Source organism: Rana temporaria, chromosome 6 (genome assembly GCF_905171775.1).
Source record: "Rana temporaria chromosome 6, aRanTem1.1, whole genome shotgun sequence".
NCBI lineage: Eukaryota > Metazoa > Chordata > Amphibia > Anura > Ranidae > Rana > Rana temporaria.
The window spans coordinates 25,655,495-25,860,871 of NC_053494.1; the positions used below are offsets into that span (position 1 = coordinate 25,655,495).

Sequence of the window (205,377 nt, forward strand, 5' to 3'; positions counted from 1 at the left end):
AACGCCAATGCCGCCTGAAAAAAAGGGTCCGGGACTTTTTTTCAGGCGTTCGGCGTGAGATGTGAACCATCTCCATAGACACCAATGTGAAATCTCCCCTCCAGCGGCTCGGGCGTCTGGCGTGAAAACGCCTAGATGTGAATGGAGCCTTAAGGAAACTGAACACATGGACTCTCTTGCTGTCTATTGGTTTGGGGGATGTGAATTGTGCATATTAAGGGAAAAAGAGAATCGATTAAAATAATTCTGCATTTCTGTGACAGAATGCATAGGAGTACCTTCTGGACTGGAGAGCTGTTTGTAGGTGTATGATGGGCTGGAATTGTAAGCAGGATTATTTGTAAAGTGCTCACTTTTGGTTTTCTATGGCGATGCCAAACGTCTTTAGGGACACCCTATGAGGATTTCTACAACACTCCCCTTTCTGTACACAGCAATGAGAATTAAAGTAATTCTGACAAGAAAACCGTGGATTATTTTTCTGACGGATGTTGGCTCAAACTTGTGTTGCATACACACGGTCACACAAATGTGGTCGGAAATTCCGACCGTCAAGAATGTGGTGACATACAACACTACGACGAGCCGAAAAAATTAAGGTCAATGATTTCGAGCATGCGTAGGATTTTTGCACGTCGGAATTGCATGCAGACAATTGGAATTTCCGACAAGAACTTTTCCCGTCTGAAAATTTGAGAACCAGCTTTCGGAAATTCTGACAAAAAATGTCCGATGGAGCCTACACACGGTCAGAATTTCCGACCAAAAGCTCACATCGAATTTTTATTGTCGGAACTTCCGATCGTGTGTATGCGCCATTAGTCTTTGGTAAAAGGAAAACGGTTCCCTTGAAGTGGGGCTGCACTGCACTCAAAGGGTTAATTGCTTGTTTGGGTCTAGTGGGCTAAAAAAAAAAAAAAAAAAAAAATGATCCTGAACTCCTGTAAGCTCCCTCCAATCTATAAGACTGGTCCAATGCAGCCTCTTCTACCCTATGGTCTGTCTAGCTGTCGCAGGTCCTCCTGATATCAAGTTCAATGTGGAGTCCATAGCCTTCTACTGAACGTGAGGATGCCAAGGGACAGCCAACTTCTGGAGCGTTGGGGAGTAAAGGAGAGCAAAGGATCAGGTAAGGAAAACTGCTTTTTATTTGTAGTGCTGCTGCCAGAACACAGTGCCACTTACTGTATGTGGCTAATGTTACTACAGTCAATTACAGCACACACAGGGGTTGTATTGTTCTGTTTATTTGGGCCAGCTTGGCTCAACTATTTAAAGTGACGTTATACATGGAAATCTTTTTTAAAGCGGTAGTAAAGTGCAGAAAAAAAAAAAAGTGGGCTCCGAGCTGTTGAAGTCATTATGTGCTAGTATGCATCGCATTCCAGCACACTATGACAGACTTACCTGAAAATTAAGCCCTCAACCACTGTTGGCGCTTACGTCTTCATCCGGTCTTCCTTCCGGGTTCGCAGGCTTTGGGGGTATGAATGGCAGGGCCACAATGACGTCACTCCTGTGCGCAGGGCACTGTGGGAACGGCACGGGTATACCGTTTCTTCAGAGCACATGCACCAGTGACGACACTGGCTGCTACTAAAGTAAATATCTCCAAACAGTGCAAGTTTAGGAGATACTGTATACCTATAGGTAAGCCTTATTGTAGGCTTACCTATAGGTAAAAATCAACAAAGGGAATTTACTTCCACTTTAAATGAAGCAAATAACAATGGCCAGAAAAGAAACACAAACTGTGTCCCCTTTCAGTAATTGTCAGTGCAAAAGTGTCCCCCCCCCCTTTACATTGGCGGTCAATGGAAGAGTGTGCACCCCTCATATTGGTGGTCAGTCATTGTGATCAGAATACAAAGGAGACATCTATAAGGGAGACCATTGTCTGTTGCCAACACCCCTATTAGTGAATAGGAAAATCCCCCAAGGTGGGGCTTTAACGGTAACAATAGATTCAACTAGCGTAAATAATTACAATAATAATATATTATTTAATACAAAAATTATAAAGACAAATTGTTGAGAACAAAGTACATGGGTGCGTATTGGACTCATCCACAAGGATAAATTCAGGCCTGAATTTATCCTTGTGGATGAGTCCAATACGCACCCATGTACTTTGTTCTTAACAATTTGTCTTTATAATTTTTGTATTAAATAATACATTTTTATTGTAATTATTTACGCTAGTTGAATCTATTGTTACCGTTAAAGCCCCACCTTGGGGGATTTTCCTTTTCCTAGTCATTGTGATCAGTGTAGAACTGACCTCTTACATTGGATATCAGTGGAAAATTGCCCCTTATGTTGGTGATTATTGGTAGGTGGGAGATCAATTTGCCACTTCTCACAGGTCAAGGTATTGGCAACCTCTGGAGGAACCCTGATTCAGGAAATCTGGCCCTCTTTTGTCCTCAGTTGTCGCACTTTTGTCCTCAGTTGTCGCACTTTTTGGTTTGAGGTCTAGACCTTTATAAAAAAAAAAAAAGTTTTTATTTAAAATTCAAGAGAGTGTTCTACTACGCTAAACCTTTTAATTGACCTTTACATTTATTTCCCTTTTCTATATATAATACATTTTCTATTTTGAAAAGCCAATTTAAAGAAAATGTACTGGTGAATAAAAAAAAAAAAAACTTGCAGGTTTGTAAATTATTTACAATCCATGTAACTGGGGGGCATGGCAGGGGTGTCCTATGCCTACATACATTATATTAAAGGTATCACTCTCATCCCGGAAGGTTGGAAGGTATGTATAAAACTTTAAACTGTATTACAAGCAATGGCTGGTAGTCCAGCCCCTGAGGAATGTATCTGATTTATATCTTGTTTTTATTTGTGTAATGCTTTTGTCTGATGTCATTACAACAGTACTAGTTTATCAATGCAGAGAGACAATAGAAGCAGACAGTTGCAGTTGATGCATTCAATGAAAAAGCCTCTAAATACAGAAAGATAATGATTTGTTGTGTTTCCCTAGCTGGTGTAACCAAAGACTTCACCATGATGTTGGTATCTGACTACCTTCTAAGAACTTGATGTATAGATAATGTGAATATTCTTCATCCAGCCACCTCTCTATCTACCTGGTGCTTGAAGTAACTAGATCTAAGTCTTAGGGGCACAGGAGATCTGATGTGAACACAATTAGAATAAATGAAAGAAAATAAAAGACATAATATCAATAAACACATTGTATCAAATATATTAAATAAGCAGCTCATATAATTTGGTTTGCATTATGCATACATGCTTTAGGCTCCTCCTGTCTTGTAAAATGTGCTGGTCATTCATACACATTGGGGGGCAATTTACCTGTGGCCTACCAATTCACTAGAAAGCAGAGAAATCTGTCACACTGGGTGTGGTCATATTCTGGAGATTTTATATTACGTAAATACTTGATGTCTTCTGCAAGGGACGGTTCTGGAGATGGGATGAGCACTGTAGTCCAGAGCTGCTGTTTTATTCTGATGGAGTTGGGCTTTTAGATTCCAGCTGACAATATAGAATGTTAAAGTCTAATTCTGGCCAAAACAAAAAGTCTTTTACGAGTTTTAATTGACATTTTCAAAATTAAGTCTAAATGTAGTATGAACATATCTGAAGTTTTTTTTTTCCAATGAGCATACATCTAATCAGGGAACCATTTTAATAAGAAACTTTCTTTATCAATTCTGTCTTTTAGCTGATTGTAGACTAATGGTCTCCAAACTACAGCCTGACGGCTGAATGTGGCCCTTTGCTTTCCCTTTATCTGGCCCTTGGGGCAGTATTCCACCAATTGACACCAATGATGGGACACCATTCCCCCTACTGACACATCAATGGGGCACAATTCTTCCCATTGATACAAACAACGGGGTACAATTTCTCCCTTTAAAAGCAATAATAGGACACTGATGCCAGTGTCTTTTTTTTTTTTTTACTCCCACTGGCCACAGTCAGAGCCTGAAGGACAATAAACTGGCCCTTTTCTTAGAAAGTTTGGAGACTCCCGTTCTAGGCTAACCATTTTCCATGCTCTGAAGCCTGAATACATACACTCCTGAAACATTTCTAAATACACTGCTTTCTTTTGTAACTTCTGTTGGTGCGGTTCTGAGTACCATATCTATGGTCAAACCGGGTTTTTCATTTCTGTTGTCCTGGGATATGACTCTTGGAATTAAAACGCCTCTGCTAGAGGAGAGAAAGACGCGACCAAAAAAAATAAAAGCCAAAAGACAATGGGCCAGATTCCGATATGAGATACGACGGCATACACTACCCTCCTAAACTTGCGGCGGCGGATCTTAAATCAGATAGGTTACGCTCCGCATAACCTATCTGAATCTGGCCCAATATTTTTTGGTAACCGGTGCCTATATAGACCAGTAAACAGATGTAAAAACCCTTCATAGCCATACCTACAGCTTTAATTTTCTCTCTATTTCAGTGTTACATTTCTACCAAGCAGAACCTTTTCTTCAAGTGTGTCGCTACATCTAATGTACTCTCTATAAAACATACAAACACAATCTCGCTCTAAAACAAAGCGAACTTTGTTTAAATAAAGGAAAACGATGCATCTGTTGGAACACAGTAAGATTCCACCTCATGGGTTTCCAGGGCAAGATGGATTTTAAAGTGTGGCATCACACAAAACATTTTAGTTTGGGGTAGGTGTAGTCAGGGCAGGTTTTGGCAGCTCTGTGACCTCCGGGGTCTACTCACCACCTCACTTACAATACTGGCTGATCACTGAGTTGAGTTTCCTTTGGCTTCAGTAGAATAGGATTCTCATCTAATGTTAGAGAAAATCCACTAAAATGTAAGGTCTACCTCAGTTTTTTCAACGTTTCCCATCTGGACAGAGCAGAATTCAGTGTTTGATGGGAAGCTTACCTTCAATGCTAGCAGTGGGTGAACATCTTCACACTAAAGTCTTGGAGAACTGCAAATACCCAGTATGGAATCAAACGATGTCAACCTGTCCAAAACAGTTCTTCTTTGACTTTAGTTGCATTAGCCAATATGTTTCCCTCAATTTCTAATGACCACCCGTTTTATTTCACTTTCGTCAACTCTGTACTACAGTTTCGAAAAATAGACAACCCGCATGGTGAGGTTAAAGTGGTTTTGTCAAAGACACACAATAGAGATGATCATTTTTAAGTTGAACTAAAGCAGCCAATCGGGGAGCTGGAATTTAGTGACATCACCACCTCACAGTGAAGTGATAGCCTGCATTTTCAAAAGGTTTCGATAACAAATATGGAGATGATGGATTGACCATAATGGTACCATCAATAAGAACATCAAGCAAACATTACCTAGACAGGAGGAGCCAGTCTCGCCATGGCAATACTAGTCTGTGCCTTTAAGCCAATATGCAGATTCCCCTATTCAGGTATAATACATTATAAATATATACAAGAGCACACAGTACATCATTTAAATAACTCTGGGGATAATAGTGCTCTGTACCTCTATCTACAGGACTGCTTCCTTGGTTACGACGCTATGAAAATATAGCGAATACTACAAAAATATACAAATTTCCAGCCTGAGACCAGGTCTTGCAGGTTGGCAACAAAGAAATGTTAGCTGAGCTTTGTAATAAGTAAAACCATCTCCCACTAGCTGACGATTAACAAAGGATTAAAGGCTAAATGTAACTTTTCAAGAATATTGCCTATGCAGCAAAAGAACCCTACTGCAGTTTTGAAAAATGTTGATTTAAAAAAACATTGAAAGTTAGCATTTTTCCAATCTTGCCTTGTTGCTGGGACACCCCTAGGATCACAGGAGCGGGTGCTCTCCCTCATTCTAAGCCCTGCACATGCATGGTGTGCTCTCTTCCCCTTGACAGCAGAGGTAATCCCCCATCCTGCCTTGTTGCTGGGATCCTACAGCCGTTGGTTGTCGCCCCAGCATCAAAGAAGTGAGTGCCTCCCCATCACAGCAGCAGCTGCAATTGAGGCGGAAGAATGTGCATTGCAAATGCACAGGCTTTTAAACAACCGAGAGTGCTTGTTCCCGAGATGCTGGAGGTGACTGCCTAAGGACTGGACTGTATTAGCTACAAGGTAGGATGTGAAGATTGCGAACTATGAGTTTTTTTGTTTCAGGTTCCAGGTGGTGCAAATAGCCTACAGGTATGGCAATTCAATTATTCAACATTTTTCAAAGCTAACCCTACGGGGCCATTCCTAGACATTGGAAATTGATGTCTGTCTCCTCTATTAGGGAATGGGCTGATGAATTGAATTGAATTTTTTTACTTGGATTAACTTATCTGTGTCTGCCAAACTTCAGACGTTTTTATGACAACACACGTCCTGCTGGGTAACTAGTGGGCCCGGGTGGTGGGCCTCCCCCTTATTTTGTTTTTATACCTTTTCGTTCTCTTTTTTTTTTTCCATCTCATTCTCCCTTACAAATCAACCTGCTCTGTTTCTCTCCCGAATCCGTGAAGACCTTGGATAGTCCCCCTTATAGTGGGTACCCTCTCTTTATGGTGCCTTCCAGATGTTTATTGCCTCCTTCCCTACATTAGGCTCACCATACTATCCCTGTTATGGTGTCTGACGATAGAGGCAACTTATCATTGAAGTTTTCATGTTTAGGGCAAACTGACTATGTGTTCTGTACACAACAAATGAGTACTTAAGTGTTTTTGTTATTTTCACCTTCTGTAAATGCAAAAGAGGTCCTACGTTGTTATTGCCTAGTATGTACTGCATTACGGATTTATGTTCCTGTTGTTATTTTAAACATGCAATAAACTTACTTGACTGCATAGGCAATTTTTTATTTTTGAAAAGGTGAACTTGGCCTTTAAGTTAATCAATTAGTACAGGTTCTGCCTAACAGTAAACACAATTTGCATGCTCCAAACTATCCACATCCCACTCTTATGGAGTATTAAAAAAATAATGGTCTTACTGAAAACTGTTCTTTTTCAAACTGTTCACGGCCATAGATCAGTCACCTTGTTCATTCTGATGAAATATCCACTTAATAAGCTGAAACTTTAAAAACAATGGTTGGCCCACTGCACAGCACAACACCTACTGCCTGAGAGTGAGAGATGGTTTTGAAAAATGGAGGTATTTTCTACTAAAGTACCTCCAGAGAATACTAAACTGCTCTATTTGCATACCTCTGGCCTAGTTATACATGAAAAAGCATTTGTTAAAGTGCGAGGCGCTCCATGCAAACGGCTGAAACAAAAAAGGAACATGTATATGTGGTAAAAATAATACATTCAGAAACAGGCAGGCATAATAATCGTACCCTTAGAACAGTGTTTCTCAATTCCAGTCCTCAGGCCCCCCCAACAGGTCAGGTTTTCAGGATTTCCCTCAGATGAAAAGGCTGTGGTGATTACTAAGGCAGTGAAACTGATCAAATCACCTGTGCAAAATAATGGAAATCCTGAAAACCTGACCTGTTGGGGGGGCCTGAGGACTGGAATTGAGAAACACTGCCTTAGAAGAATGTTGAAATGGTACTGCAATAACATAAGCTCCCAAGTAACCTTTACATTGAGTGTTATAATTTGCTAGGTGTTACTTTCCCCCTTCAAGGCCATGTGGTCATTTTAGGCCTAAAAGAAGTTCTCTGGCCTTTGTATTATTAAAGGCATCAGTAGACACTGGGGGGTTCGTTACTAAAACGAAAGAATGCAAAATGTGGTACAACTCTGCAAAGAAACCAATCAGCTTCCAGGTTTTATTGTCAAAGCCTAATTGGACAAGCTGAATTTAGAAGCTGATTGGCTACCATGCACAGCTGCACATTCTGAGTGCACCAGTTTTAGTAAAATCAACCCCATAGTGTTAACCACCATTTTGTTTATGTATATGATTGTGCAACCCATCCATTCACTAGGTAGCCTAATATGGCCAGTTCCTAGCAAAGTTGACTAGCTGAATTCCTATACATTTTACTGCAATGCCTAAAGTGGTCTCTGTGTGGTCAAGTATTTTACTACCTTTTATGGACTAAAGCATCCCCTGAGGTTACCACGCACCCTCATATTTTTTCCCATTCTTCTACCAGAAAACACAAAGTATTCAGTTCATTTAAGCTAATACTTGAAAAGGAGCTTTGTCTGTTATTTCCTTTAGAGAGGTGTTCCCTGCTTTGAAAGAAAAAGATATAAAAATATTTTTGACAAAAGTGCAACTTTTACACATCGCCCTCTAGTGCAGATTGGGAGGACAAGAGGGCCTTTCATACTTTGTACTCGGAGGTTGACGATGCGTCTTGTAAACTCAGATGTAGTGTTAAGGCAAGCAAAACAAAGTGCCATGTCCTATCTGCCAATCGGAACATTTAAATCTTATCCACACATTACAAGTTCCTGTATGTAACCGCTTCAGTCTCTTCTCATAAAGAGTTCTTGCCCTCTAAGTGCACAGTGAGAGTCTACCTCACCTCACATTCCAAGAGCATATCTGTATATCCCAGCCAATTATAATTCAGGTTCCCTTTTTTTCCTGGCCACATGCTCAGGTTTTAGTATCACTACAGTGCAAAAGGGAAATGAAAGCTCTTGCAGCACCCTGAATAATATAGGGACCCTCAAGGACTGTTGTACTATCCCAGGAATGACCAGCATATCCTTCGAAATACTCTGGTCCCTTTTGAAAGCACCATCAATACGTTGCAAAGAGCCTCTCCTAAAATTGGCTGGACATCAGCGTACTTCTTTGGTCCTTCTCATGTCTTCATCATTATAGACTGCTTCGTGTGGATCAGTGTTTCCCAGCTTTGTAGTCTAATGAATGTCAACAAAACAGGGTCCGGGACAGCCAGCTGCCACTTAAAAAGAACAAGCCACCAGGGCTCAAGGCACACTTCCATGCTTAGTGTCACCAGGACACATTTAACATGGTTAATTGATAAGCCACCAGGGCTTATACTGAAATACAAGTAAATCTTGTAAGCCACCAGGGCTTAAGAAGGAGAGATTCAGGGCTTTAAGGGCCTCCAGGGCACAAAGCTCCTGAAATAAGAAAGACAAACCATTTTTGTTGATGTGGAGCTTGGAAACACTGATAAATATTGGATCAAAGACCTTCAATGTCCATGGATTCATAATAAGAGAGCCATTCAAGTGTCTAAATTGAATCTTGCTATTCTCCAGATGATTTACAGAATCAATATCTGAAACTATTTCCAGGTGTGATCTCAACACTCCTGGACATTTGGTGCAGCAGTAATCAACTGCTGAGATCAACAGAACAAGAACCCATGGGTTGGTGGTGTCCTCTAACTGACACTAGGGTGAACTCTGTTGTGGGCCCGCGCTGACTTTCTCCGTTTGGTTTGAGAAGTGTACGATACTTGCATAGGAATGAGAGCTGGTTCTTCTGTCACCACCTTGTCCACTGTGATGACTTTGCTTGCTGAACTGTTCTCTAGGGCTTGAGAAACTGTGGATGGCCGTGGAGCCAAAGAGTTCTTGCTGACTCTTGGGTAGGGTTCTGACTTAGAGCTTCTGCTCTTTGTTGTGGTGAAGCTCCGGTTGAGACCTGTGGTCACTTCTGTGGTGCATAATATTTTTTGAGTTGAAGCTTTAACATGTTTTCTTCTCTTGGCTGCTCTTCCCCGTACTTCTTCTAGGCTTCGCTCAATTTGATACACCTCCTCTGTGGCATTGTTGACTAAATCAAACTGGGACAACAAGGTTTCTAGCACGGGTAGCAATCTCTGCATATTGGCATCCACCTCTGCTCTCTCCCTGGTACTTATGGCACTCAAAGTGTCCAACTGGCTGGAGATGGTGGAAAAGGATGAAGAGGAGGAGGTGTCAGAAGCAGCGCTAGGAGTGGAACCTCTAAGTGACTTTGTTTCGCTGGAGGAACGTGAAGGAAGAGGCTCCATACCTTCGAACCTCACTTTGTGACGAAACTAGAACAAAAAACAGAAAAATATAAAAGAAATGTGACATGATCGGCTTAGTTATCATCTACATTTTTTAAGAACCACTAAATTATTCTCTATTCTAGAAAACCGATATACGGCAAGCAGTACACATGACGTCAACCTTGCTTTATCTACCTCTTTCACTTTGCTGACACCCATCCATATCCGTAATCTCCTAAGAAAAAGCTCCACCATCTCATAATCCTGCAGTTCGAATGCTGGTCTGAACATGTCGAGTCGAACATGACGGTAGTTGTTGACCAAGATGGCTGCAAAGAACCTCACTAGGATCCACAGCTCCAAGACCTGGTAGCTCACAAAGTAAAGGCGGTGTAAGCAGGATGAATACGGAAAAGGAACTTTCAGACTAAAAGCACCGCGTGCCACAGAGAAAAGTGAGAGAGCGCTGGAGCTGAAACTGTGAAAACGTTCCCAGGAGGAGGAGAAAAGCTGTGAGGAGAAAAAGAGATGCATTATTATACAAATAACGTATTTTTCGAAATATACCTGAAAATCTTTGACGTACCATATATTTTTAAAGTTCAAGTATGTGCCAAATAAAAAAATTACAGAAGATACAGTCTCTTAATGGCATCATCGGTTTTATTTTTTTTGAGCCCCGTGTATCATAGTTTTATAGATCCTGCCAGTAGGTCCATTATTGTATAACTTCCCTATGATGGGCCAAGCTGTCCAACAAAAGTTTCCGTTACAGGTGTTGGAACAAATCACACAACATTAACAGGGATGCTTTCAAAAGGCCAGATTGTACTCCTTCTGTTTAAATGTTTTTGGGAAAAAAAGTGTTGCCATAAATGCTTAAAGAGTTAGTTCACCCCAACCAAAAAACTGCCTATGCAGATAAGAGGTGTCTGTAGATAAAAAAAAAAACTGCAGGTCTGACATAAGTTGAATATTACCCTTGCGATAGGTATAGGCCAGTTACAGTGGGTATAGAAAAGAATCACCCCTTTAAAATAACCACATTTTGTTGCTTTGCAGCCTGATGTCGTAAAGCGATGCGCAAACTGTTGGCGCTATATAAATCCTGTATAATAATAATAATACTACATGACATTTTATTGCATGTTTCTAGTAGCCAGATACGTACCAAAAATCCTAGCTGAGCGTACACCAGTAGCAGTCCTAATACCGCCCCAGCTGCAGCACACAGCTCCCTTACAGACAGGCCCAGTGTCTTCCCAAACATGGACCACTCTCGGATGAATCTCAGCTGCTGAGCGGCCTGGAAAAAGCAGAATGTGTTGAAAGGAGGTTTTAGCTTTGACTGGATGTACGTTTTTAGATTTTGGAAAGGTGACATTGGTCTAAGAATAGTTTTTATTTACTGACTAGGTTTTTCTTTTAGTATCACACGCTGATAGGCATTTCAAAGGGTTATTATTAACCAGTTCCTGCTCTGCCAATAGCAGACTGACAGCCGGGCAGTGGCTTTATTATAGTGAGTGGACGTCATATGACGTCTTGTCAGGAAACGCTGATTGCGCATTTGCGAGGCCACACAACGGCACAATCTGTCGCCGGCTGACAAATCACAGCAGGTCACATGACAGTTGTATACAATGGATGTCTTCCCTTCATGCCATCCATTGAATAAAATTCTGTTGCTAGCTGTGATTGGTTAATTTGATCACATGTTACAGACCGGGCCAATCACAATCCATCTGTACTATGTGATTTTATATATATATATATATATATATATATATATATATATATATATATATATATATATATATATATATATATATATATATATAAAAACTAAGTTACTATGGTAACGTTATATATTGCTTTGGTCAAAATGTGTTAAAAAATAATAATTTAAAAAAGTAATAAAAAAAAAAATCATAAAGTTATAATTTTTTTATTTCTTAATTTTCCCAAAGATTATTACAACTTCAAAATACCTTCATGACTCTAAGAGGGGTTATTTTTGGGGTATTTATACTGTCCTGGCATTTTAGGGCCTCAACAAATGAGATAGGCCTTCAGTATACATCAGAATTGATCAATTTTCAGATATATACCATAGTTTGTAGACTCTAAGGGGCAGATCCACAAAAGGATTACGCTGGCGTATCTATTGATACGCCGGCGTAATTTAAAATTTCCCGCGTCGTATATTTGTTTTGTATCCACAAAACAAGATACGACGGCATCTGGGATCGATCCGACAGGCGTACGTCTTAGTACGCCGCCGATTCTTAAATGCCCATTTTTTCGGCGGCCGCTAGGTGTCGTTTCCGTCGAAATCCGCGTTGAGTATGCAAATTAGCTATTTACGGCGATCCACGAACGTACGTCCGGCGCCTTTTTTTTTTACGTCGTTTTCGTTCGGCTTTTTCCGGCGTATAGTTAAAGGTGCTGTTATGAGGCGTACTCAATGTTAAGTATGGCCGTCGTTCCTGCGTACGTACAATTTTGAAATTTTTACGTCGTTTGCGTAAGTCGTTCGCGAATAGGGATTTGCGTAGAACGATGTCACCGTCGGAAGCATTGTCTTTTTCCGGGTTAATTTCGAGCATGCGCACTGGGATACCCCCACGGACGGCGCATGCGCAGTTAAAAAAAAAAAACGTTGTTTACGCCGGGTCACGACGTATTAACATAAAACACGCCCCCATTACATCCATTTGAATTCCACGCCCTTACGCCACCAAAACTTACGGCGCAAATTCTTTGTGGATTAGAAAAAAAAAATAAGTTGCGGCGGCGTAGTGTATCTTAGATACACTGCGCCCAGTGTATTAATGCGCCCAGGTACGTGAATCTCCCCCTAGAACTTTCCAACAGACTAAATAATATTCACTGATATGGGCTATTGTCACCAAAGAAAAGCAGCAGAATACATTTTGGGCTACATTTTTTAAGAAATATTTTTTTGCAAAATGTTATAACAAAAATGTTTATTTATTTTTTTCAATTTATCTGCACTGGTGACCACTGTAAAGTCTAAACTGAAAATTTACCTATCAATTTACAAAAAAAATAAGCAACACTGCTGTGATCTGTGCCCTTATGCATCTAGTGATGTCACTAGTTTTAATACCTTTATCAGCTGCATTGCATGCAATATTAGTCCCCTTCACATTATAGCTGACTGCGGTGTATGTGCAACCATTTTGACAGGATGAATTCAATAAATGCAATGCAGAAATGAACACTGACAGAGCTCACCTTAACAGTTAGAATGAAAAGGACACAGGCAGACAAGCTGTGAAAGGTGGAGCTCAGGAATGCGACCTGATGGAGACCAAGGAATGCAGCTCTGTCCTTCAGGTACCGGTCCCACTGTTCATCAGCCAGGCTGCCCCGACTAAGGTACATGACCACAGTACACACTGATAATACTGTCATCAGCCACTGGATGTAGTTCCAGAAGTGGGTGAAGTACTGGCATCCCTCCTTCCTTATGACCAGACACTCAGAGAGGACAAAGTACACCACAAACATCATTAAAAAGACCTGTGAAAAAAAAACAAAATAACTCAATTAAAGGACAAAAGCAACCAGTTGGAATTCACCATTCACTGATTTGAAGTTGGTAAACAAGTTTTACTGGTTTGTATGACCGTACTGCAATAAACAAGTCATCTATTTTATCATAACAATACATGACGTACCATCATGACCAGAAGGAGGTGGGGCCCGCTGCTTAGGCGCAGTAATGGGAAGGCACGGATCTCAACAGATGGAAGAGTTCTACCCGCCAAAGGGAACTCCAGAAGAAGCATCACTGAGGAGTACAGGTCAACCCCAGGACTGTACAGCGAGAATTCAACAAACAGCGCCCTCGTCCTGCAGGAATACAACATAAGCACACAGGGAAAGGGGTCTTAGATGATTCACCAGCATATTTACACAGGCAATTCCTGATACTGCAGAGAAATCAAAACCCCCCCTGGCTCCCTTTAAAAACAGCACCAACTGCAGGTATTCTAGTTAAAAACAAGGTAAGTATAAGTCTTTTCATATACAAATTCTTTATTAATCTCCAGGAGTAAAATATATTTCCAGCATATGACAGTATTGTATATGGTAATTTTATAGTTGCCCATTTCCAGCCAGCAATTGGAGCTCTAGGCACATTCTGATATGTTTACCTGACTAATTCTAACTGCTCTGCTGATAAAAGGCTGCTGTGTTGCAGTTTTCGATAGATTAAGATCTAATTGCATACAGGGCTGACTGAGCCTGTACTCTTTCTGTATAAAAATCGCTTAATATTCTCTGACACTAGGGTCCTAGAATAAATTTGCATTCATTCATAAAAAAAAATGCCTGGTTACCAGTAAAAGGTATGGTTCCCATCCAAACTCTGCTACTCCCTCAAAGGTCCTAAAAAGGTCCTCAAAGGGAACCTTTCCATGTTCAATCACAATTCCGTGTGGATTTATTCTCCCAACACAAATACACCTTTGCACACTGGTACTCTCCCTCATATAGGAAATGTGACCCTAGTGCTGATGGAGAGGGCAGGGGAGGGGCAAACAAGTATGCTGTGAAGGCGCCCAACGTCCTCCTGATCAACCAATGACATCATTGGTTGTTAGGAGGCCGGCAGTTAGAAGGTTGTCACGGTGCACAATAAAAACCTGTGGCTTTAGGTAACTAAAAGGCAGGCTTGATCCACTGACTGGCTTTAACTACTTAACCCCCGGACCATATTGCTGCCCAAAGACCAGAGTACTTTTTGCGATTCGGGACTGCGTCGCTTTAACAGACAATTGCGCGGTCGTGCGACGTGGCTCCCAAACAAAATTGGCGTCCTTTTTTTCCCACAAATAGAGCTTTCTTTTGGTGGTATTTGATCACCTCTGCGGTTTTTATTTTTTGCGCTATAAACAAAAATAGAGGGAAAAGTTGGAAAAAAATGAATATTTTTTACTTTTTGCCATAATAAATATCCCCCAAAAATATATAAAAAATTTTTTTTTTTCCTCAGTTTAGGCCGATACGTATTCTTCTACCTATTTTTCGTAAAAAAAAATTGCAATAAGCGTTTATTGATTGGTTTGCGCAAAAGTTATAGCGTTTACAAAATAGGGGGTATTTTTATGTCATTTTTATTAATATCTTTTTTTTACTAGTAATGGCGGCGGTACTGCGACGTTATGGCGGACACTTTTGACACATTTTTGGGACCATTGGCATTTTTCATAGCGATCAGTGCTATAAAAATGCATTGGATTTCTATAAAAATGCCACTGGCAGTGAAGGGGTTAACACTAGGGGGCGGGGAAGGGGTTAAGTATGTCCCTTGTGTGTTCTTACTGTGGGGGGGGGGGGGGTGGCCTCACTAGGGGAAACACTGATCCTCTGTTCATACATTGTATGAACAGAAGATCAGCGTTTCCCCCGCTGACAGGACCGGGAGCTGTGTGTTTACACACACAGCTCCCGGTCCCCGCTCTGTAACGAGCGATCGCGTGTGCCCGGCGGCGATCGCGCCAGCCGGGCACACGCACGGGAGTCGGGGGCGAGCGCCCCTAGTGGCGGCTCAAAGAGCCGACGTAGAATGACGTGGTCTCGCCCAGGAGAGCCGACCTGCCGCCGTAGAATGACGGCGGCTGGTCGGCTAGTGGTTAAAGGCACCCTGGTTGAAAAAGGCTGAAAAATAAGAGAGCACATACAAGAGAAAAAGCACAAGGCATGCTACTTACAGATTATCAATCCAGTGGTCTTCCTGGAGTTTCCCAATGATAGCCTTGTTTTCTTCTAAACCAACACCCAACTGCTGAATGTACCCGGAGCTGTCATAGAAGGACAAGTAACCCCAGTACCAGGCTCTGAAGACATGAAACAGAGACACAGGGAAATAATATTCACTATTTTATACAAAACGTAAAAGAACTACTGGCTGAAAAGTACCATTAGATGCAACGTACCCGGTATTATCAGGTGGAGAGTGCAACCAAGACTGGGAAGAGGTGAGCCAGCCGCCATCATAACCTGCATCATCAAAGACCTCAATCTCCTCTGGACATGCGCCATGTCTGCATGCTGCTGGGAAGAGCATTAGAGACATATTTTCAACATCTCAAGAACAATCATGTCCCAAATTGTATGTTCTGGATGGCAATCATAATTAAATTAAAAAGATAGACATATTCTTGGCTCCATACATTGCATTAGATCTCATGTTGAATATGCAATTGAGTTTTTAGGTACCAGTTCACAAAAAAAAAGATGTTGTGCAACACAAAGTGTGTAGGGAAGGACAACTAAATAAAAGGGGGTATGTATGGACGACCTCAGCTAAAAAGGAAAATTAAAACTGAATTTATTCACAATTAAAAGGGATGTGCTTGTGACTGGAAGAGTTTAAAGGATCACTAAAGGAATTTTTTTTTTTTACTGAAATGACTGTTTACAGGGTATAGAGACATACAAGTTAACTGATTCCTTTTAAAAATTAATAAAAATAGATTAAATTCAATCATATAATGTACCTGTAGTTTCACTTTCGTTTTTTAACTGGTTTCATGTTTATGTGAAGTAAAGAGACACACAGAACAAAAACAAACAAATCTAGGGCAGTGTTTTGTTTTTAAAATGAATCTCATTGGTTCTGTTAAGTTTTAGACACACAGTAATGACAGCTTAGACCATCGTGAAAAGCTCCCAGTATGATAGTTATAAGGAGCCAGACAACCAGGAAGTGTGGAGATCAGAGCAGTTTTACAGCTACTTCAAAGCAAAAACGAACAATAAGGACATGAAACCAGTACTGCAGTAAGGTAAAGGAAGCTATTTAGCTAAAAAAAAAAAAATTCCTTTAGTGACCCTTTAACTTCCACATAGGTTCTTTACTATAAAGACTGTTAAATTATGGAATATTTTATAGGAGCTAGTGCCGAGTCAGCAGATTGTTTCAAAAATACATGGACAGGTCTCTAAAAGCACATAAAAACAGCTACCAATAGTTATATAGTTAAAAAAAGCACAGTAAAATGCTGATCCAGATCCAATTGCCTTTGGAGAACTGGAAGAGTATACCAGACCATATGTTAAAAATGTTCTTTGCCTTTGTCTGGATAAGCTGCAGATTTGGGGCTCTATGGAGGAAAGTTTTTTTTTTTTCTTATTAGGTTGAACACAATGGACAATGGTCAATGGTCAATGGGCAACCTACATTATGCAACTGACCTAAAATGCAGAATGTAATAGAAAAGGAAAGGACGTGTACGGGGGTAACAAAGTTCTCAAACTTTTCAACTGGAATCTGACTAGAGTAAAGGATGATGTAAAGAAACTGTATAGAACAAGAGACAACGTGCCACTGCACCTTTTTTCAGCCGAATCTGGCGTAAACGAGCAGATCCCAGCAAGTTGCTGTAGCTTCCCCTCTGGATGTTGCCCAGGTATGGCAGCAAGACATCTGATGCCCAGGCCCAAAACTCCTCGGATCTGTAAATAATAAGCATTTGTGGTTTGTACTCCAGACATTACATGGGAATCGTCCTGAACTTCCCAGCTTACAGGAAACCAGTGATGTCGGGCAGTGTCACCTCATTACTTTAGATTCCACTCAACAATCGTGAATAGGCTGCCTTAGCAAGAACACATTTTTAAAGCAAACCTGTATTTTGCACACATACAGGGCCATTCAACAGGTTTACTTTATTGCCCTCCACCCTAGCAGCATAAACTCACCTTTCTGTTCAGTGTCAAGAGGGAAAACACAACTGGTACGTCCAGGTATGGAGGAGCATGAGACTTAACTCTATTTGACAGTGCCGATCCTTAGTGATAAGCCCAGCACAGTAACATAGGCGAAAGAACACTATCCTCTGACCTGTGTAAGCTCCAATTAGAGTGACTAGTGGTGGGGAAAAAGGAAAGGTTAAAGGGACATTAAAGGTTCCCGTTTAAAAAAATAAAAATAACAAACATGTTATACTTATCTCCACTGTGCAGCTCGTTTTGCATAGAGTGGCCCCGATCCTCGTCTTCTGGGGTCCCTCGGCGGCTCTCTCGGCTCCTCCCCGCATCAGCTAACCCCCTTCATGGGAAGCACTCTCCCAAGGGGGTTAGCTTGCGGGCGCGTTCCCGTGATACAGCGGGCGGCCATAGCCGCTGACTGTATCACACGGCCCTGCCCTCGGCGCGCCACATCATTGCATGTAATTGACAGCAGCGCAAGCCAATGGCTGCGCTGCTATCAATCTAGCCAATCAGCGGCCAGACTCTGAGGAGAAGAGGTCGCCGAGGGATGCGCACTGAGAAGATTCGGGGCTCAGGTAAGTAAAACGGGGGGCGTCATTGCCAGGTTTTTTTTTTCACCTTAATGCATAATATGCATTAAGGTGAAAAAAAAAAAAAAAAACTTTTACAACCGCTTTAAGTTTGTTCTGCTGGGAAGAAGAGGCATTAAGGTGCACCTGTTGCTTTACCCCGCATGGACAAAACACAGGTTTGCTTTTAGGTTATGAGTGTGGTTTAAAATGCAATAGCATGACCACAATATCTAGGCAGCTTGCTCAATCAATGGTAACTGACAAAAATATAACACAAACATAACTATATATTAACACATGAGTATAATAAATTATTAAAAGGCAAATATGAATGTGCCTGCAGAGAACACTGTGGCAACAAAATAAAAAAAGGTATTAATGGACCTTTAAAAAGGAAACTAATGTCTAAAAAATAAAATGCATTTTTACTGCAGAAAAATTGTCCCAAAGAACATTCAGAAATTTACAGTCACTGATATCATTGGAATCATTCAGTTGATTAATTATGTCTTACCTTTTAATCTGCAAGAATCTTGGACTCGCCAGCTCTTGTCTAATTGAACGTCGCAGCAGGTAAGCACTGGAGTTCACAGAAGAATCACCATAGTTTGTGAGAAGTACTACCAAGAAGAACAGCATGTACACCACCAGGTTCTGTGGGGAGGAAAAATATGTAGTAGTAACCAGACATGAAGTATGTGAAATATCTAGACTTTAGGTTATTTTGCAGTTTATAAATTCCTTAAAGTTCTGAGTGTAAGCAGGACATATAGCCGGTTACCTTTAGCATCTTGTGCAGCAGTTTCACCTTGCGAGCCTCCTCTCTGGCCTGGAAAAGAGCAAAGCCCTGCGGGGGCCGGACCTTGGTGATCCTTTCGGAGACGTGCTCCACCAGGGGGCACTCTATAAGAGTGTCCTCCTCCTCAGGGTGCAAACGCTTCACCACCAAAGCAAAGTACAGGGCTTCTGCCATCACCTGCCGTGAATTCAAAATGTTATGTTATGACTTGGGAACACTGAAAACGCTCTTGTTCACAGTAACTATAAAGACCAACTGAGGAGCACAATTATATTTGACTAACTCTGGATTTTGCACAACTTCACTATATAACTTAGAAAATACACAACCATGATGGTAAAGTAGTGCCCCACTTTGGTAGGAGTATACAACCCCAATAAACCCGAGTACTAACAGAGTGCAAAAGTGCCTACTAGCCACAGCTTTTTGCTATACCCTTTTTTTAACAATGTTTACATAAGCAGACTGATGCCACGTGGACCTCATGCCGCCATCCAATAAATTCAGCGTCAACATGTCAACAATGTGTACACAGAAGTGGCAATGCCTTGGCCTTCAGTTATTCAGAATGACTGGAGGCAGAGGTCATTCTGCATCTGTGCTGCTGCCAGTGATTACATACTATTTATGTTTACATGTGGCGGCGGTACAGAGACACAAAAAAACGTCTAACTTTGGTATTTAAAAAAAAAAAAAAACCTTTAGATCTCACCTTTAAAGGTTCCAGGACAAAGAATGAGAAGAGGAAGCTGAATATTCCAGATATTAACCACATGAGGCCTACGCTGGAGGTGAAGCCGACCCCAATCCACACAGATACCCCGAAGCAGCAGAAGAGGAGAAAGCAGCTAAGGACGTGAGCTACACGGGTGCACCAAGAGGGTAACATACTTCCACGTCTCTGGAAGGCATCCGTGATAACTGTAAAAGAGAAAGAAGACAATGGAAGATTCTAACCAGTGCTGTAAACATCCAAAGGTAAAACTACAGATTACATTCTACTAAAAAGATTTAGGGTCTATGTCCATGGGATTTGGGCTTGTGTCGTTTGAGATGCTTCTGAGATCATTTGAATTCAATTACAGTTGTGGATGACCTACTTCTGATTTGTACTTTACCTGCTTTAAAGTGAAAGTCCATGCTAAAACTAAAATCTGTGCAAATGTAGCCACCTACATTTTTTTCGTTTTTTCAGAACCCGAAAAATGATGTGAAGCCCACACACGATCATTTTAAATGACATTTTTTTTAAACAATGTTTTTTTCATGCCGACAAAATGATCGTTTGTACGCGGCATTAGCCTTTGACAACTGTCGCCATAAGATGCCCACACATGGAGGGCAATGTTTTTAATAAGCCATTAGACTTACACTGTGATAAGAAGCAGTCAGGCGCTACAATTATGTGAGCCTGCATTTGTGATAAACAACTAAACAGACTTTAAATCCATGTAAAAGTCCCTTTTAGCTTGAAATGGTTGAGAATACCAGGAATTTATATTTGTACTTCAAATTCATAAGTACCTGTCCTGGTTGACTTGATAGATTTGACTTCTCTGGGAGGTCCAGTTATGGTTTGGCCTTTTTCGTTTAATTTATCCAGCATTATGGTTTCTGTTTTATCCGCAAAAGGGTTTGACCTGTCAAAGTAATCAGCAGTGTTAGTTAGAGTGATTGTAAATGATCACTTTGTAAACCAACCCATAAATAGAAATGAAAGGAAAAACATTATTGTAATATATATATATATATATATATATATATATATATATAAAAAAACATTACAAATAACTTTTTTCCTTTTTTTTTAGAAGTGATCACATTTCCTCTGTGAGCAGGGAGGAGGAGGAGGAGGGGAAGAAGCAGTACACTGAGCTTCCCAGTGAATGGGGGGTCAGGACAAGTCTCATCATTGGAGGAGAGCACACCGAGTTTCCCAGCATAGGTAGAGAACAGACCACAGTGTACTCACCTGCTTAGTGTGGTGTCAGATTTTAATAGGAAAGCAGAGGGCCTGGCAGGAACACCAGAGATTTCACATAAAGGAAGCAATACAAAGAGAACAGGATACTGTCTCATACAAGTACATGGTACAGTGGGGACATATCAGGAATATAACGTTTTGGGCTAACAGACGCTTTAACAGTGTTAACCGACCCACACACATATAACGTGGCAGTGCGGCCCTTCAGAGCAAAATCACGTACCTGTACGTCTTTCTTTACTTCAGTTCATACGAGAGCATGCGTGCCGCCGGCAACCTGCTCCTGCTGTGGTTGGATACAACAGGAGCCATATAGCAGGTCCGGCGGACCAGATGTTCGGCGGATTATGGTGCTGGGTTATCTTTCAGGGGTTGGGCTTTGCCCCTTAGTTCCAGTGAAAGTAACTCTTAAGGCGTCAGCATACCAAGACATTTTGGACAATTTCATGCTCACAACATTGTGGGAACAGTTTGGGGATCTCCACTTCCCGTTCCAACATGACTGCGCACCAGTACATGCACAAGACATGGATGAGTGAGTTTGGGGTGGAGGAACTTGACTGGCCTTGAAACAGTCCTGACCTCAACCCGATAAAACACCTTTGGGATGAATTCGATCGTAGACTGTGAGCCAGGCCTTCTCGTCTACATCAGTGCCTGACCTCACAAATGCACTTCTGGAAGAATGGTCAAACATTCCCATAGACACACTCCTAAACCTTGTGGACGGCCTTCCCAGAAGAGTTGAAGCTGTTATAGCTGCAAAGGGTGGGCCAACTCAATATTGAACCCTACGGACTAAGACTGGGATGCCATTAAAGTCCTTGTACGTTTAAAGACAGGTGTCCCAATACTTTTAGTAATGTAGTGTAGGTGAATTTTTTTTATGGGAACACCTGTTCAATGACTTCTGTCAAGAAGATGATTTCTTCCTTTTTTTTCCTCACTTCTTCTTGTGTTTCGAGATACAAAGTGAAGGATAATCTTCCCAATGCAACATAGACAAAAACAATTTGAGAGTGGTTTTGACTATTGCCTACTCTATCGCATTACAGATACGTTGTTTACGTTAGGCTTTTTCCGGCGTAAAGTTACCCCTGCTATATGAGGCGTAGATGAGGCGTACCAATGATAAGTATGGACGTCGGGCCAGCGTAAAATTTTCCGTTGATTACGTCGTTTGCGTAAGTCGTTCGCGAATAGGGCTGGGCGTCATTTACGTTCACGTCGAAAGCATTGGCTTCTTGCGGGTTAATTTGGAGCATGCGTACTGGGATACTTTCACGGGCGGCGCATGCGCCGTTCGTAAAAAGCGTCATTTACGTGGGGTCACAATAAATATACATAACACACGCCCACATCTTCCACATTTGAAGTAGGCGGGCTTACGCCGGTCTATTTACGCTACGCCGCCGCAACTTTGGTTTGTGAATACTGCACTTGCCTGTTAAAGTTGCGGAGGCGTAACGTAAATAGGATACGTTACGCCCGCACAAAGATGTGCTCTTCTACGTGAATCCGGGCCATTGCATTTAAATGAATAAAGGAATGGCAGCCTAAACCATTGAGGGCATTATCCATCAGAAAATAAAACACAGTATATTAAAATGTAATAAGCTGTATGACCCCACAAATGTACTCACAGGTCTGACAAAAGATCCGTCTCTGTACGGGAAATCCTCTGCAGCTCTGGGGGGAGAGACATGCTGCTGGCTCCATCTTTACAAAATACAAGAAATAACTGGTTAAGATTTAGCAGTTTCTAATATACCAAGCATCTGTTCTTTCCAAGTTTTCTATTAAGGGTTAAAATACCACGTTAAGGAAGCAACATGGAAAGTCGGACCGCTGGTCTCACACACAAGCAGTGGTTCGGGTCTCCAGCAGTCCAACATGGACTCCTAACATGGCTCCAATTAATGGCATTGTTTAAAGGGCTAGAGTGCTGTGTATTGGAGCAGTGTGCAGGGGTACGTCACACCATATTTCCAAAATATTTCAATCCTTGGTTCAGCTTTTAGGAACTTAAAATAAAAAAATTGTGTATACAGTTAGGTCCATATATATTTGGACACAGGCAAAATTTTTGTTTTTTTCTGGTATTTACTATAACATATTCAAGCTATAGTAATATAATGGATGTGGGCTAAAAGTGCACAATCTCAGGTTTAATTTGAGGGTATGTACATCCAAATCGGAGTAAGGGTTTAGGAATTGCAGCTCTTAAGAATATCCATCCCCCCTATTTCAAGGGACCAAAAATAATTGGACAAAATTAATCAAAAGCCGTTTCATGGCCAGGTGTGAGCTACTCCTTCGTTATATCTTCATCAATGAGCCCTGGTTCACATTGGTGCGTTTTGACATGCTATTTGACAAGCATGTTAAATCGGTGCCATTTGCCGGCAATGGCACCGTCCTAATCAATGCGACGCCGCATCTGCGGCGCTTCACCGATTTCAAAAAGTAGTTTCTGTACTACTTTGGTTTCTATGCAGAAGTGAGTCTAATTTTGCACTTTCCAGCTTTAGTAAATAAACCACATTGTGTACTTAAAAGTGGGGTATGCCTGGTAGCTAGTATTTCCAGGCATGGGGAGCATGTGACTGTCCCCATCCCCCGCGATGCAGTGCTGTGTTCCTGAACTGCCAGTTACTAGGCCCGAACATTGTCCTGAAGGAGCAGGTAGGGACCCTTGAACCCTGTGTTAGCTTCCATCTTTAAGACCCCTTTCACACTTAGGGCGTTTTGCAGGAGCTATAGCGTTAAAAATAGCGCCTGCAATCCGCCCTTAAACAGCTGCTCTATTCACTCCAGTGTGAAAGCCCTTAGGGCTTTCACACTGGAGCGGTGCACTGGCAGGGCATCCTGAAAAAGTCCTGCCAGCAGCTCCTTTGGAGCGCATTAGGAGCGGTGAACTCACGCTCCTCCCCATTGAAATCAATAAGCAGCGCCGCCGTACCGCCGGAAATATGCCACTGTAGCGGCGCATTGCCGGTGGTATTAACCCTTTCTCGGCCACTAGCGCGGGGTTAAAAGTGTGAAATGCGCCGCAAATCCGACGGTAAAATAGCAGCGTTTTACCGCTATTTTACCACCGATGCTATGGGTGGCACCAGTGTGAAAAGGGTCTAAGCATGCACAAGTTCCTTTTACGTTCCAAGCTTTATATTGACCTTTTACATTTCATGAGTCCTTGTCATTGCCATGCAATGATTTCTGAATGTGCTAGAAAATCTCTGAACGACCAGATACCAATATTGCTGACAATCCAAAACTGACCAAAATTCAGACCAAATACTACATTTTCTTCTGAGTTTGTTGTCTCCTCCAACTCGCTCATTTCATGTTATCACTTCCATCCTTGTATGCTCACCTGATGCTAAGAAATGGCGTGGCATGGATGGCGGAAGGCCTAGTACCACATTGTCCTCCTCGCTGGGATGGCAGCTGCCATCTAACCCAAGGTGTTGACTACTGCGGTGTTTCTCCAGTTTCTGGATGCTGTTCCCCATGATGGTCGGGTCACTTAGTAGGTCTGGCCAGCTGAGCATACCATCATTAGCACTCCACTGAATGAAACTGCAAGGATACAGACATACATGTTAACCATACCTTCCAACTTTCTGAGATATGAAAGAACTCCTGTTGGTACAAACAATGTACATAAAAGGACACCCCACTCCAACATCTCCATTTGCACAGGTTAGGAAGAATTAATACACAAGTTTTATTTATTTTCTTCCAATTGGAATTTTTAAAATAAAAAAATGTGAAGTTTAATAAAAGGTTTAACCTCTTGACCACTGGGCACTTAAACCCCCTTCCTGACCAGACCAATTTTCAGCTTTCGGTGCTCTCACAATTTGAATGACAATTACTCCGTCATACAACATTGTACCCATTTGAAATTTTTGTAAAAAAAAAAAAAAATAACTTGTTTCTGTCATATTCGCAGGTTATTTCTCACACACAGCATATGTATACCACAAATTACACCCCAAAACACATTCTGCTATTCCTCCCGAGTATGGCGATACCCCATGTGTGCAACTTTTACACAGCGTGGCCACATACAGAGGCCCAACATGCAGGGAGCGCCATCAGGCGTTCTGGAGCACCCAGGCAAATTCTGACATTTCTCTCCTACATGGAAAAATCACAATTTATTTGCTAGAAAATTACATAGAACCCCAAAACATTATATATGCGGAGTATTGGGGTATTGCGGAGTATTTGGGTATTGCAGAATATTGGGGTATTGGGGGTATTGCGGAGTATTTGGGTATTGGGGGTATTGCAGAGTATTGGGGTATTGCAGAGTATCGCGCAGGGTATTGGGGTATTGCAGAGTATTGCGCAGGGTATTGGGGTATTGCAGAGTATCGGGGTATTGCAGAGTATCGGGGTATTGCAGAGTATCGGGGTATTGCAGAGTAACGGGGTATTGCAGAGTAACGGGGTATTGCAGAGTAACGGGGTATTGCAGAGTAACGGGGTATTGCAGAGTAACGGGGTATGGCAGAGTAACGGGGTATGGCAGAGTATGGGGTATGGCAGAGTATGGGGTATGGCAGAGTATGGGGTATGGCAGAGTATGGGGTATGGCAGAGTATGGGGTATGGCAGAGTATTGCGCAGGGAGGGATGGCAGAGTATGGGGTATGGCAGAGTATTGCGCAGGGAGGGATGGCAGAGTATGGGGTATGGCAGAGTATTGCGCAGGGAGGGATGGCAGAGTATGGGGTATGGCAGAGTATTGCGCAGGGAGGGATGGCAGAGTATGGGGTATGGCAGAGTATTGCGCAGGGAGGGATGGCAGAGTATGGGGTATGGCAGAGTATTGCGCAGGGAGGGATGGCAGAGTATGGGGTATGGCAGAGTATTGCGCAGGGAGGGATGGCAGAGTATTGATGGTACTGCAGAGTATTGCGCAGGGAGGGATGGCAGAGTATGGGGTATTGCAGAGTATTGATGGTACTGCAGAGTATTGTGCAGGGAGGGATGGCAGAGTATGGGGTATTGCAGAGTATTGATGGTACTGCAGAGTATTGCGCAGGGAGGGATGGCTGGATCTGTGACTGCAGTTGTCACAGATCCAGCCCACAGCAGCTGCTGACACCCCGCGCTCCCCCCCCCCTCCTCTCCTCTCCTCTCGCACTGTACCGAACGGTACAGAGAGGAGAGGGAGGAACCGGCGTCATCAAATGACGCCGGTTTGTTTACAAGTGATCGCTCCGTCATTTGACGGAGCGATCACGTGGTAAACAGCCGCGATTCGCGGCAATTTACCGTGATCCGTGATGCGCCGGGTCTTCTAGACCCGGCGAGCACGGACACTTCCGCGAGCGCGCCCCAGGGGACGCGCAAACGCGGAAGTGCACGAGGATGTCCCAGGGACGTCCTGTCACAGTAACTCGACCGCGCTGTAGCAGTATTTTTGCTATAGCGCGGTCGGCAAGAGGTTAAGGTAGTTTAGAGACATTGGCCCGGATTCACAAAGCACTTACGCCGACGTATCTCGAGATACGCCGCGTAAGTGTAAATATGCGCCATCGTATCTATGTGCCGGACTCTGTAACCAACATACGCCTGAAAATAGGCTTCATCCGACCGACGTAACTTTCCTACGCCGGCGTATCGTGGGCGCATATTTACGCTGGCCGCAAGTGGCGCTCCCATTGATTTCCTATTCAAAAGAGGGAGATGAGTCGATTCACGAACGTAATTGCGCCCGGCGCATGATATACGCGGTTTGCGTAAGTCGTACGTCCGGCATAAAGTTATTCCCCATGTATGAGGCGCAACTTATGCTAAGGTATGAACCAGGGAACACAGCCGTCGTATTTTACGTAGTACGTGAATAGGGCTGGGCGTAGGTTAGGTTCACGTCGTAGGCAGTGATCCGTCGTATCTTAGGGAGTAGTTCCGACGTGATTCTGAGCATGCACACTGGGATACGTCCACGGGACGGCGCATGCGCCGCTCGTTTTAAGTACTTGTATGGCAGTCGGCCCATCATTTGCATGGGGTCACGCCTCATTAGCATGGCTCACGCCCACTTGTGAATTCGGTGCTTGCCTCTCTGCGCTGCTTCGGCATAGCGTATATTAGATACGCTACGCTGGTATAAATATGCGCCAATGTATGTGAATCCGGGTCAATACAGCAAAACAAAAAGAGGGAGAACTGAGTAAAGAGGGACAGAGGAATTTGGTTCCATAAGGAGGACAGTCCATCCAAATGAGGGACAGTTGGGAGCAATTATCATAATTGGGGAAAAACTACAAATCTATTAATATATGCAACAAAAGGATTATTAAATCCAGTAGACCTTTTGACATAGTTGACCTCTTTGCTCTGAGCGCATGCAAATATGCGACCTCTCAGCGGCCGGGCCTTGACGCAGCGTGCCCGGAATATATGTGAATATATGTGTGCAATAGTGCCGATAGAGCTGTGTTAACTTAAAGCTCCCTGCGACCTGGAAAGTGTGTGGACCACTTGGGCTCGATAGGAAGGGGGTATGTCGACAGTGCATCCGTAGCCGCTGCTAGAGTGCCGACAGGGGATTGAGGCCGTCCTGGCTCCTGTAAAAGGTTCAAGGAAAGAAAAGTAACCCCTGGAAGTCACACATCTATGATGCCCTGCTGAAATTAATATAGTGACAACCACAGCCTGGACTCTGACCAGGCCATGTCCCCAACGTGTTTCACTCCACCCCCCGAAGTCTGGTCATAGGGATAGGGAATATTACTCCCCATACGCAAGAGTTCCCTATCCCCTTGGCTAAGCTCCGGTGGTGAAGTGAAACTCATTGGGGGCGTGGCTCGGTTGGCGTCTAGGCTGAGGTTGGCACTCATTGCAGCAGGACTTCACAGATGTGCGACTTCCAGGGGTTACCTTTCTTTCCTTTAACTTAAAGCTCCTGTTTGCTGCTTGCGATCAGTAGCTTTCCAATCATGCGATTATTGTGACATTGTGACAGCCAATCATGGCGGTCACATGACCATACGCCCCGCCTCCCAGCATTCTAAAGCCCTTAAAGAGCCATCAGGAACACACTACCCGCAGGTCCCCGCAGAGTGGACTCCCAGAAGTGGGTGTAAATACCTGTCTTAGAGAGGTATCTGCACCCCCTCCCCCCCAAAAGGTGCCAAAAGTGACAGCGGAGGGGGGGAGGGTTTCCAATGAGTGGAAGTTCAACTTTAGGGTGGAGCTCTAACCTCTGGGTGCTTTTCTTTTTTTTGCATGGGTGCATCGCATACTGGCACATTATGTGAAACTTACCTGAAAATGAAGCCTTCCAGCAATGTCATCGCTGGAGGCCGCTTCAATCTTCACCCATCTTGCTTCTGGGTTCACAAGCTTTGGCTCTGTTACTGGCCGGAGCCGTGATGACGTCATGGCACAGGGATCTGAAAAAACGGCATGCTAGGCCGTTCACTCAGAGCGCATGCACCAGTGATGTCACAGGCTGCATGTACAGTAAATATCTCCTAAACGGTACAGGTTTAGGAGATATTTACACACAGGTACAGGTTTAGGAGATATTATAGGCTCACCTATAGGTAAAATTCAGAGATGGAAGTTTACTTCCTCTTTAAATAAATGACAACAAAGAAGCAGTGAACTCTGAAGACCAACTGAGATACAAGAACCAAAGATAAATACAAGTCCAGGAACTCACCCCTTTGTGTCATCCACAATTATTTCTGTTTTGGTCTGGTCAGAAAATCCCTATGAAGACGAGGAAAGAGATTTCATCACCACATCAGAAAAACTTTACAATTTTGGAAATGTTTACACCGATGTCTGCAACAACATCACATGATATTAATGGGGACATAGATTCAGTGAATCTGACCATCCAGTACCTGTAGGCTCACAATAAACGGTAAGTATAGTGTACACATGTTTTGAGAACTATCTATGAATGACGTGACATCCTCACCTCTCCATGTATCCCTGTATATGTCATAAAAGAACTCTCCATCAACATATTGTCCAGGTAGTTATCTATTTCCAAGGAGTTCTGATCGAAGTATGTGAGGGACGGCCTGACACAGGTCTATAGGAAGAAAGTACACAATATAGACCATGCTGCAATATATGAAAGGGACACCATTAAATGTTCGCTAGTAGATAAGAGTCAACTCACCTTGCTGCGAGCTCGCCTGAATAGGAAGAGGATGAACAGGTAAATGGGATAGACTAAGACACTTGTCACCAATCCTACAGCCACCGAGTCCACACTGAGGGGAACCACCTGAGACACGGCACCATCCCTGTAAGAGGGAAAAAATAGTTCTTTACTTAGTACTACAAGAAAAGGAAAGGGATTGTGGAATTACCTAGTATTATGCCGCGTACACACGATCATTTTTCGGCATGAAAAAAAAACGTTGTTTTTCAGCATGTCCAAAAAACAACGTTTTTCCAACTTCATCATTAACCACTTCCCGACCTCCTCATGTACATATACGTCAGCAGAATGGCACGGACAGGCACATGTACGTACCTGTACGTCCTCTGCTAGACGTGGGTGGGGGGTCCGATCGGGACCCCCCCCCCCCCCGGTACATGCGGAGGTCGGGTCCGCTCGGGGAGCGATCCGGGACGACGGCGCGGCTATTTGTTTTTAGCCGCTCCGTCGCGATCGCCCCCCGGAGCTGAAGAACGGGGAGAGCCGTATGTAAACACGGCTTCCCCGTGCTTCACTGTGGTGGCGCATCGATCGAGTGATCCCTTTTATAGAGGAGACTCGATCGATGTTGTCAATCCTACAGCCACACCCCCCTACACTAGTAAACACTAACACAGTGATCCCTAAATGTTACAGCGCCCCCTGTGTTTAACTCCCAAACTGCAACTGTCATTTTCACAATAAACAATGCAATTTAAATGCATTTTTTGCTGTGAAAATGACAATGGTCCCAAAAATGTGTCAAAATTGTCCGAAGTGTCCGCCATAATGTCGCAGTCACGAAAAAAAACGCTGATTGCCGCCATTAGTAGTAAAAAAAATAAAAATAAAATAAAAATGCAAAAAAACTATGCCCTATTTTGTAAACGCTATAAATTTTGCGCAAACCAACCGATAAACGATTATTGCGTTTTTTTTTACCAAAAATAGGTAGAAGAATACGTATCGGCCTAAACTGAGGAAAAAAAAAATTATATATGTTTTTGGGGGATATTTATTATAGCAAAAAGTAAAAAATATTGCATTTTTTTCAAAATTGTCGCTCTATTTTTGTTTATAGCGCAAAAAATTAAAACCGCAGAGGTGATCAAATACCACCATAAGAAAGCTCTATTTGTGGGGAAAAAAGGACGCCAATTTTGTTTGGGAGCCCCGTCGCACGACCGCGCAATTGTCTGTTAAAGCGACGCAGTCCCGAACTGTAAAAACCCCTTGGGTCTTTAGGCAGCAATATGGTCCGGGGCTTAAGTGGTTAAAAACGACGTTGCCCACACACCATCGTTTTAAAAAAATTATGAACAAAGCGCAGTGACTTACAACACGTACGACGGCACTCTAAAGGGGAAGTTCTATTCGCCTTTGTGCTGCTTTTAGCTGATTCTGTGTTCGTTTTACCAGAACAAGCGCTCCCATCTCATAACTTGCTTCTGAGCATGCGCGGGTTTAAAACGTCGTTTTTGCCCACACACGATCATTTTAAATGACGTTTTACAAAACGTTGTTTTTTTTCATGCCGAAAAATGATCGTGTTTACGCGGCATAAGAACCAACAAAGAGTTACCCATTTCAATAAGATAATATAATAAAACTTATACTAGTATGCAATGACAATTTTCAGATTCTTTTGTAAGCCCAACGGTGAATGGTTCCCTTTAGGGCAAACCTGTGATCTTCCCTTACATGGCAAAGCAACAGATTGGCAATTAAAAAAATAAAAAATAAATAACAAACATGTTATCCTTACCTGCTCTGTGCAGTGGTTCCTTCAGAGGTCTGTGCATGCACGAGAGTGACGCCATTGCAGCCATTCAAGCCCACAAACCCGGGAGGAAGCCCGGGAGAAGATGGAAGCCTCTGCAGCAGTGACAGCACACTGTTGGAGGGTTTTGTTTCAAAGTAAAGCCCCATACACACTATTAGATTTTCTGCAGATTTTTGTCTTCAGATTTAACAAAACCATAGAATATGAGGTCAAACCTTAAGAGTTTCATCTTGTATGCAATCAGGCAGGCCTTTGCACTACATGGTTTTGGTAAATCGGAAGACAAAAATCTGCAGAAAATCAGCATAGAAGGTCAGAAGTGACTCGGGGGCAGATGGCAGAGAGAAGACAGAGCAGGCAGAACTGACCTTGCTTTGGATCGAGGCAAGTACATACTGAGGGATGTGCTTTGTTCATTTTTAATTTCAGAGGATTAGAACCACCGGTAGCCAGGGAAAAACATAAAGTCCACTACTGCTGACCTCTACTTCAAGAAATACTCGTTGTCTGGCTGCCATGATGACCATTTTACTCCATGCTTGGTGCCCTGATCCAGAACAAGTAGGCAGATGATGTAAAACTTTTAAAGGTTGGTGACTCTAAAGGTATTAAAACCATGGTATCAACATATCAGCCAGGCAAGCAGCATTTTCAGCAAGTTGGCCCTGACAGCCCCCATATTTCATATGACAGGTTCACTATAAATGACTAAGAAAGCACCCAACAATAAAAAAAAATCCTAAAAACGAATACATTAAAAGAAATTTATGTAGTCTAAGGAAAAGAAAGGTACACCCACCCATGATTCCGATCTCCCACAACGCCATACCACACCGTGTTGGCACACAGGAAGAGGAAGATAAGAACAGCACAGCAGGTGGCTCTCTGAACGCGGGTGAAGCGGCTACGTGGCGGGCGGTCCCACATAGACAGCCAGACGTGTTTCTCCGAAATTCCTCTCTGCAGTTCTGCCACAAAAATTCGAGAGAACCTCTTCAGCTCCGTCTCACCTGAAATACAAAACATCCCGTCAGTGTGTATCCAGAAAAAGTAACACAAGCCACCTAACGGTCATATAAAGATAACTCACTGGCAGCAAAGATTTCCTTCTCCACCCGCCGGCCACTGTCCTCCTGACCTACAGACAGCCAATCATTGACTAAGAAGAAGTAGCTTTTGCCGCTTTGCAGGTCTCGGATGATGACGTGTTGCACATACCAAGATGGACTGAGCCCTGAGACCAACACAGAAATATCAGCATCACAACTCCATCACATCATGAACACTGCATAAAATTATTATAAACATAATTAAGGTAAATGTAAACTCTAAGTCAATGGGGTCCCCCAGGGTTTTGTGCTGGGACCAATCCTGTTTAATTTGTACATAAACGACCTGGAGGGTGGGGTAAGCAGTGCAATCTCTGTATTTGTGGACGATACTGAGCTAAACAGGGCAATAACTTCTCCGCAGGATGTGGAAACCTTTCAAAAAGATCTGAACATATTAATGGGGAGGCCAACTACATGGCAAATGAGGTTCGATGTAGAAACATTAATGCAATCTATACACTGGGGGGAGAACCTCTGAGGGAATCTAAGATGGAAAAGTACCTGGGGGTCTTAGTAGATGATAGGCTCAGCAATGGCATGCAAAGCCAATCTGCTTCTAACAAAGCAAACAGAATACTGGCATGCATTAAAATCGAGATAAAACGATAATTCTCCAGCTCTACAAGACTCTGGTCTGGCCGCACCTGGAGTATGCTGTCCAGTTCTGGGCACCAGTCCTCAGGAAGGATGTACTGGAAATGGAGCGAGTACAAAGAAGGGCAACAAAGCTAATAAAGTGTCTGGAGGATAATAGTTATGAGGAAAGGTTGCGAGCACTGAACTTATTCTCTCTGGAGAAGAGATGCTTGAGAGGGGATATGATCTCAATGTGGAAGAACCATACTAGTAAACCCCACAATAGGGATAAAACTTTTTTGCGGAAGGGAGTTTAAAAAGACACGCGGCCGTTACCTAAAATTAGAAGAGAATAGGTTTAACCTGAGCCAGCACAGATAGTAATTAGACACGCCCAGATAAGGGGAGGGTTATGATGTGCGAGGAAGGAGCTGACCTAGGCAACAAACACTTTCCTGGGTGGGAAATCCCTAGAATATCCAGACTCACATGGGGGAGGTGGAGGAAGGTAGCTTAACACACATATATTGTATATGTGATTGCATTTTTACCTTTGTTATCGTGCCATAGGCGAATTTTCCACACATTTCCCAAGCTCTTCTCAGTGGCAATCTGGAAGATATCCACGCTGTTCCGGTGGAAGGTATTTTCACCATCCAGATGTCTGTGTCCACTTTTATTATCCACTCCATATAAGCTTATACCTACGTGGGCCGTGGTGCCTGAAATGCAGGATAGAAAGAGAATAGAGACAGTCAAAGTATAAAAGTGTCCACATAGAAGATCAAATCTGGGTATTGCCAGACACATTGACCGAGAGAACAGATTGTCCATTTAGACAAGAAATCTACTGTTTATTGTGTAGACACTTAATAGTTTTTCTTTTCGTTCAACCAAAACTGGCAGCTCTGGTTGGAGTCGCTGTACTAACAATCTGACGTTAGTACATCGATTTCTCCCACTGAGCTGTTGTGTTCTGTTGAGCTGTTGTGTCCACCCGAGGGAACACTTCAGTGAGCGCTCTCAACTATTGGCTGAGAGCGCTGATCGGGAGTCGGTCGGCTGCTGCTTTGCCTGCATGCACATCTGACAGAAGCCTGTGTCGGACCGGATGACATACACACGGGCCAAATGTCAGTCGGTTTTTATTGAACTGGCCGATGTCTCCCAACATTCGGCTGGTAGAGTCTGCATACATATGAATACTTGCATGACCCAAGTGTTCATATTTTTTCTTAAAGTGGATGTAAACCCAAATATATATATATATTTTTTTTTTTGCTGTCACAATGTAGAGTATAAGATTTCCCATCATCTGTCCCCAGTCTTGCCACAGAGAGTTATTCCAGCTCTGAACAATCCTCTCTTCTTTTTTCAGTGAGTTAGTGATCATAGCAGAATTTAGTGTAAGAAATACACGGGAGAAAATGCATGTTGACAAGGGGAGTGTAGAGGTGGGCGGGGAGCCTACTGACATCACGACTCCACCCACCGAGCTCCAGACAACAGACCCACCCACACAATCTGCAGTTTTTCATTTCTTATAACAGACAGAGGGGAGACATTTGACAGGTGAGGATACATGCAGGAGGCATCTACATCCTTATAGATCAGCACTATGGCAGTAGTTTAGAAAGGATGAGAGTGGCTTTACATCCACTTTAACTTGAGTAACCGCCTACAATACCCTTACATTACCAAGCAATTTTTGAGTTTTCAATGCTTTGTTAGTTTAACCACTTAAAGCGGTGGTTCCCCTAAAAATAAACTTTTAACATTGCTTTTCCCAAATTAATTACGATTAGAATCGGCTGGTTTTATTAAAAAAAAAACGTCCGTACATACCGTTTGATATATTCGTTCCCACCGCCACTTCCGGGTACGATGCTGGCGGTGGGCGTTCCTAATTGATGGACAGGCATCCGACCGACGCATACATCGCGTCACGAGATGCCGAAAGAAGCCGAACGTCGGTGCGCATGCGCCGTATAGAGCCGCACCGACGTTCGGCTTCTTTCGGCATCTCGTGACGCGATGTATGCGTCGGTCGGATGCCTGTCCATCAATTAGGAACGCCCACCGCCAGCATCGTACCTGGAAGTGGCGGTGGGAACGAATATATCAAACGGTATGTACGGACGTTTTTTTTTTAATAAAACCAGCCGATTCTAATCGTAATTAATTTGGGAAAAGCAATGTTAAAAGTTTATTTTTAGGGGAACCAATATGCTGCCTAAAGACCCAAGGGGTTTTTACAGTTCGGGACTGCGTCGCTTTAACAGACAATTGCGCGGTCGTGCGACGGGGCTCCCAAACAAAATTGGCGTCCTTTTTTCCCCACAAATAGAGCTTTCTTTTGGTGGTATTTGATGACCTCTGCGGTTTTTATTTTTTGCGCTATAAACAAAAATAGAGCGACAATTTTTAAAAAAAAAATATATTTTTTACTTTTTGCTATAATAAATATCCCCCAAAAACATATATGAAAAAAAAACTTTCCCTCAGTTTAGGCCGATACGTATTCTTCTACCTATATTTGGTAAAAAAAAAAAAATCGCAATAATCGTTTACAAAATAGGGGATAGTTTTATTGCATTTTTATTTTTTTTATTTTTTTTACTACTAATGGCGGCGATCAGCGATTTTTTTCGTGACTGCGACATTATGGCGGACACTTCGGACAATTTTGACACATTTTTGGGACCATTGTCATTTTCACAGCAAAAAATGCATTTAAATTGCATTCTTTATTGTGAAAATGACAGTTGCCGTTTGGGAGTTAAACACAGGGGGCGCTGTAACATTTAGTGTTCACTTAGTGTGTGTTTACTACTGTAGGGGGGTGTGGCTGTAGGACTGACATCATCGATCGAGTCTCCCCTATAAAAGGGATCACTCGATCGATGCGCCGCCATAGTGAAGCACGGGGAAGCCGTGTTTACATACGGCTCTCCCCGTTCTTCAGCTTCGGGGAGCGATCGCGACGGGGCGGCTATAAACGAATAGCCGCGCCGTCGTCCCGGATCGGACCCCCCACCCACGTCAAGCAGAGGACGTACAGGTACGTTGATGTGCCTGTCCGTGCCATTCTGCTGACGTATATCTACATGAGGAGGTCGGCAAGTGGTTAACCAGCAATTACTTCATCATGAAACACTGTACCCAAAAGAGATTTCTTCTGGTGTTGTTTGATAGCTGCTGGGTTTTTATTTTTTACTATAAAGAAAGAAAAAGGACCAAACATTAAAAAAAAAAAAATCAGTTACTCGAATTTTCTGCAAAAATAAATAAATATATATGGCAGGATAGTATCAAACCCCTTAAAACAGACATGTCCAAGGGCCGGCCCAAGGGCCAATGGCGGCCCAGTATAAATACGGCCCCCTGGTGATTTGGATATATGAATCTTTTGTGGCCGACTCATAGGGGGCGGGACTTTGTATTAAAGAGGTCGCAGAGTAAACAGGAGATTCTCCTGTATGTAATCTGTTGGCGCTCTTCCCGCCCCCTCCCTGTCCCCTCCAAGGCTGCAGATGGGTATTGATCAGAAGCACTGATGGCAATGGTAAGGCTGCATTCATGGCAATGGTAAGGCTGCATCAATTGCAATGGTAAGGCTGCATTCATGGCAATGGTGAGGCCGCATTCATGGCAATGGTGAGGCCGCATTCATGGCAATGGTGAGGCCGCATTCATGGCAATGGTGAGGCTGCAGATGGGCATGATCCTTATTTTGCTTCACAGTTCTTTATTTAAAATGTAGTTTTTTGTGTTATAGGCCTGTGCGTGTTATACGCTGATAAAGTTTAGTTGCTCGGACGAACACACTTAGACTGAATTTTATTGGTTCAAAGAATGTCAGGCAAAATGGTCTGCCCTCACGCATGTTCACTTCATCAAATCTGGCCCTCTTTGAAAAAAGTTTGGACACCCCTGCCATACAGCATACCTAAAAATATTTTCTTTAAAAATTTCTTACCGCCCTGGTATGCTATGTGAATGGGAACATGTAACAAATCTAAAGTAATGTAATTTGGCTGCAAAAGTGAAAAACACTTTGAAGCTGGACCCTAAAGGACATGATTAGGTTCGCTTAGTCAAAAAAATAAGTTGTATAGTCTCACTCACCTGATCCCCGCCCCCAGCCCGTTTTCACCAGGACCTCAAATTTATAGACGCCAGCCTTCCCGCAGAACGGTATGACCCCGGCCTTGCTGACATCCAGGAGGTCTAGTTTGTGGACGATAATGGTGGCTATGGAGTAGGTGGCAAAGCAGACGGCACATGTCAGAAGCACAATGTAATTGATTCCGGGAGGCGGAGGCTGAGGAAACAGACATAAATGAGTTTGTATAAGCGCTCACATGAAACTGTGTGCTCCTGTGTATGTTTTTTGAAGATATATATACACATAATAGAATCCGTTACTTTATTCCAATAAATTTAACGTGTCCTCTATTTTCAGTAGATCAAATAAAATTATACGTTTTATTAATGATTCCTGGCATGGGCAGATTAAATCATGGGTCTGCTGAAGAAGACAGACCGTGCACTCCCGTGGAAGGTGGCTTGATATAACCCGCAACCAAAGAGCTGATTTGTCAATAAAACTCTCTACTGACCAATGTGGCCCTAGTGTGAGTGTGAATGTGTCAGGGTTATTATTAGTAGGCAACTCAGAAGAGAGGACCGAAGGCAATATTTCTAATATACTCTGGAAGGAGCTCCATAATGTGCAATCAGTACATGCATATAATGTCGCATACACACGGACGTTTTTCGGCATGAAAAAAACAAAGTTTTTAAAAACGTTATTTAAAATGAACGTGTGTGGGCTTCACATCGTTTTTCGGCTTCTGAAAAACGGGCCAAAAAAAATTCGAACATGCTGCATTTTTTAACGTCGTTTTTCGGGTTGTAAAAAATGATCGTGTGTGGGCTAAAACGACGCAAGTTATGAGACGGGAGCGTTTGTTCTGGTAAAACTACCATTCGTAATGGAGTAAGCACATTCATCACGCTGTAACAGACAAAAAAGCGCAAATCGACTTTTACTAACAAGGAATCAGCTAAAAGCAGCCCAAAGGCGAATAGAACTTCCCCTTCAGAGTGCCGTCGTATGTGTTGTACGTCACCGCGCTTTGTTCAAAATTTTTTTTAAAAGATGGTGTGTGGGCAACATCGTTTTTAATGATGAAGTTGGAAAAACTTTGGGCTAGATTCAGCAATGATTTACGCCAGCGTATCTATAGATACGCCGCGTAAATTCAAAGCTGCGCCGGCGTATCTTCTTTCTGTATTCAGAAAGCAAGATACGCCGAAATTAGGCTAAGATCCGACTGGCGTAAGTCTCTTACGCCGTCGTATCTTAGGGTGCATATTTACGCTGGCCGCTAGGTGGCGCTTCCGTCGTAGAATATGCAAATTACCTAGATACGCCGATTCACAAACGTACGTGCGCCCGGCGAAATTTTTTACGTCGTTTGCGTAAGGCTTTTCCGGCGTAACGTTGCTCCTGCTTCTATGAGGCGTACGCAATGTTAAGTATGGACGTTGTTTCTGCGTCGAATTTAGAATTTTTTACGTCGTCTGCGTAAGTCGTTCGCGAATAGGGCTGGACGTAATTTACGTTCACGTCGAAAGGAATGACGATTTGCGGCGGAATTTCGAGTATGCGCACTGGGATTCTTTCATGAACGGCGCATGTGCCGTTCGTAAAAAACGTAAAATACGCGGGGTCAACAATAATTTTAATAAAACACGCCCACATCATCCCCATTTGAATTAGGCGGGCTTACACCGGCCCACATACGTTACGCCGCCGTAACTTAGGGCGCAAGTTCTTTATGAATACAGAACTTGCGCCCTAATTTACGGCGGCGTAACGTATCGGAGATACCTTATGCCCGCACTAAATTACGCAGGGCTACCTGAATCTAGCCCGTTGTTTTTTTTCATGCCGAAAAACGACCGTGTGTACGCGGCATGAGAAGTAGATCAAGAAATACCAGATAAGTTTCAGCCTCAACTTACAGGGTAGATAAAGTTGACGGAGTGGGGAGGGACGAAGAGGCTGGCACCAAAGGCAGTGAGGTGCTGGGTCAGACAGACAGCCTGGTTAGAACGGGTGTCCTCCAGGGGTTGGACTCCCTCTGTCTTCCATCTCATTTCAGTACCATCGAAGTACTGACACAGGGAGGTGTACAGTCCCACCGTCACATCCACAGAGGACCACATGTAATGGTTGGTGATGTTTAGGTAATAGTGTCTGGTCAGGTTTCCTTTTCTAGGAGAACAAACACAAATATAATTCAGAGGGGAAAAAAAAAGAAAAAAAAAGTGTGTCGCTTAAAATAAAATGATATACAATGCATATTCTCATTCTTTTAAAAATAGCAGTTTCATCCATAACTCTTTTCTACAAGGACTTGAATTCCAGACATTTTTAATTCTTTCCACTGGAACATTTTAATTCGAGCTATACCCAATGCCGCGTACACACGATCATTTTTCGGCATGAAAAAAAACGACGTTTTTAAAAACGTCATTTAAAATGATCGTGTGTGGGCTTTACATCGTTTTTCGGCTTCTGAAAAAAAAAAAAAAAAAAAAATTCGAACATGCTGCATTTTTTCACGTCGTTTTTTAAAATGCCGTTTTTCGTGTTGTTAAAAATGATCGTGTGTGGGCAAAAATGACGTTTTAAACCCGCGCATGCCCAGAAGCAAGTTATGAGACGGGAGCGCTCGTTCAGGTAAAACTACCGTTCATAATAGAGTAAGCACATTCATCACGCTGTAACAGACAAAAAAGCGCGAATCGTCTTTTACTAAAAAGGAATCAGCTAAAGCAGCCCAAAGGCAAATAGAACTTCCCTTTTAGAGTGCCGTCGTACGTGTTGTACGTCACCGCGCTTTGTTCATAATTTTTCAAAAACGATGGTGTCGGCAACATCGTTTTTAATGATGAAGTTGGAAAAACGTTGTTTTTTGGACATGCTGAAAAACGACGGTTTTTTTTCATGCCGAAAGTGAAAGTGTTTTATCATATCTGTTTGAGAAGTGCAAAAAATTTGTTCTCGGTACTCATGCAAATGCTCTGATGCTTAATCCGATACCTGTTGCATCGGGCCAGGAATCCTCGGTGCAGCGGGGAGCGGGTTAGCCTCACATGTGATCAGTGCGGCGGCGGGGGGGGCAGTTATAAGCATCGATCCTCCTATATAGCTTTTCTGACAGCTGCTTCTCTCCCCTCTCCCTCCCAGGCTGTCAGCTGCTTTATTGAAAGGCTTTACAGGGAAATCGGTGCTTGTAACTCCCCCCACCGCCGCACCGATCACCCCTGACTGTCCCCTGTGTGTTCCTCCTGCTTCCCGGGTCCTCCTCTGGCTTCTGGTGTCCTGCTCCATTTCTCCGTCTCCTCCTCCGGTTCCCGTCCTCCTCAGGGACCCCCTCTGTGCTCCCCAGTCCCCCCCCCCCTAATCAGATCTGTCAGGATGGAGAGCGGAGGAAGGAGCCGGTATATATGTAATTTACCAGCTCCTTCCTTTTCCGAATGCACAGTGTGAGTGAGTGATCATGGACACTGTCCATTCATAACTGAGCAACGCAAACTGTGCTTATGATGCTTCAGTTTATTAATGGAGAGGAGCCGTTGTCTCCTCTCCATTCATCTCCAGTGCAGCTGAAGCTGCAGAAAAAGGGACTGGGTAATCTGTGTCCTTAGTCCCGTTCTCTGTCTCAAAGGGGAGATGTCGGAGGTCTGTTAAGACCCCCAATATCTCACCAAAGCCCCCCCAGCAGGGCTGATTAATAATTATTCTCTCTTTTTTATTTTATTTAAATAAAATCCAGCCCAGTTCTGCAAATAAAATTACACTGACCTTTTTTTTTTTTTTCGCCGTAGATAGCGTTTATTGTTAGAATTCACCGCGGCTTCCGGGTAGGGAATCCCGCGGGAGTGGGTGTTCCTATTGACATGCCAATTGATTGACATGCTAAATGACGGCGCATACAGCGCATCACGACTTCCTAAAAGAAGCTCGGGTCGGCTCGGCTCTATTTCGGCGCCGATGCGCAGGCGCCGAATAGAGCCGAGCCGACCCGAGCTTCTTTCGGATTCCATCAGTGTATTTAGCAGTGTGCCTGGAGTTCAGCTTTAAACTAAATCTTTTGAAATCTGCTTTTTCGTGTTTGCAATTTTATGAGCAATTTTGATAAGCAGTAAAAAGTAATGAGATCCATAAACCAGAGCAAACAGATTGAACCTTTTATGTGTTAAGAAAATGCTTGTCTGTTACTAGTGACTGCACTGATCTGCATGTAAAACCAGGGACAAGGGGAATGTAATATCACCCAACATAACATGGAAACAAAAAAATAAATACCTAAAAATAAGAAATACAATCTCCAATACAGACGTTCCTAATATATTATGGTAAAACATAATCTTCCTTTTACAAAAAAGTATAGAGAAAGAAATAATTTAAACCACATTATATACATGCTGGTATTTAAAATCAAACCACATTCCCATCGATCACTGCCATAAAGCATTTCCTCTGTCTTATTTATGGGCCCATCAGCACCACCTACTGGGATATTTAGATAACTGCAGAGGACGCCAACAAACTAGGCGTAACTGAAATAACGTCTGGGGGGATACAGCAGAATCTCTGGCCTGTACTCCATTTTAACAATCAAACAAAAGGTTCCCCGAGCACCAGACTTGCTTCAGAAGCACCTGGCTCCCAGTTTTACCTACGAACATAACATAATATAATAAATGTATTTTAACCACTTGACCTCCGGAAGATTTACTTCCCTTTTCATGACCAGGTAATTTTTTGCATTACGGCACTGCGTTACTTTAACTGACAATTGCGCGGTCATGGAACGATGTACCCAAACAAAATGTATGTAATTTATTTCCCACAATTCTATTGTGTTTTTATTTTTTACGCTAAAAACCACAAAAAACTAAGACAAATTTGTGAATTTTTTTTTATATATATTATATATTTTTTTTCTTTCTGCTATAAAACATACCCAATAATAAAAAAAAACAAAAAAAAAAAAAACGAATTTCTTCAAAGAAATCTCAATAAGCATATATTGATTGGTTTGCGCAAAACTTAAAGGGCTAGATTCAGCTAGCCCTGCGCAATGTTGTGCGGGCGTAACGTATCTCTGATACGTTACGCCGCCGTAAATTAGGGCGCAAGTTCCGTATTCAGAAAGAACTTGCGCCCTAAGTTACGGCGGCGTAACGTATGTGCTCCGGCGTAAGCCCGCCTAATTCAAATTTGGATGATGTGGGCGTGTTTTATTTAAATTTAGTGTGACCCAACGTATTTTAAGTTTTTTTACGAACGGTGCATGCGCTGTTCGTAAAAGAATCCCAGGGCGCATGCTCGAAATTCCGCCGCAAATCGTCAATGCTTTAGACATGAACGTAACTTACGTACAGCCCTATTCGCGAACGACTTACGCAAACGACGTAAAAATTTCAAAATTCGACGCGGGAACGACGTCCATACTTAACATTGCGTATGCCTCATATAGCAGGAGTAACCTTACGCCGAAAAAAAGCCTAACGTAAACGACGTAAAAAAATGTGCCGGGCGTACGTACGTTTGTGAATCGGCGTATCTACCTAATTAGCATATTCCTCAAGTAAATCGACGGAAGCGTCACCTAGCGGCCAGCGTAAAATTGCAACTAAGATATGACGGCGTAAGAGACTTACGCCGGTCGGATCTTGGTCAAATCTGTGCGTAACTGATTATAAGAATCAGGCGCATAGATACGACGCCGCAACTCAGAGATACAACTGCGTATCTGGAGATACGCCGTCGTATCTTGTACCTGAATCTAGCCCATAGAGTCTACAAACTATGGTATGTGTGTGTGTGTATAAATATATATTGTTTTTTAAATGTATTTATGGCGGTGATCAGCGAGACTGCAATATTGCGGCAGCCAATCGGACAATAACTGACACTTTTGACACATTGTGGGAACCAATGACACCAATACCGTGATCAGCGCACTCTTACTGTACAAATGGCACTGGCTGGGAAGGGGTTAAACATGTAGTGTGATCAAAGGGTTAAATGTGTGCCTAGCTATTGTTTTTGCTATGCTTTTACTAAGGGATGTGATGGATTTTATTCCCTGCTTTGCATCACTTCCCCCCTGTCTGGACAGAGCTCTGCTTTGTTTACATAGGCAAAGCTCCATCCAGCATCTCTTTCCAACGATCGGCGGGTGCCAGCGGACATCCATTGGCCGGCACACGCTGATTGGCTAATACTCTGACTAATCATATACATGATTCTGCACAGAACGCCTGCCCTGGAGCAGTAAATCTGCTACAGGGTGGCCGTTAGGTGGTTAAAAAAAGGGTAATTTTCACATGGGTACGTACATCCGTGTGAGGGCCGTGTTTGCTTGCATAGGTGTTCCATGTATCCATGTACAGGTAGTTCCATACATGTCAATTGGGATACAGCAACTGCACAGACACAGCCACTGCTCCCAATCTGACATCCATTTATTATCTCTAATCAGGTTTGGTTAGTGCCATTGGGGATCAGCCCGTGGGCGGGCACCTTTCGCCCAACACATCTACCATATAATCTGTCAGATATTCTCTTACATGGGACCGATGAAGAACGTGTACAGCTTATGGTCATCTCCCTTCATAGCATCCAATGTGATCTGCTTCATGGCGCTGTAATTGTACTGGTTGGGATGATCGGTCTCATGAAGATAGGCAGCAATGTACGGCTCCTTTTCCATGTGGGAGTACCACTCTGAGCAGAGAGAGAGAAGATTCGTTTCACTAACAGAAGTTTCCATAAAGTAAAAATAAGCCTAAGAAATGCATTTGAAGAATAGACACAACAAGGTTATTCAAAGGGGCCCGATCACTAGAACATTACATTTTACATACGATCACATGTGCATATAACACATTTTTATTCATGTTAATAACCTGTAAAAGCCACCCGTTATGTAGATCTCCACAAACCATAAGACTGCTGGTGGACTCCGCCATCTTGGATGTGATATAAGCAGTCCCAAAAGACTCAAAGCTGTCACTAAAGTAACACACTATAGCACAGGTGTCAAACACAAGGCCTGCGGGCTGAATCCGGCCCTCCAGCTCATTGCATGTGGCCCTCGCACCTCTCCTACAGCTGCAGGAGACATCCAGCCCTCCTCTGGTTCTCCTCCAGACCCTTAAGTTCTGCTTTCAAGCAATGCATCCAGCTTCTTCCCAGCAGCAGCATAAGGTAAGGGGGGTGCACTGTGATGTAAAGGAGAGTGGGGGGACTCTATTTCTGACGGTGGGGTGGCTCTTGACATTTAAAGCGGGAGTTCACCCATTTGTTAAATTTTTTTTTTTCTCCCCTTAGATTCCTGCTCGTTCGGTCTAGGGGAATCGGCTATTTGTATTAAAATATGAGCAGTACTTACCCGTTTTCGAGCTGCATCTTCTTCCGTCGCTTCCGGGTATGGGTCTTCGGGAGCGGGCGTTCCTTCTTGATTGACAGTTCCGAGAGGCTTCCGACGGTCGCATCCATCGCGTCACTCGTAGCCGAAAGAAGCCGAACGTCGGTGCGGCTCTATACTGCGCCTGCGCACCGACGTTCGGCTTCTTTCGGAAAATCGTGACGCGATGGATGCGACCGTCGGAAGCTGTCAATCAAGAAGGAACGCCCATTCCCGCAGCCCATACCCGGAAGCGACGGAGAGGATGCATCTCGTAAATGGGTAAGTACTGCACATATTTTAAAACAAATAGCCGATTCCCCTAGACAAAACGAGCAGGAATCTAAGGGGGAAAAGTGCCCTCTAAGGGTGAACCCCCGCTTTAATGTAAGGGGAGGGGATGCGCTGGACATCTAATTTTACAGATACAACCAGTTCTTTTGAGGGCGATCATAATGCTGATGGGACCCACATTGAAATTGAGTTTGACACCCTTGCTCTATAGTATTCCTGTTCACTCTTCCCCCAACTATATAGTAGGTTATATAGGATGGTGAGGGGAGGGGTGGAGGAGCTGGGCCAGCACAAACAGTAATTAGACACTATGAGAAGAGGAGAGGGTTCATGATATGCAAGAAGGGAGAGGGCTGTGCTAGGGCTTTGACTCTTCCTAGTGGTAACCACATTTTCAAAAGTTCAAAGGCACATTGCAAGTGAATAAAAAAAAAATGATGCAAAAGCAATTACAAATTGTGATTATCCTTTGCTTTAAAATTCTTGATTATTCTGTTTTTTTTTGTGTAAAAAGCAGAACTTAAAGAGGTTCTAAACTGAACAATACCTGTCTGCTGCAAGTTCAGGTTCAGTTATGTTGTACAATAGTCATCCCACCACAGGGGATCACTGTGACTGACTTTTCATGCTTTAGACTTGCAGAGCTCTTGCTATAGACTCACCACTGCAAATCTGCTCTTGTTAGAGACTTGCCATGCAAATTTGCTTCAAATTGAAAAAGTGTCAACTAGAACTTGTGCTTCAAGTGCTTTGCAAGAGTACAACTTGCCAGTAAAAATGTGCAACATGTTAACAAGATTTACCATTTAACACTGCCACAAATGTTTGTCAAGTTATCCTTGTTATCTGGGATGGGTGAGCCCATAGCACACGGCTTGCTAAGGGAGCACCCTGAGGAAAAAGGAGCAAACCATGCTGGCGGGAGACTCCAGAAAAAGAGATAAGGGGCTGCTGTGTGCGGTATTTTTACCAGGGCTGTGGAGTCGGAGTCGAGGAGTCGGGGGAAATTTTGGGTACCTGGAGTCGGAGTCGGCAAACAATGCACCGACTCCGACTCCTACTAAATTTAGATTGGAATTAAAAAAAAAAAAGCAAGTTTAAATGTCCCAATTCACAAAAAGTTATAATTAATGACTTCTCTACTGTAAGAATAAAGACCAATGCATGCAGTGCCTCACGTAACCGCAAAACGAACACGTTAAGTGACCGTGAAGAAGCATGCTTTTCATGTGCTTCACTATTTGGCACGCAATACTTATACTTTCCATAGTGTTGTGTTCTGCTTTTACAGGGAACGCAGCGTCCATGTGTAACCTAGCCTCTCACTGATAAGGGATTAAATAAATATGTTTTTTGCAGGACTAGAGAGTGAGACACTTGTATAAGTGAAGGGAATGGAGGGCCAATAGTTCAAGACTGAAGCTGTAAACCATTGGAAAAACTGCTGTCATTTAGCTAAGGCTATAAAAACTTGTAAACTCCGATTGTTAGCTTAAACTTTAAGCATGACTATGGGATTCTCCTAGGAAAATCATGTTTTAGAATAAAAAAACTTTGTTTTCATTGTGTTTGTCTTTTGCTTAAACTGTGCAATACAGTAGACCAGGGGTCTCAAAGTACCGGCCCGTGGGCCATTTGCGGCCCGCGGACCGGTTTTAAATGGCCCGCATGCAGGGCGTGTCCCGCGGAAGTGTAGATCGAGGTGCATGAAGAGTAGCGCAGGAAGCGTCTGTCATAAGTTCACTTGTCTCTCATGTCACACTGCTACTCCCCGGCGGCCCCTTCTCTCTTCTCGTCCATCCCCATTTGCTTGTGACATCATCTGAGATGGACGAGAAGAGAGGGGGGCTGCCGGGGAGTAGCACATCAGGGCACATGGCACATCAGGGTACAGGGCACATGAAACAGCACATCAGGGTACAAAGCCCAGCACATCAGGGCACATGGCACATCAGGGTACAGGGCACATGAAACAGCACATCAGGGTACAAAGCCCAGCACATCAGGGTACATGGTGTACCCTGATGTGCTGGGCTTTGTACCCTGATGTGCTGTTTCATGTGCCCTGTACCCTGATGTGCCATGTGCCCTGTCCTGATGTGCTGTGCCCTGATGTGCCATGTCCTGTACCCTGATGTGTCATGTGCCCTGTCCTGATGTGCTGTGCCCTGATGTGCTCTCATGTGCCCCATGTTCCCTGGTGTGCCCCATGTTCCCTGATTGTGCCCTGATATGCTCTCATGTGCCCCATGTGCCCTGGTGTGCTCGTATGTGCCCTGATATGCCCCATGTGCCCTGATTGTGCCCCATTGTACCCTGATGTGGCCCATGTACCCTGATGTGCCATGTGCCCCATGTACCCGGATGTGCCCCATGTACCCTGATGTGCTGGGCTTTGTACCCTGATGTGCTGTTTCATGTGCCCTGTACCCTGATGTGCCATGTGCCCTGTCCTGATGTGCTGTGCCCTGTCCTGATGTGCTGTGCCCTGATGTGCCATTTCCTGCACTGTGCCATGTGCCCTGTCCTGATATGCCCTGCCCTGATGTGGCCTGTTGTGCTGTACCCCTATGTGCTGTGCTCTGATGTGCCCTGTACCCTGATGTGCTGGGCTTTGTACCCTGATGTGCGCTGTGCACTCATGTGTGCTGTGCCCTGTGCCCTGATGTGCTGTACCCTGATGGTGAGTGGTCAGTGTGTAGTGTAGTGGTCAGTGTGCAGTGTAGTGGTCAGGGTTAATAATGCGTTCGCTGACACCAGTACTGTTTTGAAAGTTTGCATGCGGCCCCCCATGGGATATGGAAACTTGTCTTGTGGCCCTCAGGTAATTTGAGTTTGAGACCCCTGCAGTAGACTGTTGGCTTCCCAGCCAGTAGTCCTGTGGTAGGTTGCGTTTCTTTCCCTCAAGGAAGGTATAAAATACATTCGCATATTAATACAGAGGAGTCGGAAGTACATAAAACTGAGGAGTCGGAGTCGGAGTCGGAACATTTATCTACCGACTCCACAGCCCTGATTTTTACACAGAGCAGGTAAGTATAACACCTTGTTTTTTTTTTTTTTAATAGCACAAAATATATTTTATATATATATATATATATATATATATATATATATATATATATATATATATATATATATATATATATATATATATATATATATATATATATATATATACATATACATATATATATATAATATTACTTTAAATATAAACTGCAGAAAAACAAGCAAATTACTGCTGTCAGAACACTAAAAGCGTATATCTGATTGGTTGCTTTGGGGTTCTGCATAACAAAGTTCCAGGAGCTAGGTGGTTAATGCCCTTACAAATTAACAGGATCGAAAAGTCCTTGCACGCAGCAATAATGTATGAACACCAGATCTTTCTGGCAGAAAGTTCCTGTGCAAAATACACGATCATTTACATGCCTATAAAAAAAATTCTAGCTCCCAGAATACCAAATATTCAAATGATAACATCTACTATTCAAGAGGGAGGTGCGATAAATTCAAAACTAGTAAGACACATTTTCACATCTCTTATTTTTACTCATCTGGCACTAGTATACTGAAATGTATGCACCTGTGTCAACAGGCCCCATTAAAAACAATGGGCTGCATCCAGATCAGAAAAAAAAAAAAACGAAACGCTTACAAAAGTGGCATTTTTGGCGCCCGTGTGGAAGAGCCCTTAGCATTATGGAGCCTCCTCTACCGTCATTGAAGGAACTCTGTTGCTACATAAAAAATATGTGACTATAAAAGCAGAGTAGAGCTTATTTGTCCCGCCACCCATGCCTTCAATTCTTCTTTTGTGAAGAACTATCCTGGCAGAAGAATATTCAGCTTTTGACTCACTTCCAGGGGTCAGATGCCTGGTCACCCGTGCTCCCTCTGGTTTCACCCGCCAGCCGCTACGTCACTACTGTGTCCTGTAGTGACACAAGCTGGTGGGTAGAACCACAGCTTACAACACAGAGGTCAGCCAACCGACACACATAGGTGAGTGGTCTGCTGAAGACTTCAAGAGGGTGAAGAGCAGTGGGACATGCAGGTATTATTACTCAACCAGTAATTGTTGAGGGGAGATCTCTGAGCAATATAGAGTGTGAAAGATTCTGGCCATAAAATCAACAACATTTTGCGAACAGAAATTTTTGCTGGGTGGATGGTGCCTTTTAAATCAATACACTGCTTTGCAGAGTTTAAAGGCTACGTTCATCTTTCGCACCACATTACATCAGAATTTAGGGTGTACTATGGTGGCAAATGCCTCCCCTCCACCCTTACATCGGTTTATAAAGGTGAACGTACTCTTAAAAGGACAGAGTAACCAAAACAAATATTTCAGTTTTGGAAGACACAGATCACTAGGAAACTGTGCCCTAAGCAAGGTAGGAACTTCACCACCCCCAATCTCTTCCATTGTCTTTTAAAAGGATTGCAATAGGCACAGTACTTGCCTAAACAGGCTCCAACTCTCTACAAGTTCATCTTCCCTTGTGCTCACCTTTGATGAATTAGCTCTCCCCCTGATGTCATGCAAGAGCATGAAGGTTTTAGCCGACCTTCCCGCCCCCTGCTCCTGCCTAGGTTGCCTTGTGGATGATTTGGTAAATGTCAGGGATTAACTCTTGGGACAGTTTTCTTGGGGACTTTTAAGACAAGATTCCTCAACTTGAATGCCCAGGTTTGCCTCCCTACTGTTACCACCATAACAAAAAGATTTAGTGGAATGCTTGCTGATGCAACAGGATTTGTCAAGTGCCAAAGTGGGCAGAGACAGAACATGTTATTATGGTCGAGAAATCTTGCTGCTGGAGTGCTCACAAAATATACTGTATTTATTGGCGTATAACACTCACTTTTTTCCAGTAAAAATAGAGGGTAAACTGTGCCTGCGTTTTATACGCAGCGGGCCATGGAAAGAGGATGCATGAGCCCACCAGATCTCATCTATAACTGATACACTCACTTTGGGGGGATAAATATATGTTTCATTTTTTCTTTGTATTTTTTTAACACAATAGATGTAAATTTATAAACAGTATATAATTACTCACCGTCCAGGACTTTATAGGTAAGCTGAATGTGAAGGCCTGCATTCTCATTACTGCTTTCTGCTTCAATGTCCACTTTCACCGAGCGGCGGCTCTCAATCGTAGCCACACCTGCTGTGATATTGCCAACACCAGTGCTATTGGCGACGCTAACTGTGATTGCCTTTTCAGAATCCAGGCTTTCCACTGGGATCTGACTGCCGTTACTGGTCTGGAATTCCATAGAGGCTACCTTGGTGGAGACGGTGTAGTTGCTGATGAAGCCAAAGGGGTAAGGGTTGGAGTCCACTTGGATCATGACCTGGATAATGTCTGTTAAATCTGGGAAGGTGCTATTAAAGCCCTGAGGTATAAAGAACTGGCAGCCTGTTCTGTTACTGTAGCAGAGCAGGTTAAGTGGATCAGACCGTTTGCCTCTGGCCAGAATTTCTCCTCCTTGTAAGGTCAGGGGCTCCTCATTCAGCACTCTGGACTTCATCATGATCCTTATGAGGTTGGAGGACAGATTGTAAGCTTCAGAGGCTACTGTGGCATTGTTCAGACTACCACACAGCTTGCCTCCTTTGTGGACTGATGACTTGGTATTTACAAGTTGGATGACATCTCCTGTAACAGAACCAGGAATGTCATTATAATTGTGATCTAGCAATCCTTGATCGTTTGAATAAATCCTGATAGTGTACAAAACCATAATTATTGTTTCTGTCCTTTAAGTATGAAAAAAAGAAATGCCTCCTCCCTTATGCAACAAAACTGTTACATGTTTATGCTACCTAATCCTAACCTTCTGAACTAGAAACTGGATTACATGTACCTACCTGTGTAATTTTCTCAATTAAATACATAAAAGAGATCATTTGTTCTACAGCTGTGCACTCAAAGCAATATGGTGGACTTTAAAGTGGACCATGTAGTATTTAAATACACTGGCCCAGATTCTCGTAGATGGGCGTAAAACTCAGCGGGCGTAACGTATCTCATTTACGTTACGCCGCCGCAAGTTTTACAGGCAAGTGCTTTATTCACAAAGAACTTGCCTGTAAAGTTGCGGCGGCATAGCGTAAATCACCCGGCGCAAGCCCGCCTAATTCAAATTAGCCGGGTAGGGGGCGTGGATCATTTAAATTAAGCACGTTCCCGCGCCGAACGTACTGCGCATGCCCCGTCCGAAAAAAATCCCAGGGTGCATTGCTCCAAATGACGTCGCAAAGACGTCATTGGTTTCAACGTGAACGTAAATGGCGTCCAGCCCCATTCACAGACGACTTACGCAAACGACGTAAATTTACAAATTTCGACGCGGGAACGACGCCCATACTTAACATGGATTGCGTCTCATATACCCAGGGGCAACTTTACGCCGGGACAAGCCTAACGTAAACGTTGTAAATTCACTGTGTCGGCCGCGCGTACGTTCGGGAATTCGCGTATCTAGCTAATTTGCATACTCGACGGGGAAAACAACGGAGGCGACACCTAGCGGCCAAAAAAAAATTACATTTAAGATCCGACAGCGTAAGAGCCTTACGCCTGTCGGATCTAATGGATATCTATGCGTAACTGATTCTAAGAATCAGTCGCATAGATACGACGGCCCAGATTAGGACTTACGACAGCGTACATGGCGTTGCGCCGTCGTAAGCCCTTTGAGAATCTGGGCCTATACTTATAAATGTCCACGCCCCCATTGTAAATGTAATCTGCTGAAAGTATATGCAAGAGACACCTGTAAAAAAAAAAAAAAAAGCTAGCCATTATACTTACCCCCCAATGCCTCTGCATTGTTATCATCCTTCCTGGGAGATTCCTGGGGAATGCAGAAGAAGCCAAATCTCCTAAGAAGACATACTACTTAACCTTAATCCTCTCCTATTTGGTTCACATCAGTGTACCAACATCCTATCTGAAATATACATTTTGGAAGCATGGACTTGTCCGGAGAACAGTGGGAAAATGCACAGGAAGCAGTGCAAGCTAGCTCTCTTAATACATCTCAACGTTTATCACAATTATACCTTTTATTGTGAGTCCATTATACCCCAGATAAATTGTTTAAAATGGGGCTTTTGTCAGAGCCAGTTTGTCCTAAGTGTAGGAGGGACCATGGGGATCTCATACACATGCTGTGGAGATGACCCAAGTTACACAGATACTGGGCGTCTAATTCTTGCAACAGTTAGCAGATTATTTCAACAGACATCCCTTTCCAACCTCAGGCACTGAGGTGGAGCCCCGTTCTGTGTCTTATAGACAGCGAGCGTGCACAAGTGATCCCATAGCAAGCTTCTTGCTGTGGGGGCCCTCGGCAGGGTGGACAGAGCAGGTTAGTATGACATGTTTGTTATTTTAAAAAAAAGATTAAAACGTATGTCTTCCAATGAAATTTGGGCTAGTCTGTATTTCCCAGGATTTGATCAGATTATGTTCAGCTTATGTTTGCATGTGCCAATAAATTTAAAAGAAAACCTTTAACAGGTTTTCAATCTTTATTTTAATTGTCTGTACTGAATAAAACATAGGATTAGTTGCCACAATTATGTCACAATATTTTAACCAAATGCCTGGCTATCTATTGGACCTCAGTTATAAAAATGTCGGTAAAATAGCATCCTCTGTTATTCTAATCTATAGCAACCAATTAGAACCAAAACATACAGTGGCATCCAAAAGTTTGAAGAAGCTCATAACACTAACTAGATGACAAGTGATCATTTGCCAAAGCACAGAGTATCAAAACGTTGCTATGTTGTTTTGTTTTGTTTTTTTATACAGATTAAAGTTTTAATTTTTTCATTCTTTCACCCATCTCAGTGCTGTTGATCTTCTTCGAGACCTTTCAGACACTTTCTGTCTGTATGCACTTTCTTAAGCATTGGCTTCACGTTGTTCTTTACCAGCTTCCTTATAGTGACAACCATGGGCCATGCCTGTGCCATATTTGTCGGTACAACATACAACTGGTTGTAATTTCTATCAGGGGAGTATATCACAGGGTGATAACACAGAAAGGCTACTGGTAAGACGATTGCCTCCCTATAACAGGAAAGACCTGAACAAGGAACTTCACGGCATCATAAGGCATTAAATGAAATGAGAAAAAGGAATTATTATTATTATACAGGATTTATATAGCGCCAACAGTTTGTGCAGAGCTTTACAACATCAGGGAAGACAGTACAGTTACAATACAAGAGGGATCAGAGGGCCCTGCTCGTTACAGTCTAGAAGGGAGGGTCAAGTGGAACAAAGGATAGTAGCTGTGGGGGATGATCAGATAGACAAACGGAAAATACAGTTGTTAGGTGTGGGTAGGATAGGCTTCTCTGAAGAGGAAGGTTTTCAGGGAACCTCTAAAGCTAATAGAGAAGGAGATAGACGGACATATTGGGGTAAGGAGTTCCATAGGCTTGGAGAGGCTCTGGAAAAGTCCTGGAGACCTGCATGGGAGGAGGTGATAAGAGAGCTAGAGAGCAGGAGGCCTTGAGAAGAACGAAGAGAATGATTAGGTTGGTATTTTGAGACTAGGTCAGTGATGTAGCTGGGGGCAGATCTCCTGGGCAGTGAGTGAGTTAGTGGGTGGAGGATACTGGACCAAGTAATGAAAACTACAGGTTTTAAAAGGATGAAAACAACTTTTGAAATTGCCATATAGCAGCTTATATGAAATGTAAGTGACAGGGTTTAGATCTACTATATTGGCCTTTGTGCTTAGAACAGACAGATCTTATTTCACCATGATAAATGTGGCCCACTCAGTCTACGCTAAGAGACAACTTTGTGAATATATTGACGGCTGACCTCTAACAAGTTGGTAGTGGCGGAAAACAGAAGCTTACTTTTTGCATGACTGAGCCTAATCTTAATGGCTGAATTCCTAGTCTGGCTGCAGAATATACAGCGAAATGTCTGGCAAATGAAGACAGATCTCTTGTATATCCCTGGAAAGTCTGTGCAGTGTTCGTTCTATAAATCTTTCCCCTTCAGGAGCCCAGGGAGGATTCATAATTCATCAGGAATGTTTCTGTGTGTCAGCATTTTGGTTCCAACCCAGTGACATTATTAAAAGCCCTTATCTCTCCGCATTCCTCTACTGTCATTAGCACGCTTCAATAGCTGCCCCAAGAAAATGTTGTATTACCATCTTCTAATATTTATTGCCAGCTGTGCTGTCTTTAAAATATTTTTTGTGGATACAATGTTATTTTTCTATTAAAAACCCAACGATTTAAAGAAAAATGACTTCCTATACTCTTATTTAAAAGGAACCTGTCACTGTTTTACTTTACTAACTGCAGCACCTAAACTTAGTCCTATAGGTCAGTGGTCATCAACCCTGTCCTCAGGACCCACTACCAGGCCGGGTTCGCAAGATAACTGAAATACATCACAGGTGATATCATTTGCTGCTCAGTGATTGCAGTATTATAGTCTGCATCTCCCCAAGGTAATACATAAAACCTGGCCTGTTAGTGGTCCCTGAGGACAGGGTTGATGACCACTGCTCTAGATTACTATAATCTTCCTGGTGGTGAACAGAATTTGATCTATACTCTTGTGAGTGATTGCATAGAGACTGCTATGAATACTGCTTGGGGCAGTAAATGATAATTGTATAAGAGCCACGTCAAGTGGATGGCAAGTTGCTTAACAGGACTTGTCATCTTTACACTCAACTGCAAGGAGATGCAGGCATGCAACTTTTTCATTCTGTGTTTAAACCATACAGACATATAAAACTTGCTAACAGGATTGCTAAAAGGAGCAATTACTCCATCGCTGGTCATAACATGGCAGAATCTCACCAAAGCCTACATCCCACTGAAGTGGAAAAGTCCAACCCCTATCCCTGTCCACCATGTGGGTCACAAGGTGGGGGAACTAAAAGAAATGGAAGATGTTGTGCTGACAAAACAACCATGATCTGTACTCAAAAACGTGGTTCTACTGGAAAGCTGTCTGTTTCTCATATGGAGGTAAATCCCTTTTGATGGACCTGGGTTGAAAAATTTTCTTCTCACTGTCCCGTGGGTTTTAGGGGTCTCTCAAATTTTTCATAATGTTCTAGTATGCGCTGCATACTAACACTTTATGACTTTACCTTGCAGGGAGAAGATATTTTTTTTACTTCTGCTTTAATTTGGGATACGTGATGCTATGGATGAATATCTCCCAATAGAGGTAACAATGAAGTCTTGAAACAATGCACAATCATTGTCTGGTGATATTTCTCATGCAGTTACACCTAGGTACAGTTTTTTACAACTTTGCCAAAATAGCTATGTGAACACCTAAATTCATGCTGACGTTTTCTTGTGCATATTGATCCTATTGCTGATCGTGAAGTGATCTGTATTCTACATATACTATGTCCTGTTTTTCATACATGATGCTTGACAAATAAATAATGAATCTGCAAAAAAAATAAGTCAGAATGTCGCTCAGCAGAGCGACAGAGCAGAAGCAACACCTCGCTGGTTTGGCCAGCCTGGGTGTAATAACATAAGAGCATGTGAGTGTTCTCTCTGTCTTGACTAGTCTGAAATGACCATAGTTCTTAAGGCTGGCATCATTTGCATGGGTAAAACCATTAAAAAAAAAAAAATATGTTGCTTGATCTGCTCTAGGACCCCTGACAGTGTTACTGGCCGTCACTGAAGGCCAAAAGCTTAAAAATATTTTACATAAAAGACCTTTTGGAAAGTTCTTACCCGTAATGTTCAAAATATTATCTGCGATTGTGGTAGGAGTCATCATTCCTTGCGTGGTCTCATTCTGAAGGATAGACATCATGGCTTCCAGCTTCTCTAGAGTTTTCCGCTGACAAGATGCACATGCCAGCTCCTTACTGGCCACCTAAAGAAAGGAAAAAAAGTCTCAACGTTCTACTTCGTTGGCAAAGCTACAAACAAAGCAGGTTCCTAACTTTTGTCATGAAGCATCTTCATGGGCAGCAACAACCACAACAACAAAACCTATTGCCTGACTAAGGAGCAATTACAACACTGACCTGTGGACAAGTGAAGGAGACTTTATTCTGCCTATCATTCCATTCATTCTAACAGAGTCCGGCTTCACGGGTGTGTTGATTGCCATATTCAATTAGCATGCTGTAATTCATATTTGTTTAAAAGGGTCATTCAGCCCCATACTGATATTTCAGATTTCAGGCGACACGTAAGAATTAACACCGCACTGATATGCATATGTGATGAACATAGAGGACACAATATAATAGCTTGGTGAATCACAACCTCAACATCTTGAGAAAGGGCTGAGACTTGACGAAACATTGGTCCAATAATGCCAATATACTGCCCTTGTTCATCTGTGAAAGCTGTTTGAGCGCTCACTATAGCTGTTGCTACATTATTTGTTTTGTGTGGGGAACCAAGTAATTTATCTTGGATAGAGTGCCAAGACCACCTTACCAAACATACATGCATATAAGTCAAGGGACAGAATTGCATTGAAGGCATGTATTCCAAGGTCTGCACACTTGCTGTGGCCATCATGAGGGTGTATCAAATTTTCTGCTGTATTTTTATTTATTTTATATTCCAAAGAATGAAGCAGGTGGTATTAAATACACACAGAAAGGTGGGCAGGAAAACCCAAATTACCAGGTGGACAGGAGCAGAGTTGAGAATTATGTCATGGAGATCTCACTGTTGACATATCAGAAGTCATTGGCTGAGCCAGACCACCAAATTTGATCTATACTATAAAATACTGATTTTGGGTAGAATGACATCTCAGTATAGGTGCGAGTTTACAGTTCCCCCTTCCTTTTAACAAACACTTGCCTGTACCATTAATACATTTATGACTACTTTTGATCTCTACTACACAACTATTATTTCTTACCGTACACTGCGCCAGTGCAGAGGCTATCTGCCGTATGTCGTCCACGGTGTTGACTTTCAGGGATATAAGGGCATCTGTGATGTTCTTGCGTACAATTCCCAAGTTCTGCTTGCCAATATCTTCATCTTTGTTCACAGTTTGTTCATACTGATGGCAAAAATATTATTTGCCCATTATAAAAAAAACTACATACACTAGAAAGCAATCAGACTGAAGAGCGATTGCATCAATAAACGCAACATATAAGAGTCTTTACCTCATTGAGAACTGTTATGAGAGCCAAGGAATACTCAGCCACGTGCTGGGGGTCTCCCTGTTTCAGTATACCCTGCAGGGCGCTCTCTGTTAGGTTATACAACCAGTGACCAATACTTTGGAAGCCCTCTGGGATTTTAGGCATGGAAATAACTAGGGACCTAGCGAGAAAACAGAAATATTTAAGCGGTATGTACACTGATAAGCAACCTCAAAATGATTATATTATCTTTGAAAGAGAATCAAAGCAAAGAAATGAAAATAAAGAGGGCAAGGAAGGGAAATGGACCAAAGATCGTAAGTAGATGGAAGAGGATGGGGAAAAAACAAAAAGTATGGATAGAATAAAGTGACGGGGGGGGGGGGAAGGAAAAAGGTGAGATGACAGGAAAGAAGAATGGATGTAGAGGGAAGAGAATGGAAAGGGAGGGAAGAGAATAAAAGGATGTAAATAAAGGCAAGCAGTAAGAACTGATAATGTAAGGGGAGGAAAGGGCAGGGGAGAGGAGAAAAGAAAAGGGCAGGATAGATACTGTACATAGATAGCTAGCTAGTTAGATAGCTGTTACTCCACTTACTGGTTTAAGGCCACGGCAATTGCCCCCTGCTGGTCTTGTACTAGTATGGAAAGCTCCACCACAAAGTTGGTCTCATTGTAGCCGACAGGCAGGAAGGTGCTGTGCTCTGATCGGCTGCCTTTATACACCCAGAAGTCATCACAGTTACCGGCCCGGCAACGTTTAGCTCTCAGAATGAACACTAGGGCCACCTCATCTTCTGTATCTCTCCAACCTATGAAACCAGCAGTGATTAGGATTATATGTCATATTGTCTGCCTACACCAGTATGTACGTTATTATTTCAAGTAAAACATTTACAGTGTACAGTGTGATATTTCCTCCCCAGTCCTCACTATTCTCTGCCTTTGTGTTACACTCTCACTGGGGTACAGCCAAAACATTTTTTTTAAATATGAATACATTGGGGAAAGATTAGAACCATAGCAGGGTTTTTATTGTCGCCTGTGTAACTCTTGGGGAGATTTCCACTCACTTCTGGTCTCAGTGACTAAACAGGAAGTGAGATTTCCCAAGTAGAGATACAGACAAAATTAAAAACCATGAAAAGCACCAGACTCTTACCTACTTTTACTTTGTAAAAAAGGCTTTATTACTGTTGGTAACCTTATTTGAGAGATTTTGACCAATTCCTGTCTTGACATTCACAAAGGTGGGAGAATCTACCCAACAGGTACAGAAACAGCAATAAAAACCTCACAATGGCTATGCTATCCAAAATCTAAAACATTTTTTTGCTGGAGTTTGGCTTTAAAGGTGTATTTTACGAAGTAGGAGGCATGTGCCACTGGAAGGACTTGAACATGAAAGAGACATGTTTCATGTTCCAGTGCTTTGGATTCCCCAGTCTGTGGCGGGCAGCGAGGAGTGCATTATCCATCTTTTGGATGCCATTGGAAGACCACTGTGCTTACTGTAAGGTTTTGATCTCTGGGTTTTCTCATTACTGGTGATGGAGGCACACACATTGTATCCCCTTGACTTAATTCTTCTAAAAGTAGCTGTACAGCTCTGATTGGGCTGAAGCAAGAGAATGCTCAGTTTTGGTTTGTATTTTACATATTTATGCCACATGATTATGTGCTGTAGATCCTCCATCATTCATACACCAATGGTTTGCTCTATGACCAAAAGTGTGTGGACACCTCACCATCACACGTATATGAACTTGTTGGAGAACCCACTCCCCAAGACCATAGACATTAAAATGGAATTGACCCCCCCCCCCCCTCTTTGTAGCTAAAACAGCCTCGATACTTCTGGGAGTGCTTACACAAGAATTCAGAGAGTGCCTCTGGGTATTTGTGCCCATTCATTTAAACTGGCATTTGTGACCTTAGATCAGTGGTTCTCAACCTTCTAGTGCCGTGACCCCTTGATAAAATTTCCCAAGTATCTGGGACCCCTAACAGTAAAATTATTTTCGTAGTGTGGGTTGTCAGCACCCAAGGCAAGAAAAGTCATTTGCCCCTAACCCACGAACATTTAGCGCTTCCCGAGTCCCTTCCATTCGTACAGTATTAAAACCCTTATGGTACATTTTAGGCTGTACCACCTTCTTTGTTCTCCTTTCTTTCCCTTTTATCTCTCTCTATCCTAATTTCTTGTTTTTTACCCCCATCCCTCTCTAGCTGTCTTTCTTGCTCTTTCTCTCCCTTTTTATTTGTTCCTCCCCCTCTTTTCCTCTCGCATTCATGTATTCTCTATTTTATTTCCTTCTCTTACTCCTTGGTGGGTAGGTGGGGGGTATGGGATGAGCGGCAGTGTTGACAGGGGGGTTTGGGATGAGTGGCAGTGCTTGCGGGGGGGTTTGGGATGAGTGGCAGTGCTGCGGGGAGTTCTGATTGGCCAACTTGGGTGGTCATGATCAAGGTCATCTGCTGATCTGAGAAATGTAGTGGGGACTTTTAATGGCAACTATAATCACAGGTAGTGTTACTCACTGTGTTTCCAGCTTCACTGTCTCTCCGACTTTGTGGTGTCTCGTAGCAGTGACACCTATTTCGAAATCAGGAGATAGGGTCTCCTCCAGCCCCTCCCACTTCACATTTTTCACCAGTCAGCTGACCTCTAGTCTCTGCCCCCCAGCCATGCCTTCAACTGAATGGGCGGCTACAAAAACGGTGAGTGGGCAGCCGCAAAAAGGCTGGGAGAGAGAGTGGTGCGGGCTTCGGCAACAGCCCAGGATCTGGTGACCCCTGGCAAATCATCATTTGAACCCCGAGGGGGTCCCGACCCCCAGGTTGAGAACCACTGCCTTAGATGAAAAGAGCTAGCAAGGTGTTCAGTAGGCTTGAGATCAAGCTTCTGTGCAGACCACTTTTGTGCACAACGACAAAGTCGTGCTGAAACAGGAAGGGTCATTTTCCAAATTGTTGCTACAAGGTTGGAAACTCACAAATAACTAAATCACTAAAATACATTTGTATGCTGTAGCATTAACAGTATCCTTCACTGGAAACACCTCCATTCATTATTTTGTAGGGTTGTCCACATATTTTTGGCTATATAGTATGTGTGATGCTCAGGTGTCTACAAACGTTTGGCCATACATTTTAGTTAGCTGGCGCACAAACTGAACAAGATTATAGAGTTTATAGTCAATCAACTTTGTTCATGTTTGACTGGAATGTACAATGGCCTTACCTGTGCAGTTAAAGTGGACCCGTGTGTTCAGAGCATGAATGGTTTCATTGGGGAAGATTCTACATGTTCCTCCAAATGGAGGGCTGTTTGGTAGCAGATCAATGGAAGCAAACCCCTCCTCCTCCATTGTGGGATCACTGACATGAAGAGTGAAGGTGTACCCCTCTCCGTCCTTCAACACTCCCTGCCTAAGCACTAGGTTCATCTCCCGGTCTCCAGTGGTGGTGGTGGTGGCATTGAGGACAAGAGTCTTGTTGCTGAAGCTCTGAGCGGTCCACCTCTATAAAACATACACACAGCTACAATTACAAAGACAAAAAACAAGCTCTACTGGGCAATTAGTTTTTATTTCAGTCTGCTCCCCCTACAGTTTTTAAATACTTAAGACTTCTAAAACAAGTTTTTTTTTCACAAACTGCATTCTCCTCCAGTACCAATCACAGCTCCTATTACCGACTGTATGAAGCCAAGTATCTTTAAACCCACTTTCTCTTAGTCCAGGGCATCAAGGTCACATGCCAAGGGGCTAGAAGCACACACTGTACTGCCACAGAAAGAAGACATCAAGATGTCATGTGACCTGAACAAAGACGGCTCTAACAAAAAGAGTGCACAAACAAAAATTGGGGAAACAGCTCTTACATGAGGAAGCAAAGCCCTGCTAATACCAATCTGGCAAGCCCCAGGGTGCCCATAACAAGTGGCTTGTTATTGGGGGAACAAGTCAGGGTGGAGGAGCCAGGAATGCTGGCGGAGACCCAAAAAAAAGAGGATCGGGGCTGCTTTGTGCAAAACCATTACACAGAACAGGCAAGTTTGACACATTTTGTTTTAAAAAAAGCTGAACCATTTGGTTTTCCTCTTGATTATAACCCTACTTGAGTTTGTTTTGGTAAGGGTTCCTAGGCTCCTAAGGGGGTTTGTGCTCTTGGTGTTCTATATCTGCTCTTCCTACGTGAAGCATTGATATGATGAAATGCCTTGTAACATTTTGTTGGAAACTGTAATTGTCTGAAGTCTGGCCTATGTATGCTGATTACTCTGTTTCTTTTCTTCAATAAAAACATTGAAATATAAAAAAAGCTAAACCTTTAATACCACTTCAAGTCAGTTATGGGGAAAAGATCAGCCACAGGGAGCCTACAGACAATAGGGGTGACTGGCCCCTTGTTTTCTGCTTTCTGTTTTTTTTGACACAGCTTCCACATTAGAGAGCCCCTTAATGATTGGGGGGGGGGGTATTTCAGCTGCCAAGTACATTTGACGTGCTGACTAGATATCAAAATTGTCGAATATAGTTGTAGTGTTCAAGATTGAGATCTTACCCCAGTCCTGGATTCATCGTCACAGTTGGTGCAGGACCCTTCTAGGTAAACATAGGAGCTGGCACTCACTTCGTACACAGACTGTGCCTTACAGGAGACACATTTAAGAGACACAATTGGAACCCTGCCTTTTTTTATTAAAACCTGTACAATAACAAAACAAGGATAAACAACTGATAAGAGAGAGTTGGCAGCACACACATATAAAGTACAGCAAACGCCATATAACAAATAATCTTTTTACAACTGTAACAGAACTATATTGTTTGCTTTTTGGTTCCGTTACCCCCACTGACCACAAGTTCATTGTTCATAAGTGGCAACAGCAGTCCCCCTCAGTGCTTTATAAATAAATGCCCTAATAGGCTTAGGGGGGCATTTGAAAAATGGATAAATACAAAAATTGTATGTCAGAAATACAGTGAAAATCCTAGGCCTTCAAGAAAGATTTGGGTAGACAGCTTGATCCAGAGGATTGGCAGGCTATGACTATAGCTATTTCTAAATTTTCCAAAAATGTCTTTATTTTAGAAAATGCTTATAAAGTGTTGTACAGGTGGTATTACACACCTGCTAGATTGGCCCGCTTCATACCATCTTACTCTCCCCTTTGTTTCCGAGGATGTTCACATGAGGGTTCCATGGCGCATATTTGGTGGTCATGCCCAAAAGCTTGTAGGCTATGGGTCAGGGTTTATGCTATTATTCGGAAGCTATTTCATGTTAACCTCAAAGGGGATCCCCATGAAGCCCTTTTGGGAAAACCTATTGTCGAATTGTTACGACCGGAGAGAGACAGTTAGCACAACATATTTTTACCGCAACTAAGATGACAATTGCTAAGGCCTGGAAAACCCCTGTGCTTAGTTATGAGGCTTTTGAAAACTGTGTGAATGAAGTTATGGTGAACGAAAAATTAACAGCTATTTTGCTTGACACGCATGATAAGTTTCTTAAAATCTGGCAGTCATGGATCACGTATGCTCAGCCATACCGGTTTGACAGAATGCTTCTTTCAATTTAGGGCTCTTCTGGCCTGCACCCCGTGGACTCCTTCTCTTTTCTTTTTCCTCTTCTTTTTCCTCTCTTTTTCTACTTCTTTCCTGTTTCTCTTCTTTTATTCAGAATTAATTTTACCTTGGTTGCTTCTTTTTTTTTTACCAGTATACCCTGCTTACTGTATTGATTGTATATTCCTGTCTGGTAGATAGGATTGCTCTGGATAGGATCAGTACTATTGTCTATTGTTTGCTACATTTTGTATCCATCTATCGGTATTCCTGTTAATGTTGGCTAACTTGCTAATAAATCTTTGTAAAAGAAAATCCTGGGCCTTCTTTCACTATCTCAGCGCTATATATCGGGTTTCATAAAATATAGAACTTCAAAACATGTAACAATTGCGTATACACGCCCTGACATGTGTCGTCATCTCGACTTCCTGTGAGGGCGTCTTCCACACCCTCAGAGGAAGTCGAGATGACAAAACATGTGAGGACGTGACCTTACGGCAACCAAAAGTGACCTGAGCGTTCCACGATCGAGAAGAGACAAACTCAGGAAGTAAGCGGTGGACGTTGCCTCCTTACAGTGTGTGAGTTTTAGCATCCCCTGGGTCGTTTGGAATGCTGTTTTTTTGCTTAGACAGTCCCCTATATTGTTAGACTGATGCAGATTTATGGAATATATCTATTTGGAAATTAATAGAACGTGAGAGAAATAACGGAATTACTCTATATGAGCCTTTTTTCTGTCCGAGTACTGATGGAGATCTCAGGATATGCTGGGACACCTTTGATGGTACTGAGGATAGCTGTGGCTAACATATCAATGCTTGATGTGTTCATCTCTCTGGTGAGTGTGAACCCCAAAGGGGAGTGTGACGAACGGACTCTGGTGTGAGGTGCACATCTATTTACTACAATAAGATCACCATCTGGGTACTTTCTTGGACTTCTCTCACCATCTATCAACTGTATATTGCTTGTGTGCCATTAACACACGATAGCTGTTCATAATAGAGTATGACAGTAGCGCTGCTGTAATCATTATAGGCACTTGAGCTGGACTTGTGTACCTTTTTATTACAATTTCACAAATACAAAAATTGCATTACACGATGGTGCTTAGATCCTCTTTGTTCTAGTCAACTTTCTGTATTGTACAGAAGCACTTTATTCCTCTACTCACTCACTCAACAACAACCATTAATACAATATAAAATGATTTCCATAAATAAATTTCCTCCTTGTACAAAAAAATGTGTTTTCTGCTTTTGAGTACTGATGAAAGCAAGGACCCATTCATTGGAAGAAGGTGAGCCCAGTCATATGATCTGTCAGGTCATGTGACCAAACTTACCATATATATACAGTGAACACTCTGTGGACACCGGAGGCGCTAAACTACACCCTGTATTTAATTAATTACACATAAAACGCAGAGTGCAGTGTGGTGTAACACTGTGGTGTCCTTCAGAGAGTTAATGATGGAATCTGCTTTTCATTATAATAAGGTCCATAAGTTATACAAACAAGAGATACATAGATGGCAACTCCGAGCACCTAAAATGAAGAGTAGAGAGAAGTGTACAAAATCAAAGGGACCATGGACAATGCTACTGGGGTCCTTCCAACACAGAGTGCAAAGAGCGGTCATGTACAAAACAGCAGTAACAAATGGAAGCCAATCAGATTACTTTTGACCAGGTTGATTCCAATAGCTAGGAAGCCAATGAACCGTGGGAGACATAATTTATATTTGCCGTTTCACATGCGGTCAATAGAAACGTATTACATTTATAGTGAATCTGTACTTTGTTTTAAAAGAAAATTTCCTGCCTAAGAAAAGATTCCTGCAAGTCCATGCAAGTTTTATTTTGTTACTGGGTCCTCCAGATATTATAGCTATGCCCTAACAATTGCCATTCTATGGTCAAATAAGACTGCCTCAAAAGCCACTTGGACCATTCTCCTTGAACAAGAGGCTCATACTTGGTGGAGCTAAGCCACAAAATCAGGTCCAATTAACAAAGTAAAACTAAATAAAAAAAGAAGCATTAAAGATACTATTAGAAATGTTGTGGTCTTCCGTTAGGCTGGACTTTTAAAAGTTTTAACGGAGTACAAGTTTTACTTATTATAGTGCTTGCTAGCCCCACTAAAGTTAACAGAGGGTCTCTGATTGGCTGCAATAAGTTGTAGGACACATGATCACTGTAGTGCACATCATTGGATACAGGATAAAAAGTTCAATAATGCATCGTCTGTACATTTACACACCGTTTGATTGGTGGACTCGGCATGTCTTCCAGGCTTGCTGACAGTCAGAAAAAATGTGTACTCCACATCTGGGTGCAACCTTGACCTATGGATAGACACTTCACCGAGCTCAGACATGATGTCTGAACTGCAAACCGTATTCTGCAAATTCTGAAATTACAAAAGATAATAAATTACAAAGAATTTTGTAACATGCCCTCCAATAGGCAATTTATCTTTAAAGAGGAAAAAAGCACAGCATAGGCGAACATTGCCGATTGCTTTAGACCGGGAACTACTGCCTATACTATAAAGATTTTACCCTTTTATCCCTGGTTCATGTTGATGCGACTTGGTATGTGATTCGACATGTCAAATCGCATGCCAAATTGGCGGCAATGGCACCGTCCAAATTGGTGCGACACTGCATTTGCGGTGCCACACTGATTCCCAAAAGTAGTTTCTGTACTACTTTAGGCGATTTCGTGGTGCGATTTCCATTGACATCTGTGCAGGAACTCAGCTGAACTTGCTCGATTTCATTCTTGCTGTCAGTGTGAACCAGGGTTTAGAGGTAGATGAGGATAAAGGAAATGATGGCATATACTAACAAGGCCGGGATTCCCGGCCAAAAGCTCTCCTTGCAGTTTTCCCATCGGGAAACCCGGTCGTGTGTACAGGGCAATAGAGTAATAGTTTCTCTTTAACTTTTCCTTCTAGCACAAGTCTAAATTCAGAAAGTGATAGTTGTAAACACCCATCCCACCCAACATCAGTGAAGGAGAATATGAGAAGGATAATAATTCACCCCTTTTCTACCTCTTTAATTTTAGCAGCCACCGTAGGCACTTCCGTAATTATGAAAGAACCTTTAAGTGAGGAAAAATGCAACATTTTAAGATGTTTGTGGGTCAAGAATGGAAGGGAAATCTTCAAATGGGAACACTTGTTTCAGTGATAGCTGTGTAGGAGGAGACTTAGTAAGGAGAGATCTCTTCTCACTTCCTGTTGTATAGCAAGATAGTAAATTAAAGGAAATTTGGCAGGGGCTTTTAACCAGTCCCCACACTATCCAAAACTATTTTTTTTAGTTTAGGCTTTAGATATACTTAAAAAATAAAAATCATTTTACATATAGTTTAATTGTTTATTGCTATACCAACTATACCAGGGATATGCAATTAGCGGACCTCCAGCTGTTGCAAAACTACAAGTCCCATCATGCTTCTGACTCTGGTGTCATGATTGTGGCTGTCAGAGTCTTGCTATGCCTCATGGGAATTGTAGTTCTGCAACAGCTGGAGGTCCGCTAATTGCATATCCCCGAACTATACTAACAACACCTGGGTCAAAAAACAAAGTGAGCAATAAGGACAGCACAGGGAGATAAAATAAAGAACAAATATCTTACCTTTGCTAAGGTTGTACAAGACCATTTATAAGTCAGTGGAGTTTGTTCATCTTCTTCTAGGTTTGGGTCATAAGACTTTTTTCCATCCAAAACCAAGTCCCGACTACTTGACCAAACACGATAAGATCCACCATCAATGATGGGCACCAATTTACTAGGCATCATAGTCACATTCGCAAAGCTGCTTCGAGAGAGGGGCGTGTCTCCAAAAGACACAGAGAAGACAAAGCAGTAGTTTCCTATATCAAGGGCTAGTTTAGGCACCACAAGCTGAGGTCTGCTCATATCAACGTTCAGTAGGTGCACTTTGTCTGACTCATGATAGCTTAGGCAGCTAGAAGCTTTATAAATCTCCCATAGGTATTCCGTTTTATAGCTGACGCAACCCCGCAAATTAAACTCTGCCTCAATATAATTTCTTTGTGACCTCCTCATGATTACTTGAGTTGGTAGCTCCAGCTGAACTTCTGGCTCTTCACATTCTAAAATCTGGGTTTTGACTGTCATTTCAGCAATCCAAAAGATGATCAGATTGGAGGCATTGACCTTTACCACAAAGTCTCCTGGGGTTAGGTAGGTATGTTTGGCAGTGGCAGCATATGTCACCAAAGCAAAGGCATCATCCCCAAATGTCCACTCAAAACGAACATCTAAGGGGCTAGGAACCACAACAGCAGTAAAAGTTGCACTTCGGTTGACAAAAGGTTTGACAGGCACCAATGTGACACTGACAATCAGTTCTTGAATTATGATTACTTTGGAGATGTTCTGACTTCCTAAAGCATTAGATGCACTCAAGTGGATTGTAAGCACCCCTGCAGCCATTGGCATGTAGGTTACATTTCTGCCTGCTAAGCTGGTTGGCGGATGACCCTGTAAGTCAAACTGCCAAGTGTAAGCAACCAGGGAGCCATTACTGACCTCCGCTCTGAAGCTCTTTTCAATTCTGGCTGGTAACGCCACCTCACAGCAATTTACAATTTTCAGATTCTCTATTGCTTCAAGCACAGAAATCATGACTGTGACCCGATCTTCACTCACTTGGTTGTGGGCAACCACAGTCACAGGATAGCCACCGATTTTCGTGAAGTCATGGGTGTAACTAGTGCCATTAAGTAAAATGGAGAAATCCCCATTAATAGTCAATTTATAGGTTACATCAGTACCGGCTGACATGGTGACATTAAATGTGACTCTCTCACCAGGTTCCACCACCATTTTACTCACCAGCAGCTTCAAACCACATATTTTGTCTTGGACAGTAAAATTTTTATAGGCAATTTCCCAGCTTACATCATTGGATGCATTCAGGCTGACAGTATAGAATCCAGGTCTATTAAAGTGCACGGTAGCTGACCTTTCTTTCTTGTGCTCATCTTCAATACTCCAAATCCACGACACATTGGTACCACGTTGCACATTGCCAATAAGGTACACAAGAGTTCCAGTTGGTACATAATCATTTTTATGGTCCAGGCTTGTAATGCTCAAACCGTCAACTGGCTCTTGAACAAAGATGGTGATGGTTGAGTTGACTAAACCTAAAGTGTTGTTCGCAATGGCAAACACTTCCTTTGGATTAGGACGTAGGAAATTGTAAAGGACAAAAGATTCATATGTGAACCACACCACACTTTCTTCTAGATACCAAGTGTACATCACTCCTGAACCACTACTCAGACTCATGCTAATGTTGACTGTGGTATTGATTGCAACTGGGTTAGGACAAGCATGGAGCTGAACTTGACCAAGGCTTTCCACAAAAGTTACACTCATGGATACACTTGCATTTCCCAACATGTTTACAGCTTTTAAGACAAATGTGTAAGATTCTGGTTGTAGACTTGTGAACTGGTAGGTCTTCCCAGCACCAGTCTGAACTACACTGTCATTTTTCAAAATAAACCAGCTGTACGAGATGTTTGTCCCATCCTTCACTGTGGCCTGGAGAGGCAGACTCTTGTTGGTCGGGAAACAACAATCATTAACCAAGTCCCCTGTGATGATTTGCAGTCCTTCGATAATTTCCAAGACGTAGATGATGATACTATCCTGCAAGGAGCCAAGTTCATTTTCAGCTGTCACAATAACATTAAAAGTCCCAATAGATCGAAAAGTGTAAGAAATTGTGGAATTGCAAAATATAGGCGAGCATCGATCACATAATATCCACGAGTATCGAACATTATCCCCTGCCTGTAGGAAGGCTGAGAAGGTCACAGAGCCATTTAAAGGCACTATTGTCCTGGTGGCATTCATAGTCAGCCCTTGAATCCTTGTCTTAACTGTGACATTCAAATGTGTTCGATTAAAACTTACACTATTATAGCTATATAGATTAATAGTAAAGGTGCCAGTACTATTATAAGCATGTGCTACGGATTGTCTTTTGTCTGTAAAGCCATCGCCAAAATCCCAGTGATGTTCAACTTTTGACCCACCGCCCAAGGCTTCAAATAAGTACACTTGATCTAGTGCCAAAACCTCACTTCCATTGTGCTTGATATCTAGTGCTCCGATGGGTTCTTGGACATCTACAATTGCCGTTCCATTGTGAAAAGATACGTTGTTGAACACGGACACTGTAACCTGATATACTCCAGGGACTTTATACACAAAACTAGTTTCTGTTCCACCATTATACTTTGAGCCATTGGTCCCAAAGTCCCAACTGTATCTGTACTGGTAGAGAGGGAAGACAATCACTTCAAACAAACTCTCATTACCTAAACTTACATTCTGTAGAGCAGGCAGTATTGTAACATTGATAATCTGAGGTTCTATACAGATGTTGGTATAGTAGTAAGCCTTGTTGACATGGCTTGAGAGAATTAGGGAAAGAGGAAAAATTCCACTGTTTGAAAAGTCATACTCTACAGATGGGAATCCATTAACAGTGATGCTTGATGAACCATTATCAAATGTCCAGTTAAAAGTGTAAGTCTGGTAGTCTCCTGTAACATGAGCGGTCAGAGTGACGTTTGAATTTTCCAAAATGCAAGTAGAAGGCTCTATCTTAAGAATTTGTAGGACATACACCCGCACTTGGAGAATCTCAGACATGGAGTTCACTGGATTCCGTGCAGTGACATTAACAGTATAGTTACCATCTTTCGAGTATGTATAGTTTACCATAGGCTCATTACCCTCTAGAATAGAACCATCTCCCATATCAAATCTCCATGTAATAGCATCTCCACTTTCCACTGAGGCATTAATGAATGTCTGCAAACCTCTTTCAGTAGGCTCATCTGATGTTACAACTAAGTCAGTAATTTCTTCATAGACATAAAAAGTCTTCTCAACCCTTTTTTCACTGACATCATTTAGTGCCCAGATGCTGACAGTGAAGAATCCTGTGTTATTATACGTATGGTTCACAATTGACTTGCTGCTGTTGTCATAGTAAGTACCATCACCTAGGTTCCATGAGTAAATGACGCCAAATGGAGAGGGTTCAGCTGCTGCTTGAAAACTGACCATCCTGCCACTGACCAAGACCTCGGCATCTGTTTCAATGGTTAAGTTAGTCAAGATGCTCTGAACTTGGAGAGAGATCAGTTTTGACATATTTTCATGCTTGTTGAACACCAACAGTGTCACATTATAGGCACCTAAAAGGATATAGAACAAAATTACATTGGCAAGTTATTGTCACAGCATACCCTTTCATTTGATAACATCAGCAGTGTAATATCAATACAAAAAACTGTAATTATTGACAATCCAAAATAAGCTTACTTGAAAATCTACTTTCACATTATGAGTGTTGCCTGTCTGCTTTCCACATCTTCCTGTATTCCCTGCATGCTTTGTAGCTTCTCCTGTTCTCATTCTTTGGGTTTACTCTCCAATTTCTAAGGATTATATATCCCATGGTACCTTTCTGTCGGTAAGCAGTCATTTCTGTACTGACTCCGCCTCATTAAACTCCTCCTCCCAGTACCACTATAGTTCAGAAAGCAAGCACTGTGAATCCTGCGACACAGCAGTGTCAACTCCAAGGGTTCTTCACAAAGTAGTTCAGGAACAATTATAACAACTGAGCATTATCCTGCAGCTGACTTTCCAAGTCTATGGAGAAAGAGTCAAAGGCTCTAAATCGGACTTTGTAGGCAAGATGGACGAGAGTATAATAAAAAAAATATATATATTTTATTAACAACGTATCATTCACAAAGAGATCAAGTATAGAAAGAGTTAAAAAACCATACATTGAACACAAAAAATACATAAAACTATGATGTAAACACAAGGTTGACACCAAATGACAGCAGCGAGCCCCTGAGCGTCAACGCATTTTGCTTCATCAGGACTTGGGGATGATCGAAAAGAACAGGTCTCACTATCTTATCAGCACAAGATTGCCCCCGTGTGAAAGACTCCAGAATGAACCTCAAGGCTCATCGTATGGAGAAGAAAGAGGAAAAAGGTATTCTACCGTTGCAAGCGGCCAAATATTAAGTAGCAGAGGAGCAAAAATATTTCTTCCTACAGGGTTTATTTGCAGAGTATCGTATATCAAAAATGCATGGTATGTACCTGAACGATTAAAGAAAGGGAAGAAAAGGGAAAACAGGGGGCGGTATATCCAAGGTCTTTTAAACTGTGTTTGGTCCGTGGTATCAGAGACTTGAAAATTCACCATTTAGACATTAACCACATCACGCCGCGTGGTTGATGCTTCCCTGAGGGGTATACTGAATTCTACTTTATCCGTGCCTGTCTTACAGATTCTGTGACTACATACAGCCGCACCTTTTAGGTCTGGCTGTTACCCATAGTAACCAGACTTGTTTGTCTAAATGGGTGAATTTAAAAGTCTCTGATACCACGGACCAAACACAGTTTAAAAGGCCTTGGATATACCACTCCCCCCCTGTTTTCCCATTCTGGTACTTACCAATGCGTTTTTGATATATGATACTCTGCAAATCAACCCTGTAGGAAGAAATATTTTTGCTGTTCTTCTGCCCAGACCTAAAGACTGTCATCTCACACAGAGCGATCATAGCTCAAAGGACTTTTTGTGGATCAGTGTTTTATTTTGTCAGCATGCGCCATTACTGTATATATTACACAATATTTGGCCGCTAGCAACGGTAGAATACCCTTTTCCTCTTTTCTTCTTCATATGCCGAGCCTTGAGGTCCATTCTGGAGTCTCCCACACGGGGGCAATTTTGTGCTGATAAGATAGTGAGACCTGTTTTTTTCGATCATCCCCAAGTAAGTCCTGACGAAGCATAATAGCGAAACGCGTTGACGCACAGGGGCTCACTTCTGTCCATTTGGTGTCAACCTTCTGTATACATCATAGTTTTATGTATTTTTTTGTGTTTAATGTATGTTTTTTAACTCTTTCTAAACTTCATCTGTTTGTGAATGATTTGTTGTTAATAAAATAAATTGTTTTTATTATAATCTTGTCCATCTTGCCTACAAAGCCAGATTTAGAGTTTTTGACTCTGCATTTTCCATAAACTTAATTCTATACGGATGTGGCTTCAGGAGGGTTGTTCTATTTGTTGCGACTTTCCAAGCCTCTTACAAGGTTTCCAATCCGCTTATGCCAAGTGGGTCCAATAAACTGTTAAAAAAAAACCAACTGTGTGTCTTCTCCTTTATTTACCTTTACTTTCTAACTATCTTCAACTCATCACATGTGAAACCCTCAAAAACTCATATAGTGTAAAATGTTATAAATAAATGAAAACACATCTATATTGTGTTCACATGTGAAAATACTAACATCAGTGCACCACCGCCAGCAGGGGCGGACTGACCATTGAGTCACTCGGGCACTGCCCGAGGGCCCCATGCCACTAGGGGGCCCCATCAGGGTTACCAGGCTCAGTAAAACCAGGGACAGTATGTAAAAATCTGTGTTTTTTTTTACATCTGTCCCTGATATGTCCAAAACTGACATGCTTTTGATGTGAAAATCCAGAGATTTTAGCTGCCCCGCCTCTGCACTGCCTCCTGGCGTGGTGGCCATCCGTAAGCCCGGGGGCCCCATAATCTTCTATTGCCCGGGGGCCCCATGAGTTGTCAGTCCGCCCCTGACCGCCAGTGATTCCACCAGAAGTCGCCCCCCCACACAACCTTCTGAGATTCGTCACAGGTCCCAGAAGGCTACGGGACAATTCCCAAAACAGCGCGGCACATGCAAGCGCAGTGGGAAGCTGGCTGTAAAGCTGCAAAGAGTCACAGCTGGCTGCCCACAGAAAACATCCCATGCCAGGGACCTGAAGAACTGGCCCGGGTGAGGACGGCGCTGTATCCTTTGACAGCCGAGTGTCTCTTTATTAAAAATCAGCAGCTACCGTTTTTGTTACTGCTGACTTTTACATTTTGCAGAACTGACTGAAGTTCTTCTTAAAATATAATCATTTGCTAGGCAGGCTCATGCTCCCCAGACTGATTTACCTTTAAAATACACTCCGACCACATCTTGGGCATTTGTAGACTAAAGTGTAACTCAGCCTTACATACATACAGTGCCTTGAAAAAGTATTCATACCCCTTGAAATTTTCCACATTTTGTCATGTCACATCCAAAAACGTAACTGTATTTTACCGTGATTTTATGTGATAGATCAACACAATGTGGCACATAATTGTGAAGTGGAAGGAAAATGATGAATGGTTTTTAAAGTTTTTTACAAACAAATATCTGATAAATGTGGCTCCTTTATCTGACAGAGCTTGAGCTATTTTGCAAAGTAGAATGAGCAAAAATGTCGCCCTCTAGATGTGCAAAGCTGGTAGAGACATCGCCAAAAAGACTAGCAGCTGTAATTGCAGAGAAAGATGGTTCTACAAAGTATTTTCACATATTTATTTGTAAAAAAAAATTCCTTCCACTTCACAATTATGTGCCACCTTGTGTTGGTCTATCACACACAATCCCAATAAAATACATTTACTCTTTTGGTTGTAATGTGCAAAATTTCAAGGAGTACAAATAATTATCAGGGCACGGTACAACCAAGGCGTATATACAACACGTTTGTGTCTTTCGGTCTTCAACATGTCCATATGAACAGCTTTACTATAGGATTGTGAACATGGGTTTCTACAGACGACTTCCAAGGCACTGATCCTTGACTTCATATTAAGCATCGTGAAGAGTAATGCTACTTACCTGTTTCTTGGTAGGTGTGGGTGACACTACTCTCAACAACTACCATATGCATGGGCAGGTCAGGAACAGACTCATTATAGGGAGGCCGAAAATTATGATCAAGCTGCCTTTCATCTCCAAATGTCCATCTGAAAAATAAGCCATACAAAGACTAAGAATCACATACAGAATACAACTAAACAAGATTGTGGAGATCTCTATGACAAACCCATACAGGGGTAAATGCGTATATAGGTGCAGATAGTTTAACACGGCTGTTTACTTAAAGGGTAGCTCCACTTTCATGGGAAAAAAATATAGAAAATAAAATATACAATTGCTACACAAGCCATGTTGTATATGAAAGTGGTTATAAAGCCCAAGCTGTTTTTTACCCTAAAGTGATATTAAAGGTTCTTTTTTTAAATAACAAACATGTTATACTTACCTGCTCTGTGCAGTGGTTTTGCACAGAGCAGCTCACATCCTCTTCTTCTTGGGTACCCTGCTGAGCTCCAGGCCCCTTCCCTCCTGCCAAGTGCCCGCATAGCGAGCAGCTTGCTATAGGAACTCCCGAGCCGTTGCTGTGTGTCCATTCACACATGGAGCGTTGCTTGGCCCCAACCCCACTCTCTCCTCATTGGCTCACTCGCTGTGACAGACAGTAGTGGGATCCAATGGCTACCGCTGCTGTCTTAGTCAACGAGGAGATAGAGAGAGAGACTGAGGAGAGTGCACATCGCTAGATCAAGATCAGGCTCAGGTAATTTTTAGGGAGGACTCGGGGTGTAAAGGCATAGAGGGGTAGTATGCATTGCATGTTTAGAAGATATTTACAGTACCTATAAGTAAGCCTTATTATAGTAAGTAATAGTATAGTAAGTAATACAGCGACCTTCCATGCTGGTCTATTGTGTTCTGACAGGGAGACGCCTCCCCCCCTTCCCGGCCAGAACACTCTGGTCGGCGCTCTTAGCCATTGGCTGAGAGCGTTGATCGGGAGCCAGTAGGAAGTCCTTTTTCAGCCTCGCCCCTTCGTCAGAGGCAGACTCCAGGACACACAGGCTGAACGTCGGCTGGTTTCTATTGAACCGGTCAATGCCGCTCGACATTCGGCCTGTGTGTACTAGGCTTTACCTGAGACCAGCTCTGTGCCCATATGTAGTGGTTCCCCTCACATACCAGTCTTACAGGCTTTGCTGAGGCAGCTTGAACCACTGGTTCCTGTTGTTGTCAATCAAAGCCAGTAAGGAGGGAGGGCAGGGCCAAGCTGTACTGTCTATGTCTATAGACGAAGGACAGCGGAGCCCAGAAGAGAGTCTGTTCAAGTGCCCCCATAGCATGTGGCTTGCTATGGGGGCACTTGCAGAAGAGGAGAATTTGGAAGCAAGAGCTGGGGATCGAAGAAGAGAAGGTAGGTTTGGGTCTGCTCTGTGCAATGCCATTGGTATGTATGAACCTATTTTTTTATTTTTATTTAGCATCTACAATTACGTTAATGTAAATAAAATTATCTTTCCTTTTCAATCTGCAGTCACTGTAATGTTGTAAAATTCAAGGCAATATGATAGTCGGGAGGTATTCTGTACATGGTTAGTGCACACAACGCCTCCAAAAAATGTCAGCTCCTGCTTGTGTATTTGGTGCACCAAGATACAAGTCCAATTTTAGATACCCCCTACAATATGAATTTCAGTTTTGAAATAAGCAAAAATATGTATATGTTAAAAGTGATGCAGAAACTGCAACTTTTCTCATTAGAATGCTGAGAGTGCATTATTTACTGTGTTTTTCTGCCTGGGTGGCTATGTTTCTACATGCAATGAGACCATGGAGAATGAACATAGCCATCCTCTAGATCAGGGGTCTCCAAACTGCGGCCCGAGGGCCGGATGTGGCCCTTTGCTAGCCTTCATCCGGCCCTTGGGGCAGTATTGCTTCCAATGATATGAGGCATTATTCCTCCCAATGGCACCAACAATGGGGCACTATCTCTTAGACTAATAGCAATGATGGAGCCCTATTCCTCCTCCCTACTGCCCACCAACACTGGGGCCATGTTTATTCTCACTGATGCTCGGCCCTGGGGCATTTTTATACCCGATTCGGCCCCCCTGAAGTCTGAAAGACCCTAAACTGGCCCTTTGCTTGAAAAGTATGGAGACCCCTGCTCTAGATCACAGCAGAAAGAAAAAAAGAGGCTTTGGACATTTGAAGGAGACTGAGAGCAAACAGAAGGGACTATTTTGCATTAAGAATACACACTTAAATAGATTATTTTTTTTAAACCAGTTTAGTGTCACTTTAAGTTTAAAAGGGAAATACATTTGTTAGAAGAAGGCCGAGCCATGCTCACCGAAATGCGACTTCCACTGCAGAGTCGATAAGTATGCTTGCGGAGAGCTGCAACGGAGCATCTTGGGTAACAATGCCTGGGATACTGGAGATCTTAAGGTCGCGCATTGGGTTCATCTTTTCTACAGTCACGTTGTAACTAACCGAAGCATTGCTAACATGGTTTGAAGCTGTCAACTGTGGGAAACAAACAAGTTTTAGGCTCGGTTCACACTCATGCGACCTAGGATCTGACTTGTGAGGCCCCAAGTTGGATGTCATGTGAAATTCAATGTTTCTCTATAAGAGTGGTCTTAACAGATACTACATAAGTCTGTCTGACTTCAGAAGAGGTTCCTGCACTACTTTGGTATGACTTTGATACGAGTGCAATGCCACAGAGTGTAAAAAGTTACATGAAAGTCAGATTCCAAAGTTGCAGTGAAAATCCCACTATTTGGAGTCGGACTACTGTGAACCGAGCCTTACATTGAGTTATAATGGATAAAATGTACACTTTGGGAAAACATAATTCTATGAATATACAGTGGATATAAAAAGTCTACTCACCCAGTTAAAATGTCAGGTTTCTTTGATGTAAAAAAATGAGACAAAGATAGATACATTTCAGGACTTTTTCCACCTTTGAATGTGACCTATAAACTGTTCAATTGAACAACAAACTGAAATCTTTTAGGTCAGGGGTGCCCAACCTTTTGAAGAGCGAGGGCCACTTAAGCGAATTGGTAAATGGTCGCGGGCCACAATGAGCGGAGCGGGAGCATGACAAGTCAGTGTCCACGGACACAGCCCACTTTACTCTATAGGCCCTCTGGTCCAATCCAATTCGCCCAGACGGATGGGGGCAGATACCTTTCTATTTTTTTAGGTAGGCGGATGTAAACAGACACAAGTCTGTTTACATCTGCTGCTCCATAGAGGGGAAACTTAAGTCCGATTGGGTCTGAACGATCATGTGAAAGGGGCCTAAGGCTGCTTTCACAATGATGCACTGTGATTGCCCCCAAACCGCGGTTACAACGCAGTGCACCTGTAGATTTTCTGCGGGTAAACTTCTATTATATCCTGCAGGTGTGGCACACTTTCTGAAAGTGCAACAAACCCGCAGGTAATAACAGAAGTCTATGGCTCAGTGCTTGTTTCCCCTAAAAGGAGCTTCATTCACAAAACTGCTGCTCTGGGGTGGCAGTTCGGCAACCCGTGATCTGGGCTTGCTAACCTGCCATCCCAGAGCAGGAGGCCGAGGGCCACATCAGAGGGCTCCGCGGGCCACATGTGGCCCCCGGGCCACTGGTTGGGCACCCCCTGTTTTAGGTGGAAGTAAAAATAAAACACTCATATAAATGTGGTTGCATAAGTGTGCACACCCTTAAACTAATACTTTGTTAGAGCACCTTTTGATTTTATTACAGCCCTCAGTCTATTTGGGTATGAGTCTATCAGCATGGCACATCTTGACTTGGCAATATTTGCCCACTCTTCTTTGCAAAAACACTCCAGATCTGTCAGATTGCAAAGAGGGCTGTGCACAGGAGATGCTCTCTTCAGATCACACCACAGATTTTCAATGGGATTCAGGTCTGGGCTCTGGCTGGGCCATTCCAAAACTTTAATCTTCTTCTGGTGAAGCCATTCCTTTGTTGATTTGGATGTATGCTTTGAGTCGTTGTCCTCTTCATGTTCAGCTTTCTAGCCGAAGCCTGAAGGTTTTTGTGCCAATATTGACTGGAATTTGGAACTGTTCATAATTCCCTCTACTTTGACTAAGGCCCCTGTTCCAGCTGAAGAAAAACAGCCCCAAAGCATGATACTGCCACCACCATGCTTCACGGTGGGTATGGTGTTCTTTTGGTGATGTGCAGTGTTGTTTTTGCGCCAAACATATCTTCTGGAATTATGGCCATAAGTTCAACCTTGGTTTCATCAGACCATAACACATTTTCCCACATGCTTTTGAGAGACTTCAGATGAGTTTTTGCAAAATTTAGCCAGGCTTGGATGTTTGTCTTCTTAAGAAAAGGCTTGAGTCATGCCACTCTACCCCATAGCCCGGACATATGAAGAATACGGGAGATTGTTGTCACATGTACCACACAGCCAGTACTTGCCAGATATTCCTGCAGCTCCTTAAATGTTGCTGTAGGCCTCTTGGACTCGTCTTTTCATAAATGTTGGAGGGATGTCCAGTTCAGGACACAGATTCTGAGGCTAATTGATAGCAGATAATGCACCAAGTTAGTTTAATTGCCACCTTAATCAGCCAAAGAACCTGTGTAATTAACATGTGTTTAAAGGGATAAGGTGGCAACCCTAGTGAGGACAGACACAATTGGAGTAATTGGTTGTTTGGATTATAAAAAAAAATAGGATGTGGATGTGAGTGGTTGTCCCTGGAGTTGGTAAATTGATCCCCATTTATAGCGACTAAGAAAATGTCAGGAAAGACCTATTAGAACAACTGAACTTTATTTGGGGTTAATCAGAGACACTTTAAATGATGGGAGGTGTGTACTGATTCCTGTTTAACATGAGTTTGAATGTGATTGCTTAATTCTGAACACAGCTACATCCCCAGTTATAAGACACTTATGCAACCACATTATTCTTTTCACAAGATTTCAGTTTGTTTTTAAATTGAGTTGTACAGTTTATAGGTCAAATTAAAGGTGAAAAAAGTTCTGAAATTATTTATCTTCGTCTCATTTTTTTTAAATCACAGAAACCTGACATTTTAACAGAGGTGTGTAGACTTTTTATATCAACTGTACTACTTTAGGCTCCATTCACATATGTGCGACTTGTCATGTGACTTTTGACACTAAAAATGCATGAAAAATTCATACCCCAAGTTTTTCAATGACAACAGTGCAAATATGTGCAACTTTAAAAAGGTTCCTGCACTACTTTGGTCTGACTTTATTTGTGACTTGAGAGCCATAGACTGCAATATAAACCCTCAAAAGTCACATGAAAGTCACACCTGAATGTTATACATGCGACAGTTGTGCAACAGTTTCCATTATAATTGGTCAAAGCCAAAGTAGCATCCAAGTCGCTCCCATCCAAAGTTGCATCAAAGTTTCACTCCGAAACAACAGCAAAAAGAGCAATGGACTCATCATATTTGGATGCCAAGACGTCCCAAGAAAAAAAAAATCTCAACACTTACTGTGAGCTTGTAAACAGCGGCAGACTGATAGATCACATTAAAGACGGTGTTGTAATATGTAAAAGATGAGCGGTCGTCCACAGTCCATTTAAAGATCACGTCTGATCCGGATTCCACAGAAGCAACATTATTCTACAAAGACAAAGGAGAATAATAAAGTACAATGTAATGGTGACAAGCAAAAATCGTAATAGAAAAAAAACGGGTGACATTTAGACAATCCACAGTAACAATCAAATGGACACTACATTTTCTTAAAGCGGAGCTAAACTTACCTTTCCTCCAACAGTCTTCGCCCCTGACCTTTTCATTGGCCGCTGCAGGATGACGGGATGACGTCACTCCTGCATATGCGTCAGTCATGCCGGCACACAGGGACCATGCCAGGGATGTAAGCTGAGCTGCCCATACATAGCTCATTTTACATGCCGGAACAGCCAGCAGGCAGGCAGGTAGGTGTACTTCATCTCAGAGGAGACGTTTCTTCTGCAACAAAGCATCTGCCTGTTTGCAGTTTGTGAAAGTGAAACTTTTGTTCCACTTTGAGTCTAGGTATGATTTTTATTGCATAGTTACCTTGACCAAGCTTGAACCAATGCAAATCTGCATACTCATACCTGACTGTTCCCTGTGGAAGCTGCAAATTACTGTAGTAGTTACTGCTAACAGTGATAGCAGCAATCTTCCAGGGCCTGTGCCAAACAACTGCTCTTCTGTACAGTAACCACAAGGGGCACTCACTTGGCACTGCCACCATTCACCAAAGTACACACTATAGATAGACCAGAGGTAGGCAACTCGAGGTGGAAATCTACCGGAACAACATGGGAGAAGTAAAAGATCACCGGGCACAGTGTCGCCTTCTCACACCTGATTTAAACCTCAAATTGCCTTACTACCGTGTCACAATCGCCTGCATTGCCCAGCAATCATGGGTTTAACCTGCCTGGCGGTCTTCCCGAGTCTGACTCGGCGTTAGATTTTCCTGCTGCGAGCGGAAACCCCGAGTCAGACTCGGGCTTGCCTCGCTAGATCCACAGGCACAAGTTACTTACCTTGTCCCTGGATCCAGCGATGCCACCGCGCTGTGTGAGCGAGTGGGACCTCGCTCGATTCACACAGTGCCTCCGTGTGACGCCGATCTCCGTTCCCTGCGACGTTACGACGCACGGGGACGGAGAACGGCGCCAAATTCAAAAAAGTAAACAAACACCTTACATACAGTATACTGTAATCTTATAGATTACAGTACTGTATGTAAAAAAAACACACCCCCGTTGTCCCTAGTGGTCTGTCCTGTGTCATGCATGTCATTTTATATAATAAAAACGTTTCTTTCTCCCTGCAAACTGTAGATTGTCCATAGCAACCAAAAGTGTCCCTTTATGTCAAAAATAGTTTTAGATCAGCTAAAAAACAGCGATAATAAATTATAATCACTTGCAGAATTGTGCGATAGCGATTTGTGGGGAAATTCGTCATAAAAAAAAAAAAATAATGACAGCAACAATTCTGCAACTGAAAAAATTTCAGTGATTTTAATTTGATTACATTATTGAATAATTTTTATTATAATTATATTATTATTTGTTATAATTATTTATAATTATTTATTATATTATAATTTATAATTTTGTTTTTAAAAAAATGTCATACCTGGGATGCCTATTAGAATCTTGTTTGGTCAGATTTAAGTGAGTTATTTCTAAAAATTACAGACCTACAATATAAAACGCCAAATTTCCTTGCAAATAATGGTACCGCTTTTAGCATGTTTTTTCTGACAGAATCATACCGCCAGGGAGGTTAAATCATCTGATCAGGAGGCAACATTTTGCCTCCTCACCACCTATTAAACACACTTGGATCGCTTTTCAAAGGAGCAGCAGTGCCTGCTGCATGTGTACATTAGCACTTACTTGCATTCGGCAGAAGCACATTTAAGGCTCATTCCCACAAAGGAGGGGGGTGGTAAAACCCTGCGGTTGAGTTGTGGTTTCACTGCCCCTAATCCCTCTCCCCTTTAGCTGCTGAGGCAGCACCCAAAGGTGTACACATGCCACAGCAGAAATTAAGCCCCCTGTTGCCTTTGATGGGTGTTACCGCCTGCCAATGACAACCCATTCAAGTATATGGGGCCACTCTGCAAGTGCCCCACAACAGCATGCTTCTGCGGGTTCCAGGGGTTTTAGAGCAGGTTGTAAGAAAGCAAGGGGATGGTGGTTCAGCTTTAGGTTTTGTGGTGAATTTTAGCCTCATCTATGACACTTGTATCTAGTCTATAGAGCAGTTTGGAATTGAAGGGTCTTTTAGCTCTAATCTGCATCTGTTCAACAAATATCTTAATGAGAAGATTGGCACTCACTTCAAACAAGCTGTTATCAGACTTTGGCAGGCTTTCACAAAGCTTCAGCCCTGCTTGAAGCTTGCTGGAAGCCTGCTAACAGCTTGCAGGGACAGGAAGCATTTCCTATTAAAGTTAAACTCCAGGCAACCATCTCTAAACACACAGACGAAATGCTTACAGTATATGAAAGCTGACAAAAAAATCCATATCTGTTCAATACAGTTCTCAGATCTCCGAAAGGAAGGCAGCACTATTATTAAGCATATTCCCCCCCCCCTCCCCCCATCACCACCACCACATGACAGTGTTCAGGTCTGGCCATTGTCCCCTCAGGTCCATGCATATTCTCCCCTCCCACCGCATGACGGTATTCAGGTCTGGCTATTGCCCCCTCAGGTCAATGCATATTCTCCCCTCCCACCATATGACAGTGTTCAGGCCTGGCCATTGTCCCCTCAGGTCCATGCATATTCTCCCCTCCCACCATATGACAGTGTTCAGGCCTGGCCATTGTCCCCTCAGGTCCATGCATATTCTCCCCTCCCACCGCATGACGGTATTCAGGTCTGGCTATTGCCCCCTCAGGTCAATGCATATTCTCCCCTCCCACCATATGACAGTGTTCAGGCCTGGCCATTGTCCCCTCAGACCCACGCATATTCTCCCCTCCCACCACATGACAGTGTTCAGGCCCGACCATTGTCCCCTCAGACCCACACATATTCTCCCCTCCAGCTCACACATATTCTCCCCTCCCACCACATGACGGTATTCAGGCCTGGCTATTGTCCCCTCAGACCCACACATATTCTCCCCTCCAGCTCACACATATTCTCCCCTCCCACCACATGACAGTGTTCAGGCCTGACCATTGTCCCCTCAGACCCACACATATTCTCCCCTCCAGCTCACACATATTCTCCCCTCCCACCACATGACAGTGTTCAGGCCCGACCATTGTCCCCTCAGACCCACACATATTCTCCCCTCCAGCTCACACATATTCTCCCCTCCCACCACATGACGGTATTCAGGCCCGACCATTGTCCCCTCAGACCCACACATATTCTCCCCTCCAGCTCACACATACAGTATTCTCCCCTCCCACCACATGACAGTGTTCAGGCCTGACCATTGTCCCCTCAGACCCACACATATTCTCCCCTCCAGCTCACACACATTCTCCCCTCCCACCACATGACGGTTCTCAGGCCTGACCATTGTCCCCTCAGGTCCATGCATATTCTCCCCTCCTACCGCATGACGATTTTCAGGTCTGGCTATTATCCTCCCCGGCTCACACAAATTCTCCCCTCCCACCACAAGAAAGTGTTCAGGCCAGGCCATTGTCCCCTCAGGCCCACACATATCCCCCCCCCCCACCACATGACAGTGTTCAGGCCTGACCATTGTCCCCTCAGGTCCATGCATATTCTCCCCTCCCAACACATGACTGTGTAAAGGCCTAGCAATTGTTCCCTTAGGCCCACACATATTCTCCCCTCCCACATCATCACAAAAATTAGGCCCACCATGTGACAGCGTTCAGTCCTGGCTATTTTTTTTACAGGCCCATGCATATTCTCATCTCCCACAATGTGACAGTGTTCAGGCCTGGCCATTGTCCCCTCAGGTCCACGCACATCCTTCCCTCCTACCACGTGACATTGTTCAGGTCTGGCCATTGTCCCCTCAGGTCCACGCACATCCTTCCCTCCTACCACGTGACATTGTTCAGGCCTGGCCATTGTCCCCTCAGGTCCACGCACATCCTTCCCTCCTACCACGTGACATTGTTCAGGTCTGGCCATTGTCCCCTCAGGCCCATGCGATGACAGTGTTCAGGCCTGGATATTGTCCTCGCAGGCCCATGCATATTTTAGTCCCCACCACATGACAGTGTTCAGGCCTGGCCACTGTCCCCTTAGACCCTCCCATATTCTCCCCTCCAATCATGCAACAGTGTTCTGGCCTGGCCACTGTCGCCTCAGGCCCATGTACATTCTCCCCTTCCACCACATGACAGTGTTTAGGCCTGGTAATTGTCCCCTCAGGTCCATGCATAATATCTTCTTCCACCATGTGGCAGTGTTCAAGCCTGGCCATTGTCCCCTCAGGCTCACACATATTCTCCCCTCCCACCAAATGACAGTGTTCAGGCCTGGCCATTGTCCCCTCAGGCCCATGCATATTCTCCCCTCCCAACACATGACAGTGTTCAGGCCTGGCCACATATTATCCTCTCCCACTATGTGACAATGTTCAGGCTAGGGATCGACCGATTCTTGGGACGGCCGGTTATTGCGGGCCAGTATCAGCATTTTTCAAAAAATCGGTATTGGTCAGAAAATAGACCGATATAACCGATATTGGTCTCCGCGGGCCGCGGCCATCTTTTTGGGGCCCAGAAGCTTGCAGACCCAATGCGCAGGGGCATGTGGCAAACACACACGACATTATTCGCATCCGCGCTCTGGGCCTAACGTTCTGAGTCTGACAGGCCTCCCTCGCCTCGACACTCGGATGGACACGCCAGCCGGCCAGCCACCCACAGTAAGTTGCCAGGCCACTGAAGCCAGCCAGCAAGCCAGCAGCCACCCACCCACAGCAAGGTGCCAGACCAGCCAGCAGCCACCCACAGCAAGGAGCCAGACCAGCCATCCACAGCAGGGTGCCAGCCAACAAGCCACCCACAGCAGGGTGCCAGCATGTGTGAAGAACGAGCCCTTAATGTTTAATCTTAATAAACATTAACATGTTCAGTTTATACCAGATTTGTGCATTTTTTTTTTGTAAAGTTTTAATGTACAAAATATCGGCACATAATATCGGCTATCGTCAGGGGGGCGGGGATGAAATATCGGTATTGTATCGGCACCAAAAAAACAATATCGGTCGATCCCTAGACCAGGCCTGGCCATTGTCCCTTCAGGCCCTTGAACATTCTCCCCTCCCAACACATAACAGTGTTTAGGCTTGGTCACTGTACACACATATTCTCCCTTCTCATCTTGCGACATGCATTCTGAGAAACGGTGAAAAATATTTTCCATACCTGGAAAAACTGGGTGTTCCTGAGTGGAGCATTGGGAAAGCACAGAAAACATTAGTACTGGCCGGGGAAGTAGTCCTGTAGTCCACAGAGAGAGCTAGGAACAATTCTAAGTGTGCAGAAGAGGCAAATAGAGCGCAGGAAGTTTCCAGCTCACTGCATTTTAGGCAGGATCGACCAGTAATTGTGCACATTACAGATATAACAAAACATGATACATTTAACACACCAAAACCGACCTAATAAGAGAAGGTTATTGTTGAAGTTTACATACACTTTAAAATGTTCAGACTGGATTTGCAGGGAACACTGGACCCTTCACCATTGTCCCTGCCACAGTCTTCCCTACAGTCTAATGTCCTTATAAAGTAAAGCTGGCCATACTCCAGTTGAAGTTTATTTAAAGCGAAGTTCCACCCACTTTTGAGAGGTGGTCTTAAAAACGAAAGACCACCCCTCGTTTTGGGATACTGAATTATCCCCCTCCCCCCCCCCCCCCCATAATACTTTACTTTTGAAGTACAAGTGTACTTCGGATCCAGGAGGTCACATCCTTCTCTACACATAGGAAACTTAGCAGCAGCGACAGCCATTGGCTCTTTTGCTGTCAATCAAATCCTCTAAAGCAGACAGCGGGAGTGCAGGGCTGAGCCACACTGTGTGTGTTAATAGATGCACATAGCCCATATCAGTAATGAGCTCAGCACTTGGAGAGAAGGAGGAGCCAAGACTGCCATTGGAGGACCCCAGAAAAGGAGGATTAGGGCTGCTCTGTGCAAAACCATTGCACAGAGCAGGTAAGCATGACATGTTTTTTATTTTAGAAAAAAATAATGAACCTTTACAATCACTTTAACACATCATAAACAATGGAAATCAAGTCATGAAGGGATCTCCTGTACGCACTGGTCTAACTCGTACCAGATCACGATACAGTGTTCCTTTCTGCACCATTTCAAGACAAAACAACTTTGTCCGCTCTGGCCTGACATCCCACCACATGCACACTATGGTCTGGGAGCCAAATAAGCGTTCTGTATGTTTACACTGGTTTATAGGCCTTGCATTAGGTTTGTTTTTTGTAGGTTGTCATGCTTCATTTTTAACAAAAATCTGACATGTTCACTTCTGGCATAATCCACGCTAACTGCCGTTGCATCCTGACATAAGGGCGCCACATGGAGCAAGCATGATGGGAAACCGGATAGGAGGAGAGAGAGGGAAAAATTGCACAGTCGACTTGGCAGTGAGTCACTGGCTGCGGTTTCTGCATCATCTATCTTTAGGCATGCTGTGATTACGTCAGTTAATTATATAAGATAATAGCCTGCAGCACTGGAAAATTAGGCAGTATGGCACCCGTAGCAAACCCTTTCACTCCAAAACTTTCTGACATTTATTAGCTAGAAATGTGATTAGTTACAAAGCATTGTCATTGGTGTGTGTGTTCCTTAAGGGGACATGGTCACTTTGCCTACCAAGGGAAAAATTAACCTCAACCAACCCACTTATACCTTGCCAGCCGTAGTCCCTAGCTAGTTGCCCGATTGTTATGATGACCCTTTCGCTTTAATGCTCTCTTTGTCACAGCTCTTGAACAAGTATGCAGTTAGAAAAAGCTGAAATAAAAGGTCAGAAGTACATATCTGCAGACAGTAACAACCTCTCTTTATTACAGCCCCTCCTTTTACAGCTCTAGCTACATTTTCAATGAGAGGGAGAGTGCATTTAAGCAGATAACTAGTGCTGTGCCCTCTCTTTAGCTATCCCATATGACTCTCAGAATCCTTTGTCAGGTATTCTGAGTGGACAGCACCAGCAACAAAGCATAACTTTTATGCATACAACCAGGTGTGTCCCCAAGACCAGCAAAAATGTAAATAAAGAGGGGGTTTGCAGCACAGGAAGCATTATTTACTGTTCATTTATGTTCAACAATAATCCTGCAATGTTTCAGACATGCATTCCCTTCATAGCTAATCATAAAATAGAATGCAAGACATGAGAACAGGAGATGCAAAGTAGCAACATAATGCCTGCTCCATTATACTGTTACTTTGTATAATTTGTAATTTTCTGGATAAAATTATCTGTGCACATTAAGGTTACAAACACACAAAAAAAAAAAAAAAAAAAAAAAAAAAAAAAAGACGGCTTTAATGTGCTCTACAAGCTCTCAAAGGTTAAAGATTGGTTCAGACACATTTTTTCCTGTAGATCTGTAATTTATGCATGGCAATTATGTGATATAAAGTAAACTTACCACTCGGGTGTTGAGCAGCACTCTGGCTTGAGGGTAAGGGCTTGCGCTCAGTCCTCTGATTGGGTCCTCCATCTTCACTAAAAACGATATATTTTGGGAGCTTATCTCGTTTTGCACAGTTATTGAAACTTCCACAACCCCTCTCCCCAGCCCGAGCAGATTGACCTCAGAGTATGAAATGTCTCCTTTATCTGTCGAACATTCCGTGGATACAGCAAAAAAATTTAGAGGACACGTCCGACTGAAGCTCCATGTCTGGTTGTTGCCAGTCCAAAATGAGGTGACATCGGAGCCTGAGAGAATCTTGAGAATCACAACGGGATTGTCACTGGGAATGTAGTAGATTTCGTCTTGTGGTGTTGGATAGATGACACTCAGACCAGAAACCGGTGACACCACACTAAAGCTGTAAGACTGCGTAGCTTCGTACAACTGGTTGGTAAAGTTTGCCGTGACTGTATATTTTCCAGGAGGCCACAGACCAGGGTTTGGTTGATCGCTGAAAATCAAGGCAAGCTCTTTGGTGGTGCCAATGACTCTTAATGAGCATGATGTGTTGTTGATAAGTGCTTCTCCAACGAGGTGCCCAGGAATGCAGGTAACCCAATCTGACTGGTGGAATGTATAGTATGATCTAGAGGAGTGGCAGTGTAGAAACGTTTTGTTGGGGGCATCATGTTGTAGAACAATAAGGTCATTTGGGAGCATTGGAACACTTACATCTTCAAACGTTGCCTAAAAAATAAAGAGTGAAAGTTTACAGATAAGTACAAGCATGAACATCAAGACAGCTGCATTGTAAAGTGAAGAGCCTCTTAAAAAGGTACCATATGTATATTTCTGGTTCAAATTCTCCCTGTAGGTGGTACATGGAAGACCTAAGGATGTATGGGCTGGAAAGTCATGCATGACAACTTGTAAGTGCTCTATGGTTAGCTAGAAGGTAGCCACCGATATGGGCTCCAGGGCCATCTTGAACAGCAACATATAATAAATAGAGACTAGCTTTCTCAGAAGCTGGAGTACTGGATCAAAGAAGGCAGAAAGAAGCTTGGTAGGTGATACGCATACCTAACCACAGCCAAATTGTTTATTTTCCTTTGGATAAAGCAAAGAAGATTTTTTGCCTTATTTTCTTTCAGGTCATAAAGTGATGTTCAATCTCTCCAAGGGGGACAAAAACAGAACCAAAAACAAATTTTTAGTAGAGTGGGGAAGATTAGAACTTTTGATAATGTATAAATTGCTGTCTGTGCCTTCCTGTCCCAGTCAAAACCACTTCTTCCATTTCTTGTACAGGTGTCACAGGGACAGGAAGTGAAGACAATTCTCCCCAATGGCACACACCAAAATAAACCAACAGACATTTTTAACTCTAGCTAACTCTATCCAAAACTAACAAAATGGCTGGAAAATGGCAGTTGCTTGGCGGGTATGCTGATTCAGTGAAATCATTACTCTAAAGCTGGCCATACACGAGTAGAATTTTGTTTAAAGGGTTTAATTTCAAATAAAATTCATTACATTTTCTAATGTTCAGTAAGATCAAATTGGTGCTGTTGACCGCTGTGGTGTGAAAATCGAAGGAACAGAATAGAAAACTTTTCTCAAATACTTGACTTGCTAACAGGTAATGTGGTCTTCGTTCAAGAAAGTTCATTCACTCCAATATTGAATGCTACAAAAAATAAAAAAAATGTTGAAGTACCTCAAAACGACATTCATCAACTCATCAAATGACTGACGAGAATCGAGAATTTTTGTATAAATATTCGTACAAACATTTATTCAGAAATCTAGAAGTGAATGGTCAGCCTAGAGACTCTGGACTAACTATGCAAATCAAGTGCTGTGACTTAAAGAAAGTACTGAAGTCAGACATAGGCAGCTGAAAAAAAAAAACTGTGGCAACCCCCATATTTTTTACCGACCAGGCTTCCTAAAAAAAAATTCTTTAAAGCGGAGGTCCACATAAAAGGTGAACCTCCACTTTTCGGCACCCTCCCCCCTCCGGTGTCACATTTGGCACCTTTCGGGGGGTACAGATACTTGTATAATACAGGTATTTGCACCCACTTTTGGGAATAGTCACGCCCATTCCCCCCCTCCGCTGTTTTCTGGGAAACACACAGGTCCCAGAACACATCGGGGACCAGTGAGGACGTGATGCGCTACTCGCACATGCACATTAAGGAACCGGGCAGTGAAGCCGCAACGCTTCACTTCCTGATTCCCTCACCAAGGATGGCGGTGGGGGCAGCAGAGAGACAAGCGATTGCTCGGCTTACGGCTGCCGACATCGCGGACACCATGGACAGGTAAGTGTCCATTTATTAAACGTCAGCAGCTGCAGTATTTGTAGCTGCTGGTTTTTGATTTTTTTTTTTTTAAGGTGGACCTCCGCTTTAAATAGGAAAAAAAGACATAAGCTTACCAAATACTGTGTGGCATTTCCAGCAGGGATTGTGAAGAGATATTCCTTTAATAAGGTGAAGTTTGGAAGGCTTCTGTTGGACTGGGCCATTGATGAAAAGGTGGCATCTTTAGATTCGCTGGCTGGGAAATGGCCACTCTCCACTGGAATACTACTGTTGGTGTAATTGCAGGAATCCAGGTCTTCCTCGCAGTCGGGGAGAGTCTCATTTATTGGTTTGCTGCTTGGTGGGGAGCTTGTACTTTGAACTGGACAGTCTGACCAAAGAAAAAACATTAGTGAACCACAGAGGTCAGAGGGGACAATCAAAAAATAAATAAACATATTTACATCCCATAGAAAATGGAAAGCAAAATAACCTTAAGAATAAGTTAAAGTCCAATTTTATTTAAAGAGGTTCTAATTGGGCAAAGTGACTGATTTGTTGAAAAGGTCATCCCCACACACCTTCGCTTGGCCCCCTACCTGCTCTCTTCCTCCGTTAGTGCCATGGATCAAATCCCAGTGTAAGCTCTGTAAGGTTCAGGTCCGCCTGACAGTTTTTTAGGCAGACCTGAACCGGCGGTCCGTGCTCCTCTATAGAGCCACGGATGTCAGCGGTGACATGCCCGCTGACATCCGACCCGCTCTAAACCGCCAAAGTGCGACGGAGGAAAACCTTACTTTTTCTTCCGTCTGGGGGATCGGATCGGGTGACAACGGACTCTACAGTCCGTCGTTATCCGATCCCCCATAGGGGAGAGCGGCGCTCTTGCAGGTCGATCCCTGCATAGTGTGCAGAGACCGACCCGTCATCTGCCTGCTCAGCGGGGCTCGACGGAGCGATCCCCGCTGAGCAAAGCAGAGCCCGCACATGGATCCGACCCATGTGAAAGGGCCCTAAGGCTTAGTGATTTGACACTTTGGTATCCGGGGAGTAAAGAGAGAAGTTCACATGCTCCCTTTTATGTTATGCAGTTATACATTTTATGAGAGAGGATGAGGTGTTCTGTGGTTCCACAGAGGAGAACTAGGCAGGGCTGACAACACTGCTTGGAATCTCAGCGCAGCAGAAGCAGCGTTGTCAACTCAAACAAGAATTCAGGAACTCATTGGATTAATGGGAGGACCACCATGTGTTTTTCTGTACAGATTTTTTTTAAAGTCAACACATGAGGAATGTGTGAAGCACAAGAATGTACTGTAATAAGGAAAGTGCTAATATTTATGCAATTCCTCCAATTGATTCTTCCTCTCCCCTCATCAAGTCACCTCTTGTCTACGCCTCTACCCACCTACAAGAATCATCCCATGTCTCCATATTCCTACCTGCCCCCTGGTTCCACCCCTTTTAGAGAATACAAACCTAAGTATTATTTTGTGGTGCCAAAAAAATTGTACAGAACTTGATAATGATAACAAGGAAGGTAGTAAAATCCCCTGCAGCCAGCAACTCCCTAGCAACAATAGACCCCACAGCAAAAACAGATCCCCCAGCAGTCAGACAGAATCAATAGACCCTCGAGCAACAATAGACACCCCTCCAGCAACAATTAATGCCCCTCTCCCATAAACACTACATCCCCCTTCCCCAACTGACAATAGTCCCCCAACAGCCAGCAACAATGCACCTCTTGCTAGTACATACATTCAGTGCTGGGGGCGCTGGAACTACGTGCGGCCGTGTTCCCATTGAAAATGAGCCCTGGTTGCAGCATCTGCAGCAACACATGGAAGCAAGTGTGTGTATTTTCTATGGCCCGGATTCAGAAATCAGTTACGACGGCGTAACTCCAGATATGCCGTCGTAACTCTGAGTGTGGGCCGTCGCATCTCGGCGTCTGATTCATGGAATCAGATACGCCTCAATGTTGCCTAGATACAAGCGGCGTAAGTCTCCTACGCCGTCGTATCTTAGGGTGCAATATTTACGCTGACCGATAGGGGCGCTTCCCTAGACTTCTGCGTCGAATATGCAAATTAGGTAGATACGCCGATTCAGAAACGTATGTCCGCCGGCGCATTCTTTTACGTAAGGCTTTTTACGGCGTAAAGTTACCCCTCATAAAGCAGGGGTAAGTCATGTTAGGTATGGACGTCGGAAACGAACGAACAGCGTCGTGTTTTACGTCGTTTGCGTAAGTCGTTCGCGAATAGGGCCGTACGTAAGTTACGTTCACGTCAAAAGCATTGACAGTTTGCGGCGTAATTTGGAGCATGCGCACTTGGAAACGTTCACGGACGGCGCATGCGCCGTTAGTAAGAAACGTCAATTACGTGGGGTCACAAGTAATTTAAATAAAACACGCCCACATCATCCCTATTTGAATTAGGCGGGCTTACGCCGACACATTTACACTACGCCGCCGTAACTTAGGGCGCAAGTTCTTTGTGAATACGGAACTTGCGCCCTAAGTTACGGCGGCGTAATGTATCTGAGATACGAAAATTTTTCTGAATCCGGGCCTATATTTTTAGAGATCCCGTCACTGGCTAAATGTTGGCAGCACCGGTGTGACATGGCCTCCACTGCACACAATTCTATTCTTTGTATAGTGATATTAAATAGTTGATGGAATGCTTTATATACACCGACATGGTCCGAATCGCCATACTGCCTCCTCACTTAGAAAGTCCCAGTTATTTCCCTGCAGCGTTTAAAAAAAATTCAAATAATTAACTCAATTCCAAACACAGGGAAATATTTAGATGTTTTTACGCCGTCTCCACGGCAACCGCATACCTTGGACGACATTTTCCCAATCTCTACCAAGTCTGTGTCGGGGTAAGGCCGCTCGTATGTAGGCTTTATCTTAAATATTCAACCAGTATCTGAGCCAGCAGGTTTATCTCCCGCCCATCTGACGCAGGTGCAGAAGTGGAAAAAGACAATTTTTTTACTGGAAAATGACGGCGGTGTGAAAAGGAAAATGTACGGCTGGTCTATACAGGATGAGATCACCTCTGTCTGCATATGGAGCAACTCTCTGAATTTCAGGATTGACCTCTGCAATATCTGGAACCTTTGTAGACCAGACAACAGAAATCTCTATGGAACTGGAGGAATGGGAAGGTGTCACTGTAGATTGTAGAAGGTTGTTTTTTTGAAAAGAACAATTGCTAAGAGAGAAAAAAAATAAATTACAGTCTTTGTTTTTTTTCTTTAAAGGCCAAAAAAGTCGTCCAAGGGTTTGTTCATGCAATGTTAATTGAGCTTTGTGAATATATTGGCCCGGATTCACGTAGCACTTACGCCGACATATCTCGAGATACGCCGCGTAAGTGTAAATGTGCGCCGTGCCCACAGAACTAGATACGCCTGATAATAGGCTTCCTACGACCGATGTAACTTTCCTACGCCGTCGTATCGTAGGCGCATATTTACGCTGGCGGCAAGAGGCGCTCCCATTGATTTACGATTCGAATATGAAAATGAGTGAGATACGCCAATTCACGAACGTACTTGCGCCCGGCGCATTAAAGCGGGGGTTCACCCTTAGAGGGCACTTTTCCCCCTTAGATTCCTGCTCGTTATTACTAGGGGAATCGGCTATTTATTTTAAAATATGTGCAGTACTTACCCGTTTACGAGACGCATCCTCTCCGTCGCTTCCGGGTATGGGCTTCGGGAATGGGCGTTCCTTCTTGATTGACAGGTTTCCGAGAGGCTTCCGACGGTCGCATCCATCGCGTCACGATTTTCCGAAAGAAGCCGAACGTCGGTGCGCAGGCGCAGTATAGAGCCGCACCGACGTTCGGCTTCTTTCGGCTACGAGTGACGCGATGGATGCGACCGTCGGAAGCCTCTCGGAAGGCTGTCACTCAAGAAGGAACGCCCGCTCCCGAAGACCCATACCCGGAAGCGACGGAAGAAGATGCAGCTCGAAAACGGGTAAGTACTGCACATATTTTAATATAAATAGCCGATTCCCCTAGACCGAACGAGCAGGAAGCTAAGGGGAGATTTTTTTTTTTTTTTTAAATGGGTGAACTCCCGCTTTAAGATACGCGGTTTACGTAAGGCCTACGTCCGGCGTATAGTTATTCCCCATCTATGAGACGCAAGTCATGCAAAGGTATGGACCAGGGAACAGCCGTCGTATTTTACGTCATTTACGTAGTAGTACGTGAATAGGGATGGGAGTAGGTTACGTTCACGTCGTAGGCAGTGATTCGACGTATCTTAGGGATTATTTCCGACGTGATTCCGCCGTTCGTTCGGCCCATCATTTGCATGGGGTCACGCTTCATTTAAATGGGTCACGCCCACTTCCACCTACTTTGAATTAGGCCGACTTACGCCTACGAATTTACGTTACGCCGGCGCAACGTTGGGAGCATTTGCTTTGCGAATACTGTGCTCGCCGCTCTGCGCTACGTCGGCGTAGCGTATATTCGATACGCTACGCCGGCATAACTATGCGCCGTTGTATGTGAATTCGGGCCATTGTATGTGCCCAGTTCACACCACACATTTGTTGATTTAAAACACAGCTCATTAGACACGGTGCGAATAAGCCCCGAGCCCCGGTTTACACTGATGCAGTGCAAATTCTCTGGGAATTCTGTTCAGATTCTGCACTGCATTCAAATCACACCCTGTTCATGCAAACCGCTGCGGGGGTGTATGTTAACGACACCCCGAAATCAGTTAGCAAGTATGATTTGCTGAATTGGATCGCATGGGTGTTCACACCCATCTGGGGCCAGTGTGGCCAAAAAAAGGGTCCTGCACATTTTTGGTTTGGATTTGCTGCAATTTGAGCCATACAGCATTCCTGTTCAGATTTGCATGCTGCTCCCGCACAGCATAGTGTCAACCGACACTGAAAGAAATATGTGGAATTTAACCGCTTCAATACTGGGCACTTTTACCCCGTTCCTGCCCAGGCCAAATTTTCAGCTTTCAGATTTTGAACAATTGTACAGGCGTCGGTTTCAGGTAAGTGACACATAATAGGCTACTATGCGATGCACATTATGCTTCACCTTTGCAGGTAAACAAAGAGGAAGTAAAACCCATCAGGGTTTACTTCCCTTTTAAAAGATGACGGCGTGCTTTATGTGTTACCTCCTGCAGTAATTAACAGCTGCCCCATACTTGGTAATACATTCCATGGGACAGAGGCAAAAAATAGGCAAAATAGGGAAGTGAAGGCAATATTGTAGAAAAAGGGACACTTCGCTAAACTTGACAAAACACATATAGGTAGATTCAGGTAGATTGTATTAAATTTAGGGCGGCGTAGCCTAGCCTGTTTAGGCTACACCGCCGTAAATTAGCTAGGCTAGTAGTGATTTTCAATCTACTTACCTGCTAATCTACGGCGGCGTAGCCTCAAACGAGCGGGCGCAAGGGCGCCTAATTCAAATTGGTTGGAGGGGGGCGTGTTGTATGGAAATGAGGCCTGACCTCACGTTTTTTTCTACTGCGCATGCGCCGGGCGCCTACATTTCCCACTGCGCATTGCGGCTAAGTACGCCGTACGGGCCTATTGATTTCGACGTGGACGTAAACGACGTAACTCCCGATTCGCGGACGACTTGCGCAAACGACAAAAAATTCGAACCTCGCGGCGGGAACGGCGGCCATACTTTAACATTGTTATTCCACTTCATAGGTGGAATAACTTTAGGCCGCCTAAGGCCTTACGGAAACTACGTAATTCGACTGTGGCGGGCTAGCGTACGTTCGGGAATCGGCGTAAAAGCTCATTGACATAATCTACGCCGGCCGCAATGGAAGCGCCACCTAGCGGCCATCCGAAAAATTGCAAGCTAAGATAGAACGGCGCAAGCCGGCCTATCTTAGCTTTGTTTAAGCGTATCTCTGTTTGAGCATACGCTTAACCACTTAACCCCCGGACCATATTGCTGCCCAAAGACCAGAAGACTTTTTGCGATTCGGGACTGCGCCGCTTTAACTGACAATTGCGCGGTCGTGCGACGTGGCTCCCAAACAAAATTTGCGTCCTTTTTTTCCCACAAATAGAGCTTTCTTTTGGTGGTATTTGATCACCTCTGCGGTTTTTATTTTTTGCGCTATAAACAAAAATAGAGCGACAATTTTGAAAAAAATGAATATTTTTTACTTTTTGCTATAATAAATATCCCCCAAAAATATATAAAAAAACTTTTTTTTTCCTCAGTTTAGGCCGATACGTATTCGTCTACATTTAGCGTTTATTGATTGGTTTGCGCAAAAGTTATAGCGTTTACAAAATAGGGGGTATTTTTATGGCATTTTTATTAATATATTTTTTTACTAGTAATGGCGGCGATCAGCGATTTTTTTTTTCGGTACTGCGACATTATGGCGGACACTTCGGACACTTTTGACACATTTTTAGGACCATTGGCATTTTTATAGCGATCCGTGCTATAAAAATGCATTGGATTACTATAAAAATGCCACTGGCAGTGAAGGGGTTAACACTAGGGGGCGGGGAAGGGGTTAAGTATGTCCCTGTGTGTTCTTACTGTGGGGGGGGGGGGGGGGGCCGTACTAGGGGAAACACTGATCATCTGTTCATACATTGTATGAACAGAAGATCAGCGTTTCCCCCGCTGACAGGACCGAGAGCTGTGTGTTTACACACGCAGCTCCCGGTCCCCGCTCTGTAACGAGCGATCGCGTGTGCCCGGCGGCGATCGCGCCCGCCGGGCACACGCACGGGAGTCGGGGGCGAGCGGGGGCGCGCGCGCGCCTCCGGCGGTGCGCACGCGCCCCCTAGTGGCGGCTCAAAGAGCCGCCGTATAGCTACGGGCTCTCGCCCAGGAGAGCCGACCTGCCGCCGTATAATGACGGTGCGCGGTCGGCTAGTGGTTAAACATACGGCGGCGTAGATTCAGAGTTCAGTAGATAAGCCGGCCTAACTCTTTCTGAATCTACCTAATAGTCATGCCATTCTTGTCCATACATTTTTACACACACCGTTTCGCACGTTTCATCTGTCTTGTAGAAAATGTACAAATTAACTGGATTCTTACCTTGTTCTGTGCTCTGTGTATACACCTGGAACCTCAGCTGCACAGGGTCTTGTACTTCCTCGGTTATAAATTCCAGAGCCGATATGTACACTTCCCGGGAAAAGTGCAAACCAGGGAAAACCAAAACCTAGGAGAAAACACAAATATAGCTGGAGTTGTGCGTACTTATTATTTGGATCAATTGTGAACCATCATTCTTCTCTCCTGCCAGGAGGAAACACAGAGCTTTTACTTTCTCCATATAGGTCATGTGACCGGTCAGTGTTCTGCCTCAACTAGGACACAGCCAACACAAGAAGGTGTTAGTCATTGGAAGAGGAAGGACTCCTCATAGGCCGTGAAATGTTACCGTTTTCTGGTGGCGAATAAATGTCCTGTCTTGAATGTCTACTATGGTGTGTGTGGTGGTGATACCCTATGGCTTGGACTGTATGCTTAATGCACCATATGTAACTTTACCATGCCGATGTTTTGGCCTACGGCTGTAAAGAGTATGCTGGATTACTGTATAGTTAATTGGAGGAACGCAGGGCCTTCCGTCAGCTGGAGGGTGGCACAAGAACTAACAATTACCCACATTTCTATGCTATGTAGCCCAGCTGTACAAGAAACTTTAAAGTGGTACACATATGAATGAAGTGTCTTACAAGCCTTGCACATGTAAAGAAGTGTTGACCGCACTCCAGTCCTCAAATAAATTAAAGCTTTATTGGGTACAATCTAGATAGGATGTAGAACACGAGCCCAAGACACGTGATGACAATACAAATGTTAACGCGTTTCACACATATTGCTCTTAGTCATAACAGTACATCTGTACATATAGCGCAACTCCCTTTTTTTATCGATTCTTGTATATGTTGTATAACATTTTTGAGTTTGCTGCTGGTTTATCACGTTTTTTTGGTATGCGCATTATCTTTACTATTTTCATAACAGTACATCTGTGTAGCAAAAATGTCAGCAAATGTCACTTAAAGGTCAGCAATCTCAACTGACTTAACCACTTAAGACCCGGACCTTTAGGCAGCTAAAGGACCTGGCCAGTTTTTGCGATTCGGCACTGCGTCGCTTTAACTGACAATTGCGCTGTCGTGCGACGTGGCTCCCAAACAAAATTGGCGTCCTTTTTATCCCACAAATAGAGCTTTCTTTTGGCGGCATTTGATCACCTCTGCGGTTTTTATTTTTTGCGCTATAAACAAAAATAGAGCGACAATTTTGAAAAAAATTCAATATTTTTTACTTTTTGCTATAATAAATATCCCCCAAAAATATATAAAAAAACTTTTTTTTTCCTCAGTTTAGGCCGATACGTATTCTTCTACTTATTTTTGGTTAAAAAAAAATGGTATTAAGCGTTTATTGATTGGTTTGCGCAAAATTTATAGTGTTTACAAAATAGGGGATAGTTTTATTGCATTTTTATTAATATTTCTTTTTTCATGACCGCGACATTATGGCGGACACATCGGACAATTTTGATCCATTTTTGGGACAATTGTCATTTTCACAGCAAAAAATGCTATAAAAATGCATTGTTTACTGTGAAAATGACAATTGCGGTTTGGGAGTTAACCACAAGGGGGCGATGAAGGGGTTAAGTGTGACCTCATATGTGTTTCTAACTGTAGGGGGGCAGGGCTGGACGTGTGACGTCATTGATCGTGCTTCCCTATATCAGGGAACACACCATCAATGACAGCGCCACAGTGAAGAACAGGGAAGCTGTGTTTACACACAGCTCTCCTCGTTCTTCAGCCCCGGGGACCGATCGCAGGACTCCAGCGGCGATCGGGTCCCGTGGCCGCGGTCACGGAGCTTGGGACCGGGTCGCGCCCGCGACCCACGGCTGAGCACTTAAAGAGGACGTACAGGTACGTGCTTGTGCCCAGCCGTGCCATTCTGCCGACGTATATGTGCAGGAGGTGGTCCTTAAGTGGTTAAAGAGGAAGTAAACCATCTCTTAAAAAAAAAAAAACCTGCAAGACAAAAGGCATAATGAGCTAGAATGCATAGCTTACAAGCTCATTATGAATTACTTACCCGAGAACGATGCCCCCGCAGCGGTCCTCGGACACCTCCTCTGTCGCCACCATGATACCCGGAGTGACTTTCGGGTATTGCTGCTCCGGCGCTGTGACTGGGCGGAGCAGCGATGACGTCACTCCCGCGCATGCATGATGCCGTTAGAAGCGACACGCTCAGTGCGCCTGCGCGCCGTTGTCTACTGTAGACATCAGTGCCGTCTTTCTTGGAAACATCTCCTTAACCGTGTAGGTTAAGGAGATATTTCTTGGACCTACAGGTAAGCCTTAATCTAGGCTTACCTGTAGGTCAAAGTGGTCTGTAAAGCCCCTTTCACACTGAGGAGTATTTCAGGGGTTTTAGCGCTAAAAATAGCGCATAAATAACACCTGAAATATTCCTGCCCCAGCATTCTCAATGTGAAAGACCAATGCGCTGGCGGGAGAAAAAAAATCTCCTGCAAGCAGCATCTTAGGAGCGGTGAGAGGAGCGGTATGTATACCGCTCCTTCCCATTGAATACAATGAGACACCGCGGTTATACCGCCGGCAATGCGCCCCTGCAGAGGCGCATTGCCGGCGGTATAAACCCTTTTTCGGCCACTAGCGGGGATTAATACCGCACCGCTAGCGGCCGAATACTGCAGCAATTCCGACAGTATAGCGGCACTATACCGCCACCGCACATACTGCCCCAGTGTGAAAGGGGCCTAAGGGTTTACAACCACTTTAAAGTCTTGTTTTTTTTTTTTGTTTAAAAATAACAAACTTGTCATACTTACCTGCTCTGTGCAGTAGTTTTGCTGCCTGGGTCCCCAAGACTGGCACTACCCTAAAAGTGTAGCGAAAGCCAGTGGGGACTCTTTTCGTGCCGCCCTTGGCCTGGGCCTTGACGGCCTAGGCCAAGATAAAGAGTTGGCATGGAGGTCTCAACTGTAACCCCTGACATCAGCAAGGCAAACAATATTCAGTGGGGTAGATTCAGAGAGAATTTACGCCGGCGTATCTATAGATACGCCGCGTAAATTCAAATCTGCGCCGGTGTATCTTCTTTCTGTATTCAGAAAGCAAGATACGCCGACATTAACCTAAGATACGACTGGCATAAGTCTCTTACGCCGTCGTATCTTAGGGTGCATTCTCACGCTGGCCATTAGGTGGCGCTCCCGTCGTTTTCGGCGTAGAGTATGCAAATTACCTAGTTACGCCGATTCACAAACGTACGTGCGCCCGGCGGTAGTTTTTTACGTCGTTTGCGTTAAGGCTTTTTCGGCGTAACGTTGCTCCTGCTATTAGGAGGCGCAGCCAATGTTAAGTGTGGACGTCGTTCCCGCTTCGAAATTCGATTTTTTTTTACGTCGTTTGCGTAAGTCGTTCGCGAATAGGGCTGGACGTAATTTACGTTCACGTCGAAACCAATACGTCGTTGCGGCGTACTTGAGAGCAATGCACTCTGGGATATGTACACGGACGGCGCATGCGCCGTTCGTAAAACACATCAATCACGTCAGGTCATCACACATTAGCATTAAACATGCCCCCCCCTTCCACATTTGAATTACGCGGGCTTACGCCGGCCCCATTTACGCTACGCCGCCGCAACTTACGGAGCAAGTGCTTTGTGAATACAGCACTTGCTCCTGTAAGTTACGGCGGCGTAGCGTAAATACGGTACGCTGCGCCGCCGTATCATTGCGCGCCCCTACCTGAATCTACCCCCAGTATATGTAGTGCTATGGAAGACTGCCAGAGACTGTGAAAATGTGATTGGAAACTGAAGACATAATGCAAAAGACGGTAGTAAGAGAAAAGGGAAATGCATCAACCTTTGCTAGGCACACCTGTACCTGTAAACAAGCTCACCTATCTTACACTTACCTCCACCTCCCCAGAAGACAGAGCACTCTCCACTCTTGTTAGATTTTGTAGAGGCCAATTCCTGTCAAACGCCAAAGATCCCACCGCAAAGTATTCTGCGTTCAGAGAAACAGCTGGGAATTGAAAAATGAAAAGGGCAGCATTACTCTTCAGCACACACATGACGTCTTGCCCAACAATCCCACACAAGAATACCACCAACTGCAGAAGACCGCTCTCCATTTTCTGAGCTTTTTTCTAGTATTTTTTACAATTAAATGATAAAGCAAATTGAGAAAAAGGAGTAAAAAAACAGACAAAATAAAAAGTGTTCTTTAACCACTTTAACCCCCGGACCATATTGCTGGTCAAAGACCAGAGCACTTTTTGATTTGGCACTGCGTCGCTTTAACTGACAATTGCGTGGTCGTGCGACGTGGCTCACAAACAAAATTGGCGTCCTTTTTTCCCCATGAATAGAGCTTTCTTTTAGTGGTATTTGATCACCTCTGAGGTTTTTAGTTTTTGCGCTATAAACAAAAATAGAGCGACAATTTTGAAAAAAAAAAAATATTTTTTACTTTTTGCTATAATAAATATCCCCCAAAAATATATAAAAAAACATTTTTTTTCCTCAGTTTAGGCCGATGCGTATTCTTCTACATATTTTTCATAAAAAAAAAAAAATCGCAATAAGCGTTTATTGATTGGTTTGGGCAAAAGTTATAGCGTTTACAAAATAAGGGTTATTTTTTTGTCATTTTTATTAATATTTTTTTTTACTAGTAATGGCGGCGTTCAGCGATTTTTTTTTCGGTACTGCGACATTATGGCGGACACTTTTGACACATTTTTGGGACCATTGGCATTTTTATAGCGATCAGTGGCCTACGCGAGAGCCGACGTATAGCTACGGGCTCTCGCGCAGGGGAGCCGACCTGCCGCCGTAAAATGACGGTGGCTGGTCGGCAAGTAGTTAAAGGGGTTGTAAAGGTAAAAAATGTTTTCCCCAAATAGCTTCCTTTACCTTAGTGCAGTCCTCCTTCACTTACCTCATCCTTCCATTTTGCTTTTAAATATCCTTATTTCTTCTGAGAAATCCTCACTTCCTGTTCTTCTGTCTGTAACTCCACACAGTAATGCGAGGCTTTCTCCCTGGTGTGGAGTGTCGTGCTCGCACCCTCCCTTGGGCTACAGGAGAGTCAGGACGCCCACTAACACACAGCTCCTTTCTCCATCTGCAACGTAGAGAGCATCCTGACTCTCCTGCTCGCCCCCTCCCCCCTTAAAGGAGGGGGCGAACACGATACTCCACACCAGGGAGAAAGCCTTGCATTACGGTGTGTAGTTACAGACAGAAGAACAGGAAGTGAGGATTTCTCAGAAGAAATAAGGACATTTAAAAGCACAATGGAAGGATGAGGTAAGTGAAGGAGGACTGCACTAAGGTAAAGGAAGCTATGTTTGGGGAAAAACATTTTTACCTTTAAAACCCATTTAATCTACTCTATCTAGTAATCCTACAACGCTTCTTGCAGTAGGGTAATAAAGTTGACTTACTACACTATGGGGAAGATTTACTAAAACTGGAGAGTGCAAAATCTGGTGCAGCTCTGCATAGAAACCGACCCTTTTCCGGGCGTCGGGCACCTGAATTACAGCGGCGGAGGTGGTTTTTGGAAACACCCGATTAGAGCCATAGGCTCTAATAGGCGCCCAAAAAGGTGAACAGCGGGCACCATGCTGGGCGCTCGCTGTTCACTCAGCGTTGTGTTAGCAAAGCAAAGGAATTTGCTTTGCTAACACTGAACAGCCTCACAACCAATCAGGTGCTTGGGTCTGTCACCCGATTGGCTGAAAGGTCAGGCGCTGTGATTGGACGCCTGATAGAGAGGACGGAAGAAGTCATTGAGGAGCGTGCAGGACACCGCCGCTGACCCGCTGCGAGACAGGTAAGTGCCGGGCGATGCACACTGGCAGCATTTGATGGGGCACAGTAGCGGCAATTGATGGGCACAGTGGCAGCAATTGATAGGCACACTGGCAGCAATTGATGGGCAAAGTGTCAGCAATTGATGGGCACACTGGCAGTAATTGATGGGTACAGTAGTTGTGTTGGATGGCACAGTGGCTGCGCTTGATGGGCACAGTGGCTGCGCTTGATGGGCACAGTGGCTGCGCTTGATGGGCACAGTGGCTGCGCTTGATGGGCACAGTGGCTGCGCTTGATGGGCACAGTGGCTGCGCTTGATGGGCACAGTGGCTGCGCTTGATGGGCACACTGGCAGCATTTTATGGAGCACCATAGCGGCAATTGATGGGCACACTGGCAGCAATGGATGGGCAGTGTCAGCAATTGATGCGCGCAGTGTCAGCAAATGATGGGTACATTAGTTGCGTTTGATGGGCACAGTGGCTGGGTTTGATGGGCACAGTGGCTGCGTTTGATGGGCAAAGTGGCTCGCTGAGTGTTTACTAAGAGATGACTTTTTTTGTTCTTGGGTTTAGATACATTTTAACAACAACAGTGTACATTCAGAACCATTTAAAAAAAAAATGATCATTAGTTCATAGTGCATACCCTGGGGCTTGTATTCACAGATGTAGTTGTGTGTGGCACTGCACAGGTCGGTATTGCACACTCCATTGGGCCCCATCTTTACACAACGATCTGCCTGGGACGGCTCCGGCTGGCCAGGGAGCCAATTCTGGCAGCTCTCCAAATCAAAGCGTTTCCCCGCGGGGAGGGATTCAGAGCTCCGGCTGTCATTGAATCCGATCCACACCTCCAAACCACTGAAAAGATGACAGGGGAAAGACGGGATTAGTTTTACAAGGATGGGAATGACACAAGTGTCAATGACCTCAGCACTGGAGTTTGCTGCTTTTAAAATTCAATATCTAACCAGTCAGACTGACTTCCAAGTCCTTTATTTCATTATATAAACTCACTTTCCTGTTAAATATACGTGTAAAATCGGAAACTCCAGTGGGTGTAACAAGATGTCTGCTTTACCCCTTCTCAGAATATCCTTATTTTGGAGGAGTGCGGGGTGTAGCAAGATGGCGGCGACGGAACGTCACTTCCATTAACAATTCTGACGGGTTGCCAAATCTGACGAAACACCGGGTTCGAGATTTTGTCACAACACCGGCATCCAAACAATGACTCATCCCTGCCGTCACCGGGGGATCCCCGCTGAAAAGAGAATGTAAGCAAAAGAGCTGGCCCTGAATAAAAAAACACAAAAAATTGAGTGGGGGTCCCCGCTGAAAAGAGAATGTAAGCAAAAGAGCTGGCCCTGAATAAAAAAACACAAAAAATTGAGTGGGGGTCCCCTTTAAAATCCATACCAGACCCAAAGGGTCAGTAGGGAGGAGTCATTAGTTGTAAGGACCCCAGCAGATTCTCGCTTGCAACTGGTTAGGAAGCAAGCGGGTGCCAGCTCCTTAAAAAAAGTAAAAAAAAAAAAGCTATAATAAAACATGCAAAAACACTCTAAAAGGGCACAAAAAAACATGCAAGAAAAACACCCAAAAAAAAAACGCTCAAAAGCGTGATGCTCAGATTTGAATGCAGGAGTAAAAATAGAAAATAAAAAATAAATCTGCGCTATCGAAGTGGTTAAGCAGCCGCATACAATCCAGTGAAAAAAAGGAAAGCAATACAAACAGAAAACAAAAAATGCAGCGCTGGGAGGATGAGAGAAGAATAAACAGTAATGTCTATATAAAACACTTATATGTATAAACATAAGATGTATAAGTCCATAAATTGGTGGAAATAATCTTAAACTGAAAAGAGTCGATCAGTATATATGAAACACTTTAGACGTATATTCCAGTTCCATAAAAAGACAAGTCCACAAAAATGAACGTAAAAAATAAATAAAAAGAAGATGATCAGTCAAATAATAGTGACACAACACCCGCGGTGATCCAAAATATACTGTGATAAGAGTGATGTCGCCCGCCACCGATAGCAATGGAGGCTTACCGGATGTGATGGACCCAAATGAGCTTATGCCCAGAGGATCAGTAAAGCTTGTAACTCAATTGAGTATGGAAATGGACCGAACCACACCAAACGATCAATCAGCAGACAACGGTGAAATCCTCACTTAATGACAGGTGAACAGGATGACTCCAGTTGAAAGATGACTCATAGAAGTGGAAATATTTGCACGGAGTATGAGGAGGAAAATAAAAGGCACATAGTGTAACTCCGCAAAAAAGGGGAAATTTAATAGTGGTTAAAAACACTTACAATTATGTAGGCATTAAATGACATCAATGTAGGGTAGTGCATGGCAGCAGTAGAGTCCCGACGCGTTTCGCTACAACTGGCATCGTCTGGGGTAAGACTCTACTGTTGCTACCATGCTTTAAATAAGAGATATGACCTGTTTAGGAACACTCCCCTGGGGGATCACCCAATGAGAGTGCACTTCCGGGTCATCATCTAACACACTGTCTCACACAACGCTGCATGTATAGAATATCTAATGTGTGAAATGTATAATAGTTAAAATTGAAATAGGGCCAGTAAAAATGATAAAAATAAAACAGACCTGGTGTATATAAAAGAACTATATGATGGCGCCTAGTACACGAATTGGGTAAAGAGCCCATGTCATAATCTCATGTGCGCCTAAGGTCAGTGACTAGGACCAATAGGAAGGGTCTACGTCACTGCACGGCGCCATAGTATGAATGGCCGGCCAATGGGCGATGTTTGAATCCCGGTCACATGACTGTGTGTGGAGGACGTATGAACAGCTCGTTAACGGGTGCGTCATTGGTCACATGGATGCGGCGTGACGTCGCGTAGTGACGGTGATAATGGGCGTGTTCACGATGATGTAGGGCAATCATTGGTCGTTAGTCACATGGATGCGGCGCAACGTCGCATAGTGACGATAATAATAGGCGTGTTCAAGAATTATAGGATAATCAACACGTGCGTGCGTATATACGCATACACGTGTTACGTTCCAGAGTGGTTAAACGTGGAACGCTGCGTTCCACTATGCGTTCCGGAGGTTCAAAAAGCAATAAACAATATAGACGCCATACGGCGGTAGATGTTTATAACAGAAAGCCCGGACAAAGGTCGCTGGAATCAGATTTTTAGCTTCCACTCTATGGAAATATTAAATTTAAAATATTAAAATATATATAAGAGCATATCTGCTGCATTATAATACTAACGCCAAAAAGGGAACAACAGATCTTTTTAAAGAAATGTTATATATCAAAATCCCTAAATGTTGGACATTACACTTCCAATGTGGATGCATGGAATATAAATTGTGACAAAAATGGGTAGAAATTAAAAAAGAGAAAAAAACTTTTCGTTCAATTATTATTTTCTAGAAGGGCTAATGTTTATGCATATAAAATATAATGTGTGCAATATTGTGTCCAGAAAGTGACTCTGCAGTGGACGAACCCCCAAAAAGGTTGGTACAATATGAATATAATACACTCCATTATATGTATTTACATAAGAGAGAAATATAAAGAAACACAATTAAAAAACAATTAAAAATAATTAAAAATACATGTGCAAAGAGAGAAAAGAAATAGATCAAATATCACAGACCCACGTTATATGGACAACAAATAAACCCAAGTGTGCTGTGAACGGCACCAATTAGGTTTAATTTATGAAAAAACTTTGAATAATGAGTTAAGACATTATCAAAAATGTTTAAGATTTATTAATAAAAGAATTGATGTCCCACTCTACATTCAGGCCTGATGGTATGTGAGTGCATAGCTCATAAATCCAGAATGTCTCGAGTTGGGACACCCCGCGAGTTTTTGGACTACCTCTCCAAGGGGACACAAATTGGTCAATAATAAGGAATTGTGTGCCAATGGGGTTCTGGGCATGGTGTTTTTTATAATGCCTTGGTACAGTGTGATTAATATCGCCAGCTAGAATAAGGGCTATATGCTCAGCAACTCTAACAGAGAATTTCCGAATAGTGCGACCAACGTATTGCTGGCCGCACGGACAAGTGATAAGGTATACCACGTACTTGGTCGAACAGGTACAAAAATGTTTTATGGGGTAAGTCTTCCCGGTCACTGTAGAACGAAATTCAAGATTTTTACTTCTACTGGAGATGTTATATTTGCATACTGTACACTTTTTACAGGGATGATATCCAACTAGCTGGAAAAAGAAAGATGGGCGTGTTGGAGGGTTAATGATATTCGGGGCTATCTTGGTCTGAAGTGTTGGTGCCCCCCTGAATATCACCTTGGCCCGTTCAGGTAAAACCGTTGCAAGAATTCGATCATTTCTTAATATATTCCAATGCTTAGACACTATGGCCTTGATCAATTTGTGTTGTTTGGAAAAAGACGTCAGCAAGGCCCATTTATAACTCTCGTCTTGTTCCCTTTTGGCTTTAACCTCCAGAAGAGAACTTCTATCAACCTCAAAAGAGGTTTTAAGAGCGAGTTCAATATTGGCAGGATCGTAACCCTTATCAATAAATCTATGCTTGAGAATGTTAGCTTGCACGGAAAAGGTGTCCAAATCCGTGCAGTTCCTTCTCAGCCTAAGGAACTGACTTCGAGGTATCGAATTCAGCCATGACGGATGGTGGCAGCTGTCGATAGGGATAAAGCTGTTCCGGTCAGTTTTTTTAAAAAATGTTTTGAATTGGAACCGGTTGTCCACAATGCTAATCTCTAGATCCAAAAATTGAATTGTATCTGTACTAGCTGTGTGGGTAAGGGATATCCCCCTATCATTAGTGTTCAGATAGTTTATAAAAGTCTCAAGTGTTTCGAGACTACCATCCCATAGGAGGAGGATGTCGTCTATGTACCTTGCCCAAAAAACCAATGAAGGGGTGTCATAGGCATAGACGACATCCTCCTCCCACTTGGCCATGAACAAATTAGCAAGGCTTGGGGCGTATTTAGCCCCCATAGCGACACCTCTCTGTTGTAAATAAAATTGATCATTGAACCAAAAATAACTATGTTTTGTGGCAAATTTTAACAATTCCATTATATAGTCAGTCTGGAATGAGGCCAATGTAAGATCCTTTTTTAGATAATAATGTACGGCTTCGAAACCTATATCATGTGGGATACAGGTGTAAAGGGATGCCACATCGGCAGTTGCCATAATAAAATTACCCTTTACCTCAACATTATCCAATTTATTTATGGTTGCCCTCGTATCTCTAAGATAAGATGGAGTGCGTTGTACCAAGGGTTGTAAATAATTATCAATGTATCGACCAATTCTAGAAGTTATTGAGTCGATCCCACTCAATATGGGTCGACCAGGTGGGTTTACAGGGTCTTTATGAACCTTTGGCAAATAATATATCGTCGGTATCCTAGGGACCGTGGGAACTAAATATTTCTTCTCTTTCAAGTTTAAAATCTCTCTTTCAAAGCCACTATTGACTAGTGTTTGTAGCTCTGTTTTGAACCTGGATGTGGGATTAGAGGCCAATTTAAGATAAGTATTAGGCTCATCAAGCAATCGTAACATCTCAGTTTCATAGTCAGGTTTGTCAAGGATGACTATACCGCCTCCTTTGTCCGCAGGGCGGATAATGATGTCCTTATTCTGACATAAGGATTTCAAACCATTACTCGATACCGGATGATGAGAATTACGTCTCTCAGGTATCTCTGCTAGATCTTTCAAAACCAGATCTCTAAAAATATTGACTGCGGCCGCAGCAGGAACGGATGGGTTAAACAACGAAGGGTTCTTAAGCCCTGAATGTACAGTCCCAGAGGTGGCCGCTCTAGGTTCGTTTCTAATGGGATTAGTAATTAAGTACCGTTGTATATTAATCTTACGGATGTATTTTTGGACGTCAATAAACGTTCCAAATTTATCAAGACGTTTCGGAGGGGCAAACTTGAGGCCTTTATCCAAAACGGATAGTTCATCCTGCGTAAAGATTTTTGTACTTAAATTAAAAACTCCTTCTCCTTTTATGTGCGTCTTCGTTTTCCTCTTCTGAACTCTCTTCCCCCCTCGTTTGGTGTGGTTCGGTCCATTTCCATACTCAATTGAGTTACAAGCTTTACTGATCCTCTGGGCATAAGCTCATTTGGGTCCATCACATCCGGTAAGCCTCCATTGCTATCGGTGGCGGGCGACATCACTCTTATCACAGTATATTTTGGATCACCGCGGGTGTTGTGTCACTATTATTTGACTGATCATCTTCTTTTTATTTATTTTTTACGTTCATTTTTGTGGACTTGTCTTTTTATGGAACTGGAATATACGTCTAAAGTGTTTCATATATACTGATCGACTCTTTTCAGTTTAAGATTATTTCCACCAATTTATGGACTTATACATCTTATGTTTATACATATAAGTGTTTTATATAGACATTACTGTTTATTCTTCTCTCATCCTCCCAGCGCTGCATTTTTTGTTTTCTGAATGCAGGAGTAAAGTTGATAATTTTGCAGCACAGCCCCACAATTTAGCGGAAAGGAAGAGCGACACTTCCATCTCTAAAAGGAAATGAAATATGTACGGCGTAGCTAACTTCTGTCTCTGCAGATATACTTTCTTACTATCTGGCCATCTGCTTAGGATAGTGAGAACTAGCAGTCCAGCTCTTCAAGCAGTTGGCTTGGGGAAGAGCGTCTTACTCCAGGCTGCACATGTGTCTCTTCTCCCAGCATGCTCCGCTGCCAAGGACAGACCGGCTAAAACGAGTTGCCTTTGGGGCCTCGGAGAGGAGCTGGAAGAGGGCTGCGCACAGCTGCTGTAGGGAGATGTGTATACAGGAGCCTGTGCCAGGAGCTGGCTGGCTGCAAGGGAGGAAATCGCACATTGCCTCCCGCTCTGGAGACTGAGCAAATAATCTGCAAAACCCAGGACTTCATCAAGCAAGAGGCCCAGAGCTGCACATTGCTATAGATGAACCTCCCACAGTACATGGCTGGAAAGAAGAAAGGACCTCGGCGCAAATGGCGTCTCTGGGGCATGTCCTGCACTGATGAAGCCTAGTAGGGTGAAGCAGCTCTGTTCGCAGGCAGTGCCAATTCAGCAAAGACCATATTATGTTAAAAGCACATTCCATCACATAAGAAACATTTGGAATCCAAATCCGAAGGAATAATGCGGCGTACACACGGTCGTTTTTCGGCATTTAAAAAAAACTACGTTTTTAAAAACATCATTTAAAATCATCGTGTGTGGGCTTCACATCGTTTTTCGGCTTCTGAAAAACGACAAAAAAAAAAATCGAACATGCTGCATTTTTTTACTTTGTTTTTTAAAATGTCGTTTTTCGGGTTCTAAAAAATTATCGTGTGTGGGCTAAAACGACGTTAAAAACCTGCGCATGCCCAGAAGCGAGTTATGAGACGGGAGCGCTCGTTCTGGTAAAACTACCGTTCATAATGGAGTAAGCACATTCATCACGCTGTAACAGACAGAAAAGCACAAATCGTCTTTTACCAACAAGGAATCCGCTGAAAAAAGCAGCCCAAAGGCGAATAGAACTTCCCCTTCAGAGTGCCGTCGTACGTGTTGTACGTCACCGCGCTTTGTTCATCATGTTTTAAAAACGATTGTGTGTGGGCAACATCGTTTTTAATGATAAAGTTGGAAAAACGTTGTTTTTTGGACATGCTGAAAATTTTCGTTTTTTTTAATGCCGAAAAATGATCGTGTGTACGCCGCATAACACTTTAAATTTTACTTTTGATTGGAGTGTACCGGTTAACAAAATGAGATTCAAATGAATAGTGCGTATGGTTCTCTAGCACAGTGATCAGGAGATGGGAGTCATGCTGGGATTGGAATAAAAGTACAGGCGGAAGACTGCGGTTATCTAAAAGCGTACACGCCGAGTCAAGATGATATCTGGCTCGGCGTGGACCAGGTAAGTTCTACACACCTCGTTCCGAGGTAAGTATTTCATAATGAGCTAATACGCGGTGCATATTAGCTCATTATGACTTTTGCCTTGCAGGAGAAAAAAAATAAAAACATTTTGATGCAGGTTTACAACCCCTTCATATCAGTGTCCAAGTCTTTCTTTACATCACAGTTCCCCCTTTAAAGCAGTCCCATAGAGTGTCCTCAGTCAGGGCTGGTCCAAGGATTTTTGACACCCACTCTAAGGCCCCGTACACACGAGAGAATCGATCCGCTGAAATTGATCCGCGGATCGGTTTCAGCGGATAGATCCGCTGGTGTGTACGATCCAGCGGATATTTATCCGCGGATATATTTCGGGCCGACCGATTTCCAGCGGATAAAAATTTCTTAGCATGCTAAGAAATCTATCCGCTGGAATCGGCTCCAGCGGATCGATCCGGTGGTCTGTACAGACTCACCGGATCGATCCGTCCGAACCCATCCCTCGCATGCGTCGTAATGATTCGACGCATGCGCGACACGTCATCGCGATGGGAATTCGGCGCGGATTTCGATCCGATGATGTGTACACTCCATCGGGACAAAATCCACAGAGGATTTATCCGCGGAAACGGTCCGGAGGACCGTATCTGCGGATAAATCCTATCGTGTGTACTAGGCATTCGCCATCGACTTTTGAAATTTCCAAAATTTCGGCTGCAGTGACAATTGTCACCAGGATGTTAAGCAAGGATAAATCTCTCCATGACGGAGGTTCTAACCTTTCCCTACTCTATCCAGAGTTAAAATAAAAATGCTTGGTCTGTATACTAACTTCAGAAAGCTGACTTTAGCTGGTGGCATGTCCAAGGAACACACAAGAACAGGAATTCTCTTCACACTGTGGTTTGACATCTGTTATCGCAATTGCTGGCCAAGACCACAAGTCTTTCATCATTGAGCAGTCCTGTCCTTACAGTATATATATTTATATGTTTTGTATAATTGTATAATGTACTATGCTCTCCTTTTTATTCCTTTTGTATACATTTTCAAAAACCAAACTTAAAAAAAAACACTGATGCTGCACAGGACAAAATTATATTTATAAAAAATAACGAAAAGAAAAAATGGCAGAAAAGAATTGCAGAAATTGTAGTTTCCCTTTACACTGGTGGCCAGTGGTGAAGTGCCCCTCAATATTTGAAGGATAGTGGTAAGGTACCCCATTGGTGGTCAGTAGAAAAGGGACAACTTAATGGTGGTGAGTGGAAAGGGATCCCCACCCCTTTTTATTGGTGACCAGTGTAGAAATTCCCCAATACACTAGTGGTGAGGTGCCCCTTTTCCAGACATTGGTGGTCAGTGGAGATGGGCCATCTGTTAATGGTGGAGAGTGGAAAAGGATCCCCAGACATTGGTGGTCAGTGGAGATGGGCCATCTGTTAATGGTGGAGAGTGGAAAAGGATCCCCAGACATTGGTGGTCAGTGGAGATGGGCCATCTGTTAATGGTGGAGAGTGGAAAAGGATCCCCAGACATTAGTGGTCAGTGGATAAAAGCTAGCTGGTAAAGAGGTATTAAAAGGTTCACCTTTATAAAAACAAACAAAAAACAAACATGTTATACCTGCTCTGTGTAATGGTTTTGCACAGAGTAGCCCTGATCCTCATGTTCTTGGGTCCCCCGCTGGCGCTCCTGGCCAGAGGCGTATCTAGTGAAAATGGCGCCTATGGCAAGCACTGAAACTGCGCCCCTGTCGAAACATTTGAAACCCATCTTTCGGACCATAACAAAAAAAAACAGTTAACAAAACTAGTGATATTTTGGGTAGTGACATATCCTCTTTATGGAGAAATCTGGGGTTTATTAGACCCCTGATCCCACCTCTGCCCTCCAAGGCCAGGTAAATGCAGAACCAATACTGGAAGTGATGAAATCTTCATCACTTAAGGCCTCAGTTTTCACAGAGAAGAGGGAGAAACTGATGTTTTTCCTTCTTCTTTGTGCGCTGCCAATCTGACCAGATGAAATTGGAAAACAGGGGGGCTGTGGCTGAACGCAACAGGGATAGCGCTGCCATTGAACATTAACAAAGGTGCTGAAAAGGAGATCCTGCCTATGCTCGAGAGGAGGAAAGAAGACATCCTCAGACCATGGTAAGTGCCTTGCTGCCCAGCCACTCAACAGCGCTCCCTTCATATGGCGCCCATGGCACTTGCCATGGCTGCCATACCCTAGATACGCCACTGCTCCTGGCTCCTCCCCCTTGACCAGTGCCTCCAATAACAAACCGCTTGTTATGGGGGCACTGGTGCTTGCTCCCTGACAAGTCCTGCTCTATGCATCCAAAAGACACAAAGCTGCAGCTCGCCCCCCCCCCCCCCCCATTGGCCCACTGATTGTGATTGACATCAGTGGGAGCCAATGAGGAGAAGATGTCCTGGGACAGCCGAGGCTCTCGTGCACATCGCTGGATCGAGAGGGGGCACAGATGAGTTGGGGGACTGTGGGGGAAGCAGCACACTAAAGGTTTTTAATCTTCATGCATACAATGCATTAAGGTAAAAAAAATTCAGCCTTTACAACCACTTTAATGGTATATAAGCATCACTTTAAATTGATTGTCAGTATAGTACTCATTTACAATGGAGATCAGTGGTGATTTGCCCCTTACATTGGTGGTCAGTGGGAAAAAAAAGTGCACTTTAACATTCAGTGGGATGAGTGGAAGAATGCCCCTTACACTGCTGATCAGTGGAAGGAGGGGCCGTTGGAAGAACATTCACATTCTTTAAACTGGTGGTCAGTGGAAAGAATGCCACTAAAATTAAATTAAAACAGGTCCAAAGCCACTGGACTATGCCAACCGATGTTAGCGCCAGAACTTTGCAGGCACCATTAGGCAGGGGGCCAGTCTGGCACTGCTCGTGGAAACCCTAGCAATCTCTGGGGGAACACTGGTCAAGAAAAGTTTCTTTAAATATTATGCCTACCATAATGATAGCTGTGATGTGCAAGTTTTTGTCAGTGTGCTCTTAACAAGTCCCAGCCAAAGAAACAATTTACAATACCTGGTAACATGAGCCTTCAAAAAACTCTGCAACTCCAAACTGCTGACCACTGCCATGTCGCCATTCCCCCAGTCCTGGCAGGTCTTCTGGGCCTCGAACCACCCAGCCTTCTCTGATATTAGCTGGTAACAATGGTTATTGCTGGGGTATACCACACTTCCCGGTGGACAAGTAGGAGACACTTCAAGAGAAGAAAGGAGACACCATTAGCGGCCTACAATGACATTGAAAAGTTGCTTGAAACTGCATCCACTCATTCTTACTGGTTGCTCTGGTTATACCAGGCCCCATCCACCAAACTCATTCACTTTTTACAAATGAAACATTGGCTAACTATAGTGCCCACTGTGGGTGCCAATGCAAAGTTAACAACAGTTAAGCCCTTACTGAGTCTATGAAGGGCACTATCAAAGCTTGGGAGGAGGCGGTAAGACTGGCATGCCCAAGTTACAGGTGTTTTTACCCTTCAACCCCTTTATGGATGAATCCCAAATTGCCGCAGTTTTACTCCTTTGACAACCCCATGGGGTGGGTGACTAAAGGGAGTCAAATTACCCAAAGACATTACAAGGGACAGGGAATTATTAACTTTTGACCAACTCAAAGCCAAGCATTACCTTCCCAACTCACAATACTTTAGATATCTCGAATTGCGACATACATTCCAAACCCAATTTAAAAAAAGGGGGGGGGGTTAAATCCTTTCCCTCTGACTTAGAAGACTTACTAATGACGGATGATCTTCCCAAAACGCTATCAGTAACATACAAAGACTTGTTTAAAAATAGGCCAAAGGCAGTGATTAAATGTAGGGAATGCTGGGAAGCTGAAGTTTTAGACATACAGGGGGAGGATTAGGATGACATGTGGGACCATCCGTTTCAACACCTGGTAGCAGCAAGAGATAGACTGATTAATTTTAGGTTCCTGCATGGTTCCTGATAGTGTTAGATAGTGGAACTGTCAAGTTAGATGGTACATTTGTTGTACTTGTACATGTCGGCCATGTTGGCCTAATGCTAGGCTTGGTATTGTGCAGAGTCCTTGTTATTGTATGTCTAGTCTTAAAACTTAATAATTTTTTTTTTACAAAAAGTTAACAACAGCCCAAACCATAGCCAACGCAGTGTGGTTTGTCTGTACCGGATCGCATGGCCATCGACTGAGAGGAAGTCACGTAGCCTGTAAAGCTCATTTAGTACCTGCAAACTTACTTGCCAAGTCATCCTGTGATGTTACAATATATTGAACTTCCACATCTGTTCCTCCTCTAGTCATCACATGAACATCCACGGTTTCATTGGTCCTGACCAGGGATGGGCCCAGGAGCTTTACCTCTTCCGGAATGCCCACCACCCGGAGCTCTTCATGTAAGAGGAGATCTCTGCTGCCGAACCTCAGTTCCACCGTCACATTGTACACCCCTGGCTGGGCGTATCTGTGGGTGATGCTCACCTCATTGGTGTTGAATACCTGGCTAAGGTTGAATTCCTGGCTCCCCAAATTCCAGCGTAGATTACGGACAGGGATCGGAGACTTGACCTGAAGGTGCACAGCTTCCCAGAGTCTGTACACATCACTGGAGGCATGAAGAAAGGTGTGAGACTCGGTCCTGAGTACATCCTGGATAATGGTGAGACCACACCCAGACAGGAGAGATGGAGTGCCACAAACCTCCCGACACCGAAGAGAGGCATTAGAGGGCAAGATGACACCACACAGGCAACCATGCTTGGAGTCTACAGCCCAGTAGTTGTAGAGATCGGCATAGCACTGGGCACTGCATGTCTCATTATTGGCATAAGTCAAGGCGCTAGGCACGAAGATCAACACAGATTCACTGTGAGTTGATGGACTGGGTGGACAGTAGATCAGATCAGATCCTAAAAGATCAAAAAAGATCAAAAAATAAAAGAATACAAGGGTTTAACTGAAAATATATAAATGTTACATTAAAGAGACAGATAAGTGAATAAACATAGATCCAGACAGACAAATAGATTGATGGATCTCTGTGTCTTGTGTGGAACACTATAGCAAGATACCAAACAAAAGCAAAAATAAGAATTATTTTTTAATGTTTCAATAAAATGAAATCTAATTGAATGCTATAGGCAATGTTTTCATATTCTTTAGAAAGGCTAGATTAAAAAATTATTGAGAATAGAAAAGACTTAAATAAGAAAAAATACAAAAACTTTTTTTTCCACATTTTTTTTTTTTTTTTTACTTTTTCCACATTTTGTTCTGTTACAGCCTTATTCCAAAATGTATTACATTCATTATTTTCCTCACAGTTTTACAAACAATACACCGTAATGGCAACGTGAAAAAGTTTGTTTGAAATTGAATGTTTGAAATTAAAAATAAAAAAGGAAAAAAAATCCCATGTACATAAGTATTCACAGCCTTTGCTTAATACAGTGGAACCTCAGATTATGATCATAATCCGTTCCAGGAGAATGCTTGTAATCCAAAGAACTTGCATATCAAAGCGAGTTTTCCTATTGAAGTCAATGGAAACGAAAATAATTTGTTCCGCATTGACTTCAATGGTATGCAATACCGCATGTGGCCAGAGGCGTGGGGCGGCGGAGAGCCTCGGAAGCGGCCGAAAAGGCCCGAGGACACCTCGGTTGATCTCGGCAAACCTCGAAAAAGACTTTTGGGTATATTCACACACATTGGCCTAACTTTAGGACAGCCTAGCCTAGCCTATTTAGGCTACACCGCCGTAAATTAGTTAGGCTAGTAGTGATTTTCAAACCACTTACCTGCTAATCTACGGCGGCGTAGCCTAAAACGACTGGGCGTAAGGGCGCCTAATTCAAATGACTTGGAGGGGTGCGTGTTGTATGGAAATGAGGCTTGACCTCAAGTTTTTTTACGTTTTTTTTACACTGCGCATGCGCCGGGCGACTACATTTCCCAGGGCGCATTGCGACTAAGTACGCCGTACGTGTCTATTGATTTCGACGTAGACGACGTAACTCCCGATTCGCGGACGACTTGCGCAAACAACGTAAAAAATTCGAACCTCACGGCGGGAACCGCGGCCATACTTAACATTGTTATTCCACTTCATAGGTGGAATAACTTTAGGCGGCCTATCTCTTACGGAAACAACGTAATTCGACGGCGTAGGCCTGGCGTACGTTCGTGAATCGGCGTATCCCCTCATTTACATAATCTACGCCGGCCGCAATGGAAGCGCCATCTAGCGGCCATCAGAAACATTGCAAGCTAAGATAGAACGGCGCAAGGCGGCCTATCTTAGCTTTGTTTAAGCGTATCTCTGTTTGAGCATACGCTTAAACAAACGCCGGCGTAGATTCAGAGTTAGGTCGGCTTATCTACTGATAAGCCGGCCTAACTCTTTGTGAATCTACCTATTTGTTCCCGAGATTTGCCAAGGTCAAGCATGTTTCCGGAACGAATTATGCTCGCAATCCAAGGTTTTACTGTACTGTGGTCAGTGCTGTGCTTTAATGTGCACCACTAAAATACATCTCTCCTCATCGTCCATTCTTCTCAGTCAATTCACCAGAAAGGGACAAACTTTTTGAGGTCTCCTAACCACAAGATCACACCACGTCGAGTTTATGGGCATTATTTGGTGGAATTTTCTTAGTCTGCACTACTTATAACACCCAATTGGATGGTCACTTTCTTTGCCCAGTGTCATTTTAGGGAACAAAAAAAAAAAAAAAGATAGCTATGGAGAAGGCAAACTGAGACAATTCTTCACTTTCATCAATGAGGCCCAAAATGGCGCAAAACTTGGAGAAAAATGATTGGACAGCCGCACTTCCACGAAAACCTTAAAAAGGGTCGCCTTTAATGCTAAAAAGAAAACAGCACTACAAATCACAGCAGACAGTGGGGTGTATACTGATGCATTTCGCACTGTAATGTCAGTGCTTAGTCATAGCCAAAATGGCGCCCTAAGCAATCCAAAATTACAAAACAATATTTAGAAGAGAATTTTTTTTTTCTGTAACCCAATATGTCAGTGTTTACTTACCGCACAGATATTTGGAGAAAGAGACATTAAAGAGTTGCTGGCCAGAGGCCACGTGAGGCCGGTCGCATAGAGTAGAATCCGCCTGCACAACGCTAATCCCGCTCTTATTCGCCCAGCGAGGGAGCCATGATAGACGGCAGTCACACAACCATGGATTGTCACTAAGGTTTCTGCAACGAGCCCCAAAGGATCCAATCAATTAACAGCTTGTACAGTCTATGCAGTTTCTAGAACTCAGATGCCAAATTCATACAGCAGCTGGCCTGTCACTATCAGACAGCAAAGCGAAGCATCTGAAGAGTCTCTCTAATGGATCTAAGCCCAGATAAAAGGGAAACTACAGCTCATTGTTTTCCAACAATTCAGAAAGCACCAAAGTTACCAATCTGTGAAAAATTATTTGTACAAAAGGGACTAATTTGACCAGCCATCTGCTCCATCCAGGGGTATGAGCCCTTCTAATTGGATAAAAGTCACTTATCAGAACAACCCAACTGAACTGCTGCTGAGTGGGAGATACAATGACCACTAGTGAAGTTGTTCAGGTAATCCCTAAGAGCCGATTCACACTGGGGCGACTCAGCTGCCTGACAAGTCGCGTCCCATTCTATTCAATAGAACCGTTCTAATAGGAGCGCAAGTCGCTCCAACTTAGAAAAAAGATTCTTGTACAACTTTGGGGGCGACTTGCATTGACTTTTATACAGAAGTCATTTTGCAAGTCGCCTCTGAAGTCGCCTTGCCGAGTCGCCCCCAAAGTTGTGCCGCCCCAGTGTGAACCGGCTCGTGCTGAGAAACGAAGACACACGCAAGTCCCGCCCACATATGTAAACGCCGTTCAAACCACACATGCGAGGTATCACTGTGTGCGTTAGAGTGCAAGCAACAATTCTAGCACTAGCCCTCCTCTCTAAACTGGTAACCTGTAAAAAAAATTAAAGCATCCCCTATGGAGATTTTTAAGTACCGAAGTTTGGCGCAATTTTAAAACGTGACATGTTGGGTATCTATTTACTCGGCGTAACATCATCTTTCACATTATACAAAACAATTGGGCTAACTTTACTGTTTTGTTATTTTTTAAATCATGAAACTGACCGCCATTTTATTCCCTAGGGTGTCTGCTAAAAAAACATATACAGGGAGTGCAGAATTATTAGGCAATTTGTATTTTTGAGGATTAATTTTATTATTGAACAACAACCATGTTCTCAATGAACCCAAAGAACTCATTAATATCAAAGCTGAATATTTTTGGAAGTAGTTTTTAGTTTGTTTTTAGTTTTAGCTATTTTAGGGGGATATCTGTGTGTGCAGGTGACTATTACTGTGCATAATTATTAGGCAACTTAACAAAAAACAAATATATACCCATTTCAATTATTTATTTTTACCAGTGAAACCAATATAACATCTCAACATTCACAAATATACATTTCTGACATTCAAAAACAAAACAAAAACAAATCAGTGACCAATATAGCCACCTTTCTTTGCAAGGACACTCAAAAGCCTGCCATCCATGGATTCTGTCAGTGTTTTGATCTGTTCACCATCAACATTGCGTGCAGCAGCAACCACAGCCTCCCAGACACTGTTCAGAGAAGTGTACTGTTTTCCCTCCTTGTAAATCTCACATTTGATGATGGACCACAGGTTCTCAATGGGTTTCAGATCAGGTGAACAAGGAGGCCATGTCATTAGTTTTTCTTCTTTTATACACTTTCTTGCCAGCCACGCTGTGGAGTACTTGGACGCGTGTGATGGAGCATTGTCCTGCATGAAAATCATGTTTTTCTTGAAGGATGCAGACTTCTTCCTGTACCACTGCTTGAAGAAGGTGTCTTCCAGAAACTGGCAGTAGGACTGGGAGTTGAGCTTGACTCCATCCTCAACCCGAAAAGGCCCCACAAGCTCATCTTTGATGATACCAGCCCAAACCAGTACTCCACCTCCACCTTGCTGGCGTCTGAGTCGGACTGGAGCTCTCTGCCCTTTACCAATCCAGCCACGGGCCCATCCATCTGGCCCATCAAGACTCACTCTCATTTCATCAGTCCATAAAACCTTAGAAAAATCAGTCTTGAGATATTTCTTGGCCCAGTCTTGACGTTTCAGCTTGTGTGTCTTGTTCAGTGGTGGTCGTCTTTCAGCCTTTCTTACCTTGGCCATGTCTCTGAGTATTGCACAACTTGTGCTTTTGGGCACTCCAGTGATGTTGCAGCTCTGAAATATGGCCAAACTGGTGGCAAGTGGCATCTTGGCAGCTGCACGCTTGACTTTTCTCAGTTCATGGGCAGTTATTTTGCGTCTTGGTTTTTCCACACGCTTCTTGCGACCCTGTTGACTATTTTGAATGAAACGCTTGATTGTTCGATGATCACGCTTCAGAAGCTTTGCAATTTTAAGAGTGCTGCATCCCTCTGCAAGATATCTCACTATTTTTGACTTTTCTGAGCCTGTCAAGTCCTTCTTTTGACCCATTTTGCCAAAGGAAAGGAAGTTGCCTAATAATTCTGCACTCCCTGTATAATGTTTGGGGGTTCTGAGTAATTTTGTAGGAGAGGAGTCCCAGAATTGGCCAAGTATGGAAATGGTTAATCAAATGTCTAAGGCTAGCTTAATTATGAAAGCAGGGATGTTGCAGAGATAATAAGCTGCCCATTTGCAAGCAGATCTGCTCTTATTTTAAAATTTAAGGGGCCTGGTTAAGGTGGTGTGGGCATTTTATAGAGACCTTGCCTGGGCTGCTCCTTTGTAGCAGATATATTCATATGAGAGGAGGCCATTCCTAGGACATTCTAGCAAAAAAATGCCTTGTACTTCCCAAAAAAGAGCTGAAGACTGTGACAGGTCACAGAAAAGTCTGGACTGACCCTCCTTGACTGTCTATACCACAACCCTTGCATTTTGAGTACACAAATGTTGCAGGGACTATGACATCACATGGAGGAGCAGTTAGGCTTGGGTCCCTTGACTTCATGACCTCTGAAGTAGCTGTACCGTTCGCTACCGCTCTAGTCACATCCTAACCAAGGGTTTGACAAACCCCAGGCGCCAGGTCGCAATTGCGACTAGAATTAGTGACCTGGCGCCTGGGGCAACCTGTGTCTCCGTGTGCTCCCCACCGCGTGATTGTGTCGGGCCGGCAATTGAGGCCGCGGCTTTGCGGCCTTCTGCAGGCCTATGCTTCCTTCTGTGATCTGGTGCCATCTTGTGGTGGCCGTTGGTATAACAAGAAGAAGCAAAGCAGCAATGCTAATGGAGCTTCCTACCTGTTTTACTGCCCGCCCATCTCCTTCCCAAAGTGGAGAAGAGAAGGAAGTGTTTGCAGCCGTCATCTGGCACCTTTTGCCCAATGGTGAGTGTGGGGTGGCTGGTTTAAATAGCTTCATATAGCCTTTTTTTTTTTTTTGGAATAGCTTTTATTTTACTTTTTTAAGTAATGTTTTAAGTAATTAGGTAATAATTTTCTAGCAAAATAAAATTTACTTAGAACCCCAAACATTATACATTTTCTATCACCCTATAGAATAAAATGGCGGTCATTGTAATACTTTCTGTCACACAATATTTGCAAAATAAGACAACAGTAACGTTAGCCCAATTTTTTTTATATTGTGAAAGATAATGTTACGCCGAGTAAATTGATACCCAAAATGTTACGCTTCAAAATTGCGCTCCCGCTCGTGGAATGGCGACACATTTTTACCCTTAAGAATCTACATAGGCAATGTTTATAAAATTCTACAGGTTGCATGTTCTGAGTCGCAGAGGAGGTCTAGGGCTAGTGCTCTCGCTCTACCAATTGCGGCGATATCTCACATGTATGGTTTGAACACCGCTTTCATATGCTGGGCGCTACTAACGTATGCATTCGCTTCTGCACGCGAGCTCGGCGGGACAGGGCGCGTTCCTGGCTCCTAAACTTTTTTAGCTGGCTCCTAGATTCCAAGCAAATTTGTCAAGCCCTGCCCTAACCTATATGTTTACTCCATCTCAGTCAGTCCTTAACACAAACTGGGCACCACCATTCACAGATAAGCAAAAACATTAAGTACGTGCACTTACATTTCCGTTAGATTCTGCAATTCTTCAAAAAGTTCTTCGTTCAAGGTTTCAATGTTGTTATTGGAAATGTCCCTGAAAAACAAAAAAAAAAGCACAATTAGAAAGCGTTTCCAAAACCATCTCTCTCAGATCATACGATGCCCCTATAACAAAAATTCATTATCACGTGGTACACAAAACTCCATCATAGGGCCAGATCCACGTAGATCGACGCAATTTTAAGCAGGCGTAGTGTATCGTAGTTACGCTACGCCGCCGCTACTTTGAGAGGAAAGTGCTGTATTCTCAAAGCACTTGCGTCTAAAGTTACGGCGACGTAGCGTAAATGTGTCGGCGTAAGGGCGCGCAATTCAAATGGATAAGATGTGGGCGTGTTTTATGTTAATTCTACTTGACCCCACGTAAATTACGCTTTTTTTGAACGGCGCATGCGCTGTCCGTGGGGGTATCCCAGTGCGCATTCTTGAAATCACGCCGCAAATAGTCAATGCTTTCGACGTGAACGTAATTTACGCAAAGCCCTATTCGCAAAAGTTTTTCGCAAGCGACGGAAAATTCGACGCTGGCATGACGTCCATACTTAACATTGCGTACGCCTCATAGACCCAGGGGTAACGTTACGCCGAAAAAAGCCTTACGGAAACAACGTAAAAAATGCGCCGGGCGGGCGTACGTTTGAGGATTGGCGTATCTAGCTAATTTGCATACTCTACGCGGAAATGAACGGAAGCGCCACCTAGCGGCCAGTGTAAATATGCACCTTAGATCCGACGGCGTACTAAGACGTACGTCAGTCGGATCGAGCCCCCATTCAGTCGTATCTTGTTTTGTGGATACAAAACAAGATAACACGGGGCATCTTAGAACTTAAACGGGCGTATCAATAGATACGCCGGCGTAAGTTCTTTGTGGATCTGGGCCTTCATGTTAACCACTTGACCTCCGGAAGGTTTTATCCCCTTTGTGACCGGAGCATTTTTTGTTATTCAGCACTGAATAAGTGCTGAAGTGCTCAGTCATACAACACTTTACCCAAATGATATTGATATAATTTTTTCACACAAATTTAGTTTTCTTTTGGTGAAATTTAATCACCACTGTTTTTTTTTTTTTTTTTTTGCTATATAAACATAAAAAATACCAAAAATGAAAAAAAAAAAAAAAAAAACAACATGCTTTTTTTCAGTTTCTGTTATAACATTTTGCAAATAATCTTTCTTTATAGATTTAGGCCAAAATGTATTCTGCTGCGTTTCTTTGGGAAAAGTAACCCAAATCAGTGCATATTATTCAGTCTATATATACAAAAAAAAACAGTGGTCATGGGACTTTATCTGAGGCATGTCACTTCAAAAGAATAAAAATACAGAATGTATAATAAAATATTTACTTTATGTACTAACAGGAGTAAAACAATCTCAAAATGACATGATGCGATTTTAGGAAAAAGAGCCAATGAGGCCATAAAAAGCTGACGTATGGCACGATTAATAGAATAAATTCATAAATGATAGAGAACATAATAAGGTTTACATATACATAATATATATAAGTTGTAGGAATAAAACAGTTTTGACATTCAAAAACTCTATGCGTTTCATGGATCTGTCCATTCGTCAGGAGTATATTGCCAAGAAAATCTATGAATGTAGATAGTAAATAAGAATGGTATATTGATGAAAAATGCCATTTATGGAACAAGGAAGGGAAGGTCTTAAAGGGGTTGTAAAGGTAAAAAAAAAAGAAAAATCCTAAATAGCTTCCTTTACCTTAGTGCAGTCCTCCTTCACTCACCTCATCCTTCCATTTTGCTTTTAAATGTCTTTATTTCTTCTGAGAAATCCTCACTTCCTGTTCTTCTGTCTGTAACTCCACACCGTAATGCAAGGCTTTCTCCCTGGTGTGGAGTGTCGTGCTCGACCCCTCCCTTGGACTACATGAGAGTCAGGACGCTCTCTACGTTGCAGATAAAGGAGCTGTGTGTTAGTGGGTGTCCTGACTCTCCTGTATTCCAAGGGTGGGGGCGAGCACGACACTCCACACCAGGGAGAAAGCCTTGCATTACTGTGTGGAGTTACAGACAGAAGAACAGGAAGTGAGGGTTTCTCAGAAGAAATAAGGACATTTAAAAGCAAAACCAAAGGATGAGGTAAGTGAAGGAGGACTTCACTAAGGTAAAGGAAGCTATTTAGGGGGGAAAAAATTACCTTTACAACCCCTTTAATCAATTAATGAGTGAAAGTGATGGGTGAGACAAGTGAAGGAGCATTTTCTACAACCTGCATACTAGTTCCAGGTAAGTGTAAGAAATTACCACGGCCAGTAAAAAATATGTTTTTATTTACAGGAAAATCCCCAGATGATGTGTGAATAACACGAAACGCCGTCGGGTCGCCTCCACTGCCGCCTCATACTATAGAATATGCGAGTTTTATCCAGATACATGTGAGTGCACTTGCTATCTTTTTACAATAAATACCCAGTTTTATACCGGTTTACACTATGTGGCCCTTCTCTTTCCATTTTCTTTCAACTATTTAACCCCTTGCTGAGCTGCAAAGATCCAAGGTTATCCATTTATGATCATACACTGATTGATTACTTCTAGCAAGTTTCTTGGTGATTGCTACTTTGTGTACCCTGTCTGGTACTTGAAGCTTGTTATGACTTGATTGACGTACGTCATTTCAGGTCCACCATCTTCGGTAAGCCTCCATTTACTACCACTGGTGGCGGTGATCACTCACTACACAATTTGTCTCGATGGGATTCTAATCAAGTTCCCTCATTTTGCACGTGGTGTCTACAGATATATGGACTTTGTGTTTACAACCATTGGACTTTATCTTTCACGAGAACTTTTTTTATTGCATTTGTTACTTTATTTATGTTCCCATTGTTCCCATGAGGAACTACCATTATAGATATTAATTTGCCATAGCGCTACACAATTTTGTTTCTAAAGCCAAATATAGGTGATGCCCATTTTCTAGACTCCTCGGCACCATAGCTCATGTGGGATGCAAAGTTGGCGGACTGTTTTGTCAGGAGCAGTGTTGCCAACCTACCAGATTGAAATTTACTGGCACGACACCCGAAATTTACTGGCGCAGCCACGTTTTTACTGGCATTTCACAAAAGTTACTAAATTACATTTTTAGGTGCAAATTTCAGTATTTAGGCTACAAACAATTACGCTAGGCAAATAGCAATTTAAGGTAGATATTAAGGTAAAAAAACATATTTTTGTTATTTTCAATATAATAAGGGCAAATTATTTAGTCACATCACCCCCTGCCGCCATCCCCCTCGTGGTGCCACAATCTCTCCCTGCCTCCAATCTCCCTCTGCCTCCAATCTCCCCCCTGCCTCCATCCCCCTCTGCGGTGCCACCAACAACCCCTGTCTCCATCCCTCACCCTCTGTGGTGCCACCATCCCCCTTTGCGGTGCCACCAACACCTCCTCCCTTCTATCACCCCCTGCCACTAACACCCCCTGCCTCCAATCTCCATGCACAGTTGCAAGCCCCTACGGAGTCCGCCTGCTCCTGTCGGCTCAGCGGGAGATCAGTCCGCAGATCTCCGCTGAGCCGACGGGTGACAAGCTCCTCTCTGCTCACTGAGCGGGGAGGGGCTTGTCGGGCACCGCTGTCTCCTATGGAGCGATCTGATGAAAACGGACAGCATGTCCGTTTTCATCAGATCTTACCCGATCCAATCCGCATGGACGGATGGGGACGTGGCCCCCATACGTCTGTTTTTAGCGGGCCGGATGTCAGCGGACATGTCTCCGCTGACATCCGACGCTCCATATCGATGCATGGAGCTGCCGTTCAGGTCCGTGACAGACGGACTCGAACGGCCTGAAGTGTGAATGAGGCCTTAAGTATTGTCGGTTATGTAATAATTCCTATTGGAGACTGAGCTGTTCATGTTCATTCTGGGTACAATTTTTTTTGCCTACAACAGGGGTACCCAATCAGTGGCCGGGGGGGCCACATGTGGCCCGCGGAGTCCTCTGATGTGGCCCGCGACCTCCTGCTCTGGGATGGAATAGAATAGAATACTGTTAAGTTTATTACTAAAATCACAGTGTATATATGGGCATATCTGTTCTGCGGTGGTTACTGGGCTGCTTTCAAACTGATCCGCAGGTGTAGAGCAGTGCACCTGCGAGTTACCTGCACTGAGCCATAGAGTTCTATGACCTGCGAGTAAGGCTGAGCTCCGGCGTGTTCGCAAAGCCCACGTGCAGAGCCCGCCAGGAAGTCGGCACTGCTCTGTGCTAATCACAGGCAGGGAGACATTTCCCAATCTCTGCAGCTGTGCATCGGGACACTGTCTCACTGCCTGTGATTAGCGCACGTGGGCTTTGCGAACGCGCCGGAGCATATCATTACCTGCGAGTGAGGCCGCGTACACACGATCGGTCAAAACCGATGAAAACGGACTGAAGGACCGTTTCATCGGCCCAAACCGATCGTGTGTGGGCCCCATCGGTCAGTTATCCTTCGGTCAAAAAAAAAAGAGAACTTGCTTTAAAATTGAAGCGATGGACGCCTGACCGATAGGTCAAAACCGATCGTTAGTATGCAAAAGCATCGGTCAAAAAGCCGCGCCTGCTTAGAAGCATTGAACTTCGTTTTTTTCAGCACGTCGTGTGTTTTACGTCACCGTGTTCTGACACAATAGTTTTTTTTTTTTTTAACCTATGGTGTGTAGGCACATCAGACCATCAGTGAGCTTCATCGGTTAACCGATGAAACGGTCCTTCAGTCCGTTTTCATCGGTTTTGACCGACCGCGTGTACGCGGCCTGAGGTACACCACACCTACAGGATATACAGTAATAGAAGTCTATTGCAAAGTGCAGCTAACCTGCAGGAAAGCCACAGGTGAACTGTGCTGAACCCGCAGTGCGGGTAAACAACCATGCATCAGCGGTGCGGGTAAACAACCATGCATCAGTGTGAAAGCAGCCTTAGGCCCCTTTCACAAGGTCAGTCCGACACAATCGGACCCTCCATTCACCTCTAAGGAGTGGCAGATGTAAATGGACTTGTGTCCATTTACAAAAGCCTACCTACAATCCAAACCGATTAAAAGCAGAGTGGGCTCTATAGAGTAGAGTGGGCTGCCATCCACCCGCTCCGCTAATTGTGGCCCGCGCCCGGTTACCAAGACGCAGGGCCGATCCGCTCTATAGGCTCACTATGCAAGCCGCTTAGGGCCCTGCAAAGCTGCGGAGGGCCCCCCAAATTACTAGAGACTCCGCCTGGTGAGAAGTCATTTTCGGCCCCTCACCCCGCTTCTCAACTCGATGGCTGCATGGGAGAAGAGGTAAAAAGTCATCACCCCCAGCTTCTCACATTAAAGTAATTTGTCATTTCTGACAGCAGAACACCCCCTCTCCCCGCTTCTCAACTTTAATGTGACATGTCACTGTCGGCAGCGCCCCCCCCCCCCCCCCCCCAACTTTAATGTGACATGTCATTTTGCTTAGGGCCTCAGGGAGGTCAGGATCGGCACTGCCAAGACGCTTAAGTGGCCCTCGCTCTTCAAAAGGTTGGGCACTCCTGGCCTACAATGTGCGTTTCATTGCTGACCTACCACTAAAAAAAACAGCGAGAAGTGGGTGTGAATAAATATTTTTAATATTATTTATTAATGTCTTTATTATTTGTGTATTTTCTTACAAAGTAACTAAAATGATTGAAGCCACTGGATTAGAATAACAAGCTCCTAGCCTTTTCACGTAGAGGGATCAGCGTTAGTTACCTCCCTAGTTCTCTTAGTACAGGTCTCCATTAAACGTAATGCCAGGAAGCATCTGCGTTTACAACAACAGGTCAAGCTGTAAGAATGGAGATGGAGGACAACTGGGAATTGTAAAAATTATTCACCACCAAATAATGAATCATTCGCCTGACATGGTAGGCTGGAGATTTAACATTTTTTTTTATGTGCTTTTTAATGAAACGACTGACACTGACCTCATCGATCTCAGCACATGCACGGGACGCCACGAATGCGGTCTTTGGCAGTGGCTAGTGGGAGAGAGTGCTGTGAGCGCGCTGTCAGTGAGCGAGCTCCCCAGAGGGCCTGCTGGACTATTGAGAAGATTGGAATTGTGTAAACTTTCCCACGGATGCAGCGATGGTGGTGAGGTAAGCCTGGCTATGACCCATCCGGATCTCAAACCCCAAAATAGCTTAAGACAACACCTGCCCACTGCATTCTGCCTGGCCGCCTTGTGTACATGATGCGGCCCATTAACCCACAGCATGCCAGGATAAAACTAAATCAATTATGCATGTGTACATGACATGCCATCTGTACTCTACTCCATCTACAACTGCCATCATTATATTGTCCATACTACCCATCCCAGTTGTAACAAAACTGTCTTGACTTAAAGCGGATGTGCCACGGGAAAATAATATTAAAAGCCAGCAGCTACAAATACTGCAGCTGCTGACTTTTAATATTAGGACACTTACCTGTCCTGGAGTCCAGCGCCGATCGCAGCAGAGCACGAGCGATCGCTCGTCTCTCTGCTGCTCCCCCCGCCATCCACGCTGAGGGAACCAGGAAGTGAAGCGCTGCGGCTTCACTGCCCGGTTCCCTACGGCGCATGCGCGAGTCGCGCCGCGCCCACCGATTGGCTCCCGCTGTGTGCTGGGAGCCGAGTGTTCCCAGCACACAACGGGGGCGCGACGGGATGTGACGGAATGCCCGTCTTTTGCCCGTGAATGCCGGGCCGGAAGTGGGTGCAAATACCTGTCTTTAGACAGGTATCTGCACCCCCCTCCCCCCTGAAAGGTGTCAAATGTGACACCGGAGGGGGGGAGGGTTCCGATCAGCGGGACTCCACTTTAGGGTGGAGAACCGCTTTAAAGGGGTTGTAAACCTTTGTGTTTTTTCACCTTAATGCATCCTATGCATTAAAGGAGTTGTAAAGGTAAATGTTTTTTCACCTTAATGCATCCTATGCATTAAGGTGAAAAAACATCCGACGGTACCGCCCCCCCCCAAACCCCCGTTTTACTTACCTCACCCCTCGAATGTCCCGCGTGCGTCCACGTGATCCTCTTTGGTTCCCAGCCTGGCCGTTGATTGACTAGGCTGGACGGATTGATAGCAGCGCAGCCATTGGTTGAGCTGCTGTCAATCACAGCGGATGACGTGGCGCGCCGGGGGACGGGGACGAGTGATACAGTCGGTGGCTATGTCCGCCGCTGTATCACGGGAGCGTGCTTGCAAAAGCTTTCCACCATGCAAGCTCGCATGAATGAGTCGAGACAGCCCCCGAGGGACCCCAGAAGACTAGGATCGGGGCCACTTTGTGCAAAACGATCTGCACAGTGGAGGTAAGTATAACATGTTTGTTATCTAGAAAAAAAAAGTTTGCCTTTAGTGACCCTTTAAGGTGAAACACCTTGCAGTGTCCAGCCACCCAGCCCCCCCCCCCCCCATTTTACTTACCCGACCCCCAAATTTCTGTGGGCGCGATCCCGCGTGCGTTTCTCTCAAGAGGCTTAACTGCACTTAATTGGATGTATTGAGAGGGGGAGAGAGTGGGCTGTTATTACCACTGTGTATACACCCACATGTGTGACTCTATAGTCACATGGGCTGCTCAGATGTGATAGAAAGGAAATGCCCTGCATAGAATCTTACTGAAAACTGAGCATGTGCAGAGTTGCCACCACAACTGCAAAAATCCTTAGGTGAATTGGGGACATGAACAGAAGGTGGGGATAGAGAGCATCAGGATCAAGCAGGTTTTTTGCAGAATATAGAAAACGTATCTCATAGGGACGGAGTGAGTATGTACAGCATGTAATACACCATGAACAGCAAGGTCAAATTCTGGTGCCTATTGCATTGCGCAGTTGTTTTAGGACCCACAACATAAACAGCTAAAAACTAGGGCCCGGATTCAGATACAATTGTGTATCTATCGGCGGGCGTAACGTATCTCAGATACATTACGCCGCCGTAACATAGGGCGCAAGTTCCGTATTCAGAAAGAACTTGCGCCTTAAGTTAAGGCGGCGTATCGTATGTGGTCCGGCGTAAGCCCGCGGAATTCAAATTCTCCATGCAGTGGGCGTGTTGTATGATAATGAAGGCTGACCCCACGTAAATGACGTTTTTGGCTAACGGCGCATGCGCCGTCCATGGACGTATCCCAGTGCGCATGATCCAAATTAACCCGCAAAAAGACAATGCTTTCGACGTGAACGTAAATTACGCCCAGGCCTATTCGCAAATGTCTTACGCAAACAACGTAATCGACAGAAAATTCGACACTGGCCCGACGTCCATACTTAACATACGCCTCATATAGCAGGGGTAACTTTACGCCGGAAAAAGCCTAACGTAAACTACATAAAAAAATGCGCCGGGCGGACGTACGTTTCTGAATCGGCATATCTACCCAATTTGCATATTCCTTGCATAAATCTACGGAAGCGCCACCTAACGGCCAGCGTAAATATGCAGCCTAAGATACGACGGTGTAAGAGACTTACGCCGGTCAGATCTTAGGGAAATCTATGCGTAACTGATTCTATGATTCAGGCGCATAGATACGACCCCGCACACTCAGAGTTACGACGGCGTATCCGGAGATACGCTGTCGTAACTCCTATCTGAATCCGAGCATAGATGTGGGACTACACAACTGGAGGTTGTTAATGCAATGTCTATCTGACGAATTATCTATTTTTAAGTTCTGTTGGCTTTTAAATCTCGGAATCTGAAATATCAATATGGGGCGGACTTAACCTTTATTTATTTGTTCCCCCAATTAGAACATAGCTATTTTCAGTGATATGAATTGTATCATAAAAAATAAAAAAACAGAATTAAATAATTTCCTCCTATTTTTGGAAGCATGCTATTTTCTGATGGCCAAAAAAAAAAAAAAAAACAGTCAGTAGAACAATAAAGCAATAATTCTCTTAAGCTGCTTGACAAAACAACGCTTTGATCGGCCAAATAAGAGAAGATAAACTGAAGCGGCGGCTCAGAGGGAGTTAATGGCGGGAAGTCTGCAGAAGTTTTCATTCTCAATGAAATGCGCAACTTGTGGGAAAAGGAGGAGGGAAAGAAAAAAGGAAAAAAGAACATTTTGTTCTCAAAGACGGGATATAAAAAACATGTGGATTAGGAAGATGATGGCATGATGAAAAGAGTCATAGACTATAGCGACACCTGAGAATCTCACTCTTAATGATTAAAGTGAACCTGTCATACATCTTTAGACATAACATAATGACCAGGTGTTAGAAAAGCATCAGAAAACACAGTGTATCGCAGTTTGTTGCGTATGGGACTGCATAGCCGCAGACTGGTCAGCCAAAAGCGCCTACAATAAGCACGTGAGCATCAGAACTAGACCACGGAGCTAAGGAAGAAGGTGGTCTGGTCTGATGAAGTCAAGAATCGTTTGAGGAACGCAACAATGAGTTTGAGTTGTTGACTTGGCCTCCAAATGTTCTAGATCTGATGCATGGAGGCCCCACCTCACAACTTTTTCCTAAATAGCTTCTGAGTAAAATGTAGGGGTCTGATAATGTTGATATAGATATATAAATATAGACGTTCACTTTAAGGATTGATAATGCACCCTTGTTTGCTTTTTCACAGATGTTCACAGCTTCTTCGTTTGTTCTTGGAAATCAGACACAGGCTGCCGATAAAGCCTTTTCGGAATAGACTTTCTACTTAAAGTGGAGGTTCACCCGGAAATAAAAAAAATTAACCTTAGATTGATGCTCATTTTGTCTAGGGGAATCGGTTAGTTGTTTTAAAATCGAAGCAGTACTTACCGTTGTAGAGAACGATCTTCTCCGCCGCTTCCGGGTATGGGCTGCGGGACTGGGCGTTCCTATTTTGATTGACAGGCTCCCGACGGTCGCATCCATCGCGTCACGATTTTCCGAAAATAGCCGAACGTCAGGTGCACAGGCGCAGTATAGAGCCGCACCGACGTTCGGCTTCTTTCGGCTACTCGTGACGCGATGTAGGGCTGTCCCTGGAGCATGGGGCCGCCCACTCAGCCTCCCATTCAGTTCATGGCATGGCTGGGGAGCAGAGACTAGAGGTCAGGTGACTGGTGAGGGATGCGAAATGGGAGGGGCTCGTAGCAGTGACAACTATGCTGAAATCAGGAGATGGGGTCTCCTGATTTCAGCATAGTTGTCACGCTACGAGACACCACAAAGTCGGAGACACAGTGAGTAACACTACCTGTTATTATAGTTGCAATTAAAAGTCCCCACTACAGTTCTCGGATCAGCAGATGACCTTAATCAAGAGCACCTAAGTTGGCTCATCAGAACTCCCCCAAGCATTGCCACTGACCACCCCCCCCCCCCCCCCAACCAAGGAGTAAGAGAAGGAATACAAATGGAGAATACATGGAAGGCAGAGAAAAAGAGGGAAGGGGGGGGGGGGGGCGGCAAGAAATTAGAATAGAGAGAGATAAAAGGGAAAGAAATTATTATTTCATACACAACCTTTGTTTGCAGTGTGACCCCCCCCCCCCCTTCCCTTTTTATGGTTTCTTCCCCCCCCCCTTTCTTTTACTGGTCTTATTGAATTTCATGTAGAGAGATATAATACTCTTCTATCTGATCTTATTTTGAATATCTAACAGGTAGCATTTATTGTAAGTGATTTATACCATATATGTTTTAATATCTTATGCTGTTTCATGGACAGTGATGATTCACTTCATTTCCTCTGTTCCTTGTTTTGATATATTTACACATATGTCTTGCTTTGTAATATGATTTATTCTGAAATACCAATAAATTCTTTGAACAAAAAAAGGGAAAGAAAGGTGAACAAAGAGAAAAAGTGGTACATCCTAAAATGTACCATAAGGGGTTTTTAATACTGTACGAGTGGAAGGGACTCAGAAAGCGCTAAATGTCCATGGGTTAGGGGCGCAAATTACTTGTCTTGGGTGCTCACAACCCACGCTACAAAAATAATTGTACTGTTAGGGGTCCCCACAACTTGGGAAATTTTATCAAGGGGTCATGGCACTAGATGGTTGAGAACCACTGTCTTAGAGGAAGGGGAGTGAGGCACATGTCTCCATACCCGCAAACACTGGGTACATCTCTTTGCTCCTTTTGGCCAAACAAGCAGGAGAGGGGTGACGGAAAGGTGATGCATGAGCAAAACAAAGTCTCTCTTTAAAGGGGTTGTAAAGGTTCCTTTTTTATTTTCGAAATACCATATATACTCGAGTATAAGCCATTTCGAATATAAGCAGGCACCCAATTTTACCACAAAAAAATGGGAAAACGTATTGACTCGAGTATAAGCCTAGGGTGTCCATCTGCATGCCTCACTGTGTCCATGTGCATGCCTCCTGTGCCCATGCCTCACTGTGTCTGACTGTGTCCATGCCTCACTGTGCCCATGCCTCACTGTGTCTGACTGTGTCCATGCCTCACTGTGCCCATGACTAGACCTACGTTTAACATGGGAGTATATAGAAGGGGTGCCCGGCTTTGAAAAAAAAATGGTGCTTCCCGGCCGTAGATCCCCCAGACAGCAAACTTTGCACACTTGTAGAGGACAGCTGGGTGGGGCTACATGTGTGCCAAGTTTCGGGGTCCAGTGGACCTATGGCCGGCCAGTACCGGGTCCCCAAAGTTACCGGAGAAATGACCGTTTAACATTAGAGTCTATGGAAGGGGTGCCCGACTTTGAAAAATCGGTGCTCCCCGGCCGTAGGTCCCCCAGACAACAAGCTTTGCACACTTGTAGAAGAAGAGTGGGGCTATATGTGTGTCAAGTTTGCGGTTCAGGTACCGGGTCCCAAAAGTCCGGGAGATCAGACGCAAAAACGGTGACTCGAGTAAAAGCCAAGGGGGGCATTTTCAGCACCAAAAAAATGTGCTGAAAAACTCGGCTTATACTTGAGTATATACGGTAGGTTCCTTCTAAAAAAATGTTTTTTCTTTGTCTGAATTTCTCACTTCCTGTTCCTCCTCAAGTTTGCCCCCATCATCCATGGGGGTTAGTCAGCCAGAACAGCTTACTGAGGAGGAACAGGAAGTGAGAAATTCAGACAAAGAAAACAAAGAAAAAAAACATTTAGAAGGGAAATCGAAGGAAAAGGTAAGGGAACCAACAATGCACTAGCTTAAAGGAGCCCATTTAGAAAATAAAAAACAAACCTTTACAACCCCTTTAAAACGAATACAACTCTATCTACCTTCCAGGTTTAACAAAAGGTGTGCTTTAAAGCGGGAGTTCACCCAAATTTTTTTTTTTAACATTAGATTGATGCTCATTTTGTCAAGGGGGAATCGGGTGTTTTTTTTTAAATCGAAGCTGTACCATTTTAGAGAGCGATCTTCTCCGCCGCTTCCGGGTATGGTCTTCGCGACTGGGCGTTCCTATTTGATTGACAGTCTTCCGTCAGGCTTCCGACGGTCGCATACATCGCGTCACGAGTAGCCAAAAGAAGCCGAACGTCGGTGCGGCTCTATACGGTGCCTGCGCACCGACGTTCGGCTACTTTCAGAAAATCGTGACGCGATGTATGCGACCGTCGGAAGCCTGTCAATCAAATAGGAATGCCCAGTCCCGCAGCCCATACCCGGAAGCGGCGGAGAAGATTGCTCTCTAAAACGGTAAGTACTGCTTCGATTCCCCTTGACAAAATGAGCCTCAATCTAATGTTAAAAATTAAGTTTTCGGGTGAACCTCCACTTTAAGAAGCCATTGCTGGGCTCTGTGGAACACAAATATTCAGTCTGTCCCGCAGTACAGAAACTGCTGCCGATATTTCCTGCCACTTTTCCAGCTGGAGAAACGTGCCAGTTGGTTGCAAAGGCCCACATGGTGTTCGGAGCATGCCTTGGCTAGTGTGAAGAGGATATTATTCTATCCATTCCTGCCTCTGTTTGTTCAGCTGGAGCCTGACTTTAACCCTCTCCTTGACACGGAATAACATTTCAAATAATGTTTCAGCCTCAAGATTACTGTACCTACTTTTTGAACCAGTTTCTACCACTGCTCAAACATAATCAACTGAAAAAAATAAATACAAAAATACTCAGCCATCATCTTCTCTAAGATTGCCAGATAGTCAGTCAGTATAAAGAGGAGCTCTAGGCAAACAATCAACATGGACCATACGTATATCCTACCATACATACTGTATACATCTGCAAGCTACCTCTATATCAGGGGTGCCCAATCTTTTGAAGAGTGAGGGCCACTTAAGCAACTTGGTAACCAGTCGCAGGCCACAGTGAGCGGAGCGGGCGGATGACAGGTCAAGGCTACTCTATAGGCCCTCCGGTCTGCCCAGATGGAAGGGGACGACTTCCTTTCTGTTTTTCAGATTGGAGGTAGGTGGGCACAAACGGACATCTGTCGCTCTATAGAGGGGAATTGAGGGTCCCATTTGGTCAGGCTGATCGTGTAAGAAGGGCCTAAGACTGCTTTCACACTGATGTGCTGCGGTGTACCTGCACCTGTGTCTATCCTACGGGTTAGCTGAATTTTACCCTGTGGTAAAATCGGGCGCTGTAGAGGACGCATCGGCTTATGGGGCTCTACTCCGCAATCGCTTTCTTCCTCTACCACCAGCTTCATTCACAACACTGATGCTGCTGTATGGCCAGTCGGCAACCTGCCATCTGGGCTTGCCAACCGCCATTTTAGAGCAGGAGGTCGCGGGCCACATCAGAGGGCTCCGTGGGCCACATGTGGCCCCCGGGCCACCCCTGCTCTATATCCACAGTTTAAAGCGGAGCTCCACCCAGTGGAACTCCTGCTGATCGGAACCCTCCCCCCCTCCGGTGTCACATTTGACACCTTTCAGGGGGGAGGGGGGTGCAGATACCTGTCTAAAGACAGGTATTTGCACCCACTTCCGGCCACAGTCTGCCGGCAGGACGTCACCTCCCCCCCCGTTGTGTTCTGGGAACACTCGGCTCCCAGAGCACAGCGGGAGCCAGTCAGCAGGCATAGCGCGACTCGCGCATGCGCCATAGGGAACCGGGCAGTGAAGCCAGAGCACAGCGGGAGCCAGTCAGCGGGCGCAGCGCGACTCGCGCATGCGCCGTAGGGAACCGGGCAGTGAAGCCGGAGCGCTTCACTTCCTGGTTCCCTCACCGAGGATGGCAGCAGAGTGACGAGCGATCGCTCGTCCTCTGCTGCGGATGGCAATGGACTCCAGGACAGGTAAGTATGCCGATATTAATAGTCAGCAGCTGCAGTATTTGTAGCTGCTGACTTTTAATATCTTTTTTTTCAGCGGACATCCGCTTTAAAGCGGGGGTTCACCCTTAGAGGGCACTTTTTCCCCTTAGATGGATGCTCGTTTTCTCTAGGGGAATCGGCTATTTGTTTTAAAATATGTGCAGTACTTACCCGTTTACGAGATGCATCCTCTTCGTCGCTCCCGGGTATGGGCTGCGGGAATGGGCGTTCCTTCTTGATTGACAGTCTTCCGAGAGGCTTCCGACGGTCGCATCCATCGCGTCACGATTTTCCGAAAGAAGCCGAACTTCGGTGCGCAGGCGCAGTATAGAGCCGCACCGACGTTCGGCTTCTTTCGGCTACGAGTGACGCGATGGATGCGACCGTCGGAAGCCTCTCGGAAGACTGTCAATCAAGAAGGAACGCCCGCTCCCGAAGACCCATACCTGGAAGCGACGGAAGAAGATGCAGCTCGAAAACGGGTAAGTACGGATCATATTTTAATACAAATAGCCGATTCCCCTAGACCGAACGAGCAGGAATCTAAGGGGAGAAAAAAAAAAATTTAAATAAATGGGTGAACTCCCGCTTTAACACCCCCATCGCCACTTTCTGAAATCATGGGAATGGCAGGTTTTGCTGTGCAAGGTATTCTGGGAAGCTAAATTAAAGACAGATCGAAGTACTGGAACTAGATTTGTTTAAAATAAATGTACTAATTTTCTTTTAATTAATACCATCCTACAAAATGGTTAAATCAACCCAAAAGGGAGCTCAGACCTGCCAAGGTGTGGAGGGAACCCCTATGGAAGACCACCAGGTGCCTATCATTCTTCATTCATGTCCAGTCCTTCCTCTACCCCTTCCCTTTTCTGTGCCCCTCCTTCCTGAACCCTCTTTCCCCCTAACCTCCCTCCCCACAACCACCTCCACCCCGCTATTCCATGGAATCTTCTATTTTAGGTTTAAATATTAGTTTGTAGAGGCAAGTTCCTTCCTTTTTTCACATAAGGCCCCGAGTCAAACCATGAGAGCCTTAGCTAGGTTGCCACTGTGACAGCCTCTACCCAGAGGTGACACAACAATGAACACCTAGCTGATGATGGCAACTTGGCTGAGCTCCAATACACCCTATTATCAGCAGGCCCAGGTGGCTACAACCTGACAAAATATGGGAGGAATTGGGCTTCTGACCACCACTGTTTAGACTTAAAGTGGTAGTAAACCCTTACAGACCACTTTTCCCTACAGGTAAACCTACACCTGTAGGCGCAAGAAAAACCTACACGGTTTAGGAGATATTTGCAAAAAATACAGGCACCGATGTTTATGGCTCAGGCGCACTGAGCATGCCGTTCCCAATGGTGATCTTGCTGTGACCAGCTCCGGCCAGTCACAGCGCCGGAGCCGCGATACCTGGAAGTCACTCCGGGAGAGATGGCGGCGACGGAGGAGGGGAACGAGGACCGATGCAGGGGCTTCGATCTCAGGTAAGTAATTCATAATGAGCAAGTATGCTATGCCTTTAGGCCTCATTCATATGACGGACCGTGCATCCTATGGAGCGTCGGATGTCAGCGGAGACATGTCCGCTGACATCCGACCCTATCCGATCCGCTAAAAACAGACGTATGGGGGCACGTCCCCATCCGTCCATGCGGATCAGATAAGATCTGATGAAAACGGACATGCTGTCCGTTTTCATCAGATTGCTCCATAGGGAGACAGCGGTGCCCGACAAGCCCCTCCCCGCTCAGTGAGCAGAGAGGAGCTTGTCATCCGTCGGCTCAGCGGAGATCTGCGGACTGATCTCTTGCTGAGCTGGCGTGAGCAGGCGGACTCCGTAGGAACGGAGTCCGCCTGTGTGAATGGGGCCTTATTGTAAAGGGAGGCTGAGGTCTTTCATTTTCATGATTTTGTTAAAGCGGAAGTAAACCCATCTATTTACCAGTTTCATTTCCGGCATGTGCCAGAAATGTTACACTCCGATTGGTTGGGCTCTCAACCAAACTGTCAAACCATCCAATGGCTGGTGTCATAACTGATGTGCGGCATTATGGCAGTGGTAGATTAAACAGAGACAAAGATGGCAGCTTCCTTGACTGAAAACAATAGGGGGGTTTATTTACACTTTAACCACTTAAGGACCCCTTCACGACGATATATGTCAGCAGAATGGCACGGCTGGGCACAATCTCTTTAGGCCCAGCAGTGGGGTCGCGAGCGCGCCACCGGCGGCGCGCTCGTGACCCGGTCCTAAGCCCCGTGACCACACCCGCGGGACCCGCAGACCCGATCGCTGCCAGTCTCCCGCGATCGGTCACCGGAGCTGAAGAACGGGGAGAGGTGTGCGTAAACACACCTTCCCTGTTCTTCACTGATTGATTGATTTAATGGATTTATAATGCGCCAAATACTGGCCCATCAAGGCAGTGTCTAAGGGCAAAAGGCATAACTGAAAAAAGCAAATCAAATCAGAGAGTGAGAAAAAAATAGAAAAGAGAGAAAACACTGTGGCAGTGTCATTGATCGTCTGTTCCCTGATATAAGGAAAGACGATCAATGACACGTCCAGCTCCGCCCCCCTACAGTTAGAAACACACAAGGTCACACTTAACCCTTCATCGCCCCCTAGTGGTTAACTCCTAAACTGCATTTGTCATTTTCACAGTAAACAGTGCATTTTTATCGCACTTTTTGCTGTGAAAATGACAATGGTCACAAAAATGTGTCAAAATTGTCCGATGTGTCCGCCATAATGTCACAGTCACGAAAAAAAAAAAATTGCTGATCGCCGCCATTAGTAGTAAAAAAAAAATATTAATAAAAATGCAATAAAACTATCCCCTATTTTGTAAATGCTACAAACCAATCGATAAATGCTTATTGCGTTTGTTTTTTTACCAAAAATATGTAGAAGAATACGTATCGGCCTAAACTGAGGGGAAAAAAACGTTATTTTTATATATATTTTTGGGGGATTATTATTATAGCAAAAAGTTAAAAATATTGCATTTTTTTCAAAATTGGCGCTCAATTTTTGTTTATAGCGCAAAAAATGAAAACCCGCAGAGGTGATCAAATACCACCAAACGAAAGCTCTATTTGTGGGGAAAAAAGGATGCCAATTTTGTTTGGGAACCACGTCGCACGACCGCGCAATTGTCAGTTAAAGCGACGCAGTGCCGAATCGCAAAAAGGGGCAAGGTCCTTAACCTGCATAATGGTCCGGGTCTTAAGTGGTTAACTGTGGCAACCCATGAAGTTAAGGACAAAAGGTAGTGGGTTGCCTCCATAGGGCGGGAATTCAAGCAAAGCACGAGCCATGTTTAGCAGATACACAATGAAAAATGTTTTGCATTTCTTCAGTGGAATATCGTTAAGATGTAATATATAGTCAAATGAGTTCTGTCCAAATCCACCAAGATAAGACTTAAGATTCGTTTTCTGATCTTTGCCCAAAAAAGGTCAAGAACCTATTTTTTAATGATAAAAGAGTACATCTATTCTGAAATATGGATGTTGTTCATTTCTATTGTGACATGTCGGGAAAATTTACTCCTGCAGAATTGAAAAGTTACTGAAATGTTAATGAATATGTCTGTGTTTTGATCGTTAACAGGCCCGTTGCTATGAAGTCAGCTTTCTTCTTACCGGGCGATTACTGGCTGTAATGAGAGGCTTTAAATCAGAGCAGAAACTGGAAGTTCAATAGACACTTTGTCATAGGCCACGCCAATATAATAGCCATTTTATGATAAGGTATTAGAGAAGATCCTTTCAGGCCCCGCTATGGGTTCTTGGAGCTAATTTACCTCTCCCAGAACACATTTTATTCTAAGCTGTTCCTCTCATTACCGTCCTGGACAAATTCCATTCATCAAAAGCCGCTCAGAAAAGAAAACATTCTCTCCGTCGTTTCTCCCCTTCACTTTTGGTCTGAAACGAAGCATACCGTGCCCGCAAATGACATAATGTGAGCTGACATCACTCTTGGCTCTTGTCTGTGATGCTGTTAACCCCTCAGAGCTGGAGGATCTCGCACTTCTCAAAATATGGAAGCAAAGGCTTCTCTGGTATCGGGAGCACTGGGTTTAGGCCAGGGCCCGGTGATCTGCCGATATGGTTCCGGCTAACGTGAAAGTTGCTGCGCAGGCGCAATCTGATCTGCCGATATGGTTCCGGCTAACGAGAAAGTTCCTTTAAGGACTGTGCAGGCGCAAACTTGCCGACGGAAATCTCCGAACCTCGGCCGGCATCCAGGGCGACGTGGATTTTGAGGAAAGTGGCCAGTCGGCCTCACATCCTCGCTCCGCTCGCTCGGCCTCCTGGCTCTTTTTTTAACATCCTCCAATCCACGGGGATGTTAAAGAATGAGCCTGGATGCCGGGCGAGGTTCGGAGATTTCCGTCTGTGCAGTCCTTGAAGGATATTTCTCGTTAGGGGAACCTTAAGGACAAGTCACCGGCAATCTTGGCATTGGACAAAAGGGTACCTTCTATGCAGCTAGTTCTACATGGGCGCTTTCTTATATAGCTTCAAATGGACTTTCACCAAGTTGTAAAAATTCAAAGTCAACAGCCACAATTACGGTAGCTGCCGACTCTTAAAATCATGTGCTTACCAGTCTATGGATTCCAACACTGTCTTCCCGCAGCCGATTCTTCCCACTGCTGCAGAGCCGCCATCTTGGATTTGGGAGCCAGCTGTTACTCCTGGAACCACAGTTGGCTCTCCATGACGCAGGAAGACTGATCCCTTTAGCCTCCTGGGATGTGCGACGTGTCCCAAGAGGTTGCGGGTGGGATGAGTGACATCATCCTCACCTTGGTGAAAACTGAGGAAGTGGGCGAAGGTACTAACAAAATGTGGTACTCGCTCCCCCAACAAAGCCTGCAACTCAGGCTGGGGCGGGGTGAGACAATGAGTGCTACTTCCCTTTCTGAGTCAAGTTCCACTTTAAGGTGGCCATATGCTAATATTTCCCCACGAACAACCCTAGGAACATATGAAAACTCATCAGTACATTCAATGACTTAACGAAATGCTGTTGGAAAGTACCGTATTTATCGGCGTATACCGCGCACTTTTTTCCCCTTAAAATCAGGGGGAAACCGTGGGGGAAACGCCGATCCCCGCTGTCTCTGAGCCGCTAGCCTAGAGCCGAGCCGAGTGTACTGCGCACTCGGCTAGGCTCGGCCACGCTCGCCGCAGCCTAGAGCCGAGCCGAGTGTACTGCGCACTCGGCTAGGCTCGGCTCCGCCCGCAGCCACGCGAGAGGAGCCGAGACAAGCCAAACTCACAGGAAATCCGGCTCCTCTCAGCTCGCGCCAAATCCAAAAACGAACACCGGACACGCTGGACGGAGACCGCAGACGGACACCTCCAAAGCCACAGACGGACACGCTGGACGGAGACGGACACCTGGATGGAGGCCGCAGACGGACCCCTCCAAAGCCGCAGATGGACCCCGCGCAAGGAAGCCGCAGACGGACACCCACAAGGCTGGACGGACTCTGCGCAAGGCCGCAGACGAACGCCGGACAAGGCTGCCGATGGACGCAGGGCAAAAATGTAAGTTTTCTTTTTTTTCCTTTTTTACCTTTCTAAGCTTGGGGTGCGCGTTATACCCCGATAAATACGGTACTTAAAAGTTTTAAAGTTATAACTGTATTTTGCTTTCGAATTCAGAATGAATGAACTTTCCTGAATGAAAACATTGTTAGAAATTTGCTCATTCAAGAAGAATCTTTCTTCCTGTTCTTTCTAATTTTCTCGTCACCACAGTTGAAACTAGTGAATGTTGACTTGACCCCACCAGCGATTAGAAAATCAAATGAAAGTTCTGAAAATGAAAATGTTCCAATAAAGTTCTACTGGACTAGACCATGGCCAACTTTAGTCTTGCTACTAAAATCACTAGTAGTAAGTATAAATGTAGCGCTAGTGGTAATGTGAAATACTCAAAAATCAACTGAGTGACTGAAACAATTAAAACAAATTGAACAAAAAGTCCATATAAGTGAATGTATAAGTAATGTGAAACAGGGTCCATCAATACGAAATGAAAATAGATGCTGCGTAAATCAGCATGGAACCAACATTCCTTCCCCCTCTAAGAAGTCGATGAAATGAATGGAATACCCTTACCGGATCTAGTGGATCTAACCGTCAGCGACAGTAGATCATACAGGCATGAAAGCTCCCAAATGAAACAGCTTGACTGGTCTGGCGATTCTGAAGAGCCACAGGCTTGACCTCACTGGAACCCGGCAATCATTCGCTGGAAACCTCTCACTGGGTAGATGGCAATCCAGATGACAGGAATGGACCAGGAGAACCGCGATAGCTCTTTTCCTTCCGGCAGGTGTTAAAAAATAAAAAAGAACCAACGTCCACAAAGTAAGGAACGAGGATGGAACTCCAAAAAAAATAAAGTTGAATTCCCCTTGGACGAAACGTGTAGGGCTTGGTACACCTACTCCCCATATTGCTTTTATCCATTTTATTCGATTTTGTGATCACTTTTATGTTATTTTTTTGTTTGGTTTTTATTACAATAAACCCCAGATTATTTTTGACCTGCACCATTGGGAGGCCTGTTTTCTTTTTCCTTGCATGTCCTGCTGGATTACGTTTTTTTGGAGTTTTGTTTCAGTCACTCAGTTGATTTGGAGTTTTTCACATTACCACTAGCGCTACATTTATACTTACCACTTTATTCAATTTTGTCACATTGCTATGTAGCAGCTCACTTTGTTCAGATAAGCGCAGTATTTTTCTCTTTTTTATAGTAAAATCACTAGACGTGACGACTGAATATTAAACACATGGTTCCCTGTGATGTAAGATACACAAGTAGCATGTAACAGAAATGTGGGATCATGAGAGATTAATTGCTACCACGAGCTACAGTGTATAGGGAGTAGTGTTGAGCAGAATATGCCATATTCGATTTCGCGATATATCTCGAATATATATTCGAATATTCGAGATATATTCGCTAAATTCGAATATTCGTGATATTTTATCGAAAGTAAATAATTGCGATTTTTCGCTATTGCGAATGCGAAAATAATTGCGATTTTTTGATAACTGCGGTAGGAGCACTCTGATTGGCTCAGAATATTCGTGATATTTTATCGAAATATCGCAACATGCGAATGCGATATTTATTGCGCAATTTCGAGAAATGCTGGAGGAGCGCTCTGATTGGCTCAGAATATTCGTGATATTTTATCGAAATATCGCAACATGCGAATGCGATATTTATTGCGCAATTTTGACAAATGCTGTAGGAGCACTCTGATTGGCTCAGAATATTCGTGATATTTTACAATACAAAATAATTGCGAATATTCGGCAAATGCGGAAGGAGCACTCTGATTGGCTCAGAATATTCTTGATATTTTACAATACAAAATAATTGCGAATATTCGGCAAATGCAGAAGGAGCACTCTGATTGGCTCAGAATATTCTTGATATTTTACAATACAAAATAATTGCGAATATTCGGCAAATGCGGAAGGAGCACTCTGATTGGCTCAGAATATTTGTGATATTTTACAATAGAAAATAAAAAGTGTTTTGCATTGGTGGTGATTCTTTACTCTATCCATCTGTCACAGCCATTTGTCAATCAAACACCTTGAAGATTGAACACGTTCATGCTGCATGCTTTGGACTTTTTTTCACTTCACATATCAGACATTTTTATGAAAGATTATTTTTCTATTATTGGGACTATATTTCTTTATATATTTGTTTCACTGTGTATTTCACAAGTTATTTGCGCTTGCTTATTTTATAATTTGCCCACATGTCTTGTCACTAGACATATTTTTTATTCTTGTAGAGCGACTCCATTTTCTGTCTTGTATTAATTTATGTTGTATAACATTTTTGAGTTGCTGCTGTATTCTCCCCTTTTTTAAGGTATGCGCAATTTTTTCCTTCTTACAAAAAATAATAATATCAAACATACAAATATTCATAACATACACATAGCCCCCCCCTTTTGCATCAGAGACAATCAGAGTTCTCCTACCACAGTTATCGAAAATTCGCAATCATTTTCGCATTCGCAATAGCGAAAAATCGCAATTTTTTTTTTTTCAATTTGGCAACATAAAAGGATCGCCTCAGCTTAGCTACTCGGCCCAGGGTCTCTAATCATACCAGCAATGCTTTTAGACGTCGATAGGATGTGATCTGTTTTAAAAATCAAATTGAAAAAATGCGAATATTCGGAATTGCGAATATTCACCGCGAAATTCGAAATATAGCGCGATTTCTCGAATATGCTATATTCGAGTCGAATATTCGCAATGCGAATATTCGTGAGCAACACTAATAGGGAGCCATTTGTCCATCTGTTTACCAATCAGTTGCTACTCTTGGCAATATATAATTTTAATAGCATGATCTAAACATTAAAGAGTCACCCATATAACTCTAACTAATGCTAGCCTTCACCAACAGCTACTGATGTGGTACAATGCTTGCAGTAGCACCATGTCTCTGACGGAGTCATTGGAACAATATATTAAAGGTTATTGGAAGGGGCACTATTTTTTTTATTTTTTTTTATACAAACCAGATATAGTTTATCAAAAACAAAGTTTGGATGCATTTCAGGGGTTCTAAGGAATGCTTAGGGGGTTTAAAGCTCAATTCCAAGAATAAGACAAAATCTACCCCCTGTACTGCAAGGGTTAAAGTGGTTGTACACCCTGTTACACCACTTTTACCTACAGTTACGTAAGCCAATAATAAGGCTTACCTGTAGTTACCGTGAATATCTCCTAAACGTGCACGCGTTCGGAGATATGTGTTGACGTCATCGGTGCATGCGCACTGAAGAAACAGCCCGCTTGTGCCTTTCTTTAGTAGCCGTGCCGTGACCAGCAGCTCCCACCATGATCACAGCTTTATTCTCTTGGGTCTCTGCTAAAATATATATATATATAATGTTTGGGGATTCCAAGTAATTTTTTTAGCAAAAAATATAGATTTTAACTTAAAGTGGAGTTTCCATCCCAAAATAATTTTTTTCATTATTGTGCTCATTAGACCTAAAAAAGTAAAAAAAAAAAATTGGAAATGCCTGTTGCTATGCGGTCCCACGAAATCTGCATTTGAAATCACCTAGGATACTGACATCTCCCTCTAATGCTCCTGGGAAATGTGTGTCATCATTTCCCAGGATGCAGTGCACTGTCCAATTATCACTCCCCATCCAAGACTTCCAGGAAGTAAGTGCTTGTAGGCTTCACAATGCCCACAAGCAAAATGACAACTGTGTAGACATAGTTTTATAAACTATCTTTTTTACCGCGATTTTGCGGCCACGATATTACCAGGATTTTGCCGCGATTTCGCGGCGACTTTGAAGTCGTACAAGTGTGAAAGGGGGCTTAGACTTTAAGTGGTTAAACGTTCTGCAATTACACACAGAAGTTTTATCTAAGAAGGAAGCATTAGTTACAATGTTTTACGTTGTTACAAACTTGGCAGACTGCCCGGATTTTTTTCTTTACACACACAGAGGTTTATCCCTTTGATCTGAGAAGGAAGCATTAGTTACAATGTTTCCTGTTAAAAACTTGTCAGACTGCCGGATATTTTCTTTTGACAACTGATAAGTCTCTCCGCTTGTTATATGGAAGAATTGTCAAACTCTGCATTGTTGATCGTCAGGGGGGTTGAATCGAGATCACGATTTTTGAACGATTAAATTGTTCAGCTCTATAGGACACTTAGCAAAGAATTATGATGGATACTCGCTTTGGAGTTCTGTATTGGCGATGTACGGACTGCTACACCAGAAGCACAGGACACCATGGTCATTATGTGAAGTGGGGTCCGCAAGGGTGGCCGGGATATTTGTCATTAACTCACATTTTCATTTATTGTGAAAAAGTGAACTTGCCCTTTAAATTTGGTTTACAATATTGTTTAACTACAGCCCACGTAGCAGCCACTAAAGATTTTAGTTGTGTTTACCTTGGGTGTCTACATGTATAAGTATGTTTTTAATAAGTTATTGAAGGAAAGCATTTAGTGCTTGCAGTTGAGCGGTCCTATACAATGGCCTTCCTTCTTCCACTTTCCTTTGGCCAGGAAAACGGTTTCAGTGCGGTTGCCATGGCAGCAAACAGTTTATTAGTTTAATGAACAGCTGGGTATGATCTCTTATGAGGACCTTTCAGGAAACACTTGGCCTCATTTCAGGGGGTGTGGTCTCCATCCAAGCGTCAATGCACCCAAAGGGGGCGGAGGGCTCTTTCCTCTACTTGGCTTATGCTATGGATCATGCCCGAATGCTTGAAATGACAGGGAAATTCTGGGTCATTCCACAGACCCGCCACTCGGAGGTAGCCAATTAACTCCTTTGTTGCTATAGCCAGCGGTGCCGTTTAGTGTATATTGACAGCGGGGAGGTCACCGTACTGTCAGAATACAATAGGTCAGCGGGGAGGATTCCCCCATCCACATGGAGTGAGTGTGTAGATGGGGGGAATCAAGTCCTTTTTCATTTTTTCAAGCCACTGGTTCAACAAAAAAAAAAAATTACTTATGTATGTATGTATGTATGTATGTATGTATGTATGGTGTTTTTTTCTCAGTTCAAAGGGAAAACACAAAATCGCTTGTGGTGAATGGAAACAGGAGAGATCATTCATCTAGATTGGGGGTCTCCAAAGGAACGTTCTAGACAAAGGGCCAGTATACGGCCCTTCAGATTTTAAGGGGGCCGGACTATGGGCAGTGTGCCTTTGGGAGTAAACAATGTCCCATCACTGGTATTAGTGGTGGGGATATTGCCCCATTGTTGGTAACGTAGAAAGGAATAGCGCCCCATCATTGGTGTCAGTGGGAGGAACAGTGCCCCATCACTGGTGTCAGTGGGAGGCACAGTGCCCCCATCACTGGTGTCAGTGGGAGGCATAGTGGCCCCATCACTGGTGTCAGTGGGAGGCACAGTGCCCCATCACTGGTGAAAGCGGGAGGCACAGTGCCCCATCACTGGTGAAAGCGGGAGGCACAGTGCCCCATCACTGGTGTCAGCGGGAGGCACAGTGCCCCATCACTGGTGTCAGCGGGAGGCACAGTGCCCCATCACTGGTGTCAGCGGGAGGCACAGTGCCACATCACTGGTGTCAGAGTGAGAAATAGTACAATATTGTTGGCATTAGTGACAGGAATTATGGCCCATCATTGGTGTCAGTGGGAGGAATAGTGCCCCATCATTGGTGTCAGTGGGAATAGTTTCCCATCATTGGTGTTAGTGGGAGGCATAGTGGCCCATCACTGGTGTCAGTGGGAGGCATAGTGGCCCATCACTGGTGCCAGTGGGAGGCATAGTGGCCCATCACTGGTGTCAGTGGGAGGCATAGTGGCCCATCACTGGTGTCAGTGGGAGGCATAGTGGCCCATCACTGGTGTCAGTGGGAGGCATAGTGGCCCATCACTGGTGTCAGTGGGAGGCATAGTGGCCCATCACTGGTGTCAGTGGGAGGCATAGTGGCCCATCACTGGTGTCAGTGGGAGGCATAGTGGCCCATCACTGGTGTCAGTGGGAGGCATAGTGGCCCATCACTGGTGTCAGTGGGAGGCATAGTGGCCCATCACTGGTGTCAGTGGGAGGCATAGTGGCCCATCACTGGTGTCAGTGGGAGGCATAGTGGCCCATCACTGGTGTCAGTGGGAGGCATAGTGGCCCATCACTGGTGTCAGTGGGAGGCATAGTGGCCCATCACTGGTGTCAGTGGGAGGCATAGTGGCCCATCACTGGTGTCAGTGGGAGGCATAGTGGCCCATCACTGGTGTCAGTGGGAGGCATAGTGGCCCATCACTGGTGTCAGTGGGAGGCATAGTGGCCCATCACTGGTGTCAGTGGGAGGCATAGTGGCCCATCACTGGTGTCAGTGGGAGGCATAGTGGCCCATCACTGGTGTCAGTGGGAGGCATAGTGGCCCATCACTGGTGTCAGTGGGAGGCATAGTGGCCCAACACTGGTAATAGTGCCCTATTGTTGGTATCAGGAATTATGCCCCATTGTTGGGGTCAATGGGAGGAAAGGTGCCTTGTATCAGTGGGAGGAACAGTACCCCAAAGGTCGGATAAAGGCAAGCAAAGGGCCACATCCGGCCCCTGGGCCGCAGTTTGGAGATCACCGATATAGATCTATGGGTATTTGTTTATCAATAAGAGAACAATAAATGCAGGATGTTATTTTGAAGAAAGCGAAATGCGATGAAAATAGAGGAGAGAATTGTTTATCTGCATTTCCCTGGCAAGTGGTCTCCAAAGCTTTAATCCCACGGCCGAGCCAACAAAGTGAGCAAAGTGAGGTTTTGTGGGATTAGTTGAGCGCTTTGGTGCTGCTCTGCCTCTTCCCAGACAGATGTCTTCCCTGCAATCAGACAACCTAATATGGTCACAGAGACTAGAGAGAGAACGAGACGGCATCACACAAACATCATACCGCCCTGCTGCGCTTTCACGGGTTGGAAAATCGCTGCACTCCTGTCGTTTGATGCTCTACACATGACAGCTGTGTGGCTTTGACACAACAGCCCTAAAGTGTACCTGTCATCTCTAATTGGCAGAGGTAGTCATCTCGTCTGCTCAACAAATAAGTGTCTGAATACACAACCTGCACGATGAAGAAGAGATTTCAGCCTGTGTGCGACATTCCAGACCTCGTCCGTGGCACTCAGATTCCCAGGGGCACCACACATCAGTGGGGTCCTCTTAATGCACGGCACGATTTTATAGTAACTCTGCTTTGCCCATAATGTTCTTCTCCCCCCAACAGCACATGCTGGCTGCTCCTTCATTTCCCTGCTGCTCCACTCAAGAGCCTGGAGCAAAGAAACAGCCTTATGTTCCAGAAAGGTATAAGACGGAGGCTCTGGATTCAATTCAACAATAGTTCACGACTGAACAAGATCGATCAAATTCATATTGGGTGCAATGGGTCCATCAAATGCAGCCACTGTGCCCCATCAATTGCAGCCACTGTGCCCCATCAATTGCAGCCACTGTGCCCCATCAATTGCAGCCACTGTGCCCCATCAATTGCAGCCACTGTGCCCCATCAATTGCAGCCACTGTGCCCCATCAATTGCAGCCCCTGTGCCCCATCAATTGAAGCCACTGTGCCCCATCAATTGCAGCCACTGTGACCCATCAAATGCAGGCACTGTGACCCATCAAATGCAGCCACTGTGACCCATCAAATGCAGCCACTGTGACCCATCAAATGCAGCCACTGTGACCCATCAAATGCAGCCACTGTGACCTATCAAATGCAGCCACTGTGCCCATCAAATGCAGCCACTGGGGGGGGGGGGGGGGCGCCTGCTGTCTGACCAGCACTTACCCCATCATGGTGGTTGAGGGGGTTGGGTGATGGCTCCTGTGTCCTCTGTGCGTTTCTTTTCTACTTCTGCTAGCTGGCCAATGGGATCGTCTGTGCCTTCAGCCAATCAGGTGACTGGTATTAGACCCACGCCTCATGATTGCAAATATTTATTGCAATGCAAAAATCTATCCATTTGTCATATAGGGGACGACGTGACAGACAGGGTGGTGCCCATACGCCCCTAACCCCTTTCCGCTGAGCGTACGCATGTATGCGTCCTCAGCTTTCGGGGGTTATACCGGGATGATGCCCACAGCTGCAGGCATCATCCCGGTACCATTGTTTAGAGCCAGGGGTCGGCTTTCCAGGCATAACAACCGATTCGGCTAAAAGCCGCTCGTTTGTTATCCCGGACGAGCGGGAGGGGACATCCCCCGTCTCCCGCTGCTCTGACCGGGCCTCCCGTCCCACCGGGAGACCCGATCTGCGATCCGGCACTTCCGGCGCCTAGTGACAGACTGGAACTAAACTGTAAATGGCTTCATTCTAGTCTCCTGAATGTAAACACAGAAGCAACATCACTTCCGGTTTACTCGGCTGCCAATTGTGCCGGATATAAAAAAGTACACAGTATTTAGAATAGCCGTTTGCGGCGATCAGAATACTTTGAAGTGTAAAAGGAGGGATTTAGGGTCTTTTAGACCACCGATCCCTCCATAAAGAGTACCTGTCACCACCTATTACTGTCACAAGGGATGTTTACATTCCTTGTGACAGCAATAAAAGTGATCAAAATGTTTAATTTTTTTTAAAACACAATTTAATTAAAAAAAAAAAAAAAAAACTGTTGTTTTTTTTTAAAGTGCCCCCGTCCCCGCGAGCTCGCGCAGCAAAGAAAACGCATACGGAAGTCACGCCCGCATATGTAAACGGTGTTCAAATCACACATGTGAGAGCAATAATTCTAGCACTAGACCTCCTCTAACTCTAACCTGGTAACCGTAAAAAATAAATAAAAAATTAAAGTGTCGCCTATGGAGATTTTTAGGTACCGTAGTTTGTCGTCATTCCACGAGTGTGTGTAATTATAAAGCGTGACGTGTTTGGTATCCATTTACTCGGCGTAACATCATCTTTCACATTATATAAAAAAATTGGGCTAACTTTACTTTTTTTTTTTTTCATGAAAGTGTCTTTTTCCCAAAAAGTTGAGTTTAGAAAAACACTGCACAAATACAGTGTGACATAAAATAAAACAATCACCATTTTGTTCTCTAGATTCTCTGCTAAAATATAATGTTTGGTGGTTCCAAATAATTTTCTAGCAAAAAATATGGATTTTAAAGCGGGAGTTCACCCGAAAAACAATTTTTAACATTAGATCGAGGCTCATTTTGTCAAGGGGAATCGGGTGTTTTTTTTTAAATCTAAGCAGTGCTTACCGTTTTAGAGATAGATCTTCTCCGCCGCTTCCGGTATGGTCTTCGGGACTGGGCGTTCCCATTTGATTGACAGGCTTCCGACGGTCGCATACATCGCGTCACGAGTAGCCGAAAGAAGCCGAACGTCGGTGCGGCTCTATACGGCGCCTGCGCACCGACGTTCGGCTACTTTCGGAAAATCGTGACGCGATGTATGCGACCGTCGGAAGCCTGTCAATCAAATAGGAACGCCCAGTCCCGCAGCCTATACCCGGAAGCGGCGGAGAAGATCTCTCTCTAAAACGGTAAGTACTGCATTGATTTAAAAAAAAACACAAATCCCCTTGACAAAACGAGCCTCAATATAATGTTAAAAATTTAGTTTTTGGGTGAACCTCCACTTTAACTCGTAAACACCAAATGTCAGAAATAAGCTTAGGCATGAAAGGGTTAATGAAAGGGTCGTCCCTGGCTACTACAGGCACGTATAGGTGTGATGGTCGGGTGTCCACAAACCTTTGGCCTTACAGTGTATTCGTCAGTCAAATAAAAATGTATTTGTGTCTTATGCCACGTAAACACAACCGTTTTTCGGGTTGCAAAAAATTTAAAACATTTTTAATGTCATTAAAAACGATCGTGTGTGGGCTCCATAGCATTTTTCATGATGTAAAAATGGCCATTAAAAATTTAGAACATGCTCTAATTTTTCACCACGTTGTCATTTTTAACGTCGTAAAAAATGGTCGTGTGTGGGCTTTAACGACGTGAAAAAAAAACGCGCATGCTCAGAAGTTATGAGACGGGAGCGCTCGTTCTGGTAAAACTACCGTTCGTAATGGAGTAAGCACATTCATCACGCTGTAACAGACTGAAAAGCGCGAACCGTCTTTTACTAACGCGAAATCAGCAAAAGCAGCCCCAAGGGTGGCGTCATCCGCATGGAACTTCCCCTTTATAGTGCCGTCGTACGTGTTGTACGTCACCGCGCTTTGCTAGAGCATTTTTTTTCACGATCGTATGCAATCAAGGCCGTATTAACGATCGGGTTGAAAAAAAATTATTTTTTTCTAGACCATTAACTGGTTGCCGACCAGCCGCCGTCGTTTTACGGCGGCAGGTCGGCTCCCCTGCGCGAGAGCACGTAATATAACGTCAGCTCTCGCGCAGGCCACTAGGCTCGCCCCCGACTCCCGTGCGTGTGCCCGGCGGGCGCGATCGCCGCCGGGCACACGCGATTGCTCGTTACAGAGCAGGGACCGGGAGCTGTGTGTCCTGTCAGTGAGAAAAATGCTGATCTTTTCATACAATGTATGAACAGAAGATCAGTCATTTCCCCTAGTGAGGCCACCCCCCCTACAGTTAGAACACACCCAGGGAACATGATTAACCCCTTCCCCGCCCCCTAGTGTTTACTCCTTCCCTGCCAGTGGCATTTTTATAGTAATCAATGCATTTTTATAGCACTGATCGCTATAAAAATGCCAATGGTCCCAAAAATGTGTCAAAAGTGTCCGCCATAATGTTGCAGTACCGAAAAAAAAAAACGCTGATCGCCGCCATTACTAGTAAAAAAAAAATATTAATAAAAATGCCATAAAAATACCCCCTATTTTGTAAACGCTATAACTTTTGCGCAAACCAATCAAAAAACGCCTATTGCGATTTTTTTTTTTTTTTAGGAAAAATATGTAGAAGACTACGTATTGGCCTAAACTGAGTTTTTTTATATATATATTTTTGGGGGATATTTATTCTAACAAAAAGTAAAAAATATAAAAAAAAAATCAAAATTGACGCTCTAGTTTTGTTTATAGCGCAAAAACTAAAAACCGCAGAGGTGATCAAATACCACCAAAAGAAAGCTCTATTTGTGGGAAAAAAAGGACGCCAATTTTGTTTGGGAGCCACGCCGCACAAAAGGCGCAATTGTCAGTTAAAGCGACGCAGTGCCAAATCGCAAAAAGTGCTCTGGTCTTTGACCAGCAATATGGTTCGGGGGTTAAGTGGTTAAAAACGTAATTTTTTACAACCCGAAAAACGGTCATGTGTACGCGGCATTATACACTTTTCTATATACTTTTTTTTTTTTTTAGAAACATGCTGTTCTTCATTAAAGACTGGCAAGCAACAGGTTAGCCAAGTCTGCAAAGCAGATACTTAACAAGGCTCCCCCCTCTCCACATTCGCTGCTACTGATGGAAACGGTGACCCAGCTGTGGTTTTCCTGAGGCCCCTCCATAACGTACCAGTGGCTGCTCCAGACATTTGGAAAAAAGGAGGTGGAGGCGCGACGAGCGCGCGGCTGTCTCTTAACCCATTCCCACATATGGGGGTTAAAATTACAATTGCAGAATTATTTACATACGAAAAACAGGACGGTTGATGAATCCGTATACTATAAAAAAAAAAGAGGAAATCCCCATTTATGAGGCCTGGCAAGGCATGGCAAAGGATCAACAAAATGTTCAGACAGTAAGTCGCCTGCCTCGGGCTCTTAAAACCCCGTGCCATGTTCTTATGAGTGTTAAGGGGTCTCTGCGGCAAGTTTTGGCACTGGAGAACGAATTTACAGTATTTTGATGGGGTTGGTTTCACACTTCTCTTCGAGCAAAATCCATCTCATTTCATTATTACATTCAATAAGAGAGGTCGTGAACTTGGGAACGTTTGTAATAAACGCATTAGACGTGGCTGCGCTAATGTCAAAAACAATCTTCCTGCAGAACATACATTGTTAAAGTGTATGTAGACCAACAATCTATTTTTCAGGACGTTTGGCGTCGTGCCGCGCTGTGTATAGTTTTCATAGGCAAATGATTTCTTGTGCATCTGTCTCCAAGTTTCTTACCCGGAGATCCTGCCAGTAATGGCACTTCCCGTTAAAGGTTGACAACGCTAAGCTGTTGTCTTGCAAAAAATATATATATATATAATTTGGGTCACTTTTATTCCTATTACAAGGAATGTACCATATTTATCGGCGTATACCGCGCACTTTTTTGCCCTGAAAATCAGGGCAAAATCGTGGGTGCGCGATATACTCCGACACCCGCTTTCCCGCGCCGAGTTTGAACACTGCACCGGCATATACCGAGCGCAGTACACTCGTGTATAGTCGGGCAGGCTCGGCTCCTCTCGCGCTCACGTCCTGGACCTACAGGACGTGAGCGCGAGAGTAGCCGAGCCTGCCCGACTATACACGAGTGTACTGCGCTCGGTATATGCCGGCGCAGTATTCAAACTCGGCGCGGGAAAGCGGGGATCGAGCGGGGAGGACGCCGCAGAAGGCCGCCGCACCCGACGAAGAGGACACCCGAAGCCGCAGACGGACGCCGGACCCGACGCGGCCGCCGATGGACGCCGCGCAAGACACCAAAACTGCAAGTACTAAAATGTTTTTTTACAGGAATGTCGGGTCCACTTTAGGGGTGCACGCTATACGCCGGAGCGCACAATACCCCGATAAATACGGTAATTGTATTATTATTACAAGGGAAAAAAAAAAAGCATGACAGGACCTCTTAAAGGGGTTGTAAACCTTAATGTTTTTTCCCCTTACTGCATCCTATGCAATAAGGGGGAAAAACGTCTAGCAGTGAGTAGCCCCCTCATTTTACTTACCTAAACCCTGAATTTCCCTCAGCGGAGACACGCTGTCCCTCTCTGCACAAGGTCCCGGCTGTTGATTGGAAAGATTGATAGCAGCGCAGCCATTGGCTCCTGCTGCTGGCAATCAAATCCAATGACGCGGGTGGCGGGGCCGAGTCTGGCATGCGTGTCTATGGATGCAAATGCTGGACTCGGGAGCGCACCCGCAAGGAGAGCAGTTCTCCTGAGGGGGGGGGCTATCTGATGCGGAGAGGAGCTGCGAGAGCCTCCGAGGGACCCAAGAAGACCTCAGATCTCATATTTACAGTGGAACCTCGGATTGCGAGTAACGCGGTTAACAAGCGTTTTGCAATATGAGCACTGTATTTTTAAAAATCCTGTGTTGTCTCGCAAAATGAGCAGGATTCAGGCCAAAGCGGTGTGCACAGTACCGCGTTTAGCCTGGAGGTGGGGGGGGCGGCGCCGTTCGGAAAAGCTTGGAAAGACGCGGAAATACTCCGTTCCAAGGTCAGTCCTCTGGCCTTTCTGGCTGTTTCCAAGGCTCTCTTGCGCCCCCCCACCTCTGGCCGCATGCAGTATTCCATGTCATTGAAGTCAACGCGGAAACAAATATTTTCATTTCCATTGACTTCAATGGGGAAACTCGCTTTGATATGCGAGTACTTTGGATTACGAGCATTCTCCTGGAACGGATTATGCTTGTTATCCCGAGGTTCCACTGTACACTAAAATGCAAAAAAAATAAATAAAACATCACTTGAAAAAAAAAAATAGTATAACAAAAAAACTCTCCTTTAGGAGCTATGGGCGGAAGTGGCGTTTGACGTCGCTTCTGCCTTCCCCTGCTATGGAGCCGAGTTGGGGGGCCATCTTCCCCTCAGTCGGCAGCCAGAGGGTCCGGGAAGCGGCGGAGACGACTGGAGCACGGCGGGAGGGGGTGGGCAACTGTGGGTATGGAGTTGGGTGTATGGGATTGCATTGTGTTTTTTATTTTGTTTGTTTATTTATTTTGTTTTTATTTTTTTTGTGGTTGAACTGGATGGACTTGTGTCTTTTTTCAACCTGACTAACTAACTAACCTCCCCCGCCAGCAATAAAAGTGATCTTGCGGCGAATCCGCCGCGGAGACCACCTTTACCCTAAAAAGAGAAACGCATGGTGTTCCCTAATATACCTAGCTAGCTGCTGCCATAACCCCGGTATTTAGCATCAAAGTCCTGACATACGGGTACCTGATTTGCGTGATTTTTTTTTTTTTTTAATCAGACTTTTTTTTTTTTATGCAAATAACATTAAGACAACAATACAGACAATTTATACAAACAAAATCACATTAAAACAAAAAACACAACCCAAGAAAATAAAAAAAATATAAAAATTTGGTTGAGCACATAGAATACACAGGTCAACATGGAGGACACAGCATCCACACTACCAATGAGCCTGCAGCATCTTCTACCATCCAGCCCTCTGGGCCCGTGTCCTGGGATCCTTAGATCTGGCTGTCCTGAAGACACTCCTCTGGAAAAACGAGCAGTCTGGGTCAGGCTCGGAGCGGAGGAGAGTAAACATCTGTGGATTCCAGACACATTGGGTAAGGGATCTGATCCTTCACGTGCGTGCGGTATGGAAAGCCTCAAACATGCACATCCAAGGTATACAAGCAGGAAAACACTCATCCATAGGGTGGAGGAGACCACCGAAGAGCTGATCTGCTGCACAGGATCGGGATGTGGCTAAAGTGCACCTGTCACCTACAGACTACCATCCTGTGGGCTGAATAAATCATCAAAGCAGCCAATCAAATTAACAAGAAAAAGATGTTGTGGAATAAGGAGGTATCAATTATTATGATTATACAGCCACAGCTGGAGTCTATGGGCCAGATTCTTAAAAGGCTTACGATGGCGCAACGCCATTTGCGCCGTCGTAAGTCCTAATCTGGCCCGGCGTATCTATGCGACTGATTCTTAGAATCAGTTACGCATAGAAATCCATTAGATCTGACAGGCTCTTACGCTGTCAGATCTTAAATGCAATTTTTTTTCCTGCCGCTAGGTGTCGCCTCGTCGTTTTCCCCGGCGTCTATGCAAATTAGCTATTTACGCCGATTCCCGAACGTACACGCGGACGACGCAGTGAATTTACGACGTTTCCGTAAGCGTAAACTTGCCCCTGCTATATGAGGGGCAAGTTTACGAAGGTCCGTCGTATGCCATGTTAAGTATGGCGTCGGGTCAGCGTCGTCTTTTTCCGTTGTTTTCCTAAGTCGTTCACGAATAGGACTTTACGTCAATGACGCTCACGTCGGGCGTCATTGACGTTTTCCGTCGTGAGCTGGAGCATGCGCACTGGGCTATTTTTACGCCTGGCGCATGCGCAGTTCGATCGTCGCGGGGTGCGCTTAATTTAAATACAAGCCGCCCCCTTTGAATTACGCGGCCTTACGCCGGGCCATTTACACTACGCCGCCGCAAATTACGGAGCAAGTGCTTGGAGAATACGGCACTTGCTCCAGTAATTTGCGGCGGCGTAGTGTAAATGGCTTACGCTACGCCGCCGCGGATTCTACCAGAATCTGGCCCTATGCATGTAGACAGGAGGTGACTGTACAGAGGATGGGGAAGATCAGAAACACTGAGATTTAAAAAAAAAAAAAAGTATATATGTGGTGAAGATTGGGAGCTGGTATGTATATATATATATATATATATATATATATATATATATGAAAAGAAAAAAAAATGACATCCAGTGAGGATGTACGCCTACGTTAGGGCTCATTGCATCAGCTGGTAAATGGCAAGGTGTGCACATGTATGCTAGTATATGTTTTGCATGCTGGCTTCAATGCTCAAAAATATCACGGTGCTTTTTCTACCATTGGTTATTTAAAGCGGAGCTTCACAAAAAAAGTGAACCTCTGCTTTTTGGAACCCCCCCCCCCCTCCGGTGTCACATTTGGCACCTTTCAGGGGGAGGGGGGTGCAGATACCTGTATAAAACAGGTATTTGTACCACTTCCGGGTTCTGACTCCCGCGGGAGTCCGGCCCCTTCATGTCACCTCCCCCCCCCCCCACCGCCGCTGTCTTCTGGAAAACACTGTTCCCAGGAAAGAGCGGGGATCAGTGACAGCGCGCCGCGATACTCATGCATACGCAGTAGGGATCCGGGCAGTGAAGCCGCAAGGCTTCACTTCCCGATTGCCTTACCGAGGATGGCGGCGGAAGCATCTGAGGACCGAGCGATTGCTCAGCCCGTCTACTGACATTGCGGGCGCGCTGGACAGGTAAGTGTCCATTTTTTAAAAGTCAGCAGCTGCAGTATTTGTAGCTGCTGGCTTTAAAAAAAAAAATTGTCGGAACCTCTGCACAAAATACAGCAAATAAAAAATAGCCTATTTTATTACTACACAAGCCATATTGTAATTCAAGGTTATTGAAAATTGCCTATGAAATTCAATGCTTGTGCAATGGGTCTCAGAAGTCTGCACTAAAATACAAGTGACATTTTAGGCACCTTCTTCCAAAGGAATTTAAAGCGGTGGTTCACCCTCCATAACAACATTTTAGCATAAAATGAGGCATAGTAGCGCGAGCTACCGTATGCCTGTCTTTATTTTTTTAGCCCCGTACTCACTGTGCAATCGTAGAGAGAAGATTCCGACTCCCCGCGGGGAATGGGCGTTCCTATGGAGAGGGAAGGTGATTTACGGCCGGCTCTGGCACGTCACGCTCCCCAAAGACAGCCGGAACAGGTCTCGGCTCTTCACGGCGCTATACGGCGCCTGTGCACAGACTATGCGCAGGCGCCGTGAAGCGCCAAGTCCTATTTCGGCTATTTCCGGAGAAGCGCGACGTGCCAGAGCCGGCCGTCAATCACCTTCCCTCTCCATAGGAACGCCCATTCCCCGCGGGGAGTCGGAATCTTCTCTCTACGATTGCACAGTGAGTACGGGGATAAAAAAATAAAGACAGGCATACTGTAGCTCGCGCTACTATGCCTCATTTTATGCTAGAGGAAAAAAAAAAATTGTTTTTATTAATAAGGTGAACCCCCGCTTTAAGTCTAGATGAGATATTCCACAAAGGATTAAATTACTTCTAAAAAGGATGCAGACACTGCACAGGGGCCCCCCGCTCCAAAGCACCCACCACCCATGTTGAGGGCATGTGGCCTGGTACGGTTCAGGAGGGGGGCCGCGCTTGTCCCCACCCCCTTTCCTGACCAGACGGGCTGCGTGCTCAGATAAGGGTCTGGTATGGATTTTTGGGGGGACCCCCATGCCGGTTTTTCAGCGTAGGGGCTTCCCCTTAAAAACAATACCAGACTGAAGGGCCTGGTATGAGGGGGAAGCCATGCCTTTTTTTATTTTTTTGCTGTGGAGTTGTCTCTCAAGATCATCAGAGCACAAGTTGCACGCCAAATTCGGATCCGTCAAGACGGCGATCTTTGATGCAACTTCAGTGATATTCAATGGGCTGAAGTAGGATCAAAGTCGGACCAAAGTAGTACAGGGAGCATTTTCAAAGTCGGACCGACTTGTGTCGGGCCAGTTAAAACGGCTCCCATAGGGAAACATTGATTTTCACAAGTCATGCGACCTGAGCGTATGTCGTACCAGTATGAACCCGGCCTGAATGTCTATTAAAATGTCTATTAAAGGTAACCATCCTCCCCTGTGATCTGTTAGCTTGTAATTAGTGTGTGTGCATAAAAGGTCAATGAGTTTCTGGACTCCTGACAGACCCTTGCATCTTTCATCCAGTGCTGCACTGACGTTTCTGGATTCTGAGCCATGGGGAAAGCAAAAGAATTGTCAAAGGATCTGCGGGAAAAGGTAGTTGAACTGTATAAAACAGGAAAGGGATATAAAAAAGATATCCATGGTGACATGACAGATCTCTATACAAAAATCTTATTAGGACTTGTAGCTGAAATATCAGTTTTGGAGGTAATGGTCCTTTAAATTCGTTTTTTTAAAACATTTTCTGGTTCTACAGTAACCAACATCAAATGGAGCATAAAGCTGAAGCCTCAAGGACACAGGCTGGCACATTAGAGACAAAGTGTGAACTGACCTCTTCCTTGTCACATGCTGCATGTCACAGAGCGTCAGTAATCATTAACTATCCCGTCATCATGTATTTACTAACTATAATGTTATCGTCAAACAAGGGCCCCTAAATTTACAGCCGTTCCAGGCAAAAGAATGAAAACCATCAATGAAGTGCTCTTTCTATCCAGGAAATACTGCCAAAATCAGAAAGATGATTCAATTTACTTTGGGATTTGTATAATCCACTGCGGCCATCTGCAGCAAGATTTTCACATGTGCTTCTGGGTGGGACTGCAATCTCAGGTCACATGATTTACCAGCTTCCTTCCCTTCTGTCTGAGATGCAGCAAGGCGTCTACAGTGGCCAAAGTTGTCTAAAACATCCGACCTGCACATTGACGAGCTTGAGTTTTATTTATTTTTTAGAGAGATAAATATCTAACACCTAAAAGACACCAGGTTTATATATACAATGTGATTAAAATGTCCTAAAAAAAAAAAAAACCTTACTACTGTGTAGTAAAAAAAAAGAAGAAAAAGAGTGTATATAAAAAGTCTACACACCCCAGTTAAAATGTCAGGTTTCTATGATGTAAAAAAAATGAGACAAAGATAAATACATTTCAGATTTTTTTCCCCACCTGTAATGTGACCTATAAACTGTACAACTCAATTGAACGACAAACTGAAATCTTTTAGGTGGAGGGAAGTCAAAATAAAAAAATAAAATAATATTGTTGCATAAGTGTGCACGCCCTTAAAGGGGTTGTAAAGGTAAATGGCTTTGCGATCGCGCGGCGTGGGAGGCGCACAGGATACTGTGTCTCCGTGCGCCCCACCTCCCCTGTCGCATGATCGCGGCGGGCCCGCGACGGCCGGTAATTGAGGCCGCGGCTTTGCGGCCTTGTGAAAGCCCAAGTTTGCTTCTGTGACCTGGCGCCATCTGGTGGTGGCCATTGGCATTACAAGTAAAACAGCAGTTCTAATGTCTAATTTTTTCACTGTTTTCACTGCCATCTCCTTCCCTCTATTTTGTATATTTTTTATTCTAACACTCTAGAGAATAAAATGGCGGCCGTTGCAATACTTTCTGTCACACCGTATTTGCGCAGCGGTCTTACAAGCGCACTTTTTTGGGGGGAAAAATACACTTTTTTTAATTAAAAAATAAGACAACAGTAAAGTTAGCCCAATTTTTTTTATACTGTGAAAGATAATATTACGCCGAGTAAATTGATACCCAACATGTCACGCTTCAAAATTGCGTCCGCTCGTGGAATGGCAACAAACTTTTACCCTTTAAAATCTCCATAGGCGACGTTTAAAAAATTCTACAGGTTGCATGTTTTGGGTTACAGAGAAGGTCTAGGGCTAGAATTATTGCTCTCGCTCTACCAATCGCGGCGATACCTCACATGTGTGGTTTGAATACCGTTTACATATGCGGGCGCCACTCACGTATGTGTTCACTTCTGCGCGCGAGCTTGGCGGGATTGGGCGCGTTTTCTGGCTCCTAACTTTTTTAGCTGGCTCCTAGATTCCAAGCAAATTTGTCAACCCTGCCTTAGGCAATAGAAAATGAAGTTCCTAAATTGAAAGCAATAGTATGCTCACCAATGTACACAAGTGCAGAATTCCCAGCATCCAATAAGATGTCACCGCGCAGATTTCAACTGTCAGAACAATAAAAGATGACTAACGATTGGTTCAGATTCATGTCTTTGGCACACCGACCTTCACACTGTTAGATAAGCCTCAAAACTCATCGGTTTGAGCCTCAAAAACATCGAATGCACTGAAAACGAGTTGCTTATAAAATGAAAACCATAAAAAAAGACAGAGGCCAAGGTGAAAACAGAAAAAAAAGACAGAGGCCAAGGTGAAAACAGAAAAAAAAAAGGTTCCTTCAGACAGCAGATGTTCAGTGATCTGCCAAGCTATACACAGTTAATACGCAGTATTCCTCTGCCAGTTCTAAGAGGAGGAAAAGATTCCCGGAGAGGTTGGCGCAGTATGCACGGAGCGTTCCAGCTGCATTGTACAGCGCACCGCGCCAACGTTCAGTCAAAACAGGCATCGCTAATCGTTCACAGCATCTGGGACACGTAAAAGAGCCAATCTACCCTTTCTCTGCTGGACGCACAATAATACCGCGCTCGCCTTTACTTGGACTGAGTTTCAGGGTCATTAACCTTAAGAAGAAAAATGAAATACATTTCAACTTCCCCGTCTTTTTCTTTTATTGGTCTATTTTTACCTGATTATCCTGCCAATATCCTACTTGGGGTGACAACGGTGACTCGCCATACCGTATCTATGGAGCAGTGTTGTCACCCTAGGACAGGACTACGGCATATCTCTATAGCATGCAGGGTAAAGCTGGCAACACGCTAATAGATTTTCAAAAGAACATTTGTACAGAAAACATTCGATGACTTGACGAATGTCATTTGCACTTGTTATTTATAAGTACTTCAAAAGTTTGTTTTCTTTTAACATTTAAATCTGGAACCAATAGACTTTCCAGAATGAAAAATCACACATTGTCACTGTGGTGGGAAAAAACAAAAACCCATCAGTTTGATCCCACTAGCAATTTGAAAATAGAATGAATGTTCTTAACCTCCCTGGCGGTATGATTATTTCAGAAAAAAGGTGCTGAAAGCGGTACCATTATTTGCAGAGAAATTTGGCGTTTTATACTGTAGGCCTGCAATTCTTAGGAATAACTCACTTAAATCTGACCAAACAAGAGTCTAGTAGGCATCCCGGGTATGATTTTTTTTTTAAAACAAAATTATAAATTATAATATAATAAATAATTATAAATAATTATAACAAATAATAATATAATTATAATAAAAATTATTCAATAATGTAATCAACTCAAAATCACTGAAATTTGCTCAGTTGCAGAATTGTCGCTGTCATTACTTTTATTTTTTTATGACGAATTTCCCCACAAATCGCTATCGCACAATTCTGCAAGTGATTATAATTTATTATCGCTGTTTTCTAGCTGCTCTAAAACCATTTTTGACATAAAGGGACACTTTTGGTTGCTATGGACAATCTACAGTTTCCAGTCAGAAAGAACCTTTTTTTTAATATAAAAGTACATGTAGGTCACTGGGCAGACCACTAGGGACAAGGGGGGTGTGTATTTTTTACATACAGTACTGTAATCTATAAGATTACTGTATGTAATGTGTTTACCTTTTTGAATTTGGCGCTGTTCTCCGCTCCCGTGCGTCGTAACGTCGCAGAGAACGGAGATCGGCGGCACAGGAGGACACTGTGTGAATCGAGCGAGGTCCCGCTCGCTCACACAGCGCGGTGGCATCGCTGGATCCAGGGACAGGGTAAGTAACTTTGTCTCTGGCTGCAGCGTGGCGAGCCCGAGTCTGGCTCGGGGATACAGATTTTGGTATAAAAATCTTACCCCGAGCCAGACTCGGGAATACCGCCAGGGGGGTTAAAGTGGAGGTCCACCCTAAAAAAAAAAAAAAAAACTCACCAAAATTTGATATATAGAGAGAGATTATATATATATATATATATATATATATATATATATATAGCAATGCACGCTCAACTGCAAAGTGATCCCAGTCTCTACAGAGAAAACATTTACCTTTACTACCCTCCTTTGTGTCATTAGGGTAATACCACTCTAATTTGACCAGCCACCTACCTCTATTTGGGACCTCCAGTGACCCTAAAAAAAAACTTTCATGGCTAATGTATCATATGCGATTTTAATAACAACACTATTTGTATGTCATGTGATGTAAAATCTCTCATGATCTTTTTTTTTAAATAAATTATTAAAATTTAAAGTATTCTTATTTAGCACCGTTACAATCCCATTGTCCTCTTTGCCTTTCTTTGTGTCATTATGTTTCTGTTTTTTTTATTATTATAATTCACAGGCTCTTTAAATGTACCTTTTAAGAGAAAAATAAAAAATTGCAAATAAATAATCTGAAGATGGACGTACGCCTCCAACCAAAAAGCACAGAATGCAGATCACGTAGGGGTACGCGATGACCTGCTCCGCAATGAATCACAGATTGATGACTCTTCCCAACCCTCATATCAGCCTGTCTGTACCGATCAGTGCCAGAAAGAACACTGCGCTATCAGTGGAACAGAGGCCAGGGCAACGTCACCGAAATCCTCAGAAAACTCAAACTTACTTAAAGAAGTATTTTGACTAAGCTTTATATGGCCAGCTATAACTTAGGTTGTCAGTTTTGGATAGGGTGGGGTAGGACTAGGATTAGAACCCCTTTCCTGTTTTCACTGCTATCCAAGACTAAAGCTTAGCACACTCGAGTATTTTTATTTTGCGTTCAAACCAGCAGGGCTGAGCTAAAACAAAACTGATGGCTCTGGAAGGGCTGCTGTACCAACTATTCAATGTTAGTACAACAATCTCCCCTGCCATTGGCTGAGAGCGCTGATCGGGAGCCGAACCGCAGACTTTTATTGAATCATGCCCCCTTCAACAGAAGCCGGCCGAATGGCCAGCTTATGTCGGATCAACTCTGGTTTCTACTGAACCGGCCCAACATTCGGCCCATGTGTACTAGGTTTAATAGGGAGAACATGGAGGGAGGGAATATCTGCAACAGGAACACAGATAAGATATGCTTTTGTTTAGAAGAAAAAAAGAAAGGCTAGAACCCCTGGAGGATTTGTATTTCTATTTGTGTGCAATTGCCGTGCACAGAGAGAGACGCAGTGTAAAATGAACCATTTCCCCTTTGCCCCCGTACATCCCCCACCAGAGCAGGTTATACATGTCTGCTATTTGTCCTCTTTATTCACCAATAACTTAAAGCGGAAGTAAACCCATAGATTTAACAGTTTCAAAAAGCATTGCTAACTGTCCCATTGGTTGTGCTCTCAACCAAACTGTCAAACCATCCAATGGCTGGTGTCATAACTGATCACATGTGCAGCACCATGGCAGTTGAAGATTAAATATAGGCCAAGATGGCAGCTTCCTTGGCTGAAAATGATAGGTGGGTTTACTTCCACTTTAAAGCGGAGTTCCACCCAGAATTTTTAATTTTTTTGCATATTTCACATATTTTATCACTTTTATTCCTATTACAAGGAATGTAAACATCCCTTGTAATAGGAAATGTGTGTGACAGGTCCTCTTTAAGGAGAGATGCGGGGTCAATAAGACCCCACATCTCTCCTCCAGGCTGGAAAGCATGAGATCGGTGAAAAAAAATTCACAGATCTCATGATCAGTGTTGCTCACTAGCCGCAATCGCGGCTTTGTTTACGTAGGGTACCCTGCCGTGACGTCATCACATCGCGCCCGGGTCCTCCGACGGTCATAGAGATGACTGGTGACCATCTGGGCCTGTTTCAAGCAGGCTTGTATAGGCCTCCCTTTTTTGCTAACTGATGACCTTTACGATACTAGCAAAAGTCTCAGCATACAAAATACAGTAAAACCTTGGATTGCGAGCATAAATTTGTTCCAGAAACATGCTTGTAATCCAAAGCACTTGTATATCAAAGCAAATATCCCCATAAGAAATAATGGAAACTCAAATGATTCGTTCCACAACCATTTATTCATAGGTCCTTCAGTTTATAGTCCATATAAAAAGATTATAGCAATGTGATAGTTTGTGCAACCATAAAATGTTCATCCACAAATGGAAGCCTCCACAAGGGGATTAGAAGAAAAATCCACCAGGAGCTCCAGAGTATAAAAGAGAAGAGAGGCGCCTCTAAGTGTAGCAATTTGTTGCATCTTCATTAAATGTAACCATATTGCTACACTTAGAGGCACCTCTCTTCTCTTTTATACTCAGTTGTGACATGACGCTACTTGTATATCAAGACATCGCTTGTATATCAATTAAATATGTATTAACCACTTGCCGACCTCCTCATGTACATATACGTCAGCAGAATGGCACGGACAGGCACAATCACGTACTTGTACGTGCTCTGCTTGACGTGGGTCGGGGGTCCGATCGGGACCACCCCCCCGGTACATGCGGCGGTCGGTAAGCCTCGGGGAGCAATCTGGGACGACGGCGCGGCTATTCGTTTATAGCCGCCCCGTCGCGATCGCTCCCTGGAGCTGAAGAACGGGGAGAGCCGTGTGTAAAGACGGCTTCCCCGTGCTTCACTATGGCGGCGCATCGATCGAGTGATCCCTTTTATTAGGGAGACTCGATCGATGATGTCAGTCCTACAGCCACACCCCCCTACAGTTGTAAACACACACTAGGTGTACACTAACTCCTACAGCGCCCCCTGTGGTTAACGCCCAAACTGCAACTGTCATTTTCACAATAAACAATGCAATTTAAATGCATTTTTTGCTGTGAAAATGACAAATGGTCCCAAAAATGTGTCAAAATTGTCCGAAGTGTCCGCCATAATGTCGCAGTCACAAAAAAAACCGCTGATCGCCGCCATTAGTAGTAAAAATTATTTTTTATAAAAATGCAATAAAACTATCCCCTATTTTGTAAACGCTATAAATTTTGCGCAAACCAATCGATAAACGCTTATTGCGATTTTTTTTACTAAAAATAGGTCGAAGAATACGTATCGGCCTAAACTGAGGGAAAAAAATGTTTTTATATATATGTTTTTGGGGGATATTTATTATAACAAAAAGTAAAAAATATTGCATTTTTTTTCAAAATTGCTTTATTTTTGTTTATAGCACAAAAAATAAAAACCGCAGAGGTGATCAAATACCACCAAAAGAAAGCTCTATTTGTGGGGAAAAAAGGACGCCAATTTTGTTTGGGAGCCACGTCGCACGACCGCGCAATTGTCTGTTAAAGCGAGGCAGTGCCGAATCGCAAAACCTGGCCTGGGCATTTAGCTGCCTAAAGGTCTGGGGCTTAAGTGGTTAAAACATTTTGCTTGTCTTGCAAAATGCTCTCAAACCAAGGTTTTACTGTAAAAAGGTAAATTGCGCTTTTACTGCCTTGAAGTTTTTACAGGCAGTTTCTTTCAGGCTCATCGTTTTCAGCGTGACTAACAAACCACTAACAGTTAACAGGAATGCTACGCCTGTTCAGCTTCTCCCGGGTCCACACCTTCATACAAGAACATTTATGAAATTTCAGACCAAAAATCTGTGCAGCAAAAAGGAGCTTCCAGAGTGCTTACTGGGTGTAGCCAGACCAGAATATCCCCACATGATCTCTATTGACTCAGAATATCCCACGCTCACTCCCTCATTTATCTATATTTACACTGCCCATACTTCCATCCAGGAAGCCAGCAGCCATGACAGTACAAGGAGATGCTGCCGACTTGTACAAAGTCTTCAAAATAACATCATCTGATTTTGTAAATTACCTACTTAAAGGGGTTGTAAAGCTTCAAATGTTTTTTTAAATAACAAACTGGTCATACTTACCTGTACTGTGCAGCTCGTTTTGCACAGAATGGCCGCGATCCACATCTTCTGGGGTTCCTCGGAGGCTGTCTCGGCTCCTCCCCGCTTCTGGTAACCCCCCCCCCCCCGGAAGCGTTCTCACAAGAGGCTCCAGAGTCCTGTACCCGGCGTCCATTGCTGCTGACTACAGGACTTGGCCACGCCCCCCGCGTCATTGGAGTTGATTGACAACAGCGCAAGCCAATGGCTGCGCTGCTATCAATCTATCCAATGAAGAGCTGAGAAGACTAATGCCGCATACACACCATCACTTTATGTGATGGAAAAAAACGACATTTTCTGTGAAGTAAAAAACGACGTTTTTGAAACTTCAATTTTCAAAAACGACGTTGCCTACACACCATCGTTTTTTCACAATGCTCTAGCAAAGCGAGGTTACGTTCCACCACGTTTTCCATTGAAGCTCGCTTCATAAGTAGCTTCTGGGCATGCGCGGGTGTAAAAACGTTGTTTTAAACGTCGTTTTTTGCTACACACGGTCAATTTCTGTGAAACAAAAAACGACGTTTTGAAAAACGACACATATAATTGAAGCATGCTTCAATTTTTTTTGTCGTTTTTTCACAAGACATAAAACTACGTTTTCCCCCACACACGGTCATTTAAATTGACGTTTTTAAAAATGTCGTTTTTTTTCATCACATAAAGTGATGGTGTGTACGCGGCATAAACAAAAAGAGCCGAGAAGACCAGTCCAAGTTAAAGGGGTTGTAAAGGTAAAAAAAAAAATTCCCTAAATAGCTTCCTTTACCTTAGTGCAGTCCTCCTTCACTTACCTCATCCTTCCATTTTGCTTTTAAATGTCCTTATTTCTTCTGAGAAATCCTCACTTCCTGTTCTTCTGTCTGTAACTCCACACAGTAATGCGAGGCTTTCTCCCTAGTGTGGAGAAAGCCTCTTGAGGGGGCGAGCAGGAGTGTCAGGACACCCACTAACACACAGCTCCTTTCTCCATCTGCAAAGTAGAGAGCATCTTGACCCTCCTGCTCGCCCCCTCCCCCCTCAAGAGGCTTTCTCCACACCAGGGAGAAAGCCTTGCATTACTGTGTGGAGTTACAGACAGAAGAACAGGAAGTGAGGATTTCTCAGAAGAAATAAGGACATTTAAAAGCAAAATGGAAGGATGAGGTAAGTGAAGGAGGACTGCACTAAGGTAAAGGAAGCCATTTAGGGAAAACATTTTTTTACCTTTACAACCCCTTTAAGCTACGATTCATTACATGCATTCTCTTGATCCTCTGTCATGGGGGATCATGGCGACTCGGTAAGAAGTCATTTCTGCTGATTTGGTGGTGGATTCAATGCAGCTTTTTTGGAGACGGCATCTGTATGGACTTTTTGTCACAGAACACTGGTGTACAGTTATTTGTTTACAGCTTTTCACACAATTTATTATATTTTTGTTTTTTACAATTCATGGACGCTAAAGCCGGGCCAGACTCTCGTCAGGAAAAAAAAAAACATATTTTTTTCCCCCCCGACAATATTCCTGGCAAGAATCTCTTTTCGCCCGAGTATACAGACTCTCCTTTCAAAAGAAACACGGTTCTCTTGAAAGGCAAGAATGCGGTGATGTCATTGCGTACGACAAGCATGCACTCGATGCCGTCGCCGCCATCTTGCTGCACCCTACCTATGCCTAGGAAGTTACCACGCATGTGTCAAAGTCATTTCGAGCATGCACAAGTTTTTACGGCGACCAGGTAAGTATACACACGCTCGGGTTTTTCAGCAGGAAAACTGCTGAGAATCTCACGACGAGAAAATAGAGAACATGTTCTTTTTCTCGTCTAGATTCTGGGCCGTTTTCTTGTCGAGAAACCTGAAGCCTCGCACACACGCTCGGTATACTCGGCAAGAAAGCTCTGCCAGCTGTTTTATTGCTGGTTCTTGCCAAGTAAACCGGAGCGTGTGTACGAGGCTTAATTTTTGGATTTCACTTATCAATTTATTTGTGGACTTTTTATTATTATTATTGATTTTCATTATAATGATTTCATCATAATATTAAAGTGGATGTAAACCCAAAATTATTATTATTATTTTTTTTTATGTCACAATGTAGAGTATAAGATTTCCTATGATCTGTGCCCAGTCTTGCCACACAGAGTTAATCCAGCTCTGAGCAATCCTCTTTTATTGTTTAGTGAAAATCTAAATAAAAAGTCCTCTCCTCTCTCCTTGCTTTGAGGGACAGGTTATTTACATATCTAGCTTGGACATGTTTATCATATGTTATGTTAATCATAATATGAGGTGATCCACAGTTCATTGTATATTACCAGGATGTGTTATATGGGGGAGGGGTGGATTTCTCACTTTTTATACTGTGGATCACCTCATATTATGATAAACATAACATATGCTAAACATGTGCAAGCTAGATATGTAAATAACCTGTCACTCAAAGCAACAAAAGAGGAAAGGACTTTTTATTTAGGATAGGTTTTTATCTGGAAGTCTGTTAATTTTCACTGAACAATAAAAGAGGATTGCTCAGAGCTGGATTAACTCTGTGTGGCAAGACTGGGCACAGATGATAGGAAATTTTATACTCTACATTGTGACATCAAAAACATTTTTTTTGGGGGGTTTACATCCACTTTAAAGTGGAGGTTCACCCGGAAACTTAATTTTTAACATTAGATTGATGCTCATTTTGTCAAGGGGAATCGGGTAGTTTTTTTAAAATCGAAGCAGTACTTACCGTTTTAGAGAGCGATCATCTCCGCCGCTTCCAGATATGTGCTGCGGGACTGGGCGTTCCTATTTGATTGACAGGCTTCCAACGGTCGCATCCATCGCGTCACGATTTTCCGAAAGTAGCCGAACATGGGTGCGCAGGCGCCGTATAGAGCCGCACCGACGTTCGGCTTCTTTCGGCTACTCGTGACGCGATGTATGCGACCGTCGGAAGCCTGTCAATCAAATAGGAACGCCCAGTCCCAAAGACCATACCCGGAAGCGGTGGAGAAGATCGCTCTCTAAAATGGTAAGTACGGCTTCGTTTTTAAAAAAACTACCCGATTCCCCTTCACAAAATGAGCCTCAATCTAAAAAAAAATTCGGGTGAACTCCCGCTTAAAGTTATGTATGGGACATTTTTCTTTATTTGAATATTGGTCGTTTATTTATTTTTAGCTCATTATTAATTTCACTATTGAATAATCACAAGGTTAGCGCGGTTTATTTTTATTTCCAAATTAGTTACCGTATTTATCGCGGTATAACGCGCTCCCGCGTATACCGCGCACCCCCAAAGTGGCCCGAATTCCTGTGGAAAAAAAGTGTTTTTGTACTTACAGTTTTGGTGTCTTGCGCGGCGTTCATCGGCGGCCTCGTCGGGTCCGGCATCCTTCTGCGGCTTCAGGCGTCCGTCTTCGGCGGGTCGGGTGTCCTCTTCGGCGGGTCGGGTGTCCTCTTCGGCGGGTCGGGTGTCCTCTTCGGCGGGTCCGGCGTCCTCTTCGGCGGGTCCGGCGTCCTCTTCGGCGGGTCCGGCGTCCTCTTCGGCGGGTCCGGCGTCCTCGCGTCCTCCCCGCTCGTTTCCCGCCACGAGTTTTGAATACTGCGCCGGCATATACCGAGCGCAGTACACTCGTGTAACGTCGGACAGGCTCGGCAACTGTCGCACTGACGTCCTGTACGCTCAGGACGACAGTGCGAGAGGCGCCGAGACTGCCCGAAGTTACACGAGTGTACTGCGCTCGGGTATATGCCGGCGCAGTATTCAAAACTCGTGGCGGGAAAGCGGGTATCGGCGTATATCGCGCACCCACGATTTCACCCCGATTTTCAGGGCAAAATAGTGCGCGGTATACGCCGATAAATACGGTATATATCATCAGGGCAGATACAGAATATTAGCTCTATCCTCTTGTTTGAGCTCCATTAGGGTCTGTCTGGAGCCAGCTCCTTTCGGCCAAGGAAATCTTCAGTAAGCGGCATCATAGGTGTGTCCACATTTGGATCTAATTACGCAAGAATATTATACAGTAATTATACAAGTTGCATAGCTTACCGAGTCCACACGTGGGACACAATATAGCATCACACTCAGGCTTTTGGGAATGGTGGATGCCAAATGCTGATTTGAAGCAATCATTTTTCAGTGCATCCAAGAAGATAAGAAAAGACAGGTGAGTAGCAAAGATACAAGGCTATTAATTTTTTATAAAGCCCTTTTTTTTAATGTCAGACATTTTACCATATACTGTAAGCCCCACGGTGAGTTAGAGTCATGGGTTCTATCCATGCTGGATGCCGTCCATATACTGAGAAGATGATACCCTCTGCGCTGTGACTTGAGCCATCAGCCGGACGTTTAATTTGATTGCAATTAGCAGTTTGTTCATACGAGCCAAGAATCCTGACAATATGTACAGAGCGCTTCAGAGAGCAACGTAGAAAAACGACAGTGAAGCAGAATATGATATATCCCCGTACAATGCACTCTCGTCTCGTTTCCATGCTCCCTTTTCCTACCAACACTCCCTAAATTATACACTGACACATTCCGGGCAAACCAGGAGGAATCTGACATCAACAATGGCTAGGAACCCAAACTGCCTCAACTACCCAGCTTTAAAAATGCACCTGCAGTTTAGAAAACACACAAAATAGACTAAAGTACCCAATTTCTAACTAGGGTTCCTCCAGGTTGTTGGCGGTTCCTTGAACTGGGGCTGATTGACCTTCCATCTGGTGGTGTCTGCATAGTTTCAGGGCCAACACCATTTGGGTGTCTGTGTATCTGTGTATTTAGCTGTTCCCTTGGAGTTCAGCTTTCAAGAAAATAAATAATTAATTACTATGATATACTCCCGCAAATACCCCCCGATACCGAAATAGAATACTAACCCCCCCCCCCGCCGCATCCCCGCTGCCGCCGCCACTTGGTTAATACGGGCGGGGAACATTACAGCATTTATTTGAATAGCTGTAGTCTTTCCCGCCGCGCCGCGTATAGACACTCCCCCTTGCTCGGGTGAACTGTCCAATCCCGAGCAAGGGGGAGTGTCTATACGCAGCGCGGCGCGAAAGACTACAGCTATTCAAAGCTGTAATGTTCCCCGCCCGTATTAACCAAGCGGGGATGCGGCAGCATGTACGGTAAGGGGGACATGGCTGGATATGGGGAGGACATGGCTGGATATGGGGGGGGGACGTGGCTGGATATGGGGGGGGGGTGTGGCTGGATATGGGGGGGGGGGCGTGGCTGGATATGGGGGGGGGGACGTGGCTGCATATGGGGGGGGGGAGGGGACATGGCTGGATATGGGGGGAACATGGCTGCATATGGCGGGGACATGGCTGGATATGGGGGGGGGACATGGCTGGATATGGGGGGGGACATGGCTGGATATGGGGGGGGGACATGGCTGGATATGGGGGGGGGACATGGCTGGATATGGGGGGGGACATGGCTGCATATATGGGGGGGACATGGCTGCATATATGGGGGGGACATGGCTGCATATATGGGGGGGACATGGCTGCATATATGGGGGGGACATGGCTGCATATATGGGGGGGACATGGCTGCATTTGGGGACACATTTTAAAAAAAGTATCGGTATTGGCGAGTACTTGAAAAAAAGTGGTATCGGGACAACCCTAATATTTATAGAATAACTTTCCCCTATTTGACATTAAGCAGTATTCTACAGCAGGGGTCTCCAGACTTTTCAAACAAAGGGCCACTTTTTTTCCCCTTCAGACTTTAGGAGGGCCGGATTGGGGCCAGCAAGGGAAGAAAAGGTCACAGGCCCGGCATCAGTGAGAACATATATGGCATCAGGGCTGGTGGTCAATAGGAAGAGAAGATTCCCCCTATTAGTAGGAGGAATAGTATCCCATCATTGGTATCAGTGGATAATATAGTGCCCCATTGTTGGTGTCAATGGGAGGAATAGTGTCTCATGTCAGTGGGAGAAATTGTGCCCAAAGGGCCGGATAAAGGCTAGCAAAGGGTCACATCTGGCCCTCGGGCCGCAGTTTGGAGACCCCTGTTCTACAGTATAAAATACTTTTCTATAGGCACTGAAAAGGTACGATTCTGCTTAAACTTTGCAGTACATTCAAAACATAATAAAAGTGTGTTGATCTGTGTAGCTGGAAGGAGGTTACAAACTGCTTCCAGAATATTTTACAATTACGGCTCTAACACCTCTCCATCCTTTAGTTTGAAGGGCCAAAAATGTTTGGAACTCCCAATCCATCCAAGAATGAGGTCCTGAACATGTGTATCCCACCCCGATGGAATGTTATCTGCCAGCTTCAATACCAAATAAAACTCCCATCATAAACTATAGCGCTGTACAGGAAGACATGTAATACTAAAGCCTCGGTTTTCTTTATAACAGATACTGTATGACCCTCTTGGCCAATTAATCACTAGACAGTTAATCATGTACCACAATGCCACTAAACACTCACATTGTCTTCATCTAAATGCCGTTGCCTCCCACCTTCCCCTGTGCAGCTTCCCCAAATTTCCAGTTGGGGCACACACTCAATGTAAAAAAAAAAAAAAACTGTTTCCTGTTGCCCTCCTCAGGACTACATGTCCCATCATTCCTAGCACCACAACATCGTAATTTCTGTTCCTCTGGTCTGCATGTGCATGTCTAGCGCAGGCAACGACTGGAGGTATTTTGTGAGGCTGCTTGTAGGGTTGGAGTCGTCTTTGCAATAAAAGCCAGAGGATCAGGTGAAATGAGAATATAGCGTGCCCCAGACGACGTCATTAGTGTGACGAAACGCGCGTCGGGAGAGGAGACGTGCTGACGTTTTTGCGTGACAGTCTGAGCGGACGGGCGTTCGTTTAAGCCGGCCGGCTTTATTTTATGCTTCTATGTGATCGATCTCTTGTAAGTGTTTTATCTCATTAAATTTTACACTTTGTTCTATGGTATTTCACTATTGTGAGTCCCATTTTTTTGGGGTATCCCATCCATCTGGTGACATCTGTGCCTTTGAGGATCCATTGATATGGACTGCAGCACACACCAGTGGAATATGACTAAAGGCCCAGGCTGGGGGGCATCAATGGTTTCAAGAAACTATTAGATAAGCACCTGAATGACCACAACATGCAGGGATATACAATGTAATACTGACATATAATCACACACATAGGTTTGGCTTCATGGACTTTTTTTCCGCCTATCACGGATGTCCTCTCGTCTGTGACCGAGGACAACACAACGTCCGTGATAGGCTGAACACTGAACACAGGCTCTGCTGGGAAACTTAGTGTTCTGCCTATCATGGAACAGGACGAGGAGGAGGCGCGACTTTTGAACAATGGACGCCCGCAGTCCGACTGACTCTGCCAGGGATAAGGTATGGAGATCGTCGAATGGCACAGTGAGGTAGGCAATGGCACAGTGAGGGGGGAATGGGGGTCATCTTATACGGTGAATATATCCCAAAACCAAAATTTTAGCTGGAAAATTAGGGGGTGGTCTTATACGCCGGCAAATACGGTATTCATGTGTTAGAATGGCCCGGTCAAAGTTCAGACCTAAATCCAATTGAGAATCTGCTGCAAGACTTTAAAATTGCTGTTCACAGACGCTCTCCATCCAAATCTGACAGAGCTTGAGCTATTTTGCAAAGAAAATGATCAAAAATTACACTCTCTAGATGTGTAAAGCTGGTAGAGACACCCCGCTCCCCCCCCCCCCCCCCAAAAAAAAAAAGTAGCATCTGTAATTGCAGCGAAAGGTGGTTCTAGTATAAAGTGGGGTTAAATACATGTGCACGCCACACTTTTCAAATATTAATTTGTAAAAAAAACGTGCGTCCACAATGCCGCTTCTTAAAGGGGATGTATATATACGTACTTTTGCCTGTCCCGTGCCATGCTGCAGATGTATATCTATGTGCGGCGGTCTGCAAGCAGTTAATTGATCAATTATACATAAAACTATTATATTGCTCTTGCTTGATAGATCCAATGAAAGAGAAATCCTCATGTGTCAATGCGTTTCGTCAAAGTTAAGCTTCATCAGGACACACAAGTGTAGAACAGTAACAATAATGTTCAATAGGATCTATTAAGGAAGTGGGTCCTCTGGTTTGGGTGCACTTGAAAGTGAGTACACCCCCTCACATTTTTGTACACCCCCTCACATTTTTGTAACTACAGTAAAACCTTGGATTGCAAACATAATTTGTTCCAGAAGCATGCTTGTAATCCAAAGCACTTGTAAATCAAAGCAAATTTCCCCATAAGAAATAATGGAAACTCAGATGATTCGTTCCACAACCATTTATTCATAGGTCCTTCAGTTTATAGTCCATATAAAAAGATTATAGCAATGTGAGCAGGTTGTGTAACCAGAAAATTTCCATCCACAAATGGAAGCCTCCACAAGGGGATTAGAAGAAAAATCCAGCAGGAGCTCCAGAGTATAAAAGAGAAGAGAGGCGCCTCTAAGTGTAGCAGTATGGTTACGTTTACTCACTTTTGTTGCCAGTGGTTTAGACATTAATGGCTGTGTGTCGAGTTGTGTCCCATTCAATGAAATAGAACCGTTCTAATAGGAGCGGTGTAAGTCGCTCCGACTTAGAAAAAGGTTCTTGTGCGAATTCGGGGGCGGCTCGGGGCGATTTGCATTGACTTCTATACAGAAGTCATTTTGCTAATTGCCTCTGAAGTCGTCTTCAGGACGACTTGCAGAGTCGCCCCAGAAGTCGTGCCGCCGCAGTGTGAACCGGCTCTGAGGGGACAGCAAATGTACACTTGTGAAAAAAATGTGTGATCAAAATAAACGGGCCCTAATGACACACACCTCTGCGCTTAGGACTAAACAATCAAAGAGAATCACAGCTGCTGTTTTTAGAAAAAAGTATATGACAAAGTATATATATAACGTGTTTAAATATTAAATTAAACCGTAAATTATATATAAACAGCGCTCATGTGTGTATGAGCCACATAGTGAATAAATAAACACAATATAATAATGTAAAAGTCCAAATGATTCAAAGCCGTGATTGAAAGTGTTCATAGGCAAAATAAAAGTTCATGGAAAAGTAATAGGAGATAAAACTTCTTTCTCTCTTTCAAGGTGTAAGGTCTTTAAAGTAAATTAATTCAAAAAATTCTTCCACCACACCCGATGTGAGATAAAGTGATTGCTTCACCAATAGAAATGGCCACTCACCAGAACAAACAGCCTAACACTCTCGTGCTTCGGCACAATAGCGTGTAATAATTGGTTCAAACCATAGGGAGAGCTTCCATTCTCAATCAAGTAGTGAATAAGATCCTCATAAATAATGAAGAAAGTATAACATAGTGTGATAACGCAAAACCAGTTTAATAACACACCACATAAAACTCTGCAAATTATGCACTCACACAATGCCAAAAAGGTAAAAACGTGAATAAACACAGCAGAAATCTCCTCAATATTGTGCAGCTGGCAAACTACGGTCACGGCGGACCAAGGAAAGAAAATCCAGGTAACTCACGGCACTCGATCCACACTTTAAGTTGATAGCCCCCAGAAAATGGCGTGAAGCAAAAAACGAACAGGCGCTGGTCACTAGCGCAAGCAAGACACTGCACTGGCCTCTCACGTTGGTAGGTGGTCAAGAGGTCAGATTATAGCCACGCCCCCGACATGTTTCGTCATAAAACCTGACATTATTATATTGTGTTTATTTATTCACTGTGTGGCTCATACACACATGAGCGCTGTTTATATATAATTTACGGTTTAATTTAATATTCAGCAAATGTACACCGTTATACAAGGTACTTTATATTGTAGCAAAGTGTAATTTCTTCAGTGTTGTCACATAAATAGATATAATAAAATGTGAGGGGTGTACTCACTTTTGTGAGATACTGTACATACATACATATATTTACAAGCTAGGCAAGGTTTTTAAAACATTCAGGCACAGTGATGAAGTGATGAAGATTATCACTTGCGGGGTTTGCTGCCATCTTGCCTTATTTTAATGGCGTCATCAAAGACACAGACCCACCAGAGCCGCATGTTGCCAACATTTGGCCAATACAGATCTACAATGAACTTACCCTTCGCTTCTTCCACACAGCACAGAGCAAAGAGGCCGTGTCCTCCCACGCAATGATACAAGCTGGTTAATGAGTGTCACTGGAGGCACAATCCCATTCATGCATGACTCTGGCACTCTGCCCAAAACCCCTACACCAGCAAATTCCCACGCTGCTGAAGAGTTATACGCTAAAAGGTTCTACAAATAAAAACATATACAGTGACCACTTATACTACTGACCAATGGCATGCCGATCCACGAGAATGTGGTCCTGTTGCCAGCTCGGTAATTAAAAGACAATCCTTGTAACACTGAGGTCTTGGATTCAGGTCCCACCAGGAACACCATCAGCATGGTATCCATATATTGTCCCTATTTTTGTGTAGCTTTCTCCTGGGTGCTGCCGTTCCATCCCACAACCCACAGAGATAGGGGCCCGGATTCAGAAAGAGTTTACGTCGGCGTATCTACTGATACGCCGCGTAAACTCTAGGATGCGCCGGCGTATCTTCTTTCTGTATTCAGAAAGTAAGATACGCCGAAATTTAGCTAAGATACGACTGACATAAGTCTTTTACGCCGTCGTATCTGAGTTGCATATTTACGCTGGCCGCTAGGTGGCGCTTCCGGAGATTTACGTATAGAATATGTAAATTAGGTAGATACGCCGATTCAGAAACGTACGTCCGACCGGCGCATTTTTTTACGTCGTTTATGTAAGGCTTTTTCCCGCGTAAAGTTACCCCTGCTATATGAGGCGTAGCCAATGTTAAGTATGGGCCAGCGTCAAATTTTGCGTAAGTCGTTCGCAAATAGGGCTTTGCGTAAGTTACGTTCACGTTGAAAGCATTAACTATTTGCGGTGTAATTAGGAGCATGCGCACTGGGATACGTTCACGGACGGCGCATGCGCCGTTCGTTAGAAACGTCATTTACGTGGGGTCACACTTAAAGCGGGGGTTCACCCTATAAAAAAAAAAAAAACATTTTTTTTCCCCTCTAGCATAAAATTAGGCATAGTAGCGCGAGCTACAGTATGCCTGTCTTAATTTTTTTATCCCCGTACTCACTGTGTAATCGTACATAGACGATTCCGACTGCCCACGGGGAATGGGCGTTCCTATCCAGACGGAGGATGATTGACGGCCGGCTCTGGCGCGTCACGCTTCTCCGGAAATAACCGAAATAGGCTTGGCTCTTCACGGCGCCTGCGCATAGTCTGTGTGCAGGCGCCGTGAAGAGCCGAGACCTACTCCGGCTGTCTTCGGGGAGCGTGACGTGCCAGAGCCGGCCGTCAGTCACCTTCCCTCTTGAAAGGAACGCCCATTCCCCGCGGGCAGTCAGAATCTTCTATGTACGATTACACAGTGAGTACGGGGATAAAAAAAATTAAGACAGGCATACTGTAGCTCGCGCTACTATGCCTCATTTTATGCTAAAAAGTTGTTCTGCAGGGTGAAACACCGCTTTAATTTACATAAAACACGCCCACATCTTCCATATTTCAATTAGGCGGGCTTACGCCGGCCCTTATACGCTACGCTGCCGTAACTTCGGGCGCATAATCTTTCTGAATACCATACTCGCCTCTCAAAATTACGGCGCCGTAGCGTATAGGAGATACGCTACGCCTGCCTAAAGATACACAATTGTATCTGAATCCGGGCCACCAAGTGGATTATTGGCTTTCTGTTTAGGATGATCCCAGCACGTTTGTTTCAGCTGATAATAACCCTTTCATGCCTATGCCCATTTCTGACATTTGGTGTTTACAAGTTAAAATGCATATTTTTTGCTAGAAAATTACTTAGAACCCCCAAACATTATAAATATTTTTTTTAGCAGAGAATCTAGAGAATAAAATGGTGACTGTTGCAATATTTTATGTCACACGGTATTTTTGCAGAGATCTTTTAAACGCAACTTTGTGGGGAAAAAAGACGCTTTCTTGAATAAAAAAAAAATAAACAGTAAAGGTAACCCATTTTTTTTTGGATAATGTGGAAGATGATGTTACGCCGAGTAAATAGGTACCAAACATGTCACGCTTTAAAATTGCGCACACTCGTGGAATGGCTACAAACTAAAAGGTATCTTAAAGTCTCCATAGGCGACACTTTAAAAAAAAAAAAAAAAACATTTACCAGGTTAGCGTTACAGAGAAGGTCTAGTGCTACAATGATTGCTCTTGCTCCGACGATCGCGGCGATACCTCACATGTGTGATTTGAACACCGTTTACATATACGGGCGCGACTTCCGTATGCGTTTTCTTTTTGTTTTTATTTCTTTTTTATATTTTACATTGCGATTTAAAAAATTAATAAATTGATCACTTTTATTGCTGTCAAAAGGAATGTAAACATCCCTTGTGACAGTAATAAGTGATGACAGGAACTTTATGGAGGGATCGGGGGTCTAAAAGACCCAAAATCCCTTCTTTACACTTCAAAGTATTCAGATTGTCAAAAACGGCAATTCTAAATACTGGATTTTTTTTTAAAACCGGCGCCATTGGCAGCCGAGGAAACCGGAAGTGACGTTGCTGCCATGTTTACATACAGGAGTCTGGAGCCAAGCCGTATCCGGCATTGTGCCAGTCTCTGTCTAGATACCGGAGGTGGATCGAGAATTGGGTGGTGCGATCACCGTTTACATATTCGTACATTTGCACATGAGCACAGGGGACAAGGGCGCTTTATATTTCTTTAAAATTTGCATTTATTTACATTTTTTGTTACATTGTTTTTTTTTTTGTTTTTAAATCAACTTTATTGCTATCACAAAGGATGAACAACAGCCTTGTGATACTATGGTCAGTGACAGGTGCTCTTTACTGAAAGATCTGGGGTCTGTTAGACCCCACATCTCTTCTCTGCTCTCAAAGGCATAGGATCAAACGAAGATACGCCGCAGAGACCACTTTTATCGGAAAGAGGAATGCCAGCTCTTGAAGAGGATACCGGGGGTTATGGCAGCTAGCTATATATTCCTCTTCAAAGTAGCGACGTAAAACGACGGCGGGTGGTTAAGACACACGTGTGAACGCAAATGCACTTTTTAAGGGCAAAAACATTGATTGTGATACACGTTACATATCGCCGCACACACCAGAGTGAGAGCAATATTTCTAGCACCAGATACCTCCTCCATAATGCTAAACTGATGTCCTATATGGGGCTTTTAAAGTATCGCCTATAGAAAATATAGGGCCAGATTCACAGAAGAGATACGCCGTCGTATCTCTCAGAGTATCTATGCGACTGATTCATAGAATCAGTTCCGCATAGATAGCCCTAAGATCCGACAGGTGTAATTGTTTTACATTGTCGGATCTTAGGATGCAGTACCTCGGCCGCCGATGGGTGGAGTTTGCGTTGTTTTCCTGCGTCGGGTATGCTAATGAGCATTTACGGCGATCCACGACGGTTTTCGCATTCGTTACGCCGTCGCTAGTAATTTTTTCCCGTCGCAAATTTACACCTGCTTTAACATGGCTTAACTTTAGTCGAGCCATGTTAAAGTATGGCCGTCGTTCCCGGGTCGAATTTCAATTTTTTTTTGTTTTGGCGTAAGACGTCCGGGAATACGAATGGACGCTACGCACGTCGCCGTTCTAAAAAAATGACGTCACATCGCGCAAAGCACGGCTGGAATTTCCAAACTGAGCATGCGCAGTACGTCCGGCGCGGGAGCGCGCCTAATTTAAATGGTACACGCCCCATTTGAATTGGGCGGGCTTGCGCCAGACGTGTTTACGAAACACCGCCGCAAGTTTACAGGTAAGTGCTTTGTGGATCAGGCACTTACACTGAAAACTTGCGGCGGTGTAACATAAACGGGTTATGTTGCGCCGCCGCAATTGTACGAGAATCTGGCCCATAGTGTAATGAAGTTTGTCACCATTTCATGGGTGCATACAAATTTAAGGTTTGACATGTTGGCTATCTATTTACTCATCAACATCATCTTTTATATTTTACCACAATTTCTTTTTACATTTTGGTGTTTGTGTGCCATAAACATACCTTTAGTGTATTTTTTACCTTTGCGGTAATAATATCTATACCACCATTTTATTCTCTAGGGTGTCTGCTTTCAGAAAATGTATAATAGGGGTAATTTACGAAAGACAAATCCACTTGAAATTGCACCGTCGCTCTGAATCTGAGGGGTAGATCTGAAATGAGGGGAAGCTCTGCCGATTTAATTATTTAGTAAATAATCCCCAATGTGTTGGGGGGGGGGGGGGTTATGCGATCTTCAGGCCTAAAATGACTTTTTAGGCGTGTGCAAAAAAAAAAAAAACTGCAAAAACAGCCCTGGCAGCGAAAGGGTTAAAATATCCAGGCTCCAGAACCGTCTTCCTCATCTTGGCGTCATTACCTAGTGAGTTACTGACCTGCAACAAGCATGCAGCCAGTGATGTCTAAAGTCTGTGGTAAGCTGCTCACTAGTAAAGCTGCCCAGAGCCAGCAACAAGTGAGCAATGGCTGCTTCCATATTTGTGCCCTTCTCCGGCAGAACACAGACGCGCCGTTAGGTGGGATCCCTTTTTTTACCGATCCCATCTGTGCGAGCCGCAGCTTCCAGGCTGCTTGTATTCCTCCGAAGAACATTTTTGCATAGCTGACATTCCAGACTACAGTTGCCATAGCAAGAATGCAACTGGATGAAACAGTTACCACTTTTTTTTAAGTTTCAACAGTTAAAAAAATGCACAACAAAATTATTTTATTTTTCTGTAGCAGAATACACAATTTTGTTGTTCCTTTTTTTTTTTTTATTATTATTATTAATTCTGCTGGATCTCTTTAAATGCTTAAGTATTTTTTAGTAGCAAAATACAGAATTTTGTTGTGCTTTTTTCTTTGTAGTAAAATACTGAATTTTGTTGTGCTCTTTTTTTTTTCTGTAGCGAAATACTGCACAACATAATTCTGTATTTTACTACAAAGAAAAAAGCACAACAAAATTCAGGATTTTGGTACAAAAAAAATAAAATAATAATGAGGAGGAAGAGTCTCGGACAGCCGAGACTCTTGTGCAATATCGCTAGATCGAGATGGGGCTCAGGTAAGTATTGAGGGGGGGGGGGGCTGAGGCACACAGAAGGTTTTATTTTTCTTAAAGTGGTTGTAAACCCTTAAGGTTTTTCACCTTAAAGTGGAGGTTCACCCGGAAATGGCAATTTTTAACATTAGATTGAGGCTCATTTTGTGAAGGGGAATCGGGTAGTTTTTTTAAAATCGAAGCTGTACTTACCGTTTTAGAGAGCGATCTTCTCCGCCGCTTCCGGGTATGGGCTGCGGGACTGGGCGTTCCTATTTGATTGACAGTCTTTTCCGACAGGCTTCCGACAGTCGCATACATTGTGTCACAATTTTCTGAAAGTAGCCGAACGTCGGTGCGCAGGCGCCGTATAGAGCCGCACCGACGTTCGGCTTCTCGTGACGCGATGTATGCGACCGTCGGAAGACTGTCAATCAAATAGGAACGCCCAGTCCCGCAGCCCATACCCGGAAGCGGCGGAGAAGATCGCTCTCTAAAACGGTAAGTACAGCTTCGATTTTAAAAAAACTACCCGATTCCCCTTGACAAAATGAGCCTCAATCTAATGTTAAAACATTTTGTTAGGGTGAACTCCCGCTTTAAGCATTTAAAAGAGATCCTATCAGCAGAATTCATTTAAAAAAAAAAAAAGAAGTTAAAAAAAATGCACGACAAAATTCAGTATTTTGCTACAAAGAAAAAAAAAGCACATCCATCGCGTCACTCGTAGCCGAAAGAAGCCGAACGTCGGTGCGGCTCTATACTGCGCCTGCGCACCGACGTTCGGCTTCTTTCGGAAAATCGTGACGCGATGGATGCGACCGTCGGAAGCCTCTCGGAAGACTGTCAATCAAGAAGGAACGCCCAGTCCCGCAGCCCATACCCGGAAGCGGCGGAGAAGATGCATCTCGAAAACGGTAAGTACGGATCATATTTTAAAACAAATTGCCGATTCTTTATAACTCATTTGTTAATCCTGCCAATAACACACTGTGGGGTGTATTTATAAAACATTTGCATAGCTGTTCATCCACCAACAATGCATGTTAAATAGTTCAGTGCAAATTAAACAAAACTGAATGTTCTCTGACTATATTCTCTGCAGAGCGAATGTATAAAATGGGGAAAATACTGCATTCTGACCACTAGATGGAGCCAAGGAGCAAACTTATTTTTCTAAGATAGTCAACACCATCTAGTGGCCATAACATGGTATTTAACCCATTCACACATTTAATCTGCAGAGAATATAGCCAGAGAATGTTTGATAGTTGAACCGAACAAATTTGCATGCAGTTTCAATGGATGAACAGTTAGGCCTAGATTCACGTATGGTGGCTTTACGTTGTGCGGGCGTAGCGTATCTTATTAACGCTATGCCGCCGCTACTTAGAGAGGCAAGTGTTGTATTCACAAAGCAGTTGCGTCCTAAGTTACGGCGGCGTAGCGTAAATCGGCCGGCGTAAGCGCGCGTAATTCAAAGTAGGCAGGTCGTGGGCGTGTTGTATTTAAATTAAGCGTGATCCCATGTAGATGCATGGCCGAACGAACGGTGCATGCTCAGTATCATGTCGTATTTACGCCCAAAGATACGCCCGGCTCAATGCCTGTGACGCGAACGTAATCTACGCACAGCCCCATTCACGTACGACTTACGTAAACGACGTAAAAAGATACGCTTGTTCCGACGTCCATACCTTGCATGGGCTGCGCCACCTAGAGACCTGCTTTATCTTTACGCCGGCGTATGTCTTACGTAAACGGCGTAACTAATTGCGACGTACGTACGTTCGTGAATCGGCGTATCTTGCTCATTTACATCGTCGTGGGAGATTTCCTTTCCGGCATGGGTCGGCGGGGCCGGCCATTCAGCCGAGGATCCCCCCTGCGCATGCACCGCTGCAATCAGCGGCGCATCGCGAGGGGAAGATCTCCTAAACCGTACAGGTTTAGGAGATATTCTTTATACCTGTAGGCAAAAGTGGAAAAAGTGGGTTTACAACCGCTTTAAATACACATCTTCCTGTATTAAAGCGGAGGTCCACCCTAAAATGAAACTTCATTTTAATAGCTTCCCTGTAATCTAAAATAAAAAATGTTGTCCAAAAAAAAATATATATTATATATATCTTGCCTGTAAATTGTTGTTACTAGGCAGATTTGCTAATCTGCCTGGTTCCTGGACCGCAGTGGGTCTTCTGCCCTTTCTAAGCCGAGTGGCCTCCTGGGAAAAGAGTGTCATCATTTCCCAGGAGTCTGTGCGCTTTAGTCTGCCGGAAAATCTACGAGCGCCGTTCTACTGCGCATGCGCAAGATCGAGAGGTGCATGCTGGTTACCCAGCATGCACCTCTCACTAAAAAAACAGGAAGACACAGGAACTGGACGTCACATGCCCACAGCTATGATGGAAACGGCCACAAGATTGCCGAGAGGATATCAGGTAAGTGTTTGCACTGATTTCTGTAACGATTGGGGATTCATCAATATATTTTGGGGAATATTCACTGTAATTAATTTTATATTGCCAAAAATAAATAAAAAATGATGCCCGGAACCCTGCTTTAAGGTCGCTACACTCACATGTAAAATGTGACCTTTACCTAGAACAATTCCTTAAAGTGGGAGTTCAACCGAAAAACAATTTTTAACATTAGATTGAGGCTCATTTTGTCTAGGGGAATCGGGTGTTCCTATTTGATTGACAGGCTTCCGACGGTCGCATACATCGCATCACGAGTAGCCGAAAGAAGCCGAACGTCGGTGTGGCTCTATACGGCGCCTGCGCACCGACGTTCGGCTACTTTCAGAAAATCGTGACGCGATGTATGCGACCGTCGGAAGACTGTCAATCAAATAGGAACGCCCAGTCCCGCAGCCCATACCCGGAAGCGGCGGAGAAGATCGCTCTCTAAAACGGTAAGTACTGCTTCTATTTTAAAAAAAAAAACCACCCGATTCCCCTTGACAAAACGAGCCTCAATCTAAGGTTAAAAATTAAGTTTTTGGGTGAACCTCCACTTTAAAGTGGAATACCTGACAAATTATTTTTGAGTTAAACAGGGAAGGGTTAGAACCTTTCCCTCGCTCTATTCAAAAACATAAAAAAAAAAAAAAAATAAAAAAAAAAAAAAAAAAAAAGGTAACAGATAAATCAAACATGCGCTCCCTGAAAATGTACACTATACAAGCTGCCAGCTGTTACACGAGTCTGAACTCTAATATGCTATAAAGTATCTCTTGTGTGCCGATAGCAGACGCCGGCCTTCACTGAAGACATGCTGGCAGCAGACTAATACTATTATGTCATTTATGGCTCCCAATATAAAATGTTATAACAGAACTACAGGGAGACCAACGGCAGTGCCAGACAATACCAACCTCTCCATATAACACAGCCTGGCGTGTCCTGTCTGTACAGCCAACGCCACACACAACACAATGTCCACTGTAACCAATGCAAATATACACAAATTTATAATGTATACTATTTAACCCCTGCTGTGCCAAAAGGGGATAATGAACAAAACCAATCAAAGAACTACAATTAGCAGAATTTTTTTTAGTTTCTTTGATTGTCAATGGGGGTCAAAATAATGTTTATTTGTAATCATAGTGACGAGAAAATTCGAAGGTGCAAAAAACTAATTAATTTCTAGCAGTGCGAGAGGTTTTTGTTTGGGGAAAGCCATTCATTTCAAAATCGAATGAGCAAACAAAATGTTGAAGTATTTTCCATTGACATTCGTCACGTTATATAATGTACTGGCAATGTTCATTCCAAAATCTACTACTCAAATCAACCGCCATGCAAACAAATTTCATTAAGTGGAAGAAGGAAAAAGCAAGTTAGGCTTACCGGTAACTTGTTTTCCAGAAGTCTTTCAGGACAGCACCTCGAGAGGACAGCACCTCGAGAGATAGTGGCTCCTCCCTCTCCAACAGGAAACACCTTCATTCCAAACTTTAAAGGGAGGCTCCTCCCAGCACACTTCAGTTGTTACCGAGAAACCTCCGGCCCCGGCTGGAACATATAAACACATAGGTTAGTCACAGCATGGCACATTTAACAAGTATCTCAAACGGGCGGGTTGCTGCTGTCCTGAAAGACTTCTGGAAAACAAGTTACCGGTAAGCCTAACTTGCTTTTTCCCAGAGCGTCTTTCAGGACAGCACCTCGAGAGGATACCAGAGACTTACCACCTTAGGGCGGGACAACAGCTTGTAGGACCTTTCTGCCAAATGCTTGGTCCTTGGCAGAAATCAGGTCCAATCTATAATGCCGTATAAACGTGTTAAAGCTTGACCACGTCGCCGCCCTGCAGATTTGTTCCGGGGTGGCACCAGCTCTCTCTGCCCATGAGGTCGCAAGCGCTCTTGTAGAGTGGGCACAGATCCCATCTGGTGGGACAATCTTCGCATGCAAATAGGCCTCCCTGACGGCTAGCTTTAACCATCTGGCTATCGTGCCCTTTGAGGCTGGATGGCCCCTTCTTTTGCCCCCAAATAAAACAAACAGTGAATCTGATTGTCTGAAGGACTCTGTTATTTTAAGGTAGCATACCAGAGCCCTTCTCACATCTAGCATGTGAAAAAACGATTCTTTTTCCCCCGAGGGGTTTGAACAAAACGTAGGTAGCACAATCTCTTGAGCTCGATTGGCCGCTGAGGCTACCTTGGGTAAGAATTTTGGGTCTGTTCTAAGCACAACCCTATCCGAAAATAAAGAAAAATACGGTTCCCTTATTGACAGGGCCTGTAGTTCGCTCACCCTACGGGCTGAGGTGATAGCGACCAAAAAAAGAACCTTTAAGGTAGCATCTCTAAGAGAAGCATCACCCAAAGGTTCAAAAGGCTTTCCAGCTAAAGCTTTCAAAACAATTGACAAATCCCACTTCGGGAAACCCCTGACCTGTGGCGGCCTAGCCCTCGAGAGGGCTCTAAAGAACCTTGATACCAACGGTTCGGAGGCTATTGATCTTTCTAGGAAGACTGCTAAGGCGGATACCTGCACTTTCAGAGTGCTGACCGCTAACCCCATATCTGCTCCGTTTTGCAAAAATTCTAGAATGGCCCTCAAACTGCTAGGTTCCATGTTAGCAGTGTGACACCAGGACGTAAATACTCTCCAAACTTTAGCGTAGATGGCTCTTGTGACCTTCTTCCTGCTATTTAATAGGGTAGACACTAACCGATCCGAAAACCCCTTATCCTCTAGGATCTTTCTTTCAGAAACCAAGCTGAAAGGGAGAGCCTGGATACGTCCGGATGACACACTGGACCCTGACTCAGAAGATCTGACCTGCAAGGTAGGTGCCAACATGGTCTTGTAGCCATGCTTAGGAGTGTCGAGAACCATGGTCTCTTGGGCCAAAACGGAGCAATCAGGATTACTGGGACTCCTTCCTTCTGAATCTTTCTCAGGACCAGTGGAATCAGTTGGAACGGGGGGAAAGCGAAGGAGAGATGAAATCCCCAGGGATGCGCCAGGGCATCCACTCCTAAGGAGCCCTCCAGTCTGTTTAGGGAAAAAAACAGAGGTACCTGGGAGTTTTCTCTCGAAGCAAATAAGTCCACCTCTGGTTGACCCCACTTGCTGACTATTTCTGCAAAGACTTCGGGGTTTAGAGACCACTCCGACTCCTGAACCTGACGCCTGCTCAGAAAATCTGCCACCCCATTCAGGGATCCCTTCAGGTGTATTGCCGAGAGGGATCGCAGATTTTTTTCTGCCCATAATAGAGTGCTTTCGGCCAACATCAGCAGGGACTTGCTTCTGGTGCCCCCCTGCCTGTTCAAATACGCTACGGCCGTAGCGTTGTCCGTCAACACCTGGACATGTTGGTCTAGAAGACCCGGAGCAAACCTCTCTAGAGCTAATGAGACTGCTCTCAACTCCCTCCAGTTCGAGGATCGGGCTGATTCCTCCTTTGACCATCGGCCCTGAACAAAGTTCTTTCCCAAATGGGCTCCCCATCCCCAGGCACTGGCATCTGTCGTTATCCTTTCCCCCACCGGAAAGGACCAACTCAGACCTCTCGAGAGCACCCTTTGGTCCTTCCACCAATATAGGGATCTTTTTACCCGAGATGGAATCTTTACTAGACTGTCCAGGGAATTGAGGTTGTGATCCCATGACTTTAACAGAAAACTTTGTAGGCACCGAAAATGCAGCCTTGCCCACTGGATTGCAGGCATGGTTGAGGTTAATAGTCCTAACGCCGCCATTATTTGCCTTATGGATATGGGTTGATAGGACTGAAGTCGAGAGATTGTCTCGTGGACCTTGATCTTTTTTTCTTGGGGCAGAAATATACTTTGGCTCAGCGAGTTCACCTGAAATCCTAGAAACAGAATATCCTGAGCAGGTACCAATGAGGATTTCTGGAGGTTCAGGATCCATCCCAGGGACTCCAGGTGAGTCTGAGCCGTGGCCACGTCTATCAGTAATTTTTCCCTTGACGGGGCAAAAAATAGCAGGTCGTCTAGATATGGGACCACTGCTACTCCCTGTAACCGCAGCGGGGCCAAGGCTTCCGCCATCACCTTGGTAAACACCCGGGGTGAGGATGAGAGCCCGAAAGGCAGAGCCCTGTACTGCAGATGCTGAACTATCCCCCCTCTCCTTACCGCAAACCTGAGGTATCTTTGGGATTGCGGAGAGATCGGGATGTGCAGGTAGGCGTCCCTTAAATCTATCGACGCCATGAAGCAACCTGGCGTCAATAAATTTCGGACCGAGAAAATAGAGTCCATTTTGAACCTCCTGTACCTGACTGACCTGTTTAGGGGTTTCAGGTTTAAGATCATCCTGAATTTCCCTGTCGGTTTCCTTACCAGGAAAATATGGGAGTAGAAACCCAGGCCTTGTTCTGCCTGAGGTACCTCTATTATTACCCCCTGCTGCCTCAACTCCTTTAAAGAGGATTTCATGGCCAGGGATTTTGCTGGATCCTTCGGGAAATTTGTCACCAGAAATCTTTGGGGTGGAGTTTCTGAAAACTCTATCTCGTAACCCCAGGACAGGGTGGTCAGAATGTACTGATTGGTGGTTATCTCTGACCATCGCGGAAGAAACCTTTGTAATCTTCCGCCAACCCGGGACGCCGAGTCATTGCGTTTTTTGGGGCTGTGCAGGAGGATTGAAAAGGATTCCCTTCTTTTCTTTGGCTTTCTGTGCCCAACCTCTCCTGTCCCCTTGGGGTTTGTTACCCTTATCTTGTGCCCTTTGCTGACGAAAAAAACGTCTAGGGGGCTGCCTTTTCCTTTTGACCGGGAAAGATTTCTTTCTATCTGCGGTCCTGTCCAGGATATTATCTAAGTCTGGACCAAATAAGAGATCTCCTGAGAAAGGGATACCGCAAAGTTTGTTCTTTGATGCGGCATCCCCTGGCCAGGTCTTTAGCCAAAGCGCCCTCCTGGCCGAATTAGCCAGGGCCGCTGACCTTGCTGACATTTTAATGGCCTCCACTGAGGCATCTGCAATGTAGGCTACTGCCGCGGTCAGAGTAGAAAACGATTCCAGAATCTCCTCCTTCGACGAATCCGCCGAAATATGATTCTTCAGCTGACTTGTCCAGAATTCTAGATTCCGGGCAACACAGGTTGTGGCCATGGCGGGCTTTAAACCATTCATGATTGACTGCCAAGATCTTTTGAGGAGGAGATCCATGCGCTTATCCATGGGGTCCCTTAGAACGCCCATGTCCTCAAAGGCTAGGTCCGTGGACCTAGATACTTGCGAAAAAGCCGCATCGAGTTTTGGAACTTTATTCCAAACTGCTGTTTGATCCTCCTCAAAGGGAAAGCGCCTCTTATGTGCTTTAGGGAAAAAGGGTTTTTTCTCTGGGTCCTGCCATTCTCTAACTATGGTCTCAGAAATCACTGAATGGACCGGAATGACCCGCCCCTTTGACTCACCCAGACCCGCATACATGCGGTCATGCAAGGTTAGATCCCTTTTTTCCTCACTCAGGCCTAGAGTTAAATGAATAGCCCTGATTAAGCCGTCCACTTCCTCCAGGGATAGTTTAAATTTTGAGGGGTGCCCCACAGACTCCCCTTCTGACTCCTCTGAGTCCTCGCTGTCTGGTATCTGAGAGCCCCCTTCCCCGGGACCTGCTTCACCTGCTCCCAAAATCAGTTCCGGTACTGACACTGAATCCTGAGAGGATTGGGAAGTGGAGGCTAGAGGGGTGGTAGGCGGAACTAATGACTCACGTAAGGACTGAAATGTGGACAGTAGTTCTTTCTTTGCTGAGGAAATCAGTTCATCCCGCATAGCGGCTGACTCCTCCTGTATCAAAGAATCAATGCATGGTTTACAAAGTGCCTTCTTCCAGCTGTCACTCATCTTAGTTTTACATGATGGGCATCTCTTTTTAGAGTCAGACTTAGCCTGCAAGGAAAAAAAACAACAGGGAAGGGAAGGCAGGGAGACCTTAGTGAGAAACCCTGTTCACACTTATGGACCCCCATAATAGGTGCACTAGGAAAGAAATAAAGACCAACCAGTGCCCCGACAGGCCCCCAAACCACTGGGGGGGAGAAAAAAGGATTTTGAGACTGACCATCCACCTGACAGTAAAAAAAGGAAAAAACAGGCAGAACTCATAAGGAAGGAAAAACACTCACTGTGCTGCTTCCCGCCGAGGTCTTGCTGGTGCCTGTGCCTGTCCCCACCGCTGGATTCTCTGCTGTCTCCATCGCAGAATACCAGCGCTTCACTCGTGGCTTCACTGACCGGCTTCCGGAGACCTATAGCGCCGTTGCGCCGGACCGGAAGCGGAAATCGGCACCAGCTCCCGCTCCGCCCCTTCCTGGCCGGCGCGCCGGAAATGACGCATCGGCCGGCGCCCGCGCTGTAAACAGAATGGCGCGAATCGCGCGCGCGGCCGCCGGACGCCATCCCCTGCTGTTTGCGGCTCCACTGAGCACACCTCGCCTGCCTGTAGCACCCGGACCCCGGATACCTGGAAGGGGAAAGCCCGGCTACTACCGTCGCCGAACGGGTAGCTCGGGGAGCGGAGTCTCCCAGGCTCTTGGCCTGAAAAAGGTATGAAAAAACGGGAGTAATCCAGGGCTTCCCTGGCCTCTAAGAACTCCCTTGAAGATGTTCCCTCCGGGTCGGAGGAAACACAAAAACTGAAGTGTGCTGGGAGGAGCCTCCCTTTAAAGTTTGGAATGAAGGTGTTTCCTGTTGGAGAGGGAGGAGCCACTATCTCTCGAGGTGCTGTCCTCTCGAGGTGCTGTCCTGAAAGACGCTCTGGGAAAATATGACCGCTTGCATGATATGCGTACTTTTATACATAAAATATAGAGATATATAGGACTAGTTCAAGGGCCAGTCCATAGAGGCTTATATATCGCTATGTAAATTGACAGCATCATATGAGTACCTATAAAAAAATAAAGCCAGCAGTGAGGTACAGTAACCGAAAGCAATATAGATAGATAGATTTATATTTTTTTATATAGATCTACAATTTATATATATAAAATATATATACACACACACACACATTATATATATATATATATATATATAAAAATATAAATAAAAAAAAAAATATATATATATATATATATATATATATATATATATATATATATATCTTGAAGTAGTATTCATACCCCTTGAAATTTTTCATATTTGTCATGATACAACCAAAAACGTAAATGTATTTTATTGGGATTTTATGCGATAGACCAATTTTTTTTTTTTACAAATAAATATCTGAAAAGTGTGGGGTGCATTTGTATTCAGCCCCCCCTGAATCAATACTTTGTAGAAGCGCCTTTCACTGTAATTACAGCTGCACGCCTTTTTGGGGATGTCTCTACCAGATTTGTACCTCTAGAGTAGGGGTGTCAAACTCAATTTCATCGTGGGCCGCATCAGCATTATGATTGCCCTCAAAAGGGCCGGTTGTATCTGTAAGATTAGATGTCCAGCACATCCCCTCCCCTTACATTGGATGTCAAGAGCCCCCCCCACCATCAGAAGTTGAGTCCCCCCACTCTCTCTTACATCACAGTGCATCCCCCTTTTCCTTATGCTGCTTCTGGGAAGAAGCTGGATGCATTGCTTGAAAGCAGAAAGTAAGGGTCTGGAGGAGGACCAGAGGAGGGCTGGAGCTCTCCTGCAGCTGCAGGAGAGGTGCAAGGACCTCAATGGCCTGGAGGGCCGGATTTGGCCCGCGGGCCTCGTGTTTGACACCTGTGATGTAGAGTGGGACATTTTTGCCCATTCTTCTTTGCAAAATATCTCAAGCTCTGTCAGATTGGATGGAGAGCGTCTGTGATCAGCAATTTTCATGTCTTGCCACAGATTCTCAATTGGATTTAGGTCTGGACTTTGGCTGGTCCATTCTAACACATGAATATGCTTTGATCTAAACCATTCCATTGTAGCCCTGGCTGTATGTTTAGGGTCGTTGTCCTGCTGGAAGGTGAACCTTCGCCCCAGTCTCAAGTCTTTTGCAGACTCAAACAGGTTTTCTTCTAAAATTATCCTGTACTTGGCTCCATCCATCTTCCCATCAACTCTGACCAGCTTTCCTGCCCCTGCTGAAGAAAAGCATCCCTACAACATGATGCTGCCACCACCATGTTTCACAGTGGGGATGGTGTGTTTAGGGTGATTTGCAGTGTCTTCCGCCACACAGAGTTTTGTTTTTAGGCCAAAAAGTTCAATTTTGGTCTCATCTGATGAGCACCTTCTTCCACATGTTTGCTGTGTCCTCCACATGGCTTCTCACAAACTGCAAACGGGACTTCTTATGGCTTTCTTTGACCAATGGCTTTCTTCTTGTCATTCTTCCATAAAGGTCCATTTTCATCAGATCGCTCCATAGGAGACAAAGGTGCCCGACAAGCCCCTCCCCGCTCAGTGAGCAGAGAGGAGCTTGTCATCCGTCGGCTCAGCGGAGATCTGTGGACTGATCTCCCGCTGAGCTGGCAGGAGCAGGCGGACTCCGTAGCAACAGAGTCCGCCTCGTGTGAATGAGGCCTTTACGATGCTGTTCGTTCACTAAGGTTCTCTAACAAACCCCTGAGGGCTTCACAGAACAGCTGTATTTATACCGAGATTAAAATTACACACAGATGGACTCCATTTACTATTTTATTAGGTGACTTCTGAAGGCAATTGTTTCCACTAGATATTAGTTAGGGGACTGAATACAAATATACACCACACTTTTCAGATATTTATTTGTAAAAAAATAAAAATTAAAACCATTTATCATTTTCTTTCTGCTTCACAATTATGTGCCACTTTGTGTTGGTCTATCACATAAAATCTCTTTCAAGGCACTGTAATATCTTTTTTTTTTCCTTATTATATATATATATATATATATATATATTTTATTATCAATTTATTTAAGTGTGCACACATTATACATACCACAGGGACCAGTTTTGTTTTTTCATATATAACAAGGCTGGGATGATGTGCCGTAACCCATAGCAACCAGTCATTGATCACAGTGTGCACAGAAAATGACAGACGATCACTAATTGGTTGTTCAGGGGCCCCTAGATTTTGTCTCCCCCCTATTATACAAAGCAGACAGGTTGGATCTGTGTCGGCGGGGATGTCAGATACAACAGAAGAAAAAAATCTCATCTGAAATATCAGCGCAGCCAAAGAACTCCCTGACAATAATAATAATAAATATAAATACAATCAGATATTTTGTATCCATGTTTATTCCTCCCCCCCCCCCCCGCACTCTGACCAATCACAGGACGGGGATCTGCACAGTCTAGTATGTCAGAGTTAAAAAGTTTTTTAAGTTTAGGGAAAGTTTTTAAAAGTTTTTAAAACTCTGTAAAAGTTGGTAAACAAAGCTGCCCTGAGCTGTAAGACTGCCAGGAGGGTTCAGGGGGTAGGGGGGTAGAGGGTGCATGGTAGAAGAGGTACAGGGTAGTGGGGTGCAGGAAAGAAGGGGTGAAGAGTAGAAGGAGCGCAGGGAAGACGGGATGTTGGATAGAAGAGGTGTCGAGTAAAGGGATGCAGGGCAAAAGGGGGGGTGTAAGGTAGAAGAGGTTATGTTAGGGGGGTAAGGGGAGTAGAGGGTAAAAGGGATGTAGGATAGGGGGTGCAGGGAAGAAGGGGTGTAGGGTCAAAGGGGTTATGGTGGGGGCTATAAGGTAGAAGGGGAATGGGGTAGATGGGGTGCAGAGAATATAGTAGGGGTGCAGGGTATGGGGGTGGAATAATACAGAAGGGGTGCAGGGTATAGAGGGTTGGTATAAATCATTAGGATGTACTCACAACATGGTGACATTGTTGGGGAATGAGGATGGTATAGTACGGAAGGGGTGCAGATTATAAGGGGGGGGTGGTATAATAAAATATTGGGGTGTACTCACTGCACAATGAGATATTGTCAGGTTGGGGGGTTTTATATATATATATCATTAGGGGTGCAGGGTATGGGGGTGGTATATTGAAGTATTGGGGTGTACCCACAGCAGAGTGACATTGTCAGGGTATGGGGGGTGGAATGCTATGGAAAGCGTGCAGGGTATAAGGCCGGGAGGGGGGTCTTATAATAAACTATTGGGGTGTACTCACAGCATGGTGACATTTCTGGGTATAAGGTGGGGGGTGGCATAAGGTGTATACTTATATAATAAAGTATTGGGGTGTACTCACAACACAGTGACATTGTTGGGGTATTGTGGTGTGGAATAGTACACTAGGGGTGCAGGATATTTGGGGTGCCATATGGGGTATAGTAAATTGGGGGTGCAGGGTATTGGGGTGTACCCACAGTGACATTGGGGGTGGTATAGCACATTGGTATGGGGGGGTACCCCTATATCTTAGTATTGGGGTGTACTCACAGCACAGTGACATTGGGGGGTGGAATAGTACATTGGTATGGGGGGTCCCCCTATAAGTCAGTATTGGGGTGTATTCACAGCACAGTGACATTGGGGGGGGGGTATAGCACATTGGTATTGGGGGTACCAATATAAGTCAGTATTGGGGTGTACTCACAGCACAGTGACATTGGGGGGTGGTATAGTACATTGGTATGGGGGGTACCCCTATAAGTCAGTATTGGGGTGTACTCACAGCACAGTGACATTGGGGGGTGGTATAGCACATTGGTATGGGGGGTACCCCTATAAGTCAGTATTGGGGTGTACTCACAGCACAGTGACATTGGGGGTGGCATAGTACATTGGTATGGGGGGTACCCCTATAAGTCAGTATTGGGGTGTACTCACAGCACAGTGACATTGGGTGTTGGTATAGTACATTGGTATGGGGGTACCCCTATAAGTCAGTTTCGGGGGGGAAATTAACAGCACAGTGACATTGGGGGGTGGTATAGTACATTGGTATGGGGGGTACCCTTATAAGTCAGTATTGGGGTGTACTCACAGCACAGTGACATTGGGGGGTGGTATAGTACATTGGTATGGGGGGTACCCCGATAAGTCAGTATTGGGGTGTACTCACAGCACGGTGACATTGGGGGGTGGAATAGTACATTGGTATGGGGGGTACCCCTATAAGTCAGTATTGGGGTGTACTCACAGCACAGTGACATTGGGGGGTGGTATAGTACAAGCAGAGTATGGGGGGTACCCCTATAAGTCAGTATTGGGGTGTACTCACAGCACAGTGACATTGGGGGGTGGCATAGTAAATTTGTATGGGGGGGTACCCCTATGAGTCAGTATTGGGGTGTACTCACAGCACAGTGACATTGGGGGGTGGTATAGTACAAGCAGAGTATGGGGGGTACCCCTATAAGTCAGTATTGGGGTGTACTCACAGCACAGTGACATTGGGGGGTGGTATAGTACATTGGTATGGGGGGGTACCCTTATAAGTCAGTATTGGGGTGTACTCACAGCACAGTGACATTGGGGGGTGGTATAGTACATTGGTATTGGGGGTACCCCTATAAGTCAGTATTGGGGTGTACTCACAGCACGGTGACATTGGGGGGTGGAATAGTACATTGGTATGGGGGGTACCCCTATAAGTCAGTATTGGGGTGTACTCACAGCACAGTGACATTGGGGGGTGGCATAGTAAATTTGTATGGGGGGGTACCCCTATGAGTCAGTATTGGGGTGTACTCACAGCACAGTGACATTGGGGGTGGTATAGTACAAGCAGAGTATGGGGGGTACCCCTATAAGTCAGTATTGGGGTGTACTCACAGCACAGTGACATTGGGGGGTGGAATAGTACATTGGTATGGGGGGTGTGATACATTTGCCTATATGTCTCAGTTTACTGCTCCCTGCTAGGCAGGTTATTGATGTGCTAATGTCCCCTCACTATTTCTAAAGGTTAATTGATCTATTGTGTTGTGTGAAGGAGAGCTGGGTTTAAGTGGCTTGTGTTAATTATTCTGATTGCTTCATTGTGGTAATTATCTCTCTATATGCGGGGTCGAGCGGTCTGGTTGATGTATTCAGTACAGCTAGTGCTCAGCGTCATTGATGTCATTGTCTAAAGAAAATGTGTTTCAGCATCGGCCCCGTCGTGTCTACCTAGTCATCTGTATGGAAGCCCCAGTGTGAGGGGGGCGGAGATTTGTCATTGTAACAGTTTTGGAAATGACATATAAGCTGTGTGTTATAACATTAAAGTCTGTGTTGTTCAAGCAGTAAGCTTGGCATGTGTGGCTTTCTGGGCGATTCCAGGGATATCCCTCCTCGTGGAATATTGGGGTGATTTTCGTTATGGGAAGAAGGGAACGTTGACGGGGATATCATACCGATACCGTCACAATTGGTTGGTAGCGGTGGGATTTTTCCCTTCTATTCCCCTTCACACCCGGATTCCAAGCAGACACTGGAAGAACTACTGGAAGTTCGTGGAAGGATTGCTAGCAACAAAACCAAGCGGGTCATCATAGCAGAATCAATGGAGCTAGACCAGGAGGACGGGATTGCAGCAACGCCAGCAGTACAAGAGATGGAGACACCAGTGATTCAGGAGGAGGAATCGCCAGCCAACAAGCTAATGAGAGAGAAGCTAGCGTGGTTCGGCCCGAACCCAACGCCAGATGTGGTACTGAAAGTGATGGACCTGTTAGCGAAGGAGGCTAAAGAAATAAGAGACGCGGAGCTACAGAAGGCTAAACAAATAAGGGACGCAGAACTACAGAAGGATAAACAAATAAGAGACGCAGAGCTACAGGAGGATAAACAAATAAGAGACGCAGAACTACAGAAGGCTAAACAAATAAGGGACGCAGAACTACAGAAGGATAAACAAATAAGGGACGCAGAACTACAGTTAAAACTGGCAGCAGTCCAACAAGCAGCCGCACCTTCTCCGAACAGTGAGTACAGCACAGCAGACGCAAGGAAGATTCCGTTTAGCGCTTTTAAAGCTTTTGATGAAAAGGACTGTGAGATTGATAACTTCCTGGCGGATTTTGAGCGACAATGTAACCTACACCGAATAGCTAGAGGAGACTGGGTTGCAATATTGTCAGGCAAACTGTCAGGCAAAGCTTCTGATGCTTTCCGGACCGTGCCAGATCAGGATATCCATAGCTACGCCAGGGTTAAAGAAGTGCTCCTGGCTCGTTATGCAGTAACCCCAGAGTCCCACCGACAGAAGTTCAGGGACTCACGCAAAACCACGAAAGACTCTTATGCGGAATGGGCATGCCAATTGTCCCGGTCGGCCTCTAACTGGGTTAACAGCAGCCAGGCCACCACCGCAGAGGACATTTTGCAACTAATGCTCCTGGAGCAATTTTACAATCACATCCAGACGGACGTCAAGGATTGGGTGAGAGATCGCAGGCCCATGACTCTACCAGAGGCCGCGAAGTTGGCGGATGAATATGCGGATACTCGCAAGACGAACCAGGTCACACCACAGGAACAACCTCCACCACAAACGGTGCCCTCACACCCACCAACCGCTAGATACCAACCTCCTAACAGACCGGTGACATCTAGCCCTCGCTATCATCGCCAGGAGGGCAACGAACAACGCTGCTTCCGGTGCAAACAGCTGGGTCACTTCAAGCAGAATTGCCCCATGAATGACAACACCAGGTCAAATTGGTCTCAACCTGGGTACCGCCCACCAGCAGCAGCCCATTGTGTAGACTCGGCTTGGGATCCAAAGGAGCTGGGTCAGGAAGAACCATTGGGCACCCCTTACGAAGCCCTCATGGTACAATCTGTTATTACGGACAACAGGGAACACCATTGTCAGCTGGTCATGGGCGACAGCCCTGAGCCGGAGGGGCCCTGGAGGGAGCTGGGCAGAAAGAGGCACCGCCGGCCACCCTTCAAGAAGAAGAGGTCCTGGAAGCCGTATAACAAGCTGACCTGGGAGGAGAAGAAGCGACTGGAGGAGAGGGAGTCGCAGCGGGCGTCCCAGATGCGTGCCGAGATGTTCGCCAAGGGCCCACCGGTGGCCCCTTACACCACCACCCAGTTCCTGATGATGAAGGACCATGTGGAGAGCCTGCAGGACATGAGCAAGCAGGAGCTGATCCGTGAGTACATAGAGCTGGAGGAGTGCATAAGCCGCATGGAGGAGGAGAACAACCACCTGAGGTCACAGCAGCATGAACTGGAGAAGCTCCAAGAGGAGAACCGGCGGCTGCGGAGGGAGCAGGGGGTGGCTGACCTTATGGGGCTCTGATTCCCCCCCCCCCCACCGGACTCTGAGCACCAGTGCTACAGCATTTCAACAAATATAACTTTTTCTTTTTATGAATCTCCTGGGATTGTCACTTCAGAGCCATAACCTGCCCCCTCCCATAGCGGGACACCTAGACGGCGGCGCACAGACCCATTCGCTGTCTTCACACTGACTTCTGGTGACTTTGCAGATCGCACAAAGACTTGGGGACTGACCGGCGTGTGATCTGACGACCCGGTGGCATACCTGAGTCGGAAGCAGTTGCCAAGGGAGGTCAGTCATGCCAAACGGAGTTAACCTCTGACTAATAGCTCTGAACCCGTCAACCCTACTGGACCAGGGAAGGTCCAACCGGGTTTGCCGGAGCAGGGAGCAAAAGGGGGGCCATTGTGATACATTTGCCTATATGTCTCAGTTTACTGCTCCCTGCTAGCCAGGTTATTGATGTGCTAATGTCCCCTCACTATTTCTAAAGGTTAATTGATCTATTGTGTTGTGTGAAGGAGAGCTGGGTTTAAGTGGCTTGTGTTAATTATTCTGATTGCTTCATTGTGGTAATTATCTCTCTATATGCGGGGTCGAGCGGTCTGGTTGATGTATTCAGTACAGCTAGTGCTCAGCGTCATTGATGTCATTGTCTAAAGAAAATGTGTTTCAGCATCGGCCCCGTCGTGTCTACCTAGTCATCTGTATGGAAGCCCCAGTGTGAGGGGGGCGGAGATTTGTCATTGTAACAGTTTTGGAAATGACATATAAGCTGTGTGTTATAACATTAAAGTCTGTGTTGTTCAAGCAGTAAGCTGGTCTCATGTGTGGCTTTCTGGGCGATTCCAGGGATATCCCTCCTCGTGGAATATTGGGGTGATTTTCGTTATGGGAAGAAGGGAACGTTGACGGGGATATCATACCGATACCGTCACAGGGGGGTACCCCTATAAGTCAATATTGGGGTGTACTCACAGCACAGTGACATTGGGGGGTGGTATAGTACATTGGTATGGGGGGTACCCCTATAAGTCAGTATTGGGGTGTACTCACAGCACAGTGACATTGGAGGGGTGGTATAGTACATTGGTATGGGGGGGTACCCCTATAAGTCAATATTGGGGTGTACTCACAGCACAGTGACATTGGGGGGTGGTATAGTACATTGGTATGGGGGGTACCCCTATAAGTCAGTATTGGGGTGTACTCACAGCACAGTGACATTGGAGGGGTGGTATAGTACATTGGTATGGGGGGGTACCCCTATAAGTCAGTATTGGGGTGTACTCACAGCACAGTGACATTGGGGGGTGGTATAGCACATTGGTATGGGGGGGTACCCCTATAAGTCAGTATTGGGGTGTACTCACAGCACAGTGACATTGGGGGGGTATCGTACATTGGTATGGGGGGGTACCCCTATAAGTCAGTATTGGGGTGTACTCACAGCACAGTGACATTGGGGGGGTGGTATAGTACATTGGTATGGGGGGGTACCCCTATAAGTCAGTATTGGGGTGTACTCACAGCACAGTGACATTGGGGGGTGGTATAGCACATTGGTATGGGGGGTACCCCTATAAGTCAGTATTGGGGTGGTATAGTACATTGGCATGGGGGGGTACCCCTATAAGTCAGTATTGGGGTGGTATAGTACATTGGTATGGGGGGTACCCCTATAAGTCAGTATTGGGGTGTACTCACAGCACAGTGACATTGGGGGGGTGGAATAGTACATTGGTATGGGGGGTACCCCTATAAGTCAGTATTGGGGTGTACTCACAGCACAGTGACATTGGGGGGGTGGAATAGTACATTGGTATGGGGGGTACCCCTATAAGTCAGTATTGGGGTGTACTCACAGCACAGTGACATTGGGGGGGTGGAATAGTACATTGGTATGGGGGGTACCCCTATAAGTCAGTATTGGGGTGTACTCACAGCACAGTGACATTGGGGGGTGGAATAGTACATTGGTATGGGGGGGTACCTCTATAAGTCAGTATTGGGGTGTACTCACAGCACAGTGACATTGGGGGGGTGGAATAGTACATTGGTATGGGGGGTACCCCTATAAGTCAGTATTAGGGTGTACTCACAGCACAGTGACATTGGGGGGTGGAATAGTACATTGGTATGGGGGGGGTACCCCTATAAGTCAGTATTGGGGTGTACTCACAGCACAGTGACATTGGGGGGTGGAATAGTACATTGGTATGGGGGGGGTACCCCTATAAGTCAGTATTGGGGTGTACTCACAGCACAGTGACATTCCCAGGGACTTGGTCCAGCTCTTGCAGTCCTCCTCCGGAGCAGTTCACCAGGCAGGTCGGTGGGTCGCACGTACAGTTGCCCGGGCAGGGTTGGCACCATGTGTCGGGGGGTGCCCCCGATCCGAGCCCCAGCAGGAGCCCAGCAGCAGCGGCCAGCAGGAAGAGGGGGCAGACCCGCAGAGCCCGCACAGGGGGGGAGGCGCCATCTTTCCTCCGGACTCCAGCCTGGCCATTTCCACAATGCATAGCTCACTCACATCGCACGGGATCCCCTGCTGCCTCCCACAGACAGCCAGCACCGGAGAAGCCCGCTAGTCCCGTGTCCGGAGGCCGGCTCTCAGCGGAGGAGAGCGCTCATTGTCGGGGCGGCTCTTCTCACTCGCTGGGTCGTTGTGTCTTTTCTGTGTCCTGGAGGGGAGGGAGCTCACACTACCCTACTATGGACACTAGGTGGCGACCGAGAGAAACGGCCCGTTCAGATGGAATACAGGTGGCGCTTTTATAAATGGCCGGTAGAGGGCGCTGAGAATAAATGCAGTATTGTTCCAAGCAGGATGCAAAATACAGTCATTAATGATCTGGTAGAAGTTTGAGGATCCAGTTATTTATAGAGAGAGAGAGATGACTCTCAGTTACCGCTAGAAGAGATAGAATAGAACTGTATTCATAAAATATGGGATTGTCACCAGACCCTAGGAGCCTATTTTTATATACAAAAAAAAAATTAAACTCAGATTTATTTTACTTTTCAGACTTAAAAATAGTAAAAAAATAAAGGATCTTAAAAATCTGCAGTTGTATGTTACACTTGTTTATTTTTTTTAATGCAAATCCAAGGAAAAAAACTGAGGAGAAACATGTTGTCTCCTATAAGGGAATAATTTCCTTAAATTACACTTTTCGCTAGTTTTACTAACAACGTTTTTTTTTTGGAAAGTAAAACAAATGTTTAACCACTTCAGCCGCGGGAGAATTTACCCCCTTCCTTACCAGAGCACTTTTTGCGATTCGGCACTGTCTGCAACGCTTTTACTGACAATTGCGCAGTCGTGCGACGTGGCTCCCAAACAAAATTGGCGTCCTTTTTATCCCGCAATTAGAACTTTCTTTTGGTGGCATTTGATCACCTCTGCGGTTTAAATTTTTTTGCGCTATAAACAAAAATACAGCGGCAATTTTGAAAAAAAATCAATATTTTTTACTTTTTTCTATAATAAATATCCCCAAAAAAATCTATAAAAATTTTTTTTTTCCTCAGTTTAGGCCGATACGTATTCTTCTACCTATTTTCGGTAAAAGAAAATCGCAATAAGCGTTTATCGATTGGTTTGCGCAAAATTTATAGCATTTACAAAATAGGGGATAGTTTTATTGCATTTTTATACCATTTTTTTTTTTTTACTACTAATGGCGGCGATCAGCGTTTTTTTTTCGTGACTGCGACATTATGGCGGACACTTCGGACAATTTTGACAAATTTTTGGGACCATTGTCATTTTCACAGCAAAAAATGCATTTAAAATGCATTGTTTACTGTGAAAATGACAATTGCAGTTTGGGAGTTAAACACAGGGGGCGCTGATGGGGTTATGTGTGACCTCATCTGTGTTTCTAGCTGTATTGGGGTGGCTGTAGGTGTGACGTCATTGATTGTGTTTCCCTATAAAAGGGAACACACGATCGATGACGGCACCACAGTGAAGAACGGGGAAGCTGTGTTTACACACAGCTCTCCCCATTCTTCAGCTCTGGGGACCGATCGCGGGACTCCAGCGGCGATCGGGTCCGCGAGTCCCGCAGACACGGTCACGGAGCTTCGGACTGGGTCGCGGGTGCCACGACCCACAGCTGGGCATTATACAATCATGTACAGATACGTAATTGTGCCCAGCCTGCCAACGTATATCGGCGTTAGGCGGTCCTTAAGTGGTTAAATAACACGTTTTTACCTAGTTTTACTAACAACGTTTTTTTTGGAAAGTAAAACAAATGTTTAACCACTTCAGCCGCGGGAGAATTCACCCCCTTCCTTACCAGAGCACTTTTTGCGATTCGGCACTGCGTCGCTTTAACTGACAATTGCGCAGTCGTGCGACGTGGCTCCCAAACAAAATTGGCGTCCTTTTTATGCCACAAATAGAGCTTTCTTTTGGTGGTATTTGATCACCTCTGCGGTTTTTATTTATTGTGCTATAAACAAAAATAGAGCGACAATTTTGAAAAAATTCAATATTTTTTACTTTTTGCTATAATAAATATCCCCCAAAAAATCTATAAAAAAAATTTTTTCCCTCAGTTTAGGCCGATACGTATTCTACATATTTTTAAGGAGCTTAGTAAATGAGCAGTAGCTCTGCTGACTTCCATAATCCAATCGCATGCAAGCAAAAATGCTGTTTTTTTTTTTCATATTCCTTGCATGTGATTGGGTATTCTTTGCATAGTGATGCTTTACCTCATTTACTAAGCTCTGGAGCAGTTGTACTAGCAGAGTACAAAAGCACTTTGCAAAGTGCACAGCCTACAGTGTTTTCCTTTAGTAAATCAATCCCTTTGCTACAATGTAGTCGTGAGAGTACAGCTTGTATAACAAAGTAAATTTGCTGTCCCATACTGGCCATGTTATTTTTTTTCTGGCTGTGCATAAAAATGCTGATAACCTGCTCTCTGAATGCAGATTTGTATTTTTTTTTTTTTTAGGGTTAATGCACACAGGGCTTAACCACTATTTTGCGATTCGGCACTGCGTCGCTTTAACTGACAATTGCGCGGTCGTGCGACGTGGCTCCCAAACAAAATTGGCGTCCTTTTTTCCCACAAATAGAGCTTTCTTTTGGTGGTATTTGATCACCTCTGCAGTTTAAATTTTTTGCGCTATAAACAAAAATAGAGCGAAAATTTTGAAAAAAAATAAACATTTTTTATCAGTACTGCGACATTATGGCGGACACTTTTGACACATTTTTGGGACCATTGGCATTTTTATAGCGATCAGTGCTATAAAAATGCATTGATTACTATAAAAATACCACTGGCAGGGAAGGGGTTAACACTAGGGGGCGAGGAAGGTGTTAAGTATGTTCCCTGGGTGTGTTCTAACTGAAGGGGGGGGTGGACTGACTGGGGGAAATGACTGATCGCTGTTCATACATTGTATGAACAGATGATCCGTCATTTCTCCCCCTGACAGGACCGGGAGCTGTGTGTTTACACACACAGGTCCCGGTTCTCGCTCTGTAACGAGCAAACGCAGGTGCCCGGCGGAGATCGCGCCCGCCGGGCACGCGTGTCGGCACCAGGGGCGAGCGGGGGGCCCGCGCGCGCACCTATTGGCTGAAATGCGAGATGACGTATAGCTACGTGATCTCACGCAGCCAAGCCGACCTGCGGCGGCTGGTCGGCTAGTAGTTAAGAAAAGCCTTTTTTACAGGTATTTGACTTTTTTTTTACAGCCTGTAAAAGAACCTCTAGGTTAGCCTGTGTGTCCATGCACACTTAAGTGTTTACAGGTATATTAAAAGAAGAGCGTTTACAGGAAAAAAAGAAAAACGACTAGTGAATTCAGGAGAGGACATTTTCAGCAGAAAAGCATTTATTCTAATGCCTGGAATACATTAATATTCAACAACCAATGTCCAGTAGTTCTTTTGCTTCCCATGGCTCTACCGTCTCTGTCATGCTGCATGTGACCCTCTGTTGCACATTCACTCATATAGCCCAGGTTCACACTGACAGCGGGATTGAAATCGTGTGAGTTCAGTTGAACGCGTCGCACTGATTTGATATGTCAAATCGCATGCCAAATCGCTGCAATGTGAACCTAGGCTTAAAGAGGAAGTAAGCCCTGATGGGTTTTACTTCCTCTTTGTTTCCCTGCAAAGGTAAAGCATAATGGGCATGGATCATATAGTAGCTCATTATGTGTCACTTACCTGAAACCAAAGCCTGCGATGTCATTGCCGTCCCCTCTTCCACAAAGTGTCCATCTTTCACCCTCTTCCCCGCCAGTCACGGAACAATCTCCTTTAGAAACGGCACAATCGCCGTTTCTAAAGGCTTCTTAAGTGCGCCTGCGCCGTTATCTACGACGCTTGCGTCATAGACATTGGCGCTCATCTCTTTTGTAAATATCTCCTAAACCGTAGGTTCTCAAAATAGGAGATATTTAGAGAACCTACAGGTAAGCCTTAATCTAGGCTTTCCTGGAGGTAAAAGTGGTTGTAAAGGGTTTACAACCACTTTAAGGTGCCTTGTTTTTTGTTTTTATAATTTTTCTGATATATCACTTGTTATTGATATTCTTAAAGCAGACCTTTCCTCTGTTTTAATAAAATTTCCTACCGCATGTGGCTCTGAATGCTGTGGCGAAATCATTTAACAATGATTTTTTTTTTTTATAGAAAATTATTTTTACTTACTTTACTTCCTTGTCATCTTAGGCAATGGTGACAACATAGCCAGGAACTCACAGTTGCCTCTTGGGAAGGCTACGACACCATTTCCTTCCAGGAATACCTTCCATCTTAAGAGCGAAATCCTGAGACATGTTTTTTTTACAAATGACTCTAATGTAGTATGGAGCATTCGCAGGATGAGGTGCATGACATTATGCGCCTCATCTCGCACATGTGCGGCGCGATTTTACTCTACACTATGACATTGGTGAGTTAAAAGCCTCCCCCTCCTGAAATATCCCCCCCCCCCCAGCAGTGTAATTTGGTTAAGTGCATGATGAGGTGCATGACATCATCAGTGGGTTAGCATAGACGCAAAGAAGAAGCCGCCCCCATCACAATCAAAAATTATTACACATTTCGGATATATTCTGCAGCTCTGCACAGAAAATACCAAGCCAGTCATACTAGTCTTTGCATCAGAAAAGCTCACACTCCAATACCCCCACCAAAAACACACACAAATATTATTATACATTTATATAGCTCTGATATGTGCCACAGCGCTGTACAGACAACATTAAGACAGTCATATCAGGTTTTGTACCAGAGGAACTCTAATGTCCCCTCCACAGTCACACACTAAACTAAACAGACTAGGCATCTATCCATAATGTGAAACATGTTAGCTTTTTTGTCCCCTATGTCCACTTTCTACCATTGATTGCAGTGTTGCATACATTTTTGGATGTTATACAGTTTTGGATTTTATCCTTTGTTCATTTTGTTTCAATAAATCGCCTATCAGAGTGTGGCAGTCCAGGAACATTTATTTTTTCCACATTATCAATTTTTACCCCATGTCCACAGGTACAATCAACACTTCTGTTATTCAACCCTGCTATTATATATGTGGTTGCTAAACTTATTTTTAACACCCACCTAACTACCTGCCCCCTGGACCCTGTTCACTCTCAAATACTGCAGTCACCCTCTGAGGCCTCGTACACACGACGGGACATGTCCGATGAAAACGGTCCGCGGACCGTTTTCATCGGACATGTCCGCTGGCGGAATTTGGTCTGATGGCTGTACACACCATCAGACCAAATTTCCCGCGGACACCGAACGCGGTGACGTGGCCGCGCCGTCGGCCGAGCGGACATGTCCGGTGAGTCGTACAGACGACCGAACATGTCCGACGGACAGGCTTCCAGCGGACATGTTTCTTAGCATGCTAAGAAACATTTGTCCGCTGGAAACCTGTCCGATCCGCCGGAAAATTGTCCGGTCGGCCGTACACACGACCGAACATGTCCGCGGAAACTGG

General features: G+C 44.3%; 1 protein-coding gene across 1 annotated transcript; it reads right to left on the bottom strand.

Annotated features, from left to right (window-relative positions):
* Window positions 1-8,727: 8,727 nt before the first annotated feature.
* On the bottom strand, window positions 8,728-200,068 carry PKD1 (polycystin 1, transient receptor potential channel interacting). Its single transcript, XM_040356488.1, has 45 exons — window positions 199,640-200,068; window positions 120,480-120,551; window positions 116,409-116,578; window positions 113,599-114,267; window positions 112,385-112,565; window positions 102,012-102,226; window positions 99,452-99,564; window positions 95,547-95,673; window positions 88,578-88,834; window positions 86,144-86,878; window positions 78,482-78,613; window positions 75,314-75,489; window positions 72,979-73,106; window positions 65,833-69,446; window positions 64,443-64,592; window positions 61,162-61,305; window positions 59,837-60,116; window positions 57,191-57,404; window positions 56,614-56,773; window positions 56,358-56,504; window positions 55,202-55,346; window positions 49,497-50,099; window positions 43,295-43,451; window positions 38,669-38,921; window positions 36,764-36,959; window positions 33,187-33,357; window positions 32,038-32,181; window positions 31,747-31,957; window positions 29,141-29,267; window positions 28,934-29,050; window positions 28,670-28,719; window positions 24,357-24,562; window positions 22,624-22,699; window positions 20,521-20,636; window positions 19,709-19,917; window positions 18,979-19,173; window positions 18,712-18,851; window positions 17,246-17,367; window positions 15,846-15,960; window positions 15,621-15,746; window positions 13,581-13,755; window positions 13,135-13,422; window positions 11,045-11,179; window positions 10,069-10,383; window positions 8,728-9,918 (listed from the first exon to the last, which is right to left on the bottom strand). The coding sequence occupies exons 1-45, from the start codon at window positions 199,897-199,899 to the stop codon at window positions 9,277-9,279; spliced, it is 12,978 nt and encodes a 4,325-aa protein (XP_040212422.1). The 5' UTR covers window positions 199,900-200,068; the 3' UTR covers window positions 8,728-9,276.
* Between the last annotated feature and the right edge of the window lie 5,309 nt (window positions 200,069-205,377).

Bases quoted from the DNA above. Each gene is read 5' to 3' on its own strand.
- PKD1 (XM_040356488.1), bottom strand. From the start codon at position 199,899: ATGCATTGTGGAAATGGCCAGGCTGGAGTCCGGAGGAAAGATGGCGCC. The intron at 73,107-75,313 runs GTGAGCATGGCT...CTTATTTTTCAG, and splicing joins GCAGTGGAAGTCGCATTTCG to ATGGACATTTGGAGATGAAA. The intron at 33,358-36,763 runs GTGAGTGAGACT...CCTGCATTTCAG, and splicing joins GGGCTGGGGGCGGGGATCAG to GCACCACGGCCCACGTAGGT.